At 40.5% G+C, this 288,358-nt stretch overlaps 1 protein-coding gene across 1 annotated transcript; it reads right to left on the bottom strand.

The window, feature by feature from the left end:
• Positions 1-109,082: 109,082 nt before the first annotated feature.
• Positions 109,083-287,427, bottom strand: slou (slouch). The gene is made up of 2 exons (XM_067152010.2): positions 286,611-287,427; positions 109,083-109,681 (listed from the first exon to the last, which is right to left on the bottom strand). Exons 1-2 carry the CDS (start codon positions 287,425-287,427, stop codon positions 109,083-109,085), a joined length of 1,416 nt encoding a protein of 471 aa, XP_067008111.1.
• Positions 287,428-288,358: the final 931 nt, after the last annotated feature.

Genomic DNA, 288,358 nt, shown 5'->3' with positions numbered 1-288,358 from the left:
AAGGAATACGCTTTACACGCACCCGCTCGTGAGTTAAGTCCGATGGGACTTGTACAGAAAAACGGTCCTTTAATGATATCTCCCTTATTGATCCTCGTATCGAAATGATGCACATGAGAAAAAAAGGTTTAGACATTAATTTCTACCAAGGTAGGTAAACTTCCATAAACTTTTGTTGTGTATATTTTTTGGAAGTGCAAAATCACTGTTTCGGTTTCGTATAAACCCCCAGTTAGTTCAGGGATTTAGAAACAATATTTGCCCTGCAACCTATCAAGGACAGGTGTATTCTAAATACGAATCTTGGTGGAAATGCATCCAGTAGTTTCTAGCATTCACGTACATACGGCGTAATTAAGGAAGAAAATAATACAGTTAAGAATGTTGAAACTAATAGAAAATGGATTATAACTGAGGACAGCCGGATAACGACAAATAAATAAATGCCGTGAGTTATGGATATAATAAAGCGCTAACAGAGGAGAAATTTAGGTTCAGTGATTCTTAGGTAAACAAATATGAAGATGACTAATGGTGTTATTACTTAATCTATTCGAGGGCGGTTATAACCTCCAACGATATTCCGCCAATATCCCGCAGATGAGCCGATTGATGCCTCTCTTGCCATCTACCCAAGGAACAACCACGAATTTAAAAGCATGATGAGGAAAATGGCAATACGTTACTTCCCTACTGGCATGCAGTCAGAGACGTTGCCATGGTAACCTGTAGGTTCGTTGTCGGTCTGTCGGTCACTAAATGCAGAGCATGATACCAGCAGAAAATTGTAAATTTCTCCGTCATGTGAAGAGTAAGGTAAATTATGAACATAACGAAAGTTGTTTATAATGAAGAGACGTTTCACGTACGGTAAACGAAGTTTACAGAAAATCAATAGTATAAGAGAAAATAGAGGAAAACCACTGTGGTTTTCCTATAAACACCCCGTCTATTCAAAGATTTTAAAATTATATGCATATCGGAACCTTTCCTGGGATGAGTATACTCTAAATATGAAGTTTGGCTGAGATCTATCCAGCCGTTTCGACGTGATGGTGGGAAAACCACTCTGGTTTTCCTATAAACCCCCGTCTATTCAAGGATTTTAAAATGATATGCATATCTAAACCTTCCCCGGGATTAGTATACTCTAAATACAATGTTTGGTTGAGATCCATCCAGCCGTTTCGACGTGATGGTGGAAAAACCATTCTGATTTTCCTATAAACCCCCATATATTCAAATATTTTAAAATGATATGCATATGGAAAACTTCCCCGCGATGAGTATCCTCTAAATATGAAGTTTGGTTGAGATCTATCCAGCCGTTTCGACGTGATGGTGGGAAAACCACTCTGGTTTTCCTATAAACCCCCCGTCTATTCAAGGATTTTAAAATGATATGCATATCTAAACCTTCCCCGGGATTAGTATACTCTAAATACAATGTTTGGTTGAGATCCATCCAGCCGTTTCGACGTGATGGTGGAAAAACCATTCTGATTTTCCTATAAACCCCCCATATATTCAAATATTTTAAAATGATATGCATATGGAAAACTTCCCCGCGATGAGTATCCTCTAAATATGAAGTTTGGTTGAGATCTATCCAGCCGTTTCGACGTGATGGTGGAAAAACCATTCTGGTTTTCCTATAAACCCCCTGTCTATTCAAGGATTTTAAAATGATATGCATATCAAAACCTTCTCCGGGATGAGTATACCCTAAATATGAAGTTTGGTTGAGATCTATCCAGCCGTTTCGACGTGATGGTGGAACAGACAAACAGACAGACAAACAGAAACAATTTTATTTATATAGATTTTTACACTCGTTCTTCACCCCTTTCCATCCCCGCCCAAAGGAGTCCTATGAGTGCCTTACACAACAGTATATTTTTTTCCCAGATATTAAGTCTTATTTGTACCTATTTTGGTTGACAGCTATGCCCAAACGTACATGCATAATCTCACTGCTCTAGAATCCTGGAGCTGACGTTGCCATGGTTACGGCAGTTCATTTCTTTATCCGATTCCTAGAGCAGGGGTAGTGTGGTGCCAATATCTCCGTAACGGTTGGTTTTCGGGCCCGTAGGGCTTACCGAGTTTTGTTCTTTGCGTCAAGAGGATTAAATTGAGCTTTGTCTCGTCCTTATACGACAAATTCGATATTTTGCCTATAATAGTATAAGAGAAAATGGAGGAAAACCGTTTTTCCTATAAAACCCCCGTCTTTTCAAAGATTTTAAAATGATATGCATATCGAAACCTTCCCCGGGGTCAGTATACTCTAAATATGAAGTTTGGTTGAGATCTATCCAGCCGTTTCGACGTGATGGTGGAACAGACAAACAGACAGACAAACAGACAAACAGAAACAATTTTATTTATATAGATGACGGATAAGCATGAACACGTTGAAAAGTGCAGACTTCCACTTCGAGATTCATATCTCCTAAACGGTTTATGATATTAAGAAACGGTTTGCGCCATCAGACGCCTCCTTTATCGCTCTACATATTTGTTTCTAAACCATTTCCTCGTATCTCCCATATTAAGGGGGTAAATTGAGATCAAATTTTGAATAGGGTGAAATTTGGGTGCATTTTTAACATTTTACATTACTTTTTGCCTACTTATGTATAAGCTAGAATCATGAAATTTGGTACACACATGTCCCTTAATCGTGCCAATGTGCGCACACAACGTGATGATCCTATCATTCTTATAAGTGTGTCAAACAATGAAATATACTTGTAAAAATCACCAAATTTACAAACAATCCAGAAATACGGCCAAATTTAACGCATAAGGGAGAGAGATACGACAAAATGTCACAGGACCAAAGTTGTAGATCACTCCGAATTGAAGCGACATTGTGCCATCCGTTTTGTGATACGACTTACCGTTTAGCCAAAAAATAGCTCAAAAGGAATGTCTGCACAGTCATTAAAATTGCCTATATATTTCGATATCTTAGGGGGGTAAAAAGTGAAAAATTTGAACATCTTGGAATTTTCCCGTCGGTTAGGGACCAAAAGCTATAATTTCACCACATTTCAATTGTCTACTTCGTCTGGCAGGTTGTGCCGCCATTTTGATTTGGGGGGATAGGGGATAAAAATGAGGAAATTCTCGAAAATTTTTAAGCCCACGAAACCTATAGGTTATCGTTTTGGATATACTATACGACTGTGTTCTTATGCTGAGCCCAAAATTTGAGCCCCCCCCAGCGTGCCCCCTTCAGGGAATTTTGAGAATTTCCGATTTTTCTAGGGATCCTGGGGTCATCAGTTTCCTCCGTACAAAGTTTCAAATTTCTGAGATTTCTGGAAGTGCCTCATTAATTCACGTCTTTTTTCATTTTTAAATATTTATATATACATCGCTCCAGCCCGACTTGCTTTTATATATATAGATGACGGATAAGCATGAACACGTTGAAAAGTGCAGACTTCCACTTCGAGATTCATATCTCCTAAACGGTTTATGATATTAAGAAACGGTTTGCGCCATCAGACGCCTCATTTATCGCTCTACATATTTGTTTCAAAACCATTTCCTCGTATCTCCCATATTAAGGGGGTAAATTGAGATCAAATTTTGAATAGGGTGAAATTTGGGTGCATTTTTAACATTTTACATTACTTTTTGCCTACTTATGTATAAGCTAGAATCATGAAATTTGGTACACACATGTCCCTTAATCGTGCCAATGTGCGCACACAACGTGATGATCCTATCATACTTATAAGTGTGTCAAACAATGAAATATACTTGTAAAAATCACCAAATTTACGAACAATCCAGAAATACGGCCAAATTTAACGTATAAGGGAGAGAGATACGACAAAATGTCACAGGACCAAAGTTGTAGATCACTCCGAATTGAAGCGACATTGTGCCATCCGTTTTGTGATACGACTTACCGTTTAGCCAAAAAATAGCTCAAAAGAAATGTCTGCACAGTCATTAAAATTGCCTATATATTTCGATATCTTAGGGGGGTAAAAAGTGAAAAATTTGAACATCTTGGAATTTTCCCGTCGGTTAGGGACCAAAAGCTATAATTTCACCACATTTCAATTGTCTACTTCGTCTGGCAGGTTGTGCCGCCATTTTGATTTGGGGGGATAGGGGATAAAAATGAGGAAATTCTCGAAAATTTTTAAGCCCACGAAACCTATAGGTTATCGTTTTGGATATACTATACGACTGTGTTCTTATGCTGAGCCCAAAATTTGAGCCCCCCCAGCGTGCCCCCTTCAGGGAATTTTGAGAATTTCCGATTTTTCTAGGGATCCTGGGGTCATCAGTTTCCTCCGTACAAAGTTTCAAATTTCTGAGATTTCTGGAAGTGCCTCATTAATTCACGTCTTTTTTCATTTTTAAATATTTATATATACATCGCTCCAGCCCGACTTGCTTTTATATATTATATTATATAGATGACGGATAAGCATGAACACGTTGAAAAGTGCAGACTTCCACTTCGAGATTCATATCTCCTAAACGGTTTATGATATTAAGAAACGGTTTGCGCCATCAGACGCCTCCTTTATCGCTCTACATATTTGTTTCTAAACCATTTCCTCGTATCTCCCATATTAAGGGGGTAAATTGAGATCAAATTTTGAATAGGGTGAAATTTGGGTGCATTTTTAACATTTTACATTACTTTTTGCCTACTTATGTATAAGCTAGAATCATGAAATTTGGTACACACATGTCCCTTAATCGTGCCAATGTGCGCACACAACGTGATGATCCTATCATTCTTATAAGTGTGTCAAACAATGAAATATACTTGTAAAAATCAAAAAATTTACGAACAATCCAGAAATACGGCCAAATTTAACGTATAAGGGAGAGAGATACGACAAAATGTCACAGGACCAAAGTTGTAGATCACTCCGAATTGAAGCGACATTGTGCCATCCGTTTTGTGATACGACTTACCGTTTAGCCAAAAAATAGCTCAAAAGGAATGTCTGCACAGTCATTAAAATTGCCTATATATTTCGATATCTTAGGGGGGTAAAAAGTGAAAAATTTGAACATCTTGGAATTTTCCCGTCTGTTAGGGACCAAAAGCTATAATTTCACCACATTTCAATTGTCTACTTCGTCTGGCAGGTTGTGCCGCCATTTTGATTTGGGGGGATAGGGGATAAAAATGAGAAAATTCTCGAAAATTTTTAAGCCCACGAAACCTATAGGTTATCGTTTTGGATATACTATACGACTGTGTTCTTATGCTGAGCCCAAAATTTGAGCCCCCCCAGCGTGCCCCCTTCAGGGAATTTTGAGAATTTCCGATTTTTCTAGGGATCCTGGGGTCATCAGTTTCCTCCGTACCAAGTTTCAAATTTCTGAGATTTATGGAAGTGCCTCATTAATTCACGTCTTTTTTCATTTTTAAATATTTATATATACATCGCTCCAGCCCGACTTGCTTTTATATATAGAGATGACAGATAAGCATGAGCACGTTGAAAAGTGCAGACTTCCACTTCGAGATTCATATCTCCTAAACGGTTTATGATATTAAGAAACGGTTTACGCCATCAGACGCCTCATTTATCGCTCTACATATTTGTTTCTAAACCATTTCCTCGTATCTCCCATATTAAGGGGGTAAATTGAGATCAAATTTTGAATAGGGTGAAATTTGGGTGCATTTTTAACATTTTACATTACTTTTTGCCTACTTATGTATAAGCTAGAATCATGAAATTTGGTACACGTATGTCCCTTAATCGTGCCAATGTGCGCACACAACGTGATGATCCTATCATTCTTATAAGTGTGTCAAACAATGAAATATACTTGTAAAAATCACCAAATTTACGAACAATCCAGAAATACGGCCAAATTTAACGTATAAGGGAGAGAGATACGACAAAATGTCACAGGACCAAAGTTGTAGATCACTCCGAATTGAAGCGACATTGTGCCATCCGTTTTGTGATACGACTTACCGTTTAGCCAAAAAAATAGCTCAAAAGGAATGTCTGCACAGTCATTAAAATTGCCTCCATATTTCGATATCTTTGGGGGGTAAAAAGTGAAAAATTTGAACATCTTGGAATTTTCCCGTCGGTGAGGGACCAAAAGCTATAATTTCACCACATTTCAATTGTCTACTTCGTCTGGCAGGTTGTGCCGCCATTTTGATTTGGGGGGATAGGGGATAAAAATGAGGAAATTCTCGAAAATTTTTAAGCCCACGAAACCTATAGGTTATCGTTTTGGATATACTATACGACTGTGTTCTTATGCTGAGCCCAAAATTTGAGCCCCCCCAGCGTGCCCCCTTCAGGGAATTTTGAGAATTTCCGATTTTTCTAGGGATCCTGGGGTCATCAGTTTCCTCCGTACAAAGTTTCAAATTTCTGAGATTTCTGGAAGTGCCTCATTAATTCACGTCTTTTTTCATTTTTAAATATTTATATATACATCGCTCCAGCCCGACTTGCTTTTATATATATAGATGAACGTCCTGACGAAACAGCAGATATTGTTACCGATTATCTGATTGACGTGTTTGCAAAAAACAGTCTTAACAACAAGATAATTGCATTCTGTGGTGACAATACTAATAGTAATTTTGGTGGGGCAGCACGTAAGGGTTCCAGAAATATTTTCCACAAACTTAGGATGTTATTACGTCGTGAAATCCTTGGCGTTGGATGTGCAGCGCGTATAGTGCACAACACAATTAAGACTGCTGCTGATTGTTTACCTATCGATGCAGAACTTGTTATTCACAAAATATATTACCATTTTCACTCATACACTATTAGAGTAGAATCACTAAAGGATTTCTGCAATTTTGCTGAGATTGAGTACAGGAAATTGTTAGGTTATAGTAACGCCAGGTGGTTAGCGTTGATGCCAGCACTTGGAAGAGTTCTTGCAATTTTTGAAGGACTGAGGTCATGTTTTCTGAGTCAGGAAAAATGTCCAATAATCATGAAAGATTTTTTTGAAAACCCATGGGCGAAAATTGTTCTTCTTTTTCTGCATAACCAAGCTACAACTTTCCACCAGGCAGTTCTCCAGGTAGAAGATGAGTTAACAACAGGAGTTGAAGTAGCCATGGCACTTTCTATGTTGAAAGTAAATATGACTCAGAAAAAGGAGAACAACTTTATCCCAGATGTTGTAAAATGTGCTTTGCATGAACTACAAGATGAGGGTAAGGTGAAAGTAGAGGATTTCCAAAAATTGCTAATAGTTTCTATGATTCATGTATTCAGTACTTAAAAGTCTGGACTGACAGATTTGAAGTATATAAGAAATTTGAATGGATCTTGCTTAACAATGTCCTGAAATGGAATGATGTTGAAATATGTATACCTACGATTAAAATTGTATCTGGAGAATCAAATGTTGATGATAATGCTATTTTCAGTGAATTTGTTTATGTTAAGCAATTTGCTACTGCAGACAAAATCACTCAATGGAATAATGAAGGAAAAGAAGCCCATCTGAGATGGATAGAAATGTTTCAGTATTTCTCATCTCAAAAACTATCATTCAGTACTTTTTCTAAGGTTGTAGAATTTGGGTTATCCTTGCCAGGTACTAATGCACCTGTAGAGATAGTTTTTGCTAATATGAACAAAATATGGACATCAGAAAAAAACAATTAAAAGTTGAAACGCTGAAAGCATTGTTGCTTACCAAAGTCAATCTAAAATACAGTTGCTTTGAGTTTTTCAATTACTTGAAGCAAAATGAAATACTTCTGAAGAAAATCCATTCTTCAGAAAAATATGTCCTCTAGGCTAACTGTATAACATGATGAAAAATGTATGCGATTTTTATAGTAATTGTAATGCTTTAAATGTTCTGTATTCATTAGGCCTATTGTGATAATTTTGACTTATGTTTGTAATAAATAGATAAACAGGCTTATAGTTTTCTATTTGATTTAACTTATAGACCAAATAATACTTTTTAAAAGTCAGTTGATAAGTGTCCCGTTTTCAGCTTGAGAAAATATGGTCACATTATGCTAGTCGAACATCCTCCTTTGTTATGTATAGGTTAATATACGCAACCGTATCTTCCTCCAGCAGGTTCTCGTAAACACGGCTCTTCCTGTACTTGTAAGTAGACGCAAAAACACTGCAGCAATACTCCAGTCTACCCATTGATGCAGCGGACGCGGAATGAATCCTTTCACTTGAAAAGACATCAGGAAATTCAGATATGTAGGCCTATTAACATTAATTTGGCAACAAACACAAAATTTCGTTTGCATTTTAGATTCATATCCTTTCACTAAAGTCTTTTATATTATCCAGGATTGTTCAACGCGTTATCAGGCGTTTTTAGACGCCATCGTCTTTAATATCGCTAAGTGGATTTTCTTGGCGATAATAAAACACCTGACTTGTTAACACCTTGTAGTAGAAGTAATAGCAGTAGGCCTATTTCCCAAAATACTTTTAAGGATTGAAAATTCGAAAGAGGAGGGTACAGTATATTTTGGAACATTTTATACAATAAGCATCATCATTTTCAAAACGCGATTTCTATGAACAAATAGCCTGTTTTATGAAAGAAACATTGGCTCTATATATCTGACAAATGGCTTTCCATAGATACGCTAGCACTGCGTGCGAACGTAGAGTTAATTTACAAATAATTCAATTAAACATAGCACCCTGCATTAATGATTTGAATACAGCGATGTCTAGTTCTAATATCACGAATCTGATAATAATTTTCCTATTTAGAGCGGGGATGTTTTATTCTTCCTATCTTTCCTACTACTACTAAACGTTTTCATTCCTCCCCTGAAGGGGGAGGCGGGCCTCTTGGACGGTAACGCCGTCTCTCAGGCCGGGAGATTTGTTACGGTGATGGAGATGCACGGAGAAGGTGAGGGGGTTGGCGGCCGTGGCCTATGCTAGGAACTGTCACGACATTCGCCTTAGTGCTGGAGAATAGAAAACCACGGAAAACCATTCTCAGGACAGCCGACGTTTGGAGCCAGCCATGAGGTCCACCCTTGTCCCGTCTCCCGAATGCACGGTAGAGCCATGGCCACCCATCCTCTGCTCGGTTGGTCGGTCAGAGTGCAGCCGTGGCCACTTGAGGGCCGACACCCACTCTGCATCTACCAACGTCCTATCTTTCGTATATCTGCTTTATTCATGTTTTCCTTCAATCTTTTCTTTAATGGATTGACTTCCAGAAGGGAAGGGTCCTGCGTCACAGCTCCGTTTTATCTTAACCTCTTCACTTATTAGGAAAACTAAATCAATTTGAATCAGTAATAAAATTAGTACTAAATATTGAGGGAAATGTCTATTTATTTCAGTCTGCGGAAAATAATTTTGAATAAATAAATAAATAAATATGTAAACTACCTGCAAGGAAACATTATTAGTTCCAAGTTTTGCCACCAGGTAAATTCCGTAGAATTGCGTTGTGTCAGTTCCTTGGCTGTTGCTTGTTGACGTATGTTGAATACTTTTGTGAAGTGAATCTTCGTTGTAACGTAAGAAAGTTGAACTTTACCGTGTGAAACGTAATGCCTATTGGGAAGAGAAACCGTGCACTGCTAGTGAAGTTCATTTATCAGAATGGCAGCAATAGTAACGCTGCATTGCGGGAATATCGCCGACAGAAACAGCAGAGAGGAGGTCCCATGACAAGTAATGGGCTGAAGAAAATGATCAAGAAATTCGAGGAAACAGGTGAATTAGGTGTCGCACCAGAGAGAGGATGGTGGCCCATCCCCATGAATGTTGTTGATGAAGTTGCTGTAGCTGTAGCTGTAGCAGACCGCACAGCACATTCTCCCAATTCTGTAACCAGTGCTCGAGCTGTGTCACGTGAATTGTCGCTATCCCGGTCAACAGTTCATGAGATTTTGCGGCGTATTTTACACCGGTATCCCTACAAACTTTATAGTATTCATAAACTGAAATTCCAAGATGTTGCACAACGCCCTGATTTTATTCTTCGGTATCTGGGGCGCGTGGAAGTGGACAACATATAGCCCGGGAATATTCTGACGAGGCGTATTTTACTCTGGAGGGTGCAGTGATTGCAGAGAGCTGTCGCATATGGACTTCGACTCATCCCATCGTTGTGCAGGAACAACCATTGCATTCAGCTTACGTGACTGTTTGGTGTGTTTTTTCAACCTCCTTCATTCTCGGTCCATTTTTCTTTGAGGAGATGACCCCTCGTGGGCCTGTAAGGTGTACAGTGGCATCTGCACTTTATATAGGAACCTCCTTGTGCAAAACGTGATTACAGCTTTGCAGGAACGCAACTGAGACCAAACCGTTGTTTTCATGCAAGATGGGTCAACACTACATGTCGCTCGCCAGGTGAAAGAATTGCTTCGAGAAACCTTCAGGAACGACCGCATATCCCTAGGTATGTTCCTAATGCGTGGCCTTCGAGGTCCTTCAACTTAAATCCATTTTTATTTCTGCTTGTGGAGATATTTGAAAGATCGTGTCTATCAGGGACTTGTCCGGTCTCTGCCTGATCTAAAGGCTAGCATACGACGATATACCGTTCTGAGTTCACCCGATATGCTGCAGGCAAATGTCGACCATGCCGTGTTACAGAAGGAGCATGTTGCTGAGTTCGGAGGTTATATTGCATAGTGTTTGTAACCATAAATATTAATAAACCTCCCAGAACAACCGTTGTCATGTGTTTGATCTTTCCTGCCTTTTTTCTGTGACCCCTACCGTTGCTTACAGCGCCATACTTTCGCCTGGTGGAAAATCTTGGAACTAACAATTCTCGTGGCTTAATTCAAGACCGCGTTACTTAGTTAGCATTTCTACGAATTGTCAGACTCCTACGATCATTACAGCCCGTACTGTACCGCGCTGAATACCATAACTTTAATTGTGGACACTCGGTATTTCCCTCAACTTGACAATAGTCGGAAAATTGCACTAAAAGAGATGAGAATGAAAAACAGTAGACAGAGAGGGGCGAGGTGGAGGGAGCATGAACACAACGTAAAACCGCGATTACTGGGAATGTAGAGAAAAATTGCAGTGAAGTTCCTAATACGAAATAGATCTTCACAGGACATTACTCCGTCCATCTCACTTCTCAGCTGCTAACATAGATTCTTCTTAAAAGGAATCAAAGACGTTGGATATTTATCAAACATCTCCCTTGGTAAATTATTCCAATCCCTAACTCCTCTCCCTACAAACGAATATTTGCCCCAATTTGTCCTTTTAAATTCCAACTTTATCTTCATATTAAGATATTTCCAAATTGTCACATATTAGAAACACCACTCAAGCTTATTCGTCATTCCACGCCATCTCTCCACTGACATCTAGGAACATTATCGTTTAATCGAGCAGATCAAAAGTCTTGCAAATCATAAATTTCGCAACATTTTCGTAACACACTCGTTTGTCGGAAACCGTACATAATAAATCGTGCTGCTTTCCTTTCGATCTTTTCCAGTTCTCGTATCAAATAGTCCAGTTGTAGTTCCCATACATTGTAACGATACTCTAGTTGGAGTCTTACCAGAGATTTATATGCCCTCTCCTTTACATCGTTACTACAACTCCTAAATGCACTCATGACCATGTGGAGAGACCTATGCCCCTGATTTACCATCCAGTTTATGTGCTTACACCAATGAAGATCTTTCCTTATATTAACGCCTAAGTTGTCAACCTCATGTGTTACTGTCACTCCATTAATACAGTAATTAAACCGAGAGGAAGTTCCCTATTAGTGAAACTCATAAGCTAAACTTTCACCCCGTTTACCATCATAAAATTGTGTGCTGTTAATCTCATAACTGTCATTTTCACACCAGGCAAATCTTACCTTAATTAAGGCCACGGCTGCTTCCTTCCCAGTCCTAGCCCTTTCCTGTCCCATCGTCGCCATAAGACATATATGTGTCGGTGCGACGTAAAGCCAATAGATAGAGGCATGATTTTATAGCATTAATTTATGCTCGACTTCGCGAAAAGGAAACAAATTTTCACATTATTTCGTGAAATACGGCTCACCTCATCGCTTTAATTTCGCTTTAATCCTTTCCTAAAATTATTCATAAAATATTTAATTCGTAAGATTTGTGAATTGTTTATGTAAAAGATAGATAAATAGAGAGAAGCAATATTGATACGCATTCATTATTCGTTGTGTAATCTAGATTACAACTATAATATAGCCCTAATCAAGATTACATAACAAATTACACTTTCACCCTGCATGGCCATAGCTTTCACTTCTGTCAAAATTAGAAATCCTTAGGCTATTGCGTCTTCTGTTTCCCTTCACACACTTGATATTGGAATACAATTTCAAGATCGTTATTTTCCATGAATTACGCTGCAATTTCGCACGTATCCCAAAATTAGTAAATTTCGCTTTAAACTGGCCTTGTCGCTTTAATTCGCTGTAATTCGCGAAAACAAAATCACTAATTTCTTAACCAGAATCATATGACTCGTTAAGATTTTTCAAAAGCCCTTCAAAATATTTTTTGTCACGTTTCTCGTTAATGCGAAAAAATCATGCCTCTACCAATAGAAAAAAAATCTCATAAGTGTGCCAAGGTCTTTTGGCAGTCGCTCACAATTCCGTAACATTTATTAATCCATAGAGATTTGTATATTTAATTATTTTTTGTTTAGAAGGAAGCCATACTCTCCAGTGTTGACTCCGTAAATGTAACTTCAAAGTTTTTCAGTGTGTCGAACACACAATTCCTTGCTTAGAAATGGGTTTTTTTGTTTTTGTTTTTTTTACAGATACAGTCGAACCTCGATATCTAGAACCTCCATTACTCGAATTTTCTGTATCTCGAAGTAACTTTAAATTTCCCGGCATTTTGTCTTATTCTTTACGTGTATTTACACTGACTGACAGAGCAAATGCAACACCAAGAAGGAGTGGTCAGAACTTTATGCCAATTGCAGGGTAGACTGACGTCACTGAGGTATGCTCATGATGTGAAATGCGCCGCTGTGCTGCGCACGTAGCGAACGATAAATGGGACACGACGTTGGCGAATGGCCCACTTCATACCGTGATTTCTCAGCCGACAGTCATTGTAGAACGTGTTGTCGTGTGCCACAGTACACGTGTATAGCTAAGAATGCCAGGCCGCCGTCAACGGAGGCATTTCCAGCAGACAGACGACTTTACGAGGGGTATGGTGATCGGGCTGAGAAGGGCAGGTTGGTCGCTTCGTCAAATCGCAGCCGATACCCATAGGGATGTGTCCACGGTGCAGCGCCTGTGGCGAAGGTGGTTGGCGCAGGGACATGTGGCACGTGCGAGGGGTCCAGGCGCAGCCCGAGTGACGTCAGCACGCGAGGATCGGCGCATCCGCCGCCAAGCGGTGGCAGCCCCGCACGCCACGTCAACCGCCATTCTTCAGCATGTGCAAGACACCCTGGCTGTTCCAATATCGACCAGAACAATTTCCCGTCGATTGGTTGAAGGAGGCCTGCACTCCCGGCGTCCGCTCAGAAGACTACCATTGACTCCACAGCATAGACGTGCACGCCTGGCATGGTGCCGGGCTAGAGCGACTTGGATGAGGGAATGGCGGAACGTCGTGTTCTCCGATGAGTCACGCTTCTGTTCTGTCAGTGATAGTCACCGCAGACGAGTGTGGCGTCGGCGTGGAGAAAGGTCAAATCCGGCAGTAACTGTAGAGCGCCCTACCGCTAGACAACGCGGCATCATGGTTTGTGGCGCTATTGCGTATGATTCCACCTCACCTCTAGTGCGTATTCAAGGCACGTTAAATGCCCACCGCTACGTGCAGCATGTGCTGCGGCCGGTGGCACTCCCGTACCTTCAGGGGCTGCCCAATGCTCTGTTTCAGCAGGATAATGCCCGCCCACACACTGCTCGCATCTCCCAACAGGCTCTACGAGGTGTACAGATGCTTCCGTGGCCAGCGTACTCTATGGATCTCTCACCAATCGAACACGTGTGGGATCTCATTGGACGCCGTTTGTAAACTCTGCCCCAGCCTCGTACGGACGACCAACTGTGGCAAATGGTTGACAGAGAATGGAGAACCATCCCTCAGGACACCATCCGCACTCTTATTGACTCTGTACCTCGACGTGTTTCTTCGTGCATCGCCGCTCGCGGTGGTCCTACATCCTACTGAGTCGATGCCGTGCGCATTGTGTAACCTGCATATCGGTTTGAAATAAACATCAATTATTCATCCGTGCCGTCTCTGTTTTTTCCCCAACTTTCATCCCTTTCGAACCACTCCTCCTTGGTGTTGCATTGTCACTGTCAGTCAGTGTATTTCTCTTCTTCTTCTTAATGTATTTACCCTCCACGGGCGGTTTTTACCTCGGACTCAGCGAGTAATACCACCTGTACCGCCTCAAGGGCAGTGTCGTGGAGCTTCAGACTATGGGTCGGTGGATAAAACTGCGGAGGAGGACCAGTACCCCGCCCAGCCGTCTTCACCTGCTATGCTGAACAGGTGCCTTGCGGGGGAATGGGAAGATTGGAAGGGATAAACAAGACAGAGGGAAGTAAGCGGTCGTGGCCTTAAGTTAGATACCATTTGCCTGGAGGAGAAGTGGGAAACCACGGAAAACCTCTTCCAGGATGGCTGAGGTGGGAATCGAACCCACCTCTACTCAGTTAACTTTCCGAGGCTGTGTGGACCCCGTTCCAAATCTCGTACCACTTTTCAAATTTCGTGGCAGAGCCGGGAATCGAACCCGGGCCTCCGGGGTTGGCAGGTAACCACATTTACCACTACACCACCGAGGCGGACGTATTTATTTCTCTATTACTCTAAATTCCGTTACACGAATTTCTCGATTTATCGAATCAAACATTTCCTTCCTTGAACCAAAACGTTCTCTGTAACTCGAATTCTGTGGAACATTAACTGTTCAATATGGCATTCGTGGTTTTTAAGGAACAGTTAACAAGTAAAGAAAAGTTTACAGTGACGCTGGGAGCTAATATGACGGGAACCGGGAAACTAAAATTTATAATGTTTGGAAAATCGGTGAAGCCTCGCTGTTTTTTGGGTGTGAATTCATTACCGGTCTCCGACTCGTTGGCTGAACGGTCAGCGTACTGGCCTTCTGTTCAGAGGGTCCCGGGTTCGATTCCCGGCCGGGTCGGGGATTTTAACCTTAATTGGTTAATTCCAATGGCACGGGGCTTGGGTCTATGTGTTGTCTTCATCATTATTTCATCCTCATCACCACGCGCAGGTCACCTACGGGAGTCAAATAGAAAGACCTGCACCTGGTGAGCCGAACCCGTCCTGGGATATCCCGGCACTAAAAGCTATACGACATTTCATTTTTTCATTACCGGTCACGTACGAAAGCAATCCCCCGAAGTCGCGGATGACAAACTCCATTTACGAATCTCAGCTGCGTGGTATTGACGAGAATTTTCAACGTGAAGTCAGAAAAGTTTAACAGTAACAAACAGAAGAGACTAACGGATTTTTTTCCAAAAGTGTTAACGGAGGTATGTTTCTTGTTTCACTACTAGGCCCCTATATGTTCAGTATACTGACTTCTCAAAAAGCTACTATAATAAGGGTTATAATTAAAGTGATGCTCTAAAATAGAGTTTTTTGTATATTTTTGTACCGGGCGGTACACCTCCACGCCGCTAATTTAAAATATGCGCCAATTGAAACTCCTCTGCTGGAGGAAGTCTGAACTTTATCTACGGTATTAATTTTCAAGTTTCTCAGAAGATGTCACTACCTGGAAATTTTGGAGTTTTTGAACTGTGTCATTTTCGACGTATTTTTGTTTTGCTTGTAGTAAGAAGTGTGAACTTTCTCTTCTAGAGGACACTACTGAAGATCAACAATAGTGCACCCTAGTGCGGAGTGAAAGAACTGTTTTTTTGGAGAAATTTTTATTTCAAAAGTTTGTTTCTTGTTAAATTTCTTTCTGTTATTGTTTAAATTGGCTGTATACCCCTCTCTTTCCCCTTGTTTTGTATTTAGCCAATCCCGAATTTCTTTAATTAATTTCTGACCAATCCGATGTATCTTCCCCCAACTGGGATATGTTGCTGTACCCTACCCAATAAAGTGATTGTGGGCGGGTGTTTTCTTCCCCTAAACGCCTCGAACTTTCCGCGAGAGTATATAAACTGCTGATTTTTGGGTCTCTGTGCCACTTCTGTTCCATCTTTCAGTGTGTAAAGTACATAGCAGGGGGCGGGAAGCGCCTCTTTCTCCGGCAGCGGTCAACAACCAGGTAATGGCCGATTAATTACTTCTTTTCTTGCTTGCTCAGCAGTTTAACTCTCGGGGCGGGTCCGAAGTTTTCCCATTATGTAACCTTCCTTAAAATGTAAAGAAACTTGTATCTATTCTATCTTTTAAACTACATATTGGGATAGAGAGTGATTAACCCTCTCGAGCTCCCACTCATATTGTTTTGAGGTGAACTTATGTTCTCAACCTATTCTTCTTTAACATTATGTAAATTTGTTTCTTTTCTAAAGTCACCTCCGTAGTATGGGATTAGCCCTTGCATCAGTGGCCTAGAGCCAAATTAGATTTTGAAACAAATACATTAGGAGTGCAGATCGCCTCCTCTCAAATTGTTATTTTAGAGGTCATGTAATTACCCTTTTTCCTTTATTAGACCTCAGTAGGTTGGGTATGTTACCCCTGTGTCTATGTCCAGAGAGGACAACTTGAAGGTGGAGTTTGGTGTGGCCTTTGAGAGGCTTAAAGTTGAGAGCGAGTGGCTCTTTTTCGAAAATTGAGTGTTGTATGCCTCGAGGAGGCTTTTCGGTGTAAATTGGAGCAAGTGCTCCTGAGCATGAATGGGGTTTTCTTCCCCTCTGTTAATTCTTATTTTGAAGTAAGGTTGGGCTGATTGCCCAAGCATTGTGAAGTCGGGGCGCGAAGCCCAAATCCTGTAAATATTGTAACTACCTTTTGACTTGCTACTCTGTACCTGCCATGCTTGTTATTTCTTTTGAAAAGAAAATATAACCTTGTTAAATTTTAAATTAATTTTACTTTCGTAGCTTGAGACCTGTTCACCAACCCGCACCTTCTTTCACGCATAACTACCGCAAAAACACGGTAACAATTTTAATAGTTTTAAAAGTAATGTATTCATATTCATGTATACATATGATTCAATTACGTGCTATACATGCTCAGAAACGGTATTCTCTATATCTTGAAAGTTCGATGACTCAAAATATGCTCCCGAGGTGATTCAAGCTATCGAGGTCCCGCTATGTGTTAAAGCGTAATATATATATATATGTATTGCACCCGCCCCCTCCCTAAATGGCACCGGCATGGAATCTACAGGGTCGCACATGGGTCAAGAAGAATGAAATAAATAGGCGCTGAACTAAAGTAAACTTAAAGGCGTACAGGGGAGGAGAAGCGGGGCATACATAACTAAAATGAGAACACATTCGAATTAAAATATTTAATTCACAAACCGGTTTATTCAACCTTAATGATGGTGGAAAATGACGCATTAATAACACTAATGAATTACATTAAAATTTATAAATGTTTGTTGTGACTTGTTACGTGAACATCTATTCGTTAGTCTTGATAGAAACGAGTACGTTATCGCGAAGCGATGTATCGTGACATGTAGCGAACGGAAACTTTATCATAACACTGAGGCTATATTATCACTAACACATAAAACTAACATGCACCCGACAACACGTCTGAGCAATCCCTATTCTAACGAAGACCTAGATTCCCTAATGAAATGACGTAAAAGAAAATACACACATATGATACAACACTTGGGTTCGAACCGACCCTCGCTATTATAGACATCGCCAAGCTGATGGACAGAACCGCCACTGACCTTATTTACAACCACACATGACATAAAAAGCACATAAATCATACATGATATGCAACAAATACGTAAAGGCACTTGATCTTTCTTCTGACGCTGTAGGCCTCCTATGCCTACGTTGAGCATCGAACTGACAACCTCTTGCGATGAAGGCAGGGTCCTGTAATCCCTATCTATATTATACTCGAACAATTAACAATGATTCGTTGGCAAACATTATCATTATCGGCCGGTTCGCTTGTTAATTACTACACTGCTCTGGCGTGTTAGGTAAATCACATATTTTGGCGTTCAAAGAAGCCAACTTCTCTTTAACAGCAATGTCCCTCCTTCCTCAGCTTACAGGACACCCACACAAAAAAGAAACACAACTGGGGCAAGGTCAGACGGGCGGGTCCGCCACCCCAAGGGTCAACAGCCCACATAACACGCGTGACGTACCCTTTTCAAAGGAAACAGTAACACTTCACTCGAAAGTACGTCTCCAATAAACTGCGGTCTCAAAGACTCGCGCAAATCACCTTGAATTCAACACATATTTACCCAACAGTATCACGTCATTTTCACAACGCGACTCCGGTATTACAATGGTAACCTTTGCCCGATCACTATTATTATTATTATTATTATTATTATTATTATTATTATTATTATTATTATTATTATTATTATTCCTGCCGTCCTACATGGCTTACCCGCTACATTAATTATGCATGGTCATCGTGCGGAATCTATTCAGCAATTACAACACAATTAATTGCTCGCGCGGCAATTAACATCTGATTACTGACTGCTAATTAATCGATGGTCAGCACATGGTTGCTTTATCGTCACACGGCAGTACATTAATTAATTAATTAATATTCACACGGATTGATATTTGACACACGCATTATGATCACTTCCTGGTAAATTTAATCACATAATCAATTTAAATCATATCACTTCCTATCTAAGTATTTCAAAGGGTGGGGTTTTTGGCTGTCAGTTCGGCCGCTGAGCCTCGTAGTTACGTGCCCTACGCACTGTAGTACTTACCATTTTACTCGCCATGCACTTATCGAATTAATGATTACTCTGATTAATAACTACTCTCACTGCACTCCCCTAAACTGATTACTCCTGGTCTTCTGACGCCAATAAACAAACAGAATCTCCCAAGAAAGAAATAATTGAAGAAATATCTACCCCATGCAAAGCTAAAGTATTATATTCCCTAAATTATTTACAATCAATTACTCAGACCTGTCGTCGGTTTCCTAAACTAAAAATTAATAACTACGCGCCCATTTCGGCGCTCTATTTCAATATGACTACATCTTTAATCTCTTATAGCGTCAGTTTACAATAAACATTCCCATCCCCTCTATGCATGCCAGATATTGAAACTTTGTACTCATCTCTATCACATGATGACACCTTCGTCAGCTCAGGAGGTCCATCCTGAGCTTACTCCTGGTCCATGGGCACCGCGGTGATTACTTCATTTTCCATTCCATCTTGAAGTTGAAGATCCATAGTTCGATGCTGGTGGAGCCGCTGGCAGTTAATCCTGTACACACACAACGTCACTGTTTAATTCACACTCCGGTTAACAGCGTTCACTGTGAACGTCCGGTCACGATCCCGTAAGCGACTACGTAGTCCGGGGTTCAGTACCGAATCTGGTCTATCTCTCGGCCACTATTCAGTCTGCTGCTACGTAAGACAATTATGCTATAGTAATGATAATAATATTACTTTACACATCACGGTTTTATAAAAGGTTATCACTGGCGTCACAGAGACCAAACTATACACTGTTTATGCGAATTCTATTATTCACTTAAAAATGGGAGTTAACTTCACTTGGTCAAAGAACTAACGAGGGCTTAACCGAGCATAGCTTCGCCGTCGATGAGCCACTAACCCCGAATGACGCTTGTCCCTTCCTGCAGTAGTTTTTACAAGGGAGCGATACCCCTTCCACTAATTTGCGTATCGCCTATTCACGGCATACTCGAGGTATAATAGTACGGCTAATCGGTGATTAATATATAGTTGATGCGATTGAGACATAACCATTCCATTATCCGTCGGTGGATCTCCTTCAATTAATTAAAATCTGTCCGACTTCCCCCTCCTTGCGTTGTGAACTTCCTTCTTCGAAGACGTGTCGTGAGACTAACCAGATGGCCCAGTACTTTTCCACGCAGAAACCACACAGTATTCTTTCTTCTTCTGAAAGTTATCAAGAAAAGGGACATTAAACACTCTAAATAAATGTCCCAGTGACATTTATCCCTTTTAAATCGGGAGACGACTGCATAATTTGAGTTTCATTAATTTTCTGGATCGTAGGTAATTAAGTTGGCTAGTCCGAATCCAAGATGGCTCCTATATTTCGTTTCGAAAAAAGTTGGTTTCCCCTCATTCTGTGAGACTTGAGGAGGGATGACTTCTCTCGAGTGATGTCATGGGGAATCCCCATTCATAACCCCTCCCGGGTCTAAGTTGGCTTGGCTTCCTATGCGGGCCCCCGCCACACAAAGGACAATACTGCGCAATAAGTTGCAGACAAAGAAATCTCGTAGAATAATTTTTAAATACACAATTTATCTATCTCAATGGTATGAATATTACTTAGTTTCGGTATTACCTCTATCAATGATATGAATATTAATCAGTTTCAGCATTATTTCCCTTAAATAGCATTGCGTGCGTAATTACGAAAATCAATATCAACGAAAGGTCCTTGGATCATGCCCCTGTCGGGTTCAATATATATATATCTTTGTGTGTTCGACTGAAAATTTCAAGTTATATCCATACGGTATAACATCCGAAAAATGCCGTATCTATAATCCAGTTCCAGTTGAAAATGTTGAAACCTGCAAGTCCTCAAAGCGTGTACTAAGAATGTAGATGCACCCTGTATAACTGACAACCATTTCCTCTTAACACAAATCAGAGGAAAAAGTGAAAGTCTTACGACAATTATTGCAAAGAGGAAGGTATCCGCAAAAGAAAAGGATGGTCATAAAGCGCGGGAAAAATGAAAATCACTCTAGGCCACGCAAATATAGTACTGTCAGTGCGAAAGGAAACAAGAGTTGATAAACGAAGGCTGGATGTGAATGTTGAAAGTGAAGAGGCTGACACGTGTGAATGCAAGTAACGTCAGACTCAGTTTTGATTATTAATAACGATAAGAGTAAATAATTGTAGAGCTTAAAAGATTCCTCTCAGGTAGAATTCATAAAAACTGAAAACCCGGTACCTTCCCATCTCCAACCGTAGGGTGCTGGGAGATGTCTTATCCCAAAGGGTTTTCCTCCAGACAGCAAGTCATACGTGTACCAAGTTTGATTGAGAGCGTTCAGTCTGCAAGCCTCTGCGAATTTACTAAACGTCGCCACAATGCTCTATTTGCAACTAGTGCTGTGGCCTCATTTAGTTCTATATTTCTTATATTTAAATCGTTAGAAACTGCGTCTAACCATCGTCGTCTTGGTCTCCCTCTACTTCTCTTACCCTCCATAACAGAGTACATCATTCTCCTAGGTAACCTATCCTCCTCCATTCACCTCACATAACCCCACCACCGAAGCCGGTTTATGCGTACAGCTTCATCCATCAGGTTTATTCCGAACTTTATCTCATCATTCCGAGAACACTCCTGCCATTGTTCCCACCTGTTTGTACCAGCAATCATTCTCGCTACTTTCATGTCTATTACTTCTAAACTATGAATAAGATAACCTGAGTCCCGTAAAGCAAAGTTGGTCTGAAAACAGACCGATGTAAAGATAGTTTCCTCCGGGAGCTGACTTCCTTCTTACAGAATACTGTTGATCGCAATTGCGAGTTCACTGCATTAGCTTTATTCCACCTTGATTCAATCTCACTTACTATATTACCATCCCGGGAGAGCACACATCCTAAATACACTGACTGACAGAGCAAATGCAACATCAAGGAGGAGTGGTTCGAAAGGGATGAAAGTTGGGGAAAAAACAGAGTCGGCACGGAAGAATAATTGATGTTTATTTCAAACCGATATGCAGGTTATACAATGCGCACGGCATCGACTCAGTAGGATGTAGGACCAACGCGAGCGGCGATGCACGCAGAAACACGTCGAGGTACAGAGTCAATAAGAGTGCGGATGGTGTCCTGAGGGATGGTTCTCCATTCTCTGTCAACCATTTGCCACAGTTGGTCGTCCGTACGAGGCTGGGGCAGAGTTTGCAAACGGCGTCCAATGAGATCCCACACGTGTTCGATTGGTGAGAGATCCGGAGAGTACGCTGGCCACGGAAGCATCTGTACACCTCGTAGAGCCTGTTGGGAGATGCGAGCAGTGTGTGGGCGGGGCGGGCATTATCCTGCTGAAACAGAGCATTGGGCAGCCCCTGAAGGTACGGGAGTGCCACCGGCCGCAGCACATGCTGCACGTAGCGGTGGGCATTTAACGTGCCTTGAATACGCACTAGAGGTGAGGTGGAATCATACGCAATAGCGCCCCAAACCATGATGCCGCGTTGTCTAGCGGTAGGGCGCTCCACAGTTACTGCCGGATTTGACTTTTCTCCACGCCGACGCCACACTCGTCTGCGGTGACTATCACTGACAGAACAGAAGCGTGACTCATCGGAGAACACGACGTTCCGCCATTCCCTCATCCAAGTCGCTCTAGCCCGGCACCATGCCAGGCGTGCACGTCTATGCTGTGGAGTCAATGGTAGTCTTCTGAGCGGACACCGGGAGTGCAGGCCTCCTTCAACCAATCGACGGGAAATTGTTCTGGTCGATATTGGAACAGCCAGGGTGTCTTGCACATGCTGAAGAATGGCGGTTGACGTGGCGTGCGGGGCTGCCACCGCTTGGCGGCGGATGCGCCGATCCTCGCGTGCTGACGTCACTCGGGCTGCACCTGGACCCCTCGCACGTGCCACATGTCCCTGCGCCAACCATCTTCGCCACAGGCGCTGCACCGTGGACACATCCCTATGGGTATCGGCTGCGATTTGACGAAGCGACCAACCTGCCCTTCTCAGCCCGATCACCATACCCCTCGTAAAGTCGTCTGTCTGCTGGAAATGCCTCCGTTGACGGCGGCCTGGCATTCTTAGCTATACACGTGTCCTGTGGCACACGACAACACGTTCTACAATGACTGTCGGCTGAGAAATCACGGTACGAAGTGGGCCATTCGCCAACGCCGTGTCCCATTTATCGTTCGCTACGTGCGCAGCACAGCGGCGCATTTCACATCATGAGCATACCTCAGTGACGTCAGTCTACCCTGCAATTGGCATAAAGTTCTGACCACTCCTTCTTGGTGTTGCATTTGCTCTGTCAGTCAGTGTACTTGATATTATCTACCTGTTCCCGCTTTGTATCACCAGTATAACATTCAATTTTGTTGAAGTTCTTACTTACTGACATCAATTTAGTCTTCGAAAGGCTAATATTCATACCATACTCGTTGCGCCTATTTTCAAGTTCCAAGATGTTAGACTGCAGGCTTTTGGCACAATCTTCACTTATATTTATTACTTATTTGAAGGGACCAACTATTTCCAAGAGAATTTGGACTTTAAAACAAGGACAAAGTTATACGCGAAATAAAATAATATAAAACTAAATCCTGTAATTAAAACACAACAATAACTCTAAAACCACAAAGTATTTCGTAAAATACCAATCAGTGACAAAATAAAAGAAATTACAAAAATTAACTTGACACATAATCAAAAAGGTAATACAAATCCTAGAAGTAAGCATTCAAACAAATACCCGGGCAATTTCATATCAAGGCACGTTATCTCACGGGTCATCTAATTAGACCATTAATTCATAATCAAGAAATTCCATCGTCAATGATTTTAATTTATGTTAGAAATAAAATTGTTGATATTCAGATTCTGTCGATATAAACTTCATTTTGAGTACTATAAATGGTCTATGTGCCACAAAGTAGAACCATAAAAAGGTCGACAAACCCGCTTTATTGCAATACACGTTTATTAATAAGAAAAATTAAGTATTTTTCCAAAGGCACTCTACATCCAAACATGTTTTACTAAATTGCTCTCATTTTATAGTGTATTGCACAGCTTGAGGTTTTACAGTTTAGTCTAATTCCCTGTTTTCTTCGAACTAGTAAGGAAGCATTTTCTTGAAATATTTTTTCTTTTCAAATGTGAGGCGTCTTTTGCACTCCGGCGGTTGTTGTTCCATAGCCATTATATCTTCTGGTCGTCTTCATTTCTTTAAAATTTTGCATGTTCCCATGTTGCCCACGGGACAACGTTAGAGAAATATATTTTCACACGGATAAGAAAAGAACTTTTGTTCGTGATATTAATCCAGAAACCAGCTACTGCCATCTTCTGAGTGCATTAAGAATTACAAGAAACAACTTTTAAAATATAACGTCTTTATAAACGTATCCCGCTTACATCATACACCATCTAACTCAAATTTGCTTATTGACTAATTAGAAAATAAAAATTATGAATGCAAGAAACCACTGAAGGACATTGTCCAGTGACCTAAATATGAAACAATTCTGAATGTACTGAGACGAATGAGACAAGTAGAAGTTACTATCATGAAACAGAATATAGTAGTGTTGAATGGATCAATTACAGATTCCAGTTATAATGATTCTTTCAAGCTCAGATGACAAAATCGACAAAATTTCACGGCACACTGCTTGGATATTTGATATCTCCAGTATTTTTAAAAAAAGTTCTTAAATGCTATTTGTTCGGGGCGTCGACCTATCTTTTTCCCCTCTCTCTCGAGTATAAAATATAAAAGCCATAAATTAAATTAAATAGTTTGACGCCCGGCTATGTCGGTAAAACACTAGACGTCCCTGTGAAGCAGTTTTGTATACTAAACTCGAGTTTTATGTTCGATCCTTTCTCTGTCTGTGAAATGCGACTCTTCTTTCTCCCTTGTTTACGATAGAATCATACCACCACACACCTAGCAACAACACTTTAGTAATATTCTATGGACCGGGCGAGTTGGCCGTGCGCGTAGAGGCGCACGGCTGTGAGCTTGCATCCGGGAGATAGTAGGTTCGAATCCCACTATCGGCAGCCCTGAAAATGGTTTTCCGTGGTTTCCCATTTTCACACCAGGCAAATGCTGGGGCTGTACCTTAATTAAGGCCACGGCCGCTTCCTTCCAACTCCCAGGCCTTTCCTATCCCATCGTCGCCATAAGACCTATCTGTGTCGGTGCGACGTAAAGCCCCTAGCAAAAAAAAAAAAAAAAAAAAAAAAAAAATATTCTATGGTATTTTTTCTGTATTATCCGCAATTATGATTTATGAACTTGCATACATACATAAATACATACAGCTTAATTATAGACTGTTAGTCTTTACAGCATTCAGTCTACAAGCCTCTGAGAATTTAATAATCGCCGCCACAATTCTCTATTTATAACTAGTTCTGTGACCAAGTTTAGTTCTATACACCTTGCCTTTAAATGATTTATGAATCAGAAAATAATGTTGTTTTATGGATTACCGTATACAGGACCAAATTTCAACATGCGCCAAGTAAATGAAAAATGTTACAAAATGAAATGACAGTCATGTTAACGTTTCGTAGACCTAGAGAGAACGGCTTATGAAAGTATACAGAGAGAAATGATGTTGGCAGTTATGTGGGATTATGGGATTAAGGATATATTAATACAAGGAATCAAAGGCATTTATGTCGACAACTGGGCAGCAGTGATAATTGGTGGTAGAATGTTATTAAAAAACCAAACCTCACGGCACTTAACTCCCTTAAAGGGGCCTTGGCCTGCCTAGCGACCGCTCCTCAGCTCGAAGGCCTGCAGATTACGAGCGGTCGTGTGGTCAGCACGATACATCCTCTCGGCCGTTATTCTGGGCTTTCGCGACCGGGGCCACCATCTCACCGTCAGATAGCTCCTCAGTTCAAATCACAAAGGCTGAGTGGACCTCGAAAGAGCCCTCAGGTCGAGAGAAAAATCCCTGACCTGGCCGGTAATCGAACCCGGGGGATCCGGGCGAGAGGCAGGCACGCTACCCCTACACCACGGGGCCGGCGTAGAATATTCTTGGTTCAAGGAATTTACAGGGGTTAGACGTGGCTATAACCATTCACCGTTATTGTTCATAGTTTACATGAGTCATCTACTGAAAAGCGTAAAGTGGCAAAGAGGGATTCAGCCAGTTGGAAATGTAGTAAGCAGTTTGGCCTATACCGGCGGCTGAATGGTAGACAGTGCTGAAAGCCTGCCATCTAGAACTTGAACTTGAAAATAGGTATAATTATTATAATATGAGGCCCTCAGAATGCAAGTGGTGTAAGTCCAAAAATTACTGCTTTTTAGAACAGAGGAGTATGGGGCTTTTTTAGCGGACTAGAGAATGAATTCCATAGTTGAACTGTTTGTCTTCAGATGGCAGCACCTTAAATGACCACTGAAGCAGATGTTTATTATTTCATAAAACAGGTGAAGCAAGTCCGCACTCCGTTTTGTTGTTATAACACCAGTTAATGAAATGAAATGAAATGAAATGTCGTATGGCTTTTAGTGCCGGGATATCCCTGGACGGGTTCAGCTCGCCAGGTGCAGGTCTTTCTTTTTTACTCCCGTAGGCGACCTGCGCGTCGTGATGAGGATGAAATGATGATGAAGACAACACATACACCCAGCCCCCGTGCCATTGGAATTAACCAATTAAGGTTAAAATCCCCGGGAATCGAACCCGGGACCCTATGAACCGAAGGCCAGTACGCTGACCGCTCAGCCAACGAGTAGCAGTTAATCATTGCTATGAACAGATATGAGTGCTCAGAAGAAAATTAAGGTAAATTTTAAAGCTGATGTTATTAATAATATTAAATCATTTCCTGCCTATCAGCGTCATTACACCAGAAAAAAAATCATGAAGAAAATATTTAAACCCATATTTGTCCATATGCTAACTGCACAATATGTACATGCAGGAATGTAAAGATGAACAGAAAACACCAGTGAAAGAGAAATTATATTACAATGTTTTCGTGACCAATTTAATCTCCATGAACATAAAGTTTTCAGTGGAACAGAATGAAACCAAACTGATGACCCTGAAGCAGGAAAGAGAAGTGCACTTAATGAAAGCTGCTTAGGCTAGAGAGAATTTAAAATTAGATCCAACTAATTTTTCAGATTAATGTTATGCTTGCTCAGAAACAGGTAGATGCTGAAGACCATGAATGATGGATTGTTCTGTCTGTAAATTTGTAAATAAATGAGATCAATACGAGAACTGCGAATGGAAACATCGGAATGATGTAGTTTTAAGATGCATTTTGTCAGCTACAAACTTCAAATGAAGAGTTATATTGTGTAATGTTTCGTAATAATTTTCAGTAGACAACTGAAGCCAGTCCATAATTTATATTTCAAAAATTATTATAATTTCAAATGTTTATCCAGTGTACTGAAATTCACATGTAACGAGTGAAGTACTATTTTTTCTTTGCAAATAAACCAAATTTAGATTTGTAAAATATATGTTGAGTTTTTAATCGTCATCGTCATCATCATCTGTTTACCCTCCAGGTTCGGCTTTTCCCTCGGACTCGGCGAGGGATCCCACCTCTACCGCCTCAAGGGCAGTGTCCTGGAGCTTCAGACCCTTGGTCGGGGATAACAACTGGGGAGAATAACCAGTACCTCGCCCACGCGGCTTCACCTGCTAAGCTGAACAGGGGCCCTGTGTAGGTATGGGAAGATTGGAAGGGATAGGCAAGGAGGAGGGAAGGAAGCGGCCGTGGCCTTAAGTTAGGTACCATCCCGGCATTCGCCTGGAGGAGAAGTGGGAAACCACGGAAAACCACTTCCAGAATGGCTGAGGTGGGAATCGAACCCACCTCTACTCAGTTGACCTCACGAGGCTGAGTGGACCCCGTTCCAGCCCTCGTACCACTTTTCAAATTTCGTGGCAGAGTCGGAAATCGAACCCGGACCTCTGGGGGTGGCAGCTAATCACGCTAACCACTACACCACAGAGGCGGACTTGAGTTTTTAATTCTCATATACTTTATATTTAAATCCTAATTTCACAAAAACAGTTTATCTGGACTTACAGCACTTGAGCTCTGAACGCCTCATATGAAAATGAACATTTCCAATACCAAAGCGATGTCAGAGGGAAGAAACATATTAGGAATAAATGCCAGGTACGGAATACAAAAATGGAATGGGTAGATCATTATCTAGTATTCAGGTTATCCATTCTCCCAGGATATTAGTAGTAGGCCTACGATATATTGAAGGTGCAGCAAATTTAATGCAGTGAGATCGCAGTTGCAATCAAGAGTATTCCGTAATAAAGAAGCCCGTTCCCGGATGAAACTGTCTTTACGCCGGGCCGATTTTAGACCAACTTCACTGTACGGCAGTGAAAGCTGGGTGATTCAGTATATCTTAATCATAAGTTAAAGGTGGCATAAATAACAGTAGCAAGAATTTTTGGTGGGAACAATGGCAAGAGGAAACTTGAAATGAAGAGATAAAGGCTGGTACGAATGAGTTCGAAGGATGAAGCTTCACCCGCTGGATTGTAAACGTTTAAATGCAAAAATGTAAATATGCATAATGTCCATTTAATAGCCTGCCTGGTGGCCACTACCGTTAAGGCGTCAAGTTTTATGGTTTGACACCGTGGTTAGCCGGTTCGAGTCCCTTTGGTGAGAAAATGTTCACCATCAAAATGTTGACTGAGTAATGATATTCAGATCACGACCAGTGCGTCTGATTGTTATGGAAGGTAGGTCGTGCTGCAATATCACTTTCAGGCTCAGTGAGGAAAGCAATGGCAAACTAACTCACTCTTTATATGCGTAACACGCCTCATTTTGGTGCCGCCATCGGCTTTAGCGGTTTCCCTATAACCACATAACATTTGGTGGTACTATTTGAGGATCCAACCGGCCTCCGGGCTGATGACCTAAACAAAAAATAACTGAATTACTGAAATGAGTACCTTAATTAAATAACTGAAGTCTTATGCGGGGATGTAATGAATTTGGTGTTAAAAGTATATTTTCATTTTGGAAATATGTTTTCTATAATCTGCATAGTGTAATTTACATTGTATACAAATTTTGTAGTTATAGAAGGTATAATTAGTGTTTTTTTACTTTAAAAATGTTGAAGTAATCACAGTAAAAATTAAGACTTTTTCATCACACAATACTAAATAAATAAAAAATTAAATAAGTAATCATTAAAGTTATAGTTCCGTAAGTACCGAGCTCGATAGCTGCAGTCGCATAAGTGCGGCCAGTATCCAGTAATCGGGAGATAGTGAGTTCGAACCCTACTGTCGGCAGCCCTGAAGATGGTTTTCCGTGGTTTCCCATTTTCATACCAGGCAAATACTCGGGCTGTACCTTAATTAAGGCCAGGGCCGCTTCCTTCCCATTCCTAGGCCTTTCCTATCGCATCGTCGCCACAAGGCCTCTGTGTGTCGGTGCGACGTAAAGCAAATAGCAAAAAAAAAAAAAAAAAAAAAAAAAAGAAAAGAAAAGTTCCGTAAGTTTCACAATGTGTAATGAACAACTACTGAAATAATCAAAATAATCATAGCTCTGTAATTTATATTTTTTGATTAAAGGCTAAGCATTTTTCGTATTTAAATATGGTAACCAAATTTTTAAGTGCATTTTTCTCTAACATACATTTTTTGGAGAATATGAAGCCTTTTCTCGAAAGCTATAAATCCCAAAGCTATGATTTCTTTTAGGAGTTGCTCATAGCACATTGTGTGACATATGGAATTATAATTGTAATGATTACTTACCTAAATTTCTATTTCTAGGATATTATGTAATGAAGAAGTGCCTTATTTTTTCAACGATAAGTTCAATAATTTGTATTTAAAAATCTAATATGCATGTGTAATGTATTATACTTCAGTATTCATATTGTAGTGACAGTTTCATACAGTAAAAAAAGTCCAATGAATTGCATCATTAAAATTCCTGTTATGGCATTCATGTAAAATGGGCTTAACTGTTAAATATTTTATAATATTTATCTACATGCCTTACATCTATGTCTCTCATTATACTGGTCGTATTACAATTATCTATCTATACATACACAAAATTCCATGCCTCTAATTCAGTAACTATGGTTGAAGTGATTTTTTAAAGAAAAGCTTGCATTTCCAATTACATCACCCCTTAAGCAGCACTTTGTGTTATTTTAATATTTTCTTCTGTAGTTCTTATAAAGACATATACTGTATTATCTTCATTATTCATGTAGAGTTCTATTATTTAGAAGTTAGCAGCATTTCACGTATTTGTTTGGTTCATTTACGTAAGCTTTATCTAAACCTATCCCTTAAGAAACTTTAGCCCGTCATTCCTGAGTTTTTCACCTTGCATAACATGTTTATTTTTCGCTTTATTTTCTTTCTCTCCCTCGTTTCCCTTCAGTCTAGACTGTCTTTCTTTCCTACTTATGTTTTGTTTATATTCAAATATATTCTTAGGGTTGTTGGATCTCCCTAAGGAAACTCAAACCCCTCTTCCCCGAGCTCCCTTTCCATTTAGACTTCATTTCTAGTCTTCCAGTTGGAGCATTTTAAAAGGCATTTGCCGGCTCGTATGAGGACTCCTTTGAGGCATGCACGCATGCGCACACGGTCTCATCATGCATACCGCGGAGCTGCTTCTTGTTGCTTAGCAACGCCAGTCTTGCTATTGGACCAATGGGAATCCTGCTGAACAGGAGGAGACAATAGAAAATTGCAGGAAATAAAAACACGCACGCAGCACATACAAAAGAAATGTGGAAAAAAAGGGGGGAAGAGGAGGAGGTAGAGGAGGTTTTAGCGACAAAACAAACATTTAAAAAGAGGATCTAGCGAGGAATGGCATTGTATTATAGCATATTCACGGAACATATCGTCTGCTGGAGGAGAAAACCGTAATATGTATTCCGATTTTTTTATTTGTTTAATTATGAAAACGCATTATTATTTTTATGATAAACGTGTACCACTGGATCGTGAAGATAGCAGGGATTTTTTCCCTTCTCCCATGGTAAAGTTATTCCGTACTTTTAATTAACGAATATTCTTCGTCGCTCACATAAATTATTTAGATAAAAATGTCAGTGGTTTGTTTTTCCTCCCTGTTTTGCATTTTACATGTGGAAGAAACCCGATTGCTATTGTTATGTGAACACATAACATAACAGACACTATTTACTTTACTTTTATTAATTATTTTACGCGTGAGATGTTTGCACCAGCAGAAGAAGGCTTGCAATGATAATAGTATACGTTACTATTTTGGGAGAATACATACATTACGGAAAATTAAAACTAAGCTTAGAAAGGTATTTATTTTCACTCTCTTGGATTTAAGTATCTTTTCTGAGTATTTTAAATTTATTTAGCTGGAGGCATGACATGATTTTAATAAGAATCCCATTTCTAATTGTGTCCCTTTTCTTTTTTTGAACTTTTCGGTGAGTGGTGGGATCTGCATATTCTGTACTTGAAAAACGCGAAACAGCGTTGTAATATTTATATTACAAGGAGTTCTGAAGTTTAAAGAGCATAAAACGCCGAATTAGAGATCACTCGAGGAAATAGTCGTAGTAAACAACAGGTAATAACATTAATGGGAAACGTGGACTGTAAATTGCAGTCTACCTAAAAGATGCTTATGAAATCGAAGTATAGCACAAAAGAACTGAATAGAATTCTATCAGTACTGGCCGAAATCCTTTACTATCAGAACCTCAATATTAACAGAAGAAAGTTCAAATACATTACCCAACAAAAGTGTAATACCACTAGCGAAAAACATTAATAAACTCCTGATCCTACATTTATGGCATGAATTACTTTGCAAATATATTTTGTCTTATTCGTCTTGATACACAAATTATATCGAATAAATTTTAAGAGTTGTAATTGGTTCAAACGTCCAAACAACCTATAAAAATAACCACTACCACTACTACTAAACGTTTTCATTCCTCCCCTGAGGGGGGGGGGGGCCTCGTAGACGGTTACGCCGTCTCTCAGGCCGGGAGATTTGTTACGGTGAAGGAGATGTGCGAAGAAGGTGAGGGGGTGGGCGGCCGTGGCCTATACTACGAACTGTTCCGGCATTCGCCTTAGTGCAGGAGAATGGAAAACCACGGGAAACCATTCTCAGGACAGCCGACGTTTGGGGTTAGCCGTGAGCTCCAGCCCTGTGCCGTCTCCCGAATGTAGAGGCGTGGAGCCACGGTAGAGCCGAAGCCACCTCTCCTCTGCTCGGTTGGCCGGTCAGAGTACAGAGCTGTTGGACCACGGAACAGACGTGGCCACGTAAGGGACGAAACCCAATGGTCGAAACCCACTCTACATCTACCGACGATAAAAATAACCCAATTTTGAGTGTAAAGGCAATCCTGTTCGCTAAACTACAGCTGATATTTGGCTACTTAATTATTTTTCTGAAAATCTATCCAATCAAGCGTATACTGCCGTAAAATCCGTAATACTGAACTATTATAGGATAGGATTTTTTTTTCATTTTGGACCGCACACATTTCGCAATTCGGACAGTGAAAAACCTCAATGATAAGACGTTTGTCAGCCACAATTCTGGATCTGTAACATGTTTATGACCCCGGCGATCTGTTGAGCGAAGCGTGTACTACGTGATGAATGCAACTTCGGGAGTTTAAGACCGGATGCCCTTCCTGACATTGCGTGATAATCTGGACCTGGAATCCACCCTCAGCTTTCTGGGTAGGAAGCCAGCAGCTAAACCACAGAGCTAATCACAATCCACAAAAAAAGCTGAAGTAATGAATGGTAATCAACTGATAACTGAACACAATCTTAAGGTTTATCATGATGTCTCATGCTTCTTATGGAGCCGCCATATTGGGTCTTTAAGCGAGCGCAACCAAAGGCAAGTGCATTTGAATTTAGAGGATTTCGGTGCCGTACATTGAAATAAAAACAGAACATCAACTATTTTTCGTAAAGAATTTAACTGGGCATGTACTGTTCATGTATATATAACTGTATAACACTTAAATGATATTAATACATTCACAGCTATTTGAATAGGAAGATAATTAGCAGAGCTTGAATTTTTTTTTTTTTTTGAGAAACAAGAATCAACAGGAAAGCTCATGTCCTACTCTATTAATTCCTCACAACTTTGTCTTACTGAGTTTCCTATTAATATCATCTGTCAAATACGTAATCTTATTGACAGAAACATAGAAATCTGTACAGTACCTGTGTCATATTATTATTAACGGTGTCCGACTCGTTGGCTGAACCGTCAGCGTACTGGCCTTCGGTTCAGAGGGCTACGGTTTCGATTCCCGGCCGGGTCGAGGATTTTAGCCTTAATTGGTTAATTCCAATGTAACGGGGGCTGGGTGTATGTGTTGTCTTCATCATCATTTCATCCTCATCACGACGCGCAGGTCGCCTACAGGTGTCAAATAAAAAGACCTGCACCTGGCGAGCCGAACCCGTCCTAGGATATCCCGGCACTAAAAGCCATACGACATTTCATTTCATTATTCACGGTTCATGAAATACTGAACTTGAAGTACTATACTTAAAGTACTAAGAGACAGTTGTAATAAATTACCTTCAGCGTTTTCTTTATTAAGAAAGTAATTACCGATACTGCGTTTCTAAGAGGCAGTGTGTTGACGAACACTGAATGCCTCTTGAGTTGAGTGCATTAAATGATGTATGGTAACTGTTGTTATCCATTCATGTGGTATTTCTTTGGGTTCTAAGGCAAAAATACTCTGCACATGTGCAACAAGGGTAATGTTCTTAGCTACTCTTAACTAGTTTATTGATAACCCATGCAGCTTGTATAGTACCAATGGTGGTGGTGGTGATTGTTGTTTTAAGAGGAAGTACAACTGGGCAACCATCGTTTATAAACACTAAACAGAAGAAAACAAATGGAAGGGGTCCAACACTTCGAAAAATGAAGGTATCGGCAAAAGAAAGGTGAAGGCCACAAAGTGCGTGGAAATGAAAAACTTCCTAGGCCTCGAATGCACTAATGCCGTCGCGGTCGGAAAAGAACAAGTGTTGACCAGGGGAAGTCGGATGGGATAGAATAGGTGAGAGCCAAACACAAGTGAAATTAATGTCAAGACTCAGCTAAGGGCCTCGTAGTCACAACCCAGATTGATTTCCCCTTGTGGGCTGGGGCAATAGAATAAAACACACGGTATCCCCTGCCCGTCATAAGAGATGACTGAAAGGGGCGTCAGGAGCTCCTAACTAGGGAGCGTGGGTTGGCGACCACGGGGCTCTTAACTGAGTCCTAACGTTCATGCATATAATAATAATAATAATAATAATAATAATTGTTACGGAGTATTCCGTGGTAGTTAGAGGTGAAAGAAGGTGCGGGTGTGAACGGGTCTCAAGCTACGAAATTAGAGTTCATGTAAAATTTAACAAGGTTATATTTTCTTTATAAAATCAAAAAAATAACAAGCATGGCAGGTACAGAGTAGCAAGGCCACTATTCGAGAATGTACAATTACAGAGTTACCGGATGGGCTCCGAGAGCCAAACCCAAATACTTGAACAATTAGCCCAATTTTACAATATACAGGAATTCAACAAAGGGGCAGAAGACCCCAATCATGCCCAGGAGCACTTGCTCCAAAATTACACAGTAAAGCCTGCTCGAGGCACACAGAAATCAAATTTCAAAAGAGCAATACGCTCTCAATGTTCTGGCCTATAAAAGACCACACCAAACTTGACTTTCAAGCTGTCCTCTAAGGACATAAACACAGGGGTAAGATACCCAACCTACTGAGGCCTATTAAATGAGAAAAGATTAATTACCTGGCCTCTAAAATACCAATTTGAAAGGAGGCGAACTGCACTCCTAATGCATTTGTTTTAAAACCTAATCTGGCTCTAGGCCACTAATGCAAGGGCTAATCCCATACTACAGAGGTGACTTTAGAAAAGAACAATTTACATTACATTAAGGAAGAATCGGTTGTGAGAAATAAGTTCACCTCAACACAATATGAGTGGGAGCTCGAGAGGGTTAAGCACTCTCTATCCCAATATGTAGCTTAAAGGATAGAATAAATACAAGGTATCTTTACATTTTAGGGAAAGTTACATGGTGGAAACGCTTCGGACCCGCCCCGAGAGCTAAACTGCTGAGCTAGCAAGAAAAGAAGTTATTATACGGCCATTACCTTATTGCTGAACTGCTGCCCGAAGAAAGAGGCGCTTCCCGCCCCCTGCTAAGTACTTTACACACAAAAAGATGGAACAGAAGTGGCCCAGAGACCCCAAAATCAGCAGTTTATATACTCTCGCGGAAAGTTCGAGGCGTTTCAGGGAAGAAAACACCCGCCCACAATCACTTTATTGGCTAGGGTACAGCAACATATCCCCTTTGGAGAAGATACACCTGATTGGTTAGAAATTAATTTTAAAAATTCGGGATTGGCTAAATACAAAACAAGGGGAAAGAAAGGGGTATACAGCCAACTTAAACAATAGCAGAAAGAAATTTAACAAGAAACAAACTTTTGAAATTAAAATTTCTCCAAAAAACAGTTCTTTCACTTCGCACTAGGGTGCACTATTGTTGATCTTCAGTAGTGTCCTCTAGAAGAGAAGGTTCACACTTATTACAATAGGGAAACAAAAATGCGTCGAAAACGACCCAGTTCAGAAACTACAACATTTCCCAGTAGTGACATCTTCTGAGAAACTTGAAAATTAATACCGTAGATAAAGTTCAGACTTCCTCCAGCAGAGGAGTTTCAATTGGCGCAAATTTTAAATAAGCGGCGTGGAGGTGTACCGCCCGGTACAATAATAATAATAATAATAATAATAATAATAATAATAATAATAATAATAATAATAATAATAATAGTGGTTAAGAAAATTACAGCCATTGGTAGGCACGATTCCTTAAGAAATAGAAATTCAGTCACTATTGAGTTAACCTAGGTTAGGCTATTTTAGGGATTACTAGGCTACGGTACGTTAAATTACGGTAGTTGGTTAGTGCGAGTGTTGTGATCTTTAAGTATTTGTCCAGCCAGATAACGTATTCTACAGAGCATTTAAGATGAATGAAATTTAGCTGTAAATAATAACTACAGTACAGTAAAAGACTGCTATTAACAATTATTGTTGTAATGATGACAAGCTGGACACAAATTGTTGGTTTGAAGAGATAGGCCAGTGAAATTAACCAATTAAGGTTAAAATTCCTGACCTTGCCGGGAATCGAACCCGGGATCGCTATGACCAAAAGGCAAGCACGCTAATCATTTAGCCATGGAACCGGATGCATGAAAAGGAAATTTTCATAAACAACAATACTACTATTACACATTTCCTGTTACTTTTCTTGCTTGTTTTGAAAGAAAGTTCCCTTTCTTTGGGAGGTTTCCTATCATATGTCAAAGACTTGGGTGGATTAGGGACGTTGAAAATTGTTGGGTCGGAATTCCATTTTAGTAGTTTCCGTCCACCTGCCCTCTTTAGTTCAAATAGCGATTTTTCAAAATTATGCTAGAAGAAAATACATAATAAGACCTATAAATATAAAACATCGTTCATACAAACATATTACGGTATTATTCAGGAATAATACGAGTGTATAAGTTAACAAAACCGCGCACAAGACGGAATTATCTGTAGATTACCATTTGTCATGCCTACAGTTTTGTACCCACTGAGCTCTCCTTTGCTTAAATTTCGGGAAGCGAAACACTCTAATTCCGTCAGTTGTCTTATTTTGACAATCTGGAGCGGCACAGTATCCCATTTTCTTTCAAAATACAAGTAATAACTCACATCATTACATCGGGCACTCCCACATAACAACGATATTTTAGACCCAATATGGCCGCCACCGCAAAGGATTGTGGTAGCGTGACCAGACCTCCCTAGACAGACCTTGATTCTTGGCAGCATCACCAGCGCTCTCTTGGACAACCGTAATCCGGGTATGACAGGTCGAAAAATGCACAGTAAATATCCTATCGTTTACTGGCTACCATCCAACAAGACTCTGTATTTCTCGTGTATCTTTCGTGTCATGCCATGACAAAAAAAATGTTCAATAAAACGTAAAAGAGAGTTTGTTTGAAACATTTCTAAATAAAATCTGATAGTTTTCGAAACCATTTAAAATTATCTTAAGCCCCTCACACCTTCTTCCTTTTGAATATCGTAATCGTAATTATTCCACCATATACGATAACACAATTGCAAAAATACATGCCGAATTTCATAAAAGTATGGCCTGCCGTTTTTACGCGATGGGATGCTCAAACAAACAAGCAAACAAACAAACAAACAAACAAACAGACAAACAAACAGACAGACATAGCTTTTTCTAGTTCTTTTACGTCCCACCAACACAGATAGGTCTTGTTAGGGCGATGAGATAGGAGATGGCTAGGATTGGGAAGGAAGCGTCCGTGGCTTTAATTAAGGTACAGCCTAGTGTGAAAATAGGAAATCACGGGAAACCATCTGCAGGGCTGCCCACACTGGGGCTCGAACCTACTGTTGCGATCCGCGTAGCCAACCGGCTCGATGACAGACATTGAACCTATGTGCTGGTCTCTAGTAAGGTCTTTATACGTCATGAAAGGTTCTTCAGTGAAATAAAATAATAATTTTCATAGTATACAGACAAAATATAATTGTTTATATAGCCCCACCATAATATGAAGGTCCATATACATGGCCGGTTCAATTTCACTAGCAGCGCGAATTATAACACTTCCGGTGAACAGATCTGGAAATATATTCACTGCTTCACAGCTTATGAAGAATGCTCGGTAAATAAATAAATAAGTAAATATATTTTTTTTTTAATTTCATGTGGCTATTTCTAGCTGAGTGCAGCCCTTGTAATGCAGACCCTCCGATGAGGGTGGGCGGCATCTGTTATGTGTAGGTAATTGCGTATTTCTTGTTCAAAATCTGCATTTCGTCGTTGGGCCTCGAAATGCCATTATGTGACATTATTGAGGGGATAAATACTGACCTGCAACACATGTATCACAGAACGAAAATTCGATTATGTAGTTCGTGCAACACTGAAACTTAGATGACAGAACCTTTCTGGTCAGAGTTCTAAGCCGAAATATTATCACACAGCAGATTTTCTAGGCGCAATGGCGATTTCTTATAACGCTTTCCTAACATTAAAACTTACGGCAACCTCAATAACTGAGCAACTTTGATAAGTTATCCTTCAAAAATTTCGTTAGAAACACAGATTTTTTAGCGATAAAAATTGAATGAAGTATGTCTTTACTGGCACCAAAGGAGTACAATCAAAAATATCAGTGCACCAGAGAGCCCACGTCAATGACTTCACCATAATGCTCTCAGAGAGGGAGGAAAATGAAAGGAAAATACATTGTAAATAAGATCATACAATAATGTAATTGCAAAGTATTATAATGGCTAATTTCTTGGTAAATGTATAGAACATTTGTAAATTTATTTTTTCAACAACTCTTCATAACACTACACATAACATATAAACCAAACCCCATGGCACTATAGCCCTTGAAGGGCCTTGGCCTGCCAAGCGACCGCTGCTCAGCCCGAAGGCCTGCAGATTACGAGGTGACGTGTGGTCAGCACGACGGATCCTCTCGGCCGTTATTCTTGGCTTTCTAGACCGGGGCCGCTATCTCACCGTCAGATAGCTCCTCAATTCTAATCAACACATAACATATATGGTTCTCAAATAATTATTAGAATGTAAATAAAATTAATACTTACCCGGTAAATAAGTTACAAGAAATGAACACTGCCTATGCCATCCAGGGAAATACACTGCAAATCGGCTCCTCAGGTAAGAGCTCTAGGTGTTATAATCGACTGTAAACTGACCTTCTCTTCTCATATTGAGTCAATAACATTCCGAGATGTGCGTAGCCTAGGCATTCTGTATAGTTTCTCTTAAATTACTTATAATAACGCCTTAAAATTATACATTATCTCATATGTTCTCCCCATTATTAACTTTTGTTCGCCTATTTGATCCTCATCTGCTATCACAAAAATATATAATCTAAATATAATTTTAAACTTTTTCACTTTCATTCACTCGCAATGCTGTTTGTAAGAACACAACTAAATCTAATATCTTGAACTACCTGGGTATACTTCACCTGATAAGCCGTTTACAGTTCTCTGATCAGTGTTAACTTCATGAAATAATCAATGGTCTACCAGATGGAATACTCTTCCAGCATACATCCCTCTACATGTCCCCCAACCCCACTGAACACGCAACCGGTATTCTCATCATGTGTACTGTCTGCGCCCAACCTTACGATAACGCTCTATCTTCCACCGTCTCCAGACTCTTGGTAATCACACTAACCGGTATTGACATATTCTCACCATTCGCATCCTTCGAACATAAATTGAAAGATTCCTTTGAAGTCTTCACCAGGTTTCCATTTCCTTTCCTCCCTCCAAACCATGATCATTCCTCTAGTTAACTCTGTAACCGACCCTTCCCAGTTACCGTCTGCATTCTTGTTACATTGTTATTGTTATTAACTTACTGTTAATACTTAATATTGTTGTTTATTTCGATTGTTCATTATACTAACTTATTTAAATTTGTTGTATTATTAGTGTGACAAGGTGCTCCATTCAGTGTATCTAATAAATAAATAATTAATTAGTTAAAAATAAATAAATAAATAAATAAATAAAAATTGTGTACTTCCAATTAATGACATTACTTAGTGTAATGTACGCAGTCCCAAACAACAAAACTGTAATATGTAATAATGTATGTACATTTATGTACAATATATTTTTAACGCGTAATATTAGAATAAAATAAAAATAAAACGGAACAGAAAAACTTAACCCTGAGGTTAAATAAAACCCATCCAAACATACTCACTCTACACTCCATGCATCTCCACCTCCATAGTCCTTCACATCTCCCAACCCGCTTGAATCTCTTGGCCAGAGAGAAGGTGTTACCTTCTAAGTGGCTCGACTCTTTCCTTCAGAGAGGGGAATGAAAACATTTAGATAATGATGATGAACTTTGTTGGACTTAATACTTCATCATTACTTGATGTAGGCCTGCTGCCGATGATTACATTACAGATTAGACCAGTGCAAAGCATCTCACCATTGCTAATACTGGTTTTCGAAACCAATGCCACAGTCTTCTCAGTTTCCTTCACTCAGTGAACTTTATTTCAAAGCAGTCTTTGAGGGAGGTGAGTGAATTCCATATCCGAACAGGGTACAGCAGGCCTCCTAGACGGTAGTGCCGTTTTTCTGGCCAGGGAGATATGTACTGGTTGTGTGATTTCCGGAGAAGGTAAGGTGGATGAGGCAGTGGACTACAATAGTAGCCTATCTGTCTCGACATTCGCCTTAGAGCAGGTGAATGGCAAACTACGGAAAACTATTCTCAAGACAGCCGACGGTGGGATCCAGCCTATCCGCCTCCCGAACTAGCTAGCTAGTAGGACTATCTAGCTAGTAAACCTAGCCATTTTTGAGCCAAATACTATCCTGCTCGTTGAGCCATTTTTAATTCAGAGTAGAGCAGGAAATTGATCCTGTCGTCTTCTGGATGGCAGTTGCTATACCGTTCACAAAACCGGAGGATTAATACACTTAAGAAAATTTAAATTGCAACACCATGAAGACATTGATCGTATGTGTTGATTTTCAAGATATGGAACGATGCCATGTAGGTATGTGAACGATCAAAGTTTCAGACCCATTGGATTGTTGCTACAGGTCTCCCGACGTGATTGGTCGCGGAGGAATCAACTCCAGTATACGGACTCTGGTGTAGCGTAGTTGACTTGCAGTCTGTGCAGTGAAGTGTTCCCCGTCAAACATGCCTCGACGGCAGAGAAGAGCACGCTATCAACAACTGTCGCCGTTTGAGAGGGCTCGGATAATTGGGCTGTGTGAGGCTGGATTATCGCTAAGGACTGTCGCTGCACGTGTTGGCCGACAGGCATCTACGGTATAACGTGTACGGCAGCAGTGGTCAAATGAAGGTACCCACACTCGTAGACCTGACACAGGCCCAGCGCGACAGACAACTGAATGGATGAAAACCATAAAGGTATAAGTAGCATTTTGTTCATTCAGAGAAAAAGGCATTTAAACATCTTAACACTCGTATAAAGCATGCTATTTGTAGTTATACCACCCGTCACTAGAGCGCAGAATATTACCGCTATAACGTGTATCTCTTTGCTGGTGAAAAGATACATCCTCCCGGAGTTACATGCTTCACTTAACTCCTTTTTTTTTTAATGTCCCTTATACCGTTATGGTTTTCATCCATTCAACTGTGAGAGAGGATCGCCGCATCATTCGGATGGCCCGGATGGAACCCCATGCAACAGCAGCGCAAATTCGAGCAGCTGTGGCACCCAACGTTACTCAACAAACAGTTGGTAGTCGCCTGCGTGCAGCTGGCTTACGAGTCCGTGTCCCTGCAGAAGGTGTTCCATTGACCCCACAACAGTGACGTGTAAGGCTGGCCTGGTGTCGAGAAAGATCGACGTGGGTCGACGAATGCCACAGGGTCGTCTTTAGTGATGAATAGCGCTTCTGTCTTGCCCGCAGTGATCGCCGGAATCGTGTGCGCCGACGTACCGGGCAGAGGGGCCGCCCAGATCTTATTGTCGAGAGGCACACAAGGCCAACACCAAGCATTATGGTCTGGGGAGCTATTGGCTTTAATGTGAAATCACAATTAGTGCATGTTAAGGGCACTATGACTGCTCGACAGTACGTTGATAGGGTACTCAATCCAGTGGTTGTCCCTGTGATGCTAATGGGATGTTTCAGCAGGACAATACCCGCGTTTACACTGCGCGCATCTCCAGAGAAGCTTCCCACGACATCACAACCTTAGAATGGCCCCCCAGATCCCCGGACCTCAGTCCTATTGAGCATGTATGGGACATGATGGGTCGACAACTGGCCAACCGTCCTCAGCCACCCACAGCTCTGGAAAAACTGACCCGTGCAGTGCAGCAGGCATGGACCACAATTCTTCAGAAAGCGATCCAGGGCCTTATTGATTCCATGCCTCGACGAATTCTTCAATGTATTGCAGCTCGTGGTGGGCACATCCTGTATTGATTGTTGTCCAAACTTGCGGTCAGAGGGACCTAAAAGTATAATAATCGAATCACAACCGAACACTCGTCCTGTATTTTCAATTGCAGCAATGTAGCACCACTCCTTCCGGGTGTTGCAATTTCCATTTTCTTCAGTGTATAACCACAAACCATTCCCTTCAGTGACTCAATAGAAAGAATGTCTCATTTATAGCGTATTACTATAAATATATTTCTGTTGTAATTCTGAGTGCATAGAGAGTTTATTTTTATATAGAATTATTCTAATAAAACTAATAAATGTCTATTGGAATGGACCAGGATATATTTCAAACGTGTCTCACCCATTTCAGACATTTTAGGAATGAAATATGAGGTTGGAAACCAATTAATTGGTACATAGAAAATAATGCACCAATAGTCTATAGTTATTTTTAAAATATTATACTGTATTCCATTTCTGGGGAGGCTAGTAGAGCGTTCTGATGTATTCTCTAGTGGGTTAATGGTAAAGCAGTCATTTCCCGCGGACGTTTTTGGGAGGAGGAAAAAAGGGAGAAAAAAGTCATCTCCGTACAGGCCATGAAAGCCCTGGGAGGGGTGGAAGTACCTTCCACAGGCTCCCACTATCCCACTATCCGTAACCGCGGCACTTGATGGGGTAGAGTGGTCAGCTCTAAGCCCGGCCGCCTTTGCTCCCAGAAATGAAACTGGTACTCATTTTTGGCGTAGGCTGTGTGAACCTCAGGACCATGTGCACCTCCGGAAGTAGAAATATAGTTTTTTACATTTTTCGACTTCCTGACGGGGAATCGAACCTACGTCCTTCCGGGTGAATCCTCAGGTCCAGACAATAATTTCTGTCCTGGCCGGGAATCGAACTCGAGGCCTCCTGGTAAGAGGCAACAGCCCTACCCTTACCTTACGGTGTTGGCGAGTACATTTTCTGAAGGACAGAAAAAAGTTCATTCAACACTCCATTGCGTTCGATGTCGGCATGTAAAAGAGTTCAAGTGACATACGGTAAGTGATATCATACGACTGTATTATTATTATTATTATTATTATTATTATTGAACCGTGTGTTTGGTCTCCTCCCGCCTTAAAGGACTTGGTACCTGTGCTGTGCTCCTAGCGAGCTCATTGAAAATTTACTACCATCATTGTGCGTATTTCTGAATGTCCTAGGCATTGATTGTGTAATAAATGTGTCTCTCCCTGTTCCTCACTTATGGCTCCATGGACAAGGAATTCTTTCCGTCCTGGGGCGTCCCTCCGTATTTGCATTTCTTTCGTATGTCGATCGTCTGCCATGCTCCCTCGCGTGTACTTACCCCCTCCCGGCTTCTCCGAGAGAGGGGCGTGATGACGTTGGTATCGGGACCTACCCCTCCCGGCGAGCCAGTGTGCCTCGCCGGGCGGTGGTCCGTCTCACTTACCTGCTGCTCTTGGTGGAGAGCACTACTCTTGGGTCGAACCGAGGACCGTGAGAGGGGCATGGGAGGTAAGATCTACTGGCTTGCTATGTGTTGGTAGGATGATGGGAGGAACTAGGAACTTGTACAGTTATGTAACGCCATGTATCTGGTTGTAATTGATAAGGAACGGCTTGGTGCCGAGATATTTTGTGAAAGTAACGTAAAGTAACTTAAAGTGTTGTACGTTTCTTGTAACATGAAAGAAAGTTTCCAGAATGTTCTGGACGTGTAGTTTAGGGAGTATGCGTGTCATTGTGAGTTCACTGATAGAAGAGTTTTCCTTACCTTGTAACTGGCGAGCTGTATATACGTTGTAGCGCTGTAGTGATTAGTAAGACATTTATTTGGTACCAAGGTGCGCAGCTTACGTTATGTTAAACCTTTTATTAGAGGAGTGGAATTCCTCTTATAGGTTACAAGGATGAGAAATGGAAACGGGTTAAAACCCTTCTTTAGTTATGTTATGTTGGTTTTCGTGCGCTTCCGAATTGGTTTGTTTTACATTGTCTATGAATAAAGTTGTTGTCAAGCTGTTTGAATTGGGACTTGACATTATCCTCTGGGTTGGACCTTACATTTATATCCAGATCCCTGGCCCGCTCTCCTTTGGGTCATCCTGCCGGGGGTACGGCACAGTGGTGGTAGCAGAGCGTGGTTCGATCTGGATTTCCTTTTTTTTTCATTTACTTGCGAAATTTGAGCTCCCAGAGCTCTCTCGTCTCGGTGCTTGTAATTTTGCCTTGTGTGTTGTATCATTTACACGATGTCGGCTCGCGACACTCGACGGCACTCTTAGATACTGGAAGTGTTGTTTCCTTTGTAAGCGAGAAGTGGTTTGGTCTGCATAAATCTGTGTGTAAATTTCCCGTCGTCCACCCGGTTTCCTTTTCCTGTGTGGCTGCTAATTCTTCTAGAGTTGAAGTCTTGGGAGTTGTGAAGTGTAAGATTCGTGTTGCTAATTTTTCGTGGAAATTTCCGTTGTATGTGGCCAAAGATTTACCGTGTCCTGTAATCTTTGGATCTGATTTTTTCGCTTACTCAGGCTTGGTTTTGGATATACAGGAAGGGTCCTGCTGGTTCAAATTTTGTCGTGATGTTCGGATTCCTGTATTGCGGTCTAACTCGAGTTCTTCTTTTGCCGTGGTGCCCTCTGAGGACGAAAAGGGCTCCGATCTTAGCCATTTGCCCGAGGATCAGGCCAAGAGCATTAGGGAGTTGTGTGATGCCTTTCCCGAGGTTCTGACGGAAAAATTGGGGATGACTAACTTGTTGGAGTACAAGATAGAGGTCTCAGATTCTATTCCTGTTAGGAGTCCGCCCTATCGTCTTTCTCCCCCAAAAATGCGAGCATTGAAGGAGATCATCGATAACATGTTGCAGGAGGGAATAATTCGGCCTTCCACGTCCGCTTACTCCTCACCCATATTTCTCGTGCCTAAGCCTCAGGGAGGTGACCGTCCAGTTTTGGATTATAGGTCATTGAATAAGAAGGTGATATTGCAATCTGTTCCGCTCCCAGACTTGCATTCCTGTTTTTCGTGGTTCAGAAAGGCTAGGTATTTTACCGTCCTGGATTTAAACCAGGCATATTATCAAATCCCTTTGGCAGAGGAGTCCCGTCATTTGACAGCCTTCGCAACCGACTGGAACCTCTACGAATTTTGTCGATTGCCCTTTGGCATTTCCACTGGCGCTGCGGTGCTTAGTAGGCTTCTAGATCAGTTGTTTTCGGATATTAAATTCAGTTATCTTTATCATTACCTCGACGATGTCGTCATCTATTCGGAAACCTTTGAGGAGCACCTTGACCACCTGCGCGAAGTGTTGTCTAGACTGCGTAACGCTGGCCTGACGGTTAAATTGTCGAAGGTTTCCTTTGCAAAGCCGCAGATGTCCTTTTTAGGCCATATAGTGTCATCTAATGGAGTTTCAGTCGACCAGTCTCGCACCCGGGCCATTGATGAGTTCAGACCCCCACAGGACGTCAAAGGCGTCGCCCGCTTCATCGGGATGGTAAACTTCTTCCGTAAGTTTATCCCTAACCTTGCTAAGCGTGCTGGGCCTCTTAACGCCCTCCGGCGTAAAGGGGTGAAGTTTGAATGGGGTACTTCACAACAAGCAGCCTTCGAGGATCTGAAGTTGGCTATAACTAATGCTCCCATACTTGCGATGCCCGATTTTTCCAAAACCTTCATTGTTCAGACCGATGCTTCAGCCTCGGCGGTTGCAGCTGTCTTAATGCAGGAATCCGACCTGGGCCGGCGACCTGTTGCTTACGCTTCCAGGACCTTGACTCCTCTTGAAAGTAAATATTCAGTCTATGAGTTAGAGGGTTTGGCTGTGTTGTTTGCCCTAGAGAGGTTTCGAATGTATTTAGAACATGTAAAATTCGAGCTTGAAACCGATAACCAAGCGTTGAGCTGGGTCCTGGGTAAACCTAGGAAAACGGGCCGTCTAGCTCGGTGGGCCATAAGAATATCGGCGTTTCAGTTCGATGTACGGCACATTCGGGGCTCGGACAATGTTGTGGCCGATTCGCTTAGCCGCATGTTCACTGGTCAGCCTATTCAGGATGATGACTCTTCTGACCCTGAGGTCCTAACTTCTTTACCCCGGGCTGGAGCGATCTTGACTGATGCCCCGTTGTTATACCATGATCTTGCAAAATTCCAAGTGGAAGATCCTAGCTTAGGGCCTATTGTCCAGCAGTTGAAAGAAGGCAAGATTGTTAACCCATATGTGTTAAGAAATGGTGTCCTTTGCTGTCCCTCCCGCTCTGATCACAAGATGAAAGTTGTTGTTCCATCGGTATTAGTACCTATGATATTTAAATATTTCCATGAAACTCCTTTGGCTGGTCATCTGGGAGTGTTTAAGACCAGGGAGAAAATTCGCGAAAACTTTATTTGGAAGGGGCTGGATGCTGAAGTCCGTGAGATGGTCAAAGCGTGTAAGATTTGTAGGATGAGTAAGCCTGCCCTTAATACTCGGGTCGGCCTGTTGTCTTCTACCCAGGCTACGCGACCCATGCAACGTCTATTTATAGATTATGTGGGACCCCTCCCCAAGTCAAGGACGGATGGCAATAGATTTATATTTGTTTGTGTCGACGGCTTCACTCGTTTTTCTTGGTTTTTTCCGACGAGGTTAGCCACGGCAGAGTCCACCATAAGGTGTTTAAAAACCATATTTTCTTCCTTTGGTCCGAGCCAGTACTTGGTGTCCGATAATGCGAGGGCGTTCACGTCGAATTTGTTCAGAAAGTTTTGCTTTAGCCTGTCCATTACGCATGTGACAACGTCCCCGTACCACCCCCAACCCTCTTATGCAGAGAGAGTCAACCGCAATTTGCGGGCCGCTCTCATCGCCTTCCATCATGACGATGTTTTGAGATGGGACACTTCGTTGCCATGGCTGGCTTTCGCATTTAATTCTGCTGTACATGAAGCGCATCAGTTTTCTCCTGTGTCTCTTATGTTCTCCTTCGTTCCCAACTCTCCACTCAGTAATCTTTGGAACATTGATGAACTGTTACCAGAGAGGATTGACCCCCTTAACATCAGGGCAATTTGGAAAAAGGCTAAGGAAAACCTCAAGGTGTCCTATGAGAAGAAGAGAGAACGTTACAATGAGGGGCGCCGACCGACCGATCTCGCTGTAGGAGATAATGTTTTTGTTAAGAATTTCGTGCCTTCCGGGAAGCTCGCTCCTAGATTCCGAGGACCGTATGAAATTATTGATTTCTTAACGCCGGTCACCTTGTTGGTAAAGGATCCGGAGACGGAGAGAGTCTTCCGAGTTCATCTTTCGCAAGTAAAGCCTGCTTAGCGTTTCAGCTACGGGTACCTTGGTTTCATGTGGTATGAAGCTTTAACTTGGTTATCCGGAGAGTTTTGACTCATTTCCATTCTTGTCGGAGATATGCTCTTCCCTTAGTTAGTTTAAGTTTGTTCTTCCCTTTTTAAGAAAAACAAATCTGGATGTATTATTTATTTATTATGAATGATTTAATGTGAGTCCTCCCGGAGTCCTATCGCACCCGTACTGCTCCCATGCCCCCCGGTCCGGTCCCCTACACTGCATTGGCCCCCTGTACCCTGTACCGGTGGATGGATATCTTTCGACATCTTTGCTGGCCTTCTGCTTTATTTTACAGTGGACTGGAGTATCCACCTACGCCCACTGCTCCATGAGAAGGGCCCCTCGTGGCTGCGATTCCTGGCGATCATTGACTCCAGCCGCCGTGTCTTACGGCTACCGAGTTCAGAAGGATTGGGATTTCCAGCGTCTGAGTTGCCTAAGGAGGCTCCGAGACGGTCCGCTACTGTGGCCGTTGTCCTGCATGCATGCCGCTCAAGGTTTGGTTGGGTTGTATCCCAGCTATGATGGTTGCCGGCCCTGATGGCCCACCTTTCCCCTGGCGATTGCTGGGGACATCTTCATTGAACTGAATGTTGCCATATCCCGGGATATACTTGTCAAAGACTCGCTACTTCATTGTGGTGTACAGTAAGAAACTAATTTTTTGATACAGCAAGAATGTAAGGTCAGGGATATACTTGTCAAAGACTCGCTACTTCATTATGGTGTATAGTAAGAAAGTAATTTCAGTGCTAATCTTGGCAGGAACTCGCTATTTCATTTAATGTACAGCAAGAATGTAAATTCAGAGATAATCTTGGACTCACTACGTCATTTTGGTGACCAGCAAGAGTATTAATTTTATATATTATCTGGGCAAAGACTTGTTTCTTCATTTTTATGTGCAGCAAGATGTTACTTTTGTATATAGTTATTTATTGTAAAGCAAGAACACTATTGTATATCCAGCAAGTATTCAAGATAATGAACTTTATGCGGCTGATCCTTATGGAAGGAAAACACTTTGGTCAACCCTGGGTTGGTGTTTTGGGGGGGAGGTCTGAACCGTGTGTTTGGTCTCCTCCCGCCTTAAAGGACTTGGTACCTGTGCTGTGCTCCTAGCGAGCTCATTGAAAATTTACTACCATCATTGTGCGTATTTCTGAATGTCCTAGGCATTGATTGTGTAATAAATGTGTCTCTCCCTGTTCCTCACTTATGGCTCCATGGACAAGGAATTCTTTCCGTCCTGGGGCGTCCCTCCGTATTTGCATTTCTTTCGTATGTCGATCGTCTGCCATGCTCCCTCGCGTGTACTTACCCCCTCCCGGCTTCTCCGAGAGAGGGGCGTGATGACGTTGGTATCGGGACCTACCCCTCCCGGCGAGCCAGTGTGCCTCGCCGGGCGGTGGTCCGTCTCACTTACCTGCTGCTCTTGGTGGAGAGCACTACTCTTGGGTCGAACCGAGGACCGTGAGAGGGGCATGGGAGGTAAGATCTACTGGCTTGCTATGTGTTGGTAGGATGATGGGAGGAACTAGGAACTTGTACAGTTATGTAACGCCATGTATCTGGTTGTAATTGATAAGGAACGGCTTGGTGCCGAGATATTTTGTGAAAGTAACGTAAAGTAACTTAAAGTGTTGTACGTTTCTTGTAACATGAAAGAAAGTTTCCAGAATGTTCTGGACGTGTAGTTTAGGGAGTATGCGTGTCATTGTGAGTTCACTGATAGAAGAGTTTTCCTTACCTTGTAACTGGCGAGCTGTATATACGTTGTAGCGCTGTAGTGATTAGTAAGACATTTATTTGGTACCAAGGTGCGCAGCTTACGTTATGTTAAACCTTTTATTAGAGGAGTGGAATTCCTCTTATAGGTTACAAGGATGAGAAATGGAAACGGGTTAAAACCCTTCTTTAGTTATGTTATGTTGGTTTTCGTGCGCTTCCGAATTGGTTTGTTTTACATTGTCTATGAATAAAGTTGTTGTCAAGCTGTTTGAATTGGGACTTGACATTATCCTCTGGGTTGGACCTTACATTTATATCCAGATCCCTGGCCCGCTCTCCTTTGGGTCATCCTGCCGGGGGTACGGCACAATTATTATTATTATTATTATTATTATTATTATTATTATTATTATTATTATTATTATTGTACCGGGCGGTACACCTCTACACCGTTTATTTAAAAGTTGCGCCAGTTGAAACTTCTCTTCTGGAGGAAGGTTGAACTTTATCTATTCTATTAATTCTCTACTTTCTCAGAAGATGTCACCACTTGGTAATTTTTGAGTTTGTGAACTGTGTCACTTTTGATGTGTTTTTGTTTCGCTTGAAGTAAGAAGTGTGAACTTTCTCTTCTAGAGGACACTACTGAAGAATTACAATAGTGCAACCTAGTGCGAAATCAAAGAACTATTTGTTGGAGAAATTTTTATTTCAAGAGTTTGTTCTTTGTTAAATTTCTTTCTGTCATGGTTTAAGTTGGCTGTATACCCCTCTTTTTCCCCTTATTTTGGATCTAGCCAATCCCGAATTTCTTTAATTAATTTTCCTCCAATAATGTGTTTCTTCTTCCTCTATGTAGGGGTTTCTTTTCCCTAGCCAATAAAAACTTTGAGGGAGGGTGTTTTATTTCCCCTAACGCCTAGAATCTTCCGCGAGAGGATATAAACTGCTGATTTTGGGGTCTCCGGGCCACTTCTGTTCCATCTTTCAGTGTATTAAGTACATAGCAGGAGGCGGGAAGCGCCTCTTTCTTCTTCAGCCGTTCAACACCAGGTAATGGCCTATTAATAACTTCTGTTCTTGCTAGGTCGGCAGTTTAACACTCGCGGCGGGTTCGAAGCATTTCCATCATGTAACCTTTTCCTAAAATGTAATTACTCTTTTCATCTTTTTCTTGTAAAGCTACATATTGGGATAGAGAGTGCTAACCCTCTCGAGCTCCCACTCACATTTGTTTGGAGGTGAACTTATTTTCTCAAACTATTCTTCGTTTATGTAATGTAAAGTGTTCTTCTCTAAGTCACCTCTGTAGTATGGGATTAGCCCTTGCGTTAGCGGCCCGGAGCCAGATTAGGTTTTAAAAAACAAAGTGTATTAGGAGTGCAAGATCGCCTCCTCTCAAATTGTTATTTTAGAGGTCATGTAATCAACCTTCTTTTCCTGTAATAGACCTCTGTAGGTTGGGTATTTTACCCCTGTGAATACGTCCTTTGAGGACAGCTTGAAGGTAGAGTTTGGTGTGGCCTTTGAGAGGCTTAATTTTTAAGAGCGGATCGCTCTTTTGCAAATGGAGTGTCATATGCCTCGTGGAGGCTTTTCTGTGTAATTCGGAGCCAGGGGCTCCTAGGGATGAATGGGGTTTTCTGCCCCTCTGTTAAAACTTGTGTTTGTGGTAAAACTGAGCTGATCGCTGAAGTCAGGGCGTGAAGCCCAAAACCTGTAAATATTGTATCTCCCCTTGTTTTGCTACATTGTACCTGCCATGTCTGTTATTGCTTTGTTTTTGAAAAGAAAATATAACCTAGTTAAATTTTAAATTACTTTTACATTAACTTTGATTCCGTAGTTTGAAACCCATTCACGCCCGCACCTTCTTACGCCTCTACCTACCGCTAAAACACGGTAACAAGTGGTAGCAGAGCGTGGTTGAATGGGTCTCAATTTAGCCCCTTTTGACGGCTAAACATTGCTTTGATTCGAACTCTAACAATTTTCTCAGTTGCTGGAATTTTTTGAGTTTTTCAAAATTGTTCTGTCATCATGCCCGGCCCTCGCGATGTTCTCCTCCTTAACTACTTGCGCAAAGAGGAGTTGATATATGAGTTAACTATCAGAAACGTTCAATCTGGAGGCACGGTTGCAATAGACACTAACAAGCTTAGAGAGTCCCTTGATTTGCCCATTTCCATCCCCAATTTGGGAGAGAAAGAAATTGATGACTCTCTTTCCACGATTGTCGAGAATATTACTGGGCTAGCATCGGTAGTCAGCTTTTTTGATGAAAACGATCCATCTCCTAACCAAATTAAGCGTGTGCAAGGCAGATTATATCACTTTTCAAATAGAGTTAATGATCTGTTGTCTCTGAAGGTGAATGACGTTCAGAGGAAGCAAGCTAATACGCTCCTTGAAACTATCTCTGAATTGTCTAGTAAAGTCACTCAATTGCTAACCGGCGAAGCTCCTCCCAAAACTGATCAACCCGCCACGGTGAATGTAGGTAACGAGGAAGAGCCTCCTCAGGGAGAAGTCAATAGGATAACCGTTGGTGCTCAAACTATCTCTGCCCCATCGAACAACGAATCTGAACGCCGTGCGTCATTGAGTAACATCCGCTCTGAATTAACTTCTTTGCCATTGAAACCGTTAACGACTATGTCACCTGGGTTCAGCAGCTTGCCTCATCCATTGGCAATGTTGCTTAGAGGTATCTCTAAGTTTTCCGTCAACACCACCAGTGACGTAATTTCATTTTTACGATTTCTAGTGGAATTTCAGGATCATGCCCTCGTGTTTTCTCTTTCCCCATGTCAAATTTTGCAAATTATCTATCCTTATGCTATTGGTGTTCTATCTGACAAAATAGTTAGAGCCATCGCTGAGCAATCTTCTATTGAGGATTTCCATGCCCATTTGCTAGCTAACTTCATCCCGGCTAGGGCCAGGTCCTCCCTTATTCAGAAATACTATTATCGGGTACAGCGCTTGGATGAAAACCTGGCAGACTTCATCCAAGATATTAAGTTTTATACTAGGGTGTTTGCTCTTCACTTCCCTGAGGATCAAATTGTACAAGCTATTGTGGAAGGTATTTCACCATCCTATAGGTCATATTTGTGTTTCGCGGCGTGCCCGCAAACGTTCTCGGAACTTGAAGCATTGGCAGTCTCAGCGGAAGGAGTTAGATACGCCGATTCTTTGCGTGTCGCGAAAGAACCCCCGCCTTCCTTTAGTAACACTCGGCCTCCACCTCGCCGACCAGTCAATCCCCGTAAATGTTATGCTTGCGGGTCGCCTGACCATCTGCGGAATAAGTGTCCTCTGATCAAGTCAAGTGGGACAAGGAATGGAGCAGGGTCATCACAAGGCTGTTTTAAGTGTGGGGCATTCTCACATATCGCCAAGAATTGCCCAAACTCAAATAGCACCCCCTCCTGCTCAACTTCTGGTGCAAATTCTAGCTATGCCAATAATAAAAAGTGACTAGTGGCGTCGGCTGAGCCGACTAATCCATCTTCCCGAGACTCAGCCCCTAGTAAACAGGTTGTAAATGCAGAGAACGACCAGCCTTCAAATTCATCTTTTGAATGCCCTAAAGAGTGTCTTAGGATTGCGGCGGACACCCCCGCACCTGTTCCTTTTCTTAAGATTGAGTTAAATAACGAGCCTATAACAGCTCTCTTAGATTCAGGCAGTGTTTGTTCCATTATTTCGGCTGATTGGTATTCTAAATTGAAATCTGTTTGTAAACTCCCTGACTATGTCTCTTCTCCTGTTCAATACGTTTCGGCTAATTCATCTCCATTAGAAATTCTAGGTTCCTTACTGGTCAAAATTCGTGTTTTTAAGTTTACATGGAAAGTTAAATTGTTTGTGGCCAAGCAATTGTCTTGCCCCATTATATTGGGAGCTGACTTTATTTCTCACACTGGTCTTGTGCTCGATCTCCAGAGTAGGTCGTGCACATTCAAATTTGCGTCCAATTGTAGAATTCCCTTTTTAAAGTGTAATTCTGTATCATGTTCATCTATTTCGCCTACCCAGGATGAGATGTTGTTAGACCTTAGACATCTACCTGAGGAGCAGGCTGATAGTATTCGCAAACTGTGTCAGTCGTTTCCCGAGGTGTTCTCTGATACTCTTGGTGTTACTGACCTTATTGAATACAAAATTGAGGTCACGGACTCGATTCCTGTCCGTTTTCCACCGTATAGGCTATCTCCACCTAAAATGAAGGCTCTGAAAGAAATCATCGATCAGATGTTGAAGGATGGTATTATTAGGCCCTCTAAGTCAGCGTATTCTTCGCCTATTTTTCTAGTCCCGAAACCCCAAGGAGGCTTCAGGCCTGTCATTGATTACAGGGCTCTCAATCGGAAGGTGGTGTTGCAATCTGTGCCCCTTCCCGACCTTCATTCTTGCTTTTCATGGTTTCGTAAGGCCAAGTTCTTCACCATCTTGGACTTGAATCAGGCCTATAATCAAATTCCCCTTGCCGAAGAGTCTAAACATCTTACAGCGTTTGCCACGGACTGGAATTTATATGAATACAACCGCGTGCCTTTCGGGCTCCCCACGGGGGCAGCTGTGCTCACTAGGCTACTAGATAGGGTCTTCTCCGACATCAAATTTGAGTACTTATATCACTACTTGGATGATGTCGTCGTATTTTCCGAGACTTTTGAAGAACATCTAGATCATCTGCGAGAAGTTCTCAATCGCCTTCGTAAGGCTGGGTTAACTGTTAAGTTGTCCAAGGTTGCCTTTGCTAAGCCCTCTATGTCATTCCTAGGGCATATTGTGTCACCTGATGGGGTAACTGTCGATCATTCTAGAACACAGGCCATCCGTGATTTTAAACCTCCCAAGGACATTAAAGGTATCGCCAGGTTCATTGGCATGGTGAATTTCTTCAGGAAGTTCATTCCTAATTTTGCTAATAGAGCGGCGCCCTTAAACCTTCTTCGTAGGAAAGGCATCAAATTCGAGTGGGGACCTTCTCAACAAGCCGCTTTCGAAGATCTTAAATTAGCTCTCTGTAATGCCCCTGTACTTGCTATGCCTGATTTCTCGAAGAAATTCATCGTCCAAACGGACGCGTCGTCGTCAGCTGTAGCTGCAGTCCTTCTTCAAGAGACTGAACTAGGGAGGCGTCCCATCGCCTATGCATCTAGGACTCTATCGGCTCAAGAAGCCAAGTATTCCATCTATGAGCTCGAAGGGTTGGCAGTCTTATTCGCCTTAGAAAAGTTCCGTCTCTATCTGGAACATGTCAAATTCGACCTGGAGACAGATAATCAAGCCTTAAGCTGGGTCTTAGGTAGGCCGCGTCGTACTGGTCGTATAGCCCGTTGGGCCATCCGTATTTCTGCCTTCCAATTTGATGTACGACATATCAGAGGTACCGAAAATGTTGTTGCTGATGGACTCAGCCGTATGTTTCATAACGACGTCGAAACCCACGAACCGGTCGACAGTTCATCACCTTCCGAGTCCATACTATCCGAGGTTAATGCCATCCTAACAGATGCTCCCATGCTTTTTAGGGATATTGAGAAATACCAACGTGAAGATCCGACGCTGGCTCCTATAATGGAAAACCTTTCTTCTGGGGAACATGTTGTCCCTTATGTTCTGAGGAATGGTGTTCTATGTTGCCCTTCGAGGCATGATAAGTTGATGAAAGTTGTTGTTCCAGCGGTTCTTGTACCTATGATCTTCAAGTATTATCATGAGACCCCATTAGGAGGGCATCTGGGTATCTTTAAAACTCGTGAAAAGATTCGTGAAATGTTCATCTGGAAAGGTATGGACGGTGAAATCCGTGAACTTGTAAAAGCTTGTAAATCTTGTTTGCTCAGTAAACCAACCATGTCCACCAAGGTAGGCCTCTTGTCTTCGCATCAAGCATCGCGCCCCATGGAACGCCTGTATATTGATTATGTGGGACCCTTCCCCCAGTCAAAGGGCAATGCCAACAAGTTCATCTTTGTGTGTGTAGATGGTTTTACAAGATTTTCCTGGTTATTTCCGACTAAGCTGGCTACCGCTCAGTCAACCATTACTTGCTTAAATTCTATTTTTGCTTCTTTTGGTCCGTGTCAATATATTGTATCTGATAATGCTAAAGCTTTTACATCAAATCTGTTTCGTAAATTCTGTTTTGACTTATCCATCTCTCATGTAACTACATCTGCTTATTACCCTCAACCATCTCTGGCTGAACGGGTTAACCGTAATCTCAGGTCCGCACTTAACGCCTATCATCATGAAGATCATTCTAGGTGGGACACGTCCCTGCATTGGTTAGCTTTTGCTTTGAATTCGGCGGTTCATGAATCTCACAAATTTACTCCAGCTTCTTTGATGTTTAAGTTCGTTCCCAACACGCCGCTCTCTAACCTCTGGTCTCTGAATGACATTCTGCCCGAGACAATAGATCCGGACAACATTAAAGATCTTTGGAAGAAGGCTAAAGCTAATCTTAAAGTATCTCATGAAAAGGTTAGGGAGAGGTATGATCGTGGACGGAGACCCACCACCTTGAAGGTAGGTGACCAGGTTATGGTCAAAAATTTTGTTCCCGCGGGCAAGCTTGCCCCCAGATTTCATGGGCCTTGTATCATTCTCGATTTTCTTACGCCGGTTACCTTATTGCTAAGTAATCCAGCCACCGAGAGGATATTTAGAGTTCACCTGTCCCAGGTGAAACCGGTGTAATTTCTGTGTTAACTTGCTTCATATTATTTTGAAAGGATATGAAGGTTATATTTTTTTTGAGTTTCACTTTAAGGCATTCTGCCCCTTCTGTAATATTTTGGTTTTAGATGTAAGCCTTGTGTAAAACCTGCCCCGACCCGTTAAACTGCCATCCTGTTCTTGCCACGGCCATTACCACGCTCCCGTCTCCTGCTCCACCTTACACTGTGGCTTCATAATAGTAAATGCCATGGATATCTACACGCCGCTGGCCCCTCAACCTCTCCACAAGCCTGTACCCTCAAAGAAAATGATTGTCCAACACAATTCTGCCGCCTAGCTTTAATGTTTCAGCGCCCCCGCAGCCGCGCAGCGCCGTGCAGCGACTGGGGAGGGGGATGGGCCCCCTCCTCTCCAGCGAGGACGACATGTGCACGGCGAGCCGGAGCTCTCCTCCCGGCCAAGGCTGATGTGCGGCGCACGTCCTGCTACATGCCCGCAGCCTGTATCTGTTCACCGCGGGCGCGGCGTACTTCAACACCTCTGCTCCCCTCATAGTGCGGGCGAGCGGTATCTCAGGGTACTTGAGGGGTCCGAGCGGCCTCCGTTGGACGCAAGCTGCAACGGCCGGTCCGGCCATTCGACTCAATCTACATCAACTACATGGACAGTCACCATAAGCAATAACTACCCTTGGGAATTCAACAACAATATTTGGTGGACATTGCAAAATTTTTCTTCACCTTTAAGTATTAAAAGTTTATCTTCAGAAATTCAAATTCTACAAACATAAAGACTTTCATTCACCTGCAACAACAATATTTTGAAACTGAATTAAGAAATCTTGTAAATGCTTCTGCTATCTATCTTCGCATCAACATCATTACTTGGACTTTGTTTCAAACTGATTTCATGTGTCACCCCTGGATGAACTTTTGGGGGGGGAGGTCTGTACCGGGCGGTACACCTCTACACCGTTTATTTAAAAGTTGCGCCAGTTGAAACTTCTCTTCTGGAGGAAGGTTGAACTTTATCTATTCTATTAATTCTCTACTTTCTCAGAAGATGTCACCACTTGGTAATTTTTGAGTTTGTGAACTGTGTCACTTTTGATGTGTTTTTGTTTCGCTTGAAGTAAGAAGTGTGAACTTTCTCTTCTAGAGGACACTACTGAAGAATTACAATAGTGCAACCTAGTGCGAAATCAAAGAACTATTTTGTTGGAGAAATTTTTATTTCAAGAGTTTGTTCTTTGTTAAATTTCTTTCTGTCATGGTTTAAGTTGGCTGTATACCCCTCTTTTTCCCCTTATTTTGGATCTAGCCAATCCCGAATTTCTTTAATTAATTTTCCTCCAATAATGTGTTTCTTCTTCCTCTATGTAGGGGTTTCTTTTCCCTAGCCAATAAAAACTTTGAGGGAGGGTGTTTTATTTCCCCTAACGCCTAGAATCTTCCGCGAGAGGATATAAACTGCTGATTTTGGGGTCTCCGGGCCACTTCTGTTCCATCTTTCAGTGTATTAAGTACATAGCAGGAGGCGGGAAGCGCCTCTTTCTTCTTCAGCCGTTCAACACCAGGTAATGGCCTATTAATAACTTCTGTTCTTGCTAGGTCGGCAGTTTAACACTCGCGGCGGGTTCGAAGCATTTCCATCATGTAACCTTTTCCTAAAATGTAATTACTCTTTTCATCTTTTTCTTGTAAAGCTACATATTGGGATAGAGAGTGCTAACCCTCTCGAGCTCCCACTCACATTTGTTTGGAGGTGAACTTATTTTCTCAAACTATTCTTCGTTTATGTAATGTAAAGTGTTCTTCTCTAAGTCACCTCTGTAGTATGGGATTAGCCCTTGCGTTAGCGGCCCGGAGCCAGATTAGGTTTTAAAAAACAAAGTGTATTAGGAGTGCAAGATCGCCTCCTCTCAAATTGTTATTTTAGAGGTCATGTAATCAACCTTCTTTTCCTGTAATAGACCTCTGTAGGTTGGGTATTTTACCCCTGTGAATACGTCCTTTGAGGACAGCTTGAAGGTAGAGTTTGGTGTGGCCTTTGAGAGGCTTAATTTTTAAGAGCGGATCGCTCTTTTGCAAATGGAGTGTCATATGCCTCGTGGAGGCTTTTCTGTGTAATTCGGAGCCAGGGGCTCCTAGGGATGAATGGGGTTTTCTGCCCCTCTGTTAAAACTTGTGTTTGTGGTAAAACTGAGCTGATCGCTGAAGTCAGGGCGTGAAGCCCAAAACCTGTAAATATTGTATCTCCCCTTGTTTTGCTACATTGTACCTGCCATGTCTGTTATTGCTTTGTTTTTGAAAAGAAAATATAACCTAGTTAAATTTTAAATTACTTTTACATTAACTTTGATTCCGTAGTTTGAAACCCATTCACGCCCGCACCTTCTTACGCCTCTACCTGCCGCTAAAACACGGTAACAATTATTATTATTATTATTATTATTATTATTATTATTATTATTATTTCTTAATCCGTTTACCGTCCACGGTTGGTTTTTCCTTCGGACTCAGCAAGAGATCCCACCTCTACCACCTCAAGGGCATTGTCTTGGAGCTAGAAATTTTGGGTCAGCTGGATAGGAGGACTAGTACCTCGCTCAGGCGGCCTCACCTGCTATGTTCATCAGAGGCCTTGTGGGCGATGGTAAGATTAGAAAAGACAGACTCTCCGCCACTAGGAATGTCTCGGATTTCCTAGTCCCAGTCCCATGCCCGGGTAAAGGAGGAAGGTCAATGGCTGGTTGTTGAGCCTTGGGGGTTGCACTGATGTCGAGTAAGTGCTGCAATTAAATCTCAAGAAATGTTTTAGTTGATAGCCCATCTGTCAATGTAACCTGCAAATCCTACCCTTCATGGGTATAGGTGAGCGCGAGTACCTGGCGCCTTAAAACAGGGTGCCTCGGCTAAGATATGGCAACCCCGACGGAAGAGTCCCCGGTCCTTCAGGTTGTAGGTTGTGTGAAGGGCTGGAAACTCTTCCACTTAAAAACTGACCTCACTCATATATCTCAGCTAGGAAAGAAATCAATTTTGCTGTAACTACTGAGACAAAAAAGAAATTACAAGGGGCAATAGAAATTGATAAATACACTATGATTTATAGCTCTGTTACACAGGATAATAAACAGGAAGTGTAAAAACAAAATAGAAAACTACACCATTATAAATGAAAGGATTTTAGTGCTGAGGTTGAAGGCAGAGAGAGGGAAAATAACATTGGTAGCGTGTATGCTCCTGAAGAAAACAAAAACGAAGAATCTGAACAGTTTTATGAAGTTATTCAATCATGTTAGATAACGTATGTAAAAGTGACTTTGTTATTCTGGCTGGTGATCTCAACGCTCGAATAGGGAACAAACCAATTGCAGAAATAGTGGGAAATAAAGGTGAACCAAGTTTAAATGAAAATGATAAATTATTGATAGAATTTGCATCCTATAATCAATTAAAAATTACTAACAATTTCTGTGAGAAGAAATAAATACATAAATTTACATGAACTGCAAGAAGGCAGCGATCAATTATTGACTACAAAATGATCAATAAAAAGTTAGGCCCAGATGTAACAGATATCAGAGTACATAGAGGCAGCGATTTATACACAAATCATTATCTGGTCATTGCAAAAATCAGAATTCTTGCAAAATGGAGGAAAAGAATAGAAATATACAGAGAAACAAAGAAATCTATAAGATATATATACTACAAGGTGATGGGATAAAATACTTATATCAAAATCGGCTGCAACAGTATTTAGTTTAGATTCCGACAAGTACTGACAAAACAAAGAATGAGAAGTCATGACCTCAGCAATTCAAAGAGCAGCAGACGAAGCCATTGGAAGGAAGAAGAAATTTATGAGAAAAACTGGGCTTAAAATTGCTGTAAAGGAATCTCAGAAGCTGTGAATCAAAAACCAATATTATACTTGAAAATGTTACAGCATTGCACCCCACAAAATGAGAAAGACTATAAAAACAGCAGGAATAAGGTCTTGGGGCCGATGACCTTCGATGTTAGGCCCCTTAAAACAACAAGCATCATCATCATCAGAAACAAGGTCATGTCACTAACGAGAAAACTCAAGCAAGAACCATGGGATAGGTTAATAAACTCAATAGAAGATAATATACATGGCAGGCAAGAGATGGCGTATAAGTTAATGAAACACATGAACAGTGATGAAAGAGAAACTGCCAATATAAATGTAATCGAAGAAGAATCACGGATACAACACTACAACGAATTGTGGAATAACGGAGAGTATGGATAGATTCAGGCAAATCAAGATATAGATAACGACGTTGAAGGAATTGACCTAATAGATATAGAAGAACTTAATACTGTTCTGAAATCCTTCAAAAATAGAAAATTACCAGGTTAGACAATATAAATATGAAGTTGTTCAAATATGGTGGGATCATTCTTAAATTTAGATTGTTACATTTATTTAATCGTAATTGGAAAAGAAGAAACATACCCGAAGAATGGAGGAAAGCTAAAATAATGCCACATTTAAAGAAAGGAAATAGCCTATTATTTCTTGCAGTAACTATTGAGGAATTTTATTAAATGTTGGCTATAAAATATATGCTGAAATAATAAACAATAGACTTAAGATTATTGCATACAACCTCTTTCTGGAAGAACAATTTAGACAAAGCAGATCCCGTACAGATAATATATTTAGCCTCAAATTAATACTGGAGAAAAGAAGAGAATTTAACTTGAATACTTATGTCGCTTTTGTCGACTATGAAAAGGCTTTTGATAGGGTAGATGGAGAACAGCTATGGAATATAATGGTAAAAAATGGATACCCTAAACATCTTATTCAAGTTATCCAAATTCTGTACAAAAGGACGAAGACTGTGTTAGAACTAGGATACGAACTAACGGAAGAAAATATTAATTAACCGAAGTATAGGCCTACGTTAGGGATGCAGCCTCTCTCAAACACTATTCAATATATATATATATATATATATAGAGAGAGAGAGAGAGAGACTATCCACTACGAAAACCAAACTTATGGCATGGCAGGGGAAGTATCCTATCAGAGCTAAGATGGTAACTGACAATTAACCAGTACCACAAGTCTCAAATTTTAAGTGCCTTGGTTGTGAAATATATTCTAATGATGATGACGAGGTGAAGAAGCTTCACCGATTTCAATATATGTGTGAAACAATTCGCCGAACGCTGAAAGGAAAAAGTAAGAGATGATACACAAATTCTATAACACTATGGCTGTTCCAACTTTGTTATATGGAAGTGAGACATGGGCGGATGAAAACAAGCTATAGGAACAAAATGCAATTATCTGAAATGAGATTCCTAAGATCAGCGAAAGGATACTCCCTAAAAGATAAAGTACGAAATGAAGAGATAAGACAACAATTAAACATACTCTCAGTGAATGAAAGAATATTCCAAAACAATTGGAGAAACCACATTCTGAGGAAGGATAGCAACAGAATCCCAAAACTTGCCCTGGAGTACCATCCTACGGGAAGAAGAGATATTGGTCGTCCTACGAAGAGATGGAATGAAATCTGAGGTCGAAACAGGCTATTAGCCTTATCAATGAAGAGGAAGTAAGTAAGGAAGGAAGAAAGGAAGGAGGAGGGAAGAAAGCGGCCTTCGCCGTAAGTTAGATAGGACCTACTATCCCGGCATTTCCTGAAGAAGTGGTCAACCACGGAAAAACACTTTGAGTATGGCTGAGGTGGGAAACGAACGCCTCCGCTTAGTTGACCTCCTGAGGTTGAGTGGACCCTGTTCCAGTCTTCGTACCAAATTTCAAATTTCGTGACAGATTCGGGATTCGCACCCGAGCCTCCGGGGAGTGGCAGCTAATCACATTAACCAATATACCACAGAGACGGACATTATTGCTATTAAAATTGAAATTATATATATATCAGTGTGACGTATTTATGTTGTATAAGGGTATAATTGAACAAGGGAGACTTGCTGACAATGAAACCGAAACACTAGCAGTATTTCTAGAATTCATCACTAACTTACTATGCTTGTTGCAAATGAGACATGCAACCTCAGTTTCTCATAAATGTTAACATGGGAATTGAACCTCTACTACTATCGCAAGTGCGGAGCTAAACGAGGTATCGTTAAAAGTTTATCATCAGATTAATATGGGTAACAATTTACACAGCATGACCTAATAGAGTAGATGATGGGATAATAACCGAACTCTGTATTCCTGTGTGGATTAAATCATGGGTATAAATGCGTGCCAGCTATTTTAGCCTATGCATCACATCAACTTTGATTTGATTTATATAGCAATTTACTGCTCTACAGCAGAATACAGACACCAACGATGAGCTGTCTCATTAATCACTACGCATAGGCACTGCTGGCATTGGATAATTCAGCAGTAATTCGCGTGACTGACTTTACAGCAGAGTAACGGGAAGAACGCTTCCCGTCGTAATGCTTTTATACATGTGAGTTCATGAATGCTTAGGTTGTATGTTTTTATTGATGAAGCAACACTGATAATCATGCTCTGATAGACTAGGAATTCGTTCAAAGCGTGTCCCGAACAAATGGTTGGGTTCAACTGGCCGTGATCTTAATGAGGTCTCTATTTGATATTAGCAAATAGCTAAGAATAGAAATTCTAGATGTTTATATCTCTACAATATGGGACACCACTCAGATTTACATTTCTTACGAAATATTTCTTTCAGATGATCCCAATTTTGATTCTAGGCTCTACTAAGGATATCTCATTGATAAGACGGCGGAGTTGGATAGGACTAAGGCTGGTTAGGACAGTTGAGAGAAGTTACATGTTGTCGTCAGTGAAGAAACAATACCTCGTACCTCCCAAATTATCTTCCTATCAATTATTTTCCGGAAGAATATTCACGCCTCTCAGATACATATAGAGATTTAATCCATAAGAACAATTTTCGTTGTGTTCTTTCCTGAAGCTGTAGAGCAAAATGATCCTTAAATACAGTATACTGTAGGAGTGCGTAAATACGTTATGCAAATATGCATTCCTGCAGTGCAGTATGGTAAGATTTATTTTTATTTACACGTATATATGCATATATATATTGTATTGAAAAGGTGGACCCTCTTGTTAATTTATTTCTCATAATTCAGTACGGAACAAAAATGAAATTTATAGCTTATAATACGAAGTTTTGTTTTTTCAACGACGATATGAAAGGATGCGAACATGGTCGCGGTGACTGACACTGACTACTAAGTATATTGATATGGTGCTTTCATCATCCTTCTCTCTCTAATCGGTTTGATCATGACTGAGCATCGAGACCTCATAGGCTACATGTTAGGTCTATGTCAATTTCTTCTGGGCTTAACCTGCTCCTTCCGTTGTTCTCGAATTTCTGCCCATCGTACGATCGTCCTTAAAGGCATTTGGGTGACCTCCTTCACCTAATGAATTCTGCTTTTCACTTTCCCTAAATAAGCTGTTGGCCAGTACACCTCATATTTACTGGATGAGCTTTGTTTTCTCAATTTTGTTTGACTTTGTTTTGTTGTTATCCGTTTTTTTTGTCTTATATGGCTGCTTTATATTTTTATTTTGCTTTGCTGTTTATAATTCCTTGTTTTGTTTTGTTTTGTTTTGTTTTGTTTTGTTTTGTTTTGTTTTGTTTTGTTTTGTTTTGTTTTGTTTTGTTTTGTTTTGTTTTGTTTTGTTTTGTTTTGTTTTGTTTTGTTTTGTTTTGTTTTGTTTTGTTTTGTTTTGTTTTGTTTTGTTTTGTTTTGTTTTGTTTTGTTTTGTTTTGTTTTGTTTTGTTTTGTTTTGTTTTGTTTTATTTTATTTTGTTTTGTTTTGTTTTGTTTTGTTTTGTTTTGTTTTGTTTTGTTTTGTTTTGTTTTGTTTTGTTTTGTTTTGTTTTGTTTTGTTTTGTTTTGTTTTGTTTTGTTTTGTTTTGTTTTGTTTTGTTTTGTTTTGTTTTGTTTTGTTTTGTTTTGTTTTGTTTTGTTTTGTTTTGTTTTGTTTTGTTTTGTTTTGTTTTGTTTTGTTTTGTTTTGTTTTGTTTTGTTTTGTTTTGTTTTGTTTTGTTTTGTTTTGTTTTGTTTCGTTTTGTTTTGTTTTGTTTTGTTTTGTTTTGTTTAATACCCCGCTTGTTTTTAGCACAATATGTTACAGGATAGCATATATCCTTATCCAATTAGAAGGATCGACTTCTTCCTTTAAAATGTCATTATTTTCTGTAACAGGTTCACAAGTTTTCATATGGTGACATTAGGCTACTTTACTTTAGCTTTCCCATTTACTTATTTTCAGCTTGAACTTCGTTCATAGGGCAATATACATACTTTTCTGAAGCTCCTCCACATCCTCTTCGGCATCTACAGACGATAATAACACCAGCAAATATTATGTTGGTTTTTTTAATTATCTTATTTATTTTCTAATTTATATTAACTTTCTCGTGGCATGGCCTACATAGGATTTATTTAAAAAGTGGGGAGATGGGTTGCAAAAGTTGCTTCATTCCCTTCTTGATACCTTTTCATCTTCCGTACGGTCGGCTTCAAGGCTTAATTTGATTTCCCCTTCCATTTCGGAGGCAGACATCCATTCGGATCACAATCGATTGGCTTTTAAGGATGCTTAAATGTGAAATAATAGCATGAATCTATTATTATTTTTATTATTATTATTATTATTATTATTATTATTATTATTATTATTATTATTATTATTATTATTATTATTATTATTATTATACCCTCCAATGGTTGTTTTTTTTTTATCCCGGACTCATAGAGAGATCCTACTTCTACCACCTCAAGGGCAGTGTCCTGGAGCGTGAGACATTTGGTCGGGGTGATACCGTTGGGGAGGAGGGCCAGTATCTCGCCCAGGGACGGGAGGATTGGAAGGGATTATTATTATTATTGTTATTATTATTATTATTATTATTATTATTATTATTATTATTATTATTATTATTATTATTATTATTATTATTATTATTATTATTATTATTATATCTTAAGATGGATTCTGTCAGTTACACAGAATGACGATCCGTGAGTAGCTACAGATTGTTTTAAAAGGAATGAAATAAAGATATTTTCAGCCCTTTTCAAAGAATGAAGATATCGGCTAACGGCAGCGAAGAGCCTTGAGAGGCATGAAAATGAAAAGTCCTTACGCCTTGCAAGCCTAATACCACCGGAGTCAGAAGAGAACAGACCAGACAGAATAGGTACGAAAAGTGAAACTAAGTATGGCCTAGACATGATCTCCGTGGCCTTGCGCCCAATTTTGCGTGGGGGTGGGGGGGGAGGGAGGGGGGTCGATACACGATGAGAATTTGGTCCACTTTTACTGGCTGATGCTCTTCCCGATGCCTAGGTGGAGGGATGTTTTTACTATTGCATATTTTTGTGGTGGTTTCTGTGTCGATGAAGAGAAGTGTATGACAGATGCAAACACCAAGCGAGAGGATTTAACCATACTCAGTTAAAATTACCGGTCCGGATAGAATCGAACCTAGGGCCTTCTGAACCGAAGGCCAGTATGTTCACCATTCAAACAACGAACCGCATATATAGAAGTAGAAATAATAATTACACTAATTGAGAGTAATATAGATTCAGTTGTGACTCCGAGATTAGCCCCCACAATCAGGAGAGAAGGTTCGAGAAGTGTCCGAAAAGGGATAACTTTTTAGACAGGTGGGAACACTAAAAATGTATTTATTTAATCATGTCAGAAGCTACATCGGTCTTGAAAGTACAATATTAACATAATAAGTACAGTATTATGAAAGGTAAATGTTTAGCTGGTAATATAAACTATCACATTGCTCCAATTTAAGACATTGTTTCTCTAAATACTGCACGCAAAAGAAGAACGTTGTTCTCGAAGCGAGCGAGCAGGAGCCCAGGCAGGTTAGAGAGGATACCCCTATGTTAAGCTAGTGAGGCCCACCCCCTGCTGTAATGACCGAAAATTTCCTGTGACTCCTGGGGAATTTCTGTGAGTGAGCACAAGCATATCTCAGTGATCGCAAATGCCCAGTGACCGCAAATATCCGGCAACCCGAAGCACACAACTTAGAAAATGAAGGGGATCACTGTGCTTTTTGCTATGCCGCGGAGTGGGGGAGTGATGAGTCAATTCAGGAAAGCATGCCCCACGCACCCGCCGACCCGCCGACCGATGAGAGAAACTCATAGTAATACACTGTGTGAAACCGAATCATGATGTAAAAATAAACTAATGCAATGAGCTCCCTATTTCCGATCGACGTTATTTTGTAAGAAAGAAGGGAGTTCTCGGTGAAACTATCTTTACATTGCTCTTTTTCAGACTGAATTTGCGGTACGAGAGTAGAAAATTGGTGGATTTATAAGCTGGATTTAACAAATATGAAAGTAGCAAGAATTATTGCCTTTTTAGACAGGTGGGAACACTAAAAATGTATTTATTTAATCATGTCAGAAGCTACATCGGTCTTGAAAGTACAATATTAACATAATAAGTACAGTATTATGAAAGGTAAATGTTTAGCTGGTAATATAAACTGTCACATTGTAACCGTCAACGATAGTGTTGTATGTCCAGCGCTCCCTTCTCGCTCCGCCAGCCAGCTACACGCGCGCCCGGTGTCATTCTTCTAGCCTCGACGCGCAGCCCTCAGTGCGCGTGCCTGGACCGTCGTGTGTGTACTATAAAGAGGAACTCCCAGCCTGTCCTGATGCCTACTTGCCCCGGTGTCCAGCTCCAGAATACACCCTACGTCGAGCACGGAGGCTACTCCTCTTGAAAATGTGCTTCGGCCAGGTGGACTGAATTTCTGGCAGTACGAGGTCTCACCTCTGGTCACCGCTCCTCTTCCGCTGCCCATATCCAGTCATACTATTACATACCGTCATATTTCCTTAATTAATGCAAGCTCCCTTAGTTTCGCCAAGTAAGAATTCTTCCAACATTGAACTTGCTTTTATGAACTCAGCAAGGAAGGACTTTCCAAAACATTTATGTCAGTACTTCTGATAGTTTTCGACTATCGACTTTTCATATCACAAGGACTATCTTTCGAGATAGTAGTGGATGTAAATACTGCAAACTTGTATATAGTGTACAAAAGATAGACTCTTTCTCAAGATTCCTAATTCATTTTGCTTCAAGTTAAATTTCAGTTTTATTTGTGTAAATAGTGTATTTTGCATTTGAAGCGAATAATAAAGTTGTGTTTTGTAAATCTCAACCTTGGTTACAACACAACTCTATGGCGACGAGGTAAACAAACAGAACGCAACAGACACTCCAATTCATCGGCCCCGGTCACCAACTCTGTGGCGACAGGATAATAACTTGCAATTCATCCACTCCTTCACAACGAGGTACAGCAAACTCAGTGCCCTCATACACTTAGACATTGGCGACGAAGTCAATCAGTGCTCAGTGTGTCGCCCACTCACCAGACATTCCACAGCTATCTGTCGTGCGCTCCACCTGTGTGGCACGCTCCAGCGTGTTGGCTTGCTCTCTCTCTCACTCCCAGCATATACCGGTCAAGGTCGCGCCTACAACCAGTTCTGACACACAGCTCTCCTTGCTCTTTATTGCACGCATCTCGCAATGGCTACAGCTGAGCAACTCGCTACGGTATTCCAAGCCTTACAGCAGCAACAACAACAGTTTATGCAACAACAACAGGCAGCATTAATTCAGGCTATTCAAGCTATTTCTGTCTCTACACAGCCATCAGCTATTCCTCCGTTCTCTGCTTTTGATCCGGCTAAGGAAGAATGGTCAGTTTATTTAGCACGCTTACAACAGCATTTCATCTGCCATTCTGTCACAGATGATCAACGCCGCCGAGCACTATTTCTTAGTTCAGTTGGCAATGCTACGTGTGAATTACTACGTAAATTAGGTCCAGAAGAAAACCTTTCTGAGGTACCATTCGTACAGCTCCTGGCCCGTCTCACTGAACATTATGCCAAAGCTCCTCACATAGTGGCTGCTCGCTATAAATTTTTTCAGAGCAGAAAGCAACCCCATCAGACACATACTGAATGGATAACTGAATTGCGTGGTCTCGCTACACCCTGCCAGTTCATATGCTCCAAGGACGGTTGTGGTTCACCCTACACTGATTCTCTCATTCGGGACATGGTAATTTTACATACTCCTGAGGACAAGATACGTTTTGACGCTGTCAAGCAGAGTAACCCTTCTTTAGAAGACGTCCAGCGTATTGCTACGGTTTATGAGCTTACTACCAAGACTGCCGCAGCCATAGCTTCTCCCCACGAAGTTGCTCAAGTCTCGACTCAGGCCCGCAAGTCCTCTGCTACAGTGAACCGTCCAGATAAGGCGCTCTCTCCCAAGCATTCTCGCCAGGTTCCCTCTCGTAATGCTACAAGGAGGCCCAATTCTAAAAGCACCTCGAAACTCCTGCCTTCCTGCCGAGGCTGTTTCAAGCATCATGAACGTCGTGACTGTCGTTTTTTCAAAGCCACTTGTGAACGATGTAATAAACTTGGACACATTAAGACTGTATGTCGGAGTTCGCTCCGCCCTGCTAAGGCTCCTGCAGCACGCCCGAAGCATATACAGCCCCGCCAAGACATGGAAGTGGATCAGATCAATCTTATTCTTCCCACAAGGAATTCTCACAAGATCATCGTTCCTCTCTCATTCTCTACTCGATCCGTCGATTTTCAATTAGACACTGGATCACCTGTCTCTATTATTAATCTGGCTACCTACCATGACTTAGGTTCCCCTTCATGCTCTCCAGCTGACATCCAGCTTGTGACGTTTAACAAAAAGAAAATTGACATTAAAGGTCAAATCCAGCTTCAGGCTAGTTATAAAGGAATTCAGAAGGCCATTCCTCTTCTCGTAGTTAACAACTACACTGCATCCAACATTATGGGCATGGATCTATTTAACTTATTTGGTTTCCAGATACATGACAACATTAACGTTGTATCTACATTGCATCCTACTTCTGACGTTACCGATCTCCTAAAGCAGTTTCCTGAAGTCTTCGACTCTCAGCTCGGAACAGCAAAAGACTATACAGCTCACATACAGCTGAAATCCGGAGCTAAGCCTCGCTTCCTCAAAGCACGTCCAGTACCCCTAGCACTTCAAGACCCGGTCACGAAAGAATTAGAAAGATGGATACAAACTGGCATTGTGGTACCAGTTACTTCTAGTCAATGGGCTACTCCACTAGTGGTAATCAAGAAACCTGATGGTAATGTTCGACTTTGTGGCGATTTTCGATCTACAGTCAACGCACAACTCGACACAGATATCTTTCCTATTCCACGTCCAGAAGACTTATTCCGTCGTCTCGCTGGTGGACAATTCTTCTCTCGAGTTGATCTTAAAGAAGCATATCTCCAGCTACTTTTAGACGAAGACTCTAAGAAATTTCTAACACTCAACACTCCTCTCGGACTGCTCCAGCTCCAGCGGCTCCCATTCGGTGTTTCATCCTCAGCGGCTATTTTTCAGCGCTATTTAGCTCAACTCACTGCCTCCATTCCCGGTTGTGCTAACTACCTGCATGATATTATTGTTACGGGAAAAGATCATCAGGAACATCTAAACAATCTACGCCTCCTTCTCCAGAAATTGAAAGACAATGGCCTACGAGCGAATCTCGCTAAATGTACATTCTTTCAGCCTCAAGTTCACTACCTAGGACATATACTTGATAAGACTGGAATTCGCCCTAGTGCACAGAATGTCTCAGCTATCGTCAACATGCCAGCACCTCAGAACCTCAAGCAGCTCCAGTCCTTCATAGGCAAAGCGAACTACTATAATAAGTTCATTCCCCGCTTCGCTACAATGGCAGCTCCATTAAACGCTCTACGTAGAAAAGGTGTTAAATTTCAATGGACTCCGCAATGCCAACAGGCATGGAAAACCATCAACAGCGCCTTAATTCAAGCTATACAACTCACTCATTTTCAGCCCGACAAGCTCATCACGCTAGCTACTGACGCTTCAGACTACGGTGTCGGTGCCGTTCTCTCCCAGAAGGATCGTCATGGACGGGAACGCCCCATCGCTTTCGCTTCGAAAACACTTAATGACCATCAACGTCGATACTCACAGATAGAGAAAGAAGCTTTAGCCATCATCTTTGGTATTCGCCGTTTCAATGAATATCTCTATGGCAACCATTTCCTGATCATTACTGATCATAAGCCTCTCGTACACTTATTCCATCCTGGTAATAAGATCCCTGAGAATTCCCTCAGAAAGCTTCAAAGATGGTCCATGTTCCTTTCTGATTATTCCTATCAGATTGTCTATCGAGCCACATCCCAGCATTGTAATGCTGATGCCCTCTCACGCTTACCAGTTGGTCCTGATACTGCCTTCGATTCTCAAGAATCTGAATGTCTTCAGTTGGACATAGAACTTGAAGATACTGTCTCCAGTTTTCCTATTGATGCTACCTGCATAGCTAAAGCTACGGATAAGGACAGTACACTTGCTACTGTGCGTACTTACATCCGCAACGGTTGGCCTCTTCAGAGCGATCTTCCCGCCCACCTTGCACCTTATCATCGTATGCAGCATCGTCTCACGACTCGTGCTGGAGTCGTACTCCTAGAAGCAGGCACCATCTTCCGAGTGGTTATCCCACTTAGCCTACAGAAACAAGTTCTCGAATTATTACACCAAAGCCATTGGGGTATATCCCGAACGAAGCAACTAGCACGTCAACACTGCTACTGGCCCGGTATTGATGCCGCCATCGAAAAGCTCATCCGTCATTGTGAACAATGTCAACTGAATCAGAACGCCCCGTCTTCTGATCTAGCTTCATGGCCTCCTGCTACTACTCCATGGGAACGAGTTCACATCGATTTCGCAGGTCCTTTCCTCAATTCCATGTGGTTAATAGTCATCGATTCACTATCGCACTTTCCATATGTAGTGGATATGCACTCGACTACTACGACCGAAGCTACCATTCGTGCTCTACAGAAAATATTTACTACAGAAGGCTTACCTCAAGTACTCATTTCGGACAACGGACCTCAATTTACAGCTACTGCTTTTAAGAAATTTTGTACATATAATGGCATTCGTCATATCCTAGCACCGCCTTTTCACCCTCAATCTAATGGTGAAGCTGAACGCTTTGTACAAACATTTAAAAGAAGTATGAAAAAAGCTGTCTCTTCAGGCTTAACTAAAGACCAAGCATTGCTCCACCTCTTAAGCAACTACAGAACTCTGCCCGGCGCTGATAATATCACTCCTGCACAGAAGCTCCATGGACGACCTCACAGAACTTTACTTTCTCTGTTGCAGCCTCTTCCGGCCCAGTCTCAGACCTCACCAACGAAGTTCTCAGTCAACGACAAGGTCTACACCCGGACATTCAGGTCAAACCCACTCTGGATACCTGGAGTCATCTGCAGATCTTTGGGTCATCGTCTCTACGAAATACAGACTACGGAGAAACGTATCTGCCGCCATCAAGACCAGATACGTCTGCGCTACCGCCCATGTCCAGCTATTGATTATATTGCTCAGCCAGATAAATCTATTGCTGAACGCGCTTTAGACCATTTAATAACCATGGGTTCCTTTCAGGACGAGACAGCGCCACTCCGCCCGGTCCCAGCTCCGGACAATCCAACAGAGACATCAGCAGCTCCAGCACAGCATCGCAGCCGCCGCCAGCGCCGCCGCCGTTTCACGCCGTACCGGCGTATTTAGGAGGGGAGGGTGTTGTATGTCCGGCGCTCCCTTCTCGCTCCGCCAGCCAGCTACACGCGCGCCAGGTGTCATTCTTCTAGCCTCGACGCGCAGCCCTCAGTGCGCGTGCCTGGACCGTCGTGTGTGTACTATAAAGAGGAACTCCCAGCCTGTCCTGATGCCTACTTGCCCCGGTGTCCAGCTCCAGAATACACCCTACGTCGAGCACGGAGGCTACTCCTCTTGAAAATGTGCTTCGGCCAGGTGGACTGAATTTCTGGCAGTACGAGGTCTCACCTCTGGTCACCGCTCCTCTTCCGCTGCCCATATCCAGTCATACTATTACATACCGTCATATTTCCTTAATTAATGCAAGCTCCCTTAGTTTCGCCAAGTAAGAATTCTTCCAACATTGAACTTGCTTTTATGAACTCAGCAAGGAAGGACTTTCCAAAACATTTATGTCAGTACTTCTGATAGTTTTCGACTATCGACTTTTCATATCACAAGGACTATCTTTCGAGATAGTAGTGGATGTAAATACTGCAAACTTGTATATAGTGTACAAAAGATAGACTCTTTCTCAAGATTCCTAATTCATTTTGCTTCAAGTTAAATTTCAGTTTTATTTGTGTAAATAGTGTATTTTGCATTTGAAGCGAATAATAAAGTTGTGTTTTGTAAATCTCAACCTTGGTTACAACAGATAGGTTATGAAAACTCTATACAGGTGACCTGCATTAGATATTACTTTGTGACCATCAGATGCTTCAGGTGTTGCCCTCATCAAGTCTTTCATCGTACACTTAGCTGGACATAGTCTGCAAGCTTCAAGGTGATCCGTGATTTGTTCTTTCCCACACTTACACATGGTGGTTTCGTAAGTGTATCCCCATTTATTCAAATTCACTTTGGATCTACCTACCCCACATTCTAAACGTGTTCAGCGTTTTCCACGAAACCCATCCTATGTCATGTCCTACAAGGAATAATCCAAACTTCAAGATGTTTAATTTTCCTTTCCCATGATGCTACTCTGATTTTGCCGGTGGTTCCGAAAGACTTTTCGTAGTATTTAATATTATCTATCAAGGTGACTTGGAGTTAGTAATACAATATGCATCCGGGAGATAGTAGGTTCGAATCCCACTATCGGCAGCCCTGAAAATTGTTTTCCGTGGTTTCCCATTTTCACACCAGGCAAATGCTGGGGCTGTACCTTAATTAAGGCCACGGCCGCTACCTTCCAACTCCTAGGCCTTTCCTATCCCATCGTCGCCATAAGATCTATCTGTGTCGGTGCGACGTAAAGCCCCTAGCAAAAATAGAAGTAATACGATATGTAGCTGGCTAAAGTCGTGCCAGCCACCGCGGTAATACGTAGGGCTAAGGTAAACAAGTAACAAGTTTGTAATGAAATATTAGTCGGTTTTTAAGATCTGGTTCTCCAAGAAATGAATTTAATTCATTATTCCATAGCAGCTTTTATACTTATATATTAAACCCTTGGGGGCTGTTACGCCATGAGGTTTGGTTTGGTCTTACCTTCAGATCATGGGCTCAAATATATTGTACCGTTTTCCCATGGTGTAAATCACAAAGACCCATAACTGGACTAGTGAGAATGCAGGCGCGAGGAATCGAGCACGGCAAATTTCTTCAAACATGGCGCCTTACTTGGAGGGGATCGTTGTCTGATACAGTTGTATGTGCCGGAATTAATATATGTATTACGAACAGGAAATCTTAACCGTCAGATATGGACTATTAGAACATTATAACCATTTAATTATGTATATAGTAATCATTTAGTATTAATCTGTGCATTCTGTACATTATAATTAACACTTTATTTTAGACGAAACCAAAGAAAATAAGTCATGAATGCCATGGAAGGGTAAAACATCTAAGTCACGACAGTATGCTGGTGGCGTCACGTATATCGAAATTATCGAAACTATAGGCCTACTCTTTGAAGATACTATAGAAGGCGTATTAAGAAGAGATTCTTTTTATTTGTTATTTAGCTATATTGAAAAATAGAGAATAAATTAATTACTGTTATTGTTAAATGCAAAACTTTCGATGTCAAAAATTCCAGCTTGAAAATGAATTGAAAGATTGGGGATAACTGATAGTGATAAATAGTATTATATGAAAGTATAACGTGCACAAAGGATGTTTCAGTCTCATTCCATGAGAAGACCGTATATGTTGATTCTTAACCTGGTCCAAATTGACGGGGTGGAATACTAAAATGCAAAGGTGAGCCCCAAACGTCGCATACCCTGTGAAGATGAAGAGGAAACTTCAGCCATGTGCAACCTGGACCATGGCAACCAAGTAAGTAACCTGTTAACATAACTATGTAAAATAACGTTCTTCTTGTCTTCTTTCTTTTTTGCTTTAGTAGGTATAAGATGTGAAATATATAAAACCTTACTTGTCCTGAAGTAGTCGAAGCGATGAAGAGGGCAAACACATAACGTATTATTGCGAGTGATAATAATAATTATCATATTGCGGTGTATATTTATCCGAGTATGGTTTCCTAAATTTGCCGTTTCAATGTGTGTGATTATCCTATGGTGATATTTCGATCTTGGTTGTTTGAATAATAGATAATTGTATAAGTTATTGGTGAGCCGTGTGGTGATTTTTGTACATGATGTGAATTAATTTACTGATTATTTATGTAGGCCTAATATGGGATGTAATAAATGAAATGGCCTATGGCTTTTAGTGCCGGGAGTGTCCGAGGAAATGTTCGGCTCGCCAGATGCAGGTTTTTTTATTTGACTCCCGTAGGCGACCTGCGCGTCGTGATGAGGATGAAATGATGATGAAGACGACACATACGCCCAGCTCCCGTGCAAGCGAAATTAACCAATTACGGTTAAAATTCCATACCCTGCCGGGAATTGAACCCGGGATCCCTCTGATCAAAGGCCAGCATGCTAACCATTTAGCCATGGAGCCGGACATGGGATGTAGTAGTAACGTAGAAGTTGGTCAGTACACTTGATGGTACGTGTTATTCCAGACGGATTTTGAGGGATTGGATCCTAGAACATATCAGTCTAGTATTATTGAGGTTATAATCAGGTATGTTATAAATGCGGCGTGTGTTTCGTGTCGAATTGTCTTCGAAACATATCATATTGGTAAGTCATATGTGAAGTGTTGGTTTTTATTGGTGTTTGGCACACATACAGTATATTTGTTGGTCTTCGTTTGAATGATATACTGAAGCTATAATGTGTTAATGAATGCTGGTATTGATAGAAACGACGATTATTCTCATGTTGGTAGCAACAGATTCTTCGATATATATCAAATGTATATATTATACATGAACTTGAACTACGTGCATTCAGTAATTAAGCATGGTACGTGGGAGATGTTCTTGAATTTATGACATGTTTTAGTTTAATCCTGAGTGGTTATGTTCCTCATTCGAATCCCTATGTAACGTTATACGTATTTTGACACGTACATACATAAAATAATACATAAAATGGGAGAAGCTACCCCGTATGTTGCATTCATGTCCCATGCTATAGAGGCCATGAGCATATGTAGCATGTTAACGGAACCGAGGTCATGAATTATCATTTATAAGCTACCATCAGTCCAACTGTAGGTTCATTTACTTGTTAATCCCATACCTTTAATGTAGATGACACATTATTTGATTACAACCACTATATCTGAGCCACAATATCTAATACTGAGATGAGGTTTGGGTGGCACCATCACTATTTAATTAAATGGCGCTTATAACTACGAGGAGATCTACCATTTATTTAATTATAGTTATTTCTGGGTTAAGTTGAGTGTGACTCAGAGATGTGTTGTGGTGTTATTTAGTTATTTCATTTGCCTAATGTGATTTTATTTTCTTGTTCTTGTTTCATGTTACTTTAATCATCATTTCATTTAATTACTTCATTAGGGAGATATATCCTCAGAGGTATGTGCGCGTACCATTATGTGTTTGATCTTTCATGGGTATAGACGTCCTCAAGGCAAATGTTTATTTATAGTAGGTTAGATTAAATTCAGTTTCATTTAATTTCCACTGCGGGAAGAACGTTATTAGATAGGATCTTGTCACGGAAACAAATTTGAATGATGGAAAGTTTATGTGATTTGGTAAATGAGATATATAACAGGATAATTTTAAATCTGAAACAGCTTATCTTCATGTGATAAAATAACTTTTTTCGCTAGTGGTTTTACGCCGCACCGACACATATAAGTCTTATGGCGACGATAGAGTAGGAAAGGCCTAGGAGTTGGAAGGAAGCGGCCGTGGCCTTAATTAACGTACAGCCCCAGCATTCGCCTGGTGTGAAAATGGGAGACCACGGAAAACCATCTTCAGGGCTGCCGACATCGGGATCCGAACCCACTGTCTCCCCGGACGTAAGCTCACAGCCGTGCGCCTCTAACCGCACGGCCAACTCGCCCGGTATAACTATATTTAAATTTACAAATTTCAACAGACATTATCCGACGTATGAATAGAAATTGAAAGGAAGCAAGCTAAAGATTGATGTAAACTAGTGTTCGTACAACAGAACAATGATACTCGCTAAACAATGCAATTGATTTTCCATTGCATTACGTTGTGATTGACATATATCAATAATCGTTACTCCTTAAGGGCCCCACTGTCCGTCTTGCCTGCGCAGTTCTAAGATGAGAGGTAAGACGGAACACGGAAGATGACACTTTTTTTTTTTTTTTTTTTGCTAGTTGCTTTACGTCGCACCGACACAGATAGGTCTTATGGCGACGATGGGATAGGAAAGGCCTAGGAGTTGGAAGGAAGCGGCCGTGGCCTTAATTAACGTACAGCCCCAGCATTTGCCTGGTGTGAAAATGGGAAACCACGGAAAACCATCTTCAGGGCTGCCGACAGTGGGGCTCGAACCCACGGTCTCCCGGATGCAAGCTCACAGCCGCGCGCCTCTACGCGCACGGCCAACTCGCCCGGTGGAAGATAACACAGGCGCTCCGTTTAGCTGTCAGACTTGCGATCAGTTTTCGCTAGTCTTGCACGGATAACATGTTAGAGGAACTTCTAATTTACACCGCTCTGAAATCAAATCTAAATCTAAATCAAAAGCTAAAAAGAAAAGGGCTTGATCAAAATGGGCAAAAGCTTGGTTACTTCAACGAGGTACACTGTCGCACATAAATCTAACGAAAGATTTAACTCTTGAACCAGGTGACTGGTACAATTATTTGAGGATGGACAGTGAAACGTATTTACACCTTCACTTGGTAGCGCCCCATATCAGAAAGAGTGACAATGCAATGAGACGGGCAATAACACCGCATGAACGACTCAACGTCACACTTCGTTTTGAGAACATATTCCTAAGTCGCTGACTAAATTTACAAACATATTAAACTGGATTAAATTGAAAAATCTGAATATCTGCGTTTAACATGAAAATTATGGAAATTAATATTCATTAAATAAAATACACACTTGTTGAACCTTGTACTCACACTTACTTGTTACCTGCTTACTTACACATACATTATTTGAAGGGCGCCAGCTGTCACTCAGTACAGCAATAATAGAATGAGACTCTTGACTATCTCTAGGGTGTGGGGTAATAAGCTTACTTTTGACAACATACCATATAAGTTGTGGGAAAAGGAGATTGGCGTTCGGTTTCCCCATTAATTTTGAGGTTAAGATATTTTACTGTCAATGAAATGAAACTAGGAATTCGTTTGATAGAACAATATATATTCTTTAAATAATATATCAAAAAAATAGTGAGTCTTGTTGCGATAAAACAGATGAGAATATGAAATTATGACATTGCAACTGAAAGAAACTAGGCATGAATTTGAATTCTTCTTGACCGGACATTTAACAATTTATACGAAATATTTCCCTCACTGATTCACTTGACTGTACCTTCAACACTTTTAGTGTAATTACGACGTATTCCTTTGATCTGGTGTTTACTGTAGATGTGTCACGCCTAACTTGGTGATACATCCTTGTGACTGCTTCTTCTCCATCTCATCTGACTTCTTTGTAAGTCAATATGGTATGACCTCTTGGCAGGTCCAGGGTTGCCCTCTCTGACTCCTTGGTAAGCCTTGCGTCCGCGTCTTCCACTAAGTGACGGACCAACCATTTGGTCTCACTCTCTCAATGACCAATAATGGCTCACTGAGTCTTCACCATCTCTCGTTCACTGGCCAACTAAGGCCTCTTGATCTAGTAGACTACTTCACTGTACTGCATCCGTATAAGTAATGACTGACGCTACAATGTGCACCCACCTTATATAGACTTTGGTTGACACAGCTACGTAATCTCCAGAAATAACAATGACATACTCCCACCTACGCGACAGATATTACGCACAGTGGTGAAATAGCCCCGCGGCGATAAGTCCGTGCGCGCATATCTAAATCAATACGATGACATAGCCATGGAGTGGCGATGACTTGGCAGAATCGCCACTAATATTGCACAATGCCCCAACGTCACATCCCATCTCTGATATATACTACAATTCTCACTGTACAGGTATTGAGTGTTATACTACACATACGTATATATGTGTATACATCTAAGTGCAATCTTGCAAGCAACAGGCAATTGCAAAATTGAATAAAACGGATAATTACAATAATAGTACAACATCACAGATAACATAATAATAATACTGACATAATAATAATAATAATAATAATAATAATAATAATAAAATACAGATAAAATCATACAATAATAAAAATACAGATATCATCTTGTAACGGGATTTGAACCGTTACAATTCGCCTCCCTCATAAATAAATCGAAGAACAAAGAATCGATTGATTTATGAACAAAATTATATATATATATAACACTGACACATATAAACACTTTAAATAAGTATACAACAATAATTTTCTTTTTCAGCATCCATACATTTTATAATACATCACATATGAGAATTTTTCTCGCACATTGCCATCGTAGATAACTGTTCAGTGTCCCATTCTCTTTTTCTCTCATACAAATCACAAGAGTACAGCACTCAATTTAACACATACAAATAATTTTAAATGATTACACTACATTCTTCTTTTTTTTAACATATCAAAACATTTTGTGAAAATTCACTTAAATGAGAACTTTTCTCGCATATTGTTATCGTAGATAACTGTCCAATGTCCTGTTCTCCGTTTTTTTGTCACACAGTACATGACAATGTAGCACTTATTCTTCCAATACACCAATACGGCACTTGGTTCACACGCCAATCGCAGATGTTAGTTTTATTTTGCCAGTTTCTTACAAAATTAATCATATTATTACCTCAACAAATCTCACGTGAAGTACTTCTTTACATATATAATACTACAAATACCGACAATATCCCCTTCCTGATCTTTATAAGAATATGCACACTTCCCGATACGGTTCACAATAGTGAAATACCCCTGATACAAAAATATAACTTCAACATATTTCCCGCCTCTGCAGATGACGAAATGGAACTCTGAGTAGCACTCTGTCACTCAAACTGAATCAATTTTGCCCTTATTAACTTACATCTCTCAATAGATCACATCCTTCTTGGCAACAATAATTAAAGGTTCAATACCATAGCTACAAGATGGTTCAATTATTCCGTAATCCAGCATAATGTTTATTTGTTCTTAGACGTCACTAGCATTTTTAAGTTGACTGGGGTACTTACCTCCCACAATGATAAATGGTCATGTCCTACAAATTTATGTTCATATACGTGTTCTTCCTCACTTACCACTAAATACATCTCGATGCTTACCTAACATCGAACCCAATTACTCCTCCTGTAATTCACTCAAATTACCTCACGTCACTGCCTCATACCGACTATCCCGCGGATACTGGTCGTATAGGCACGTAACACACCCAACAAAACATTTCCTCTCACTAGGAACACCTTCACTTACCTCTCATATATTTCAAAGAACACACGTCACCAACACACTTACCTCAGACCATCATAATTAACACGTACTTCTTTGCTAGATTACTCCCAGGACAAACACACACTACCTAAATTAAAGTCTACTCTACTTCCATGATTTGCAACCAAGTCAGCTCCTAAAATAACTGAATACACAAGATCTGGTACAACAAGGCATAGTTGAAACTTACAATTATCTTCACTTATGATCGGTACCGCTATCATTTTATTTACTCACTTTGACTCACCCAACGACTGTTATAAGATCTGATAGTACCTTCTTCACATCACAATTTCCATCATTGGAGTTACTACCTCACTACTTACATCACATTCTCGGTATCACAAGTACTTACATCACTTACCAGAACACTTCTTACGTCTAACTTACTGCTACCATTAATTACATCATTATCTACGACTACGTCATTACTTAAATATCTCGCTTAACACTACGTAGGTCACAATCACACTGTACTCTTAAATCTACTTTCACTACATAACTACTTATACTACATACCTGTTCAACTTCTACCTTCGGACTGTTCACTTAATTTACCCGATTCCCTGTGAATCTGAAATACTCTGGCTCGATAACGACACCTTGATAACCTTCATATTCGGCTTATCATAATCCCTCTGATAACTCAAATCCGTACGCCTCCCATCTTCCGATTCTCTCTGGTTACTCCTCTGACCTTCTCTCTCATAACTCAAATACATACGCCTCCCATCTTCCGATTCTCTCTGATTACTCTTCTGACCTTCTCTCTCATAACTCAAATACATACGCCTCCCATCTTCCGATTCTCTCCGATTACTCTTCTGACCTTCTCTCTCATAACGCAAATACATACGCCTCCCATCTTCCGATTCTCTCAGATTACTCTTCTGACCTTCTCTCTCATAACTCAAATACATACGCCTCCCATCTTCCGATTCTCTCTCGTTACTCTTCTGACCACTATCACCATCAACACAACTATTAATCCTCTGCGGATCATGATCACCCCCTCTCCTCTGATACACGGCTAACATTTTCCCCCTTCTCTCTACTATACTACTTTCCCCAGACATCATGCGTTCTCTCTCACGCGCCTGTGAACATTTCTCCCAGAGCCTGTCAATGAACTCTTTAATCTCTCCTAAATTCGACATATTATCCCAGTATACTCGAAACCATATTTTACTTTCACCGATAAAAACATTCGACAAGATTTCCAGTACGTATTCCCATTCAGTATTATTATTCCTCAACTTACTAGCAAATCTTTTCTCAACTACTTTTACAAATTCTATCGAATTAAACTGTTTTCCAGAAAACTTGGTTAAATCACAATCTCTACTGAACAAACCACTCGCTATTATCACTTCTCCTGTCATCTCACCTGTACCTTCTTGCCGTATCACTTCCTGGCAACTCAAAATTTCTTCTTCCGCTCCTCTCTCATCCTTCTCTTCCTCTATTCTCACGTATTCCTTCAATTCTTCCTCTCTTTCTCTTACCTGCTGTGATAGCGTTTCCTGTTCGTTCCGTAGTTCACTGACCTCCACAAGTTTGCTTTCAATTTGTTCAATTCTACTAATCTGTTCCCTCGTATCTTTTCCAACTGCATTGCAAATCCTGTCCAATCCTTCCTCGACTACCTCATGAATTTCTTCCCGATTACTCGAAATTTTATTACTTAACAGTACGATATTGCTACTTTCCTGTGTACATATTCCCTTGACTTGCTCAATTTGAGTATGAAAACCGCTCCGACTCAACTCCCTTTCTCCTCTAAGGTCAACACACACTTTATTAAACTTATTTTCTAACTTGGATATGTGACCAGGTACCTCTACTATCTTAGTATCTATTTTAGAATCTAGTGATTCACTTAACCTATCTAATTTATCATTAATCGCATTAAAACGTTCGTTACAACTACTACTAATTTCTTCCATCTGTTTCATATTATTTTCACCACTAGTATCAATCTTTTCCTCCATTTTTCTACAGCTACCAATCACTTCTTCCATCTGCTTATTATTATTTTCATTATTAGTACAAATTAATTCTTTCATCTCTTCCTTACTATTTTCGTTACTACTAATTACTTGTTCCATTTTATTACTTAGAGAGTTAATCTGTTTATTACAATTTTCATTATTGGTACTAAAAAATTCTTTCATCTCTTTCATCTCTTTCTTATTGTTTTCATTATTAGTAATAATTAATTCTTTCATCTCTTTATTATTATTTTCACTACTACTACCAATTATTTGTTCAGTTTTATCACTTATCTCTTTCTTACTATTTTCGTTCCTAATATCCAACTTTTCACACAGCTCGTTTATTTTGGCCATCAAAATAAGAAATTGTCGTTCCCCACCCCCTGGGACTTCATTTTGAGATTCAACGTGCTTCTCAATTTCTGCACTTTCCGGAATTATCTCAGAAGCTTCCATCGTATTCACCTGTTCCCTACTCTGAATTTCACCTTGGATGTCCGCAGAAGCAATGACCTCGTCGTCACATGACTTGTTATTGTCTTCCTTGTCCATCTTTGGTTCACTAGTGATAGTACGCGATCTCAAATTAATTTCCCTCTTCAAATCCCTTGACATATCCCCAAAATACAAATATATATCACAAAATTATAGTCCTGAAATTTACCGATAATAATTCCGTTGGCTTAAATGTGCATACTCTTCCCAAATGAACCTATGATATGCTGTCATTCAGAACAGATTCTGAATTTATTCGTGCACCACGTTGCGGAGACACATTGAGAACATTTATATTTAATACTAAACTAACAGGGTGTGGGATAATAAGCTTACTTTTGACAACATACCATATAAGTTGTGGGAAAAGGAGATTGGCGTTCGGTTTCCCCATTAATTTTGAGGTTAAGATATTTTACTGTCAATGAAATGAAACTAGGAATTCGTTTGATAGAACAATATATATTCTTTAAATAATATATCAAAAAAATAGTGAGTCTTGTTGCGATAAAACAGATGAGAATATGAAATTATGACATTGCAACTGAAAGAAACTAGGCATGAATTTGAATTCTTCTTGACCGGACATTTAACAATTTATACGAAATATTTCCCTCACTGATTCACTTGACTGTACCTTCAACACTTTTAGTGTAATTACGACGTATTCCTTTGATCTGGTGTTTACTGTAGATGTGTCACGCCTAACTTGGTGATACATCCTTGTGACTGCTTCTTCTCCATCTCATCTGACTTCTTTGTAAGTCAATATGGTATGACCTCTTGGCAGGTCCAGGGTTGCCCTCTCTGACTCCTTGGTAAGCCTTGCGTCCGCGTCTTCCACTAAGTGGCGGACCAACCATTTGGTCTCACTCTCTCAATGACCAATAATGGCTCACTGAGTCTTCACCATCTCTCGTTCACTGGCCAACTAAGGCCTCTTGATCTAGTAGACTACTTCACTGTACTGCATCCGTATAAGTAATGACTGACGCTACAATGTGCACCCACCTTATATAGACTTTGGTTGACACAGCTACGTAATCTCCAGAAATAACAATGACATACTCCCACCTACGCGACAGATATTACGCACAGTGGTGAAATAGCCCCGCGGCGATAAGTCCGTGCGCGCATATCTAAATCAATACGATGACATAGCCATGGAGTGGCGATGACTTGGCAGAATCGCCACTAATATTGCACAATGCCCCAACGTCACATCCCATCTCTGATATATACTACAATTCTCACTGTACAGGTATTGAGTGTTATACTACACATACGTATATATGTGTATACATCTAAGTGCAATCTTGCAAGCAACAGGCAATTGCAAAATTGAATAAAACGGATAATTACAATAATAGTACAACATCACAGATAACATAATAATAATACTGACATAATAATAATAATAATAATAATAATAATAATAATAATAATAAAATACAGATAAAATCATACAATAATAAAAATACAGATATCATCTTGTAACGGGATTTGAACCGTTACAGTTTCCTAGCAACCGGAAGAAGTTACGAAGATCCGAAATTTTCCGTTGCAATTTCAGCCCAGTCTGTGGGAGTAATTATTCCTGAGACTTGCGCTGCAATATATAAGGTGCTCAAGAAATAGTATCTCAGAGTAAGTAAAATCTATTTATAAGTTTCTTGTACAAGGTAAAAGGAAATGTATTTCAAGTTAATTTAATATAAAACAAGGTATAATGTATGCTTAGAGTACAATAAGAAAGAATTATATAACGGAGTGTGAAAATTATCAGTCTTCGCCCAACCAACCAAAAAGCAAAAATATATAATTAATTACATTGGGTTAAATTATATTTTAGTTGCATGATTTAATAATAATAACAATAATAATAATTTTTATTTTATTTTGTTTCAGTTTCCAACAAAAGAAGATGAATTGATATATATTGGACAGCAGTTTGAAAGAAAATGGAATTTTCCAAATTGTCTGGGTTCGGTTGATGGAAAACGTAAAATAACCCTATACCGTGTACTCTTTACTTTTGATTTTCCACAAGCACGGATTACAACGTTATATCTGTATGAATTCCATTAGAAACGTTCGAGGCATGATTCTTAAATCCGACATTATGTCCTACGAGCGAACTGCACTGTAGGAGCAATTGGTTAAAACTGACGCTAAGTCTGAAGACTTGCTCCAACTTGCTCGCCGACTTACCTGTACACGCGCAGAAAAATCAGGCGCTGGCAGATTCACTTCGAGCCAAGCCTAAGACGGTACAGGGATGAGAATTCTACCACACACGGTCCGTCTTACCTGTCGTCTTGGAACTGCGCAGGTAAGACGGACGCTAACCCTATTCAGACCCCAAATCAGGAAGTTGATGTAGTGGCAATGAGTGTGCCTGATAAAAAGGATTACTGTGATAGAGTAAATCATGTAATTAATTACCTTCATTATATTTAAACTGTTACAAGTGAACTATGTAGGATGAGTGGAATGTAATTTTTTTAAGACTTTATTGGCGAAGTACCATATAATGTTTTATTTATCATGACCTAACCTGTACTGTTATTTGGAGAGCATAAGATAATTTAATGACCTAACCTGTACTGTATAATGTTGTAACATAGGCATTTGTTAATAGTAGAATTCTCTGTCTATAGTTCCTGGAAAGATCTAGAAAGTTACATAACTTTTGTACTGGGTGTGTTACTTTGTTGGTATGTGTTCTAGAAAGTGTGTTCTGTTTATTCTGGAAAAATACGACTTTCGCGATCGTGCGTATTCTAGAATGTTAGGCAAAGTTCGCAATCGAAAGTAAGATTGTGATTGGTGAGTCTAGGTGGCGATAGGGAACACGTGCACGCTGATTGGTTGCCTCCAAGGCCAGTAATTCCTATATATAGTGAGCGAGGTAGTGTTCGAAAATATTCTGTATCCTGATTTCTGTCGGTCTCGGTTTATCTGTCTGCGAGCAGCCTGTCTGGATGACGTCCCTCCGGTTTTCGGGATGGCACACTCCTCGGGTAAGCACTCTTGAATTCCGTTCCTGCTAAAAATTCCGTAATGTTCCGATTTGGTTTTCATACAGCAGTCTGCCCTAACCTCACCTAGATTCACCAAATTAGTTACTTATGACGCCTTAGTTTTTCTGCTAGACTTACCTGTTCGTTTTCCGAGGCATTCCTGTTTTGTTTCACTAAAATATGTATATTGTAGTTTAATAGTATTTCCCTTGGGGTTTGCCTCTGATAGTTTTGTATCACTTTAGGTACGGTACGCTAGATTTTGGATAACCTGTAAATTGCATTGTACTACTGCACTGGTAACTAGATGTACAGCTGATTTGTAATTTGAATTTACACTGCTACGAACAACCTATGTATATCACTGAACTTATAGCTCATAACTTGGAATGTATATGTAGAATTATCTTGTAAATAATATTTTTAAAACTAAGGATCACGGTGATTCATTTCGGAATCCGCTATCTAACCCATGTCCATGCCTTTGGTAGGTTCCCAGCCCTTCCATCTTCCCTTTTTGTCGTTCACTAGTTGGCCCTACTGATAGTTACGTACTTGTTTTGTTGGAGATCTGCGTATGCTAGCTACTGTTTTTCCGAATGTGTAGTGTTTACTTATATTGTGTATTGTACTCTTACCCTCCCTTTTAACTGTGTTTGTGCCTTGTTTAGTGTTACCACTGTTGTAGAGGTAACATAAACTATTTCCTAAAGTATCAAAAACTTTCGTGCTTCTGAATATACTAGTATTTTATTTATAAGAATGTTGTTTTGTGTAATTTTTTTAGGTGGAGATGTTTTATCATTTTTTTTAAGTTCTATGGAGCCCTTTATTTTACGGGAGCAACTTAAATACCTATTTCAATTATGAATATTGTCAGAGCATTTAAGCCCTGCTTTTATCATTTTACTCTTTCAACTTTCAACTTAACAGTACTCTTTGGTTTCGTCGAAGTGATAGCATAGAAATCTTTTATTGAAAAAAACATTATTCGGGAGATAGTGGGTTCTAACCCCACTGTCGGCAGCCCTGAAGATGGTTTCCCGTGGTTTCCCATTTTCACACCAGGCAAATGCTGGGGATGTACCTTAATTAAGGCCACGGCCGCTTCCTTCCCACTCCTAGCCTTTTCCTATCCCATCGTCGCCATAAGACCTATCTGTGTCGGTGCGACGTAAAGCAACTTGTAAAAAAAAAAAAAAAAAGAATTGAATAAAATGTGACGGACCAGAATATCTCAGTTGTTTTATGCGTGGAATAGATATACTCAGCCATCCATGGTCATGTATAACATTATTCCACCCATTAATATATAATATTCCTTAAATATCATGAATACGCAAAATTGGGAACGACGATCATGATTAGGTACAACCATCTGGTATATCAAATAGCATCAGAATAAATTCAGAATAAGTCATCGCTTATAAATTCATTGGAATTATTCAATAGACTAAAGCTACGATGTTGAACATTGATCGCCCAATAGTATTCCTAATATAACCAGGTTTTTACTTATTTTTATGTTAATAAACTAGGCAATATATGCGACCTCGTTTAATCAGCACCATTGCACCTTTAGCTAGCTTTGCGTTCATCAGATTCAAACTGATCTCGTCGGTAAAGGGACTTGTGGAAGGCCCTGAGTGCGGACACCCATGCCGCCGACTGTACGGATGCAATATGATTGTAGAAGCAATGGCTAATTCATAGAGTCTTGCTGACTGAGAGTCTACAATGAATATGTATGATTTGTTAAGTGTACACGTGACTACCAGGCCTCTGGAAGCCCCCGCGTGCATTTCCTGGAAGGAGTGAATGAGTCTGGCCGGAGACCTTCCAGTTGGCCTGAGGACATGCGATGGTCTCTCCACTTGGTGACTCCGGGCACTTTCCGGAAGGCCAAACTAGAATTTTTCTACTCCGGATGCACCACGAAAATCACCGGATATATAAAAACAGGCTCGTCGCGAACAGTCAGTCAGTTCAGTGTTGTTGTTGTTATTGTGATTCTTGAGACAGTATCGTCGTGATGCAGTGTTTAAAGTAGTAGTGTGATGTTGGAGCTGTGTTGTTGGGACAGAGCAATAAGTGTTGCGAGAGTATCGTCATGGTGAAGTATTGGAGTTGTTCTTGTTGTCGTTGAGTGTTTCGTTGCATTGTTCAATTTCAATTTGAATGTATTGGTTATAATTTGCCACTGAGTCTAATGAGCCTCTTTGTGTAGCATCTACATTGAAAAACATAGAAAAAAAAGGAAGGAGTAATTGAAACTGAAATCTACTCTGCTGCATTATTGTCGAGAGATATGTGCTGAGGAGTTCAGTGTGAGAAGCAGTCACGTGTATTGATTGTATGACTTACCGGCCTTGTCTGGAGTCGAGCTTAGTGTATAGTCGTCGTGCTGCGAGGTAGTTAACAGACATATGTTCGAACCCGTGTGCATTTGGTTGATATAAAAGGTGACGCTGGTGCGTGTTAATTGAAAGAAGAGAGCTTTTAATGAATATTGGGGAAATTTTGCCCATTCCTGATAAATGCCAGCAATCTAGGGACCCGCGGTGAGGACTAGAGACTTTGTAAATAACCACGAATATTAATCTTAATTTTATTTTCGTAAATCTTCTGGAAGGAGTAACCAGAATGTTCTCACCTCAGCCGTACTGCGAAAAGGAGCTGGCCACATCTTGATCATCTGCTAAGAGAGGTAGTGTATGTGTGTAACTTGTCTGGATGTGTGGTAATGCATTGTCTGTACTGTTTAAGCAATTAACTCCCAAAGGCTCTCAATTTGTAGGCGAGAGTTGGCGACCGGGGACCTCTAGTTGAGTTTGGTATTGCTTCCATTTAGTTGTACAAGGCTACTCACTTTCATCTTCCTCTCTAACCTCCTGGGTCAACTCCTCTCTGCGGACCCGAACGGTGTTACAAATTGTGAAGCCTAGGCAGTCTTTCAATTTCACACCCTTCGTTGCTCTTCTTTTATACGTTCCGTCATTGTTCAAAATATCGGACCTTTTCCGTTTTATCTTCTGATTAGTAGTGAGAGTTGGTGGTTGTCTAGTTGTACGAGTGAAAGTCAAAATTTAGCTTCCCTATTGTTTTGTAGGTGAGCAGGTATACACAGGTCGAGATATTCGACATCACGCCTTAATTTTTTGACATATTGCCATATTTACTGTATTGTCCTGTGCAGACTTTTCTTTTAGAATCTTTAAGCTCAGTGTTGGGCAATATCTTCAAGGGTAAACTGCAACGGACAGGCGGGGAAGTTCAGAACGTTGTTTGTATGTTGAACTTCGCCACATTCACACAGGATGTCATCTGGGTCCTTAAAATTCCATGTTGCCAAGTTGGTCTTCACTGGCACTACTCCTCTTCCTAATTAGTTGAGTGTTCTGCTCGTCTCAAGTCCAGCTCTACACCTCCAGACTCGTCCTCTTGAAGTGGATACCAGATCGGAAGGTCTATACTTACTTCTGATAAGAATCTCATTCTTGATTTCAACCTTCTAGGTCTGCCGAAGAAATCTTCCGTAATAACGCAACGTGTCTTTCATCAAAGTTCTGCTCGAATTCTTCAATGCATTAAGGGTTGATCTTCGTAATCTTCATGGAGAGACACCACCTATTCTATAGAGCTTGTTCAAGGGTGCAGCTTTCATGCAGCTGATAATAATGCGGCACGTTTCATTTAGGGTGACATCAACTTTCTCTGCGTGACCGAATGTATTTCATACCGCTCCTAGAGATGTAGAAAAACCCCTTATAAGATCACTTCTAGAATGTCCATGAATGGAATTTTAACTAATTTCACTCTTAAAGTATGTTTTCCGGGGATATGTGCCCTCAAGAGAGAGAAATAATTTTATTTTTTCTGCTTAGAATTTCAGGTGACCGTAAGGATCCAGAAGATCATATTGTTACGTAACACCCCTGCTGTAGCCCAGCTCGGTATTTCCTGGAAGGGATGAGTAAGCTAGACCATAACCTCACAGCCGGCCCGAAGACATCTCCTTCTATTGTTCTCTTCGTCTGGTCTCTCCACGCGCCTTCTCGAAAAAACGAAAGGAAATTGTTCCGTCTTTAGCCAAGCCCCGAAGATTGTAGTACTCCATCATCAGCAATATGAAAGGAGGCCTGTCACGGGCAGTGGTCTTTAGTTGGAGTAGTTGAGTAATGGGAGTGGAACGGCAGTAGTTCTGGCTATCGTCAGTGTCCCACCGGCGTCAGAGTTTCGTCGTGTACTGGGTGGAGAACTATGTGTGTACTGCCGTGGAGTACTGAGTGGAACAGGTTGGTGTAAGTAGAGTTGATGCAGTGTTAACTGTAGTTGTTATGAGGACTATTGTAGTGCTGGTTGTTAAGTTGTTGCTGTTAAATTGTCGAAGTTAAGTAGTTAACTATGTGGAGCAGCCGCTTGAATAGACTGTGTTGACTCTGTGAATAGTGGACTTTGTCTGAAGTCGAGCCAAGGAACAGTTGTCGTGTGTTGTGGTGATCAACACCCCTGTGTTCGAGCTTGTCGGCGCGGCTGTTGTATCTGAAGTGACTGAATGTACGGAACGAAGTGAAAGCGAGGCCTGTCAGTTAATTTATTATAACCGGTACCAGATAAAGACTTCCCAACTAGAGTTCTGTTGTGAGAGACTTGTAGAAATTTGTGGATTGTGGTCATTCATAGTTGAATATAATTGTGTGTATGTACTATCTCGCTCACCCTGAATTAGATTGATAAAAGAGACTGTTTTACTTGTAACTGCATTATGTCTTACCTAAAGTTGATGCAATGTACAATGGTTGATGTTTCAAATAAGATAATCTTGAAGTTCCAAAGCTGAATGAGAAATAGAAGTAGAGGTGGTATTCATATTTATGGCTTGTCACTCCGGAGAAGCATGTTGCAGGTCTTTCCAGGCGTTGCCTATAATCAGTCTGTGAGGATGAAGCCTTACCAATAGTGAATTCTAATGTTGAAGAGGGCAAAATGTCCTTTATCACATGTAAGCTCATGTTGCCCAGGAAGGGTCTAACACGTAGGCAGTAGAGTGACACTGACTGATGCAATGATACCAGATCTCCTGTTTGACCCAGTTTCTGAAACGCAATGCATTTCCACACACGCTTTCCATTTCATCGATCGCAGGAAGGAGTGCAGTACGCACTATGTGATGTCTTGTGTCACTTTGCAGGTCACGTTTCATGCTGAACCCTGTTATGTGAGGAAGAGTTTCTATCTCGCAACAGCCTTCATAGCCGTAGCTTCTTCTTTGGTGTTTGTCCCACATGCTCCCGGAGTCCACTGTTTTAGCTCTCGGTTGGCACTGTACATGATGGTGTGCCTGATAGAGATACAAGCCTGTAGCCTTAAAATATTAGTGCAAGGTATCAAGCCAACGCTAGTTCGCTTTCCTTACAGTCTGTTTCCCATCTACTCGCAAAGTAAAACTACTCTTTGCCTCTGTTATTGCTTCTGCTCGAAGTACATATCCGTACCGGCGTAGACGTCTTTCTATTACTTTTTCAACGATTGGTGCCACTCGATACCACCTCCTAACTTCGTCATTAGTGATATGACCATCCATTTTCAAGCCAGATGTCCACTTGATATTTCCATGACAGCAGATTGTTGTTCCACTTCTTTTGATGAAGGCCAGCATTCAGCACCATACGCGGCAACTGGACGTAATACAGAGCTGTATAGTTTTGAATTGATTCGGTTTGGAATATTCTTGTCACATAGTACACCGGTCACAGTACGCCATTTAATCACGCAATGCTCAAGCGGTTAGAGATGTCTATTTGAGGGTTCCATTAGAAATAATTATCGAACGAAGTACTTACAAGTCCTTGTTGTTGACAGGTCAATTCCATGGATTTTGATGGTATTCTAATCATTTACGTCTGTAATGAGATATTATGTTTCCTTAACGTAGAACCATAGTCAGCTTTCTGCAAAGTGGTCGTTCCAGGCTTAGACTTGATGTTGAAGGTCAGTTTTGTCGTCAGAGGACAACAGAATGTCGTCGGCATAGACTAGAGTCCAAATTCATTTTCCTGTAGATCTATTGTTATGACATCCATTACTGTGATGACGAGAAGAGGTGAGAGAGAAGATCCCTGAGGTACTCCCACAGAAACAGAAGATCACCCGACAACCCAGCAGATGCTTTTATCGGACTCTTCGGATCATGGCAGAACAGTTTGATCCATTCCATTAGTTCTTCAGGTACACCGTGCTGATGGAGGGTAAATCAAGCTCATTTGTTACTTACCCAGCTATTGAGTTTAGAACAATCAGCGAATACCTCCATTCCTTAACCTGTTTACTTGTAGGATGTCTAGATCTTAAACTCTTTCTTTCTCAGGGTGTTCCTTAAATGATGACCAGTCAGTTCATTAGTGTCTTAAGTAGAAACATTCCAATACTGAGAGTGTTTTCTGTTTTACAGCTTCGAAATTTTGCACTCGATGGAGACGTGAATCTTAATATATTACAATTTTGAGTGTCTTAAATTCGTGGCAGAGCAAGGAATTGACCCCATGCCAGGCAGGTAGGTACTTACAGCTTGAAACCTCAACCATAAACGTGGAATGTAGCCCATGCCAGAAGATAAGGATTGCTAGAATTGGTCGAATTATGGCACAAAGTGTAAGGTTAATAAAATCATGATGAAAATAATAACACAACGTACATTTAATAAGTATATATTTTGATAAATTTACATCATTTTTATCTACAATACAATATAGTATTAATACCACGTAAATATTTATACCTGGTCAGGAATAACAAATAATTTAATTTTTTACAGCTTGCTAAGTATTCATAAATAAATAATTATCGTTGCCACATCATCGGTAAAATCTATATTATAGTTACATTATTCGTGTATTTCTATGTACATTAGGGGGTAAAACATTTACATCGCTAGTTTATTCTAAGTCTTCGTACAGCGGACGCGAATCGTCTCATATCGATTCAAAGCTCTCAGAAAGTAAAATACAATACATGCGTATTCCGTTCAAGGTCTTACTTTCTTTAATAAAACTGATAACAAATTTCATGGAAAACATAATTTATTTTATGTCAACTCAGATATTGGTAACTGGTTACCGGTGAAAACGCTTAAAGCAGCGATGGGTTCCCCACTTCCATTTGTGGTGCAGAGTGAGTACTCGAGGTGTTAGAAGATTTAACGATAACTAGGGCCAAGTTTCGAATTACTTCTGAAATAATACGGGGTAATACTCGAAGGGCGCTGCTTCTGGGTTTCTGTTGAAGTTTTGACGTAGAATTCGTAACGAGTGATACGTTTTGTCGAAATAAAGTATGTAATTAGTATGCCTGTGGGTTTTACATTTTTTCCACGAGATGGGCAGTATATGTGCTCCTGTTGCGGCCCTGACTTTAAGACACTCCCAATAAGCCTTGTGACACCCGGCATTGCTGATTTTCAACGATATGAAGTGGACTAGAGTCCAAGACAACCGAGCGAGTTGGCGGCACTGTTATAGGCGGACAGCTGTGAGCTTCCATTCGGCAGATAGTGGGATCGAACCCCACTATCGTGGCCGTGGAGATGGTTTACCGTGGATTCCCATTTTCACACCAGGCAAATGCTGGACTGTACCTTAGTTAAGGCCACTTCTATTCCATCCCACCCCATCCCATTCCATCCCATTCCATTCCATCCCATCCCATCCCATCCCATCCCATCCCATCCCATCCCATCCCATCCCATCCCATCCCATCCCATCCCATCCTATCGTTGCCTTAAGACCTACCTATGTCATTGCGACATAAAGGAACTTGTAAAAGGGAAATTTGTCAATCCGTTCTATCCTACCAAATGCTTTATCGACAATTTTAAAGCCTTTTTTTTTTTTTGCCAGTATGTCGCAACATTTTGCGAAAGAAAGGAGGAAAGAATGTTAAGTTTTCATACTCCTTTGCACCACAATTTCCTCAAATATCGTATTTTTTAATGTTTGCCGTTCACTCGTGGATTAATCAAACGACTCCTCACATGACGTGTTACCACGCCAGAGTCTAGAGCAGGGCCTCTCAAACGCCCGAAATCTCACGCGTGCAAATGGAGGCGCAAGAGCTCCGTGCACTGTGCATCGCTCCCGGTCGGCTAGACTCGGACCAACGCTTCGTCTCTGGGCTACTCGGCTAAGCTCGGCTCAACTCGTCTCAACTCGGCTCGGATTTGGAACGCTACGGAGCAAGTGAGGAAGAGGGAGACAGGGAGAGCGAGCGAGACAGGCGTGGGGAAAAAGAGAGACAGCGCTATTGCTCCAAATCGAGGAGTGGGGGGCTGCACTCTGGTCAACCAAGCGCAGTTGTCTTTTGCACCGTGCACAGTGCATGCACCAAGCGCATGCACCCTGAGAGGCCCTGGTCTAGAGCTACACTAAGGCTTAGCCATGGGTTATGGATGTTTTAGTACCTCAAGATGGTGGAGCAGTTACACCACCTGCTGTCGTCATTCCTCCCTCTGTAAATGTGGCGATGGAATAAAATCCATGACATCCTGCTTGTCGTGAAAAGCAACTCACAGGGGTCCTTAACTTGAGAGCGTGGACTGGCTACCACGGGGTCCTTGTCTGAATCCTGGCATTGGTTCCACTTACTTGTACCAGGTTCCTCACTTTCACCTGTCCTCCCGTGGTCAACTCTTACTCCTTTCGGACCCCAACGGTAGTAGGTTTGCGAATCCTAGGAAGTCTTTCATTTTCACGCCCCTCGTGGTCCTTGCCTTTCTTCTGCTGTTACCTTCATTCCTGGAAATGTCGGACCTCTTCCATTGTTTCCCTCTGATTAGTGTTAATAGAGGGTGGTTGCCCAGTTGTACTTCCTTTTAACACAATAATCACCACCACCACCACCATCTTGATATTAAAACTGTCATGATTTTTGTAACGGTTCACGTACGGTAATAAAACTTTAGACGTCTTCTAAGTCAAAATTGAGATCATTTTTGCACGTGTACTTGTGATTCGGCGAACATTACTTATTGAATTTGCCCTCCAAAGAAGCACAGTATAATGCCATATAAACTACAGGTAATAGTAGCTTTATACTTTGTACAGGTGAACCTCGTAGTGAAGGAAGTAGCGTGCCTGCCTTTTACCTGGAGGTCCAGAGGTTCATTCCTAGTCACCTAGGAATTTCGATTATGGATTGAGAACTGGGACGAGGCTCACTCTCAGACTCGTGAGGCAAACTGAAGAGCTGACAACATGAGACAACACAAACACCCAATCCCTGAACCACAAGAATTAGCTAATTATGCTTAAAATCCCCGACCCGGCCTGGAATTGAAGGCAGGTTGCCTTGGTCCAATGGCCAGCATACTAACAGGTTAGGGATGGATCCGAACAATCACCAACTAATTACCCATCTTATAAATCGTATTGTAAAATCAGAAAACGTTCCTGGATTTCTCGAACATTTCGTGGATACCCCTCGTGAGATAGAATATTGAACACTTATTATCTTTATGAAGAAGATGAATAATATATTTTAGTATTTATTTAAACAATCTGGGTTTCTTTAAATTATCCATGTGTTGTGGTATAGCAGTTCTGACCATGAGTAAAGGCAGGAGACATTAAATTAAATTTTAAGTCAGAGTACTGTACTTGAATTTGAAACCACATAGTGTCGAGATTATGAATAGTGGAACAGGAGCCTTCATAAGTTATACGGAGGTTGGTTTGGTTTCTTTACAATAAAATAATGGATACAAAATGACATCGTCCGCGAGCCAATTTGGCCTTCCTCTAATTATCATCGTGATGATCGTATTGCAGTTCTCACCAAGAGTACTCTCCCACACGTACAGCGAGATGACAATGACTGCTGTAAAGTATGTAATACACGATACAATAAATAGTAAAAATAATTTTGAGTAAGTTTGAGTTCAGCTCAGACTATGCTGGGCTGAGAATGAATAGCACCGATCTAGTAAGAAACCAAAATGTAAAATGATCATATATTTTAGAATGGATATGTGAAACTTGCATCGCTTTTAAGCCACTCATCAACTTGAAGTCAATTATTCTAGGTTAAAATTTTAGAGTATGATTATAATTTAAATAAGCTCCCGCGTGCATATTAAAAATACATAGATATATTAATTAAAAGACCGAATTGCAAAGAGTTTTTACAGTAAGGAAACAAAGCAAATATTGGTTTTGGTCGGTCCTTAATCGACTGAATTCATGAATAAGGTAAGGGTTATTCTGCCCAAAGGCAGGTCCGAACCTCCGCAGAGGAGTTCCTGAGCCGGAGTTTACGTGCGGTAGGGTAGCCAGTATCTCTCCACTCCTCCATTCCCTTACCCCCCACCAACAGCGCGTGGCAACCCAGCCAACTCCTGACCACGCCCAATGTTGCTTAACTTCGGAGATCTCACGGGATCCGGTGTTTCAACATGGCTACGGCCGTTGGCAATTCATGAATAGATTATTATAAATACCATTTTCTTTAAGTAGTGACAGTCATCGAGTGATTTTACTTTCTGAACATCTGAACATCTGTAGGCTATATGTTACAGCAGATTAAACTATTTAAGAAGACATTGAGTGTAGGACTATCTTTTAGCCTTTTGGAGAGCAGTGATTGCGTCATAAGGTCACTCATTAGAACCCGTTCATATCAGTTATAATGATCTCTCAAGTCAATTCCAGCCTAATGATGCACTATGCCAGATTTCTTCCACGTTATCCTCGGATTGTTTATCTTATATGACCATTACTTCAAAGGATTTACTGCTGTCCCCTTTAAACATATTATCAGAAAATATAATAATATTCACAAAAAAACGTATATGTTTAACTTCCTCTGTGTAAAATTCTCCATTTCTCAGTGTAAATGTAGGTAGCAAGAATATGAGCAGAACACGGTATTAATTTTTAAGTCAGAGTACTTTAATTTTAATGCGCAAGGTATTCATTTATGGTAAGCATTTGGATGTCACAGGGTGTACGTTTGAGAATTAGCGGGCGTTAAGATACGGAGTGAATGTGAACAAAAACTGACCATTGGTTCAGTGAACATAGGATGTGAAGTTCAGAAGACTTGAGTAAAACTTGAAGAGAATATAATTTGAATATTTAGAACCAGGTGAATGTAATTATGGAGCTTAATATTCGAATTTGTGGAAAATTACTCATGATCGTGGGGATCATACACATATTTCGAAGTATCGCAGATTATAAACTTAGGTACCATACAGGTTTAATTTAGACATAACAGTGCATAAAGTTCGAGGTACGAGCCCACAATTTAGATATCGCATAAATCTATTATAGATCTCATAAGTGAATAAATCACGATATCGTGTTATAAAATGTATTTTCATGCTCTAGATCTTTGAATATGCTAAATCTCCGCCTGGTTCGCGTGATTCTCTTCTGCATTATGAGTAACTTAAAGTATAGGATACAAGTTTGACGTATCTTGGTTTTATCCTACGGTAATACATATTTTGAGTTCACTGAATTTCTGAATAAAGGTATATTCTGCATTGAATACTGTAATATTGAAATGTAATCGAAAAAGCAACTCGTTATGAATTCAGTACATTTCACAAGAAGAAAGATGTTCCCCCTTCTTATTACAGCTTCATTGGTTTCACAAGGACTCATTAAAAGTAAAGTGTAGTGAAATAAAGCACAGAAAAGCGATAGAAATAACCATAATATATAAAATATTCTATACAAACCATATTATTTTATAAATTTATGTTGCCGTCAAGTGGAGATTTAGGTGCCCAGGAATACCGAAACACTCTTATTGCATCCTAAATATCGCACAGTTCAATATACACACTTGTACAATAAGAGAAAGAAGTCATTGGAATTATTTCATATTGTTTTTTATTTCTGCTGAAAAATACTAATGAGGTAACATGTGATTCTTTATACGATTAATGTTTATTTCAAGAATGAAATATCGTCGCCATAAGACCTATCTGTGTCGGTGCGACGTAAAGCCCCTAGCAAAAAAAAAAAGAAATGAAAAACAGTGAAACCCGTATTAAACCGTAATTGAAGATTTGATGAGATATATTACTTTTAGATGGAGACATGCTTTTATACATGTTGTGTATTAAATATAAATATAAATCATATATTGTGTATTTTATTTTAAAATATCGAAAAAATCATCACATTCCTTTTAGAAATCAGGAATTGAACTCTGCTTGTTTTATTACATTCTATTCCTTTTTAACACACCTTTATGATACGATTTCTAAAGAATACTTCATTGATGTCCTGTAAGACAATGTTATTGGTGGTGCCAATTTTTTTATTTTCCCAAAGTAATTATATTACTTCTTCTAGTGTTTTCCTGGGCTCTGCTTCGATATCATCGTGATAATGGGGAGATTTTACATCAGAGAAAAGAAATTAGAGTGACAAAAAACCTCCATTTTGGATAGTCGTCTTAATATGGATGAAAGCCCCGAGACTTTTATCCCCCCTTAATAATAAACCTTGGCGACTCCAAATAGAGGCTTTATGTAAAGCCACCATGTGATATTTAACTAAGAAATTGTTAACAAAATCAAAATACTGTACAAACTCCATGGCGCTACGTCCCTGCCGAGCTAATCGGTGTTCAGCCCGAAGGTCACCAGATTATGAAGTGGTCAGAGCAATAAATCGTCTCGATCGTTATTCTTAGATTTCTAAACTGGAGTCATTCTCGCCGTCATATAGCTCCTGAATTGTTTTCAACCAGCCCTCAGATCCAGGCAAAAATCTCTGACCCGGCCACGAATCAAATTCGGGCCCTCCGAGTAAGACGTAAATTCTTTATCACGGGACCGATTCAAAGGGCATTGTATTGTATAAATATAAATCAGTGCCTGATCTGTTAAAAGGAATCAAACTAGGCAATTAGTTGGTCTCTGGTCGTGGTTTATAAATAGGGATGCAAAATGCATTTGCATTGGTTTTTAAGAAAAATAGCTCTTTTTGACAGGTTTCACTATATTTTCAAAACAAAATTGTATTATATTAGTTATAACGGGTTTATCGAACATTTCAATAATGAACCATTATTCCTTTTTTGTGAATCATGTGTGAAGCTGTCGCTTTAGAGCAATTGTTTCTACTATGCTGATGCAGCTGAAAGGTTAAATCAGACCATACATGTTAAGCCAATTTTGTATGACAATAGAGACTTAGGCGTTTTTGTCAGGCACTAAGATAAAATAAATTTGAGAATTTTAAAAACTATTCAATGTTTTTTACATAAAGATTATAAAATTACATCGATTATATTTATTAAAAACATTTAATGGCAGATACTCCATACATTGATGTTTGTGGCATAGCATGAAGATGCCCAGTTAGGCATACGTACTGTTTAACTGAAAAAATACTTTCACGACCAGTGGTTATTGAAATTTGTATTTTTCCGTGGCTTCCCATTTTCACACCAAGCATATGCTGGGGCTGTACCTTAATTAAGGCCACGGCAGCTTCCTTCCCAGTCCTAGCCCTTTCCTGTCCCATCGTCGCCGTAAGACCTATCTTTGTCGGTGCGACGTAAAGCCAATAGCATAAAATAAAAATTATTGGTTTAGTTTGAATGAGATTTTAGTCCATATCTAACAAAAAAATATAGCTCCCTGTTGATAAGCCTCTCATAATGTTGAAGAAAAAGAATACTTCATTACAGCTTTAGTGGTACCAAGGATGTTTTGTAATACCATTCTTAGAGAATCTGTTTCTTGGCTAACAATAAATAATGTAATGCATGGCACTAACCTAACCTGGTATATTAATGACATAATGGATTCATTCCAGGAGACTTTTCAATTCCAAAGCATTCTATTTTCTTCTCCCAGAATTCTTTAGGATCCTTGCTGCTCGTGAAATGATTTCGATACTGGTATTTAAGGAACAAAAATCCTTCTGATTGTCATACAGTTTGAACCTACCACCACGTACTATCTGTTTAGAATGCTCGAGTTAAGACACCTGTAGCTAGTTCACTACATGCCCATAAACTCCTAAATTTCATGGGAAAAACGGTAGCCATGATCCTGGAAAGTTATCTGTGAAATATGATTAATATTATTAATTTTATAGAGACATCTGATTATTTCAATGTTCCTTTATAAAATGTAACCTTTTAACAGTACAAGAAACATGGTATATTTTTGTATTTGATTTGTTTGATAATATTATTTTCCATACGTTTTCGGATATATAAGTTAGCACAATATTTAAAGGAACCGGGTCAGGAATGGAATGAATGAAGCCCCATCCAGCGGCGAGGATAGAAATTGTACCGCTGGCGAAGTCCGTCGCATTCCTCTGGGGCAATGATTAATGACTGACAGATGAAATAATATTGGAGACTGTCTCTGGAATGAAAGATGGCAGGGGAAACCGGAGTAACCGGAGAAAAATCTGTCTCACTTCCACTTTGTCCAACACAAATCTCACATTGTGTGACCGGAATTTGAACCACGGAACCCAGTAGTAAGACGCCGCCTAGCTACGGCCTGAGCCACGGAGGCCTCTTTTAAAGTCGAATCCCTTGAAAAATATGTTTTTAATAGCTCAGGTATTCCAAATAACGTGTTGGAAATGGAAATGATACCAACTTAACCGTTAAAATAGACGTGAAAAGGAAACTAAATGCTTATGGTGTTATGATTGCTGGGCAACTTGTATTTTTTTTTTTTTTTTTTTTTTTTTTTTTTTTTTGTCACAATGAGATTTTCTTCTACGCTGAATTCTTTTCGTGCACTCTAGAACAACAGTCATGTTTACTTGGGTAGTGCTTCACTGCTCTTTTTTTTTACAGCTCCCAGTGGTATTTCAAATGCGCCTCGGATAAAATCCCCCCAGTATGATAGCTTGGCTCACTGCAGAATAATATCACTTTCATCGCCGCTTTCGCAGTGGTTGAAATTATCTTTCTTGGACGGTGGATGATGAAGTGAGGTTCATTCACCATTGAGGCACACGTGTTGAGTTTTTTATGGTGATTATTACCGTAACGTGTAACATAGCGATATTATTAGCTACCTAAAAACATCAACTTAACAAGACAATTAGCGAATTAAGATCCCTATGGAAATGAGACTATTGGAAAAAAAAGAAGGGAAGGATAATGGAATGCAGTACAATGGCTCCCTGCCCCAAAGAAACCTTCTACCGTCGGGGTAGGAAAAGAATGACTAGAGTTGACCATATGGGGTTGTACAGGGACTTCGCTCAGTAAATGGGAGAAGTTGAAGTACGAGGAACTGATCACCATTAAAATTACACAATTGATGAAACCCTAGAAAAATAGTAGCGTTCACTGCAATACGGAACAATATTATTCTAAATTAGCAGCTACGCTCACCTTCAACGTGAATTGCAGGAGGAGTTCTGAGGCTTCGAGCAATAGTCAACGGGCAAGCTCGAAATTTTACGTTACTGTTGATATTATGATCATAGCCATGGGACCTCAAGTTTTTCGTGGAATTTAAACCAAAGGGACGAAATTTTCATTCAAAAATCCCACATACTGTATATTGGCCGAGATGCAAACAGTGGTCGCATAGATCGCCAGAGACTGTGCCCCTTGCTATCACATCCCCAAGAAAGTAAGTATTTGAAGCGGAATAATAGAAAAAGTCATCGAACACCAAATAATGTTGAAGTATGAGTAATAATGGTAATATGCCGTGTGAGGAGATTTCATCCCTCCTCCATGGAGTCCCTGGGTTTGATTCCCTTCATTTTAATCCTGGACTGAGGGTTGAAACGGGATTCACTTAGTCTTATGAAACTAACTGAAGGGCTGTCTGAAACGGGAGGCCACAGATTCGGTCAAGGGAGCCAAGCGATACGATTGACTATATCGTCACACCGACACTCCAGTATCTGCAGACAATCTCACTGGGCAGTGGTCGCTCTTAAAGTTGTTTAGTAAAGGTGTTTAGTAATGATAACAGGGGATGGGGAGACTGGAAAGGATAGGCAAGGACCCACAAGGTCGCTGTTCAACAAAGCAGGAATGGAATGAATGAAGCCCAAATCTAGCGGCGAGGATAGGAACCATGCCGGCTGCCGAAGCCTGTCGCATTCCTCTGGGGAAATGATTAATGACAGACAAATGAAATGAAATGAAATTATATCGGAGAATGTTGGTGGAATGAAAAATGACAGGGAAAACCGGAGTACCCGAAGAAAAACCCGTCCCGCCTCCGCCTTGTCCAAGTGACCGGGTTTAGGACAACGGAACCTAGCGGTGAGAGGCTGGCGCGCTGCCGCCTGAGCCACGGAGCTTTCTTTTCATCATTCATTCCCAAATATAATTGTGTATGTGTGTGAGTGAACTAATTAGGTCATCCTACATTAAATGTGATCGATAAAACAGACTGCCGGGCTGAGTGGCTGAGGCGGTTGAGGCGCTGCTTTTATGACCCCAACCTGGCTCAGTCCGATTGTATTTGAAGGTGCTCAGATACGTCAACCTCGTGTCGGTAGATTTACTGGCACGTAAACGAACTCCCACGAAACAAAATTCCTGCACCTCAGCGTCTTTGGGAACCGTTAAAAATAGTTAGTGAGGCGTAAAAACTGTAACATAATTATTGATAAAAGGAGAAATCATTGTACCATTCGGATTGGACAGGAAAGCTAATTTATAAAGAGCCACCAAACTTCTGAAAGCATACCGAATAACATGGAATCATTACAATAAAAGAGTGGTGTCACGAAATGCAAAAATTCGGCATTGCAAGAAAGACTGTTGTTCTTCCGGAAGCTTTGTGGTGGTGGTGGTGGTGGTGGTGGTGGTGGTGGTGATTAATGTTTTTAGAGGAAGTACAACTAGGTAACCATCCATTATATAACACTAATCAGAGAGAAAAATGGAAGGGATCCGACACTTCAAAATATGAAGATATCGGCCAAAGAAAGACAAGGGCCACGAAGGGCGTGAAAATGAAAGACTCCCTAACCCTCGCAAACCTAATGGCGTCGGGGTCGGAAATGAACAAGAGTTGACCAAGGGAGGTCAGATATGATAGATGAAAGTGGGGAGCCTGGCACTAGTAAGTGGAAGCAATGCCAGGACTCAGCTAAGGTGGTGGTGGTGGTGATTATTGTTTTAAGAGGAAGTACAACTAGGCAACCATCCTTTATATAACACTAATCAGAAGGAAAAGTCGAAGGGATCCGACACTTCGAAAAATGAAGATATCGGCCAAAGGAAGACAAGGGCCACGAAGGGCGTGAAAATGAAAGACTCCCGAGCCCTCGCAAACCTAATAGCGTCGGGGTCGGAAATGAACAAGTGTTGACCAAGGGAGGTCGGATAGGATAGATGAAAGTGAGGAGCCTGGCACAAGTAAGTGGAAGCTTGGAAGCTTTGTATGCCTCAGAAACCACATCCCTAGGAGGCCACTCTAAAATTGATGAAATTGAAAAACAAGAACGAAAAATTCTTAGGAAAATAATGATATGGCCCTGTTCATGTAAATGGTATATGGATGAAAAGAAAAAATTGTAGATTTGTACAAAGCAATGGACAAGCTCACAGATACCGCACGCAGGAGACGATTGACATTTTATGGCCACATCTGTAGAATGGACGACACTAGACATTTTAAAAAAACTGCTTGGTATAATTAATTCAAAGAAGTTCAAAATCAGCTTGTTAGAGGAAATAAATCAGGACTTAAAAGAAAACATCACAAAAGATACCATCAGGGAAAGCAAGGCTTTCGGAACTCTGGTTGCAAAGCACACGTTCGCGGAATAGGCTAAAAGAACCACAGCGAAACAATGGACGGAAGAATGCAAGAAACAGCATAGCGAGTTCATGAAGAGATTTTGGGAGGAGGAGAAGAAGAAAGGAAAACCATCATCAAGCTAACAAGTTCCAACGAGGTCTGTGAACGGGCATAACGAAGAAAGAAGAAGACTTACTGATAAAACAGACTGTTTTATTCGTAACAATAATAATAAATAATATGTACAATATAACGTCCGTTCTAACTGCTAACGATCTTAACAGCCCTCTGGTTGTCGGGATTCAGTTCATGGGAGCTCTTCATCTCGTTACGATTTATTTTGACATAAATATGTCTTATGGTTGGGGGTCATCCGAAAATTTGTGGAACGTGACGAGACGAAATGTGTGATAGAAGTGTAATCATAACAATCGTACAGGCAGTGATATAGGCCCCAAGGTATTGATGGATGGGCAGACACTGTTACCTAGCAACCGTGCAGGCTATGTCTTATGGCTGGTTGCCATCTGAAATTAGGAGCCGATGATGGATGGCCATGACCGGGAGACATATTTATGATCATCATTCTGATTTCCGCAAAGGGAAATGTGGTTTCTTTCTTTCTTTCTTTCTTTCTTTCTTTCTTTCTACGTCGCACCGGCATAGATAGGTCATATGGCGACGACGGAAGAGGAACGAGACGACCGTGGCTTTAGTTAAGGTACGGCCTCAGCTTTGCCTTGTGTGAGAATGGGAAACCACGGAAACCATCTTAGGGCTGCCGACAGTGGAGTTCGAACCCAATATCTCCCGAATGCAAGCTGATATCTACGTAACCCCATCTGCATGACTACTTGCTATTAAATGACTCACTTCAACGACGATCAATTTCCTATACTCTTGGAAATACAAGGTCAATGAATGAGTGAGTACATCAGTAAAGTTGTGTGAGGTTCAGTCAATCAACCAATCAATCATCATTCATGTATGATCTGCATTTAGCGCTGTCGCCCTGGTGGCAGATTTCCTATCAATTGTTTGACTCATATTTACATTGATTACAATTGTTCACCAAGCTCCTTATTAAATATTTTCAACGAACATGGAGTTATATCGAGCATTTCCCTTGATAATTTATTCCAATGCGTTACTCCTCCTCCTATAAATGAATATCTGCCCGCAATCTGTCTTCTTGAATTCCAAATTTATTTCATATTATGATCTTTCCTACATTGAAAAGCTCCGTTCAAGCTTATTCTCCTACTTACGTCATTCCACGCCAACTCAACCACTGGCATCTCGAAACATACCACATAGTCGAATATCTCGTCTCCTTACTCTCAAATCTTCCCAGCCCAATGTTTGCAACATTTTAGTAGAGGAGAAGGGCCAAATATGGGCTAGGGTCCAAATATAGGCTAGTGTTGACAGTGGGGCTGCACGATGCTGTAGCCTGGCAGGCAGTGTTGGAGTTGATGAGGCCAAAGACCACAAAGCAGAAATGTAAGGGACGTCAGTCTGGTGGAGGAAGTGTTTCGTACATTTCGTGTTACAGTGCATAGAGTTACCCAGGCGCTGCTAAAAGTTGTACAGGAAAGAGTGAAACATTCCTGTACGTGTCATTCATCGTAATAAGAGATATCGAGGTATGTGATACGTGCTCTTAAATATCAGAGCTTTCAGTTGGAGTAATACGTGAGTATGTTTTTAGTAACTGTAGACCACCACGACTGTTCAAACATCACTGACATCATGGTCTAAATTTGGGCTACCGTGCGTGGTCCGAATATGGGCTAGTGAGGGAAGTGGTTAGAGGCTCAAGAGGTGGTGTAGTGAGTTATTTTGGTATTGCACCACTTCCTACATTATCGAAGAAAACTAGTCCGAGGACTTAAAGCGACTGGTTCTTCCCTAATATCCTGGACTCCTTACAAGGCTCGACTGTCCGAGTCAGTTGGGAAGCTGACAGGCAAACCTGAGAGAAACATGAGCAGCAGGGTGCAAGATTTTGATCTAAGAACAGAAGGTAAAGGAAGAAAATTGATGGTCAAAATGATGACAAGTAGGAAGGCAGGAAAAAGCATGCCTGCAAAAGGCGGAGACATATTCCAAGCAAACGTAAAACGGAAACTTACAGAACGGAGTTCAGATTCTGATTCGAAAGAGTCTGTAGACATGTCGATGAAATTGGATGATGATAGAGATAGTTTTATAGATTATCCTCTGGGAGATGCAAGGCCGTGAGATGCACGTTTCTCGAGGTAAATTTTTACGAAGACTCTTCCGGTGAATTGTGGATAATGTGTTTTATGTGGGTACACAGTGAACGTGCGGGTGCAGAAAAGGAAGACCACATTTGTGACTTATGTAAATGATGTACGCAGTATTACTCGTATGTTTTATGTGTATTTATTATTAGTCTTCAGTATCAATACTGTGATGGTTCATTTTCTTGTGCTTAATGCTTTGATTTCATGTTGTTCTTAAATCATTTTAAAAGTAGCCCATACTTACACCAATAAATGAAAAACTAACAAAGTGACACATTTGATTAAATCTTGATTTGTACTTAGATCATTCCTGTATTTCAAATGTTCGTGTTTGTATGCTTTGTCTAATAGATCCAGTTACAATTTGCAGTTATTTCTTCATTTGTATCTACAATGGTTTTCCAATCATTTAACAGAAAGAAAGTCGTAGCCCATATTTGGACCTTCTTCTCTAACACTTTGTCTGAAATCACCCAGAACAAACTGTGCTGCTTTCTTTAAATTTTTGTCCAGTTCTCGTTTTAAGTAGTCTTGGTGAGGGTTCCATACACTGGAACTGTACTCTAACTGCGATCTTACCAGAGATGTATACGCCCTCTCCTTTACATCCTTACTACAACCGCTTAATACTCTCATAACCATGCGAAGAGATTCGTAACCTTTCTTTCAAGAGAAACCAGAGCTTATCTAGGTTGTTCAGACGAGATTACAGATGAAGGTAGTTTAACAACCACCGGTCTTAAGAAGAATGGAATCAATTAAATCCGCATATGTAGGCCTACCTCAAGATATGAAGATATGAAACTTAGAGAATAGCTCGTTATTTAGGCTTGTCGCTTGTGAAACATATCGCAAGTCTTTCATAAATGAGATTACATTAGCATGTCCAAGAGATGCTGACATGGTAGAGAAGGTTTCAGTTAATTCCTCTGAGTGGTGGTGGTTGGTGGTTAGTTGGTGAAAGTGAGACTTATCACAGAACTTGCTCACTTTGCTTGAGCGAACGTCAGGCTATGCATATCGAATGCGGTGAAGAGTGACGTCAGGGTAGGGTATCGACCAGCCGTGTCCAAGACATAGGTCAGACGCTGAATACGACACGAGCTATCGACAGTCTTATCTCATTTCGAGCTAGAACAGGGGGAACGGCTGAAACCGAGAGGGGGTTAAACGTAACGTCATCATAGGAAATTCTCGGTACAATAGGCTAAAAATAATGTTTTACGTCTCTAAGAACTTGTATTGTTGAATATGTTTCTAGATATACTGATACCCAAATTCAGAAAAGGAAATAAGCCAAATGTTACCCTTAAAAAGTGGAAATTTAAACTTGTTGTAAAGAAAACTAAGGCAATTTATTTACTTATCGTATGGATTTTAAGCCTAGTTTATACGATGCCAGTTGGTGAGACAATTGTTGACGATAGTTGTCCTCTAATTATTGCGGGACAATCTCTGGCCAGTCCAGTTGAACGAGAACCCGTTCGCACGAGGAAGCTATTGCCAGTAGATGACGAGAAATGGCTGAGTGCGCAGCGTTTGTAGTATCCCGTTAGGAATTCAATTCATTTTGTAATTATATGTGCCGGGAATTCATTGCTGAGTCCTGCAAAGTTTTGACCTCAGTCACATCGAATTTTCGAATGTTGATTTTATCGGCAATGTCAGAAAGCGCCGCTCGACGAGTGTTTTTGTCGTTGCCCGAGGACATGCTCGGCTCACCTAGTGCAGGTCTTTCTACTTAACGCAATGGGCGACTTGCGCAATTTGATGTGGGATGATGGAAATGAGGTTGGGAGAGGGTGAAACCCGGTGTCGGCACATAGCTCACTTCTATCGAATAACACCAAGGGGTCTGTTCAAGGTTTAACGTCCTCATCACCATCAACAGCGTCATATGCCCTCACTCCGTATGAGCACTGCGGAGAGGTTTGGAATTGAATCCAGGCTTTTGGCAGGCAATCTAGTGATTAGAAATTGTATACCACTTCTCCTACCCTTCCAGCCAAGATTCTGGTGGTGAAACATTTTTCGGCGAATGGGACTCTAAACGGCTAACCAGGGTGTCAGAGCATATAGACTATCATGGCCACCAGGCGGGCACTGATGAAACAGAAAGGCGACAGTTGCTTTCTGCCCCCAGGAATTAACACGCCTGCACCAAAAACAACTTCTTCTTATTCTGTTTTTACCACCGATGTTCCCACATCTGTGGGGTCGCTGGTGCGAACTGTGTCCCACATATGGGTTTGGCCCTGTTTTACGGCCGGACACCCTTCATGACGCCAACCCTATATGGAGGGATTTAATTACTATTGCATGTTTCTGTGGTGGTTGGTAGTGTAGTGTTTTGTCTGAATATGAAGAGGAAAATATTGGGAGAAACACAAACACGCTGTTCCCTGGTCAGAAGAATTAATCACACGCGATTAAAATCCCTGACCCGACCAGTAATCGAACTCGGGAACCTCTGAAACGAAGGCCTCAACGCTGACCATTCAGCCAATGAGTTGGACGGTCAGCAAACACCTTCACCAATACTAAAAACGTGAGGTTGTTAACCAAAATGTCTCAATACGAAACAACAGCAAAACTCCCTATTACAGAGATATTTTATTACAGAGTGACAAGGAAAATTTCATTCTATACCATTCAACATCTTTCGAGGAATAATGAGAACTTACATAAGGGACGCCAGAAGCCCTGCTTGCTATGGTGTTGTCACTTTCAAAAAATTTTCCAATATTTATTTGCACATTTTAATGTTGAAAACATTCTTAGCAGACAAAGAATGGGTCCCCATACGACGAAAAACGTTAAGCAATTTCCTCAATTGTGCAGAAAGTTGAAGGGCTAAAGGGCCCGGGAAGATTTCAAATTGTGAGTCTTGGATATGTCTATCAAGCTAAAGAGAAATAATTGAAAATCATTTCCGGCCTAAATGCAGTTCCGGAAGAACAGCTTAAAATCGCTTGTTTCTTTATTCGTTTTCTTTTTTATTCATATCGTAGCCAAATTGACTTATTTACATAAGTATTTATGTAATGTGTTTCTTGGTGCAATACCCTCAGGCTTTTCTTTTCAAAAATGTCCACACTGGCGGTTGATATAAGGGCTTAAGTGAAACTCTGCATTGACTCACATTAGCGCTCGTAGTGGTGCTTAAGTGAAACAATGCATTGACTTGCTCGTAGTGGTGGAAAAAGGCAAACTGCTAATCTAATAGACCGGATAACGATGATTAAGAAAAGGATTGTAATGTTTAGGAATAAATAAAGAACATATTCTCATACTTTATTACATTGTATTTACCTAAAATTCGTAGCTCATATCTCTGGGATATTTTCAATATTGAGTTGCTTGCCTGAAGGGTTAGAATTTAGGTTGTAATGTATACCTAAGTTAGGATAATTCTTTTAGCCCAGCTGTGTATTTTGATATTCCTTTTGAAAGCTGTTATTCCTTGGATTCAGAGCATGGCTAATGAAATAACATAACCGACAAACTCTAGCTCTGGTCATGAAAGTACTCCATTACATTATTTTGAATTTCTTTAATAGACTTATATCCTTCCTCTACTTTGGCAACGAGCCTATAAAGACTTTAATTCCTTTCGTGTCGTTATGCCTTATTTTACGGTATTTTGTAAACAATAGGGCTTGGTACTGGGATTCTTGGTAAAACCATGGTTGACACCACATTGTACAGCATAGAAAACGTTTACTTTTCGCTGGCCAGAGAGAAGGCGTTACCTTCTAGTTGGCCCGCCCCTCCCCTTCGGGGAGCGGAATGAAATCTTTCCCTAGGTCTACTTTTCGCCACAGTATGATACAACATCTTCAAGATGTTATTCTTCGGGTATGTGCACTAGAGCAATGTGTTTTCATCCACAAACCTAGAATCTCAGTACACTTAATGATATCACTGATGATCACTGTCTCGTATCCTTGAACAGGTACATTCAATGGAGTTCTTGATTCACTTGTTTTCACTTCACGACGAGTGTCCAAGCGAGTGGTGGCTGCTGAGGTGATGAAAGTAGGGGTGTCCCGAGTAGCTCTGGGAGCCCGGGCCTGCCCCAGGGGGTAGCGAATACGGATAGGGTACGTGATGAGCTGCCGAGTACAATAGTCCTGCAGCATGCTGGTGGTGCGAATAGGAACTAGGGAAGGGAGGCCCAGGAGGGCCAGGTGGTGGGGGCACTGTGGGACTATTGACATCCATACCGGGGTTTTGCTTCTTCCATTTAGTCCTTCTGTTCTGGAACCAAATTTTTACCTGAGTTTCCGTTAAAGATAACGATAACGCTAGGTTCAGTCTCTCGCAGACCGAGAGGTACCGAGTTGTTTTAAACTTATTCTCTAGTGCGACAAGTTGTTCGTACGTGAAGGCTGTTCGTGCCCGCCGGGGCTTTCCCCCAGAACTCTTACTGTCTGAGCCACCGCCACTGCTGGCCCCATTAGACTTCTTCTTCTTGCTGCTGCTACTACTCTTCCCATCGCGGTCATCACTGACGTCGCTACCCAGCTCTTCCCGGTTACTGCTGTTGTCGTCGAGATCGTCCCCTGGAAGATGCTGCAACAACTCCTTGCCTGAAACAGAAACATGACCAAACAACAGCATTAATATCACCGCTACTACCAGCAAATACAAGGGAGGGCATGAAAGAACAAAACCATACCTTTGGTACTAAACCTCACAGGTTGAACAGCGCTCTGCACGTCCGTGTTTGCCACCAGCACACTTATCCAAAGACAAGCCTCTACTTGAGGAGATATCGCATGCTGGAAGGTCGGTGAATTTCCCGTGATATATTAGAGATGCAATGTAAAAATAATCTTTAAAAAACTATTATTCATAATCTCGCTATCAAATTATGAAAATATTTCCATAGAGCTTTTATGCAAAGAAAATGCAATTAAATGGGTTTCGACATCCAACGACCAATATTTTTTAATTCAGCCCAAATGTCATCAAAAATTAATTGAATTCATCTATTATTTTTCTCATCAAGTGAGATATTTCAACCAATACTTTTGTTAGATTCCAAAATAATGGAATCCATCCATTACTTTCCTCGTCAAGAGAGAGATTACATCCCATCCTATTTTTCCATTAGCATTTCGTGCAAATCTTCTTCAAATTCTACCATTTCCTCCAATGCAGTAACTACTAATCTCCAGACTATCTATAGTCAAATGAGACCTCTTTCATCCAGTATTCACAGTAAAATGGAAATGGCGTATGGCTTTTAGTGCCGGGAGTGTCCGAGGATATGTTCGGCTCACCAGGTGCAGGTCTTTTGATTTGACTCCCGTAGGCGACCTGCGCGTCGTGATGAAGATGAAATGATGATGAAGACGACACATACACCCAGCCCTTGTGCCAGCGAAATTAACCAATGATGGTTAAAATTCCCGACCCTACCGGGAATCGAACCCGGGGCCCCTGTGGCCAAAGGTCAGTACGCTAACCATTTATCCATGGAGCCGGACAGTATTCACAGTGACCTGCAATAATAATTAAAATGTGTGAGTAACTTGCAATTCTTAAAGTTCGTCAATACTGAGTAAGGTGAAGATTTCAGTCCCCAGTTCAAGGCTGAAAGAAGAAGTCATTAGGAATGATTAATTACTACTAACCACCCGGATATCTTATCCATTAACTCATTTCATAATATCTACTTTTCACACCAGTTACCGAATTTCAGTACTTTCTTCTTGCAGAGATATGTATTATACAAGCTGAGGAAAATAACTGATTATAATATATTCCGATTTCACTGTCGAACGGGGTTAGGTAAAATTATGCATTGAAGAATTGTGCTTCTGGAATGATAAGTATTTTTCCATATGACCCATTGAACTATTTTCCATAGGACAAATGTATATTTAGATCAAGTGAAATCACAACCTTAAGGATGCCTTTTTTAAACTAAATTATCTATTTTGCATTGACTGGGGATCAAATCACAGCCCAGAGACGAATGTCACTCTATTACTACACTCCCTGGTATACTCGGTAAAATATAATTATTTTACAGAGTTACCCAATATAATTTCATTACTCGTCATGTGGTCGGTTGAGAAACCTTTCAAGTTTTTTAAGGAAAAAAAATCCGAGACAGAATTCTGTGTGATCATTTCTGCCTTCTGATAGCACAGACTTCTCACGACCGAGCGAGTTAGCCATGCGGTTAGGGGCGCGCAGGTTTGAGCTGGCATTCTCGGAAGATAGTGGTTTCGAGCCCCACAGTCGGAAGCCCTAAAAATGGTTTTCCGTGGTTTCCCGTTTTCACACCAGGCAAATGCTGGGGCTATACCTTAAATTAAGGCCACGGCCGCTTCCTCCCCACTCCTAGCCCGTTCCTACCTCATCGTCACCATAAGACCTATCTGTGTCGGTGCGACGTAAAGCCAATTATAAAAATTAAAAAATACCTCTCTCTACGTAACTGTTTCCAAACGAAACTTTTCATAATACGGTAAAACTTTGTAGTGAAATCTAAATTAGCAAACGTAACAGGGGAAACATTCACAGCCACAGTTTCAAAGTAAAATTCATGGGCGAAATATCAAAACCTATCAAGATAAATACAGATGTAGGCCTACGGCCAGGTGATGGCTTACCGCCAATTCTCTTCAATGGTATCCTATAGAAAATTGTAAAAATTTGGAATGAAAAATTAAAAGAGCATAAAATTTCGCCAATAACTTTGAGGGGAAACACAAAGGTGCTGAAGTTAATTTCCCGGCATTTGCAGACGATTTTGCCTGACAGATTTAACAACACAAATCAGTCTCTCAGAAGAAATAGTCAACAAAACAAGTTCGGGAATCTCTGTAGGAAAAAACAAATTTATTACAAACATTAAAAAATGCTCTAATTTTTATGACGACAAATATTGGTTGAATAGATAAAGTAAAGGAATCCAAATACCTGGAAGAAATAATTAAAGAAAATAGTTTAGAAAAATCTACTGTAAAATAACGGTTACACAAGGTAGAAGGAGCATTTGGCATCACCAAGAAATTTTGCAAGAAATGCGTGTGTAAAAATCTTTAAATGAGGCACTATAACATAGTGGTAAAAGCAAATGCCTTTATGTAACTGAATGCCTACTTTTGAAGTATGGTTTAGAAAAAATGGAAGTAGGGTACCAGAAGGTAGAATCATGAGAAAAATCTTAGGTCTATTAGAAAAAAAACAGAACATTGAAAATTAAGAAGTAATACGAAAATATTCGAGAACATATCAAATATTATAGAAACAATAAGATAAAAAGAGATTGCTATGTTTTGGACATATCTATATAATGGATGGTAACAGACTGACAAGACAGATATTCCAGTATCTCTGAGAGAAGAAATCAACAACAAGCTGGATACAAGAGATCAAGGAAGATTTAGAAATCTCCCCCTTGCGAATTTCTTCGACTGGAGTTCTCAAGCCGGTTTTAAGCCACGTGCATACTTAGCAACATCGCCTTACAAAGGCCACGAAGCGATCTGATTGACTAATTTCAGCAACTGATAAAAAGACAACAGCACTAAATATAATTTTTTTTCGAATTATTTATTTGTATGTCCTAGTCTCTAACGCTGATATTTCCGGTTTACGTTGTTTTCGACAACCTTGTAAATCCACCAGGCGTTTCTCGACATTAATACTTATTTAAAGAGTTTTCCTGTGGTGTCATGGTTAGCGTGATTAGCTGACAACCCCCGCAGGCCCGCGTTCGATTCCCGGCTCTGGCACGAAATTTGAAAAGTGGTACGAGTTTTGGAACGGGTCCACTCAGCCTCGGGAGGTCAACTGAATAGATGGGATTCGATTCCCACCTCAGCGATCCTCGAAGTGGTTTTCTGTTATTTCCAACTTCTCCTCCAGGCAAATGCCGGGATGGTACCTAACTTCAGGCCACGGCCGCTTCCTTCCCTTTTCCTTGTCTATCCCTTGCAATCTTCCCATCCCTTCACAAGGCCCTTGTTCAACATATCAGGTGAGGCCGCATGGGCGAGGCACTGGTCCTCTTCCCCAGTTATATCCCCAAGACCGAAAGTCTGACGCTCCAGAACACAGCCCTTGAGGCGGTAGAGGTGTGATCCCTCGCTTAGTCCGAGGGAAAAACCAACGGATTAAGAAAGAAGGTAAAGAATTTTCTTTTCTTGTTGAACTTTGTTTTGGTTTGCTTGATGAAACTGGCCGGCCCCGTGGTGTAGGGGTAGCGTGCGTGCCTCTTACCCGGAGGCCCCGGGTTCGATTCTCGGCCAGGCCAGGGATTTTTACCTGAACCTGAGGGCTAGTTCGAGGTCCACTCAGCCTACGTGATTAGAACTGAGGAGCTATCTGACGGTGAGATAGCGGCCCCGGTCTCAGAAAACCAAGAATAACGGCCGAGAGGATTCGTCGTGCTGATCACACGACACCTCGTAATCTTCAGGTCTTCGGGCTGAGCAGCGGTCGCTTGGTAGGCCAAGGCCCTTCAAGGGCTATAGTGCCATGGGGTTTGGTTTGGTTTGGTTTGGTTTGGTTTGGTTTGGTTTGATGAAACTGGCAATTTCTCCTCTACTTCTTCCATCAGTTATTAATTTGCTACAGATATAAGTTTAAGTGAATACTTATACACCTTCCGAGAGTTGATTATTTAAAGTAAAGTGAGGCAGTGCGTACCGCCGACTACTGAGAAGGACATTCTTGTTTCTTAAAATTTTAATGCTGTACGTGCTAAAGGTGGATTCCATTTCTGCTAAGGCATCATTCTGATCTTCTTCGTTTTCTGCCACGTCTTCGACATCATCTGCAAAGTGATGCATGGTGATTCTTTCTCTTTGAAAATACAAGAGAACAGATAAGTAGATTCATGATTTATTTTCACATGAGCAGAAATAAATTGTAGTTAGCTTATGTTAAACCTTTGAATCATAGTGGACAAGAGAAGTAATCACCATCGAGAGTTTTTGCGCGACCTGCATAGTGGGTTTCACCTTCAAGCGAGCAATTTTGAGACCTACATTGATCCCAGGCTCAGACGGTTGAGGCGCTGGCCTTCTGACGCCAACTTGGCAGATTTGATCCTGGCTCAGTCCAGTGGTATCTGAAAGTGCTCAAATGCGTCAACTTCGTGTCTGGCACGTAAAATAACTTCTGCGGGACTAAATTCCGGCACCACGGCGTCTCCGTAAACCGTAAAAGTAGTTAGTTGCACGTAAAGCAAATAACATTATCATTAAAAGAACGATAAGTGCACATGGTTTAGAATCGAACCTTAATTCTCTCGATTTTCTAAATGCTATCGGTGTGAATGATGAGAAATTTTCTAAGTGGTAAACGAAATGGCGTATGACTTTTAGTGCCGGGAGTGTCCGAGGACAGGTGCAGATCTTTTGATTTGACGCTCGTAGGCGACCTGCGCGTCGTGATGAGGATGAAATGATGATGAAGACGACGCACACACCTAGCCGGCGGAATTAACCAATGATGGTTAACATTCCGACCCTGCCGGGAATCGAACTCGTGACCCCTGTAACCAAAGGCCAGCACACTACCCATTTAGCCTTGGGGCCGGACTTCTAACGGGTAAAGCTATAAATACTAAAAAGATCATTTTTGTTATCCAAAAAGTTTGAGTCAAGACCAGTATTTCTAACCGAGTCTTCGAGTTCTGTGTATTTCATTTAATGCTTGAGATGGTTTAGCTCCCCACATCTTCAACCCTTTAACATGCCCATTATGACGTGTCGAGAGCTGTGTTTTATTCCTCAAGATCCCGTTCATTAGCCTAATGGTACAAGTAATTAGTCGACTACCAAGATATTCAGCAGCTTAAAACCAATGTTTCCTCAAACTTTGTATTTTATATCATCTTCGCTCCATTCTTCCCTCTTTCTCTCTGTCTCCCTTTCTGAGCGGCGCTCAGCCTGTAAATGGTGAATTTAACTAAACACTTAGTTAGTCTTTAAAACAATCCTCCACCCCCTTCCCCCTCCCCACACTGAAACTGTAATTAGCGGCGACGTTTAATTACTCGCCCTCATTTAGGAAGATTATGAACAAGAGAAGCTTTGCACTTGGGTGCAAAAACGGATCATGGAAATTTTGTCACAAGAAAATGGAGGGAGCAACTTGACAAGAGACTGCTATGCTCGCCCAGTGTATGGTAAGTACTGTTTAACGCCGTCTGCCATCACAGCTTCCTGGAACTGCCTCCCTACTGCTCTGTGGGCAATTGGATATTATTATTATTATTATTATTATTATTATTATTATTATTATTATCTATATAAACAAAATCGTAACGACCGTATGTCTGTACATTGAATATTTTTTTGCGAAATTTTCGTACAGTTATCCGTTTCAAGTGTAATAATGACCATCTGCATACTTTTTTAGCTTTGGTGTCTGTTTGTCTGACTTTTTACAAATGGAAAACTACCTACTGAATACATTTCTACCAAACTTCATGTATAGAATCCACCTGCCCTTGGAGATGTTTTAGGGCCAATATTATTTCTAAATCCCTGAATGGATTGGGGATTTATAGAAAGTTTGAAACAGTGATTTTACCCTCCCACATAATATACATGACAAAACTTATGGAAATCTACCTGCCATAATGGAACTTAATTTCTAAACCTTTGACTCATGTGCACCTTTTCGATAGGAGTATAAATAAGGGAGATATCATTAACGGGCGGTTTTGTAGGCCAAGTCATGTCGCTTCAAGGTGGGTAACGGGAATAACTAACGAGCCATTTAGTCTTTTCGATAGAACAGATAATAAGAGAGTTTATCCTCAACTACTGGTTGCATGAGTTTCCAGCCACAGCACCACTCCGGGTTTCAAATAAACAATATGTAACCGAGAAGTAGGGAGAATTTCGCACAATTTCGTACCAGGAACTGTACCGTTCAATAAATTCTGTGATCGACCTCATTCTGTCTCAACTTTGTTTAGCTTTATCGTGCTTCACCTTACTGCCACGTACTTTCGTAGAAAAATATCAATTTAACGTGCCGTATTACAGGTTCGAATACAGGCATGTGGTTCCGCATAAATTAGTGAAAGTATCGTGTAATCCATTATCAATTCCCGCCCAAAGAAGGGTACATATGCTAATTATTATTATTATTATTATTATTATTATTATTATTATTATTATTATTATTATTATTATTATTATTATTCCTTATGCCCGACTAAGGAGTGAAATAAAGAAATATAATTAGGAAAAGTTTTGGAACTACAGCCGAAGAAGGATTACGTTACCCTAAACCCAAAGTATAAATCTATTTATTTTTTTTTGCTAGGGGCTTTACGTCGCACCAACACAGATAGGTCTTATGGCGACGATGGGATAGGAAAGGCTTAGGAGTTGGAAGGAAGCGGCCGTGGCCTTAATTAAGGTACAGCCCCAGCATTTGCCTGGTGTGAAAATGGGAAACCACGGAAAACCATTTTCAGGGCTGCCGATAGTGGGATTCGAACCTACTATCTCCCGGATGCAAGCTCACAGCCGCGCGCCTCTACGCGCACGGCCAACTCGCCCGGTATATAAATCTATTAAGAATCCCCAAAATCACAAATACAATGCGCATGTGAAGAATGTAGTTTCTGGGACACCTATAAACTATCAGATAAAATGTACGAGCAATGAAAGAAACAACACCTTCAAGAATTAAGATGGCCAGACCTATAGGACAGAGATGCAATAAAGAAAATCACACAAACACGGGTTACAAACAAGGTTACAAATCGCCTCATATGATTTTGGGTATGTTTCGGGCTTGTAGTAAGAACTTATAGCGGGCGTTCAAGCCTCTGGTAAGACCCCAGCTAGAATATTGTTCCAATATATGGGACCCTCACCGGGATTTCTTAATTGGAGAATTGGGGGAAGATAACAAAGGAAAGCAGCACCATTTGTTCTGGGCGATTTCTGACAAACTATTAATGTTACGAAAATGTTGAAAATGTCGGACTGGGAAGGCTCGGGAACAAGGAGACGAACAGCTCGACTGAGTGGCACATTCTGAGCTGTCAGCGGTATGGAAAGACAATAGTAGAAGAATAAGTCTGAGTTGAGTTTTTAAAGGTAGGAAAGATCACCATATAAAAAAGTTAAAGTTGGAATTTAAGAGAATTAATTAGGGCAAATATTCATTTATAAGAAGAAGAGTTAGGAACTGTAATTATTTACCAAGCGAGATGTTTGTTAAATTCCTACTTCTTTAAAATCATTTAAGACTAGGTAAAAAGCTCATAGGAAATCTGCCACCAGGGCGACAGCGTTGAATGCACCCACACGTTGTGTGTGAAAGAACGCTGGGCTATAACAATGATAAATCAAGTGATTTGGCTGTGCGGTTTGAGTCACATTCGGGAGATAGTGGGTTCGAACCCCAATGTCGGCAACCCAGAAGATGGTTTTCCGTCGTTTCTCATTTTCACACCACTCCTAGCCCTTTCCTATCACATCGCCGCCATGAGACCCATCTGTGTCAGTGCGACGAAAAGCAGTTTGTAAAATAATAATAATAATAATAATAATAATAATAATAATAATAATAATAATTCAGTACAATTTTAATAAATTATTGAGTACTAGCAAGATACCCGTGCTTCGCTACGGTATTATACTGAAATTTATAATTGAATGCTTATTGTTTTAGATATATAATCCGCCGAAATTCCCGATCTGACTCGTTTTCGGCGAGAATCCACCAAAATTCCCGATCTGACTCGTTTTCTATGAGATTACGGCATGTTTCCTCCCATTTTTCAATCTTCCTTTCCAGCAATCGATTTCGTACTTCCCGGGCTAGGCTCAGGTATTCCTCCCGGTCAGTTGGGTCCCTAAATCTTTGCCATATTTTCCTATAATCATTTTTAATATGGATAAAATCCTTCAGGAGAACCGGCGTGGTGTCATATTGGTGCCTTGGCGGCACTAAACTCGCGGCCGGACTGCATTCTTAGTCATTACCAGTCCAGGAGCCGTTTCCAGCGCAGTCCGCACAACTGACGACAGTCCGGAACATTATTATTATTATTAATATTTATATTATTATTGTTTCTATTATGTGTTGCTGTAATGGCTGATGACAGGGAAAACCGGAGTATCCGGAGAAAAACCTGTCCCGCCTCCGTTTTGTCCAGCACGAATGACACATGTAGTGACCGGGATTTGAACCACGGAACCCAGCTGTGAGAGGCCGGCGCGCTGCCGCCTGAGCAACGGAGGATCCTTATAAGTACATTAAGAACAGTAAAATCAATTGGTCTCACCTCCTTCTACACCCTACCGCCGTTAAGTATATTTACCGCCTCCCCCCCAAAAAAAAATTAAAAGAAGGCTTGTTTCTTTATGTTTAAGGGAGATTCCAAACACCAATTTCACACCAGGCAAATGCTGGGGCTGTACCTTAATTAAGGCCACGGCCGCTTCCTTCCCACTCCTAGCCCTTCCCTGTCCCATCGTCGCCATAAGACCTATCTGTGTCGGTGCGACGTAAAGCAAATAACAAAAAAAAAAAAAAAAAAAAACACCAATTTTCACGTCTATTACCTTCAGTTTTGAGATATAAGTATCCCCATAAAGGAAATTTACTTTTTTCACTTCATTTCACACTACCCCCCCCCCCCACTAAGTTAACCTTCCCCGCAAAAAATACTTGTTTCTTTAATAGTAAAGGATCTTCTAAATACCAATTATCACGACTCTAACTTCTTCAGTTTTTGATTTGTGTGTCCTCATGAAAGGAATTCAACTCCTTTACACTCCCGCCCTCCAAGATGGTTTCCCGCCCAAAACGCGTTTTTCTTTGTTTTTAAAGGAGATCCAAATACGAATTTTCACGTCTGTAACAACCTTAGTTTTTATTAGATGTATGTATTTTCATACAATTAAGCCAATTAATTTTTCAATTCTTTCACCCCCACCCCCCCCGCTTCATTGGATTTTAAGAGAATGCGTGTTTCTTTACTTTTAAAGCAGATTGAAAATATCAAATTTCACGTCTGTAACATCTTCATTTTTGATATATCAGTAGCCTAATTAAAAGAATTCAACACCATTTTCAGTCACTTTTACGCCCCCCCTCCACCCAAGTGATATTTCCGAAAACTAAAAATACACGTCTCTTTATGTTTAATAGAGATAAAAAATACCATTTTTCACTTCTGTAACATGTTAGGTTTTTTAGATATACTGTAAAAATTCTCATTTTAAAATTTCACCCCTTTGGAGTTCCCCTTAAGTGGAGTTTCCAAAAACAAATCGCCTATGTTTCTTTACATTTACAGGAGATTCCAAACACCCACTTTTTACGTCTGTAACATTTTACGTTTCCAAGATATTCTGTAGATATAGTCTTTCAAAAAATTCACCCCAATTTGTCACTCCTGTTTAACCGCCATTAATTGGATTTTCCAAAAACTAAAAAATACGCGTTTCTTTATTTTTAAAGGAGATCCCATATACAAATTTTCAGTTCTGTAATATCTTTCGTTTCTGACATATATGTATCCTCATTAAAGGCATTTAACCCATTTTTCACTCTTTTACACCCCTCCTATTGGGATTTACAGGAAACAAAAATACGTGTTCCTTTGTTTTTAGAGGAGATTCTAACTACCAATTTTTACATCTGTAAATTTTAAAGTTTTAAGATGTAGACACACTCATTTTAAAAAATTCACCCCCTTTTCACCCCCCCCCCCAATATTTGGATTTTCCAAAAACAAAAATATACGTGTTTCTTTACTTTTAAAGTAGATCCCAAATACCAATTTTCACGTCTGTAATATCTTCAGGTTCTGAAATATAAGTAGCCTCATTAAAGGCATTCAACCCATTATTCACCCTTTTACACACTTCCTATTGGGATTTTCCGAAAACAAAAGAATACGTGTTTCTTTATTTTTAAAAGAGATTCTAAATACCAATTTTTACATCTATAAACTTTAAAAGTTTTGAGTTATAGATACACAAATTTTAAAAAATCACCCCCTTTTCACCCCCCCCATTAATTGGATTTTCCAAAAACAAAAAAATACGTGTTTCTTTTTTAAAGGAGATCCCAAACACCAATTTTCAGGTCTGTAATATCTTCAGGCTCTGAAATATAAGTAGACTCATGAAAGGCATTCGAAACCTCCTTCAACCTTTTCCACCCTTCCTATTAGGATTTTCCGAATACAAAATATACGTGTTTCTTTATTTTTAAAGGAGATTCTAAATACCAATTTTCACATCTATAACCTTTAAAAGTTTTGAGATATAGATACACTCATTTTAAAATATTACCCCCTTTTCACCCCCTCCCTTAATTGGATTTTCCAGATACAAAAAGACACGTGTTTCTTTATTTTTAAAGGAGATCCCAAACACCGATTTTCAGGTCTGTAATATCTTCAGTTTCTGAGATATAAGTAGCCTCATTAAAGGCATTCAACCCTATTTCCGCCCCTTTTCACTCCTCTATTGCGATTTTCCGAAAACAAAAATATACGTGTTTCTTTATTTTTAATGAAGATTCTAAATACCAGTTTTTACATCTGCAAACTTTAAAAGTTTGGAGATATAGATTCACTCATTTAAAAAATTTACCCCCTTTTCACCCTCCCATTAATTGAGTTTTCCAAAAACAAAAAAATATGTGTTTCTTTATTTTTAAAAGAGATCAAATGTACCAATTTTCAGGTCTGTAATATCTTCAGTTTCCGAGATATAAGTACCGGTATCCTGATTGAAGGCATTCAACCCATTTTTCCCCATTTTCACCCTTTTTCACCCCTCCTATTGGGGTTTTCAGAAAACAAAAAATTACGTATATCCTTATTTTAAAGGAAGATTCTAAATACCAATTTTTACATCTGTAAACTTTTAAAGTTTTGAGATATGGATACACTCTTTTTAAAATTTCACCCCCCTTTTCACCCCCTTAGCGACGGAATATCCAAAAATCCTCTCTTAGCGAGCACCTACGTCTTAATATGAATATATCCCCAAAATTTCGTTTCTTTATGTCCAGTAGTTTTGGCTCGGCGATGATGAATCAGTCAGTCAGTCAGTCAGTCAGTCAGGACAAGTTATTTTATATATATAGATATATATCGCTCCAGCCCGACTTGCTTTTATATATATAGATGACAGATAAGCATGAGCACGTTGAAAAGTGCAGACTTCCACTTCGAGATTCATATCTCCTAAACGGTTTATGATATTAAGAATCGGTTTGCACCATCAGACGCCTCATTTATCGCCCTACATGTTTGTTTCTAAACCATTTCCTCGTATCTCCCATATTAAGGGGGTAAATTGAGATCAAATTTTGAATAGGGTGAAATTTGGGTGCATTTTTAACATTTTACATTACTTTTTGCCTACTTATGTATAAGCTGGAATCATGAAATTTGGTACACACATGTCCCTTAATCGTGCCAATGTGCGCACACAACGTGATGATCCTATCATTCTTATAAGTGTGTCGAACAATTAAATATACTTGTAAAAATCACCAAATTTACGAACAATCCAGAAATACGGCCAAATTTAACGTATAAGGGAGAGAGATACGACAAAATGTCACAGGACCAAAGTTGTAGATCACTCCGAATTGAAGGGACATTGTGCCATCCGTTTTGTGATACGACTTACCGTTATGCCAAAAAATAGCTCAAAAGGAATGTCTGCACAGTCATTAAAATTGCCTCCATATTTCGATATCTTTGGGGGGTAAAAAGTGAAAAATTAGAACATCTTGGAATTTTCCCGTCGGTTAGGGACCAAAAGCTATAATTTCACCAAATTTCAATTGTCTACTTCGTCTGGCAGGTTGTGCCGCCATTTTGATTTGGGGGGATAGGGGATAAAAATGAGGAAATTCTCGAAAATTTTTAAGCCCACGAAACCTATAGGTTATCGTTTTGGATACACTATACGACTGTGTTCTTATGCTGAGCCCAAAATTTGAGCCCCCCAGCGTGCCCCCTTCAGGGAATTTTGAGAATTTCCGATTTTTCTAGGGATCCTGGGGTCATCAGTTTCCTCCGTACCAAGTTTCAAATTTCTGAGATTTCTGGAAGTGCCTCATTAATTCACGTCTTTTTTCATTTTTAAATATTTATATATACATCGCTCCAGCCCGACTTGCTTTTATATATATAGATGACGGATAAGCATGAGCACGTTGAAAAGTGCAGACTTCCACTTCGAGATTCATATCTCCTAAACGGTTTATGATATTAAGAAACGGTTTGCGCCATCAGACGCCTCATTTATCGCTCTACATGTTTGTTTCTAAACCATTTCCTCGTATCTCCCATATTAAGGGGGTAAATTGAGATCAAATTTTGAATAGGGTGAAATTTGGGTGCATTTTTAACATTTTACATTACTTTTTGCCTACTTATGTATAAGCTAGAATCATGAAATTTGGTACACACATGTCCCTTAATCGTGCCAATGTGCGCACACAACGTGATGATCCTATCATTCTTATAAGTGTGTCGAACAATGAAATATACTTGTAAAAATCACCAAATTTACGAACAATCCAGAAATACGGCCAAATTTAACGTATAAGGGAGAGAGATACGACAAAATGTCACAGGACCAAAGTTGTAGATCACTCCGAATTGAAGGGACGTTGTGCCATCCGTTTTGTGATACGACTTACCGTTTAGCCAAAAAATAGCTCAAAAGGATTGTCTGCACAGTCATTAAAATTGCCTCCATATTTCGATATCTTTGGGGGGTAAAAAGTGAAAAATTAGAACATCTTGGAATTTTCCCGTCGGCTAGGGACCAAAAGCTATAATTTCACCAAATTTCAATTGTCTACTTCGTCTGGCAGGTTGTGCCGCCATTTTGATTTGGGGGGATAGGGGATAAAAATGAGGAAATTCTCGAAAATTTTTAAGCCCACGAAACCTATAAGTTATCGTGTTGGATACACTATACGACTGTGTTCTTATGCTGAGCCCAAAATTTGAGCCCCCCAGCGTGCCCCCTTCAGGGAATTTTGAGAATTTCCGATTTTTCTAGGGATCCTGGGGTCATCAGTTTCCTCCGTACCAAGTTTCAAATTTCTGAGATTTCTGGAAGTGCCTCATTAATTCACGTCTTTTTTCATTTTTAAATATTTATATATACATCGCTCCAGCCCGACTTGCTTTTATATATATAGATGACGGATAAGCATGAGCACGTTGAAAAGTGCAGACTTCCACTTCGAGATTCATATCTCCTAAACGGTTTATGATATTAAGAAACGGTTTGCGCCATCAGACGCCTCATGTATCGCTCTACATGTTTGTTTCTAAACCATTTCCTCGTATCTCCCATATTAAGGGGGTAAATTGAGATCAAATTTTGAATAGGGTGAAATTTGGGTGCATTTTTAACATTTTACATTACTTTTTGCCTACTTATGTATAAGCTGGAATCATGAAATTTGGTACACACATGTCCCTTAATCGTGCCAATGTGCGCACACAACGTGATGATCGTATCATTCTTATAAGTGTGTCGAACAATGAAATATACTTGTAAAAATCACCAAATTTACGAACAATCCAGAAATACGGCCAAATTTAACGTATAAGGGAGAGAGATACGACAAAATGTCACAGGACCAAAGTTGTAGATCACTCCAGATTGAAGGGACATTGTGCCATCCGTTTTGTGATACGACTTACCGTTATGCCAAAAAATAGCTCAAAAGGAATGTCTGCACAGTCATTAAAATTGCCTCCATATTTCGATATCTTTGGGGGGTAAAAAGTGAAAAATTAGAACATCTTGGAATTTTCCCGTCGGTTAGGGACCAAAAGATATAATTTCACCAAATTTCAATTGTCTACTTCGTCTGGCAGGTTGTGCCGCCATTTTGATTTGGGGGGATAGGGGATAAAAATGAGGAAATTCTCGAAAATTTTTAAGCCCACGAAACCTATAGGTTATCGTTTTGGATATACTATACGACTGTGTTCTTATGCTGAGCCCAAAATTTGAGCCCCCCAGCGTGCCCCCTTCAGGGAATTTTGAGAATTTCCGATTTTTCTAGGGATCCTGGGGTCATCAGTTTCCTCCGTACCAAGTTTCAAATTTCTGAGATTTCTGGAAGTGCCTCATTAATTCACGTCTTTTTTCATTTTTAAATATTTATATATACATCGCTCCAGCCCGACTTGCTTTTATATATATAGATGACGGATAAGCATGAGCACGTTGAAAAGTGCAGACTTCCACTTCGAGATTCATATCTCCTAAACGGTTTATGATATTAAGAAACGGTTTGCGCCATCAGACGCCTCATGTATCGCTCTACATGTTTGTTTCTAAACCATTTCCTCGTATCTCCCATATTAAGGGGGTAAATTGAGATCAAATTTTGAATAGGGTGAAATTTGGGTGCATTTTTAACATTTTACATTACTTTTTGCCTACTTATGTATAAGCTGGAATCATGAAATTTGGTACACACATGTCCCTTAATCGTGCCAATGTGCGCACACAACGTGATGATCCTATCATTCATATAAGTGTGTCGAACAATGAAATATACTTGTAAAAATCACCAAATTTACGAACAATCCAGAAATACGGCCAAATTTAACGTATAAGGGAGAGAGATACGACAAAATGTCACAGGACCAAAGTTGTAGATCACTCCAGATTGAAGGGACATTGTGCCATCCGTTTTGTGATACGACTTACCGTTATGCCAAAAAATAGCTCAAAAGGAATGTCTGCACAGTCATTAAAATTGCCTCCATATTTCGATATCTTTGGGGGGTAAAAAGTGAAAAATTAGAACATCTTGGAATTTTCCCGTCGGTTAGGGACCAAAAGATATAATTTCACCAAATTTCAATTGTCTACTTCGTCTGGAAGGTTGTGCCGCCATTTTGATTTGGGGGGATAGGGGATAAAAATGAGGAAATTCTCGAAAATATTTAAGCCCACGAAACCTATAGGTTATCGTTTTGGATATACTATACGACTGTGTTCTTATGCTGAGCCCAAAATTTGAGCCCCCCAGCGTGCCCCCTTCAGGGAATTTTGAGAATTTCCGATTTTTCTAGGGATCCTGGGGTCATCAGTTTCCTCCGTACCAAGTTTCAAATTTCTGAGATTTCTGGAAGTGCCTCATTAATTCACGTCTTTTTTCATTTTTAAATATTTATATATACATCGCTCCAGCCCGACTTGCTTTTATATATATAGATGACGGATAAGCATGAGCACGTTGAAAAGTGCAGACTTCCACTTCGAGATTCATATCTCCTAAACGGTTTATGATATTAAGAAACGGTTTGCGCCATCAGACGCCTCATGTATCGCTCTACATGTTTGTTTCTAAACCATTTCCTCGTATCTCCCATATTAAGGGGGTAAATTGAGATCAAATTTTGAATAGGGTGAAATTTGGGTGCATTTTTAACATTTTACATTACTTTTTGCCTACTTATGTATAAGCTGGAATCATGAAATTTGGTACACACATGTCCCTTAATCGTGCCAATGTGCGCACACAACGTGATGATCCTATCATTCTTATAAGTGTGTCGAACAATGAAATATACTTGTAAAAATCACCAAATTTACGAACAATCCAGAAATACGGCCAAATTTAACGTATAAGGGAGAGAGATACGACAAAATGTCACAGGACCAAAGTTGTAGATCACTCCAGATTGAAGGGACATTGTGCCATCCGTTTTGTGATACGACTTACCGTTATGCCAAAAAATAGCTCAAAAGGAATGTCTGCACAGTCATTAAAATTGCCTCCATATTGCGATATCTTTGGGGGGTAAAAAGTGAAAAATTAGAACATCTTGGAATTTTCCCGTCGGTTAGGGACCAAAAGCTATAATTTCACCAAATTTCAATTGTCTACTTCGTCTGGCAGGTTGTGCCGCCATTTTGATTTGGGGGGATAGGGGATAAAAATGAGGAAATTCTCGAAAATTTTTAAGCCCACGAAACCTATAGGTTATCGTTTTGGATACACTATACGACTGTATTCTTATGCTGAGCCCAAAATTTGAGCCCCCCAGCGTGCCCCCTTCAGGGAATTTTGAGAATTTCCGATTTTTCTAAGGATCCTGGGGTCATCAGTTTCCTCCGTACCAAGTTTCAAATTTCTGAGATTTCTGGAAGTGCCTCATTAATTCACGTCTTTTTTCATTTTTAAATATTTATATATACATCGCTCCAGCCCGACTTGCTTTTATATATATAGATGACGGATAAGCATGAGCACGTTGAAAAGTGCAGACTTCCACTTCGAGATTCATATCTCCTAAACGGTTTTTGATATTAATTAACGGTTTGCGCCATCAGACGCCTCATGTATCGCTCTACATGTTTGTTTCTAAACAATTTCCTCGTATCTCCCATATTAAGGGGGTAAATTGAGATCAAATTTTGAATAGGGTGAAATTTGGGTGCATTTTTAACATTTTACATTACTTTTTGCCTACTTATGTGTAAGCTAGAATCATGAAATTTGGTACACACATGTCCCTTAATCGTGCCAATGTGCGCACACAACGTGATGATCCTATCATTCTTATAAGTGTGTCAAACAATGAAATATACTTGTAAAAATCACCAAATTTACGAACAATCCAGAAATACGGCCAAATTTAACGTATAAGGGAGAGAGATACGACAAAATGTCACAGGACCAAAGTTCTAGATCACTCCGAATTGAAGGGACATTGTGCCATCCGTTTTGTGATACGACTTACCGTTTAGCCAAAAAATAGCTCAAAAGGATTGTCTGCACAGTCATTAAAATTGCCTCCATATTTCGATATCTTTGGGGGGTAAAAAGTGAAAAATTTGAACATCTTGGAATTTTCCCGTCGGTTAGGAACCAAAAGATATAATTTCACCAAATTTCAATTGTCTACTTCGTCTGGCAGGTTGTGCCGCCATTTTGATTTGGGGGGATAGGGGATAAAAATGAGGAAATTCTCGAAAATTTTTAAGCCCACGAAACCTATAGGTTATCGTTTTGGATATACTATACGACTGTGTTCTTATGCTGAGCCCAAAATTTGAGCCCCCCAGCGTGCCCCCTTCAGGGAATTTTGAGAATTTCCGATTTTTCTAGGGATCCTGGGGTCATCAGTTTCCTCCGTACCAAGTTTCAAATTTCTGAGATTTCTGGAAGTGCCTCATTAATTCACGTCTTTTTTCATTTTTAAATCTTTATACTGTACTTGCAAGATACCCGTGCTTCGCTACGGTATTATACTGAAATTTATAATTGAATGCTTATTGTTTTAGATATATAATCCGCCGAAATTCGCGATCTGACTCGTTTTCGGCGAGAATCCACCAAAATTATCGATCTGACTCGTTTTCTATGAGATTACGGCATGTTTCCTCCCATTTTTCAATCTTCCTTTCCAGCAATCGATTTCGTACTTCCCGGGCTAGGCTCAGGTATTCCTCCCAGTCAGTTGGGTCCCTAAATCTTTGCCATATTTTCCTATAATCATTTTTAATATGGATAAAATCCTTCAGGAGAACCGGCGTGGTGTCATATTGGTGCCTTGGCGGCACTAAACTCGCGGCCGGACTGCATTCTTAGTCATTACCAGTCCAGGAGCCGTTTCCAGCGCAGTCCGCACAACTGACGACAGTCCGGAACATTATTATTATTGTTAATATTTATATTATTATTGTTTCTATTATGTGTTGCTGTAATGGCTGATGACAGGGAAAACCGGAGTATCCGGAGAAAAACCTGTCCCGCCTCCGTTTTGTCCAGCACGAATGACACATGTAGTGACCGGGATTTGAACCACGGAACCCAGCTGTGAGAGGCCGGCGCGCTGCCGCCTGAGCAACGGAGGATCCTTATAAGTACATTAAGAACAGTAAAATCAATTGGTCTCACCTCCTTCTACACCCCACCGCCGTTAAGTATATTTACCGCCTCCCCCCCAAAAAAAATTAAAAGAAGGCTTGTTTCTTTATGTTTAAGGGAGATTCCAAACACCAATTTCACACCAGGCAAATGCTGGGGCTGTACCTTAATTAAGGCCACGGCCGCTTCCTTCCCACTCCTAGCCCTTCCCTGTCCCATCGTCGCCATAAGACCTATCTGTGTCGGTGCGACGTAAAGCAAATAACAAAAAAAAAAAAAAACACCAATTTTCACGTCTATTACCTTCAGTTTTGAGATATAAGTATCCCCATAAAGGAAATTTACTTTTTTCACTTCATTTCACACTACCCCCCCCCCCCCCACTAAGTTAACCTTCCCCGCAAAAAATACTTGTTTCTTTAATAGTAAAGGATCTTCTAAATACCAATTATCACGACTCTAACTTCTTCAGTTTTTGATTTGTGTGTCCTCATGAAAGGAATTCAACTCCTTTACACTCCCGCCCTCCAAGATGGTTTCCCGCCCAAAACGCGTTTTTCTTTGTTTTTAAAGGAGATCCAAATACGAATTTTCACGTCTGTAACAACCTTAGTTTTTATTAGATGTATGTATTTTCATACAATTAAGCCAATTAATTTTTCAATTCTATCACCCCCACCCGCCCGCTTCATTGGATTTTAAGAGAATGCGTGTTTCTTTACTTTTAAAGCAGATTGAAAATATCAAATTTCACGTCTGTAACGTCTTCATTTTTGACATATCAGTAGCCTAATTAAAAGAATTCAACACCATTTTCAGTCACTTTTACGCCCCCCCTCCACCCAAGTGATATTTCCGAAAACTAAAAATACACGTCTCTTTATGTTTAATAGAGATAAAAAATACCATTTTTCACTTCTGTAACATGTTAGGTTTTTTAGATATACTGTAAAAATTCTCATTTTAAAATTTCACCCCTTTGGAGTTCCCCTTAAGTGGAGTTTCCAAAAACAAATCGCCTATGTTTCTTTACATTTACAGGAGATTCCAAACACCCACTTTTTACGTCTGTAACATTTTACGTTTCCAAGATATTCTGTAGATATAGTCTTTCAAAAAATTCACCCCAATTTGTCACTCCTGTTTAACCGCCATTAATTGGATTTTCCAAAAACTAAAAAATACGCGTTTCTTTATTTTTAAAGGAGATCCCATATACAAATTTTCAGTTCTGTAATATCTTTCGTTTCTGACATATATGTATCCTCATTAAAGGCATTTAACCCATTTTTCACTCTTTTACACCCCTCCTATTGGGATTTACAGGAAACAAAAATACGTGTTCCTTTGTTTTTAGAGGAGATTCTAACTACCAATTTTTACATCTGTAAATTTTAAAGTTTTAAGATGTAGACACACTCATTTTAAAAAATTCACCCCCTTTTCACCCCCCCCCCAATATTTGGATTTTCCAAAAACAAAAATATACGTGTTTCTTTACTTTTAAAGTAGATCCCAAATACCAATTTTCACGTCTGTAATATCTTCAGGTTCTGAAATATAAGTAGCCTCATTAAAGGCATTCAACCCATTATTCACCCTTTTACAAACTTCCTATTGGGATTTTCCGAAAACAAAAGAATACGTGTTTCTTTATTTTTAAAAGAGATTCTAAATACCAATTTTTACATCTATAAACTTTAAAAGTTTTGAGTTATAGATACACAAATTTTAAAAATCACCCCCTTTTCACCCCCCCCATTAATTGGATTTTCCAAAAACAAAAAAATACGTGTTTCTTTTTTAAAGGAGATCCCAAACACCAATTTTCAGGTCTGTAATATCTTCAGGCTCTGAAATATAAGTAGACTCATGAAAGGCATTCGAAACCTCCTTCAACCTTTTCCACCCTTCCTATTACGATTTTCCGAATACAAAATATACGTGTTTCTTTATTTTTAAAGGAGATTCTAAATACCAATTTTCACATCTATAACCTTTAAAAGTTTTGAGATATAGATACACTCATTTTAAAATATTACCCCCTTTTCACCCCCTCCCTTAATTGGATTTTCCAGATACAAAAAGACACGTGTTTCTTTATTTTTAAAGGAGATCCCAAACACCGATTTTCAGGTCTGTAATATCTTCAGTTTCTGAGATATAAGTAGCCTCATTAAAGGCATTCAACCCTTTTTCCGCCCCTTTTCACTCCTCTATTGCGATTTTCCGAAAACAAAAATATACGTGTTTCTTTATTTTTAATGAAGATTCTAAATACCAGTTTTTACATCTGCAAACTTTAAAAGTTTGGAGATATAGATTCACTCATTTAAAAAATTTACCCCCTTTTCACCCTCCCATTAATTGAGTTTTCCAAAAACAAAAAAATATGTGTTTCTTTATTTTTAAAAGAGATCAAATGTACCAATTTTCAGGTCTGTAATATCTTCAGTTTCCGAGATATAAGTACCGGTATCCTGATTGAAGGCATTCAACCCATTTTTCCCCATTTTCACCCTTTTTCACCCCTCCTATTGGGGTTTTCAGAAAACAAAAAAATACGTATATCCTTATTTTAAAGGAAGATTCTAAATACCAATTTTTACATCTGTAAACTTTTAAAGTTTTGAGATATGGATACACTCTTTTTAAAATTTCACCCCCCTTTTCACCCCCTTAGCGACGGAATATCCAAAAATCCTCTCTTAGCGAGCACCTACGTCTTAATATGAATATGTCCCCAAAATTTCGTTTCTTTATGTCCAGTAGTTTTGGCTCGGCGATGATGAATCAGTCAGTCAGTCAGTCAGTCAGGACAAGTTATTTTATATATATAGATATATATCGCTCCAGCCCGACTTGCTTTTATATATATAGATGACAGATAAGCATGAGCACGTTGAAAAGTGCAGACTTCCACTTCGAGATTCATATCTCCTAAACGGTTTATGATATTAAGAATCGGTTTGCGCCATCAGACGCCTCATTTATCGCTCTACATGTTTGTTTCTAAACCATTTCCTCGTATCTCCCATATTAAGGGGGTAAATTGAGATCAAATTTTGAATAGGGTGAAATTTGGGTGCATTTTTAACATTTTACATTACTTTTTGCCTACTTATGTATAAGCTGGAATCATGAAATTTGGTACACACATGTCCCTTAATCGTGCCAATGTGCGCACACAACGTGATGATCCTATCATTCTTATAAGTGTGTCGAACAATTAAATATACTTGTAAAAATCACCAAATTTACGAACAATCCAGAAATACGGCCAAATTTAACGTATAAGGGAGAGAGATACGACAAAATGTCACAGGACCAAAGTTGTAGATCACTCCGAATTGAAGGGACATTGTGCCATCCGTTTTGTGATACGACTTACCGTTATGCCAAAAAATAGCTCAAAAGGAATGTCTGCACAGTCATTAAAATTGCCTCCATATTGCGATATCTTTGGGGGGTAAAAAGTGAAAAATTAGAACATCTTGGAATTTTCCCGTCGGTTAGGGACCAAAAGCTATAATTTCACCAAATTTCAATTGTCTACTTCGTCTGGCAGGTTGTGCCGCCATTTTGATTTGGGGGGATAGGGGATAAAAATGAGGAAATTCTCGAAAATTTTTAAGCCCACGAAACCTATAGGTTATCGTTTTGGATACACTATACGACTGTGTTCTTATGCTGAGCCCAAAATTTGAGCCCCCCAGCGTGCCCCCTTCAGGGAATTTTGAGAATTTCCGATTTTTCTAGGGATCCTGGGGTCATCAGTTTCCTCCGTACCAAGTTTCAAATTTCTGAGATTTCTGGAAGTGCCTCATTAATTCACGTCTTTTTTCATTTTTAAATATTTATATATACATCGCTCCAGCCCGACTTGCTTTTATATATATAGATGACGGATAAGCATGAGCACGTTGAAAAGTGCAGACTTCCTCTTCGAGATTCATATCTCCTAAACGGTTTACGATATTAAGAAACGGTTTGCGCCATCAGACGCCTCATTTATCGCTCTACATGTTTGTTTCTAAACCATTTCCTCGTATCTCCCATATTAAGGGGGTAAATTGAGATCAAATTTTGAATAGGGTGAAATTTGGGTGCATTTTTAACATTTTACATTACTTTTTGCCTACTTATGTATAAGCTAGAATCATGAAATTTGGTACACACATGTCCCTTAATCGTGCCAATGTGCGCACACAACGTGATGATCCTATCATTCTTATAAGTGTGTCAAACAATGAAATATACTTGTAAAAATCACCAAATTTACGAACAATCCAGAAATACGGCCAAATTTAACGTATAAGGGAGAGAGATACGACAAAATGTCACAGGACCAAAGTTGTAGATCACTCCGAATTGAAGGGACATTGTGCCATCCGTTTTGTGATACGACTTACCGTTTAGCCAAAAAATAGCTCAAAAGGATTGTCTGCACAGTCATTAAAATTGCCTCCATATTTCGATATCTTTGGGGGGTAAAAAGTGAAAAATTAGAACATCTTGGAATTTTCCCGTCGGCTAGGGACCAAAAGCTATAATTTCACCAAATTTCAATTGTCTACTTCGTCTGGCAGGTTGTGCCGCCATTTTGATTTGGGGGGATAGGGGATAAAAATGAGGAAATTCTCGAAAATTTTTAAGCCCACGAAACCTATAAGTTATCGTGTTGGATACACTATACGACTGTGTTCTTATGCTGAGCCCAAAATTTGAGCCCCCCAGCGTGCCCCCTTCAGGGAATTTTGAGAATTTCCGATTTTTCTAGGGATCCTGGGGTCATCAGTTTCCTCCGTACCAAGTTTCAAATTTCTGAGATTTCTGGAAGTGCCTCATTAATTCACGTCTTTTTTCATTTTTAAATATTTATATATACATCGCTCCAGCCCGACTTGCTTTTATATATATAGATGACGGATAAGCATGAGCACGTTGAAAAGTGCAGACTTCCACTTCGAGATTCATATCTCCTAAACGGTTTATGATATTAAGAAACGGTTTGCGCCATCAGACGCCTCATGTATCGCTCTACATGTTTGTTTCTAAACCATTTCCTCGTATCTCCCATATTAAGGGGGTAAATTGAGATCAAATTTTGAATAGGGTGAAATTTGGGTGCATTTTTAACATTTTACATTACTTTTTGCCTACTTATGTATAAGTTGGAATCATGAAATTTGGTACACACATGTCCCTTAATCGTGCCAATGTGCGCACACAACGTGATGATCCTATCATTCTTATAAGTGTGTCGAACAATGAAATATACTTGTAAAAATCACCAAATTTACGAACAATCCAGAAATACGGCCAAATTTAACGTATAAGGGAGAGAGATACGACAAAATGTCACAGGACCAAAGTTGTAGATCACTCCAGATTGAAGGGACATTGTGCCATCCGTTTTGTGATACGACTTACCGTTATGCCAAAAAATAGCTCAAAAGGAATGTCTGCACAGTCATTAAAATTGCCTCCATATTGCGATATCTTTGGGGGGTAAAAAGTGAAAAATTAGAACATCTTGGAATTTTCCCGTCGGTTAGGGACCAAAAGCTATAATTTCACCAAATTTCAATTGTCTACTTCGTCTGGCAGGTTGTGCCGCCATTTTGATTTGGGGGGATAGGGGATAAAAATGAGGAAATTCTCGAAAATTTTTAAGCCCACGAAACCTATAAGTTATCGTGTTGGATACACTATACGACTGTGTTCTTATGCTGAGCCCAAAATTTGAGCCCCCCAGCGTGCCCCCTTCAGGGAATTTTGAGAATTTCCGATTTTTCTAGGGATCCTGGGGTCATCAGTTTCCTCCGTACCAAGTTTCAAATTTCTGAGATTTCTGGAAGTGCCTCATTAATTCACGTCTTTTTTCATTTTTAAATATTTATATATACATCGCTCCAGCCCGACTTGCTTTTATATATATAGATGACGGATAAGCATGAGCACGTTGAAAAGTGCAGACTTCCACTTCGAGATTCATATCTCCTAAACGGTTTATGATATTAAGAAACGGTTTGCGCCATCAGACGCCTCATGTATCGCTCTACATGTTTGTTTCTAAACCATTTCCTCGTATCTCCCATATTAAGGGGGTAAATTGAGATCAAATTTTGAATAGGGTGAAATTTGGGTGCATTTTTAACATTTTACATTACTTTTTGCCTACTTATGTATAAGCTGGAATCATGAAATTTGGTACACACATGTCCCTTAATCGTGCCAATGTGCGCACACAACGTGATGATCCTATCATTCTTATAAGTGTGTCGAACAATGAAATATACTTGTAAAAATCACCAAATTTACGAACAATCCAGAAATACGGCCAAATTTAACGTATAAGGGAGAGAGATACGACAAAATGTCACAGGACCAAAGTTGTAGATCACTCCAGATTGAAGGGACATTGTGCCATCCGTTTTGTGATACGACTTACCGTTATGCCAAAAAATAGCTCAAAAGGAATGTCTGCACAGTCATTAAAATTGCCTCCATATTGCGATATCTTTGGGGGGTAAAAAGTGAAAAATTAGAACATCTTGGAATTTTCCCGTCGGTTAGGGACCAAAAGCTATAATTTCACCAAATTTCAATTGTCTACTTCGTCTGGCAGGTTGTGCCGCCATTTTGATTTGGGGGGATAGGGGATAAAAATGAGGAAATTCTCGAAAATTTTTAAGCCCACGAAACCTATAGGTTATCGTTTTGGATATACTATACGACTGTGTTCTTATGCTGAGCCCAAAATTTGAGCCCCCCAGCGTGCCCCCTTCAGGGAATTTTGAGAATTTCCGATTTTTCTAGGGATCCTGGGGTCATCAGTTTCCTCCGTACCAAGTTTCAAATTTCTGAGATTTCTGGAAGTGCCTCATTAATTCACGTCTTTTTTCATTTTTAAATATTTATATATACATCGCTCCAGCCCGACTTGCTTTTATATATATAGATGACGGATAAGCATGAGCACGTTGAAAAGTGCAGACTTCCACTTCGAGATTCATATCTCCTAAACGGTTTATGATATTAAGAAACGGTTTGCGCCATCAGACGCCTCATGTATCGCTCTACATGTTTGTTTCTAAACCATTTCCTCGTATCTCCCATATTAAGGGGGTAAATTGAGATCAAATTTTGAGTAGGGTGAAATTTGGGTGCATTTTTAACATTTTACATTACTTTTTGCCTACTTATGTATAAGCTGGAATCATGAAATTTGGTACACACATGTCCCTTAATCGTGCCAATGTGCGCACACAACGTGATGATCCTATCATTCTTATAAGTGTGTCGAACAATGAAATATACTTGTAAAAATCACCAAATTTACGAACAATCCAGAAATACGGCCAAATTTAACGTATAAGGGAGAGAGATACGACAAAATGTCACAGGACCAAAGTTGTAGATCACTCCAGATTGAAGGGACATTGTGCCATCCGTTTTGTGATACGACTTACCGTTATGCCAAAAAATAGCTCAAAAGGAATGTCTGCACAGTCATTAAAATTGCCTCCATATTGCGATATCTTTGGGGGGTAAAAAGTGAAAAATTAGGACATCTTGGAATTTTCCCGTCGGTTAGGGACCAAAAGCTATAATTTCACCAAATTTCAATTGTCTACTTCGTCTGGCAGGTTGTGCCGCCATTTTGATTTGGGGGGATAGGGGATAAAAATGAGGAAATTCTCGAAAATTTTTAAGCCCACGAAACCTATAGGTTATCGTTTTGGATACACTATACGACTGTATTCTTATGCTGAGCCCAAAATTTGAGCCCCCCAGCGTGCCCCCTTCAGGGAATTTTGAGAATTTCCGATTTTTCTAAGGATCCTGGGGTCATCAGTTTCCTCCGTACCAAGTTTCAAATTTCTGAGATTTCTGGAAGTGCCTCATTAATTCACGTCTTTTTTCATTTTTAAATATTTATATATACATCGCTCCAGCCCGACTTGCTTTTATATATATAGATGACGGATAAGCATGAGCACGTTGAAAAGTGCAGACTTCCACTTCGAGATTCATATCTCCTAAACGGTTTTTGATATTAATTAACGGTTTGCGCCATCAGACGCCTCATGTATCGCTCTACATGTTTGTTTCTAAACAATTTCCTCGTATCTCCCATATTAAGGGGGTAAATTGAGATCAAATTTTGAATAGGGTGAAATTTGGGTGCATTTTTAACATTTTACATTACTTTTTGCCTACTTATGTGTAAGCTAGAATCATGAAATTTGGTACACACATGTCCCTTAATCGTGCCAATGTGCGCACACAACGTGATGATCCTATCATTCTTATAAGTGTGTCAAACAATGAAATATACTTGTAAAAATCACCAAATTTACGAACAATCCAGAAATACGGCCAAATTTAACGTATAAGGGAGAGAGATACGACAAAATGTCACAGGACCAAAGTTCTAGATCACTCCGAATTGAAGGGACATTGTGCCATCCGTTTTGTGATACGACTTACCGTTTAGCCAAAAAATAGCTCAAAAGGATTGTCTGCACAGTCATTAAAATTGCCTCCATATTTCGATATCTTTGGGGGGTAAAAAGTGAAAAATTTGAACATCTTGGAATTTTCCCGTCGGTTAGGAACCAAAAGATATAATTTCACCAAATTTCAATTGTCTACTTCGTCTGGCAGGTTGTGCCGCCATTTTGATTTGGGGGGATAGGGGATAAAAATGAGGAAATTCTCGAAAATTTTTAAGCCCACGAAACCTATAGGTTATCGTTTTGGATATACTATACGACTGTGTTCTTATGCTGAGCCCAAAATTTGAGCCCCCCAGCGTGCCCCCTTCAGGGAATTTTGAGAATTTCCGATTTTTCTAGGGATCCTGGGGTCATCAGTTTCCTCCGTACCAAGTTTCAAATTTCTGAGATTTCTGGAAGTGCCTCATTAATTCACGTCTTTTTTCATTTTTAAATCTTTATACTGTACTAGCAAGATACCCGTGCTTCGCTACGGTATTATACTGAAATTTATAATTGAATGCTTATTGTTTTAGATATATAATCCGCCGAAATTCGCGATCTGACTCGTTTTCGGCGAGAATCCACCAAAATTATCGATCTGACTCGTTTTCTATGAGATTACGGCATGTTTCCTCCCATTTTTCAATCTTCCTTTCCAGCAATCGATTTCGTACTTCCCGGGCTAGGCTCAGGTATTCCTCCCAGTCAGTTGGGTCCCTAAATCTTTGCCATATTTTCCTATAATCATTTTTAATATGGATAAAATCCTTCAGGAGAACCGGCGTGGTGTCATATTGGTGCCTTGGCGGCACTAAACTCGCGGCCGGACTGCATTCTTAGTCATTACCAGTCCAGGAGCCGTTTCCAGCGCAGTCCGCACAACTGACGACAGTCCGGAACATTATTATTATTATTAATATTTATATTATTATTGTTTCTATTATGTGTTGCTGTAATGGCTGATGACAGGGAAAACCGGAGTATCCGGAGAAAAACCTGTCCCGCCTCCGTTTTGTCCAGCACGAATGACACATGTAGTGACCGGGATTTGAACCACGGAACCCAGCTGTGAGAGGCCGGCGCGCTGCCGCCTGAGCAACGGAGGATCCTTATAAGTACATTAAGAACAGTAAAATCAATTGGTCTCACCTCCTTCTACACCCCACCGCCGTTAAGTATATTTACCGCCTCCCCCCCCAAAAAAAATTAAAAGAAGGCTTGTTTCTTTATGTTTAAGGGAGATTCCAAACACCAATTTCACACCAGGCAAATGCTGGGGCTGTACCTTAATTAAGGCCACGGCCGCTTCCTTCCCACTCCTAGCCCTTCCCTGTCCCATCGTCGCCATAAGACCTATCTGTGTCGGTGCGACGTAAAGCAAATAACAAAAAAAAAAAAAAAACACCAATTTTCACGTCTATTACCTTCAGTTTTGAGATATAAGTATCCCCATAAAGGAAATTTACTTTTTTCACTTCATTTCACACTACCCCCCCCCCCACTAAGTTAACCTTCCCCGCAAAAAATACTTGTTTCTTTAATAGTAAAGGATCTTCTAAATACCAATTATCACGACTCTAACTTCTTCAGTTTTTGATTTGTGTGTCCTCATGAAAGGAATTCAACTCCTTTACACTCCCGCCCTCCAAGATGGTTTCCCGCCCAAAACGCGTTTTTCTTTGTTTTTAAAGGAGATCCAAATACGAATTTTCACGTCTGTAACAACCTTAGTTTTTATTAGATGTATGTATTTTCATACAATTAAGCCAATTAATTTTTCAATTCTTTCACCCCCACCCCCCCGCTTCATTGGATTTTAAGAGAATGCGTGTTTCTTTACTTTTAAAGCAGATTGAAAATATCAAATTTCACGTCTGTAACGTCTTCATTTTTGATATATCAGTAGCCTAATTAAAAGAATTCAACACCATTTTCAGTCACTTTTACGCCCCCCCTCCACCCAAGTGATATTTCCGAAAACTAAAAATACACGTCTCTTTATGTTTAATAGAGATAAAAAATACCATTTTTCACTTCTGTAACATGTTAGGTTTTTTAGATATACTGTAAAAATTCTCATTTTAAAATTTCACCCCTTTGGAGTTCCCCTTAAGTGGAGTTTCCAAAAACAAATCGCCTATGTTTCTTTACATTTACAGGAGATTCCAAACACCCACTTTTTACGTCTGTAACATTTTACGTTTCCAAGATATTCTGTAGATATAGTCTTTCAAAAAATTCACCCCAATTTGTCACTCCTGTTTAACCGCCATTAATTGGATTTTCCAAAAACTAAAAAATACGCGTTTCTTTATTTTTAAAGGAGATCCCATATACAAATTTTCAGTTCTGTAATATCTTTCGTTTCTGACATATATGTATCCTCATTAAAGGCATTTAACCCATTTTTCACTCTTTTACACCCCTCCTATTGGGATTTACAGGAAACAAAAATACGTGTTCCTTTGTTTTTAGAGGAGATTCTAACTACCAATTTTTACATCTGTAAATTTTAAAGTTTTAAGATGTAGACACACTCATTTTAAAAAATTCACCCCCTTTTCACCCCCCCCCCCCCCAATATTTGGATTTTCCAAAAACAAAAATATACGTGTTTCTTTACTTTTAAAGTAGATCCCAAATACCAATTTTCACGTCTGTAATATCTTCAGGTTCTGAAATATAAGTAGCCTCATTAAAGGCATTCAACCCATTATTCACCCTTTTACACACTTCCTATTGGGATTTTCCGAAAACAAAAGAATACGTGTTTCTTTATTTTTAAAAGAGATTCTAAATACCAATTTTTACATCTATAAACTTTAAAAGTTTTGAGTTATAGATACACAAATTTTAAAAATCACCCCCTTTTCACCCCCCCCCCATTAATTGGATTTTCCAAAAACAAAAAAATACGTGTTTCTTTTTTAAAGGAGATCCCAAACACCAATTTTCAGGTCTGTAATATCTTCAGGCTCTGAAATATAAGTAGACTCATGAAAGGCATTCGAAACTTCCTTCAACCTTTTCCACCCTTCCTATTAGGATTTTCCGAATACAAAATATACGTGTTTCTTTATTTTTAAAGGAGATTCTAAATACCAATTTTCACATCTATAACCTTTAAAAGTTTTGAGATATAGATACACTCATTTTAAAATATTACCCCCTTTTCACCCCCTCCCTTAATTGGATTTTCCAGATACAAAAAGACACGTGTTTCTTTATTTTTAAAGGAGATCCCAAACACCGATTTTCAGGTCTGTAATATCTTCAGTTTCTGAGATATAAGTAGCCTCATTAAAGGCATTCAACCCTTTTTCCGCCCCTTTTCACTCCTCTATTGCGATTTTCCGAAAACAAAAATATACGTGTTTCTTTATTTTTAATGAAGATTCTAAATACCAGTTTTTACATCTGCAAACTTTAAAAGTTTGGAGATATAGATTCACTCATTTAAAAAATTTACCCCCTTTTCACCCTCCCATTAATTGAGTTTTCAAAAAACAAAAAAATATGTGTTTCTTTATTTTTAAAAGAGATCAAATGTACCAATTTTCAGGTCTGTAATATCTTCAGTTTCCGAGATATAAGTACCGGTATCCTGATTGAAGGCATTCAACCCATTTTTCCCCATTTTCACCCTTTTTCACCCCTCCTATTGGGGTTTTCAGAAAACAAAAAAATACGTATATCCTTATTTAAAGGAAGATTCTAAATACCAATTTTTACATCTGTAAACTTTTAAAGTTTTGAGATATGGATACACTCTTTTTAAAATTTCACCCCCCTTTTCACCCCCTTAGCGACGGAATATCCAAAAATCCTCTCTTAGCGAGCACCTACGTCTTAATATGAATATGTCCCCAAAATTTCGTTTCTTTATGTCCAGTAGTTTTGGCTCGGCGATGATGAATCAGTCAGTCAGTCAGTCAGTCAGTCAGGACAAGTTATTTTATATATATATCGCTCCAGCCCGACTTGCTTTTATATATATAGATGACAGATAAGCATGAGCACGTTGAAAAGTGCAGACTTCCACTCCGAGATTCATATCTCCTAAACGGTTTATGATATTAAGAATCGGTTTGCGCCATCAGACGCCTCATTTATCGCTCTACATGTTTGTTTCTAAACCATTTCCTCGTATCTCCCATATTAAGGGGGTAAATTGAGATCAAATTTTGAATAGGGTGAAATTTGGGTGCATTTTTAACATTTTACATTACTTTTTGCCTACTTATGTATAAGCTGGAATCATGAAATTTGGTACAAACATGTCCCTTAATCGTGCCAATGTGCGCACACAACGTGATGATCCTATCATTCTTATAAGTGTGTCGAACAATTAAATATACTTGTAAAAATCACCAAATTTACGAACAATCCAGAAATACGGCCAAATTTAACGTATAAGGGAGAGAGATACGACAAAATGTCACAGGACCAAAGTTGTAGATCACTCCGAATTGAAGGGACATTGTGCCATCCGTTTTGTGATACGACTTACCGTTTAGCCAAAAAATAGCTCAAAAAGATTGTCTGCACAGTCATTAAAATTGCCTCCATATTTCGATATCTTTGGGGGGTAAAAAGTGAAAAATTAGAACATCTTGGAATTTTCCCGTCGGCTAGGGACCAAAAGCTATAATTTCACCAAATTTCAATTGTCTACTTCGTCTGGCAGGTTGTGCCGCCATTTTGATTTGGGGGGATAGGGGATAAAAATGAGGAAATTCTCGAAAATTTTTAAGCCCACGAAACCTATAAGTTATCGTGTTGGATACACTATACGACTGTGTTCTTATGCTGAGCCCAAAATTTGAGCCCCCCAGCGTGCCCCCTTCAGGGAATTTTGAGAATTTCCGATTTTTCTAGGGATCCTGGGGTCATCAGTTTCCTCCGTACCAAGTTTCAAATTTCTGAGATTTCTGGAAGTGCCTCATTAATTCACGTCTTTTTTCATTTTTAAATATTTATATATACATCGCTCCAGCCCGACTTGCTTTTATATATATAGATGACGGATAAGCATGAGCACGTTGAAAAGTGCAGACTTCCACTTCGAGATTCATATCTCCTAAACGGTTTATGATATTAAGAAACGGTTTGCGCCATCAGACGCCTCATGTATCGCTCTACATGTTTGTTTCTAAACCATTTCCTCGTATCTCCCATATTAAGGGGGTAAATTGAGATCAAATTTTGAATAGGGTGAAATTTGGGTGCATTTTTAACATTTTACATTACTTTTTGCCTACTTATGTATAAGCTGGAATCATGAAATTTGGTACACACATGTCCCTTAATCGTGCCAATGTGCGCACACAACGTGATGATCCTATCATTCTTATAAGTGTGTCGAACAATGAAATATACTTGTAAAAATCACCAAATTTACGAACAATCCAGAAATACGGCCAAATTTAACGTATAAGGGAGAGAGATACGACAAAATGTCACAGGACCAAAGTTGTAGATCACTCCAGATTGAAGGGACATTGTGCCATCCGTTTTGTGATACGACTTACCGTTATGCCAAAAAATAGCTCAAAAGGAATGTCTGCACAGTCATTAAAATTGCCTCCATATTGCGATATCTTTCGGGGGTAAAAAGTGAAAAATTAGAACATCTTGGAATTTTCCCGTCGGTTAGGGACCAAAAGCTATAATTTCACCAAATTTCAATTGTCTACTTCGTCTGGCAGGTTGTGCCGCCATTTTGATTTGGGGGGATAGGGGATAAAAATGAGGAAATTCTCGAAAATTTTTAAGCCCACGAAACCTATAGGTTATCGTTTTGGATACACTATACGACTGTATTCTTATGCTGAGCCCAAAATTTGAGCCCCCCAGCGTGCCCCCTTCAGGGAATTTTGAGAATTTCCGATTTTTCTAGGGATCCTGGGGTCATCAGTTTCCTCCGTACCAAGTTTCAAATTTCTGAGATTTCTGGAAGTGCCTCATTAATTCACGTCTTTTTTCATTTTTAAATATTTATATATACATCGCTCCAGCCCGACTTGCTTTTATATATATAGATGACGGATAAGCATGAGCACGTTGAAAAGTGCAGACTTCCACTTCGAGATTCATATCTCCTAAACGGTTTTTGATATTAATTAACGGTTTGCGCCATCAGACGCCTCATGTATCGCTCTACATGTTTGTTTCTAAACAATTTCCTCGTATCTCCCATATTAAGGGGGTAAATTGAGATCAAATTTTGAATAGGGTGAAATTTGGGTGCATTTTTAACATTTTACATTACTTTTTGCCTACTTATGTGTAAGCTAGAATCATGAAATTTGGTACACACATGTCCCTTAATCGTGCCAATGTGCGCACACAACGTGATGATCCTATCATTCTTATAAGTGTGTCAAACAATGAAATATACTTGTAAAAATCACCAAATTTACGAACAATCCAGAAATACGGCCAAATTTAACGTATAAGGGAGAGAGATACGACAAAATGTCACAGGACCAAAGTTCTAGATCACTCCGAATTGAAGGGACATTGTGCCATCCGTTTTGTGATACGACTTACCGTTTAGCCAAAAAATAGCTCAAAAGGATTGTCTGCACAGTCATTAAAATTGCCTCCATATTTCGATATCTTTGGGGGGTAAAAAGTGAAAAATTTGAACATCTTGGAATTTTCCCGTCGGTTAGGAACCAAAAGATATAATTTCACCAAATTTCAATTGTCTACTTCGTCTGGCAGGTTGTGCCGCCATTTTGATTTGGGGGGATAGGGGATAAAAATGAGGAAATTCTCGAAAATTTTTAAGCCCACGAAACCTATAGGTTATCGTTTTGGATATACTATACGACTGTGTTCTTATGCTGAGCCCAAAATTTGAGCCCCCCAGCGTGCCCCCTTCAGGGAATTTTGAGAATTTCCGATTTTTCTAGGGATCCTGGGGTCATCAGTTTCCTCCGTACCAAGTTTCAAATTTCTGAGATTTCTGGAAGTGCCTCATTAATTCACGTCTTTTTTCATTTTTAAATCTTTATACTGTACTAGCAAGATACCCGTGCTTCGCTACGGTATTATACTGAAATTTATAATTGAATGCTTATTGTTTTAGATATATAATCCGCCGAAATTCGCGATCTGACTCGTTTTCGGCGAGAATCCACCAAAATTATCGATCTGACTCGTTTTCTATGAGATTACGGCATGTTTCCTCCCATTTTTCAATCTTCCTTTCCAGCAATCGATTTCGTACTTCCCGGGCTAGGCTCAGGTATTCCTCCCAGTCAGTTGGGTCCCTAAATCTTTGCCATATTTTCCTATAATCATTTTTAATATGGATAAAATCCTTCAGGAGAACCGGCGTGGTGTCATATTGGTGCCTTGGCGGCACTAAACTCGCGGCCGGACTGCATTCTTAGTCATTACCAGTCCAGGAGCCGTTTCCAGCGCAGTCCGCACAACTGACGACAGTCCGGAACATTATTATTATTATTAATATTTATATTATTATTGTTTCTATTATGTGTTGCTGTAATGGCTGATGACAGGGAAAACCGGAGTATCCGGAGAAAAACCTGTCCCGCCTCCGTTTTGTCCAGCACGAATGACACATGTAGTGACCGGGATTTGAACCACGGAACCCAGCTGTGAGAGGCCGGCGCGCTGCCGCCTGAGCAACGGAGGATCCTTATAAGTACATTAAGAACAGTAAAATCAATTGGTCTCACCTCCTTCTACACCCCACCGCCGTTAAGTATATTTACCGCCTCCCCCCCCAAAAAAAATTAAAAGAAGGCTTGTTTCTTTATGTTTAAGGGAGATTCCAAACACCAATTTCACACCAGGCAAATGCTGGGGCTGTACCTTAATTAAGGCCACGGCCGCTTCCTTCCCACTCCTAGCCCTTCCCTGTCCCATCGTCGCCATAAGACCTATCTGTGTCGGTGCGACGTAAAGCAAATAACAAAAAAAAAAAAAAACACCAATTTTCACGTCTATTACCTTCAGTTTTGAGATATAAGTATCCCCATAAAGGAAATTTACTTTTTTCACTTCATTTCACACTACCCCCCCCCCCACTAAGTTAACCTTCCCCGCAAAAAATACTTGTTTCTTTAATAGTAAAGGATCTTCTAAATACCAATTATCACGACTCTAACTTCTTCAGTTTTTGATTTGTGTGTCCTCATGAAAGGAATTCAACTCCTTTACACTCCCGCCCTCCAAGATGGTTTCCCGCCCAAAACGCGTTTTTCTTTGTTTTTAAAGGAGATCCAAATACGAATTTTCACGTCTGTAACAACCTTAGTTTTTATTAGATGTATGTATTTTCATACAATTAAGCCAATTAATTTTTCAATTCTTTCACCCCCACCCCCCCGCTTCATTGGATTTTAAGAGAATGCGTGTTTCTTTACTTTTAAAGCAGATTGAAAATATCAAATTTCACGTCTGTAACGTCTTCATTTTTGATATATCAGTAGCCTAATTAAAAGAATTCAACACCATTTTCAGTCACTTTTACGCCCCCCCTCCACCCAAGTGATATTTCCGAAAACTAAAAATACACGTCTCTTTATGTTTAATAGAGATAAAAAATACCATTTTTCACTTCTGTAACATGTTAGGTTTTTTAGATATACTGTAAAAATTCTCATTTTAAAATTTCACCCCTTTGGAGTTCCCCTTAAGTGGAGTTTCCAAAAACAAATCGCCTATGTTTCTTTACATTTACAGGAGATTCCAAACACCCACTTTTTACGTCTGTAACATTTTACGTTTCCAAGATATTCTGTAGATATAGTCTTTCAAAAAATTCACCCCAATTTGTCACTCCTGTTTAACCGCCATTAATTGGATTTTCCAAAAACTAAAAAATACGCGTTTCTTTATTTTTAAAGGAGATCCCATATACAAATTTTCAGTTCTGTAATATCTTTCGTTTCTGACATATATGTATCCTCATTAAAGGCATTTAACCCATTTTTCACTCTTTTACACCCCTCCTATTGGGATTTACAGGAAACAAAAATACGTGTTCCTTTGTTTTTAGAGGAGATTCTAACTACCAATTTTTACATCTGTAAATTTTAAAGTTTTAAGATGTAGACACACTCATTTTAAAAAATTCACCCCCTTTTCACCCCCCCCCCAATATTTGGATTTTCCAAAAACAAAAATATACGTGTTTCTTTACTTTTAAAGTAGATCCCAAATACCAATTTTCACGTCTGTAATATCTTCAGGTTCTGAAATATAAGTAGCCTCATTAAAGGCATTCAACCCATTATTCACCCTTTTACACACTTCCTATTGGGATTTTCCGAAAACAAAAGAATACGTGTTTCTTTATTTTTAAAAGAGATTCTAAATACCAATTTTTACATCTATAAACTTTAAAAGTTTTGAGTTATAGATACACAAATTTTAAAAATCACCCCCTTTTCACCCCCCCCCATTAATTGGATTTTCCAAAAACAAAAAAATACGTGTTTCTTTTTTAAAGGAGATCCCAAACACCAATTTTCAGGTCTGTAATATCTTCAGGCTCTGAAATATAAGTAGACTCATGAAAGGCATTCGAAACTTCCTTCAACCTTTTCCACCCTTCCTATTAGGATTTTCCGAATACAAAATATACGTGTTTCTTTATTTTTAAAGGAGATTCTAAATACCAATTTTCACATCTATAACCTTTAAAAGTTTTGAGATATAGATACACTCATTTTAAAATATTACCCCCTTTTCACCCCCTCCCTTAATTGGATTTTCCAGATACAAAAAGACACGTGTTTCTTTATTTTTAAAGGAGATCCCAAACACCGATTTTCAGGTCTGTAATATCTTCAGTTTCTGAGATATAAGTAGCCTCATTAAAGGCATTCAACCCTTTTTCCGCCCCTTTTCACTCCTCTATTGCGATTTTCCGAAAACAAAAATATACGTGTTTCTTTATTTTTAATGAAGATTCTAAATACCAGTTTTTACATCTGCAAACTTTAAAAGTTTGGAGATATAGATTCACTCATTTAAAAAATTTACCCCCTTTTCACCCTCCCATTAATTGAGTTTTCAAAAAACAAAAAAATATGTGTTTCTTTATTTTTAAAAGAGATCAAATGTACCAATTTTCAGGTCTGTAATATCTTCAGTTTCCGAGATATAAGTACCGGTATCCTGATTGAAGGCATTCAACCCATTTTTCCCCATTTTCACCCTTTTTCACCCCTCCTATTGGGGTTTTCAGAAAACAAAAAAATACGTATATCCTTATTTTAAAGGAAGATTCTAAATACCAATTTTTACATCTGTAAACTTTTAAAGTTTTGAGATATGGATACACTCTTTTTAAAATTTCACCCCCCTTTTCACCCCCTTAGCGACGGAATATCCAAAAATCCTCTCTTAGCGAGCACCTACGTCTTAATATGAATATGTCCCCAAAATTTCGTTTCTTTATGTCCAGTAGTTTTGGCTCGGCGATGATGAATCAGTCAGTCAGTCAGTCAGTCAGTCAGGACAAGTTATTTTATATATATAGATATATATCGCTCCAGCCCGACTTGCTTTTATATATATAGATGACAGATAAGCATGAGCACGTTGAAAAGTGCAGACTTCCACTTCGAGATTCATATCTCCTAAACGGTTTATGATATTAAGAATCGGTTTGCGCCATCAGACGCCTCATTTATCGCTCTACATGTTTGTTTCTAAACCATTTCCTCGTATCTCCCATATTAAGGGGGTAAATTGAGATCAAATTTTGAATAGGGTGAAATTTGGGTGCATTTTTAACATTTTACATTACTTTTTGCCTACTTATGTATAAGCTGGAATCATGAAATTTGGTACAAACATGTCCCTTAATCGTGCCAATGTGCGCACACAACGTGATGATCCTATCATTCTTATAAGTGTGTCGAACAATTAAATATACTTGTAAAAATCACCAAATTTACGAACAATCCAGAAATACGGCCAAATTTAACGTATAAGGGAGAGAGATACGACAAAATGTCACAGGACCAAAGTTGTAGATCACTCCGAATTGAAGGGACATTGTGCCATCCGTTTTGTGATACGACTTACCGTTTAGCCAAAATATAGCTCAAAAGGATTGTCTGCACAGTCATTAAAATTGCCTCCATATTTCGATATCTTTGGGGGGTAAAAAGTGAAAAATTAGAACATCTTGGAATTTTCCCGTCGGCTAGGGACCAAAAGCTATAATTTCACCAAATTTCAATTGTCTACTTCGTCTGGCAGGTTGTGCCGCCATTTTGATTTGGGGGGATAGGGGATAAAAATGAGGAAATTCTCGAAAATTTTTAAGCCCACGAAACCTATAAGTTATCGTGTTGGATACACTATACGACTGTGTTCTTATGCTGAGCCCAAAATTTGAGCCCCCCAGCGTGCCCCCTTCAGGGAATTTTGAGAATTTCCGATTTTTCTAGGGATCCTGGGGTCATCAGTTTCCTCCGTACCAAGTTTCAAATTTCTGAGATTTCTGGAAGTGCCTCATTAATTCACGTCTTTTTTCATTTTTAAATATTTATATATACATCGCTCCAGCCCGACTTGCTTTTATATATATAGATGACGGATAAGCATGAGCACGTTGAAAAGTGCAGACTTCCACTTCGAGATTCATATCTCCTAAACGGTTTATGATATTAAGAAACGGTTTGCGCCATCAGACGCCTCATGTATCGCTCTACATGTTTGTTTCTAAACCATTTCCTCGTATCTCCCATATTAAGGGGGTAAATTGAGATCAAATTTTGAATAGGGTGAAATTTGGGTGCATTTTTAACATTTTACATTACTTTTTGCCTACTTATGTATAAGCTGGAATCATGAAATTTGGTACACACATGTCCCTTAATCGTGCCAATGTGCGCACACAACGTGATGATCCTATCATTCTTATAAGTGTGTCGAACAATGAAATATACTTGTAAAAATCACCAAATTTACGAACAATCCAGAAATACGGCCAAATTTAACGTATAAGGGAGAGAGATACGACAAAATGTCACAGGACCAAAGTTGTAGATCACTCCAGATTGAAGGGACATTGTGCCATCCGTTTTGTGATACGACTTACCGTTATGCCAAAAAATAGCTCAAAAGGAATGTCTGCACAGTCATTAAAATTGCCTCCATATTGCGATATCTTTCGGGGGTAAAAAGTGAAAAATTAGAACATCTTGGAATTTTCCCGTCGGTTAGGGACCAAAAGCTATAATTTCACCAAATTTCAATTGTCTACTTCGTCTGGCAGGTTGTGCCGCCATTTTGATTTGGGGGGATAGGGGATAAAAATGAGGAAATTCTCGAAAATTTTTAAGCCCACGAAACCTATAGGTTATCGTTTTGGATACACTATACGACTGTATTCTTATGCTGAGCCCAAAATTTGAGCCCCCCAGCGTGCCCCCTTCAGGGAATTTTGAGAATTTCCGATTTTTCTAGGGATCCTGGGGTCATCAGTTTCCTCCGTACCAAGTTTCAAATTTCTGAGATTTCTGGAAGTGCCTCATTAATTCACGTCTTTTTTCATTTTTAAATATTTATATATACATCGCTCCAGCCCGACTTGCTTTTATATATATAGATGACGGATAAGCATGAGCACGTTGAAAAGTGCAGACTTCCACTTCGAGATTCATATCTCCTAAACGGTTTTTGATATTAATTAACGGTTTGCGCCATCAGACGCCTCATGTATCGCTCTACATGTTTGTTTCTAAACCATTTCCTCGTATCTCCCATATTAAGGGGGTAAATTGAGATCAAATTTTGAATAGGGTGAAATTTGGGTGCATTTTTTACATTTTACATTACTTTTTGCCTACTTATGTATAAGCTAGAATCATGAAATTTGGTACACACATGTCCCTTAATCGTGCCAATGTGCGCACACAACGTGATGATCCTATCATTCTTATAAGTGTGTCAAACAATGAAATATACTTGTAAAAATCACCAAATTTACGAACAATCCAGAAATACGGCCAAATTTAACGTATAAGGGAGAGAGATACGACAAAATGTCACAGGACCAAAGTTCTAGATCACTCCGAATTGAAGGGACATTGTGCCATCCGTTTTGTGATACGACTTACCGTTTAGCCAAAAAATAGCTCAAAAGGATTGTCTGCACAGTCATTAAAATTGCCTCCATATTTCGATATCTTTGGGGGGTAAAAAGTGAAAAATTTGAACATCTTGGAATTTTCCCGTCGGTTAGGAACCAAAAGATATAATTTCACCAAATTTCAATTGTCTACTTCGTCTGGCAGGTTGTGCCGCCATTTTGATTTGGGGGGATAGGGGATAAAAATGAGGAAATTCTCGAAAATTTTTAAGCCCACGAAACCTATAGGTTATCGTTTTGGATATACTATACGACTGTGTTCTTATGCTGAGCCCAAAATTTGAGCCCCCCAGCGTGCCCCCTTCAGGGAATTTTGAGAATTTCCGATTTTTCTAGGGATCCTGGGGTCATCAGTTTCCTCCGTACCAAGTTTCAAATTTCTGAGATTTCTGGAAGTGCCTCATTAATTCACGTCTTTTTTCATTTTTAAATCTTTATACTGTACTAGCAAGATACCCGTGCTTCGCTACGGTATTATACTGAAATTTATAATTGAATGCTTATTGTTTTAGATATATAATCCGCCGAAATTCGCGATCTGACTCGTTTTCGGCGAGAATCCACCAAAATTATCGATCTGACTCGTTTTCTATGAGATTACGGCATGTTTCCTCCCATTTTTCAATCTTCCTTTCCAGCAATCGATTTCGTACTTCCCGGGCTAGGCTCAGGTATTCCTCCCAGTCAGTTGGGTCCCTAAATCTTTGCCATATTTTCCTATAATCATTTTTAATATGGATAAAATCCTTCAGGAGAACCGGCGTGGTGTCATATTGGTGCCTTGGCGGCACTAAACTCGCGGCCGGACTGCATTCTTAGTCATTACCAGTCCAGGAGCCGTTTCCAGCGCAGTCCGCACAACTGACGACAGTCCGGAACATTATTATTATTATTAATATTTATATTATTATTGTTTCTATTATGTGTTGCTGTAATGGCTGATGACAGGGAAAACCGGAGTATCCGGAGAAAAACCTGTCCCGCCTCCGTTTTGTCCAGCACGAATGACACATGTAGTGACCGGGATTTGAACCACGGAACCCAGCTGTGAGAGGCCGGCGCGCTGCCGCCTGAGCAACGGAGGATCCTTATAAGTACATTAAGAACAGTAAAATCAATTGGTCTCACCTCCTTCTACACCCCACCGCCGTTAAGTATATTTACCGCCTCCCCCCCCAAAAAAAATTAAAAGAAGGCTTGTTTCTTTATGTTTAAGGGAGATTCCAAACACCAATTTCACACCAGGCAAATGCTGGGGCTGTACCTTAATTAAGGCCACGGCCGCTTCCTTCCCACTCCTAGCCCTTCCCTGTCCCATCGTCGCCATAAGACCTATCTGTGTCGGTGCGACGTAAAGCAAATAACAAAAAAAAAAAAAACACCAATTTTCACGTCTATTACCTTCAGTTTTGAGATATAAGTATCCCCATAAAGGAAATTTACTTTTTTCACTTCATTTCACACTACCCCCCCCCCCACTAAGTTAACCTTCCCCGCAAAAAATACTTGTTTCTTTAATAGTAAAGGATCTTCTAAATACCAATTATCACGACTCTAACTTCTTCAGTTTTTGATTTGTGTGTCCTCATGAAAGGAATTCAACTCCTTTACACTCCCGCCCTCCAAGATGGTTTCCCGCCCAAAACGCGTTTTTCTTTGTTTTTAAAGGAGATCCAAATACGAATTTTCACGTCTGTAACAACCTTAGTTTTTATTAGATGTATGTATTTTCATACAATTAAGCCAATTAATTTTTCAATTCTTTCACCCCCACCCCCCCGCTTCATTGGATTTTAAGAGAATGCGTGTTTCTTTACTTTTAAAGCAGATTGAAAATATCAAATTTCACGTCTGTAACGTCTTCATTTTTGATATATCAGTAGCCTAATTAAAAGAATTCAACACCATTTTCAGTCACTTTTACGCCCCCCCTCCACCCAAGTGATATTTCCGAAAACTAAAAATACACGTCTCTTTATGTTTAATAGAGATAAAAAATACCATTTTTCACTTCTGTAACATGTTAGGTTTTTTAGATATACTGTAAAAATTCTCATTTTAAAATTTCACCCCTTTGGAGTTCCCCTTAAGTGGAGTTTCCAAAAACAAATCGCCTATGTTTCTTTACATTTACAGGAGATTCCAAACACCCACTTTTTACGTCTGTAACATTTTACGTTTCCAAGATATTCTGTAGATATAGTCTTTCAAAAAATTCACCCCAATTTGTCACTCCTGTTTAACCGCCATTAATTGGATTTTCCAAAAACTAAAAAATACGCGTTTCTTTATTTTTAAAGGAGATCCCATATACAAATTTTCAGTTCTGTAATATCTTTCGTTTCTGACATATATGTATCCTCATTAAAGGCATTTAACCCATTTTTCACTCTTTTACACCCCTCCTATTGGGATTTACAGGAAACAAAAATACGTGTTCCTTTGTTTTTAGAGGAGATTCTAACTACCAATTTTTACATCTGTAAATTTTAAAGTTTTAAGATGTAGACACACTCATTTTAAAAAATTCACCCCCTTTTCACCCCCCCCCAATATTTGGATTTTCCAAAAACAAAAATATACGTGTTTCTTTACTTTTAAAGTAGATCCCAAATACCAATTTTCACGTCTGTAATATCTTCAGGTTCTGAAATATAAGTAGCCTCATTAAAGGCATTCAACCCATTATTCACCCTTTTACACACTTCCTATTGGGATTTTCCGAAAACAAAAGAATACGTGTTTCTTTATTTTTAAAAGAGATTCTAAATACCAATTTTTACATCTATAAACTTTAAAAGTTTTGAGTTATAGATACACAAATTTTAAAAATCACCCCCTTTTCACCCCCCCCCCATTAATTGGATTTTCCAAAAACAAAAAAATACGTGTTTCTTTTTTAAAGGAGATCCCAAACACCAATTTTCAGGTCTGTAATATCTTCAGGCTCTGAAATATAAGTAGACTCATGAAAGGCATTCGAAACTTCCTTCAACCTTTTCCACCCTTCCTATTAGGATTTTCCGAATACAAAATATACGTGTTTCTTTATTTTTAAAGGAGATTCTAAATACCAATTTTCACATCTATAACCTTTAAAAGTTTTGAGATATAGATACACTCATTTTAAAATATTACCCCCTTTTCACCCCCTCCCTTAATTGGATTTTCCAGATACAAAAAGACACGTGTTTCTTTATTTTTAAAGGAGATCCCAAACACCGATTTTCAGGTCTGTAATATCTTCAGTTTCTGAGATATAAGTAGCCTCATTAAAGGCATTCAACCCTTTTTCCGCCCCTTTTCACTCCTCTATTGCGATTTTCCGAAAACAAAAATATACGTGTTTCTTTATTTTTAATGAAGATTCTAAATACCAGTTTTTACATCTGCAAACTTTAAAAGTTTGGAGATATAGATTCACTCATTTAAAAAATTTACCCCCTTTTCACCCTCCCATTAATTGAGTTTTCAAAAAACAAAAAAATATGTGTTTCTTTATTTTTAAAAGAGATCAAATGTACCAATTTTCAGGTCTGTAATATCTTCAGTTTCCGAGATATAAGTACCGGTATCCTGATTGAAGGCATTCAACCCATTTTTCCCCATTTTCACCCTTTTTCACCCCTCCTATTGGGGTTTTCAGAAAACAAAAAAATACGTATATCCTTATTTTAAAGGAAGATTCTAAATACCAATTTTTACATCTGTAAACTTTTAAAGTTTTGAGATATGGATACACTCTTTTTAAAATTTCACCCCCCTTTTCACCCCCTTAGCGACGGAATATCCAAAAATCCTCTCTTAGCGAGCACCTACGTCTTAATATGAATATGTCCCCAAAATTTCGTTTCTTTATGTCCAGTAGTTTTGGCTCGGCGATGATGAATCAGTCAGTCAGTCAGTCAGTCAGTCAGGACAAGTTATTTTATATATATAGATATATATCGCTCCAGCCCGACTTGCTTTTATATATATAGATGACAGATAAGCATGAGCACGTTGAAAAGTGCAGACTTCCACTTCGAGATTCATATCTCCTAAACGGTTTATGATATTAAGAATCGGTTTGCGCCATCAGACGCCTCATTTATCGCTCTACATGTTTGTTTCTAAACCATTTCCTCGTATCTCCCATATTAAGGGGGTAAATTGAGATCAAATTTTGAATAGGGTGAAATTTGGGTGCATTTTTAACATTTTACATTACTTTTTGCCTACTTATGTATAAGCTGGAATCATGAAATTTGGTACAAACATGTCCCTTAATCGTGCCAATGTGCGCACACAACGTGATGATCCTATCATTCTTATAAGTGTGTCGAACAATTAAATATACTTGTAAAAATCACCAAATTTACGAACAATCCAGAAATACGGCCAAATTTAACGTATAAGGGAGAGAGATACGACAAAATGTCACAGGACCAAAGTTGTAGATCACTCCGAATTGAAGGGACATTGTGCCATCCGTTTTGTGATACGACTTACCGTTTAGCCAAAAAATAGCTCAAAAGGATTGTCTGCACAGTCATTAAAATTGCCTCCATATTTCGATATCTTTGGGGGGTAAAAAGTGAAAAATTAGAACATCTTGGAATTTTCCCGTCGGCTAGGGACCAAAAGCTATAATTTCACCAAATTTCAATTGTCTACTTCGTCTGGCAGGTTGTGCCGCCATTTTGATTTGGGGGGATAGGGGATAAAAATGAGGAAATTCTCGAAAATTTTTAAGCCCACGAAACCTATAAGTTATCGTGTTGGATACACTATACGACTGTGTTCTTATGCTGAGCCCAAAATTTGAGCCCCCCAGCGTGCCCCCTTCAGGGAATTTTGAGAATTTCCGATTTTTCTAGGGATCCTGGGGTCATCAGTTTCCTCCGTACCAAGTTTCAAATTTCTGAGATTTCTGGAAGTGCCTCATTAATTCACGTCTTTTTTCATTTTTAAATATTTATATATACATCGCTCCAGCCCGACTTGCTTTTATATATATAGATGACGGATAAGCATGAGCACGTTGAAAAGTGCAGACTTCCACTTCGAGATTCATATCTCCTAAACGGTTTATGATATTAAGAAACGGTTTGCGCCATCAGACGCCTCATGTATCGCTCTACATGTTTGTTTCTAAACCATTTCCTCGTATCTCCCATATTAAGGGGGTAAATTGAGATCAAATTTTGAATAGGGTGAAATTTGGGTGCATTTTTAACATTTTACATTACTTTTTGCCTACTTATGTATAAGCTGGAATCATGAAATTTGGTACACACATGTCCCTTAATCGTGCCAATGTGCGCACACAACGTGATGATCCTATCATTCTTATAAGTGTGTCGAACAATGAAATATACTTGTAAAAATCACCAAATTTACGAACAATCCAGAAATACGGCCAAATTTAACGTATAAGGGAGAGAGATACGACAAAATGTCACAGGACCAAAGTTGTAGATCACTCCAGATTGAAGGGACATTGTGCCATCCGTTTTGTGATACGACTTACCGTTATGCCAAAAAATAGCTCAAAAGGAATGTCTGCACAGTCATTAAAATTGCCTCCATATTGCGATATCTTTCGGGGGTAAAAAGTGAAAAATTAGAACATCTTGGAATTTTCCCGTCGGTTAGGGACCAAAAGCTATAATTTCACCAAATTTCAATTGTCTACTTCGTCTGGCAGGTTGTGCCGCCATTTTGATTTGGGGGGATAGGGGATAAAAATGAGGAAATTCTCGAAAATTTTTAAGCCCACGAAACCTATAGGTTATCGTTTTGGATACACTATACGACTGTATTCTTATGCTGAGCCCAAAATTTGAGCCCCCCAGCGTGCCCCCTTCAGGGAATTTTGAGAATTTCCGATTTTTCTAGGGATCCTGGGGTCATCAGTTTCCTCCGTACCAAGTTTCAAATTTCTGAGATTTCTGGAAGTGCCTCATTAATTCACGTCTTTTTTCATTTTTAAATATTTATATATACATCGCTCCAGCCCGACTTGCTTTTATATATATAGATGACGGATAAGCATGAGCACGTTGAAAAGTGCAGACTTCCACTTCGAGATTCATATCTCCTAAACGGTTTTTGATATTAATTAACGGTTTGCGCCATCAGACGCCTCATGTATCGCTCTACATGTTTGTTTCTAAACCATTTCCTCGTATCTCCCATATTAAGGGGGTAAATTGAGATCAAATTTTGAATAGGGTGAAATTTGGGTGCATTTTTTACATTTTACATTACTTTTTGCCTACTTATGTATAAGCTAGAATCATGAAATTTGGTACACACATGTCCCTTAATCGTGCCAATGTGCGCACACAACGTGATGATCCTATCATTCTTATAAGTGTGTCAAACAATGAAATATACTTGTAAAAATCACCAAATTTACGAACAATCCAGAAATACGGCCAAATTTAACGTATAAGGGAGAGAGATACGACAAAATGTCACAGGACCAAAGTTGTAGATCACTCCGAATTGAAGGGACACTGTGTCATCCGTTTTGTGATACGACTTACCGTTTAGCCAAAAAATAGCTCAAAAGGATTGTCTGCACAGTCATTAAAATTGCCTCCATATTTCGATATCTTTGGGGGGTAAAAAGTGAAAAATTTTTAACATCTTGGAATTTTCCCGTCGGTTAGGAACCAAAAGATATAATTTCACCAAATTTCAATTGTCTACTTCGTCTGGCAGGTTGTGCCGCCATTTTGATTTGGGGGGATAGGGGATAAAAATGAGGAAATTCTCGAAAATTTTTAAGCCCACGAAACCTATAGGTTATCGTTTTGGATATACTATACGACTGTGTTCTTATGCTGAGCCCAAAATTTGAGCCCCCCAGCGTGCCCCCTTCAGGGAATTTTGAGAATTTCCGATTTTTCTAGGGATCCTGGGGTCATCAGTTTCCTCCGTACCAAGTTTCAAATTTCTGAGATTTCTGGAAGTGCCTCATTAATTCACGTCTTTTTTCATTTTTAAATATTTATATATACATCGCTCCAGCCCGACTTGCTTTTATATATATAGATGACGGATAAGCATGAGCACGTTGAAAAGTGCAGACTTCCACTTCGAGATTCATATCTCCTAAACGGTTTATGATATTAAGAAACGGTTTGCGCCATCAGACGCCTCATGTATCGCTCTACATGTTTGTTTCTAAACCATTTCCTCGTATCTCCCATATTAAGGGGGTAAATTGAGATCAAATTTTGAATAGGGTGAAATTTGGGTGCATTTTTAACATTTTACATTACTTTTTGCCTACTTATGTATAAGCTGGAATCATGAAATTTGGTACACACATGTCCCTTAATCGTGCCAATGTGCGCACACAACGTGATGATCCTATCATTCTTATAAGTGTGTCGAACAATTAAATATACTTGTAAAAATCACCAAATTTACGAACAATCCAGAAATACGGCCAAATTTAACGTATAAGGGAGAGAGATACGACAAAATGTCACAGGACCAAAGTTGTAGATCACTCCGAATTGAAGGGACATTGTGCCATCCGTTTTGTGATACGACTTACCGTTATGCCAAAAAATAGCTCAAAAGGAATGTCTGCACAGTCATTAAAATTGCCTCCATATTGCGATATCTTTGGGGGGTAAAAAGTGAAAAATTAGAACATCTTGGAATTTTCCCGTCGGTTAGGGACCAAAAGCTATAATTTCACCAAATTTCAATTGTCTACTTCGTCTGGCAGGTTGTGCCGCCATTTTGATTTGGGGGGATAGGGGATAAAAATGAGGAAATTCTCGAAAATTTTTAAGCCCACGAAACCTATAGGTTATCGTTTTGGATACACTATACGACTGTATTCTTATGCTGAGCCCAAAATTTGAGCCCCCCAGCGTGCCCCCTTCAGGGAATTTTGAGAATTTCCGATTTTTCTAGGGATCCTGGGGTCATCAGTTTCCTCCGTACCAAGTTTCAAATTTCTGAGATTTCTGGAAGTGCCTCATTAATTCACGTCTTTTTTCATTTTTAAATATTTATATATACATCGCTCCAGCCCGACTTGCTTTTATATATATAGATAAAAATTAAGGCTCATGACACTACTTCGTCTGAAACTGAGGTAAGCGTAAGTGATGGCAGGAAATGATTGGAATACCAAATTTGTTATTATGAAGAAAAAAACATTTTAAACAAAACAAAAATATTGTTCTATAATTCCATGGTGCTGCATGTTTTGGGGTATGGAGAAGAAACATAGGCTATTAAAACACAAAAAGCAAAGAAATTATTAGCCACATAGATATGGATTTGGAGCAGTTGACTTAGATGTTAGGCCCCTTAACACAACAGTCATCATCATCATCATCCCCACACCACCATCATGATCATCATCATTATAAAGAATGGACTTTTGGAGGAGAGCGACTAGAAGTCAAGTTTTGATAAAGTAAGGAACACTGACCCACACTCAACGAAAAATTAACTCCCTTTTCAAAGTCCTTTTAATCATAATATAATTATTACAGACCGACTGAGGAGCGCGATAAAGCGCACCGGTACCAGTACTTCTCACACCACCTATCTCTCCGGAGGAAGACGCATGTATCTAAGTTACATAGGCTTACATCTTCATTATAAACACTTATGCCGGGTTATTTCTATTTGCTTTACGTCGCATCGACACTTATGCCTTTCAACTTTCAGTCTACAAGTCTCTGTAAACTTATTAGACGCCTCCACAGCCCCCTGTTTGTAACTAGTTATGTAACCTCGTTGAGTTCTATACCTCTTATATTTAAATCATTGGAAACTGAATTTAATCATAGGCATCTTGGTCTTCCTCTACTTCTCTTACCCTCAAGGATCGAGTCTATATTCTCCTAGGTAACCTATCCTTCTCCATTCGCCTCACATGACCCCATCACCGAAGCCGGTTTATGCGTACCACTTCATCAATCGACTTCAGTCATAACTTCGCCTTAAATTATCTCCTCATGCGGAGTACCCTCCTGCCATTGCTTACTGTACTGCCATCCTGGGAGTACACACATCGTAAATACTTGCAATGACCTACATGTTCCAGTCTTATATTCTCAACCTGTCATTCAGTTATCTTAGGTGTCCTCCCTACTGACGTCACTTAAGCCTTGTTAAGGCTAATTTTCATACCGTACTCCACGCAACTATTTTGAAATTCCAAAATTGCAGGCATTCTGCACAATCTGCCATAAAGACCAATTGGTCAGCATAGGGCAAACCGATTAGTGATTATATTTTCACCTAAATGAATCCTTACCTACCACTTCGTGTCTTTCAGTAGATGATCCGTGTAAACTGTGAACAAAAAAGGTGAATGATTACAGAATTTCCTTTATGCGTACCTTGAACCAACAGCACATTCTACCATTAGTTATCACTGCAGCCTCATTGTCGACATAAATGCTTTTGATTGATTTTAATAATCTAACCCTAATCCAATAGTCCCACAGACGGCTAACATCATTTCCCTCGATACTCTGTTATATGCCTTCTCTAAATGTATGAAACTAAAACATAATTGTCTATTCATTTCGTGACATTTTAAAATTACCTGGAGAAGGTACAGTATGGTGGAGTAAAGTGTATAGATCTATGGTTTGTTGGAAAAGTACTGTTTAAAAAATCTTGAATAATAATGATAATACAGACTCAGCAGCTAAAGATGCCATTTATTGTTGAGAGATCGCAGCCTGGTTTCTGTTTTCTTTTTTTAATGCGAGGGCCCGATCCCAACAAAATTGACTCGTAAATACGTTTCCAATTGTTTATAGTTCAAACTCTATTAATAATTAAGCATGGCATAATCTTGAAGAGTATTAGATCACTGTGAAGACGATGTAACATATTGGCAAATAAATAAAGTACCCGTCATTAGATTAATGGAATATTTTAGGATGTTCTAGTTTTTCAAGCCTACATCGTCGGTTAATTAACGCTAAATTTCATGGATTCAAGTTCTGAAACCAACACTTAGGACAATATGAACTTGAAGAGAGACAGTATTCATTATGACTATTGAGTACCGAGAACCGGATACGGACAGGCGTAATCCTCTTCTACGTCTTCTTCACTCCTATTATTCCTTAGTTGGGATTGGGTACCGTGACCAGTTTCTTTCAATTTACCCGTCCAGCTCCATGGCTAAATGGTCAGCGTACTGGCGTTTGGTCACCACGGTCCAGGGTTCGATTCCCGGCAGGGTCGGGAATTTTAACCATCATTGGTTAATTTCGCTGACACGGGAGCTGGATGTATGTGTCGTCTTCATCATACTCATCGTTGTCATCACGACACGCAAGTCGCCTACGAGCGTCAAATCAAAAGAGCTGCATTCTGCGAGTCGCACATGTCCTCGGACACTCCCGACACTAAAAGCCATACACCATTTCATTTCCAATGTTTCCTGACAATTGTATTTTCATTGATCAGCCCTTTAACCAGCATTCCATTCTGTATATTGTCTCGCCATCTGATCCTTTGCCTTCATCTCGATCTGGTGACCTGGAATTCTTGATTGGTGTATTCACTTCAGACCGCGTAACTCTCAGTCTGTTCCATCTCAGAATCTGTTATTTTCTCCAGTCCTGCCAACATCGTTTCTTCTATTCTCCTTCAAAGAGATTATTTTTGCCTACCGTAACATTATTATTTCTGTTCTATCCAAAAAGTCCTCATCCTTCTTCCTCATATACTGTATCTCTGTCCCGTATATTATGACTGAATGTATTACTGTTTTGTAAATCTTTCAGACTGGCATCCTCCTATCACAGACTATTCCTACCATCTCTTTGCAGCTGTAACTTCTCGTTCACATCCTCCCGTCTGATTGATCTCTGCAGACAGGTATCTTACTTGAAGTGTTCCACTTGATTCAGTTTACTCTCCTTCCTATCTACAATCTTGATGCCAACTCCTCCTCAGTTACTCCTCACTATCACCTCCATTTACTTTATTGGTAAGCAACACTTTTCCAAGGCTGCTTGCCAAATGACTAACCTCTCCTGCATTTCTTTTTCTGTATCTGCCACAATCACTGTATCACCTGTAAACAGTGCTCCCAGAAACTTCTGCGTCTTGCTGATTGACGCAGTAAATTGAGGATTAGGACAAAGAGAAATGGGCTACGTCCCGATCCTTGATGTAACCTCACTTTCACCTCAAATTGTTCTGTCTCCCCAACAGAAGTGGACACCAGTGTTCTTGAACCTGTACATTTCTCTCACCACCGTCGTCATCTGTTTTGTTACTTCCCTTTTTACCTCAGGTACCAGTATATTAGCTCTCTTGACAGTAAGTCAAACACCTTCAGCAGATCCATGAAGCTCTGTAGGATGCGGTTTCTTGTTTCCTTCACTGTAAATGAAAATTACATTAAATTGTTTGAAGTTCTCAGCTAATTGGTCATTTACATCTGCTATACACTTTTGAGAACAGAGAATTTGCTGGCTTGCAAGCAAATATTATGACTATTGATAAACAGCGGTATTCCCTTTCCTGAATCTTGAAATAATTTTATGTCAGAAAATTCCAAATCATTCAAAAAGCAGTGGTTTGGTGACTAGTATTTCGTCGTTGCCGGGACAAAACCTCCTATGTGAAATATTTTAGCTTAGAACTTTGACCGGTAAGGTTCTGTCATCTAAGGTGCAATATTGTGTGAACGTGGTCAAGGCATTCTCGTTCTTCGTAATGTATGTGCTGCGGGTCAGTATATCTCCAAAAATATTATCACATACGAGATTTTGCCCCGGCAACGACGATTTGCTGCACAGATGGTATGTAGTAAATGATTAGAATGTACAGTTAGGACAGGAAACGGGTCTATGCTTTTCAGCATAATCTTACGAAAATAGTCTCCGAAAAATATAAGTTACCCACTAAAAAATATTTATTCGTGAAGACTGCTTATTAAAGTAAAATGACAAATTTCAGTAGCTTATCTCACAGACCGGTATAATTGATGCCAGGATCCGGTGGATGAGAAACGGTGATCTTGGTGACATGCCGTACAATTTGGCGTAAATATGTCCTAGAGTTTGGGGTCAACCGAAAATTTGTGTAACGAAATAATGTCATGTAAAATGTGTGATGAGACTTCACCTAGCAACAGTACCTTGAGAGCTGCACATGTCTTGGATCAGTATGTCAAGGCCATCCATCAATACTTCACATCAGAGCCTGCACGGTTGCTAGGTAACATCGCGTCACACATTTTATTGAAAGATATTTATGATCATTTGATTTTCCCAGAAGGAATTTAATTTTAAAAATTGTTTTATCTTTTAAAATTCAGTGGTCGAATAAATATTTTTATTTTATTTTCATTTTGTGTATCCTCTTACTCTAATTTGTACAGAGAGGGTGGTTAGGTCTGCCTAGTTTTACTTCCATTTTAAAAAATAATCACCACTTCGACAATCAGGAGGACAAGATGGGCAGCCACAAATCATTCAACTGTCGAAAGCAGCTGACGGAGCGAACGAGACTATGGTCAACAATGTCGAATACTCAGCTACCCACCGCACTGAAAGCAATATGTCAGGTATCACAAATCCCTAACCTGGTCGGGAATCAAAACCGGCGCCTCCGGATAGGAGGCAGGCACGCCTCCCCTACACCGCGGGGGCGGCTATGAAGATGGGAAACCATAGAAAACCATCTTCAGGGCTGCCGACAGTGGGGTTCGAATCCACTATCTCCCGAATGCAAGCTGACAGATATAACTTCTAACCAATCAACGCGGCCATTGGCTCGGTCTATTTAGAATATTCAGAAAGCACAAGATGCAAGTACACTTAGCTCATTTCACTTGTACTGTAGACAGAAATATAAACTTTCATAATGAAATATAACACACATAACATAGGCTACTGTATGAGTATCAAGATCAGGAATACAGCTTATTAATAACAACTGTCCAAATCGAAAACCATGAAAATATCCATGTTCGTAGCCACGTCGTCGTAGGTCATGATGGCGGTATAACCACTTCACATCAATTTGTTATTAAGATATCATTTACACACGTCTGGAATATACTTTTAGCTATATCAATCTCGTATTCCTTTCAAAGAAAGTTGAGAAATAGATGAGAAGGGATCGTTGGAATATTGTGTGCTGAGTGTGCGAATGTGAAGACGCTGGAGTGGAAAAGGAAAGCGGAGAGAGAAAAGTGTGTCAAGATATTTCGAGCCGTAAAGCCCATTTATTTCCGCCTCTGTGGTGTACTGGTTAGCGTGATTAGCTGCCACCCCGGAGGCTCGGGTTCGATTCCCGGCTCTGCCACGAAATTTGAAAAGTGGTACGAGGGCTGGAACGGGGTCCACTCAGCCTCAAGAGGTCAACTGAGTAGAGGTGGGTTCGATTCCCACCTCAGCCATCCTGGAAGTGGTTTTCCGTGGCTTCCCACTTCTCCTCCAGGCAAATGCCGGGATGGTACCTAACTTAAGGCCACGGCCGCTTCCTTCCCTCTTTCTTGCCTGTCTCTTCTAATCTTCCCATCCCTCCACAAGGACCCTGTTCAGAATAGCAGGCGAGGCCGCCTGGGCGATGTACTGGTCATTCTCCCCAGTTGTATCCCCAGACCTAAAGTTTGAAGCTCCACGACACTGCCCTTGAGGCTGTAGGCTATAGGTGGGATCCCTCGCTGAGTCCAAGGCAAAAACCGACCCTAGAGGGTAAACAGATTAAGATGAAGAAGAAGAAGAAGAAGAAGAAGAAGAAGAAGAAGAAGAAAGCCCACTTAAGATCCCGTGGAGGAAACTCAGGTCAGCTGCCTGTCATCTGTGCCCTTAATACCTGCTGCGTAGAATGATTTCTGAGCTTGGGTTTTTTTCCCGTTCAATTGCAGCAATACAGATATCGTCATTGCGCTTAGAAAAACTGCCATGTGATAGTATTTCAGACCGAGCTCGATAGCTGCAGTCGCTTAAGTGCGGCCAGTATCCAGTATTCGGGAGGTAGTAGGTTCGAACCCCACTGTCGGCATCCCTGAAAATGGTTTTCCGTGGTTTCCCATTTTCACACCAGGCAAATGCTGGGGCTGTACCTTAATTAAGGCCACGGCAGCTTCCTTCGCACTCCTAGCCCTTTCCTGTCCCATCGTCGCCAAAAGACCTATCTGTGTCGGTGTGACGTAAAACAACTAACAAAAAGAAACAGTATTTCAGCTTAGAACTCTGACCAGAAAGGTTCTGCCATCTAAGGTTCAGTTTTGCATGAAATACAGTCTCTATCAACAAATTAGGTATATTAATTCTGACAAGGAGAGGCTAAACCCTGCGTCCAACCGATTTCAACGAGCTTTATAATGTAGCCTACCTGTTGGAGGGACACTCAACAGTAACTCCTGTATAAGGGTTTAGGTCAATACGCGTCGTTTTCGAAAAAAATTGAGGACAAATATCAGGACGCAGGGTTCGCTTCGGAGTAAGTGGAGGTAACAGAATACTAAAAGGCGAACACAATTCACTTATAGCCTACACGTCAAGTCCACAACCTAATAATTTCCGAAAAATTAAGGACCCCCGATTTCAACGCAACGCATAGGCCTATATACTTGGAGAGTTACACCGCAGGCAACAGGAGCGGTGGTCGAATGGTCAGCGAATATGTCTGCGAATCTCGATGACATGAGAACGAGTCTCGTCGCAGCTATATTTTTTGTACAAAATAAACTATTATTTCAGTGAACGTGAGAATAAAGGTGCAAATTAAAATATTAGGTTTCCCACTTCTCTTCCAGGCAAATGCCAGGATGGTACCTAACTTAAGGCCACGGCCGCTTCTATCCCTCTTCCTTGCCTATCCCTTCCAATCTTCCTATTCCCCTCATGGTCCCTTTTCAGCATAGAAGGTGAGGCTACCTGTGCGAGTTACTGGTCCTCCTTCCCAGCTGTATCCCCGACCCAAAGTCTCACGCTCCAGAACACTGCTCTAGAGGCGGTAGAGGTGGGATCCCTCGCTAATTCCGAAGGAGAAACCAACCCTGGAGGGTAAACAGATTAAGAAAGAAATAAAGAAAGAAAGAAAGAAAGAAAGAAGTAAAATATTAGGCAAACTGCAGTGAACTTTATTTTCTACCTCAAATTAACATAGAGAGAGATCCAGCAGTAACTGTGTGAACGATTAGGTCTATATTGATTTCAGGTAGAAAGTAAAGTCTAATGCAATTTGGGTGACATTTTTTTCGCATTTTATCTTCACGTTCCCTCAAATATTAATTTATATTGCACAACAAATGTAGCTGCGACAAGAGTCGAACTCACGTCTTCGATGCTCGCAGACAAATACGGTGACTACTCAGCCCCCACTCCGGTTAATTGCGGTGTAACTCTCCAATAATATATGCCTTGCATTGGAATCGGAGATTCATCAATTTTTCGGAAATTATGAGGTTGTAGACCTGACATGTTTAAGCAAAATATGTTCGCCTTTTAGTGTTCTATCAACTCCACTAGGTCCGAAGCGGATTCTGAGTCATGAATTTTCCTTTTTTTTTTTTTTTTTTTTTTTTTTTAATTTTCGAAAACGAAAGCGTATTGACACACGAGTTACTGTTGAGTGTCCCCGCACAGGTATGTTGAAGCTCGTTTAAATCGGTTGGATGCAGGGTTTGGCCTCTCCGTGTAAGTGATACATGTGCTGCGGGGCAGTATTTCTCCCCTCAGCTTGTCACATAACGGCAAGTCGAAGTGCAACGACAATGGATATTCAGCCATAAAGACACGTTAGCTTTGGGTATACATTTGTGCTACAAGTGGTTGATGGACACTACTATCAACATTTCGCTCTCCACTCCAGCCGCAAAGCACACACACACAAATGTTCACTCGTCTCCCGATACCGAGCGGAATGTTTACTTCAAGCAGCCTAATTAGCTGCATAATTATATTTAATATGGTCCATATGATCTAAAATATTTCGGCCGTTCCTACATATATTATCGAAACTGTAAATGTAAAACATTTTCTCAGTTCAAACAGCTTTTATTTGTATGCAATCGGGCTAACTGGCTTAAACGGTTAGGGCGCTGGCCTTTTGACCCTAACTTGGCAGGTTCGATCTTGGCTCAGTCCGGTGGTAGTTGAAGGTGCTCAAATACGTTAGCTTCGTGTCGATAGATTTATTGGCACATAAAAGAACTCCTGCGCGACTAAATTCCGGCACCTCGCCGTCTCTAAAAACAGTAAAAATAGTAGTTAGTGGGACGTAAAACCAAATAGCATTAATTAACTGTAGGCCCTATGCACATTAGACGTATTAATAAAAAGTAAAACCAGGTGAGTTGGTCGTGTTGTCCGCCTCTGTGGTGTTGTGGTTAGCGTTATTAGCTGCCACCCCCAGAGGCCAGGGTTCGATACGCGGCTCTGCCAGAAATGTATAACTTGGCAGGAGTGCTGGTATGAGATTGAAATGGTACATGCAGCTCACCTCCATTGTGGGTGTACTTTAAAAGAGCTGCACCACAAAGGGATGACGACACGAACTTACTCTCTTATCGAAATAAATAACTTCGCAACATATAAAATCATATAGACCCTACTCAAAAGCTTTATAGTTCTCTCCTTGAAAATAGCCTAACAGACTTAGAGTTTCCACATTAGGCCTGTAGGTAGAGGCAGTCGATTTGATCATGCTACATGGCGTAGAAAAGAAGCCTTCAACCCTCCCCCTCCAATTAATGGTAAGCAAAAAGCGATTTCTGTATTTATTCATTTTTGTTTAATGTATTCATATTCGTTAACTTTATTTGGATACAATCCAAGTTAAGTTGCTGTAAAATTCCTTTCTCATATCTTGTGAACCGAGTCGTAATCTTTCTATTCTGTTTTGGTGCTTTACTTGCTAATTGGTTGTGTTTGTGAGAGAATACATCTGATTTGTCATTCGAAGTTGGCAATTCTAGTTCACCCCTTAGTGCACTTCTGTTTCTCTAACTCCTCGTACTTATTGCTATTTCAATCTTCCCCCTTTGTAACTTACTATTCACGGCTATCCTCTCGTCGCTCATAATTTTCAAATGGCGCTTCTACATGGTACACAGTCCCTATCTAGTCTCTATAAATAATATATATACAAAACCTTCGGCAACTCATACCCAAGAGAACCCACTAACTCCCGATTGCAAGCTGATAGCTATGAGACCCAAACCGCGCAGCTACTTGCTCGGTATAATTTAAACTCAAAGCAGATAAGAAGAGAGAAAAGCTCACCGAAGATAGAATGTGAAAATATTGGGCAAAGGTGAAGAAAGATCATGGGAAGAAAATAGTGAATACGATGTGGCCCATAGGCTAGTTTTCCGAATAGAAATTAATAATAATAATAATAATAACAATAATAATAATAACTTAATAATTCCTTAGGGAAATTTCTGAGCCTTGTGAAATATGTACGGGCTTTCGTCATGGTGACTGCAGCTCTCCTATTATGTGTAACATCAAAGGTGTGAGCATCGGAAACTTTGGAAGCCATGTGAAATGTTTAGCCTTTGCTGATGCTGTAGCAATCATTACTAAGACCAGAGATGAAACCAGATACGCCATACAGAGATTACACAATATAGCATGTCCGACTCCATGGCTAAATGGTTAGCGTGCTGGCCTTTGGTCACAGGGGTGCTGGGTTCGATTCCCGGCAGGGTCGGGATAGCCTTAATTGGTTAATTTCGCTGGCACGGGGGCTGGGTGTATGTGACGTCTTCATCATCATTTAATCTTCATCACGACGCGCAGGTCGCATACGGGCGTCAAATCAAAAGACCTGCATCTGGCGAGCCGAACTTGTCCTCGGACACTCCCGGCACTAAAAGCCATACGCCATTTCATTTCATTACAATATATCATCAAAGGGAGGCCTCTAGATATCGTACGAGAAAACCCAGTTCATGGAAAATCTACATCAACATAGCAAAAAAAAAAAAAAAAACTCCGCTAGAGATGGAAAACGGCACAATTTCACAGGTGTCCTCCTTCAAATACCCTGTAGAAATCATACTGCTATCAGGACTAGACAGTAGGGCAAACATAGAAAGAGCCACTAAACTCCAGAAGGCGTACAGACTAACGTGGAATTACTACAACAAAAGAGTCATATTGCGTAATACAAAATTACGACATTAGGCTACAAGACAGTTGTTTTGCCAGAAGCTTTATACACCTCAGAAACCGTATCCCTTGAGGGTCACTCTAAAATTATAGAAATTGAAAAACAGGAAAAGAAAATTCTCCGGAAAATTTACTTTCCCACGAGAGAAAATGCAATGTGGATTAAGAGGGGAATAGCGGACTTCTACTCATTAACTGACAGGTTCACTGATGCCGTGCGCAAGAGCCTAAAATTCTATGGCCATATCTATAGAATGGACAGCAACAGACTCACCAAAAGATTATTTAAAGTAGGCCTAATCAACTCATAGAAGGTGAAAATAAACTGGCTAGAAGAAACTAAGGCCCACCTCCAAGAAATCATCACGGGTGACATCATAGATGATCGTGTCCGACTGGTTGTCTGAATGGTCAGCGTACTGGCCTTCGGTTCAGAGGGTCCCGGGTTCGATTCCCAGCCGGGTAGGGGATTTTAACCTGCATTGGTGAATTCCAATGGCTTGGGTGTTTGTGCTGTCCCCAACATCCCTGCAACTCACACATAACACTATCCTCCACCACAATAACACGCAGTTTCCTACGCATGGCAGATGCCGCCCACCCTCATCGGAGGGTCTGCCTTACAAGGGCTGCACTCGGCTAGAAATAGCCACACGAAATAATTATTTATAGTTGATCGTGGAGCTTTCAGCACAATAGTAGCCAAACACAAATTCGTGGAGAAATCTAAAAAGAAAACTTGGTATTAAGTGGTCGACTGAACGCAAGATGCAACACAGTGCATTCATGAAGATATTTGGGGAGGATAAGAAGACGAAAACCATCAGGCCAACGAACAAGTTCAAACGCGCTCTTTGAATGGGCATAACGAAGAAATAATAATAATAATAATAATAATAATAATAATAATAATAATAATAATAATAATAATAATAATAATAAAGAAATATTATAAATTTGAAATGTTTTCGTCTGTCGCTAATATCGATGGTAGTTCAATGATGTGCTGAGCGAACGCGGGGTGTATAGCAGAACATGTGTTCGCGCAGCATTCCTTCTATTATAGGCCGTGAAACAGTTTGGATCTTTTCTACCTTGTTTTTAACCATTGATTAATTGAATGAGAGTGTTTAGGGCCAGGAGGCTCTGAAAATGTGGTGCGGTTTACCAGGCTTGTCTGTCTCCCCTCCCCTGTGTCAACACTTGATAGTGGTTGGCATGGCAACCAGAAGCCACTCCCCCCAGCGCGCGGCCTTCAGCTTATTGGGTTCATACACAGTCGTTAGGCCGCCCGCCAGCCGTAAGGATATCGCACTCACTATTGAAAGTGAGAACGAAAGAGCTGCCGAAACCACTTCTACTGCATTAATGTAGGACTACAAAAGCGTTTGGCAGGAATCCAAATCTTAACACAATATTTATTTTGGTCAGGGTCATGGACAGTGAGGTAAACTTATAATTCACCCGCTTGCCGTACGCATTCGTCAGTCTCACAGTCTCACTCAATGTGCCTGAGCAAGTTATATCTATCTATCTACCTCTAGTACTATTTGTTACTTCGTTACTGTATAGTCAAAGATTACTTGACTTTTTAATTGTATAATCACGCCTTACTCTTATTTAATTGTAATAGCCTACATGTGTAAATGTTCCTATGGTGAAAGTTTTATTGTATAGTAATGAATCAAAATCTTTAAAAAAAAACTATTAGGCCTATTACGCAGTTAACTTGGTAAACGTTCCGAAGACAGTGCAAAACAGCATTCATTGTCCCTCAAAATGGACCATGCCGTACCAATGTCCTATACCGTAACTTATGTTCGACGAACGGAAGAAATGCTTTTTCAAATTCCTTGAAGTACATATTATCTACGTCAGTCTAAAATGGGAAGTTGTTTTCGTGGCGTCGTTTTCAGGGAGTAGAAATATTTTGACCTGGCACTAGTGATATTCAACACACTGAAATTTTCCATGGAGTACAATGCATCACCTGAGTGGTGTAACGCGACAACATGCCGGCCAATGGGTGGGCAATTCTGAGTAGCCTCTCGAAGGTAAACCGCTTTCCATTAGATACAGACTATTGACATATAGGTAGAGACACTAAACTGTCAAAAATTTTCTCTGAATGTGGGAACAGTAATGCGATAGAAAATCTAGTGCAGGTGTTTAATCTGGGGGACTGAAAAATGAAAACCTACAACCTGTTTTCCAGTCAGTGACCGGGTCAGGTATGTAATGAATGAAACATATATAGGCTGTTATTACGATGGGGTCGCCACTCCCAAGGTGATTTTATTAATGAGTGATAAATGCTATGAAATGAGAATGGAGAGTGTTGCTGGAATGAAAGATGACAGGGAAAACCGGAGTACCCGGAGAAAAACCTGTCCCGCCTCCGCTTTGTCCAGCACAAATCTCACATGGAGTCACCGGGATTTGAACCACGGTATCCAGCGGTGAGAGGCCGACGCGCTGCCGTCTGAGCCACGGAGGCTCCCAAATCTGGGGGACTAAATCATGTAATTTGTATAATGTCCGTTCTAAAACTTCATGGCCCCTAGGATAACTAACGACACAATTTTATCCCGCAGAATATCTTTAATAAACCGGATGCCACCAACAGGAAGCCGTCATTCAATAGCATCCACAAATGCCGCCCACGTCAGTTGGCGTCGAACATACTAAGGTACCTTAGGAGCAGAGCGGTAATGATCAAACCGGCTGTGAGACTGTTGGCAAGCAAGGATTAACAAAAACTTTCAACAATCAATCAATCAATCAATCAATCAATCAATCAATCAATCAATCAATCAATCAATCAATAAATCAATCAATCAATCACCACTGATTTGAATTTAGGGCTGTCGCCCAGATGGCAGATTCCCTATCAGTTGTTCACCTGGTGTTTTCTTAAACAATTTCAAAGAATTTGGAAATTTATCAAAAGTCTCCATTGGAATATTATCCCAAACTCAAATTCCTATTCCTGTACACGAGTATTTGCCCCAACTGTCCCTCTTGAATTCCTACTTTATCTTCCTATTTTTTAAGAACTCGACTCAAACTCATTCGTCTTCTAATGTCATTCACGCTATCTGTCCACTGACAACTTGGAATATGTAGCAAAACAAACCTGTCTACGCACTCAAGTCATAGCTCTCATACAGACAACCCCTAGGTATTCAGGTGATAATACTGCCTTCGTGAATATGAGAAGCAAGACGTATCTTAATGTACGAGAAGCATGATTTGCTGGACGAAGACTACCGACTGCGGATAGCAGCATCATCTATGTGGTTCGTGGTTCAACAGAAATAAGGAAATCTCCGTGGCTCAGGTGGCACCGCAATGGACTCTCACCGCTGGGTTCCGTGGTTCAAATCCCAGTCACTCCATTTGAAATTTCTGCTGGACAAAGTGAAGGCGGAACAGGTTTTCTCCGGGTACTCCGGTTTTTCCTGTCATATTTCATTCCAGCAACACTCTCCAATATTTTTTCATCTGTCAATCATTAATCATTGGCCCAGAGGAGAACGAAAGTTTTCGACAGCCATCATAATTCCTATGCCCGCCGATAAATGGGGGTTTCATTCATTCATTCCTTTCCGGACCCGGTTAAATGACTGGAAACAGGCTGTGGATTTTTCATTTTTCTTCTCGGCGTCTGTATTGTGACGGTGTCCGCCATTTTCCTAACGCCTTAGAAGGAGTAATTTAGCCTGGCCCAGGCCGCCAGTGGCGTAACCGAGTTAAGGCCCCACCCACTCGCCACAAACCAGCCAGCCAGAAATGAGACAGGCACGCAAGGCCAGCCCTCTCTTCCAGCACTCGAGGCCTACCAACAGTGAGAGAAAGGACTAGAAGATGAACCCAGATCGTTCGGAATCGAGAGAACTCTGGAGAATTCTCTTTTTACGAGGTATCTGGAAGGAGTTAACCTACTTATAAAAAGCTATGCGGACGAGCTCAGTTTGTTCAGCGGCTCAGTTTGAATTGAAGAGTCATTCAGTACTGTTGTAGAGACGACCAGCGCAGTGCAACCACTACAGTTCTGTTCGTTAAGTGAGTTTTTGTTCTGTTCTATCAGTCGTCGATGATTTAAGTCTCTTATTTGCAACTGCTGTGAGTGAAAGTGTGTGTCTCTGGTGCAGCGTGATATAGGTCCGCAAGGGACAGTGAACGAAGTCTGCTGTGAGTGTACGGACAGTTACGATTTACAGGAATTGTGAACTAAGTGGCTGTGATAGCATATAGAGCAAGAATAACTCTGGAACTAACATAGAATAGAAGTGATTTAGTTTGTAAGTGGAACAGTGTTACTGAGTTGGTGACAGCTGGGAGAGCACCATCTGGTGTAGCTTAATGGTGTGCACTGTTTAGTGCAAGTTGTCGTGTGTTTATTCACCAACCCCGCCACGTTATAATATGTTTGTACTTCTTCTTTTTTCATTTAGATGCACTCAGTTAAAATACTATACTGCTACGTGTCAGCACTATGATAACCCCTTTTAGCACTGCTTGGACGGAACTAGTGAGTCAGCCGACCGGGAAGCTTCCAGTCGGCCTGGAGGGTATGTCTGGCATGTCCGTGTATTGTTCTCGTCGACTGGCCTACCCGTGAGTTTCTTGGAGATTCAACGGGAATGTTCCGGATCTAGCCACCTTGCGAATGTTCTGGTAGTATCGGAAGTGAATTGTCGAAGCACATCGAAGGTTTTGTTTCAAACGAATAATGGTCATGGTAAACTAACCCCAAGGCAATACAGCCCTTGAAGGGCCTTGGCCTACCAAGCGACCACTGCTCAGCCCGAAGGCCTGCAGATTATGACGTGTGGTGTGGTCAGCACAACGAATCCTCTCGGCCGTTATTCTTGGCTTCCTGGACCGGAGGGACATGGTATAAAACTAAATGAATTAAATGCAACTACATCGTGGCTCCACACGATAAATAACATGTGCAATTGTAAGATAAAGTATTTTACATTTTTGCTGCTATTTCCATGCTTATTGAAGGCACTGTATCCAAATAAATGTTGCGGAGCTGAATGGCTCACACGCTTAAAGCCCTTGATTTCCTGCCCCATTTTGCAGGCTCGAATCTGTTTCGGTCGGTGGCATTTGAAGGTGCTCAAATACGACAGCTTCCTATCAGTAGATTTACTGGCAGGGTAAAGAGCACCTACGGTGCAACATTCCGGCACATCGCAGTCTCCGAAAACTGTAAAAGAAATTAGTGGAACGTAAATAATGGTTATTATAACACTTTTATTATTAAAATAGAAGTTAACCATAATACTTAAACTGTGTAAGTCTTATTCTGACAGAATACACGAAAACGAAAATAACAAACTGTAAACAAGACCGAATTATTAATTTTATAGTGTTAGACATGTCTCTGAAATTACTAGGACGTGTATTCGGACATCCAAAGTTACTGTTCTATTCCTCCATAAGAAATGCTCGAAATGTCGTTCGTTACCTTCACGGCAAGCTTCCATGCGGTGACACCACGAAGTCCTCACCCACTTCCACACCTCCATGTCAGCTCTCACAGTTGCAGCGGCATCCCAAATACGTTGTCGTAGAGTTGCTTCACCAGCTAATTCCACTTGGTACACCAAGTCTTTGATGTGCCCCCAAGAAATAAAAGTCTAGTGGATTTAAATCGGAGGACCTCGATTGCCAGCTTACGGGACCATACCGACCAACCCATCGACTCGGCGATCTAGAAATCGTCCATACTGACGTGAGGTGGTGCTCCATCGGGTAAGAATGTCCGCTGACGTACCTGTTATGGACCATCGTCCAAAAACTCTGGTAGAGAAGACTGCAGAAAATGGGGATAACTAATGGTACAAGAAGCTGATCTCCCAAGATCCCGATCCAAAGTTTATAGAAAAACTGTGCCAGAAATGACTTTGATGAAAGGCATGAGGGTTTTCTTCTGCCCATGTATTGGCTTTATGAAATTAATGATACTCTCTCAGGAAAAAGTTGCCTCGTCCGTAGCCAACACTTCATGCGGAAAATATGCATTATGTTCACATTGTTACAAGAACCAGCTACAGAATTTAACTCTTGGCAGGTAATTGGCTTCTTGGAGATGCTCAACTCTCTGGTAGGAGTACGGTAAAAATATATGTTCACGCTATGTACGGCGAAAAGTTCAGTTAGATGTACCTACTTGCCTTGCCAAGCTTCTTGTGCTTATAGTCGGTCTCTGTTCGACAAGTCGTAAAATTTCTTCTTCCCGCCGAAGCTCCGCAGGATCATGATATAGACCACGACCCTCGACCCGAGGATAAAGCCAGCCTGTGTCCCGAAGCCTTTGATGCACAGCGACGAATGTTCTGCTCTTGGAAATACGGTGGTTTGGAAACCGTTGTCTATACAGCTCCCTCGCCGCATGTTCAGATTCTCCAGCTGTTCCGTAAACGAGGTAAATATCAGCCAATTCGACACAAGCAAACGTTTCCGTTATATAATCGATTGGCTACAGTGATGCTGTTAGATCTACAAATGTCTCACGACTGCGGGACAGGCAGCGACACTGTTTCAACGAACTTATGACAGTGGAGCAGTTATTGGAGACTACATTCAGTGCCGCATCATCACAGTCATCATTTTACCTACTGGGACTCACTATGGAATAAGAAGCCTTCTATTACAATTACCCAGCGGCATAGTTGCCCTTTACCCTTCAAGCAATTTTTAAAACCATGGATGCAACTTCGGTCTTCAAAACTTGTGCCATAAACAACAATTTCACTGAATCTACGGATAACCGTTTTCTTTCCATGTCCACCGTTCTTTCATTCACCTGAAAATGTTACGAAAATAACATAGAACATTCGCGCAGTCTATTGTCAAAAATTCAGCATAAACTGACACAATAACAACATTGAAGTGGTTCACCCACTGTTTAACTATTAACCTTCATTTTTGTCAACTTGGATCACTGAGTAATGTCGCCGATGTCTTATAAATCATCCACATCTGCACAACATTTGATCCACATGTATACCTATAGGGTGGTACGGATAATCGACGTCACTTACTGTATATAAATAAGTAAGTTACAAAATAGCATTCGACAGCGGATGAGAGAGTACAAGAGTGGATAGCTCCGAAATGGTTGCATGTACTTCTCACAGAGTACACTAGGCCGGTTCTCGAGTCAGGTAGGTCGTCTTGCACGTGCGTTCTGCCTCCTTTACTTCCCAAATGCCCAGGTGAATATCGCACAGCAGCATGAGTGGGTTTGCGATAGCAAACAGGTTCAATCTCTATAGCCGGCTACTGTAGTTTAACACGTAACTCCAAGACACGAGGACAGTATGACAACCGACGTTTCCTACTACGGCCATTCAAACGCATTAGGTCTTGAAACATTTGGCTCGTTTATAGGGAAACTAATAGAACAATGTAAAAAGTATATAACATACATGTTGAGAGATGTATTTTTCTTTACTGACTATCAAAATATCTGCACGTATACGCCTAAGCTCCTATATACAATATTATTCATGTTTGTCTGCAATGAATACTGGTATTTTAAGCTATCTATCAATCAGTCACCACAGATCTGTGTTTAGGGCTGTCTTCCAGGCAGCAGATTCCCTATTAATTGTCTACCTAAACAAATATTTACTCCAATTGTAATCTTGCTTTGTTTGTTTTGTTCACTCTTGATGGCTCGTACATTCAGGAACCTGAATCTCTCAATCAATCAACGTTCCTACACAAGAACTCATTATCGGGCTACAGGGAAGATGTTTTGACGTTAGGTTATAACTTATGGGTTGTTTAAGTACGAATAAATAGGGGCAGCTGATTCAACTGGTGTATGTTTTGACATAAACTGATGAAATCCGACAAGTAATACCCACGAATAATAAGTGGTCTGGTACCTAATAATGATCACAAGAAAACAAAATAATGAGGCCTTATAGAAGGATGAATTCATTCCTTTAAAGGAATTTTGCTTTGAAAATATGTTGTAGGGCTATGTTGGGTATTCATCCCGAAGGCTGGTTTGATCCTCCGGAGCTCCGCCAACAGCTGTCATAAATAGCCTAGGCGTCACTGAAGAAGCGTACTAGGGAAATTAGGAGTGAGGAAGTTTCCCGTTGCTTTCCTCACCGCGCCAGAAGTTGCTATTACATATCAGTCTGCCAAGCCCACTGAAATACACTGACTGACAGAGCAAATGCACAACCAAGAAAGAGTGGTCAGAACTTTATGCCAATTGCAGGGTAGACTGACGTCACTGAGGTATGCTCATGATGTGAAATGCGCCGCTGTGCTGCGCACGTAGCGAACGATAAATGGGACACGGCGTTGGCGAATGGCCCACTTCGTACCGTGATTTCTCAGCCGACAGTCATTGTAGAACGTGTTGTCGTGTGCCACAGGACACGTGTATAGCTAAGAATGCCAGGCCGCCGTCAACGGAGGCATTTCCAGCAGACAGACGACTTTACGAGGGGTATGGTGATCGGGCTGAGAAGGGCAGGTTGGTCGCTTCGTCAAATCGCAGCCGATACCCAGAGGGATGTGTCCACGGTGCAGCGCCTGTGGCGAAGATGGTTGGCGCAGGGACATGTGGCACGTGCGCGAGGGGTCCAGGCGCAGCCCGAGTAACGTCAGCACGCGAGGATCGGCGCATCCGCCGCCAAGCGGTGGCAGCCCCGCACGCCACGTCAACCGCCATTCTTCAGCATGTGCAAGACACCCTGGCTGTTACAATATCGACCAGAACAATTTCCCGTCGATTGGTTGAAGGAGGCCTGCACTCTCGGCGTCCGCTCACAAGACTACCATTGACTCCACAGCATAGACGTGCACGCCTGGCATGGTGCCGGGCTAGAGCGACTTGGATGAGGGAATGGCGGAACGTCGTGTTCTCCGATGAGTCACGCTTCTGTTCTGTCAGTGATAGTCACCGCAGACGAGTGTGGCGTCGGCGTGGAGAAAGGTCAAATCCGGCAGTAACTGTGGAGCGCCCTACCGCTAGACAACGCGGCATCATGGTTTGGGGCGCTATTGCGTATGATTCCACGTCACCTCTAGTGCGTATTCAAGGCACGTTAAATGCCCACCGCTACGTGCAGCATGTGCTGCGGCCGGTGGCACTCCCGTGCCTTCAGGGCCTGCCCAGTGCTCTGTTTCAGCAGGATAATGCCCGCCCACACACTGCTCGCATCTCCCAATAGGCTCTACGAGGTGTACAGATGCTTCCGTGGCCAGCGTACTCTCCGGATCTCTCACCAATCGAACACGTGTGGGATCTCACTGGACGCCGTTTGCAAACTCTGCCCCAGCCTCGTACGGACGACCAACTGTGGCAAATGGTTGACAGAGAATGGAGAACCATCCCTCAGGACACCATCCGCACTCTTATTGACTCTGTACCTCGACGTGTTTCTGCGTGCATCGCCGCTCGCGGTGGTCCTACATCCTACTGAGTCGTGCGCATTGTGTAACCTGCATATCGGTTTGAAATAAACATCAATTATTCATCCGTGCCGTCTCTGTTTTTTCCCCAACTTTCATCCCTTTCGAACCACTCCTCCTTGGTGTTGCATTGTCACTGTCAGTCAGTGTACATGCACCAACCGACCCTATGAGCGATATTTTCACACCATTCATAACAGGGACTGGCTGCATAAGGAATGGTATTACTAGCATCGCTCATACCTCAGTCACTTTCATATTGTCAAAGCCAAGGATGAGACTGAGACAGGTCAATGAAAGTAACAAATTTATTCTAGCCCATGCCAGAAGATGTAGTGCACTGTAAACACTACATCTCGCCATCAAAGGCATCTTTGAAAATAATTTAAGCTAATAGAAAAATGCGCCATTAGTGTAATTTTTTCTCACAGGAGTGACTGGAAATCTAGCGACACAAGATTGGCGTGTTTGAACACCTTAAAATACCATCGGACCCAGCCGTGATTGAACACGCGAACCTGGACTCTGCCCGGCCATGATGGTAATGCCCGAAATAATTTAATTTGTTCTATTATTATTTGATTTCCATTAAAACCTTTCTTTTAACCTCAGCTTACTATGTAGTTTACTTTGTACTCTTACAAGACTTTCAGTTTTTTTTTAAATTATTTTACAGATATGTCTTATGGCGACGGTGGGACAGGAAAGGGCTAGGAGTAGGGAGAAAGCAGCCGTGGCCTTAATTAAGGTTTAGCCCCAGCATTTGCTTGGTATGAAAATGGTAAATTACGGAAAACCATCTTCAGGGCTCCTGACAGTGGGGTTCGAGCCCACTATCTCCCGGATGCAAGCTCACAGCTGAGCGGTCCTAACCGCACGGCCAACTCGCATGATCTTTCTGTTCTCATGGGATAGGCCTATGTAACAACGGGTAGTCTATAAAGTGGCATACGAATATATTAGATCCACACAGATACATTTCTAATCAGCAGCTGATGGGAAATCTTTAAACACTTTCTTGATATCAATCGAATTTTGCAATGATAAATATGAGGTATTTCCGAGTTAATAAAAATAAAATTATTATTTCGAACTGTTTTATACTCAGACGTAGGCCTACTGTACGTGGATAATCCGGAAGGTTTAACACAGACATTTCAATGGCAATGTTTATTATTTATAATGTACTTCGATATTTCAATTAAATTATTCCTATAGAAACATAGTCATTATCTTTCTTTTTTCTTTCTTTGTTAGACTGTTCACCCTCCAGAGTTGGCTTTTCCCTCGGACTCAGTGAGGGATCCCACCTCAACCACCTCAAGGGCAGTCCTGGAGCGTGGTCTTGGGTATACAACTAGCAAGGGGAACCAGTACCTCGCCCAGGCGGCCTCATCTGCTATGCTGAACAGGGGCCTGTTGGGGATGGAATAGTGAAGCAAATTCCAGTGCCTCTGCTGACACTGGTGTGCACAGTGCCAGTGCCAAGCGCGTCACCGCGCCAAAACACCGGTGCCGCGGCACTGTCAGTGCCACGGTGACTACTTATTCACTGGGCTCGTGTAAAAACGTTTATGCTTCATGTATTGAAATAAAAGGAACTACACATAGATATACCGTAATTTATATTAATATTTACATGCAAAATACTACAAAATAACACTCAAATAAGATTTCCATTCACATTCAAGAAAAGTTTTTCTTTTTTTTTTCTCTCACTTCATTCGCTGACAGTCTGTTAGTGAAAATTTGACCAGCTTTCCAAAACACGCCTTCGGCAGGCGCGGATGTTGCTGCAACACACAACTTCCGGACAGCTAAATAGTAAATGTTGGGATACTGAAGCTTTCTTCCCAACCACCATTTTAACGAATCTGCCTGCCTAGCTATTAAGGGGTCTTCCAGGTACGACGAAGCATTTGCCGTTTTAAACATGTTATCGTCGATTTGAACGATATACAAGATTTACTAATATCTCACACTGCTATGTACTGGTTTTTATCATCTGGAGTGAAATAGCTTCACAAAGGGCTAGATTTTCGTATAGCTGCCATTGAGACGAAATTCAGGACAATCGATAATGTAACGAAAGAGAATAAAGCATAGCGTGGCACAGTTAGGCAGCACTAGGTAGGACGGGGTGACCAGTAGGTACTGTAGAAGCGATCTGTCCTGGCACTGCCCCTGACATCGGCACGGATCTGAGAAGCACTGGCCTCTACGTGCCGTGCCGTTGGCACGAGGCAGTCACGTGGCCACACACAATAGTGCTTCGTTCGGCAACAGTGCCAGCCGCCAGTGCCCGCCATACTGTTCGATGTACTCATGGAAAAGCAGACTTGACTGATGTTTCTTTTCCTTACTAACGGTATAAATAAGGTCAATATTCACGTCACAAAACTTTTTATTCTTGTAAACGTTTCACAGATTTATTTTTATGACAGTGCTACTGGCACCGGTCCATTTTAAATCATGACACCGTGCCTACCGTTCCGTCTCTGGCACCGGTGTCAAAGCACGGTGCCAGTGCCTTCCTTACATCACTAGATAGGAAGATTGGAAGCGATAGGAAGGGAACAGCCGTGTCCTTAATTTAGGCACCACCCCAGCGTTTGTCTAGAGAACAAGTGGGAAACCACTTCGACGATGGCTGACGTGAAATAGTCCTTCTACTTAGCTGACCTCGCGACCTTGAGTGGACCCCATTCCAGTCCTCGTACCACTTTTCAAATTTCGTGGCAGAGGCAGGAATCGAACCCGGGCCTTCGGGGGCGGCAGCTAATCACATTAACGACTACACAACAGAGGTGGACTACAGTCATTACTTTCAAGTTAATTTGGCGAATGAAACTGCTTCTGATAGACAAGTTTCGAATTCTGTGTGGCAAATATGACAAGCAGTAAGAATAGCCTGCAGCGAGAATAATAATCCCCCTTAATATTAATCGAAGATGAAGAGATCCAACACTTCGAAGAGAAAGAAGGGCTATGCTAGGGGAAGGGGCAAATCTCTACCCCTCACAATCCTAATACCATCACGGTCGTAAGATTCCAAAAGTTATCCACGGAAAGTTGTATTGAAAATATGACGCTGAGAGCTGGGAATAATAAAGACAATCAATGTCAGACACATTTTACGCCCCATGGTGCCTCACACCCTGTTTCACCAGTTGTTAGCTTCAGGAAATTATTATTATTATTATTATTATTATTATTATTATTATTATTATTATTATTATTATTGTTGTTGTTGTTTGTCCATCCCTTTTCTCTTTTCGCGGCGGGTTCTTATGAACGGATGCCCTTCCTGACGTCAACCTCATCAGAGGAGTTAATGAGATGAAATGAATGATAGTAGGGTGCCGGCACATAGCCTCTGTCGAATAGCACCAAGGGGTCTGCTCAAGGCTTAACGTCCCCATCCGACGGACGAATCACCATCAACAGCGTCATATGCCCTCACTCGATATGAGCACTGCGGAGAGGTTTGGAATTTATTCCAGGCTTTTGGCACGCAATCTAGTGATTATAAATTGTATACCACCACCTCTCCTACCCTGCCGGCCAACATTCTGATGGTGAATATTTTGTCGACCAACGGGACTCGAACCGGCTAACTTCGGTGTCAGACCGTTTAGACTTCAGCGCCTTTACGATCATGGCCACCCGGCGGGCTAAAATTATTATTATTATTATTATTATTATTATTATTATTATTATTATTATTATTATTACATTCGTTGTATGCCCAACTAAACAGCGTGTCTGAACTTGTTAGCTCCGTCTGACGGCTTCTTCTTCTTCTCCTACCAATATCACTTCTCAAGTTCTCTGTATTGTTTCTTGCGTCCTTCTCTCCATTGTTTGCCAGTGTTCTTTTCAGCTTCCTCTGCAGCCAGAGTTTCAAAGGCTTTTCGATGTCTAGTGGTATCTTCTGTAGTGATTAATTCTTCTTTAAATTGATTATATTAAATAGTTTCTTTTTACTAAATCTATTATTGTCCATTCTAAGGATGTGTCCATAGAATTTCAAATATCACCTATGGATGGCATCAGTGAACTCATCTGTTGATGTACACAGGTCTGTAGTTTTCCTTTTAATCCATATTTATCATCGTTATCATTATTATCTGTTATTAGTCGCACCAGCTCAGACAATTCTTATGGAGATGATGGGTTAGGAAAGGGTTAGTATTGAGAAGCAAGTGACCGTGATCTTAATTAAGGTACCGCCCCAGCATTTGGCTGATGTGAAAATGGAAAACCAGGGAATACCATCTTCAGGGTTGCCGAGTGATGTTTGAACTTACCATCTACCGAATGCAAGCTAACACGACCGAACCGCGTAGAACGTCTCCGTTATGAGTTAATTACTAACTTTGTGCAAAGAATCGATCCCCTGTCTTTGGGAGTAAGAGACGAACGTCTAAGCTACTGTGCTACTCAGCTGATGTGTACACCCTTAATCTCAGCAAAGAAAATAAAACATGTATTTTCCGAAATATATTCACCGATCTACTTCAATTCTTTCTTTCTTTTGTATTTTATTTCTTTGTTGTTTAAGCTCCTATGTTCTCCCAGCAGATTGCGATATAAAGAGAGTGCTCAGTGGATCTACAACTAAACCATTTATCTCAACTGACAGTGAATGTGTTCCAATAGAATAGCTCTGGATCGTCCCTGCTGAGTGTCGCCTCCCAGAATACTAATAGTCTCATCAGCAGCAAGGATTACTTGACTCCGTGACGTCATAAATACGATACGATACGGGGCCTCGTCAATTTCCAAATCGCTTTAAGAATCGGTTCAGTGGACAAACCTTTGTGTGTGAGGGAACCTCATCGTCTCGCCGGGAGAGTGCTCTGCACGACCGCCGACTCCATTCGTTATGCGTGTGACATCAATCAATATGGAAATGAGTACACTGAAGGAAGGGAAAAAAATATGTACAAGCAATATTAATTTAATTTAAATTCTATATTCTACTGCGCCAATTGTATACGTCGCCCCTCACGCAACACCTCGTGAGCTTGCATAAAGTCATTTAACAACACCTTCATGGATTCAGTTAGAAGAAGTTGATTAAAATGTATATTTTGATTACGTCTATTTTGAAAAAATAAGATCACTTTGGCTGGGCTGAGTGGCTCAGACGGTTCAGGTTCTGGCCCTTTGACACCAACTTGGCAGGTTCGATCCTAGCTCAGTTCAGTGGTATTTGAAGATGCTCAAAGACGCCAGCCTCGAGTCGGTAGATTTATTGCCACGTAAAAGAACTCCTTCGGGACAAAATTCCAGCATTTAGGCGTCTCCAAAAACCGTCCAAAGCATTTAGTGGGACTAAAATCATCATTATTATTATTATTATTATTATTATTATTAAAGATGAGGTATGAAAATAGTATTTGCAGAAAAGTTGACAGTCCTCCAATGTGACTGATAGGGAAAGTTAGCCTATGATCGTATTTTGGTCTTTACAACGAAGTAAACAAGACAAGCGAACATCAAGCATCGAGACATGACATGACTCATCAATAGACATCATATTTTCAGGTGTCAATTTTTTATTTTAGGTACCTAAAATAGGCTCGCAAATGTGAAAAAATAGGTTATAAAATGGTATTTTAGGCAGTTTCAATTTTACCTACTTTAATAGGCATTTTAAAATTAGAATACAAATTTTATTTTGCGAAAATTACTCTTTGGTGGGAAATATCAAACAAATATCACTCGCCTCTTAGCTACAATATAATTTTACCAACCTACGCGAAGTGCGGAAACTTCTGTAACTTTTTAATTACGGACGACTTGGAAGCTAACACTTTCTTGCTTTCACTCGTGACACAGACTACGAGCGTGTACTGCGGGAGGTTCTTAAGGGCTTCCGGGGAGTGTGGCTTACAGATTCCCGATTTTGAGACTTTGCTTGAAACTTATTTCAAGATACTGAAAACTAGTCTGTAAATATTTTAGTTTCTCGGAATAAAATAAGAGCCTTCTTAATCAATTTAGGGATTAAAAAATAGGAATTACAGGAATAATGGCAAACATATGTTCTAACGTCAGTTTAGGCATTTTTAATCCCAATAGGACCACCGTTTCTAACCTTATAAATACACGAAACGTATAAATATAACTCGGGAACAAAATGGGATTTTGCCTAAAATCCGACGTCTACTAATCATGTTACATGTTAATATAAGCATCACCGTCTGCTATGCTTTCCACAGTGGGCGTTCATAGTAATCACTACGTCTCTAACTGGAGTAGTTTCTTCCTAGCTGTGCGTTGGCAAGTGTCGTTATATTTTAAAATCTAGATTATTAAATATTGTGTGCCACTGTGACCAATAACATATCGTTTGGCGACTGTCAACACCAACCGAGAAATTTTCGAAGTTAGAACGAGTAGAGTAGGGTTCGGCTTAACAGCAGTTATAGTTATAGTATTAAGCGAAACGTCCTGACAGCTAGCACAGGGAGGGTCCGTTTACCGTCTACCTGGCCGGACAGAAGAGAGTCGGCGTATGGTTGCCATGGAAACGTGGGCGGACCCACTGAAGTCGCCACGAAGACGTGCCTGCTGTCCACTTGGAGTTACCAGACTTTTCACTTCCTAGTAACGGCACTACAGTAGCCCTCTCCCCTCCACTAGCTGTCAGAATGCTTCTTTTAATATTAGGACTATAACTTTGGCTATCCTTGCAGCTCTACAATGGGGAGGTGGGTGAGTAGGTCCCCACCATTGGCTGTTCTCTCTTGTTTGCCCTCTGTATTAATGATATCTCGTCTAAAATAAAGTATAATAGATGTAACCTTTTTGCCAATGACCTCTGAATTTACTTCCAAGTTAATATAATATAAATATATATTAACTCCTACCTTCAACAACTCATTTCGTGCGCCAGTGAAAACGCTCTCCTTCTCAACAGTAAAAAAACTCAAACACTTACAATCGGTTCTTAGAAATTATTAAACGTATTTTATAAAAATTATACTGTTATTAAATATAACCGTAATCCTGTTCAGTAAGGAAGTTGAAGAACTAGGTATGACCCTGACTGAAACTCATGACTAGTCTGCACACGTAAGAAATAGATGTAGAAAGATGTACGCGACACTACACCTTCTGAAACGACATAAGGACATTTTGCCACAAGACGTAAAAAATACTTCTCCAAACGTTGATACTATCAATACTTACTTTTCAGCCAATCGTTCTGCCCAGCCCATTAAAACGGATATTCTAAGCATGTAAAATATATCATTAACATGATGCTTCTATTAGATATGAAATGACATCACTGTTTCATATTTCTATAGAACAATCCAGACGTAATCTACTGTATTCATCACCCAGTGTAATGTTTGCATCCATTTCTAAGTTGAGGATTTAATTACGCTGGTAAACTAATATTTATGATTTTCTACAAATTAATCCTGTATCAGCTACAGTGAGTGCATAACATACTCAAACAAGATTGTAACTAACAAAACGTTACTGGCCTAACTGGGATATTTAACACGGGACTTGTGTATCCTACATTTTGTTCGTTGTAATTAAATGCATAGCCCATGTTTGTACGACACAAAGCAGCAGCACCACCACACTTAATTTGCGTAAAACGAAGCGTTTTCTATGTGTACTGTACACTAAGGTAGCCTAGTTTTCTGGATGGATAAATTGGCAGGCTTAATATCGCACCCAATTAAAACAAACATCTATAATTCAGCAACGTTTTCTTTCACAGAGCTTTGCTTGTCCTCGCTCCGTCGTTAATTAAGAGCAGCCATACATAGACCACACAGCCATGATGACAGAAGTCCGTGCAAACACACAGCAGTCGCTGTTACAGCTGCCTAGCCGTGACCAATGTCTTTCTCCATGCTCTGACTCGAGAAGACCACCCACTTCCCGATGAGCGTACGGCACGCACAAGTTCTCTTCATCATAGAATCATCATCAGATCGGATATCACGTAATTTCCGCTCAAGGACATTATTTATTATTCAGGTTGGGTAAAATGGTAGTTTAAGGAAAGTCTAGAAATGAATTTTCTAATCTCCTATCGAAACACCGTCGTTGCGCCTGCGGAAACCGTGCGTTACGCTGTACTTGGAGAAATACTGACCCGCAACACAGATCTCATTATGGAGAATTCTTTGTAGATCATCGCACAATATTAAAGCTTCAATCAATCAATCAATCAATCAATCAATCAATCAATCAATCAATCAATCAATCAATCAATCAATCAATCAATCAATCAATCAATCAATCTATCTATCTATCTATCTATCTATCTATCTATCTATCTATCTATCTATCTATCTATCTATCTATCAATCAATCAATCAATCAATCATTCAATCAATCAATCAATCAATCATCTGCATTTAGGGCGGTCGCCCTGGTGGCAGATTCCCTATCAGTTGTTGACATCATATTTACATTCAGGCCTATTTATAATTGTTTACCTAACATTTTCATAAATATTTTCAAAGAACGTTGAAATTTATCGAACATTTCCCTTGAATGTTTATTGCTATCTCTTAATCCTCGTCCTATAAATGAATATTGGCTCCAATCTCCCCTCCTAAATTCCAACTTTATCTTCATATTATGGTCTGTCCTACTTCTAACAGCTCCACTCAGGTTTATACTTCTACCTATTTCATTCCACGCCAACTCACCACTGACAGTTCGAAACACTCCACATAGTCGAGCATCTCGTCTCCTTACTCCTAAGTCTTCCCAGCCCAAAGTTTGCAACAACACCACTCCTTTGTCGGAAATCACCCAGAACAAATCGAGCTGCTTTCCTTTGGATTTTTTCCAGTTCATGAATCAAGTAATCCTGGTGAGGGTCCCATACACTGGAACCATACTCTAGTTGGGTCTTACCAGAGACTTGTATGTCTTCTCCTTTACATCCTTACTACAACTCCAAAACAACCTCATAACCATGCGCAGAGATCTATACCGTTCATTTACAGTCCCATTTAGGTGATTACCCCAATGAAGATCATTTCTTAAGTGACGGACCAATACCAGCCAATGTTCTAGCTGAAATATTTCACATCGCGGGTTTCGTGTTTGTTGTTATTTATTTATTTATTTATTTATTTATTTATTTATTTATTTATTTATTTATTTATTTATTTATTTATTTATTTATTTATTTATTTATTCAACCCCTTGGCTGAATTGTCAGCGTATTCGAATTCGGATCAGAAGGCCCCGGGTTCGATTCCCGGCTCAAGGACACACACCGAAATCTGTATTTAGCGATCGTGGACGATCCCACACAAGAAAAGTCATTTATAAGGACAGTCTCTTGAAACTGGTGCACATTTCAACATATTTTTATTCATACCGATACTGTAGCCTAAAATATAATACACCGGGCGAGTTGGCCTTGCGGTTAGGAGCTCGCAGCTGTGAGTTTGCATCCGGAAGATAGTGGGTCTGAATCCCACTGTCGGCAGCCCTGAAGATGGTTTTCCGTGGTTTCCCAATTTTACACCAGGAAAATGGTGGGGCTGTACCTTAATTAAGACCACGGCCACTTCCTTCAACTCCTCGGCCTTTCCTATCTCATCGTCGCCGTAAGACCTATCTGTGTCGGTGTGACGTAAAGCCACTAGCAAAAAAAACTATAATACGAGACAAGGTTACAAATAACAAAAAACTATGTCATAGGTTTCGTGTACTTAAAAAAAAGGCGTATGATTCAGTAGACAGAGTTTCGCCACTGAACATTTTAGAGGAATTTGGAGCTGACACAAAATCAATCAACATAATTGGCCATATTCTGGCTGAAACAAAGTCCAGGGAGAAATTTATGGGAGAGATCTGAGACAAATTTGAAATTAAAACCGATGTCAGGCAGGGAGATGGGCTTCCCCCGATTCTTTTCAGTAGTGTCTTGGAAAAGGTAGGGTCTAATAAGAGTAGGCCTATGGGAAGAAAGACTCTAAAAAAAGGTGACTCCATCATGAGATAAGATTAAGTTCAAAACACAAAGGTGTTGGTGTAAACTGTTTGGCCTGCGATGATAACATAGCAATCCTCTATAGAATCACAGGTACTGTCTTAGAACAAATCAAACTTCTGAAATAAATATTACTGTAGAACAGTCCAAACGTAAGCTGTCGTATTCAAATTTGCAAATTCTCCTCTATCTCTACTCTCTCGCCGGTTTTCATAGAGATGCATTCTGTTGCACACAGACTCCCTGGTTTGATTACTGGAAGTATTTGACCATTTAAAATAAATAATAAAAGTACAGTAAGTTATAACTATATGTATTTACGCGTGGCGCTGTAGATATGATGTACACGATCCCAAGTGTCAATGAGACAATCACAAATCAGCCTATAGATCCCGAAAAACTGTGGATTCAACATTAATCTCGGTCATTTTGGACATATTCTTTTTCAACCCTTCTCAACCTTCATACCGCTGGAGGCTGAACTTGGACGCCAATGATATCCAGAGTGTCACAATCAACCTCAACGACCCCTAAAACTATAGATTCGATACTAACATCGATTATTTTTTATTATTTTAACATGTCAACTCTTTCCCTAGGTGTGCCAGGGGTGTTTTACCCCATAGTATTTTTTAAGATAGTAAGTCATATGTTTAGCAAGTTTGGTTGAAAAATATACTGCCAGAAACACATATACATCAATAATCGCGGTCATTTTGGACATTCTTTTTCATCTCTTCTCAACCCCCATGTCAACGGGGATTGAACTTGAACTTACTTAAACTACTTCCGGAGTGTCATTGTCCATCTCAACAACCCAGAGATCTAACAACAATGTGACTTTCTTCATGGATACCAATTGGCTTAGACCAAACAATTGTGGACAATCTAGGGGCACTATGGTCATCGAACAACATTCTCAAGTTGTAGTTTTCCAGAGGATCACATTTTACGACAGAGGGGGAAAAATGTGGATGCATTCTGTGCCACCACCTAAAATGGATAAAATGCAATGGGCAAGATGTAAGAGAGAAGCTAAAAGAATCCTGAAGTCCGAGCACAGATATCCATACCTTTATTCGCAGATTATAAAGTAATATTGCCCTACATACCACGAAATGAAGAGTATCAGCCCAGAGCGGTCTGCCATGCAGGTAGTAATCGATGCTAGTATATTATTCAGGGCCTGGACCTCGTTCTGAAGCTCTTAATGTACACATTAATCTTCGAACCACTGGAAGAGTGAAATTTCTCTCTTCATCGGGAGCTAATACAGAGGTGCTTCATTCTGCCTTCACTCCGAAGGATGTGTCATCTTCACAGTCCACTTACATCAGTGGCATAGAGTTGGGAAGAGTTGTGCGCCTACTGTGTACCTGCTGCGTTGAGGGTCCAGAGACATTCCGGTTACTATTATGATAATAATGATGATTATTATTACATAATGTCATTTGATTTACGTTCCACTAACTACATTTACGATTTTCAGAGACACCGAGGTGCTGGAATTTTGTCCCGCAGGAGTTCTTTTACGTGCCAGTAAATCTACGGACACGAGGTTGACGTAATTAGTTGTAATTAAATAGTTACCACTATTAAAGTTCCAACCCTCGTATAGGCCTAATAATAATAATAATAATAATAATAATAATAATAATAATAATAATAATAATAATAATAATAATAATAATAATAAGGACATGACAGATTATGGACAGAAGTTATACACGGTTTTCAAATCACAGTATCCAAACACACAGGTCTCAAAATAACGAATAGCAGATCAAAGACGTGCAATTGTCATGAAGAACTAATACCGGAAACAGTCCTCAGTAAGATTCAACAGAAAGTTGAAACTGAGCTAATGCATCTCTTGAAACCTTCAAGTGAGCATGAAAGAATTGCATATGAAACGAACAAAAACAAGCCCTACACCAACACTATGCCCCACAAAGTCTCCAAGAAACTGAAGTTTACACATACCAACAGAATGCGGAAAATGAATGGCAAACTGAAATATAAGATGAATTCCAGACAGCACTTATTGAGTTTGAAGGTACAGATCCCACACTAAGACCTATACTACCCAGACAGAAGCAAACCAACAAATTCACACAAATATTTAAAAAGTTGAATACAAACATTCTACTGACATAGTTAGAAACACACCAGACATTCCTCCAGGTACATACTGCAATCAACTGTGCTGCAGTGGCAACAAACAGGACAAATGGAGGAAAAGTAAAATCTGCAAATAGATCAATGAACCGAATACCTAGAGAACCGCCATGGCAGCGCCGACTTAAATCACGAATTGAAGACCTTCGACAGAACATCAATCGACTTCAATACACCAGTGGCCATCGAAGTCCTCGGCTTAGCAATCACTTAAGGAAAATATTAAGGAGTACCAAAACACACTCTACTAAAGATGCAGAAAACTCTCTCATTACCGAACATCTAGACACAATGAAGCAAAAACTAACTGTCCTTGCTAAACGTCTCAAGCGCTACTCTACGGTAACAGAAAGAAAGGCACAAAACTCTCTTTTTAATGGGAATGAGAAAATATTTTACAACAAACTTAGGGCACCTGAGATACCTAACACACAGAATAGCAATGGGATACCAACTGCGAAGATCATAAGAGAATACTGGTCAACCATATGGGATGCACCATAGAACATAATGTAGAAGCACATTGGCTTAAAACTATCAAGAAAAAAGCTGAGAATATTAAAAGCATGACCCAAGCAGATTTCACATTAGAGGAGGTTGTAACAGCGATTAACAATTTACACACCTGGAATACCCCAGGAATAGATCGCATTCTCAATTACTACTATAAGAAATTCGCCAGTGTGTACAGATTACTTACCTACCACATACAAATGTCCATCAGTCCCAATTTCTCACTACAGGAATCACGTACCTAAAATATAAAAGTGACAACACAGCAAATCCAGCTAACTACCGACCCAGCACGTGCCTACCAATTCTATACAAAATTATGACATCACTTGTAACAAATAAACTATAATCCAGAAGCACTGCAGGGTCAATGGCATCATCGCTGAGGAACAAAAGTACTGCAAACGGTTTACAAAAGGCTGTAAAGAACAATTAATAATTGATAGTATATTCACGGAACAAGCATACCATAACAACCGGAATTTGCACACTTTTTTCATAGATTTCAGAAAGGCATTTGCCTCAGTGCCACATTCCTGGCTTGTTGAGGTCCAACTATATTGGTATTACCCTTGATAATGCTGAATGAAGTCTTTGGTGAAACGTCGGGACCATCACATGCTCCTGGACCACGGCCTACAAACCCGGAAAAAAGTTAATTCTAAAATAGTGACATTCCTAGCAACTACCATGGAGACGTGGAAAACTACTATTAACCTCCACAATGGAGAAAATGTGTGATAACTGACCTCATACCAATTAAAAGATGCATTTTCCAAGGAGATTCCTTCAGTCTGCTAAGGTTTCGTCTTGCTCTGAACCCACGTTCAGAGTTATTGAGTTCAACAACCTATGGATTAACTATCAAAAATAAGCCAAAAAAATCTACAAAATCTCATATCTACTGTATATGGATGATCTGAAACCGTACGCTACATCGCAAAGACAACTTGAAAACCTCGTTTCAATTACCCAAAGTTTCCACAGACATCTGCATGAAATTTGGACTCGATAAATATGCTACTCAGACAATTAGGAGGGGCACTTTCTCGGCACAAGGCATCCACTCTGAAGCAACAGATATCTCACCACTAACAGCAAATGAAACATATCGATATCTTTGATATAACCAATCAGCAAGGATTCAACATAAAGACACAAAACAGGCATTGAGACTGACTGACATATATTGAACGTGTAAGATGAATCGTGCGTTCTAAGCTCACATGAAAAAAGATCGTTCAGGCCATCAACACGTTGGCTATACCTGTTATCACATACTCATATGGAGTCATAAAATGGACTACAACTGAGTTGAAGGATCCTCAAACGAAAGTGAATGTGTTACAGAAAACACACCACATGCATCATCCAAAATCAGCCTCAGAAAGACTCACTCTGCCTCGTTCTGATCGTGGTCGTGGACTGATAGATCTTGAGAAATTACACAATGAACAAATTGCATCACTAAAGAGCTACTTCAAACATAAATTAGAAACCTCTGCCCTACATAGTGCAATGGTTGTGGCACATAATGGTTTTACACATCTCAATATAAGCACCCCCGCTTCACTTAGAATTTCAGTCTCCACAAATGAGGAAAAGATCGTGCTATGGAAAAAGAAACCTCTTCATGGACGGTATTCAAATGAGTTAAATCAGCCATATATCGACAAACACGCGTAGCATGAGTGGCTGACATACTTACCCAGAAACAGAGAGCTTCATGTCCGCCATACAAGATCAAGTCATTGCCACAAGGACTACAGAAAGCATATCGATGGCTTACTTCTAAAACCTCGTATTTTCCAATGCTCTTCTTCATTATTTCCCTTAAGACTGGTCACTCCTCCCAGCCACATACGAGTATGCATCCTATCGGAACAATTTTCTTTGGGCTCATTTTCCTCTGCTAATGTGTAAAGGCAAATTAAGCTTAAATGCATTATACTGAAGGAGTGCGTAAATTCGCCAGGCAAACATCATTCCTACAATACGGTATGGTAAGGTCCATTTTCCTTTACGTATTAGCATATGAAAATGAATACAACGAAACTTTTTCTCATGAACGGCACATAAATATGTGGCTGGGAGGCGTGACCAGTCTTAAGGAATATAATGGGTAGGAAGAGCATTGGGAGATACGAGGTTGTAGAAGTAAGCCATCGATATACTGCATGATGCGTCTGTCAATTCAGAACAGTGCCAACGATACATGTACTGCTCGTGTGGGACGAAGTGTGTCAGCAGTGCAACGGGTGTGTACAGAATGGTTCACAGAAGGCCGTAGAACACGACGAGATGGGTCTGGTCGCACCTCCCAGACCACCCCCCGAGAAGATCTACACCTCATTCGAATGGCATTGCAGGACAGATCTGAGTTCTCCTCGCCTTTGGCGCAATAGTGGAACAGTGTAACACATCGTACACTACTGTATCAGGAGTGACAGTCCGTCGTCGTTTATTACGGTCCGGGATACCGGCGCGTCGTCCACTTCTCCGCCTACCTATGACTAACGTGAATAAACATGCTAGACTGCAATGGTGTATGGAACGACGTCACTGGGGACAGAAATGGCAGTGTTTTCGGATGAATCCAGATTCTTTTTGTTTGAAAATGATGGCCGCATTTTGGTTCGCCGCAGACGGGGGGAGAGGCATCACATTGACAGCATTCAAGTAAGACATACAGCAGCAACTCAAGGTATGGTGTAGGGTGCTATTGGGTACAACCACAAATCAGAGTTGGTTCGTGTCCAGGGCACTGTGACCAGTTTGACCTACGTGAATGACATCCTACGATCCGTAGCCCGACCCTTTCTGCATGACACCCCAGACGCCATATTTCAGCAGGACAGTGCGCGACCATATATTGCTGCACGAACACGAGCCTTCTTGTTGTCACAGGATGTCAGACTGTTGCCCTTGCCCGCCGGATCACCGGACTTATCGCCAATCAAATATGTGTGGGATATGGTGAAATGACGGGTGCGGCGGTGCGACCTAATGCCAACCATCAATGATGAACTGTGGAAATAGGTGAATGCAGCATGGATGGCTATACCCCAGGACAACATTCGCGCCTTAAATGCGTCGATGCCATCACGCATGGAACAAGTTATCAGTGCCTATGGAGGAACCAGTGCCTACTAGGCAATAGGACACATGCTGAACCTAGGTGACTGAAATGCTAATCGTTTCTGCAGAACATACTAATGAACATGTCCTGTGAATACGTTCTTATCTCTAGTCTTCCAGGGTATTCTGTTTTTATGAACGTGGGTGTATAATGATATGCCCTATCAATCAAACGAGTTTTATTATTACTATACTTCTAGTGCTAACAATTTGAATCATTTGGCTTCCTGATTTATCTAATTAATAAACCGATAGACGAATAGATCTAAGCTTGACTTGAGCTTTGAAAAGTAGGTAGGATGACAAAATGAAGATGCAGAATTCAAGAGGACAAATTCGGACAAATTCTCTTTGATAGGAAGTGGAATTAGGGATTGGAATCATTTATCAAAGGATAAATATTTGATAAACTTCCAACTTCTTTGAACTCATTTAAGTTAAACAACTGATAGGGAATCTGCCACCTGCCTAAATCTGTCTAAATGAAGATCAATGGTGACTGAAATTGTAATTAAGAAATGATAAACAAGGGTTGCTTGGAAGCTCTACTTTCTACTGTTGCCTAGCTTCATTTCAGAATGTTTCGTAAACCATCAGACAGTCCCCACCTGTTGGTTGTTTTCCCACAGTACATACAGACGCCATCGTTTATCCTATTAAACGATGCAGGCGTACTCTACAATTCATCTTATACGAAACAAGATGGGATTCATGAGCTCAGACGTTTTTTGTTCATCAGTTCCTGTGTTATCATTCCCATCGATTGACAAGCGAAAACAGGTATACTGGAACTGACCCTTCTCCCGTAGGCATATACAGTACGCCGCAAAACATTATCTCCACAGCTTTCAAATCTCTCTGTAATTTTGCATGTAGTAGCCATCATGTCGCCTCGTACTTCACGATAAATATCGTCGCTGTTAGGGAAAAACGTCCTTTCTCAAAATGCTCTTCCTATCCATTATTTTCCTTAAGACTGGTCACACCTCCCAGCCACATAAGTACATTATACTGTATTGTAGGAGTGCGTAAATAAGCCATGCAAACATACATTCCTAAAGTGTGGTACGGTAAGGGTCATGGGATAAAATGAGCACAAATAATATTGTTCTGATGGCTAAATATCCTTATGTGGCTGGGAGGCGTGACCTGTCTTAAACCAAATAATCTCTCTACAGATGTTTTCATTCCCCACCCTGAGGGGTTAGGGCGGGCCACCTAGAGGGTTACGCTCTCTCTCTGGCCAAGAGATTCGGGCGGGTTGGGGAGATGTGCTGGAAGAGGTAGGTGGATATTGATAGGAACAGCATTTTGAGATATTACCTTTTTCCTGAACAGCGACGATATTTTATAGCACAGATAAGACTTTGTCACCAGTCGCGAACGCAGAGCTCATCAAGGAGAGGTTAGTTTTAAGACATTATTCGAATGCAATTTATCGGTATTTTAATTCATGAAAGCACGAAATTCGTGTAGGATGAAGAAGAAAATACGATTCTTTTTTAAAATTTGCTTTACGTTGCACCGATACAGATAGTACTTATGGCGACTATGGGACAGGAAAGGGCTAGGAGCGGGAAGGAAGTGGCCGTGGCCTTAATTAAGGTACAGCCCCAGCATGTGCCTGGTGTGAAAATGGGAAACCACGGAAAACCACCTTCAGGACTGTCGACAGTGGGGCTCGAACCTACCACCTCCCGAATGCATGTTTACAGTTACATGACCATAACCGCATGGCCAGCTTGATCGGGAAGACAATATGATGTTGAATTCACGCTCTTTGAAGATTTAATGCATATTGCTGAATTCCACTTAGTCCAGTCATTAATTGTCTTGGATATAACTGTTTACAACAAGTTCTGGGCCTTAAAAAAATAATATGTCCTGGTACACAAATTTTTCGCTAAGCATGGGCAATCAGAAAACAATGTCCAAATGATGGTTTTTCTTCATTAGATTTTCAACACATCTTTTGAATTTCGAGTGCAATCCCTGTATGTAGGTATGAGTGCTCCAGTCCGTTTAATCTTCCATTTCCGGTAGAATATTACAGAATATAGAATTAATTTTGGTGTTATACATAGCAAGAGCTAATGAAACTATAGCAATTCATTGCATATTATTATTATTATTATTATTATTATTATTATTATTATTATTATTATTATTATTATTATTATTATTATTATTATTATTGTTTCGTCCTACTAACTCGTTTTACAATTTTCAGAGAGAAAAGGTGCCGGATTTTTTCCCGCAGGAGTTATTTAACGTGCCGTTCAATTTAGCGACACGAGGCTGGCGTATTTGAACACTTTCAGGTACCATCGAACTGAACTGGGATCGAACCTGTCAACTTGGCTAGCACTTTCACCTTCCAAACACTTAGATCGGTTCTAAGGAAATGTAAATTGATATCGTTTCCCGTTGCTTTCCTCACTGAGCCAGAAGTTACTATTACATATTGAACCCTTGAACTTACCATTCCATCGTTGGTCGGCCACGGCTGCTATAGTAGAACAATTTAGAACTCTTGAATCTTGGGTCGTTGCGGGAATAAATTCGGTCACGATCTTAACCAAACGATGGGGTTCAGAAGAAAGCCTAACTACTTGAAATGAGGAGCAAAAATGTGCTTACTAACTTTTATTAAACTGAAAGAGCACGATAACATCGTTAATTTAATATGCATTCTTGCCACAAAAATATATTTAAAAAATTTAATTATTGATTTTTGAAAAGTTCCAAACACAGTCACATTACATAACGTCACTTCGTTTCTTCCAATGTCGAAGAATTGCTTCGGAGAAGCTTACATGTTAGTGGACAGCGAAACTGAAAAACTGAAAAAGGGAAGACCTGAAAACCGGGCGCCTATTTTCCAAACGAGAACTGAGAGTTAATCCACACGATCCGTGGAAAATCTGACTTTCAACAATTAGAACGCCTGATTTTCTCTTAATTAAGGTTATCCACCAGTCAAATACCCTTCACGGATACGGAACATCCGCCGAATGGACCCTTAATCGAACCAAACTGACTATCAGTTGCTTTGGATAGGTTGCGAAATATTATGGGAAAGCATGGTGTTCACTACAAGTTAATGGCATCATTCACAATTGAAATAAAATTCCACCATGTATTTGTCATTCATGACACCCTTAAGTGATAAGGTAGTCCCGATGCTAAACGTGCATCACCCCAAACGGCTGTTCGGAAGGAACCAACAACAACATGATCCGGGAGGATCTTACGTTAAGTCGTTCTAAAGGAACAAAACTGCGAAATGCAGGAAACACTTACTAATCATGCATTTAGAAGAAATGCCAAACACTGAAGTTAATCAAAAAGTGAAAAGTCACTTGAAAATATTATTATTGAACCGATTTTCAGGTTAGAAATGGGTTTATTATGCTTAATAAATTTACCAGTCCACGCTAAAATTTACTACAAATTTAAGGAATTCTTTCCCTTGACAACAATGCTACCAGTACAGATCTCTCTATTTACTGTCTGTCCCAACACACTACTGGTAAAGTGATTACTTACTTATTCTAACTATGAATACGAATGAAAATACGACAAGATTAAAATATAAAATTAAAATACTGGCTGACGAATCGAAACCGCATTCGCAACTCAAGTCTCATTCTAAAACACTGAGTGTCAATATGCACACTATCAAACGAAAAACAATGAAGTTCGTAAAAATAAATTAACATCTCAAAGTCATACAGCTTAACACGCACGAAGAAACACAGTAAAAATATTTAATCTAGATCGGGTCGATGTCCCGCACTTGGACAGCCCTCGTTTGTCAACAGCAGTCCCGTTATCTCAATGAGAGCTTCGCATAGACCCTCTACAATAAATCATATCGTACTGTAACTGCTACCTTCCCCCAGGCCACTTCCACAAAAGAACAAACAAAAGAGAACATCTAAACCGAGACTTGAGCGTGTACAGCTACCATCCCAGACCTATCGTCGGGCTCACTTGAAATCTGTACACCCTAAACCTAATCAGTATATACATGATGCCTTCCAAATCCTATCGTCGGGCGTGACCTAGGACGTCTCATCACCAATGACTCCAAGAATAAACACGTGACGTCCTAAATCTATCGTCGGGCGTCAAAGTGGGTCGTAATACGCCTCCCTTAACATATCAGGCGAACCGCAATTTCCAACAAACCTCCAACAGTAACACTGAATCTGGTCAGACAAAAAATACGCACGACGGAACTACGTCTCTTATCAAAAGAATGCAAGTCGAAACACGGTAAGTGCCTACCTCTCGAAGAGAAAAAAAAAAAATACAACAAGTGTCTACCTCATCATAATATGTGAACTCAAAAATAAATAGACGTGACGAACGATTCTCCACCTCGAACACAATCTCAGCCTGTGCACTGAAGTGTCAGGGCTGCCAATGAAAATTCCCAACACACGTTTCCCTTTTAGTGGATGCCTTCAAAATAATAATCATCACCATCACATTCGAAATTCTCAGATCGCCTATCATCAATTCCAACCCTCTTATCCATGACCTCTCCAATGAACAAATTAAATATAACCCAACCGTGTGTCAAAATTGCTCTTCAATCCGTGAGGCCGTACCTTATCTTAACAAAAATCACTGGATGTTTATTACCAAGACCTTTACATTTTACTGGAGTCGTTTTCACTTGGAATCGTTCTATAAATTTACAATGCTTCACATCATAGTCATCTCAAATTCGGATTGATTGCGGAAAACAATACAGCCTGCCTCACACAGCCTGTTCCTAAATACTTCCTCTACAAAAAATGTCTCAACACTCTTTCTCATCGCTTGATTCCAGCGGTAACGCTTCTCTCTCATCTCCACGTACATATAAATCCATCGCTCTCAATCCCTTTTCCTTCAAGACCCTTTTCCATACTTCGATCCCCTGGTGAAAACGACAACCATTATTAAGCACATCTCTAACTTTACTATTATTACGATTTTCGAACCTCAAAAATCCAAGAGCACACATCGACCTTTCGCAATTCAAGTATACACGATGTCTCAAAATTTTCTTCCCATTAATGACTGTGACTCTAACAAATTTCATTGACATTATCTAAATATGCTTACGATCCTTGTAAAAATAACTGGTTAACTGCACTCTAACATAGAAGAATTTCCTTATCCCGCGGTAGACATTATTATTATTATTATTATCATTATTATTATCATTATTATTATTATTATTATTATTATTATTATTATTATTATTATTATTATTGACCAACATTTCTGAATGCAACTGACACCTGAAATTACAATATTCGCCACGACAAAATTGACACTTATAACGTTCACAAATCCGCACTTTGAATGATATCTCATCTCAACACAAAAATTTTAAGCGTCACATTTTACCGTTCTTGACATGAACTTTACACACTGAAATTTTCACACGCTGACCAAAATTTACAACGCCTTTCGCCTGATAATTACGAATCTCACCCGACAATCATCTGGAAATTTGGTTAGGACAGACAGTAACTAACTACTAACTACAACATAATATAAAATAGACAGACCTGCACATTGGTGACATTCTCAGCATTCTGATTGCATCATCCCAGCAACCTCGTACTTAGCCCCTCATTTTCACAGATAACATTTTCATATTTAAAAACTCACTCATCCAAACACTACCCTTCACACACACACGAGATTAAAATTACCATAAATAATGCATTTTCTTTGTAACTTGCACCACGAACTTCCCTCGTTCTGCAGTCGGCTATAACTGTCTGATGCGTCTCCCAGAGTGGTTTCTCTCCCCGTTGTTTCAACAAGAACAGGTGTTCGGCCGATAAGGGAGTCGAACTACTTTGAATCGCTTCCCCCAGACCTTCTTCACTTACAAGAGTACAGGAAATGATAAAAAAATAAAATCTGCTGTGTATTTTTCAACCAGCCTACACCTTCCCAGTTCGTCTGCAAACGTTCACAGCTTCTCCAATTCACTTTTCTTCTTACTAAATATATGGACTTTAGCCACGAACATGTATTGAAATATTGTCGGTCAATCTGGCGCGAAATTCTAATGACGACGGGCACGAGCTCCCGCGGCCTCAAGTTCCAGATCGACACTGAAAAATCTACGGTGGGGGGTTTCTTTTATAATTTCCGGAAGGACGCTATCCCCTCTATGAGGCTTGGTGGTGTAATCTGCCAAATTTGCTTCTAATAGACCAATTTTGATAAGACTTGTCCCAGAACTCCGGACAGACTTGCACTTATGTTCGATGTTAAATTTATAATTTTTCTACACTCACCACAGGAGAAATAAATTGTTTCTGCCCGTGCATTTCGCGCGTTTTTCTTCTGCCCACGACCTTGGCACGTGTAACTAGCTCGCTGTTCTCACGCTAACACACACTTGGGCTTAACTGCATCTAAATTGTCCCTGGTGTCACTACCTCCACAGAGGGTGTATGAATAATTTTGCTTATTTATTTCTTCCTTTACTATCTTGTCAAAATCCCTCGTTGTGCAGAATTCATTAATTTAGAAAATTGTCGGGCACTCGAGTTCCACCGAGGTGTCCCGGCAATCCACGAGCTCGCCTTGCGGGAACCTTCCCACGCAACATCGGGCTCTTGGGAGCGCAAAATGGCTGCCCTTAAACATACAGTAGTTTCTAAATACCAAATAAATATTTGGGAAAAATAAAAATTTTTCTCACCGTAGAATTATGGGTTCATAATCCACCTACAACAACGAAATGTTTACCCAGAAAGGGGAAATATTTAAACAGATATATTCCTTCAAAATTCTAAAGTGTACATGGGAATTTTGATACAGATGAACCATGATTCTACGTAAAATTTCCCAGCCGATCTCACTCTTGACGTAGGGCTCTGTTACTTTCACGTATTTCCCTGTTTTCTTCTTCCAACAATAGGATTGCGTTACAGATGTCATCAACAAAGTCTTCTCTTAAGAATGAACATTGTAAACATTCAGCGTCTTCCTCTTCTTTACTCCCACTGCTTGCCTGTCCTTGGAGTTGTGCCTCGACCTGTCTTCCTCTCGACGTGACGATCATATTTACGGGTTGTACTTCTCCTTCTTCTTCTTCTTCTTCGGTGACCATTTCCCCAGCTGGTAAGACTGCGTCATCCTGTAGTGGAATTCTTTCTTCGGCTCTATGATCAATCTTTAAAATTCTTATTGGGTTGCGGTCATCATTTAATTGGGAGTTGCCAGGAGTCTGTTTCTTGATGTTATTGATGTTATGTGCGTCATTTGGTTGTCTCTCCTTCAGAATCTGGGATGAAAGACTCTGAACCTTTTCCTACTGGGAATTTGAAGTTGTTTTTCTTCTATCAAGAGTCGACATTGACTCTTGCTCGAAATTCGGCGCAAACGGGTTCAGACCGGAGTTTCGTTGGTCTTGCCTATGTGCCTTCTGGAATTCCAAACTTTCAGCCCCGAAACAATCGGTGTTGACGTCCTGGCGCTGAATAGCCCCCTGCCATTTTTTCCTTTCGTGGTCCTTCCTCAACCCGTCGGCGTACTGAACACGTTCACGGTACCGTTCATCCTCATCACGGCGGAAGTTCTGGGTTCGATTATTTCCCCAGTCCCTGCGGTTATTAAGTCCATTCCTGAAATTCCTCTGGTTTTCTCTGTCCCCATCGTATCGCCTCCAGTAAGGGTTCCTCCTTTGTGGATAATTCCAATTACCCCTACGCCTTTTCCAATCCTCATTTCGTGGATGCGAGGGTTCCCAGCTATTGCGAAACTCACGCCTCCGCTCAGTCGGCTGTGGTTTCCCCTGCTCAGGTGCCTCTGGACTTCCCTCTGGGACCTGGCTAACAGTGTTTACATGTTGCTCGTGCGATCGTCCCCCTCTGGGTGCTATTTGATTATGGGTATGATCCAATTGCCTAAGGATCATTTCTGCCTGCATGGGGGTCTCTACCTTTGATGCAATGAGCATCCTTTGTACTTCGGGAGGTAACTGCTTCTGGATGGCCTGTACCAACTCTTGCTCCGAGGGCGGCGCCTCAAGTTCTCTGAACTTTACCATTTGTGCAATAAAGTATTCACTGAACTTTGTAGGGCCTATTGCATTATACCGACGTGAGTATAGCTCTAATCTAAGACTCTGCTGAATTTCCGTACTCCAAAATTTATTAAGAAACGCCCTCTGGAACTCATCAAAGGTATCAAAGTGGTATCGGAAGCCTTTAAACCATAAAAGTGGTGCCCCCTCTAAATATCTTTCAGCTACCCTCAACTGACGTTCCTCAGGAATCTTGGCGTCCCGGATGTACTCCCTGAGATCCTTAAGAAACCCCTTCGGCGTGGTATGTGGACCTCCATTAAATTTCTTGGGCTGGTCCTCATGTAACTTGATCATGTTAATAACGTTGGTGACCCCTGAGCTTTGAGATCGACTGGTATCTACATTTGAGCTCTGACCGTTACTATTCACATGACTGATATTTGGCAATTGACCACTGAGGTCAGAGTTAACAGCTGTCGAGGTTTGACTTAATACTTTGTCCACCTTGGACTGCATATCTACCACGCTGCTAATCCAACTGCTCACTTCGCTCTTAATGAACCCAACTTTCTTGTCTGTCTCTTCCTGGGCTGACATGATTTCCCTTAAGTCCTGTTCTATACTAATTTGCCTGTCATTGAATTCCCTGGTATGTTCATTTTTCATTTCAACTAACTCCTCTTGAATTTCTTTAATTAAAGTTTCGGAGTCCTCATTAGCCACTTGGAGTTTACTAATTGCTTCCTCATTAACTTGCAACAGTTTCTTCTCCATGGTTTCGGTTTTTGACAATACCTGACTCTCCAATTCCACACTAATTTTATCTACCTTGTTGTTTAGTGACTGAATGTCCGCAGATAATATTTGACGTTGTTCCTCTATTATGGTTAGCGTTTTCCCCTTTTCCTTATCACTGGAGATCCGCATCTCTACGACCTGTTGTGTAACGTCGTCCTTAAATTCAACCTGGCTGTCGATCAGCTGCTTATGCGCCGCCTGGCTTTCCAGTAAATGCTTGTCAAGTTCCTTCCTCATCTCATCCTGACTATCACATAACCTACTGTACATGTCGTGGCTTTCGTCGAAACGCTTGTCCATATCAGTTTTTAAACTGTCATGGATTTTGGAAAACTGTTTGTCGAAATCGTTCTTTAAACTAACCTGCACTTCCGCAAATTGTTTGTCAATTTCATCCCTAATTTCCACTCGGCTATCATCAAAACGCTGGTTGAGTTTACCTATCTCACCCCTAACTTCCTCTTTAAGTTCGGTGCACATAGTGTATGTCTCACGAACTACGTTCTTCAATCCAGCCTTCAACTCATCACTAGACTCTTTACACCTAGCCTGGGTATCCTCAATACTACTCTTTAACTCGTCACTAGTGTCTTTCAAACTAGACTGTAACTCCTCCCGAGTGTCTTTCAAACTCGACTGCAACTCCTCAATCTTACCATCCAAACTTTCATTATGAGCCTTCATGTCCTCTCTCAAATTCTCGCTCTGGACTTTCGCGTCCTCCATCTTACTATCCAAACTATCTATCTTACTATCCAAACTATCTAACATTTGCCCTTTCGTATCCTCCATCTTACTACTCAAATTCTCATTCTGGACTTTCATGTCCTCTCTCAACTTACTATCCAAACTATCTATCTTACTATTCAAGTTCTCATCACGAACTTTCATGTCCTCTCTCAAACTCTCATTATGAACTTTCATGTCCTCCATCATCTGCCTTAGCAGATCCACGGTCACCTGACCTTCCATCTCACAATACCACAAAGAATACAATAATGAGTACGCTGGCTGTCGATGCAACCAGAATACTCCAAACTACTAAGGAAAGAATTCACTATTTACTGCGTTTTCACATACAAACGCTGTTATAATTTAATACCGAAACTGACAACATTCCAACAGTTGTCTTATAAAGTTTTTGTTTACATGGCTGGTATCACAAAATTGTTTAATGAAAAGGAAATTCTGAAGTTAATAAGTTACTCTGGATAAATATCCCAAATAGTTTCGCTTCCGTAAATTAAGTAAATAAAGAACATGTTAGCGCATAAACTTTGAATGTAATTCAGCATTACCACTTCCAAAACTTATATTGGCAACATGACATAAGCTTCAATACAGCTTTAAATACTGGTTTCCTAAAATGCATTGTGACTGTTATTATTATTATTATTATCTACCAAGTAGTTACGCTCCTCATTAAACGTATTAATATCTAGCACTCTCATTGGGCATAATTCGTTTAACTGTGGCTCAGCCATAATTTTCACCCGCTTGTATTATTTATAATGTGGCTTAAGCCTCAACATTATTTTATATTTTTCTAACATTTATTTTCAATGGATAATTTCATTATCGTTATCGTGGCATCATATCGTTATCGTGACTTTGGGCTCCTCATCGTTATCGTGACATTAAGGCCCCACGTTGGGCGCCACTTCTACTGAACCCTTGAACTTACCATTCCATCGTTGGTCGGCCACGGCTGCTATAGTAGAACAATTTAGAACTCTTGAATCTTGGGTCGTTGCGGGAATAAATTCGGTCACGATCTTAACCAAACGATGGGGTTCAGAAGAAAGCCTAACTACTTGAAATGAGGAGCAAAAATGTGCTTACTAACTTTTATTAAACTGAAAGAGCACGATAACATCGTTAATTTAATATGCATTCTTGCCACAAAAATATATTTAAAAAATTTAATTATTGATTTTTGAAAAGTTCCAAACACAGTCACATTACATAACGTCACTTCGTTTCTTCCAATGTCGAAGAATTGCTTCGGAGAAGCTTACATGTTAGTGGACAGCGAAACTGAAAAACTGAAAAAGGGAAGACCTGAAAACCGGGCGCCTATTTTCCAAACGAGAACTGAGAGTTAATCCACACGATCCGTGGAAAATCTGACTTTCAACAATTAGAACGCCTGATTTTCTCTTAATTAAGGTTATCCACCAGTCAAATACCCTTCACGGATACGGAACATCCGCCGAATGGACCCTTAATCGAACCAAACTGACTATCAGTTGCTTTGGATAGGTTGCGAAATATTATGGGAAAGCATGGTGTTCACTACAAGTTAATGGCATCATTCACAATTGAAATAAAATTCCACCATGTATTTGTCATTCATGACACCCTTAAGTGATAAGGTAGTCCCGATGCTAAACGTGCATCACCCCAAACGGCTGTTCGGAAGGAACCAACAACAACATGATCCGGGAGGATCTTACGTTAAGTCGTTCTAAAGGAACAAAACTGCGAAATGCAGGAAACACTTACTAATCATGCATTTAGAAGAAATGCCAAACACTGAAGTTAATCAAAAAGTGAAAAGTCACTTGAAAATATTATTATTGAACCGATTTTCAGGTTAGAAATGGGTTTATTATGCTTAATAAATTTACCAGTCCACGCTAAAATTTACTACAAATTTAAGGAATTCTTTCCCTTGACAACAATGCTACCAGTACAGATCTCTCTATTTACTGTCTGTCCCAACACACTACTGGTAAAGTGATTACTTACTTATTCTAACTATGAATACGAATGAAAATACGACAAGATTAAAATATAAAATTAAAATACTGGCTGACGAATCGAAACCGCATTCGCAACTCAAGTCTCATTCTAAAACACTGAGTGTCAATATGCACACTATCAAACGAAAAACAATGAAGTTCGTAAAAATAAATTAACATCTCAAAGTCATACAGCTTAACACGCACGAAGAAACACAGTAAAAATATTTAATCTAGATCGGGTCGATGTCCCGCACTTGGACAGCCCTCGTTTGTCAACAGCAGTCCCGTTATCTCAATGAGAGCTTCGCATAGACCCTCTACAATAAATCATATCGTACTGTAACTGCTACCTTCCCCCAGGCCACTTCCACAAAAGAACAAACAAAAGAGAACATCTAAACCGAGACTTGAGCGTGTACAGCTACCATCCCAGACCTATCGTCGGGCTCACTTGAAATCTGTACACCCTAAACCTAATCAGTATATACATGATGCCTTCCAAATCCTATCGTCGGGCGTGACCTAGGACGTCTCATCACCAATGACTCCAAGAATAAACACGTGACGTCCTAAATCTATCGTCGGGCGTCAAAGTGGGTCGTAATACGCCTCCCTTAACATATCAGGCGAACCGCAATTTCCAACAAACCTCCAACAGTAACACTGAATCTGGTCAGACAAAAAATACGCACGACGGAACTACGTCTCTTATCAAAAGAATGCAAGTCGAAACACGGTAAGTGCCTACCTCTCGAAGAGAAAAAAAAAAAATACAACAAGTGTCTACCTCATCATAATATGTGAACTCAAAAATAAATAGACGTGACGAACGATTCTCCACCTCGAACACAATCTCAGCCTGTGCACTGAAGTGTCAGGGCTGCCAATGAAAATTCCCAACACACGTTTCCCTTTTAGTGGATGCCTTCAAAATAATAATCATCACCATCACATTCGAAATTCTCAGATCGCCTATCATCAATTCCAACCCTCTTATCCATGACCTCTCCAATGAACAAATTAAATATAACCCAACCGTGTGTCAAAATTGCTCTTCAATCCGTGAGGCCGTACCTTATCTTAACAAAAATCACTGGATGTGTACTACCAAGACCTTTACATTTTACTGGAGTCGTTTTCACTTGGAATCGTTCTATAAATTTACAATGCTTCACATCATAGTCATCTCAAATTCGGATTGATTGCGGAAAACAATACAGCCTGCCTCACACAGCCTGTTCCTAAATACTTCCTCTACAAAAAATGTCTCAACACTCTTTCTCATCGCTTGATTCCAGCGGTAACGCTTCTCTCTCATCTCCACGTACATATAAATCCATCGCTCTCAATCCCTTTTCCTTCAAGACCCTTTTCCATACTTCGATCCCCTGGTGAAAACGACAACCATTATTAAGCACATCTCTAACTTTACTATTATTACGATTTTCGAACCTCAAAAATCCAAGAGCACACATCGACCTTTCGCAATTCAAGTATACACGATGTCTCAAAATTTTCTTCCCATTAATGACTGTGACTCTAACAAATTTCATTGACATTATCTAAATATGCTTACGATCCTTGTAAAAATAACTGGTTAACTGCACTCTAACATAGAAGAATTTCCTTATCCCGCGGTAGACATTATTATTATTATTATTATCATTATTATTATCATTATTATTATTATTATTATTATTATTATTATTATTATTATTATTATTATTATTGACCAACATTTCTGAATGCAACTGACACCTGAAATTACAATATTCGCCACGACAAAATTGACACTTATAACGTTCACAAATCCGCACTTTGAATGATATCTCATCTCAACACAAAAATTTTAAGCGTCACATTTTACCGTTCTTGACATGAACTTTACACACTGAAATTTTCACACGCTGACCAAAATTTACAACGCCTTTCGCCTGATAATTACGAATCTCACCCGACAATCATCTGGAAATTTGGTTAGGACAGACAGTAACTAACTACTAACTACAACATAATATAAAATAGACAGACCTGCACATTGGTGACATTCTCAGCATTCTGATTGCATCATCCCAGCAACCTCGTACTTAGCCCCTCATTTTCACAGATAACATTTTCATATTTAAAAACTCACTCATCCAAACACTACCCTTCACACACACACGAGATTAAAATTACCATAAATAATGCATTTTCTTTGTAACTTGCACCACGAACTTCCCTCGTTCTGCAGTCGGCTATAACTGTCTGATGCGTCTCCCAGAGTGGTTTCTCTCCCCGTTGTTTCAACAAGAACAGGTGTTCGGCCGATAAGGGAGTCGAACTACTTTGAATCGCTTCCCCCAGACCTTCTTCACTTACAAGAGTACAGGAAATGATAAAAAAATAAAATCTGCTGTGTATTTTTCAACCAGCCTACACCTTCCCAGTTCGTCTGCAAACGTTCACAGCTTCTCCAATTCACTTTTCTTCTTACTAAATATATGGACTTTAGCCACGAACATGTATTGAAATATTGTCGGTCAATCTGGCGCGAAATTCTAATGACGACGGGCACGAGCTCCCGCGGCCTCAAGTTCCAGATCGACACTGAAAAATCTACGGTGGGGGGTTTCTTTTATAATTTCCGGAAGGACGCTATCCCCTCTATGAGGCTTGGTGGTGTAATCTGCCAAATTTGCTTCTAATAGACCAATTTTGATAAGACTTGTCCCAGAACTCCGGACAGACTTGCACTTATGTTCGATGTTAAATTTATAATTTTTCTACACTCACCACAGGAGAAATAAATTGTTTCTGCCCGTGCATTTCGCGCGTTTTTCTTCTGCCCACGACCTTGGCACGTGTAACTAGCTCGCTGTTCTCACGCTAACACACACTTGGGCTTAACTGCATCTAAATTGTCCCTGGTGTCACTACCTCCACAGAGGGTGTATGAATAATTTTGCTTATTTATTTCTTCCTTTACTATCTTGTCAAAATCCCTCGTTGTGCAGAATTCATTAATTTAGAAAATTGTCGGGCACTCGAGTTCCACCGAGGTGTCCCGGCAATCCACGAGCTCGCCTTGCGGGAACCTTCCCACGCAACATCGGGCTCTTGGGAGCGCAAAATGGCTGCCCTTAAACATACAGTAGTTTCTAAATACCAAATAAATATTTGGGAAAAATAAAAATTTTTCTCACCGTAGAATTATGGGTTCAATATCAATTTGCTACGGTCACCGGAACGTACTTCTATACATCAATCGACCCTACAAATTTCAGTTTCACACTATTCCCTAGTGGTTAACGTCCCCCTAACACATTGAAGGTCTTCGGCGAAGCAAAGATGGGAAATGGCTAGGACTGCGAAGGAAGAGGCCGTAGAGCCCCAGCATTTGCTTGGTGTGGAAATGGGAAACCACGGAAAACCATCTTCAAGGCTGCCGACGGTGGGATTCAAACCTACCATCTGCCGAATAAAAGTTCACAGTTGCGCGACCGTAATCGCATGGCCAACTCGCTTGGTAAAATAACATGTATATTCTTCCTGCTGGTGACTGATATAATTTAAGTTACTACCTTCGGTTTTGGATTTTCTAAGCTTTTGTTTATTTCGAGTTAAATTTTGTTGTGATTGCAACTCCTCATGCCTTTTTTTGGCGACCTGATATTTATAAGTTTGGCTGCTGTCGTTAAGGTTGGGTACCGGTATAGATTTAAATGCATAACTGCATTCCATTTAAAATGTATGCACGTTCTTCTGATGTCAGTTGAAGGACTGTTTACTTATCTGCAGAAAATTTTTCCACTTTCAATGCTGGCCGGCCGAGCCTTATTGCCTTTCGTGCTATTGTATCATTATTGTATGGGTATTCACTCATGTTGATTAGCATTTTAGTTCAGAGGTATGGAATCAATCTTTTACTTTTGTTGTTCTACTTTTTGTAGAAATAGTGTGTATGGATTGCCTTGTAATTATAGTGTTATTTTTTATCTATGTAATTAGGTCAGAAGATGTAAAGCAGGTTCTATCCAGTATACATTTTTGGGATTAAGTATTTTGTTAAGTTGTAAACATGTCTGCTAAATTGTAATCCCGGGCCTTGGGGATATAATGGAAGCTAGCCATCCCTCCCTTGGTTTGTACACATCAGTCATATTTTTAGGAGGGAGAAACACAGTAATGTTCGGGTCGTTATTTGCTTGATTTATTTTCTCTCCTTCTGGTTTCCGCTTCCGTTTTAGTCAATGGAATTCCTGCCTGAAACAGGGGCTACTCTGCTGTAATGGAAAGTCATCGACACGCAGACTGAGTATGACCAGTTGATCGCTCACTAAGCACGAGATCAAGCAAACAAGCGAGAAGCTGTATTTTGCGGAGAATGCTGACCAGGCAAAGTCACAGAGATTTGTGCGCCTGTGGAATTACCTTGCTGTCAGCTGGCAGCTGTGTGAACTATTCTGGTGTTATTATACCGGGCATTCGTAAAGCTCCTAGGTACCCACGTCTAGTGCAGTTCGACTCCCGTCTCTCGAAACAGACTAGGTGTGTCACTGGACTCGGTGGACGAGATAGTGCTTGTTTTGATGGAGGAAGACTATGGCACTTATTTGGGGAGGACCACTGGTTGCGAGCTCATGACAAAAGAAAGCTTACCATAATAATTCTGTGAAGGATTAAAAAGAAGATAGATGCACTACTTACGGAAGATAAGTATAGATTCAGGTCAGGAAGGGAAACACGGGAAGCAAGTTTTAGGTCTAAGAATGATTCTCGAAAAGCGACTAAGGAAAAATCAGGATAGTTCATTGTTTTTATCGATCTGGACATGTGTTTTATAAAGTCAACTGGAAGGAGTTTTTTGCGATGTTGAAGGAGGTGGGTGTGAAATGCGAGGCCAGGAGAATAAAACATGAGCAGTACATGGATGAAGTAACTGTGGTGCGATGTAGTGAATATAAGGAAGAAGCCGTCATAAAACAAGGAGTGCGACAAGGTTGCTCACTCTCGCCTTAGTCGTGCTGAGGGGCTCAGACGGTTAAGGCGCTAGTCTTCTGACCCCAACTTGGCAGGTTCGATCCTGGCTCAGTCCGGTGATATTTGAAGGTGCTCAAATATGTCAGCCTCGTGTCGACGTATTTACTGGCACGTACAAGAACTCCTACGGGACTAAATTCCGGGCCCTCGGCGTCTTCGAAAACCGTAACAAAGTAGTTAGTGGGACGTAAAGAAAATAACATTATTACTCTCCCCTTAATTGCTCAATGGTTACATCCTAAAGGCCATGGACGATGTGAAGCACAAACTAAGGGAAAACGGGGGCTAGTTAAGATCCAGATACAGAAAGTAATCTGGCTGAAAGTGAGCAGGAACTGATACCGCACGTAAATCAGATGGAAGCCTACTTCCAATTCTTTAATCTTCAATATAAAAATAAACGAAACAAAGACCAAAATTGTAGTAACTTAGGAAGAAAACACGGCACACGCAAGAATTGTACGCAGGGCATGGAGCGACTGGAGCTGATGGTGATTTTCACAGATCTCCGCAGTTTTATTTCATGACATTATTTTGGAAAATATCGACGAAAATAACCTGTAGGATTAATCAGTTTAACAGTATTAACATATGTAACATTCTCCATACCTCTAAATTACTATAAATCGGCAATCAAAGTCAATAAAGTTTCCATTAGCAGAGTATGCATTTCTACCGCAAAAACTTAGGCCGCCAGCATCACGTGTCGAGCTATGAAACTAATCCGATTACAGTGCGTGGACCCGAATGTCAAAGCCGGCAAGGAGCTAGCTAGAGCGACACATCAAGTCGGCCTTGCCAGGATGTACGCAGTTTGACATCAAGCCGAAAGATATAGCTGTGCACCTACGTCATTATGGCGAATATGCGACAACGACGTCGGTGATAGATACATATTTTTCTTTAAAAAAGTTCAAAAGTCGTGGCCGTGAGAGGTTAATTGTATTTTTCTTGTAAAGAAAACATAGCGTTAGTGTGATTAGCTGCCACCCGTGGAGGCCCGGGATCGATTCCCGGCTCGGCCACAAAATTTGAAAAGTTGTACGAAGGCTGGAACGGGGTTCACTCATCCTTGGGAGGTCAACTGAATAGAGGGGGGGAGGGGGTTCGATTTCCAGCTCAACCATCCTCGAAGGATCCGTGGTTTTTCACTTCTCCTCCTGGCAAATGCCGGAATGGTACCTAACCTAAAGCCACGCCGACTTCCTTCCCTCTTCCTTGTCCATCCCTTCCGATCTTCCCATCCCTCCTCGAGTCCCCCGTTCAGCATAGCAGGCGAGGCCGACTGGATGAGATACTGGTCCTCCTCACGAGTTGTATCCCCCGACCCAAAGTCTCACGCTCCAGGACACTGTCAATGAGGCGGTAAACGGATTAAGAAAGAAAGTAAGAAAGAAATAAGATATGACAATCTATAACTGGTACCAATTTCAGCCGTTGAATCCTCCTCGTTTTTTCCAATATCGCTGTGAATGACAGACATAGTTAGGAATTTTATGTATGTAGACTATGTAAACAATTGATGGGCGACAGTATTAAAGGCAGATCAGCGGTGACTTATTTATTTATGTATTTATTTATTTATTTATTTATTTATTTATTTATTTATTTATTTATTTATTTATATTTGTTCTTCCCTTTAAAATAATAATACCGGGCGAGTTGGCCGTGCGCGTAGAGGCGCGCGGCTGTGAGCTTGCATCCGGGAGATAGTAGGTTCAAATCCCACTATCGGCAGCCCTGAAGATGGTTTTCCGTGGTTTCCCATTTTCACACCAGGCAAATGCTGGGGCTGTACCCTAATTAAGGCCACGGCCGCTTCCTTCCAACTCCTAGGCCTTTCCTATCCCATCGTCGCCATAAGACCTATCTGTGTCGGTGCGACGTAAAGCCCCTAGTAAAAAAAATTATAATCTATTTAAAGGTGCTCAAATACGACAGCCTCTTGTCGGTAGATTTACTGGCACGTAAAAGAACTCCTGCGGGACTAAATTCCGGCACCTCGGAGTCTCCGAAGACCGTAAAAGTAGTAGTGGGACGTAAAGCAAATAACATTATTAAAATAATAATCGCCACCAGCACCACTTAAATTGTTTTCATAGTCAGGAATCTAACTCACTCCAACCGGACAATAAGCTTATTCCTAGCGAACGGCTGTGTACATCCATACGTAAGCGGAGGCATTGTGTGATTCAGCTGAGCTTTCGTGATTGTTCCACACGCCTCACTTACGAGGAACATTTACGAATTGCCTGGCGAGCATTTGTCTAGTCTTTTGTAAATAGGCATAAATGACCGACTAGGTGGCAGTAACGCAAGTTTTAGCAGCCCACACAGAGTCGTTCGCTACAGATAAGCAGTTAGAGCTAATCCATGCATCCAACAGCATACTGCTGTGGCAGTGTATTAGAACGCTATCCTGTCTGACTCCAAATGTTAGTGAGTGTATATTGTGATCTGTGATTAGTGAATTCTTGAGATTGTGCATTTGTGTTTGTATCTTATACAGTACGAATTGACGCAATTAAGGTGTTAGAGGTTCTATACACCGAGCTGGATAGCTGCAATCGCTTAAGTGCGGCCAGTATCCAGTATTCGGGAGAGAGTGCGTTCGAACCCCCACTTGCTGCAGTCCTGAAGATGGTTTTCCGTGGTCTCCGATTTTCACACTGTTACCGTATTTTTGTAGTAGGTAGAGGTGAAAGAAGGTGCGGGTGTGAACGGGTCTCAAACTACGAAATCAAAGTTAATGTAAAATTTAACAAGGTTATATTCTCTTTTCAAAATTCAGAAATAACACGAAAGACAGGTACAGAGTAGCAAGGCAATAAAAGTACAATTACAATATTTACAGGCTTTGGGCTTCGAGCCCCGACCTCACAATTCTTGAGCAATTAGCCCAGTTTTACCCCCACACAAGTTTCAACAGAGGGGCGGAAAACCCCGTTCATACCCAGGAGCACTTGCTCCAAATTACACAGTAAAGCCTCCTTGAGGCGCGCAGAAAACAAAATTTTCAAGAAAGAGCAACCCGCTCTCAAATTTTAAGCCTGTCAAAGGCCACACCAAATTCCACCTTCAAGCTGTCCTCTAAGGACATAAACACAGGGGTAAAATACCCAACCTACTGAGGCCTATTAAGTGAGAAAAGGTTAATTACATGGCCTCTAAAATACCAACTTGAGAGGAGGCGATCTGCACTCCTAATGCATTTGTTTTAAAACCTAATCTGGCTCTAGGCCACTAATGCAAGGGCTAATCCCATACTACAGAGGTGACTTTAGAAAAGAACAATTTACATTACATTAAGGAAGAATCGGTTGTGAGAAATAAGTTCACCTCAAAACAATATGAGTGGGAGCTCGAGAGGGTTAAGCACTCTCTATCCCAATATGTAGCTTAAAAGATAGAATAAATACAAAGTGTCTTTACATTTTAGGGAAAGTTACATGGTGGAAACGCTTCGGACCCGCCCCGAGAGTTAAACTGCTGAGCTAGCAAGAAAAGAAGTTATTAAATGGCCATTACCTGGTAGTTGAACTGCTGCCCGAAGAAAGAGGCGCTTCCCGCCCCCTGCTATGTACTTTACACACTGAAAGATGGTACTGAAGTGGCATCGAGACCCGAAAATCAGCAGTTTATATACTCTCGCGGAAAGTTCGAGGCGTTTTTGGAATGAGAACACCCTCCCACAAGGATTTTATTGGTTCACCAAGAAAACCCCTACACAATACGAAGAAGAAACATATTATTGGTGGAAAATTAATTCGAGAAATTCAGGATTGGCTAAATTCAAAACAAGGGGAAAGAAAGGGGTATACAGCCAACTTAAACAATAACAGAAAGAAATTTAACAAGAAACAAACTTTTGAAATTAAATTTTCTCCAAAAAAACAGTTCTTTCACTTCGCACTAGGGTGCACCATTGTAGTTTTTCAGTAGTGTCCTCTAGAAGAGAAAGTTCACACTTTTTACTACAGGTAAAACAAAAATACATCAAAAATGACCCAGTTCAAAAACTCCAAAATTTCCAAGTAGTGACATCTTCTGAGAAACTTGAAAATTCATACCGTAGATAAAGTTCAGACTTCCTCCAGCAGAGGAGTTTCAATTGGCGCAAATTTTAAATAAGCGGCGTGGAGGTGTACCACCCGGTACACACACCAGGCAAATGCTGGGGCTGTACCTTAATTAAGGCCATGGCCGCTTCCTTCCCAGTCCTAGCCCTTCCGTGTCCCATTGTCGCCATAATATCTCTCTGTGCCGGTGCGACGTAAGCCAATAGCAAATAAAAAAGCAGAGGTTCTACACCAGACTGGATCACCTTCGTCATCACGTGAAGTAGATGAGGCGGAAAGAGAAACACTATTTTCATTTTGTTCGAGAAAACTGAAGACACCACTATCGCTGAAATCCTGGAGGATGAAGAACTGATGCAAATGTCTTCCGAGGAAACTACTGATGAAGAGCCTGTTTATGAACTTTTGAGTCCGGCTCCATGGTTAAATGGTTAGCGTGCTGGCCTTTGGTTACAGGGGTCCCGGGTTCGTATCCCGGCAGGGTCGGGAATTGTAACCATCATTGGTTAATTTCGCTGGCACGGGGGCTGGGTGTATGTGTCGTCTTCATCATCACTCCATCCTCATCATGACGCGCAGGTCGCCTACGGGAGTCAAATCAAACGAACTGCACCTGGCGAGCCGAACATGTCCTCGGACACTCCCGGCACTAAAAGCCATACGCCATTTCATTTCATGAACTTTTGAAAGATGTGTAGCTAAAGACTATGTTCCTTTCGATAATACCAAGAAGGTAATTAAGGCTAAAAGCAAAGGATTGACTTAGAAAACAATCATGCATTACTTCAGCAGGATCAGGGACAGCAGCCATATACCTAGTTATCAGAGATATTCTGTACAACAAGGAATAAAACGTGCGAAAAATCAAGGTAATTTCGAAGTAATTGTGATCTAAATTTCAAGAGGCAAGGACTAATCTAGTGGTTGTGCATGATATTGGTATAAGGCAGTGGTCCTTCACGAAAGCTATAGCGCTTAGATTGACTAGTTTCAAATCTAAATTGACTTGGGTTTGGAACTTCAATCCATTTTTTTTTTACAAGCTGTTTTATGTCGCACGGACACAGATGAGTCTTATTGCTACGATGAGATACGAAGGGCTAGCAGTGGGAAGGAAGCGGCTGTGGCTGTAATTAAGGTACAGTCCCAGCATTTGCCTGGTGTGAAAATAGGGAAACCACGGAAAACCATCTTCAGGGCTTCCGACATCCCGAATGCAAGCTCAATGCAATTCTAAAACCTGTTAGTCGCTAAGTTATGCACTTTGCAACCTACAAATATGTTCAATCGCAACAAGAGATTATATTTGGTAATTGAATTCATTGACAAGATAGTTCCTAATTATTTATCATCTGAAATTCTAAATAATGACCAATCTGGATTTAATTACGAAATTGAGAAAGACCGCATATAGCATCGGTCAAAGAGACAGTATTGTTGGAGTGAAATCAGTGTCCGGAGTGTCATATTCGTATACAATTCAACCATTGCGTCCATGGAGAGTGAACGTCTCTCTCCATTTCTTGTTGTCTTACGTGAATCAAGTGACACAGTTGGTCCCTTTCTGCAACAAAACATGATCCGACGTCATTATATATATATATTTTGAAGTTGTTGAAAATAAAGTTAAATAGATGAGAACATTCTTAACAATGGTGTGAAAACTGTCTCTCTCCCACTGTTGGAACAAAATGTAGTCTCGTTTATGTTTGTTTTTTTCACGTCGCACCGACACAGATAGGTTTCATGGCGACGATGGGATAGGAAAGGCTTAGGAGTGTGAACGAATCGTCCGAGGCCTTAATCAAGGTAGAACCCCAGTATTTTCCTGATGTGAAAATGGGAAGCAACGGAAAACCATCTTTAGGGCTGCCAACATTGGGGTCCGAACCTACTATCTCCTGGATGCAAGTTCACAACTGCGCCCTACTAACCGCACGGCCAACTCTCCCGCTTGATTCATTGTTACTCCATCAACAACATCTATATGTAATTTCAACACCTACTGATAACAGTCATTCTACAACTTCCCTTGTTCAACGTTCGGATGTATACTTTTTCGTTAATGAAAGAAGTTCGCCGAACGTGTTTATAAGCGAGTTTTACATAACAATATTGATATTGACCTCCAGAGCCGTATCGTTTATCATCAAACTTCAGGTGCTTATCCACATTCAATAACGTGATTAAACATGCCCGAATGAAAGCTACGTTTCCAGTTGACTGTAATGCCATTGATGTTCCTGGCAAAGTTACTTGGGACACTGAAGATTCGAGTTGCTCAATTCCCAACTGCACATATCATCATTCATATAAAATACTTATTGTCGTTTACAGTTGTAATTAACAAGTTTTTACATCAAGACCACCAAAAACACGTTTAAGTGTATTGCAAGACAGCTAAACTTAGTATAATAGCTGAGTTTCCTGTCGTATTCATTCTGCTTCCACCGCTTTTCCCACAGCTGTGGGGTCGCGGGTGTCAACTATGGCGCACATGTGGATTTAGCCCCGTTTTACAGCCGGCTACCCTTCCTAACACCAAACCTAGTGTTGGTAGTGTTGTTTTCTATAAATGAAGAGGAGAATGTTGGGATGAACACAGACAGTTCCCGAGCCAGAAAAATTAATCACAAGCTATTCAAATTCCCGACCAGGCAGGGAATCGAACCGGGGATCCTCTGAACCGAAGATCTAAACGCTGACCATTCAGTCAAAGGAGTGGGATTCTTGTCGTATTCATTATTATACCATTATATAGCCTATCTTGACTCATAAATATGTCGACGGTGTAAATACTACAGCTCGTATCTCCCAATACTCTTCCTGTCCATTATTTTCCTCAATATTGGTCAAGCCTCCCAGCCAATATCAATATGCAGTCCATCGGTTAGCCGTAAAGGAAATTAAACCTTATCGTACCGTACTGTAGGAATGTATGATTGCACGAAATATTTACGCATACCTGCAGTATAATAATGTATTGTAGCCTACTTATGGACTACATATCCAAACAGTATGTGGCTGGGAGGTGTGACCAGTCTTAAGAGAATAATGGATAGGAAGTGCATTGACACATACGAGCTATTGCACTGACACCGTCGATGTATAATTACCGCTATGGACAGCTAAACTTGGTACAATAAGCATCCCACCTTGCTGATTCCTATTGTTAAGCTCATAACTTTAGTTATCTTTCTAGTTTACCACCTACATCATCATCATTAATATCTTCGATAACATCACTACCATCATGTACAATTACAGTACTAATGCAACTTTAAAGCAGTTCGTAAATAATTTTAATTGTAATATTTTAAATACCTTGTTATATTATGTGCATATGTAACTGAATATTTGTAATATTACGTTACTGAAGAAAAGTGTATTTTTATTTCATTTACGGCTTTATTTCACAAAGACTTTCATAAGAGATATTATAATTTTAATTTAATATTTGTTTTTATCTAATGTAATAGTATATGTGTTTCACATCATTAGGTTTGTACCTGTCTGAGCACAATAAATAAATAAATAAATAAATAAATAAATAAATAAATAAATAAATAAATAAATAAATAAATAAATAAATAAAATAATTATTGCTGGATTTCCAATCGTATTGGATTTTATACCATTATCAGTCAGATAACGTTCCGTGTACAGTACATGTGAGCCCCTATGCGAGAACTCTGATCCAGATCAGTGTCACGATGATACTTCTACCCTAGACTAACTCACAGTATACTGAATTGTAATGAAGAAGTATTATTTTGTAAGTTTATAGTCCACGTCACTTTATTTTTCCTGTCGAGCATCCGGAGAAATATAAAACTCCTCGATATAGCGAGCGGCATTAGTTAAGAGCGAATATGTTTTAGAAATAGCATGTTACTAAAGAGCCGAGCCGTATTTCCTTTGGCACCTGGTGTGCACTTGGAGCAGGTTCAAGATTGTATCTCTCCCTCCTCCAATCACAACCACGATCTATTAATCACGCTAATAAGAACATAATTTAGTCTGCAGGGATGAGTGGTTAGTTTGTAGCATACCTGTCTCCTGCCTTAATTTGTTCGACCATAGTGTTATGGAGTGTTAGCAACGAGTGGGTCTTGTTATGTAATGTCTTAAAATTATATTCGGTAATTCCTTTCAGATCTCTGGCCTCCGTGATGCAGTCGGTTAGTCGTTAAGGGGAGTGATAGCTGGCTTCTCGCCAAGCCGGCCATGGTTCGAATTCCGTGGGATTATCCATGGCTAAATGATTAGCGTGCTAGCCTTTGGTCACAGGGTTCCCGGGTTCGTTTCACGGCACGGTCGGGAATTTTAACCATAACTGGTTAATTTCGCTGCACGGGGGCAGGGTGTATGTGTCTCCTTCATCATCATTTCATCATCATCATCATCATCATCATCATGACGCGCAGGTCGCCTTTGGGTGTCAAATAAAAGACCGACCTGCACCTGGCGAGCTGAACTTGTCCTCGGACACTCCCGGCACTAAAAGCCACACGCCTTCCCATTTTTACTGTAATGAAAAATCACACCCCTGTTATTCGGATTCTCCGAAAAACGGGAGGTTCCGTGACTAAGATACATGCTTGCATTTTAGTTGCTCTTTGGTCTTCTGTTCCAAAGATGGCTACCCGCTGCCGGTGGGAGAATAGAATACATTTACGATATCCCTGCATGTAGGAAGAAGCGGCTAAAAGGGGTAACCCCGCCCCTGGGACTCTGACTTGGGAAATGGAATTGACGACCACGAGTCCATTAACTGAATCTAACGTTACCTCGACTTTTCTGTACTACAATCTTCAACTTCTTCTTTCTCTTCCGACTTCTAAATAATAATAATAATAATAATAATAATAATAATAATCGTCGTCATAATCTGGCATTTTCGGCCCCTTGTGGCCTTGGGCCTACTAGGCGACCGTTGTTCATCCCGAAGGCCTGCAGATTATGAGATGACGTGTGGTCAGCGCGATGAATCTTCTAGGCCATTATTATTGGCTTTCTAGAAAGGGACCAGCATCTCTCCGTCAGATAGCTCCTCAATTGTCCAACAGCTAGTTTTCAATAAGGCTAAGTATTACATTTCCTTTTCACAAATATGAGTACAGTATTTAGAGATCAGAGGGCTAAAGTACTGTATAAACTGAAAGATTTTTTTCTGTCCGCCTCTGTGGTGTAGAGTTCAGTGTGATTCGTCGCCACCCCCGGAGGCCTGGCTCGATTCCCGACTCTGTCACGAAATTTCAAAAGTGGTACGAGAACTGAAACGGGATTCACTCATCCTTGGAAGGTCAACTGAGTAGAAGGGGTTCGATTCCGTCTTCTAACCTGGCGAGTTTGCAGTGCGGTTAGAGGCGCGCAGATGTGAGCTTGCATCCGGGAGATAGTGGGTTCGAACCCCATCGTCGGCAGCCCTAAAGATGGCATTCTGTGGTTTCCCATTTTCACACCAGGCAAATGCTGGGGCTGTAGGCCTATCTTAATTAAGGCCACGGCCGCTTCCTTCCCACTCCTAGCCCATTCCTATCCCATCATCGCCATAAGACCTATCAGTGTCGGGCCGACGTAAAGCAAGTTGTAAAAAAGAGATAAAGATTTCCTCCTTTCATCCTTGAAGTGTCTTTTCGTGGTTTCCCACTTCACTTCCAGGCAAATACCTAGATGGTACCTAACTTAAGGTCACGGGCGCTTCCTTCCCTCTTCCTTGCCTATCCCTTCCAATATTCCCTTACCCCATAATGCCCCTGTTCAGCATAGCAGATGAGGCCGCCTGGGCGAGGTACTGGTCGTCCTCCCCAGTCGTATCCCCGGCCCAAAGTCTCAAGCTCCAGGACACTGACCTTGAGGCGGTGGAGGTGGGATCCGTCGCTGAGTTCGAGGGAAGAAACAACCCAGGACGGTAAACAGGTTAAGAAAGAAGAAAGAAAGAATGAAATACACTAGACAAATTGTGACTAGAAAATCGCATTACTTTTACACAAGCCTTTGGCACTCAACGCAGACTGACCGTGTCTGGATTCGAGTACCAAGCCAAACGTGCTACATAGCAAGCTGTATTCATCTCATACTAAGGTCTATATAAAGACAGCCCTCAGTAACATTCTATTTTCAATTTTCGAGCTTGTATTTCCATAGGACTGCCAAGTGCTCCAGTGGATATATATTTACTTGTTTTGCGCGCTGGAGATAAAAATGAAAACATGAGAGCTATGTAAATCATTTATTTGATTTCATTAAAATGTTAATATTTTATCAGTGTCCAATTTGCTACGCGCGTATTTCATGGTATTCTTCTGCACATTTTTTGTAAAAAAAAGTTTAAAGGCATAACTAAACAATTTCATAAAGATAAACATTGAAATTGATTCTGGCATTACATGAAATGTGTATGATATTAAGTAAACATTTCAATTATGAAATAAAAATATATCACGTCTAAAAATCACGCATCACTCTACTCTAGTGGACATTGTTGAGAGGAGTCCTTTCAAGTACCAGGTGACAGTATTGTTATTGCGTTTGATAATATTACTGCACTCTGACAGTGTGCCACAGTCTGTGTTCTGCCAACGTTTACTTGTCGTAAATCCTTTAAACTTTCCCTATAGTTCAATCCATGTTAAGAAAACAGTATTGCTCTTATGGACCTACAAGGAGTGAACACACCCCCCCCCCCCTCTTAGAAACACGTAATTCCTCGTGATTAAACGATATTGTACTGTACTTTGTAATGTATTATGGAGGATAAACAAAAAGGATGAGGCATTTTTTCCCGTGAGTTATGAAAATAAGAACATAACATTTTCTTTTTCATAAATACATTTGTAAGGAGGAAGTACAATGGCAGGAACAGCCATCGCTTCGTTGCCTTCCTTCATTTACCTTCTGTGTTGCTCTGGTACAAGGCTCGTGTAGTCCCTCACTGTGTGAACCGCCGGCAGCTCACTTCCGTAGTGAAGTCATCTACAGTATTTATTTGTTGCGTGTGTGGTTTTAGGCTTTAAATCAGTGCGTGATTGTTTTGTGTTGAGTGAGAGTTATGCGATAAGCCTACCTGTGTGATTTCTTTCATTAACATTAATACTGTGATCTTTTGTAGAGTCATCTACTATTTATTTGTGGCGCCGGTTTTCTAGCCTTTATTGCCTGGATAAATTTATTATATGCAATTGAATGCATCCTTCACCCATCGAGGCCATAAAAATTATTTGTCTTTTCTCCACCAATTTGCCTTTACACTTCAATGCTGAGATTTTTTATGTTCCAAAAATAACCCCTGTAAACCCCCTTCCCCCTTAGTTCATAAACATAATGTGTAGCTTATTTTCTTCCGCTTTTTGTCTTGAACTTAAATACTGAATTTCACAAATTTACGTACCGGCGTTTCCCCGTGGTGTTGAGCAGAGCCGTTCGATATGGCAACGCTGTTGTCATAAGAGCAATACTGTTTTTTTAACATGGAATGAGCTATAGTCACATAACTTGGTTTAATGGAGGAATTATTCCGATGACAACAAACTAAACTCTACATCCTGAACAACAAACTACTAATAAACATAATAATGCACCTACCATTCCTCCCATGCAAATTTGATACTTCAAAACAAACAACTGGTTTTAAAGCTTCTGGTAGAATGATGGGGGGAAAATTCTCAGATATAAGGGGCATCAGAAAGTTTCCGTTCGACGGCCGTACAGTCCTGAATCGGGATGCCAATCAGGCAAAATCGCCGTGAACAGTGGGACACTCATCCTACCGACGCACCAGGTTGAAGATTTGAAGATCCCCGTGTGGTAGAACACCATGTCTTGCTGCGTGAAGAAGTCCATAACCGCCTGTTGCACATCCTCATCCGACAGTAAGCGTCGACCCTTTAAGGTCTTTTTGAAGAGACCGAAGGCGTGATAATCGCATAGGGAAATATCAGGACTCATTCATCATCCACTTGTTGTTGTCCGTAATGGATGAGGCTGGCCTCCCAAATCGACCGCCGTCTTGTGTCGAAACGCGACCCGCAACTTGGTGCACCATTCCACAACGGTGGTTTTCGACAGACCTGCTGCCCCGTACACAGTCTTCATTCTCCGACCGATGTCCACCAGTTTTTTGTCCTTAGGCAGCCAAGAACAGAATAACAGCACGTTGGTCCTGTTTGGACGCATTTGGTAATGGCACCGTAGTTCACGTGGCCGCATTTAACGCACGCATCTCGGCACGATACGACTGCCACATTAATTATTTTGCCTACATGTCCGTGCTTACATACGTACCTGCATCGGAGTCGCGCTACGTTGCATGTCCACTGCGGCAACACTCTCAAACGGAAACTTTTTGATCACGCCTTATACTTCTGAGATGTATATGCCCACCTTTGAATTATCGAAGAAGTTCAGAACTTGAATCTACTGGCGCTGAAGGGCTCCGTTTTGAGTTAGAGTATACTAAGCAGATTGCATTAAAATACTTCCTTCGCATCCTTAATCATGTAAGTTAAGCTTAATTAAGACATTTTTGTAAGGTAGCTATGCTTTTTCGCAATGGCAAACCACAACCCACAAACTGTGAACTTTCTAGCTCTAAAAGCTAAGCTTTGTCACTTCAGTCACAGAGTTCAGACTTGAGTACTACTACTACTAAAATGTCGGAGCTTTCGGTAACGTCTCTCAGGCCAGGGAGATGTGGTACGGGGAAGGAGATGTTCGGAGAAGGTGAGGGAGTTGGCAGCCATGGCCTAGATAGGAACGGTCTCGGCACTCTCCTTAGTGCAGAAGAATGGAAAACCACGGAAAATCATTCTCAGGACAGCCGACAGTGAGGTCCAGCCCCTCTCCGTCTACCGAATGCAGAGGTGTAGAGCTACAGCAGAGCCGCGGCCACCCCTCGTTGGTCGGTCGGAGTGCAGAGCTGTCGAACCACGGACCAGCCGTGGTCACTTGTAGGCCGAAGCCTACTCTGCAACCGCCGACGGCTTGAGCAAGGTAAGGGTGTATTCTGCCCGAAAGCAGGTCCGAACCTCCGCAGAGGTGTACCTGAGCCGGAGTTTACGTACAGTAGGGTGGCCAGTTCCTTTCCGCCCATTCCCTTACCCCCACGAACAGTGCGTGGCAACCCATCCAAATGTTGACCACGCCCAATGTTGCTTAAACCGGGCGAGTTGACCTTGCTGTTAGGGGCGCGCATCTGTGAGCTCGCATCCGGGAGATAGTAGGTTCGAGCCCCACTGTCGGCAGCTCTGAAGGTGGTTTTCCGTGGTTTCCCATTTTCAGACCTGGCAAATGCTGGAGTTGTACGTTAAATAGGGCCACGGCCGCTTCCTTCCCGCTCTTAGGCCTTTCTTGTCCCATCGTCGCCATAAGACCTATCTGTGTCGGTGCGACGTAAAGCAAATAGCAAAAAAAGAAGATGTTGCTTAACTTCGGAGATCTCATGGGATCCGGTGTTTCAACACGGCTACGGCCGTTGGCTACGGCTTGAGCAGTTCTGTTTATTTCTGTATAAGATCATTCCGGTAGACAAGCTTTTGATATAGAACCCTCTTGGTCATCCTCCCACCCCCTCTCTTTCCAACAAATTTTCCTTCAGTGTTGCGTTCACAAAATACTACTCTCCAACTCCGAATACACTCAGAGTTCACTCTATCCGTTCATAAAAGTAAAGAGTTAACTGTACAAGGTGTTCAGAAAATGCATTCGAGTTAACTCACAGTATACTCTTTTTACTCCGCGTGAATAGGTGGATAGATTTAACTCGACATGCGCAGTAAAGCATTCATTAGTGGAGGTGAAAAATATTAAAATTCGAATATATTGACATGGCAATGAATTCAAATTATTTTCTAGTTGTTGACAAAGAACAGGAAAAATAGGCACCAATTTTAATAATCGGCGGAAGTAACATGATTGAATTTTTGTAAGAATACTCATGTTATGAATGAACAGCTGATTTATTTAGCTCAACTTTCTAATATTTCCTTGGTAAATGTGTAGTACGTAACTATTTTATTTTAGATGACCTTCTGAATGATACCATTTAATTATATGGTCAGAAATACCACACAGTGCATTTATAACTCTCACGAAACGGACCGGTACGAATCAGGTGCTAAGAGCCAAATTACAACCAGAAGTTGCTTTGGTGGTTCTTACAATGGTCTTCCTCGTCCCCGATTTTGGATTTAGAAAGTTTAGGGCCAATGACTCTGAATAATGTTCGAATGCTGATCCCGGCAATCAGATGTTTTGTTTAAATTCAGTTTCTTCGTAGTTGTGAACAACATAATCTACACAGCTAGTTGTCCTAAATGGCTTATCCTGCACCAGTGCGGAGTCGATGTATTGGTATTCATCATCAATGTAATCAGATTGTTCCTACCAGATAAAGAATAACGGTGATACTCTTTTAAGGCACAACTTGGTGAGGAAACTAGTAACTCATAGAGCACTCTGCTATGAAGGAACTCACCTGGAAATTGGACACTAAATTCCTCGCAAATGAGGTTATGGTGAAACAAAAAAGCTTCCTCAATTGATTTTCATTGCTAGTTGCTTTACGTCGCACCGATACAGATAGCTCTTATGGCGACGATGAGATAGCAAAGGCCTAGGAGTAGGAAGGAAGCGGCCGTGGCCTTAATTAAGGTACAGCCCCAGCATTTGCCTTGTGTGAAAATGGGAAACCACAGAAAACCATCGTCAGGGCTGCCGACAGTGGGATTCGAACCCACTATCTCCCGGATGCAAGCTCACAGCCGCGTGCCCTTGACCGCACGGCCAACTCGCCCGGTCTCAATTGTTTACCCATATTCTGTTACCCTGCATTCACTCCAAGCGTTCACGAAATACCGTTACTCAGAGTTAACCTTACTAATTACTCCGCGATACTGTACTCTACTCCAACTCTACTCGGAGTCGTATTTTGTGAACGCAGCCCAAAGGTGTTGCAAAGGAAGTCACTCTCTTGAACATGACCGACTACAAAATATCAGACCGTTATGTTACTATTGTCCGCCTCTGTGGTGTAGTGGTTAGCGTGATTAGCTGCCACCCCCGGAGGCCCGGGTTCGATTCCTGGCTCTGCCACGAAATTTGAAAAGTTGTACGAGGGCTGGAACGGGGTCCACTCAGCCTCGGGAGGTCAACTGAGTAGAGGTTTGTTCGATTCCCACCTCAGCCATCCTGGAAGTGGTTTTCCGTGGTTTCCCACTTCTCCTCCAGGCGAATGCTGGGATGGTACCTAACTTAAGGCCACGGCCGCTTCCTTCCCTCCTCCTTGCCTATCCCTTCCAATCTTCCCATCCCTTCACAAGGCCCCTGTTCAGCATAGCAGGTGAGGCCGCCTGGGCGAGGTACTGGTCATACTCGCCAGTTGTATCCCCCGACCAAGTGTCTGAAGCTCCAGGACACTGCCCTTGAGGCGGTAGAGGTGGGATCCCTCGCTAAGTCCGAGGGACAAACCGAACCTGGAGGGTAAACAGATGATGATGATGATGATGAATGTTACTATTGATAAAGTGCCATTCATAGGGGATGTGTGGTTCACACACGGTAATGGTTGTATTGTGCATAGAGGATTGGTCATCTCCGTACAGGCCATGAAGTCCCTTGGAGGGGTGGAAGGTAAAGGCTTCCACTATTCGTAACCTCGGCAATTGATGGGGTAGGTGTATAGAGGATAACTAATGCTAATTCGACGTGTTATTGAAGTAGCCTAATTACGGGGTAAATTCACACTCTTTAATGGGTTATTGGTACGGTGTAATGTCAGAAGAGTATAATATATTAAAATATTCAGTGTATATAATACATGCATAGAGCCTCTGTGGCTCAGACGGCAGCGCGCCGGCCTCTCATCCTGGGTTCAGTGGTTCAAATCCCGGCCACTCCATGTGATATTTGTGCCGGACAAAGCGGAGGCGGGACAGGTTTTTCTCCGGGTACTCCGGTTTACCCTGTCCTTTTTCATTCCAGCAACACTCTACAATACCATTTCATTTCATCTCGTATTCATTAATCATTGCCCCAGAAGAATGCGACAGGCTTCGGCAGCCGGCACAATTCATATCCTCGCCGCTAGATGGGGGCTTCATTTATTCCATTCCTGACCCGGTCGAATGACTGGAAACAGACTATGAATTTTCATTTCATAATACATGCATATTAGTGTATATTGTTGCGCTGTAAATGGCTGTAACTTTTGCCAAAATGAGTCGTCCGAGCAGCGTGCTGGGTTGTAGATCAAAATGTACTAATACTGTTGCATACAGGGTGACCTGGTAAGTTGGTCGTGCGGTTAGGGGCGCGCGGCTAAGAGCTTGCATCCGGGAGATAGTGGGTTCGAATCCCACTGTTGACAGGCCTGAAGATGGTTTTCCGTGGTTTTCCCATTTTCACACCAAGCAAATGCTGGGGCTGTACCTTAATTAAGGCCACGGCCGCTTCTTTCCAACTCCTAGGCCTTTCCTATCCCATCGTCGCCATAACACCTATCTGTGTCGGTGCGACGTAAAGCCACTAGCAAAAAAAGCATACAGGGTTTAAAACAATGTACGGCACAAATTGCAGGACGCATTCGTCACACGTAGACGAAGAAATTATGTTATATGAATATGGGCCTGGAAACGTTTTGTTTCCATGTTACACCTCATTTTCTACAACTCATAAATCATGGGAAACATGCACTCATTGTCGCGTGTGGTAACGGTGTCAGTTTCGTAGTTGTACTGTGAGCGTTGTGTTTTGTTTTACATGTCCCTGTTGCCATGCGACTTGCGTCATTGCTTGTTTCCAGGTAACATCAACTGTTCCAGTGATCAGTACGACCTTGGCAAGCATGTATGAAAGCTCACAGAGGGCATATTGAACATTTCCTTTGAGAAAGAGTTGCATGTGCTATGCTGGTACATGTTTGCCATGATTAATGAGTTGGAGACAATGAGGTGAAACATGGAAACAAAGCGTTTCCAGACCCATGTTCATATAACATAATTGCTTCATCTATGTATAAGGAATGTGTCCTGCAATTTGTGCCATAAATTTTTGTTACAACCTGTATACTTCAAAATTTAACTGCTTTCCGTACTCAAAAGTATATGGAAAATTGCACTTTACTGTACAGTAATTACTTCCCACACTTTTATTAGGATTCGTTTCTGATTAGCTGAACTCCACTTCACAGTAACGTAAACACCTAGTCAGAGAGATCGTGAATCAAGAAACATCTAACTTAACCTTGCAGATAGTTCCTCCGCTTCAATGCAGCACCGTAGTTTCATACCAATCTACACAAAAAAATGTGGCCTCTCTGCTTTCCCAGCTCAAGTAATCTGCCACTGTCACAACACTGACTAATGCGTAGGTCGAGTCATAAGTCATGGCAACTATTTTTTTACCCTCGCGAACAGGAGACAACACGGAAAATCTAAGATGTGCATTTGGAAACGTCAGGTTTGTACTTGCGTATGATGCCACTAGATGGTGTATACCTATATAAACAACAGTGTGGGTCTAACCATGCCTCCAAGTTCAGTGTGTGAGTGAGAGCGTCACAAAATGGATCAACAAGCAGCAGCAGTCGATGAAATATGGGCACGTGCTTATGAACCTCAACTGAAGAGACAGTCAAGTGAATGGCGTCGTCAAGGGTCACCACGGAGACACAAGGTTTGACAAAATCAGTTGCCCAATAAGGTTATGGTAATCCTGGCATACGATGTTCAAGGTGGTGTTGTATGTCATCCAGTGCGTGAAGGGTACGCTGTCAATGCAGTTTATTACAATTCCTTTTTGTTGTACCAATTGCGCCGTGCAGTGCGAACCAAACGTCTAGATCTTTTGGACAACGTCTTAATCCTACACGATAACGCGACAACTCACACAGCAGCCATCGCTCAGCGTCGCTTACAACGGTGGGGATGGGAGGTTCTTCCACATCCACCTTACTCGCCTTACGTGAGCCCATGTGACTATGAACTAATCCCCAAAGTCAAGAAGCCATTACGTGAACAACGGTTTGCTAACAGAGAGGACATCATAACAGCATTTCGGAGAGAGGTGTCACACTTTAGCGATACACATGCAGCGAATCGTATTCAGCGCCTGCCCCACCGCTGGCAACGCACAATGGAAACCTTGGGTGATTATTTCGAAGGTCTGTAACCAGTGGAGACCTGTCCTTTGTACGTAGTCTTGTGTATTTGCTGTCTATACCATAATAAAACAATGTTACCAATGGCCTGTGTTCTGTCACTTTCCTACGAGAATCTCCCGAAGTCAGAATTTGTCTTCAGGCACTATGCATAAGTACATGCCCTATATTTCCAAATACATGTCTTAGATTTTTCGTGTTGTCTCCTGTTCGCGAGAAGAAAAATAGTTGCCATGACTTATGACTCGACCCTCGTATGTAGGTTTACGACGTTTACGACTCTGGTCGCTTAGTGGACTGTTCGCTGCTTCAAATAACATTAATTTGTGTTTTATGATAACATGTACACTCCGAGCACGATTGAACTTTTGCTAGGAAAGGGCTGCACAGCAGCTTGCGGATTGGTGACAAGTGGTGTTCAGTGACGAATCATGGTTCTGTCTGGATACGGACGACCGCCGATTTCGAGTGTAGAGACGTCCTGTCCTGCGGGACATTGAACTCCGGCGCACTGTCCCAACGAGAGGTGTCACAAAGTATGCGGTGCCATTTCCACCCATCCTACTGGTGGTGATACGTCTAGAAAAGCCTGCGATCACGTGTGCTTTCTTTTCTGGTGCAGCTCGACAACCACTTTACCAGCAGGATAATGTTCGCCATCAAACAGCACGGGCATTTCTGGCCTGCCCTCGTGATGTCGACATGCTTCCTTGGCTACCTACAGTAGGTCTTCAGACCTCTCACCTAAAGAGAACGTTTGGGAGCAGATTGGACGCCAACTTCGGCCAGCGGCAACTACGGCAGATTTAGAGGGTCAGTTGCGCCAGCTGTGTCAGGTTCTTCCGCAGGAGAACATGCATTCATGCTCGACCGTATCGCCACCTTCCTCCGTGCTACGGGTGGACTAAAACCGTACAAACAAATAATGGGCAAGACAGCTGAAACTGTTTCAAGGTCCTGTTGTTCCAATGGCCACTAGGTCGGTGGATGCAGAGTGGATCTCGGCCCACAAGTGGCCACGGCTGGTCCGAGCAGAGGAGGGGTGGCCACGGCTCTACCGTGGCCCTACATAACTGTATTCGGGAGACGGGGAGGTACTGACCCCGACCGTCGGCAGTCCTTAGAATGGTTTTTCGTGGTTTTCCATTTTCTTGCATAAAGGCGAATACCGGTGCAATTCCTAGGACAGGCCACAGCCGCCAGCTCTTTCACCTTCTCCGCACGTCTCCTTCTCCGATACAAATATTCTGGCCTGAGAGAAGGCGTCACCGTCCAGGAGGCCCGCCTCTCACTTCAGGAGAGGAATGAAAACATTTAGTAGTTCTAGTAGTAATGGCCACTAGGGTCCCAGCTACAAGGATGAAATGTTGATGGCACTCTTATCTGCTCTAAGTCAGGTTTTGAAAGCTTCTAAATTTCAGATGCTGCGGTGGCTCAGCGCTATGACGATTGTCTGAGTAACATAAGTTTGTGTGTTCGAAACCACCGGACGTCTTTAATGTTCTTTGTTTGCCGCATTTTTTATTTTACTTTTTTGAAGCTGTTTCAAGTATTTTTCATATTTCAGTTTTCTTTCTTGGTTCGTTTACCGTCCAAGGTTGGTTTCTCCCTCAGACTCAGCGAGGGATCCCACATCTACCGCCTCAAGGGCAGTGTCCTGGAGCTTGAGACATTTGTTCTGGGATACAACTCGAATGTAGGACCAGTATCTCGCCCAGGCGGCCTCATCTGCTACGCTGAATGTGAGGGATGAGAAAAAGGGAAGGGATAGGCATGGAAGAGGGAAGGAAGTGAGGTACCATCCCGATATTTGCCAGGATGAGAGGTGGGAAACCACGGAAAGCCTCTTCGAAGATGGCTGAGGTGGAAATCGAATCTCCCTCTACTTAGTTGACATCCCGAGGCTGAGTGGACCCCACTGTAGTCCTCGTATCACCTTTCAAATCTCGTGACAGAAGCCGGGCCTCCAAGGGTGGCAGCTAATCACACTAACCTCTACACCACAGAGTGGTAGGCTATATTATTTATTATTATTATTATTATTATTATTATTATTATTATTATTATTATTATTATTATTATTATTATTATTTCTATTGTTGTTTCCCGTCTCTTTGGCTGAAAAAAAAGAGTAGTGTTACAAAAATGTCGCAAGCTTTGGTCTAGGAAGACCTAGAAGTAAGTCAACGAGCTGCTCGAATAAGCGGTATGTCTCGTGTTGTCAAGGGAGAGAGAGCGTGGAATAACATTAGCAGAAGAATAAGCTTGAATGGAGATTTCAAAGGTAGGAAAGATCATAATATGAAGATGAGAGTGGAATTCAAGAGGACAAATACATTCTTTTATAGGAAAAGGAACTAGGGATTGAAATCATTTCCCATGGGAGACGTTCAATAAATTTGCAAGTTCCTTGATATCATTTAAGAAAAGACTAGGCAAAAACTGATAAAGAATCTGTCACTTGGATGAAAGCACTTAATGCACATCAATGGTGATTGATTGATTGATTGATTGATTGATTGATTGATTGATTGATTGATTGATTGATTGATTGATTGATTGATTGATTGATTGATTGATTGATTGATTGATTGATTGATTGATTGATTGATTGATTGATTGATTGATTGATTGATTGATTGATTTAATGGTCAGCGTCGCAGCCTTCGGTTCAGGGTATCCTGGGCTCGTATCCCGGCCGGGTCGGGGATTTTAGCCTCATCTGGTTAATTCGTCTGGCTCGGGTGTTGTATGTTTCTTTCTGATTCAATACTTACCTCTTCACATCACACACACACACACACACACACGCACACACACATAAACACCGCACCAGTAACCAAGGAGAAATACGCAATAGTGAATACATTCATCCGCATAAGATTGGAGTCAGAAAAGTCTTACGGCCCTAAAACTGGGCCAAGTGACCACACCACCAGTGTGGAAATATTGTTATTATCTTCCCATTATGGCCTGGTAGGGACATCGTGCCAATTTCAATTCATCAGACTTTGATGTCTCCTCTTCTTTAGAATAACTCCTTCCACCTTCGCCAACGGCCGTAGCCGTGTTGAAACACCGGATCTCGTGAGATTTCTGAAGTTAAGCAACATTGGGCGTGTTCAAGATTTGGATGGGTTGCAACACGCTGTTGGTGGGGTAAGGGAATGGAGGAGCGGAAAGGAACTGGCCACCCTACCGTACGTAAACTCCACCTCAGGCACACTTCTGCGGAGTTTCGGACCTGCTTTCGGGCAGAATACACCGTTACCTTACCTTCCTCCTTCCGCTTTGTTTTTTCTTTTTCTCCTCAGACCACTTTGTACCAGACCTTTTGCCTTGGAATCCGTCCATGTTAAACACTTTATTTCTTCTTCCCTTATATTTGTCATGTCTTTCCAAGATTTTTTTACAAGTTCTTTTACGTCGCACCAACACAGGTAGATCTTATGGCGATAAAATTATTATTATTATTATTATTATTATTATTATTATTATTATTATTATTATTATTATTATTATTATTAGGGTCATCAGTCCACAGACTGGTTTGATGCAGTTCTCCATGCAACTCTATCCTGTGCTAACCTTTTCATGTCTACGTAATTAGGATGTAATAAACTAGTCTAAACTGTACGTGATATTCATGTCTACGTCTACCACTATGGTTTTTACCGCCTACATATCCCTCGAAAACTAACTAAACAATTCCTGAGTGTCTTCATTGTATCCTATCATTCTATATCTCCTAGTTAAATTTCGCCAAATCGTTCTCCCCTCACCAGTTCGATTCAGTATCCCTTCATCTACCCATCTCGCCTTCAGTATTATTCTGTAACACCACATTTCGAAAGCTTCTATTTTATTTCTGAGGTAGTTATTGTACATGTTTCACTTCCATAGAATGCTGCGCTCTGGACGAAATAATTCAAAAAGATCTTTCTAATTCCTACATCAATGTTCGAAGTGAGCAATCTCTTTTTCTTAAGCTAGGGCCTCCTTGCTTGTGCTAATCTGCATTTTATGTCCGCTTTACTTCTGTCATCGTTAGTTATTCTACTGCCCAATGAACAATATTCAGCTACTTCCGAAGACTTAATTTCCTAATCTAATATTCCCTGCATCACCTTACTTTGTTCGACTGCACTCCATTACATTTGTTTTGTATTTATTTATTTTCATCTTGTAACCCTTCTCCAAGGTTGTGTCCATTCCATTCAGCAATTTCTCCCGATCTTCTGCAGACGCAGAAAAAATAACAATGGCATCGGCAAATCTCAGAGTTTTGATTTCCTCTCCTTAGACTCTCATCCCCTTTCCAAATTCCTCTTTGATTTCCTTTAACAAATGTTTTATACAAACATTGAAATGTAGAGGTAACAAACTGCAGCCTTGCCTCACTACTTTCTGGATTGCTGCTTCGTTTTCATAGCCCTCGATTCTTATCGCAGCGGACCGAATTTTTTACAGGTGGTAGATAATATTCCTGGGTATCTGATATCGATACCTGTCATATACGTCGGCTTGCTCTTCTTAATTAGATCTTCTGAGAACAGGCGTAATGCCAGGATTGCTTCACGTGTTTCTACATTTGTTCTGATGCCAAAATGATCTTCCCCCAATTCCGCTTCAACTTGTCTTTTCTCCCATACGTGGCAAGGTCAAGTGATTCGCATGGAAGGTGTAGGAGTACGTGCCTGCCTCTTACTCAGAAGGCCCGCGTTCGATTCCCGGCCAGGTCAGGCATTTTTACCTGGGTTGGAGGGCGGTTTGAGGTCCATTTATCCATTCATCCCCGTTCTAGAAATACAAGAACTACGGCAGAGAGAATTCGTCGTGTCGACCACCCAATTCCTCGTAATCTGCAGACTTTCAGGATGAGCAGCGGATTCTGGGTATACTGTTGTGCTATGGTGTTTTTTATATAATTATATTTCAAGTTAAAAGATTAACCTTCAAACCCTCGTGGGGTGGTAGGGTGAAATTATGAATTGCGGTTTAGTAATACACCTTACGTAGAGAATGTTTATTATAATCCAGCACTTGAAGTAAACAAGTGCTTGTAAATAACTATAATTTGATAATGGTCGGTAATTAAATTACCAAAGTTAGAGCGCCACCACCAAGACCGTCAATTCCACTATGTTGGCGGCTTTGTGTTTAGTTTTCATTACAGGCGCGTAAACAAGCCACTCATTATGGAGTATACGGTAGCAAAGCAAAGCTATTAATTAAAATGATAAACATGCAATTGTGACAACTCTTTCCAGTTCGGTCAGAATGAAGTGTTTGTCCTGTCTGCACCAAGTGGGAAAGGCTAATGCATTTCACAATATTATCACGGGATAAGTTTAAAGAGAAACACACATTCACTGATTCAATTTTCAACTGAAACACTGTTGTGTTGGACTAATTAAACAGCATTTCTGTTGATACAATAAAGAAAAGCTTGAATACGCGGACACTATTTTAATTCAATCTTATACACAATATCTAGGAAAAACACATCAGAGTTAAAAGTTGCAACACAAATCTCTGGTGATAATACGAGTAGCATGTCCATAATCTTGTTCATCATCATCATTTTCCCATTTCCAGCTGACACCGGGTGGGTGCAAATATGGTTTCTTTCCACTTCGTCCTGTCTCTCCACCATTCCTCACCCAACACCGTGCTCCAGTCCAGGTTCCGTTGCCCTATGCTGTTACTCACAGAGTCAATCCATCGTAATCTTGGCCTTCTTCGTCCTCTCTTCCCTGTCATTTGTCTTTCTAGTGTTTGTCTTGGCCGTCTTTCTTCTTTCATCAGCTTGACATGGCCAAACCACCTCAATCTGTTCTGTTGCAGCTCGTCATTTAGTTTTTGCACATTCAGCTCTTTTTTATGTCTTCGTTTCTCACTCCATTCCTCCTTGTCTTCTAAACCATACTCTTTAGAAATTTAATTTCACCTGCCTGTACTCTACTCTCATCTCTCCGAGTCATTGTTAATGTCTTTCCGCTGCATAGTCTTATGTCGTTATAGTTAAATAATATCCCTTGTAAATTACTTCTTTAGCCTTCACTGTTAAGTTACATCATTATTCCATACTATAGCTCATTCCGTCTTAAGAAAACAGTATTGCTCTTATGGGCCTGCAACGAGTGAACACACCCCCTCTGAGACACCCATAATTCCTCGTGATCGAGGTATATTATACTGTACTTTGTAATGCATTATGAAAGACAGATACAATGGATAAAGCATTTTGACCGTGAGTTATTAAAATAACTACGTAACATTTTCTTTTTCATAAATAGGGGCCTACATTCGCAGGGAGGAAGCACAAAGGCAGGAACAGCCATCGCTTCGTTGCCATCCTTCATTTTCCTTCTTCGGTGTTGCTCTGGTACAACCGTCGTGTAGTCCCACACTGACTGAACCGCCGGCAGCTCACTTTTATAGGGAAGTAATCTGCAGTATTTATTTGTTACGTGTGTGTTAGGCTTTAAATCAGTGCGTACTTGTCTTGTGGTGAGTGAGAGTTGGTTGTATAATATGTAGTATTTGTGTGTGCTCTATTATTTTTGACTGTGCAGAAGTTGTTATTGAAAATGTTGGTGTCGTGTGCAGCGATACATCATGGCATAACTTGTACTGATTAAAAAAGCCGTGTGTTTTATTTGTTCTTTGTTGTGTTACTTGTGTTGTGTTACAACCCTGTTATCATAATAGCTATTACAGTTTTCTTAACACTTAATGAACTATGGCTGTAGTACCCGGCGTTGCCTGGATAAACTCGGGCACTTTGGACATTTTCTTTTCTTCACCCGTTATCATCTCTCCCCCTGCCGATTGGGACTGAACTTTCACTTAAACGGCATCCAGAGTATCACAGTTCATCTCAGCGACCCCAAAAACTATGGATTCGGCACAAATATCCGTCGTTTTCTATTATTCTTACATTTCCTCTTCCTAGGAACCCACAGTACTTTTTCCAGACAGAAAGTAATATTTGTATCAAGTTTAGTTGACAGCTATTCTGGAACATATACACAAATATCCATGACCTCGGGCATTTTGGATATTTTCTTTTACTCACCCCTTCTCACTCACCTGGCGACTGGGACTCAACTTGGACTTAAACGACATCCGGAGTGTCACTATTCATTTCAGCGACACCGAAAGGATTCAACATTATTTTCAACTATTTTTATACCTCACCCTCTCCAATCCCTACTCCTAGGAGTGTTAAGGTTGTCATACCTCCATGCGGTTTATCTCCAGTAGTCCCGAGAACGATTGATTGACACTATTATTGGTCGTCTTTTAGTTATATTTATAATTCACCATTCACCACCTTCCTTAAGGGTTTCTTACCCCCCACCCCCAAAAAAAAGTATTTTTCCAGATCGTAAGTCATACGTGTACCAATTTTCGTCGATAGCTACACTGGAACATACATACGTCCATTAGCTCGGTCATTTTGTACATTTCTCCTTTTTACCCTTTCCCAATTCCTATGGTAAAGGTAACTGAACTTGGATTTTAAAATAATCCGCACTTTCACTATTGATCTCAGCGACCCCGGAAAACTATGGATTCGGCACAATTTTCGATTATTTTTATATCTCAGCCCCTCATCTACACCCTTATAGGTGCTGGGATGTCTTAACCCCACGCGGTTAGTCTCCTCATAGTAAGTCATAAGTGTACTACGTTCGGTTCAAATCACTCCAGTAGTCCTTAAAACTATCGATTCTACGCTATTACTGGTCGTTTTAGGTATACATTCATATAAAACAGAACACCTTGAAAGACCAGAGATAGGAAGTTCACATTCACAGGAAACGTTCATTAGTATGTTCTGCAGAAACGATTAGCATTTCAGTCACCTAGGTTCAGCATGTGCCCTGTTGCCTATTAGGCACTGGGTCCTCCTTGGGCACTGATAAATTGTTCCATGCGTGACGGCATCCACGCTTAGGCCTATAAGGCACGAATGACATCCTGGGTATAGCCATCCATGCTGCATTCACCTGGTTCCACAGTTCATCTTTGGTGGTTGGCATTGGGTCACAGCGCCGCACGCGTCGTTTCACCATATCCGGAATTCCGGTGATCGGGCGGGCCAGTGCAACACTCTGACATCCTGTGACAACAAGAAGTCACGTGTTCGTGTGGTCGCGCATTGTCCTGCTGAAATACGGCGTCTGGGGTGTCGTGCAGAAAGGGTATGGCTACGGGTCGCAGAATGTCATTTCCGTAGGTCAAACTGGTCACAGTGCCCTAGACACGCACCAACTGTGATAAGGCCTTGAGATGGCGCTGTATGTCTTGTGCGAATGCAGTCAATATGATGCCACTCCCCCTGTCTGCAGCGAACCAAAATGCAGCCATCATTTTCAAACAAACAGAAGCTTTATTCGTCCGAAAACACTATCTGCTGCCATTCCTATCATCAGTGATGTCATCCCATACACCATTGCAGTCTAACATGGTTATGCACATTAGTCAAAGGTAGGCGGAGAAGTGCACGACGCGCCGGTAACCCAGACCATAATAAACGGCGATGAAGTGTCATTCCTGATAGTGTACGATACGTTACACTGTTCCACTGCTGCGCCAGAACAGAGGAGGACGCAGATCTGTACTGCATTGCCATTTGGATGAGGTGTCGATCTTCTCAGAGGGTGGTCTGGATGGTGCGACCAGACCCATTTCGTCGTATTCTACGGTCGTCTGTGAACCAGTCTGTACACACCTGTTGCGCTGCCGACACACTTCGTCCCATACGAGCAGCAAATTCCGGGATGGATGCATCACGTTCTCTCATGGCAATAATGCACACTCTTTCAAACTCACTCGGTTGGCGGTACGGTTCTCGCATACGTCTGCGAGGCATCCTGCACGTCTGCTCAAGTCACAGTGATCCATTACCTTCGATTTATAGCGACAACCTAGAGCCACAAGCACATTTTACCAGTCAGTGGTGGTGCGCGGAGATGTCGATGTATACCTTGATCCTGCGGGCCAACATGGTTCAAATGCTAGTCATTTCTTCAGAGCATACTATTGCACATGTCCTGTGAATATTTACTTCCTATCTCTAGCCTTTCAGGGTGTTCTGGTTTTTATGAACTGTGTGTATTTGTATTTCAACCACTCCTGTAGAGAATCTAGGGGTGTCTTGCCCTCACAGCATTTTTCACACATACATAGTAGGTAAAATTTGTACTAAAATTCGTTGACAGATGTGATGGAAAATACACACATACATCCATAATAACGGTCATTTTTATCATTTTATTTTTTCACACTTTCTCAGCCCTTATGACAAAGGGAACTGAACTTAAAAAATCCGGGGTGTCACTATTCATCTCAGCGACCCCGAAAACTATGCTTTTTGCTAGTGGCTTTACGTCGCACCGACACAGATAGGCCCTAGGCCCTAGGCCCTATGGCGACGATGGGATAGGAAAGGCCTAGGAGTTGGAAGGAAGCGGCCGTGGCCTTAATTAAGGTACAGCCCGAGCATTTTGGTGGTGTGAAAATGGGAAACCATGGAAATCCATCTTCTGGGCTGCCGACAGCGGGATTCGAACCCACTATCTCCCGGATGCAAGCTCAGAGTTGTGCGCCCCTAACCGCAGGCCAACTCGCCCGGTCCGAAAACTATTGAATCAACACTATTTTCTATTATTTTTATATCTCATACACCCCTCGCCCCTCACCAAAACGAGGGCTGAACTTCGACTTTTAAAAAATACGGAGTGTTACTATTCATCTCAGCGACCCCGAAAACTATTCGTCACTATTATCGATCACTTTTTATATCTCAATCCTCCCTCTCTCCCCAACCGAAAGCGGACTGAATTGGACTTTAAAACAATCCGAAGTGTCACTACTTATCTCAGTGACCCGAAAACTGTGGATTCGAGACTATTTTTATATCTCACATCACCGTCGGCCCCCATCCCAAACTGGGCTGAACTTGGACTTTAAAAAATTTCGGAGTGTCATTATTCATATCAGCGACGCCGAAAACTATTCATTCGACACTGTCTTCGATTATTTGTATCTCTCACTCCCTCCTCGCCTCAGCCGCAAAGAGTGCTGAACTTGGATTTTAAAAAATACGGAGTGTCACTCTTCATATCAGTGACCCCGAAAACTATGGATTCGACATTATTTTCGATTATTTTATATCTCACTACCCCCTCGCTCCCAAATCCAAAGGGGGCTGAACTTGTAGGGCCTACTTTAAAAAATTCCATAGTGTCACTGTTCATCTCAGCGACCCCAAAAACTATGGATTCGACGCTATTTTCGATTATTTTTATATCTCGCCTCCCCCTCCCCCCGGCCACCCACCCCTAAGGGACGAAAAATTCGTAGTGTCACTATTCATCTCAGCGACTCCGAAAATTATGGTTTCGACACTATTTCCAATTAATTTTTATATCTCATCCCCCTTACACATCACTCCTAAGGGTGCCTGGGGTGTCTTAACCCCACACGGCTTGTCTCCTGATAGGCCTATAAGTCGTAAGTGTACCAAGTTTGATTGAAATCGTTCGAGTGGTTTAGGAGGAGATGTGATACAAACCCATATACATACATACATACATACATACATACATACATACATACATACATACATACATACATACATACATACATACATACATACATACATACATACATACAATGACATATATGTCATAAAATCTTTATATATAAAAATTCATCCTGCGTATGTTTGTGATTGCAAAACTGTACAATTAGTCGGTCGATTGACTTGAAATTTTGACACAACGTTGCATTCATATACGAGCGTGTTTAGGAAGTGGTTTGAACGAAGTCGGATTGATAGTTCTTTATAATGAGTAATTTTATGGAATTAATTTAATTACAAAGCCGCACCAAGGCTGGATCTACCTTGTCGCTAGGCGACAACGACTTAAGCTATATCATTATAGTCCGCTAAGAATTGCTGTATATAAGGGGTGGGAACACACCGCCATGTTTTATGAAGGACCTTTCTTGCTAGGAGGTTCATGTAATTAGGCAACAACTCATTGCCTGTTACTTTGAAATAGCAATCCAACATGCCGTGATCGAGATGTACTTACATGTAACTAATCAACTAATTGCCTGTTGTTATAAGTGTGAATAAATGTGTCCTGTGCTCACAAAACTCTAAAAGTAGCCCATTGTGGTCTATGTTTTCGTCGGCCATAGAACGAGTTTTACGAGTTGAATCGAGAATAAAAGTGGCACAATAGTCTCAACAACGCCAAGAACAATCAGATCAACAGCTAAGAAGAATACAGTTGCAATATCTGAATGATCTAGCTTCTTATCCGTAATTAATAATAAAAGATTCTTAGTCATAGTACGGCAGCTTTTAGTCTTAAAGTATAAGTACCACATTCATTAATCATCTCGTCTGTAATACCTCGCCCACGTTCGGACATAGGCCGCCGTTCTCGACACGTAATCACAGGACGCCAATGGATACAAAACCACACTGATCAAGACCGTTTAGACGACAATCAACGTGTTAGGAGTCAGAACTTCTCAAAGACGAGCAGAAGAATCGGCAGATCAGTGGGAAGCAAGTCTTGAAATCTCATGAGTTGAATCGCGAAGAAGTGCAGCACAATCATCTCAACAACGCCAGGAACAATTAGATCAACAGCGAAGACGTATGCAGTTGCAATATCTGAGTGATCGAGATTCATATCGCCGAATTATTTTCTCATTTGAACCGGGTATTCAGTACAATACCTCATGTAAATTCGTCCAAATCGAAAAAAAAATCGGCAACGTTTGTCCGCACTGCACAGCAAAGAAATTCAAAAGAGAAACCCCGGAAATACGCTGCGGAAGCGGAAAAGTAAAGCTACCCGAACTTGAGTAGGCAAGAGTACCACTGACAAGTTTATGAAAAGGAATTACTGATGATACAAAACATTTCCTCAAAAACATAAATTGCAAATCCTGTTTTTAGATGGTAAATTTGTCCCTGAACTTTAAATGTCGGCATACAATGCTCTGCTATAACCTTAGCGGAGTTTACCACAGATCATTAGCCTTCACTTTCTTTTCCTAGTAATAATCATAACTTTCTCCAAATCTATTTCATCGGAGATGAAAATGTCGAATTGAATGCATGCTGCCAAATCCCTACTGAAGGGGCATTGTTGTCGATTCGCTGAAAAAAAAATGTTACTTGACAACAATAATTTAATTCGGATGTTCAAAAGTGTGATTGATCTCATGCTCGCTAGAAAATACATTTATTTATTTACCCATTCATTTCATATACGACTGAGCCACAGCGAAGCGTGCACGGGCTTAGCTAGTTACTCATAAAAAACTACCCATCGGATTTCGATCAAATCACTTCCTAAACCATCTCAGTAGTAATAAGAATAAGTCATAAGGCAGCAGGAATAGATGAAATTAGACCTGAAATGGTGAAGTATAGTGGGAAGGCAGGGGTGAAATAGCTTCATAGAGTAGTAAAATTAGTGTGGAGTGTTGGTAAGGTACCTTCAGATTGGACAAAAGCAGTAATTGCACCTATCTACAAGCAAGGAAACAGGAAGGATTGCAACAACTATCGAGGTATCTCATTGATTAGTATACCAGGCAAAGTATTCACTGGCATCTTGGAAGGGAGGGTGCGATCAGTCGTTGAGAGGAAGTTGGATGAAAACCAGTGTGGTTTCAGACCACAGAGAGGCTGTCAGGATCAGATTTTCAGTATGCGCCAGGTAATTGAAAAATGCTACGAGAGGATTAGGCAGTTGTGTTTATGTTTCGTAGATCTAGAGAAAGCATATGACAGGGTACCGATGGAAAAGAGGTTCGCCATACTGGGGGACTATGGAATTAAATGTAGATTATTAAAATCAATCAAAGGCATTTATGTTGACAATTGGGAACATGCATCATTTTCAAAAATATTTTTTTTGAAAAGTACACCAATGAAATAGTACGTAAACGTATTACATTGTGGTATGTTGCCTTGTTTTCTACCATTAAAAAAATATTTAATAGTGCCTTTCCGCAAGGCGAGTGAAACGGCCTCTGACGTAAGCGGCGCGCTGTGACGTCACGATCCAGTACCGCATGGAGCTCTACCAGCCGTTGTGCATCAGCCGTTGCTAAAAGCCGATTGTTTATTATTCATGATCGCGAATAACTTCAAAATGACAGAAGAAAGGTTCAAAACAGCACAATCAGACAATCTATCATGTGTAAATGTCATCATTCTTGAAACATAGTGACTTTTGTGGCCGCAGAAATTCGCGGATAACAAGCAAGTTTGTAAGTGGCGTCTTTTATATACGTGCAATGTACTGTAACCCATAGTATTAGGATAACAACGAACCTGGATAGATATCACATCACTTTCAACATTTCCTTCTAGACTGATTCCCCTATTAAAGAATAACATTACATTTTCGGGCTTTCAGCATTAGTAAAGTAAGAAATCGGATTTCAGCACTAACATAAACATATAGGTAGCATTATAGTACTAGTCCGCTTCTGTGGTGTAGTGGTTAATGTGTGCCACTCCCGGAGGCCCGGTTTCGATTCCCGGCTCTGCCATGAAAGTTGAAAACAAATAGTACGAGGGCTGGAACGGGGTCTACTCAGCCTCGGGAGGTCAACTGAGTAGAAGGGTTTCGAATCCCACCTCAGCCATCCTCGAAGTGGTTTTTCGTATTTTCCTACTTCTCCTCCAGGCACCTAAGGCCAGGGCCGTTTCCTTCCCTCTTCCTTGTCTATCCCTTCCGATCCTCCCATCCTCCAACAAGGCCCCTGTTGAGCATAACAGGTGAGGCCGCCTGGGCGAGGTAATGGCCCTCCTCACCAGTTTCATCACCATACCCAAAGTCTCACGTTCCAGGACATTGCCCTTGAAGCGGTAGGGGTGAAATCCCTCGCTGAGTCCGAGAGAAAACCAACCCTGAAGGATAAACTGATTAAAAAGAAAGAAAGAAGGAAAGAAAGAAAGATCATAGTACTATAGGGCTATAATCTATCATTCCCAAAAAAATATCTATTTATGGTTGGGACAACTGGCCTACCCACTTCCGGGGCCCATGAAAGAGAATTAAATATCTTTGTGGAGGGAAAAAGTTAAACATGATAAAGATAAATATGACTTCATCTAGTTTTCACAAGTCGGGCTGAGTGGTTCAGACTGTTGAGGTGCTGGCCTTCTGACCCCAACTTGGCAGGTTCGATCCTGGTTCAGTCCGGTGGTAGTTGAAGGTGCTCAAATACGTCAGCCTCGTGTCGGTAGATTTACTGGTACGTAAAATAACTCCTGCAGGACTAAATTCCTGCACATCGGCGTCTCCGAAAATCGTAGAAGTAGTTAGCGGGGCGTGAAGCCAGTAACATTAATTACATTTGGCTTTTAACAAGCTGAGCATATCAGGAAATAAAAGTGTCCTGGTGACATTTTAGTCGCTCAATACAGGAATGACTTTGGGTGCTGTGACTTTTACTTTTTTTTTTTTTCTGTTTGCTTTACGTCACACCGTCACATATAGGTTTTATGGCAACGATGGGACAGGAAAGGCCTAGGAATGGGAACAAAGCGGCCGTGGCCTTAGGTACAGCCTCAGCATTTGCCTGGTGTGAAAATGGGAAACCACGGAAAACCATCTTCAGGGCTGCCGGCAGTGGGGTTCAAAACCCACTATCTCCCGGATGCGACCTCACAGCTGCGCGCTCCTAACCGCACGGCCAACTCGCGCGGTATTTTTACCCTTCGGTTTATTGACTTGGCTTGTATAACCTAAAACTTAGGCTAAGTTGGATAATATTTTAAACACCTACGTCACTATTTTCACCTGTGTGCAATTATGTTATTTATTTCATTAATATTATGATAATTATTATAACTGAGCATTGTTAACTTATAAGACCCCAACAGACAAGCATTGGTTTTGTGTAGAGTTATACATTTGTTAAATTCACGTTGTTTCCTTTCATGGTGTACACGCCTATTCTTTGTTACATTATAGAGTAGCCTATTTAGATATAGACTAAATTTCTTTACCAATTAAGCTCTTCAATAAAGACATACATAACTGTCCCATGCCAAGATATATTGTTTTTTTTTTTTTTTTTTTTTGCTACGGGCTTTACGTCGCACCGACACAGATAGGTCTTATGGCGACGATGGGATAGGAAAGGCCTAGGAGTTGGAAGGAAGCGGCCGTGGCCTTAATTAAGGTACAGCCCCAGCATTTGCCTGGCGTGAAAATGGAAAACCACGGAAAACCATCTTCAGGGCTGCCGATAGTGGGATTCGAACCTACTATCTCCCGGATGCAAGCTCACAGCCGCGCGCCTCTACACGCACGGCCAACTCGCTCGGTGTTTATTACTTTCATATTCCAAGATGTAATTGAAGCATTTAAATAAAGCATCATACATTAAAATTTAAAGTTTTACCACTAGAACAGCTGACATGGAAAAGTGATTTGAAAATTCAAACAAATTCATCTTACGTTAAAATCTTCAAAAAAATAAACTGTAGACTTTTCCGATATATCACCAGCATTTCTCCAGCTCGCCAAAATCCATTTCTCCCTAGTTTTAGCGTCTTTCGAATGTTTATAAACAATTTGTTTGGTATGGTATGCGATGTGCTATTGCACATCGGAACTCTACACCATTTATAAGTTTTCTGCCTCACTGTCTGCGCAGGATTCATTTTAAGTCTAAAATATACCACTCAGATTATTATCCAATGTATAGACCTCGAATTTAACCATACTAGACACTAACGTAAAGTAGAAATACGCGAAGTGTATCGTGCTTCTCACAGCACACTATGTGTTATTTCGTCTGCTAATTCAGTCAACCTGTACGATGACGTCAGGCCAATGAGATCGCGTACTTGCGTGACGTGACATTTTCGTAGATTTTTATCATGTTTGGAGTTATTATTTGTACATTCTGATCACATTTTTGAATTCTGCATGCAATTTTGAATCAGATTAGCATATTTTTAATTAAAACCCCAGATCATGCATGTTCCCTATTGGGCTTCAGTGAGAATTGATGGTAGAATGAGTTCTTGGTTCAGGGTACTTACAGGAGTTAGACAAGGCTGTAATCTTTCACCTTTGCTGTTCATAGTTACATGGATCATCTGCTGAAAGGTATAAAATGGCAAGGAGGGATTCAGTTAGGTGGAAATGTAGTAAGCAGTTTGGCCTATGCTGACGACTTGGTCTTAATGGCAGACTGTACCGAAAGCCTGCAGTCTAATATCTTGGAACTTGAAAATAGGTGCAATGAGTATGGTATGAAAATTAGCCTCTCGAAGACTAAATTGATGTCAGTAGGTAAGAAATTCAACAGAATTGGATGTCAGATTGGTGATACAAAGCTAGAACAGGTCGATAATTTCAAGTATTTAGGTTGTGTGTTATCCCAGGATGGTAATATAGTAAGTGAGATTGAATCAATGTGTAGTAAAGCTAATGCAGTGAGCTCGCAGTTGCGATCAGCAGTATTCTGTAAGAAGGAAGTCAGCTCCCAGACGAAACTATCTTTACATCGGTCTGTTTTCAGACCAACTTTGCTTTACGGGAGCGAAAGCTGGGTGGACTCGGGATATCTTATTCATAAGTTAGAAGTAACAGACATGAAAGTAGCAAGAATGATTGCTGGTACAAACAGGTGGGGACAATGGCAGGAGGGTACTCGAAATGAGGATATAAAGGCTAATTTAGGAATAAACTCAATGGATGAAGCTGTACGCATAAACCGGCTTCGGTGGTGGGGTCATGTGAGACGAATGGAGGAGGATAGGTTACCTAGGAGAATAATGGACTCTGTTATGGAGGGTAAGAGAAGTAGAGGGAGACCAAGACGACGATGGTTAGACTCGGTTTCTAACGATTTAAAGATAAGTGGTATAGTACTAAATGAGGCCACAACACTAGTTGCAAATCGAGGATTGTGGCGACGTTTAGTAAATTCTCAGAGGCTTGCAGACTGAACGCTGAAAGGCATAACAGTCTATAATGATAATGTATGTATGTATGTATGCAGAGTGGGTCTCGGCCCATAAATGGCCACGGCTGGTCCGTGGCCCAACGGCTCTGCACTCTGACCGGCCAACCGAGCTGCGGAGGGCTGGCCACGGCTCTAGCGTGGCTCTATGCCTCCGTATTCGTGAGACGGGACAAGATTGGACCTCAGGGTTGGCCCCAACTGTCGGCTGCCCTGAGAATGATTTTCCGTGGTTTTCCATTCACCTGCACTAAATTAAATGCCGCAACAGTTCCCAGTATAGGCCACGCCTATCAACCCCCTCACCTTCTCGGAGCATCTCATTCAGCGTAACAAATCTCCCGGCCTGAGAGACGGCGTCACCATCTAAGAGGCCCGCCTCCCCGTTCAGGGGAGGAATGAAAACATTTTAATAGTAGTAGTAATAAGAACAAATTGTGAAATTTTCAGAGAAATCGGTCTAGTAGTTTCGGAGTCCATGCGAGACAAACACATACACACACACCCACACATTTAGTTTCACTTTTATATATATAGACAGATTTACTCCCGTACCTGGTGCTAAAAGGCACTCCCTAGTTGTACCCCTCTACTAATTTCCATATCCAATCTTCCATTTTCTGTCAGTTCACTTCCGATCATAATCTTGTTATATCTATTTACCCCTCTCATTTAAAAATAAGAAGAAGAATGGTCAAAATAAACTGGCCAGAATAAACTAAGGCGGAGCCCCAAGAAATAAGTATCACGGACAACATCATAGAAGATCGTGGAGCCTTTAGTACAATCGTAGTCAAGCACAAATTCATGGGAAAAACTAAAAAGAAAACTGGTAGGAAGTCGTCCACAGAACTCAAGATGCAACACAGTGCATTCATGACGATAAGAAGGTAAAAACCATCAGACCAACGAAAAAGTTAAAACGCGCTCTTAGAATTGCATAACGAAGGAATTATAGTCTAATAATAATAATAATAATAATAATAATAATAATAATAATAATTTAATTGTACCAGAAAATCTAGACGATCTTCACCCGAAATCGAGCGACTGTAATTGGAATGCTTTTATCCATAACTCCTCCAACTTGAACTGGGAAAGATCCAAAGGAAAGCAGCGCGACTTGTTTTAGATGAACTCGGACAAGAGTACAGTAGTGATACGAGAATGTTGCAAGGCTCACTGACTGAGTGAGCTTTATCCCAGATGCCAAAAAAAGGGGGGGGAAAAGAAAGAAAAATGCTTAGAGCTGGAAATACTTTGGAGTAAGGAGACTAGCTCCTCGATTTAGCGGTGTGCTCTGTACTGTCATTGGAGAGATGGTGTGGAATGACATCAGTAAACGAATAAGCGTGAATGTAGTTATAAAGTAGGGTAGATCAAAATATGAAGATATTGTTGATATTCAAGAGGGCAAACTGGGGAAAATATTCGTTTGTCAGAAGACGAATTAGAGATTAAAATAACTTACTAAATGAGATGTTCGATTGATTTCTAACTTAGGCCTATTTAAAATCATTAACGGTTAAACTAGGTAAACAATATTATTAGGGAATCTGACACATGGGCGATGATTGAGTGATGGACCCGGACTTAAACCCCAGACCAAACCCTAAAATAAGACAGGCTACGCCAGTGACCCCTGAAATAACCGGGATTATCAGAAGATTTTGTTTTGAGTGAATCGGAAATTTTTAGATGTTTTTACTACCACCGGCGCTGGGCGCTTTAAGGGACTGTACTTCTTACTTTCTCTCGCAGAACTTCAAAATGGACAGGAATGAGAACTTGGCTGGACCGGTGCTGAATGTCTCACAACCATTTTCAATGAACCACTCGAGGTTGTTACAGTACTGTTACTCGCCAGTAAACATTAATTTCCTTCACAGTTTTAAGAGACTGAGGACTGTCTGTGTACTGCCTCTCTAGTGGGTATATTTAAATTTAATTTCCCAGTTTCCATGAAAAATAAACAAACTAAAATGAAGTTAATTCTTAAATTACGTTCAAGACGCGGATGGTAAAAATTTAAAACAGATGGATTGTAAGAGTAAATATCTAGTTATACTACCTTCTTCTAAGTTCCATTTCTTCACATATTCTTCTTTTGATACTTTAAAGCATTTTTTTTTACTTTTCTCCTTAATTTGGTAGTGTCACAGTGTATCTCCTTGAGGATATCTGTCAACTGGAATAGGTATATTGAGATATCGAGAGTTAAACAGCCCATTGAATTTGCTGTGAATACATCCGCGGACTTGGAATTCCACCCAAATTGCAGGTGGATGCAGTCTGTCTGTAGCAAGATTGGTGTCAAGGGGGTAGCCAAACATTTCACCTAACCTAAAGTCTATAGGTTTGTTTGACATTAGGTCCCCAACAAAACATTATTTAGTTTCCTATGGTAACAAGATAGAAAGTTCAAATAAGGATCTAAATAGCTGGCCTATTTCTGATTGCTTATTTGAGAATTTAGTAGCTTAGTAGTTAACACAAGGGTTTGAAATTTTCGTCACCGCATCTGTCCAAGATGAAATCTGCACCATTTCATTTTAAGTGAGGGAATGCCTCAACTAATTATTAATGAATCGCTTTTATGAAGTCCACAAAGAAAATTTCAAGATAAACATATTGTTTGATTTAATTTAATTCACGTTTATACGAGCAAGTCATTTTGCCTGAAAATAAGGACATTAGGAGAGGAACGTAGTAACTAGCTTTGACTCCATGCACTGTGGAAATCTGATGAAATTATTTAACGCATAGTTTGAATGTATACATTTGAACTCATTCTATTCCGGAATCTTCCCAAAATATAGGAAAAACTTGTAGTATCTGATATTATAAATGGTTAGTTTCTCGATATAACTGTAATTCAAGCCCCGAAACTTAAGGGAACAAATTCAAGTTATGGAATTCTGGCTTCGGTGCTAACTCGAGAACTCGGGGAAACATCCAGCACCCGTAGTGGAAGGTAAAAAAAAAACCAAGCTCTCGCCGTTAAACGCAGCAGGAAATTACAACCTTTCTTCACTTCCACCGTAGAGTTTCTTTAGTTTCTGTCTAACAGGGAAAAATATAATCTGTTCGTGTTTTTCAAATGCTATTTGCTTTATATCAAATATTATAGAGAAGCAGTGTTGAGAATATTTCAAGTTGTAATATGTTCAATCCTCTAAAGGACGAAAAGATCCATGCTATCCAAACCGAGAATTTCTACGGCGAGAGAAACTCTTTAACCGTCCATATAACCAAACAGCCAACAATAACATTACCTGATAAGGATTTTGCAAGTGAAGAAGAGAGAGAAGTAGCATCAACATTGTCGATGGTGGTAATGATTTTTGCTTTATGAAGAAGTGCGAGGTAATCATCGCCCGTTGAAACTAGTCAGAGAAGAAAGAATGTCTAATTCTGCAAGAAATGAAGATATCGGTAAACGAAAGGAAAGCGTGTAGAATTAAATAATTATTATCTAAGCCTCTCCCAATGCCGTTTGCGCCGGAAAAGAACAAACACTTACAAAAGGAAATATGGAAGTGGGAAACCCGAGACAATTAAAGGGAAGCATTTTCAGACTCACCTACGGTCCCGTAGGTCACTGCTCTACGCTCCCAAGTAAAGTCCCTTGGGAGGACTTTGTTCCTCTCCCCTCTTACTCGACCGCGCAGAACTACGCTATCTCTGTCTCACATTATTCTATCCACTGGCTCTGTGACAGCACATGGAAGGACCTACCTCAGTGTCCGACTGAGTATTATAGCAGATTTAAATTTATTTGTATTAGTGTCGTCTTGAGATAACGTCAGTTATATCACGAGTGATCGCTGGACTAACACAAAACCTTAAACTATATTTCGGATTTGCATATTCAAACAGCATGCGTTTCAAAGTTTCGTAATTGTGAAGGGTGCCTCTGGAAGGCTTGACATTGTAATTGAGGGAACAAGTGCTCTTGAATTAAGGGGATTTCTGCCCTTGGATAAATGATTCCTTAGTTTGAATTAAAGGTTTGGTAAACTGGATCCGGTATCTCTGACATTGTAAAATAGGGGCTTGAAGCCTAAAATTGTTAAAGTTCTGAATCTTGAATTTTCCTAGTCTTGTTTCAAGATTGCTTTTGTACCTGATATATTGTTATGTTCACTCAGTGAAAAATATTGTTAAGTTTGTTTTTGGAAAAGAAATGTAACCTTTTAAAGTTTTAACTCGACTTTGATATTGTAGATAGACCCATTCACCCCGGCACCTTCTTTAATCTCTTTCTGCTCCACGGGTATCTCCGTAACAAAGGCTATCGCAGAATGTTCAAGATCCCAACTGTAGACCAGGTCGTCAACCTGCTGGGAAATCACGTGAACTCTCAACCTTAGTAAAATGCTGAAAGGCAGCCTATTTTGGTAAATTCTTACAATGACAAATAATAGTTGGCGAGAAAGAAGATAGCCTAATTGTTGATACAGGAGTAGAATATTATCCCGGGCGTGGAACCCTCGACAGTTGATCGACACAAAATAGGACCAATTACTCCATGATTGTTGAAAACCTCCTGTGAGAAGTCGTCACTATAAGAAAAAGATGGCCAATTTATAGAAGCCCATTAGTGTAGGCAAAGTCTAATGAATGCATATGAGAGACAAATCTCCACAATGGAATTAGTTCCCGCCTAGCAGTTCCTAATGGAAAGTCTATGTTCTTCTGATAAATTCACCTGCATACACCCCCGCGTCAGTACGTGTGGCCTGACACATCCCACTATGATGAGTCTAGTACCAGGGCCAAGACAAAATGCTGGTTTATAGAGCAAACGCCTGTAAGCCCCTCATCTACAGTAATAATGAAAGAAAAAAAAAGATGAACAGAGAGATAGAATATTTAATTCTAGCATATTTCCAAAAGCATTTCCTAATTGAACACTCTATTACTATCACTAATTATTCTTAACTAATGTAGTAGAAGAATAAGAAGAAGAAGAAGACTAAGAAGAATCGAGTGATGTTAACAATCTGCATGAAAGTTGCTTAGAGTGCTAATAGTACAGTGAATCTAAAACTCATAGCCTACAACCTAAAAGTCTAACAGTAAATTTAAAATAATAATTAAAATAATAGCGAAGTATATAGGCCTAATTCTGTTACATACGTCTGATTCCTTGGCTTAGTGGTCAGATACTCATCCTCCGGTTCAGAGGGTCCTGGATTCGATTCACGGCCAGATTAGGGTTTCACCTGCGTGTGGTTAATTCTTCTCTTGTCTCAATATTCTCCTCTTCATATACATACAACACACCACACTACCAACCAGCACAGAAACAGCCGATAATGAATACATTCTTTCACAATGGGTTGAGCTAAGTTAGGGCAACTTGTCGTAAAACAGAGCCATGTTCACATGTTCGACAAAGTTTGCACCGATGATCGCACCAGGAAGTGGGAAAAAGTGTCATAGAAGAAGAATAAAAAGACGATACTTCTATCACACAGATATAGAAATATAGCCAGCAGTTTAAATCTACGGGGCAAATGAAGAAAGGAAAGAAGAAGTAGGGGAAGAAAATTATCAGAAAATGGGGCAGAAAATGAAGATAGACAAGACGAGGAAGAAGAATAGAAGAAAGAAGGAGAGGAAGAGACTTTTTTGTTTTTGTTTTAGGCTGAAACTAATTACTCGTGCGAAAAGTCTCCTTTTCGAACATTTCCCAAATTCGAATAGGTTTTTATGTCCTAAATGAAAGGATATCGAAATATTTACAAAATCAACTCTCTCGTTTACGGACATTTTCAGATACAGACACGAACAACTACCTGAGAGTCATAAGGCTTGCTTTATTTCTTGACTACAGACAGAAATGAGACTCACTGTACTGCGTGTTACAAAAATAGAAAAAATAATTTTTAAGACTGCTCAGAATTGTACTGACAAGAAGACAATAAAGGTTCCTTAGTGGTATTGACTTGCTGGCCCAGCCGCCTAATCCACCAGTACCGTTGGCTGGGAGCGGGTGTATATAGAAAGTCATAAAATGTCTGACCGATGTGTCTCAAGTCCAGTTACCCACACATACTTTAACTTTATTTTTCTCTTCACTCACTTGCAAGTCGTTTTATCCCGAGTGTCACGGCATCTAAACGCATAAAGATTTGACAGTCGGCGAAAAAGTTGAATTTATCGAGTTTGCGAAAAATAAACCTACATGGAGTGTTCATTTACTAGTAAATAAATTCTGTATAGAAAAGACACAAATAAGTACAATTTATGCAATAGAAAACTGCATATTTAGGCAGTGGCGTGAAAATGATGAGGGCAAGAAGAAAAGTAAATCTTAAAAAACTGAAAGCAATTAAGGTAATTAATTTCATTTAAAGAATTACTGTACAGTACGCATAATGCAGTTATTGGGCAACCTTCTGCCCCATGAAAGACACCTCCCTGTTGCGGACAAATCATTACATCCATTCGATGTCCGTAAATGTGAGGTTTCACTGTAGATGTTCCAAGTAATTCACGCTCGCGCACTAGAAGGAGGTGTAGCTAGACATGCCTTTGACGTCCACTAACAGAGGTTTCCATTGACGGCCTCAGCCAGCGATATAAGCTGTGTTTTATAATTGAGTAGTGTCTGTTCAAAAGGTGTTATTTCCACTTCCAAAAAATAAATCAGTATTTCGTCGACCGATTGCCATGAGCAAAAAGATGTAATTCCTTCAAATTTGTGCCAACCCGATCATGGGTACTTTCCATGTGCCTTTTGTTTTACGTTTCTTGCGCTTTTTCCACAACTTAATTTAGGTAAACATAGCACTTTTTGAACAGACACTCCTTAATTAATTTATCCAAGGCCGAGTTCATGAGATTGTCGTTTAGATTATTTTAAATTCGATAAATGTTGTTGCAACATCACAGGTTTTCCATATCAACAATATTATCAATGTCCAGTATTATTAGCCTGTTTAGACGCAGTTTGTCATTTGATGTCCATTTGTTTGCGGTCTTCAAATGTGACAAGTCTATTTCCTTGCTTCCAGCACGTTGACAATCTTCTACGGCAAAAAATTCCAACACGTTAGCGTATCTTAAAATCTCGAGGGATTAACGGGACGTTAAACAAATTACATTATTGTAATTGAATGATTTAATTGTAATTATGCCACATTTACCAGTCAAGGAATGCACCCGATCGTTTTCCCTCTCGTCTGTTAGTCAAAGTAACGTTCGTCATTATTTAACATACTCGAAGATGCAATGCTGCGGCCCAATGATTGTGTATTCCTTCACTCACACCATTGTAAATGGAATGAAATGCTGAACGATGGAAACGATACTCCCAATGGTTTGATTACAGTAGACGTTCAATATGCCCCCCTCCCATTTCTGTGCACAGTTCACAATGGTGTAGTAGTGATCTTTGGACTCTGTTCAGAATGTGTGGTGTGTCGTGAATGACCTGAGAAGGTGCCTGAATTCTTGTTACAAGTTCATCTTCTCTGTCTACGGGGTTCGCATAGTAGTCAATTTTATGCAGAAAAACTGTACACTGCCTACTGGGGCTAGTAAATGACCATGCGAAATGGACGAGAAACTTGTGCGTTCACATCGAGCACCCATTTCGCACTTCCCCTCCCTTCCCTTCCCTCCTCTGATGCACGGCAAAAGGCAGCGGTTGGCTGTCTGGCATAGCAAACACGGCAAGTTATATAAGACAGAATTGAATCGCGCACTCGGAAGTAACAAAGTAACCTCACTTTCTCGGAAAGAAAAGTTTTCTTCGCCAATCCTATTGCACCTTCGTTCCTAACGTAACACGAAGAACATCCCTGACTTCTTTATCGGTATAGTTCTGATAAACCATGTATAAATTCTGATACCTCGTGTAGGTTACCTCTGAATCCGAGAAAATGATGTAGAACGGATGTCCCGCGATCCTTATGGAGAGAGTTATGTGGGAGTCGAAAATATGAAAATGTCTTAATTTGCTTCATATCGACTTCTGAATAGTAAGGCCAAACTCTGTCCGATGATGTGTGTATCATTGAATAGGAAATTTTACGCCCGAAATAATGGTACCATTACAGAAGTTTCATTGTCTACAATATTTCGAAATTATCAAATATAGAAAATCATTGCTGTCTTAACTATCACTGAAAGGAGGAATTCGAAAAGAACTGAACGGAGCTACTCTACTCTTACATCAACTTCACTAATTATAACCACACGGAATCATACGACTTAGATAAGTGCATACGTTGACTAGTACGGAATGGTATAGTTCTTGCAATTTCCTCGTTAACGACCAGCACGCTTTTGAAGCCTAGGTGGCCGTCTGTGTTTACATTCCTTGTCCGCTGAGTGCCAGGATTTCCCCAACTCGAGACACAACGTTGTCACTCTCCCGTTTAACTATACAGTACAGCTACTGAGAGCGAGCAACGAGAATGAACAGAACTGCGTGCAGCTGTGCAACACTGGAGACCTGACCAGCGAGGAGGCTCCAGGACCGGGGCGCTTTTGAAGTAGCCTACTCCACGTGGACTGTCGCTGACAAAGCAAGCATGTTATTGGTCAAGAGTCATCTGCTTTTGGTTACAGCAAAAGTGGCACTAGACAGTCATAAATCTGGTTACTCTCGTGGAGTGGTACTACTTAAAGATTGAATCGCCGGGCTTTAACGAGGAAATGGAGAGAACTATAAGGGGCGATCAAAAAGTTTCCATTCGACGGCCGTACAGTCCTGATGCCAATTAGACAAAATAGCCGTGATCATTGAGGCACTCATTCTACCAACGCACCAGACTCAAGATCCCCGTGTGGTAACACACGTGTCCTGCTGCGTGAAGAAGTCCGTAGCCGCCTGCTGCACATGCTCGTCCGACAAGAAGCGTCGACCCTTAAAGGACTTTCTGAGGGGACCGAAGGCGTGATAATCGCGTAGAGAGAGATGAGTTTGTCTCATCAACCACCCACTTCTTGTTGTCCGTAATATATGAGGCTGGCCCTTCAAATCAACCGGTGTCTTGAGTCGAAACGCGACCCGCACGGACCCTCGTGCACCATTCCACAACGGTGGTTTTCGACAGACATGCTGCCACCAGTGTTTGTCCTTCGGCAGCCAAGAACAGAATAACAGCACGTTGGTCCTGTTTGGACGCATTTGGTAATAACGTCGCCATAGTTCAAGTGGTCACATTTAACTCACGCACCTTGGCACGACACGATTGCCACACTAATCCCTTTGCCTACATGTCCGTGCTTATACGAGTATACCCGCATCGGAGTCGCGCTACGTTGCATGTCCGCTGCAACAACGCCCTCAAACGGAAACATTTTGATCCCGACTTATATAAAGAATTGTACGTTTCACGCGTACTAAGACTGTATAATTAGCCATCCGCGTCGCTATATGAGTTATAACTTATTTCATATTAAATAACATCAATAGTAACCACAATAAGGAGAATCTCACAAGGGAAAATAAAAGCAAACACTACAAAACAATAATCAAACCAGAGAGTCTGTATGCCACAGAATGCATGTTCTCTATGCAATCCGGTGAAGTACCGGTAGATGAAAGGAAAATACTGAGGAAAATTTGGGAAACATATAAACGGAGGAAAGAGAGTTTAGACACAGAAAGAATAAAGATCTATACAAGGACGAAGGAAATGAAAGGATGTCAGAAAGAGAAGAAGTAAATATTTTGGTCACATAATGAGGATGGATAACAGTAGACTGAAAAAACGAGTGTTTAATCATGTTTATTACAAGAGCAAGAATGGCAACCCGTGGATCCAAGGAGTAATTTTTTGTTTGCTACTAGCTTTACGTCGCACCAACACAGAGAGGTCTTATGGCGACGATGGAACAGGAAAGGGCTAGGAGTGGGAAGGAAGCGGCCGTGGCCTTAATTAAGGTACAGCCCCAGCATGTGCCTGGTGGGAAAATGGGAAACCACGGAAAACCATCTTCCGGGCTGCCAACAGTGGGGTTCGAACCCACTACCTCCCGAATACTGGATATTGGCCGCACTTAAGCGACTGCAGCTATCAAGCTTGGTCCAAGGAGTAGAAATGATATGACAGAGATTGGAATAACAGACGATATAGTACAAGACAAAACAACGTTCAGAAGATCGATAAAAAAATATAAGGGTTTCCAAGAGATGGAGAAGAAGAAAAGTAATAACAAGAGGACACACGAGAGGAGGAAACAGCAAAGTGAAAGGAGGAAGAACTATTGGAAATCAATAAAAGAAGGGTCAAGATGAATGCACACGTTTAATTTCCGTGGTCCTTAAATGACCAAAAGCGAAAAGAAGAAGAACAGCGTAAGAGCCGTAAAGTTGACATCAATTATTTGTACTGAAGTGACTATACTGTCAGCCGGCCCGCAGTGTAGGAGTAGCGTGCCTGTGTCTTCGCCGGAGGCCCCGGGTTCGATTCCCGCCCAGGTCAGGGATTCTTACCGGGATCTGAGGGCTGGTTCGAGGTCCACTCAGCCTACGTTATTACAATAAGGAGAATAGCAATAGATATTACTAATGCAATAAATTATACCCCGCCAATATATTAGGGATTGATCGTAGGATTGCGTAAGCAAAGAGAGAATATAATTCCGGTTGAGGAGCTATCTGACGGTGAGAAAGCGGTCCCGGTCTAGAAAGCCAAGAATAACGGCCGATAGGATTCGTCGTGCTGACCACACGACACCTCATAATCTGCAGGCCTTCGGCCTGAGCAGCGGTCGCTTAGTAGGCCATGGTCTTCGGGGCTGTTGCGTCAAGGAGTTGGGGGGGGGGGTATACTTTCTTTAATTCATGCGAAATTGTCACGAAAAACCCAGTTGGACTGTCCCTCACCTGTTCTCACTCGTCTTTTCCTCCTAAAATCACTGTTTTATAAATGGCAAATGGCCTCCGGTGGGGCCTGGTGCAGGTCTTTCGAATTGACATCCTATAAGCAACCTGCGTGTCTGTGAGAATGGTACTCTACCTCAGATGAATTATAATGCCGAAGACGGCACAAACACCGATGTTGCAAACTATCGGATTACCTAAAGAAAGTTAAAATCCCCGATCCGGCTGGGAATCGAATCTTGGTCAACTTGGACCAGAGGCCAGCCTGCTAAACATTTAGCCATAGAGCTGGACTAAACTAGTGTCCTCGTCTTGAGGCACACCCCAAATGGAGGTGAGATGAATGTACCATTTCAACAACATACCAGCCCTCCTACCTTTCTTGAATTTTTGACAGTACCAAGAATCGAAACCGGGCGTCCTACGACGGCAGCTAAGAGCGCTAACCGTTACGTTGCAGAGGCGGACAATATCAGAGTTAAGAAGAGATGAAAATCCCGCTGTATTTCCCCCTAAGACAGTCATTACTTAGGACCACCATTCAATGAAATGATAGGTCAGGCCGTTATGTACCCTTTTAATAATCCACTTGTCCGACTCGTTGGCTGAAAAGTCAACGTACTGGCCTTCGGTTCAGACGGTCCCGGGTACGATTCCCGGCCGGGTCGGGGATTTTAACTTTAATTGGTTAATTCCAATGGTTCGGGGGCTGGGTGTGTGTGGCGTATGCAGCATTAGAAGTCATCCTAAGTGGGGCCCTCATCTTCACAGACATGCAGGTCATCTATAGGCCGTCTACGAGAAAATGACCTACATAAGGCCTCTCCGGAGGCCGTACGCTATTATTATTATTATTATTATTATTCATCCACTTGCTCCTGCAGATAGATATGTAGATGTATAGATGTTACAGGTGCAAAGATAGTCAAAATGTCAGTGTAATATACAGGGTGTACCAAAACTCGACGGGAAAAATTTAGGAATTGATTCCTTACAAAGAGAGAAGAAAAAAGTTTATGACAACATGGGTCTGGAAACGTATACTTACAGATTTATTCAAACTTTTGTACATGTACAATGTACGTCTGTAACGAAAGTTGAAACACTTTGAGCATATATCAGAGGAAATGTACAAAGTGACGACCTTCACTTTGAATACAAGCCTCCGCTCGTCTTCGCATGGAGTTACACACGCGTTCAAAAATGCCTGGTGCAGTACGTACTGCCTGATAGGTTGTCACAATGTGCTCACGTTAAGTTGCTTCATCAGGAACAGGAGTCGCATACACAAGAAAATTAACGTGTCCCTACAGGCAAAAGTCCAGGGGGTTTCAAGTCAGGAGAGCGTGGTGGCCAAGCAATCGGTCCTCCTCTACCTATCCAGCGCTCAAGAAAATGGGTATTTCAGTACCTGCGGGCAAGCAGACTGAAATGTGCGGGAACACCATCATGCATGAAAAACATTTCTCGACGGAATGCAAATGGCATGTCTTCCAAGTATTCAGGCAATGCAGTACGCAAGAAATTTGTGTAGTTCTGTCCAGTAAGCCTATTCGGAAGAATATAGGGTCCCAACAAGGAATTACAAAAATGCCTGCCCAGATGTTAATGGCGAACCGCTGTTGATGAGAAGATTGGATGAATTGCATGAGGATTTGTATCACTCCACACGCGTTGATTACGGAAATTCTGTATTCCGTCTCTTGTGAATGTCGCTTCATCTGTCAATAACACAAAAGCTGCGAAGTCAGACATCATGCCGCATTGATGTAGGAACCACCGGCAGAACGTTACTCTTACAGGATAATCCGTAGGAGACAAGGCTTGTTCATGCTGAAGATGATACGGATACAACAGGTTTTCGCGTAGCAGTCTCCAGATCGTCATGTGCGGCCTATTCCTCTTTAAGTCTAACCTCCTGGTGTTGATTCCAGGACTATCATCCACAGCGCTGAGTACAGCTTCCTCCTTCTCAAAGGTTGTACTGCTTGACCGTCTCCCGGTTTCTGGCGGATGTGCGAAACTCCCGTGTTCACAGACGCGGTGATGGATTCCTTCAAATGTCTTTCTGTCCGGCAGTCTGCGCCTTGGGTTTCGTTCCTGACACAAGCGACATGCCTCCAATGCATTACCATCCGTCAAACCATACATGTAATGCATGCTCGCAAGCTCTGCATTCGTGTACATGAGCACTTCAGAGCGGCCTGCAAACCACAATTACAATTACTGTTAACCACAAAAACAGATACCATGCATCATATCACATACGGCTACGACTACTTAACTTCACATACGTACGTGAGCAGACTGTAAACCACAATAACTAATCACAGATACCAGACGTGTTAAACAGACTGAAAAATCACAGACATGTTATCGGAAATAGCTAAGGTGAAAGATGATCGGATATTATGTGTGGTATCAGGTATTTTAAGACTCACATCAGATTCATTCCCAACATGATAACTTACGTAACAATTGTAACCGGTGTCCAGAATTATCTTCCAGCAAACGGGACATGCAAATTATTACTAACATTAATTTGTGTCACAAAGTTTGCATAAATCTGTAAGTATACGTTTCCGGACCCATGTTGTCATAACCTTTTTTCTTTCTCTCTTTGTGAGGAACCAATTCCTAAATGTTTGCCGTCGAGTTTTGGTAGATCCTACATACCAGGTGGCCCTCCAGCCCCGTACATTCTGCTTACAAGTACCCCGCATGCACTAATGATGGAGGGGAAGCCTAATCGCTGGTTTACAAAGGAGCAATACAACGTGCTGTATTTCGGATGTGAAATAACAGTTATTTTACTATACACGTCTATAACGGGGTGCATTTGTAAACACGCCAAAGATGCAGAAAATACAGTTTAATAAAACATTAATTTATACACATAAAGACATTCTACTCTACCAAAACAGTGATTTTTATGTGCCTTGAACGATCCATACGCACTTAATTGCAGCTCTATGCGGCGAAATCCGTGTGTAGAAGGTAGGTGGCTATTTGGAAACTCCTGCGCATACCGTCTACGAGCTTTGGCTGCATTCCCACCAAATTCTCCGTAGATTAAAATTATGTCTGTTTATTCGTCGTTGTTGACCACACCAGCCTTTGTCGATATGTTGGCAGCAACTGTACCAAATACCAGCCTACTACCGATTGTTCATAAACGAGGTTTACTAACGCAAGAGGGCGCATTTGATGGGTAGCGCTCAGGAACATGCAGCGAGTGGTCGTCAGATTGTTATCTCTTCATATTCTGACATAAATAACCGGTAATATCCCTGTGAAAATCAGCTGTCAGACATCCCATTCATCATTACTGCATGCGGGGCATTTATAAGTAGAAAGTAAGTCGCTGGTGGATATATATTCTTAAATATAGGTATTACATATCCATCTGGTTTGGGGTTTGGTAAAAGTTTTCATTCTGTACCCGGGCAGGGTATGGCGGGCCTCCTAGACGGTAACGCTGTCTCTCAGGCCAGGAAGAATCATGGTAATGGTGTAATTTTAGGAGAAGGTAGGCTGGGTGACACAGTAGGCGTCTGAAAGACCCCCACAGGAAAAGGAAAAAAAACGTTTCAATTCATGAGCTATTTTCTCGCAAGGCAGTGGGAGAGAGAAGAGAAAGCGACAGTCGCAGTAATTTCTGAACTCCAATTTATTCATGTTGCCTATGTTACTACATATGCAGGCTCTGGCGAACGTATGCACATAATGACTGTACATACCTGGTTATCGGGAGACACATTTCATCCCCTGTTATTACTTAACCCGGTTATATTGGGGTATGGCATGGATAAAGTTCGAATAATGTATATGGTGATATACTTGTTTAAAAAGTGGGAATCTAGGGGGAAATTGCCTCCCAGTTTTCACAAACAAAACATGAAATAACTGTAACTTGCAGATTAGGCGTTTATCAATCCCGGCAAATTGTTTTTAAATTTGAGGAATATTTACAATTCTCTAATTCCTAAGGCCGACAGTTAATTCAAGGGAACTGTCGAAAAAGGACATGAGTTAGGTTTTCCCTGAAAATGTGTTATAGCAGTAGCGGCTGGTGGTATCTGAAGCTGGGTGTTGCACCAAAATTTCCAGTGTCACATTTTTTTAGCTTACAGAAACAACAAGAAACTCTATTATCGTTAAGTAATGAACCACATGCCTGCAATATATCTGGCAATTGCAACCCAGGAAATAAAAGGCTAAATACACTGTAACTACAGTTACTCTTAATAATAATGCTATTGGCTTTGCGTCCCACTAACGACTTTTTACGGTTTACGGAGACGCCGAGGTGTCGGAATTCTTTTACATGCCAGTAAATCTACTGGCACGAGGCTGACGTATTTGAGCATCTTCAAATGCCACCGGACTGAGCTAGGATCGAACCTGCCACGTCGGGGTCAGAAGGCCAGCGCCTCAATCGACTGAGCCACTCAGCCTGGCACAGTTACTTTTGCCTCACTTGAATTGAAAATTTACCGTCCTGTTTTTCATGGAAGCAAGATGTTGGTAATATTGTGGGTGGTCTGGTATGGCGTGGAACAGAAATTACCCAGCAAGTTGGCCGTGCGGTTAGGGTCGCGTAGCTGTAAGCTTGCATTCGGGTTTTCCGCGGTTTCCCATTTTTACACCAGGCAAATGCTGTGGCTGTGCCCTAATTAAAGGCACGGTTGCTTCCTTGCAACTCCTACCCCTTTCTTATCCCTTCGTCGCCGTAAAACCTATCTGCGTCGGTGCAACGTAAATGAAATTTGTAAATTTTAAAAATAGTAACGAATTACCTTTTGCGAGAGGAGAGAAAGTAGGAATGAAGTATTCTCCGCAGAGTGGCGCAATCTAACGGGGACATTTGGAGCTATTTCTTGGTACGGGACTTGCTGGTCTCCAGCAACTCCCTGAGACCGATACTGGCGAGCATGCTACCTGATGCTATACAGGCTTAGGCTCGTCCCTGCTGAGGTACATCGCGTCGCGCTGTTTGCTAGGGAGTTGCCGTAGAAAAGTAAATCCCCTGAGTTTGATTAGAAGCCAGCAGCGTTTGTGGGTCCGTTGCGAAGCGTTATTACAGCGAACCACCGAATATGGTTATTGTAACATATTTTGGAATACATGTTAGGTTTATTAAACTAAAACATTAGAAAAAAGACGACGAATGAAGTGCAAAATGATTGGGAGTTGTGCAACCCTGCAACAATACCACGCACTGACCCCGTGTTATAGTAATTTTTATGCATTTACCGGGTATCGAATGTCACACCTCTGTATTCTCACAATCATCCCTTTGCTGACCCTAAGTTTTACAAAAGTTTACAAATTCCTTCCGGCCGTGTATTATTTGTCTGCGACTCTCTGATAAACAAGACTTCTAGGCAGGAGATATCTGGATCGCAAGAATCAGAATAACACACGGTGTAAGGCTGACGATGTTTGTTTGACGAATTTGTAAGAGTGTGGATTGAAAACCGTCTGTTAAACTTATGTACCATATAAACAGCAACCAGTACATAGATTAAGAGCAATAAATTGTGACACGGATGAATATAGAGAGATGTCCTTGCTATTAAGTTCGTGCCAGGCATAGGAGCATGAGTAAACATAACTATGAAGCGTTTTAACTCCAATTATTTTAATGCAGTACCAAAATGTTCTGTACACGCTCATATTACACCATTTTGGAATACCTAAGATCCATAGCATCATCACGACCAAAGTCTGGCTCCATGACAAAATGGTTAGCGTGCTGGCCTTTGGTCACAGATGTCCCGGGTTCGAATCCCGGCAGGTTCGGGAATTTTAGCCATCATTGGATAATTTCTCTGGCACGGAGGCTGGGTGTATGTATTGTCTTCATCATCATTTCATCCTCATCACGACTTGCAGGTCGCCTACGGGCGTCAAATAAAAAACCTGCACCTGGTGAGCCGAGCCCGTCCTGGAATCTCCCGGCACTAAAAGCCATACGCCATTTCATTTCATTTTATCACAACCAAAAGCGTTCAAAAATATTAAGCTTTCCTTTTTTTTCTGTAAATTTTAGTTCTCTTGACTCGTGCCCTTTTTCGACCGTACCGTTGAACTGCTACCGGGAGAACAATTGAAGGTCTGTCTGTTCCCAGGTGAGCTGAACTTCTTCCCTCCCAAGAGAAGTTAAGGGGGCCTATGAGAAATACTGTACTGCGAGTCAAGCTACCCTCCGCAGGTCCGCATGATCATTCATCAGCTGTACATTGCCTAAGAGAGACTGGTACTCCTACTGTCCCTTTGTTTCTTTTCTGATAAAGGAGGAATCAGCATCAGATATAAATTGTGACTCAGATTCGCAGTATACAGACCATTAAAATGTATCGAAACTCTATCTGAATTTTACTGAAAGTATACGGGTTCAAGTTACAGGGGATGTTGTTTTGTTCACATCGTAGAAAAATCCATGGTACTGTAGGGCCTAAGCCTATATCAAGCTTCTGTACTGCAGACTACTTTTATGAGTGGCTAATCGTGTATTTCTTCACCTGGAATATTATTCGAATGAGGGAGTGATAATTGTGGGGTCTAATGTAGACCAATGTTTCACAGGAATTCTTCTCAATAAAGTCCGGTTCCATGGCTAAATGTTTAGCGTGCTGGCCTTTGGTCACAGGGGTCCCGGGTTCGATTCCCGGCAGGGCCGGGAATTTTAACCTTAATTGGTTAATTTCTCTGGCACCGGGGCTGGGTGTATGTGTCGTCTTCATCATCATTTCATCCTCATCACTACGCGCAGGTCGCCTACAGGTGTCAAATCAAAATACCTGCATCTGGCGAGCCGAACTTGTCCTCGGACACTCCTGGCACTAAACGCCATACGCCATTTCACTTATTGCTCAGTAATTTCTTTTTATGTTCCAGCTAGTTTAACAAGAGATGGACGAAATGGGGTCACAGGAGGAACTAATACGATTTGCTATGTTGCAGTAACGTGTAACGCATTCTAGACGACGATGATGATGGTGATAAGGTTTGTAAAACTGAATCCTTATATCTCAGAAAACTTATGAATACATTTGTCATGAAACATGAGGGTCAATGATGAGAACAAGGCTGCGCAAGATTGTAGAGCAAGAATTTGTTTGACTGTGCGGTTACGATCGCGTAGCTGTGAGTTTGCATTCCTGAGATGGTAAGTTCGAAATCCACCATCGGCAGACCTGAAGATTTTCCGTGGTCTCTCATTTTCACGCCAGACAAATTTTAGGGCTGTACCTCAATTAAGGCCACGGCCCTTCAGCCCGGAATGTCAATGATCTTTAGTTCATTCCCTAGACAGGATTTAAATCCGTCATACACAACGCGCAGTTAACATACGAGAGTTGCAGCATGATTTAGATTATTATTATTATTATTATTATTATTATTATTATTATTATTATTATTATTATTATTATTATTATTATTATTATCGTTTCAGCCATCTATGGGCTGCGATTACCCAACTTCCATTGCTTTCTCAAGTTCTTTCTCCTTCCTCTTTCGCCAGTATTCCTTCATCCGTTGGCTTGCTCGTGCTGGTTCTTCTGCCGAGAATACTCTATTCTTCCTCGTTTTCTCATCGGCTAGAGAGTTGCAGCATGATTTAGATTATTATTATTATTATTATTATTATTATTATTATTATTATTATTATTATTATTATTATTATTATTAATATCGTTTCAGCCATCTATGGGCTGCGATTACGCAACTTCCATTGCTTTCTCAAGTTCTTTCTCCTTCCTCTTTCGCCAGTATTCCTTCATCCATTGGCTTGCTCGTGCTCGTTCTTCTGCCGAGAATACTCTATTCTTCCTCGTTTTCTCATCAGCTAGGTCCTTCACACCCGCAACTCTCTCCCTCTGCCTGAAGATTTTTCTGTTTGTTATATCTTCTACCGTGATCCCACATTTTTCTAAATCTCGGTGGACTTTCTTTACCCGTGCGACTTGTGTCTTCCTGTTCTCCTGGAAGGTGAGGATCCTGTTGGCGAGTCTCTCTGATCCCATCCTTTTAATATGTCCGTAGAACGTCAATCTCCTCTTTTTCAGTGTGGTGATGATGTTTTCAAATTTTTGGTATAGTCCTTGGTTTAGTCTCATGCGAAACGTCTGATGATTTTCTGTGTCCAAGAATCTTTCTAAGGAACCTCCTTTCTTTTTTTTTTCCAAATCTGAGAGTCCCTTCGTGGCTATTGTCTCAGTTGCGTATAAACATTCAGGTTTGACTATCGTGCTGTAGTTCTTGAATTTGGCCTGGCAGGAGAGTGACTTAGATTTGTAAAGGCAGTTTCCATCTTTCTTGCACGTTCTTGAATTGCTGCTTTCTAATTCATGTTTGGAGTCAAAATCTCCCCTAGGTACTTGAATTTTGTAGCTCTTTTGATGTCACCGTACTTCGTCCTCATTGTCCAGGTTGAGTCAGTGGTATTTATGTTCATGTACTCCGTCTTCTCAAAAGATATTTGCAGTTCTGTTTTGTCTACTGTTTCTTTGAGGACTTCAATCTGCTTAGTTGCAATTTGCAAATTCTCTGCGAAAAAAGACTATATCATCTGCAAATGCGAGGCATTCAAATTTAAGCCCAGTTCTAATCTAATTCCATTTGGAAAGTTGAACTTGCTCATTTCTTTTCGCCATTCCCTGATAACTTTCTCTAAAACACAGTTGAACAAAATTGGAGAGAGGCCATCTCCTTGTCTCAAACCTGTTTTGATTTCAAAGGGCTCTGACAGTTCTCCTATAAATTTATTATTAGTAGTAGTAGTATTATTGTGCCTTTGCTGAAGGGACCTAGTGTTTACAGTGGACTATGTCTTCTGGTATGGGCTAGAGCAATTTTGTTACTTTCATTGATCTGTCTCAGCTTTATCCTTGGCTTTGACAAAATGAAAGTGACTGAGGTATGAGTGATACTAGTAATACCATTCCTTCTGCAGCCAGTCCCTGCTATGAATGGTGTGAAAATATTGCTCATAGAGTCGGTTGGTGCATGCATTTCAGTGGGCTTGGCAGGCTGATATGTAATAACAACTTCTGGCCCGGTGAGGAAAGCAACGGGAAACTACCTCACTCCTCATTTCCCTAGTACGCCTCTTCAGTGATGCCTAGGCCATCTATAACAGCTGATGGTGGAGCTGTTGAAGATCCAACCAGCCTTCGGGCTGAGGACTAAACATACATACACATTAGTATTATTATTTGAAAGCTGATTCTACTTGGTCATAATCACTGTCATTCTCCTGGCAAAGAAATACGCTTCTGAAACTTCATTTCCTTCTGTCCCCTCTTCTGTCGAAAAGTTCGTAAATGTCATTTTTTAATAATGTAAGTAATGCACATACGGGATGATCGAAAACAACGTGAACCGGGTATATGTGTGTTAGAGGGTTGGTCATACTGACAAATAATTTGAAAAACGTAATACAATCAGATCGCTTCGCGGGCGAATTCAAACGGGCTTTGTGAGGCGGTGTTGCTAAATGTGAGCGTGACTTGAGACCATCAATCGAAGAAAACACTTCACCATGGGAGGGATTTGAATATGGACCTCCAAAATGACAGGATTGCGTCATAGCAAGTACGCTACAGTGACACGGGCTGAAGCCCACAGTATGCTTGTGCCTGATGCTCATGGATCTAAAGCCGGTCTTGAGCCACGTGCAGATTTAGCAACACTGCCTCAAAGCTCATTTAAATCTGCCCGCAAAGCGATCTGATTGGCTAAATTCAGCAGCTGATAAAATGACAACGGCGCGAGATAATTAATTATTTATTTCAAATTATTTATTAGTACGACCAGCCCTTTAACGCTTATATATCCAGCTCATGTTATTTCCGACCACCCTTTAAAGATCCCTCACGGGACTTCCCACATCAGTATGCTTTCTATACATTACAGCTCTATCCTCGTTCCACCTCAAAAGAAAAAAAAACAAGGATTTTAGGCTTATAAATTTAATACACTGCAGATCAAGATTTTGAGGGTTATTAAAGAAATAGAACACGAAGTAGAATTGGAATTGATACAGTTATTAAGTTATTTACAGTTTACACAACCAAGGACAATTAAGCCATAAATGTGCGTATAGTCTACTCATAAAAATATGCACCGCATCTACAAAAAAGTAAATTGGGCACCCATGCTGGTTAAAATTTAATACGTCACTTGAGTTGTATCGCCGAAATATGCTTCAGGACGTACGAGAAGCAGTTGAAAAAAGCGGCACAAGATAGTTATCGGACTTCTATAAGGGCACAATTGTGGGCTGCCACCTCAGTGGACTGTCCAGCAGGGCGATTAAAGTGAAATTAAACAGACGTAAATCAACAGTAGCATTCGTCCTGCGTAAGTGGTAGATGAATGGCCATTGTGCCAATGGTTGACATTTCAGGCAACTCTGAAATCCTGAAGTGTGAAATTGTCAGAAATAGGGCACAACCGGCCCATCAAATCGGATATTCCGGAAGAGCAGAGGCACATCACCCCCATATTAAGAAAGACAATAAAGCTTGTTAAATCAGGCGATGTTTGGACCGTCGCAAGTGGATACCGGAGCAGTGGAAATCTGTTCTGTGGAGCGATGCGTCGAGTTTCACATTATTTCGGTCGGATGAACGTGTACGGGTGTGGCGTCTACCCGGGAAACGGCTTCTGCCTAAGAGTACATTGGCAACTAGGAATTTCGGTGTTGGTGGAGTGATGGGGAGGGGCTGCTATTCGTACTTCGGCGTGGGACCGCTGCTGTTTGTATGAGGCAGAATGAACACAGAGGCATGTTGTAACATCCTGCATAATGAAATGCTCCTAACATTCTGGCAGTTTTATGGAATGGACCCTTATTACTTCCAGGATGATAATTCTAGATGCTACTATGCAGTGGTACACCGACAACAATATTCGCCGATTGGACTGGGGCAAACCGTGAGTCATCCACCAGTCATCAACGGTCTGCATTTAGTGCTGTCGCCCAGGTGGAAGATTCCCTAACAAGTCTACTAATGTCATTCCATGCCTTCTCTCCACTGACAGCTCGTGTCATTAATTCAAAGTCTCCCCACCCCGAAGTTTGCAACATTTTCGTAACACTAATCTTTTGTGGGAAATCTCCGAGAAAAAATTGTGCTGCTTTCCTTTGGATCTTTCCCAGTCTCCGTATCAAGTAAAGCTGGTGTGGTTCCGCTGCCCTGGAGCCATATTCTTATCAGATATTGATACGCCCTCTCCTTTACGTCCTTACTACAACCCCTAAATACCCTCACAACCATGTGAAAATATCTGTAAACGTTCTTTAAAAACTCATATATCATAAAGATCATACCTTATATTAACACCTAGGTACTTAAACAGTGATCCTGATGCGGTACTACAGTTACCGTATCAATACAGCAATTACATCTGATAGGACTTCTCCCCTTGGTGAAACTTACAACCTGACTTTTCATCCCGTTTATCATAATTTCAGTGTCAGCTGTCCATCTAACAACACTCCCTAGGTCTTTCTGCAGTTGGTCACATTCTTGTAAGTTATTTATTACTTCATGCAGTATAACATCAACCGCAAAAAACCTTATCTGTGACCCCAGTTATTTACTCACATCATTTATAAATTTATAAATCTAAAGGCACAAATACTCTCCTGTGGGACTCCTCACTTAATCATTACAGGATCAGATAACGCTTCAAATAATCTAATTCTCTGAGTTCTGTTTTCTAGAAATTTAGCCTTCATGTTTTCTAGTCCAACAGCTCTCATTTTTGCCAACAGTCTCCTATGATCTACCCTATCAAAAGCCTTGGGTAGGTCAATAGCGATACAATCCATTTGACCTCCTAAATTTAAAATATCTGCTATATTTTGCTGGGTTTTTACAAGTTTAGCTGCAGTGGAATAACTTTTCCTAAATCGAACTGCCTTCTAACAAACCAGTTAGTAATTTCGCAGAAATGTCTAATATCAGCAGAAAGAATGCTTTTCCAGAGCTTACAAACTACACGCGTCAAGCTGACTGGCCTGTGATTATCAGCTTAAGGTCTATGTTTATCGCAATTTACCTTGTACACTGGGACTACCATTGCAACTCTCTTATCATTTGGTTGGTGCATGCATTTTAGTGGGCTTGGCAGACTGACATGCAATAGCAACTTCTGGCTCGGTGAGGAAAGCAACGGGAAACTACCTCACTCCTCATTTTCCTAGTATGCCTCTTCAGTGAAGCCTAGGCCGTCTATGATAGCCTTTGGTGGAGCTGTGAAGGAACAGACCAGCCTTCGTGCTGAATACCCAACATAGACTACATATTCATACACCAGTAATTAAGAAAGTATTTCAGATACGGCACTATATCCCAACGCACTCACTTTAGTACCTTCCCAGAAATCTTATCATAGGCTTATCAATCCCATCTGCTCTTCTAGCTGTCAAGTAGAGTTTCTTTTTGTAAATGTCTTTATTATTATCCGTAAATTTCAGTAATTCTCCAGTATTACTCGCCTCCTCTACCATGACAAAATCCTTATATCCAACTTACTTTACATATCGCTGAAAGCATACTTCTGCCTTCTGTAATTCTTCGCATATACACTCCCCTTTTTCATAAATGATTCCTGGAATGTGCTTCTTGGAACATGTTTCTGTCTTAAAGTATCTATACGTATCCTTCCATTTTGCCCTCAAATTCATACGACTGCCAAATACGTTTGTCATTATGTAATCCTTAGCTGATTATTTTGCTAAATTCAATTTCCTAGTAAGCTCCTTTAATCTCTCCTTACTCCCTTAACCATTACTAACTTTAGTTCTTTCTAACTTCCACCTTCCTCTTAATCTCTTTACTTTTTGCTAAAACGTAGTGGATTCTTACCATTCCTTACCACCGTTAAAGTTACATACCTGTTTTTACACTCGTTAAGAATTGCTTTGAACTCTCCCATAGGCTGTTTACATTCTCTACTCACCATGTTTGCTTTATAAAAATTCTCCCATGGCTCTCTTATCGAACATATGATGTTACCTAACAGCCTTTTTTACAACCTTCCTTTTTGAATACGACAAAAAGTCAGCTTCATGATCACTTATACCATTTATCACTTCAGTTTCCCTATAGACCTCATCTGATTTTAACAGTACCACGTCTAGAATATTTTACCTCTAGTTGGTTCCATCACTTTCTCATTCAGCTGTCCTTCCCAGATTAACTTATTAAATTTGTTGATCACGACTTCTGTCATTCGCATTGCCTTACCAGTTAACATTTGCAAAATTGACCTTACCCCTCTACAATAACGTTCCTTTCTGTGTGTCGTTCCCACATAGCTAATTATCTTATGAAATAATTCCGCTTCAGAGTAATCCTGACCTCAATCCAATAGCACGTTTTTGGGACGAATTAGACCACCGGATAAAATCTTCGGAGGAGCGGCCAAAGACCATTGTCCAACTCTCGGAATGATTGGCTAGAGGAATGGTGACATATCCCAGGTAGTGCCCTGCGCACACTCGCCGAGATTGGCTGCTGTTATAGCCGCAAGAGGTAACACGGCGAGGTTATAAAGTAGTGACGATCACCGTACAAGCATTGTGGACAGGTGCCTAATTACTGTACTTTTTGTTTGAATGTGTAGTTTCAATTAACAACAAACTCATTAATACCAAAGTATTCCTGATCTGCGTAAAAAGAATGCATGTTTAATCATTTCTTAACACTGCATTAGGCGCGTCCTAAGAGTAGCATCGGTGCTCGCGTCGTATCTGAGATATACAGAAGTTAAGTACATATCTAATCGAAGTTAACTCCACCTGTAGGCGTAGTCATGCATTAAACTGTCAGGTGACCCCTCAAAACAAAGTGAATAGCGGTGCATCCGTGTGTCGTTGTGAGATAAACAGTCTACTACGGTCATTTGAGCACGTTGTACGTAAACCAGCATAACCCATGAGACATCTTGACGAGGTTCAAGTCGCAAGGGCCGTCACTTTGATCCAGGAAGGATGGACTTTTCGTCGTGTTGCTGTGGATCACAGTGTATCTCCGTCAGTTATTCAACGTTTGTGGGATCGTATAATGAGACAGGCCATTTCACAAGGAGGGTTGGACAAGGTCGTGGACTCATGACAACCCCACATGATGACCGATATCTGACCATTTGTGCGTTGCGACGTCGTTCAGCAACTGCCAGGGAACTACAACAAAACCTCAGGAGGATCACTGGAGTCACGGTGTTTGAGCAGACAGTAAGGAACAGGTTAAGAGAAGTGTCCTTACGATTCAGACGTCCTCTTAGAGAGCCCCGTTTAACGCAGCAACGTCGCGCAAGTCGCCTTCTGTTTGCCCGTACCTACATCAACTGGCAACTTCGCCAATGGAGACCTGTGTTGTTCACAGACGAGTCCAGATTTCCCCTGTCACACCGTGATGGACGTCAACGTGTATGGAGATGCCGTGGTGAGCAGTACATGCCAAATGTTGTTCAGGAAGGCGACCGATTCGGACAACGTTCTGTGATGTATGGGTTGGCATCAGTATTGATGGCCGTACAGATCTTGTCGTCGTCCGTGGTAATCTTACCGCTGCGCGGTACATCGAGCGGATACTGCTACAGCATGTGTTGGTTGCTGAATACGGTATTGGCCCTGAATTCTTACTCATGCATGACGATGACAGGGTTTATGTAGCGCGCATCACCAGAGTTGTCTTGCGAGAACTGAATATTCAAGAGATGGAATGGTCAGCAGTGAGTCCCGACCATAATCCCATCGCGCATGTGTGTGATAGGTTTGACAGAAATATTCGTGGGCGTCCTGTTCCACCACAAACTCTACAAGGCCTCGAATAGTCTCTCATTGAAGAATGGGACCTGATACCCCAACGTGACCTCCGTCGACTTATACGAAGCATGCCACGTAGGTGCAAAGCTGTGATAAATACTCGTGGAGGACATACACCATACTGAAGTTCTCCAACTGTGATAAAAATCCACCTTGGAGGCCTGTTATCACTTTGTTTCCGCCCCTATTTTTCGTCATTTCCGTTTGTGTTCTGAAAATGAACGCGAATCATCGATGTTATTTTGCATACTTCAGCAGTAAAGAATAAAGGTTTAGTTGGTAATATACCTGGGTGTGAGGTATTATTTTGTGGAGCATGGCATGCATTCGAAAATATGTTATCCTAATTTTTTTGAAGTGTGTAATTTGTGGAAGATAGAAACCAACATAAGATACACTCAACGGTTTGTTTACGACATATCCATTGAAATATACTGACATATTTGAAACAGTTAAACTAATTATCTTATTGTTCTTTTCACAGTCTTTAGGATATTGACATTGTGATGTTAGTGATTAGTGAAACAACTCACTGAACAGAATAAAGTTTTACAAATCATAATCATCATCATTTTCACTTTCAGTTTCAAAAGATCGCGAGCTGCAAGCACTAGCACAAACAAAAATGAGCTAATTTGCAGCAAATCAAACGCATTAGAGATAAATATGAATACTATACAACTTTATTCGCGTCGTATCTGTAAGATACAGCTGGCAGCAGCTCGTGACTTTTGTATTGCATGAAGTCACAACACTATTGGATGTCAGCACTTCCGAGACAGGAAGCTAGGAAGGGAGATAGGCTTCTAGCCTCAAGCAAGCTCAAGTTATAGCAAATAATCACCACCGTATATCTCTCAGATAATTCCCGTCTAATGCAGTGTTAAGCGCACATCTGTAAATGGCAGTTCCTTCATAGCAATGAGGGCAATTTATTTAACATTCCTAACTCCAGAGTGAAATGGCTTGAACATGTCCTTTACAGCCTTTTACGATGTTGAGTGATATGGTACAATATTTGTGAAGATCTCTTCTGAGTTCGATTTTATTGGTTTCCGCATACAGTACCATCACCCGATGTCCGTCATAAATTGTAGTAGTTTTCTTGAAATAATGTCAATGTTAACAGCCAGTTAATTTTTTATTCACGTTTTTGATAATTTCACCGGTTCATTATTGTGGTTTAACTGGGTTTAATAAAATTAAAAGGTGAGTTGAAAGGGTTTATCTTTCAAATTTGTACAAACGGTATCTCTGATATCTATGCACCTACAATACTTTAATTTTTGGAGCTGCTGTTAGCACCTCTCGCAAGTTTAATATCCCAGAATTAAGAGATTCCTGTGGTTTGAATGAGATTATCGATTTCCTTTTACTTGAAGCCATTTTTGAAGGGAACACACATTATCTTCTCCCTAATGCAGATTATGAGAAATGTTTTGCTATGATTTGGGCGCAATGGATCTACATAATTGTTTTAAGAAACTGACCAAAAATTTGAATGCTATCTGTTCAGTAATTTCTCAAGTACAGACGGGACATTTAATGTGAAATTGGGCAGCAAAATAAATGTATTTTAATAATAATATTGTAATATTAATAATATTTAATAATAATATTTTGGAGACGCCGGTGTGCTGGAATCCAGTCCCTCAGGAGATCATTGAGGTGCCAGTAAATCTACCGACACGAGGCTGTCCTATTTGACCATCTTCAAAGACAACCGGACTGAGCCAGGGTCGAACCTGTCAAGTTGGGGTAAGAAGGCTAGCGCCTCAACCGTCTGAGCCACTAAGCTCGTCAAGTGTACTTTAAATTTTGGAATTGGTATCTTATAAAAATAAAGTGGTTGAGGATATTCATGTTCGTGCATTGTCAGCTTCCTGTGTTCAGCAGTCTTCATAATGGAGTATTAAATATTGAATATATGCTAGTGGGGGCCTACTGAACATTTTTCCACCCGTCAACTTTTTACAGAAATGTTATAAACTACTAAAAAAGGACCTTAATTTATTTACACTTATAAATATGATGTGAGAAAAGCAATAGCAAACTAGCTCACACTTCATCTTGCCAAGTACGCCTCATTTTAGCGCCGCCGTTTTTGCTGTTTCCCTACAACCGCATTAACCTTCGGCGGAGCTCTTTTTTAAACCAGTCAGCATCTGTGCTAATGATATAACTATATTCGGAATTGGGTTATTTATCAACATATTGTTCTGTAGAATGCATTTATTAAACTTGGCGTCCTTTCCCAAATTCAAAAATAGCCTATGTACTGTAATGTTTAAAGACACTTCCTCCTCAAAACGGAAGATAGACAAGTTCACAAAATGTTGTGAGTCATTTGTTCAGTTTCAAAACTCGCGCCTGAACTTACGTAACGCTATACGAACTTTAATCGGCGCACTTCAGTTACTATTCGGAGCTCACGCGTTTACTAGTGCGGGGTGAAGCGGAGAGCCGGGGGAGTGCTCTTGCCTCCACGCACGTTAGCTGCCGTTACCATAGCAACCTCCTTACTACTAGATAGTGGTAAATATCGGCCCGCTCTTCAGACATTGTCTGAGTGGGTTTCTTGGTGCCAGTTCGTATCTGCGCTCATATTAAGTCGTTGTTATAATTTATTCTTGTGGGTTTTATTTTATCAGAGAGCTTTCTTTCAGAGTGCATAGGTTTTTATGACTCAGTGGATACATTTTGTGCCTTCATTATGTCTACCGTTCGCAAGAAGAGAAAAATAATCCGTAGTGAAACTAGGCAAAATAGGAAACATTATTAAGCAGGGTAATTAGGAAGCTAGAGAAGTAAAAAAAGCAGCATCGTTAGCTAAGTCATCCATTTGATTTTTAGACCATAATAATTAAATTAATACTCTATGGTCTCAGCTACTTGGTGTAGACCTTTGAACTTTACACCATTTAGGCGATCATCCTTGATAATTGTCCTTTAAGTTAAGTGAAAACAATAATGACTTAATTCCAGTTTTCAAATGAGCGTTCTATGCGCTCTGAATATTATGACAAAGTTTTTATGAAGACAGATACCCCTACGCTTCAGTAGGCTGAACGCCGCGTTTCCGGTAGTCACATTCCTCAGACTAGCAATTAAGTGAGCTCCGAACAGTTAATAAGCGCTGCCTTGCTACCCGCTTGTTGAATAGCTTCGTGCCTCTTGCAGGAGTTCAATCTCACCATAGAAATTCTCTATTCATTTTCTATTAGCAGACTATAACTTATCATTCACATACCCATAAATCTGACAACGCAGATTTATTGAACTGACGAAATTAAATGTATTGCTGTATCCAGATACATTTTCCGTTGTGAAATAAAATAAAGGTAACAGTCTTAATGATATCTCAATAATACCGCGAAGAGCACACATAATTTACAAATCATTAAAAAGGCTATTCATCTTTCGTTTTGACTGACTATGTTAATTCGACTTCAGCTGCTTCTGGGCCTTGATCCTCGCCCACTATTCCTTCATTCTTTCACTCTATACCCAGTAATCTTACCCTCTCTTCCGCCCACGGTGCTTGGGTGTCCTGATGCCACAGCGCCGTAAATTTCCTGGTCTGAGAAACTTTACTTCATGGGTCCATTTTGCTGATGTGCCCGAAGAACATAGCTCTCCTCTTCCATGGTGTCCGAGATAATTTTCCGTCCTGAAGTACAATTCTTGATTTTCTTTCTTTCTGTACGACCGGCCTCTGTTCTTTGGGGTCCCAGTATCTTCCTGAGAACATTCCACCTCACAAAAGCCTATATTACAGGCTATGTGTGAAAAAAACTCATTCAATTTTCTTTCTTTTCCTTTACAATTTGTTTTACCTCTCAACGACACAGACAATTAATTCTTATGGCGACGATGGAACAGAAAAGGGCTAGGAATGTGAAGGAGCGGCCGCGGCCTTAATTGAGGTACAGCCCCAGCATTTGCCTGGGGTGAAAATGGTTGTCTATCTTTAAGTAATTTATAAGTGAACTGTGGGATTCAGATATCACGACAAACAATTATTATATGCCATAAAATTAACAACTTATTATGCGAGCCATAGTGTAGTTAGGAAAATATTATTTACCTGATCCTGATTTCGAAGCTTTTTTGCATCTGAGTTAAAATGTTTCTAATTAAAAATATGCTTGCTGTTTTTGCTTGATTTGACGTGGAATGTCCCAGACATCCCTAGATTGAAAACGTGGAATGCTGAAATGCTAGACTCTGTGATCAAATTAACATTTTATTATGATTTCTCGTACAATGAAGCACTTAACGGCTAGCCAAATGCTACACGCTATCAGTCGTACTTCATAATATGACACCACCACCAACGTAAAGAACGAAGCTCTTTCTGCAAATTCGTAAAAACCGAAGCCTGTTTCATGAACTAGTTTGGGAAATGGAAAGGTTTCAGTAGAAATATATATTTAGTTTCAAAGAATGAATTCATAAAGCTGACCGAATTTACCAATGCTGCTTTGTGAGAAAAATGTCTAAACTGTTCATCCCGCTGGTCGAACACAGTACTGTAAGTCGAACTGGCTCAAGCATATGATAAAATCATCAGCTATAATACATTCTGCTATTAAGTGTTGCGATGAACCACACGAAAGTGAATTACGTAAATCCTTTCATTCTGTAAGAGAAATGAAACCTGTCTGTCTCTATTGTTAGACCTATCTGCATAGCCACAAATTATACTCCTTCTTCTTCTTCTTCTTCTTCTTCGTGTCGTCGTCGTCTTCTTCCTCTTCCTCCTGACATTTTCTACAAATACATTGGATTGGCACTTTATATAGGTTTACCCCAGTTTTACTGCCGGATGCCCTTCTTGACGTGAATACTGTGTGGAGGATTGCGTTTACTATTGCGTGTTTCTGTGATGATTTGCAGTGTGATGTGTTGTATGGAAACGTGAATATATGTATTAAGACGAACACAAATACTCATTCCCCAAGCTAGAAAAATTAACCAAAGTTAAAATGCCAGACCCGGGCGGAAATGAACCCAGGCCCTCTGAACTGAAGGGCACAATGCTGACCATTCTGACAAGGAGCCATGCTTTATATTATATAACATAAATTCAATTATAACTTTGTCAGAACACTTCATTTTTTCATTTGTACTTCATTTTTAAGTCCGATTAGGTAGGTAGGTACACAAAAGTCAAAAGTAGTTTCAGTTGAATGTGTACTTGTTTGTTTCTTTGTAACAATAACACGGGAAAGGGGCTTAACATCATAACTTCTGGAAACTTGATATAGGCCTACTGTATAAGTTCAGAGACAGCCAGGATGTTCACTAATCTACATATCATTTGATTAGCATACAGTGGCGTAGCAAAATTAAAAGGACCTCAACGGAAATGTCGAATTCCTCCGTTTATATTAGCGGTATCGTAAATCTGTAGCCTAGGGCCGATGCCCTAGATGTTAGGCCCCTTTAAACAACAAACATCATCAGCAGCAGCAAATCTGTGGCCTACATAATGAACGTTGTGTAAAATATAATTTCTGACCTTTCAAGTTTAATGCATTTTTACAGTATGAAAAATAATAATTGGTGTATTCTTGAACATTACACGTTCCACAAATTTCCAAATATCTCTGGAAATATTAGTTCTATCTAAAAAGTGTAAGCGTACATAAAAATAATATAGAAAATGTCATTTCTGATTTCTTACCATCATCTAATGTGTTACAATAATGGAGATATTCACTCATTTGGAGGTTGATCAACGGTGAGCATCGCTGACGTGCAAATATTGTTCAGTCATCATGGTGATTGTTATGGTTGTTTCTGAGGTGTAAAACTGCGTGGTAGTCATCCTATATAGATCAGGAAGGTAGCAAAGATATTTACCGAAAGTAGTAGAAAAACGTGAAAAAGCGATCACCCAAAGAATGAAGGAGAAAGGAATCATTAAAATGAAGTGCGGAGGGGTGGGTGGGGGTGGAACTCTCTTTAGGCCTCTGATACCTTAACATCGTCGATATAGAAGAAAACAAAAGACTTAATAATAATAATAATAATAATAATAATAATAATAATAATAATAATAATGGCGTGTGGCCTCCGGAGAGGCCTGGTGCAGGTCTTTTGATATGACTCCCGTAGGCGACCTGCGCGTCATGATGAGTATGAAATGATGATGAAGACACATAAACCCAGTCCCCGTGTCAGGAGAATTAACCAATTATGGTTAACATTCCCGACCCTACCGGGAATTGAACCCGGGGCCCCTGTGACCAAAGGTCAGCACGCTAACCATTTAGCCATGGAGCCGGACATAATAATAATAATAATAATAATAATAATAATAATAATAATAATAATAATAATAATAATAATAATTAGGGAAAGGATTTTAAGATGGAAACTATGGTGAGAAAAGGAGGGGTACGTGAAAGGGTTCTGAAAATAGCCTATATACACAAATGTGTTGATGATATCGCTTTATCAAGTTTTAAATCAGTTACATAAACTTTCTTTATCCTACACGCTGGGTTCTAATAATTAGACCAATAGACTTGTTATATTCGATTAAACGCACAATTTTAATATTTTTAACAGTAAGTCTCTGACACTTTGAGCTCAATAGATACTTATACAGTATAAGGTAGACAAACTCCACTCGACATCTACAGAAATAATTGGTGCATACCTTGTCAGCACTCGTAAAGGGAGTTCAGTCAAAATTGCAAAGGTGTGCAACATCGGGTTAGTTTAAAAAAAAAAATTTATTCGCATTTGTATTTAGCAAATCCATCAAGGTTGTCCCTAACCCTCATCAACTTCTTCTACTGTTCCTCTTTCTCCATACCTTCTTCTTCCAAACTCTGAAACACGTCAGGCAAATTCTTGTAGCCATGCACTGAGAAACGTTCCAAATCTAGGTGCTTGTTATTGTTCCGTAATTGTTGCGTCTGCTTGATGGTTGCTGCATTCATTGAGTCCAGGGCACATGTGAAATATTTGATTTTACAAAGTTTTCGCAGAAGAAAACTGCGCATCTTATCTAGGTACCTCACCTTCTAATGACAGGAAACTGTGGAAGTTGGAGCCTAGTCACTTCTTGGAACAAAACTTGACGATTGGGACCCTTTACGAGAATCTTCCTCAGAGCAGCAATGAAGTCATTTACGCTCCTAATTCTCACTGATACTTTCACAAACACGGTGTAGTCCATGTCTAACACATGTCACATGGCTGAGGTTAGGGTAAATGCCCTTTAATTTTTGGAAATGAAAGCATGTAGCGTTATTGATTAGTCACCATAAGCCTGACTTTTTCGTATTGTATGCCCCCTGGCCACAGGTTCATGCATGAGTCATTGAATGCTTGCATTATTGTGCAGGCATTTGTCATTTCGGGCTGATACATTTTGAAAAGCATAGGTTTCACTCATTCACCAGATAATGGAAATACCTACCAACACATTCAAAATATACGAGTATCTTTGCAGCTCATCGGTAGTTTCAGCTTAAATGAATCCCACTGCATGTTTTCGACCATCGCTTTTATATTCTCGAACAAGTTCTCATAACTTGGCTGTATGTAATGTTTTCTCCGAATGCTCTCATCTGGTATTGACCTTACCATGTACTTCTCAAGGAATGATTAGGATGCAGGATTGTTTAACTTGTGGGCTGGAATTCTCGCCTGATTAATGCCATGGCAAGATTCACACTGAACTCACGCAATGACAGCTGCTTTTCAGATCCTGCAGCGAAGGGGTGTACCAGAGTAGTTTGCCGATTTGCTAAGTTCAATGCTCTTCACATGCTGTTGTACTGGATGCGCTGGTTTATTCTGTATCTTTGATGCTAGACATCGATTGCAATATTTACTTCGCAGACGGGACATCGAAAAATGATGGCATCAGTTTTGATATATCTTGAATTCTTCTGAAAGTGCATACGACTTCCTGCTAACCTTCGGCAGTAGAGTACAGAGTCGATGGGTGGAACCGTTAAATTCATGCCAGTTCTAACTGAACATAGTTTTAACTGTTCCAGCTTCATTGTTTAAACTTTAATTTGATTTAATACCTGCAGCTTGGCCATTCTTGATGGGATATGAATTAATGGTGGTTTCCATAAATTGTATATTGATATTTATTTATTGACTATTTCGTTGACCTCTGATTAAACAAAATTTTTAACACCTATTCAAAAAAGAGATGAAAAAATATTTTAAAAACACAGATAAAAGTGGGGTAAAGGGTGAAATAAAAGGGGAAAGGTGAAAAATTGTAGTAATCTCACAAAAAGGTGCAAAATGTGCCAAAATATTGTGTATATTTTTTGCTTCTTTTTTTATGTCCCAAAATACATAAAAGCCTATTAACCTATGTGTATGAAAATAGCTATATTTTTGAAAGGTGCGGCACCTTATAATCCTTTCACTAATAATAATAATAAAATTAATAATAATAGTTTAATATGTAGGCCTAATGTGAAATAATTTTACCTTCGAAATACAAATTTAGGCTATCATTCCTGTTTTTTAATCATGTTATTGTTTTTACACCCCACTAACTACTTTTTGAAGGTTTTCGGAGACGCTGAGGTGCCAGAATTTTGTCCCGCAGGAGCTTTTTACGTGCCAGTAAATCTACCGACAGGAGACTGACGTATTTAAGTACCTTAATTTCTGTTTTAACAGAATAAAATAATCGTGGTGTATGTGTTCACTTGGTCTCGAAATGGCTTAGAATGGGGCTATCAGATTCTTCCACCAAGCTGTTCTACATGACAGTTGAAAAATAGGCCTATTTGGAGTTAGTGAAAAATATTTATAACCTTTAATTACTCTTTCCTTGTTATTGAACAGAGTGATCTACTCAAAATAGGCCTACCACAGCCGTGATTATTATTATTATTATTATTATTATTATGATTATTATTATTATTATTATTATTATTATTATTATTATTATTATTATTATTATTATTATTATGTCTCGAACAACAGCGGCAACCAAAGCCATATATGAAATTAAAACAATCACGAAGCTTTCACTGGGAACTGCTATGAGATTATTTGACGCCGCAAAAATAGCTCCCATCGCCACATACGTGCTGGGAATCATCTGGGAGGAGCTGACTGACCATGGCGGACTTGAGAACACTCGAAGCAGGTAAGTTGCGCTTCCTGAAATCTGCCCTGGGGACGTCGAAATACACAAAATCTCGACTAGCATATGGACTTGCCAAGGAGGCCTTCTCTCGAGGACGTCCAGATGAAGAGAGGGCTACCATTCACAGACGCAGGACAGAGTGAAGAAAAGAGATAAAATTTGGGTCGATTTTTATACAACAGAGGCCATTATGACAACATGGACGAACATTAACAAGACCTGCGAAACTTTGTGAACTCGATGGTGGTACATGGATACCACCATAAGCCTCCATGACCCTGATGATTAAAGGATGAAAAATCATGAGAAAAATCTTAGGGCCAATAATTAAAAATGGAATACATTGCCCCAAACCCAACTCGGAAATATATTTCAATATATCTAAACTTACTGATACAATGAGACTGAGACGAATTCAGCTTTTAAGCCATTTGGAAAGAATGAATAACAATAGAATTACTTATCGCATACAAACATTTTTGCAAATCAAACGTACGAGATCAGCGTGGTCCTAAGTGACCCATTCGTGCAGACATGAAAGTAGTTGGTACAAAGAGAGGGGACAATAGCAGGAGGGTGGGAATGAAGAGATAAGTTATGAATGAATTCGATGGATGAAGATGTAACCTACGCATAAACCATCTTCGGTGGAGGGGCCATATGAGACGAAATAGTTACCTACGAGATTAATGGATTTGACCATTGGAGGGGGGGGGGGGATAGAAGTAGAGGGAGACCACGGAGACGATGGTTAGAGTCAGATTTTAGTGACTTAAAACTAAAAGGTGTGGAACTAAACGAGGCTGCAGGGCTAGTTACAAACAAATAATTATAGAGGCTCAGAGAATGAACGCTGAAATGCGTAATAATCTATAATGAAAATGCATGTACAGTATGTATGCAATGTTATTTTTCTTTCTTTCTTTCTTTCTTTCTTTCTTTTTTTTCTATTTGCTTTACGTCGCGCCGACACAAATACAGTATGTCTTATGGCGACGATGGGAGAGGAAAGTGGGGTTCGAACCCACTATCTTCCAATTACTGGATAGGCTACTGGCCGCACTTATGTATGCAATGTAATTTGATAACGTATATCCTGGTAGCAATTGCTCACAGTAGAATAACAAGTGTCTTCAACAAACGATACTTTACAGCAAAAACAAATTATAAAGAAATATTCATCATATCTAAACACAGCGCCGAAATATTGTATCATGTTTACAGAAGCTCTTCAAATATATGTGAAGACCCTACTGCAAATATGAACAGTTATTTCTACCTATCACAAAACAATGTAGTAGTCTACATTAAGCCATAGACTACAGTAACTTAAGACTAGTTTAACATTATAATTAAAACTATATTAGACAGGAATTGCAGTTCCCCAAAATTCACACCATTTTGCAATCTTCTCTTAAAGCAGCCTATTGTTTATGAAAAGCCTTCATACGGTTTTGATGACACGTGGAAATATTTTGGGAATGGCGACAGAGGTATGGTTTCATAGGTTCTTAAAGAACGGACGTTCACATGATGTACTTTACTAAATAAGTCATAAGGTAATACGTTCAGACTTGTGATACTTCGCTATAATTATTGCAGAGAAATACGACATACTGAAAATTACGATAATACAATGCGATAATCTATGTCTGGTGACAAGGTCAGGTTAGGATTTTTAAAAATATTTACTAGAATTGTTTCCTAATATCTTCCTTTTCTTTTGTCCAGACAACAGTCAGTAGGTCTTTGACGATTTTTTTTCTCATAGCGCTTGCATAAAGGACACTGTCCTTGTACGAACAAAAATATACTTTAAATAAATTGAAAGAAAAAGAATTACTTTATAATAACATAATTATAGATATTTAATTCTGAAATATATAATTAAGCTATCAGTAGTCAAATCTTATTTCACATTTGACTGTAATGTCAATGACCAGCGCTATATTCCTGAGATATTCAATAGTTACCCTCATAGTGTGCGTGTGTGTGGGGGGGGGGGGTTATAAATCCCATAGCTTTACCGCTTAGAACAACATTCACCACCATATCACATCACCTCCTAGTTTGTGGTTTTACTGAAGGATTAGCAACGACCTACCACTAACCATGAGCAATGAATGAAGCTCTCACTATTGCAATGTGAGTAATGTAATAATGTCATTATCTTTACGTCTCACTAACTGCTTTTGACAGTTTTCGGTGACGCTAAAGTGCTGTAATTTTGTCCCGCAGGAGTTATTTTACTTGCCAGTAAATCTACCGACACGAGGCTGACATATTTGAGCACCTTCAAATATAACCGGACTGAGCTAGGATCGGACCTGCCTAGTTGAGAGCAATGTAAGCGAGATTTCTTTTGCAAACTTTATAATGACAAGTCTGTTTCATACAATTGAATAGGTTTTGCTTTCATTTCTTGAAGAAGTTTATGGGCATCGACCATTATTATTGTTGCGTAGCATGATCATTAGACTTGCTCAATAGTATAATTTCACCTATTAATGTAGGAATTACAGAACTGTTTTGATAAATACTAGCGTATGATTTATGTCTTTATAGCCTATGACGACTAAGATCATAGCTGTTAATAGATGTTTATAAACATAAGGAAAGCAATGCACGCTACTAGAAATAATGAGATGGTACTGATCTTTATAAACATAGTATAGAAATATTTTGCCACTTTCTATAGATACCATCTATGAAGAACTTGTTAACGCCTACGGAGTTAAAAAGAATTTTTATGAATTTCTGACTTAACTTGTACTCTACAACTTGCTTAATATGTATTAAATTATTGGTAGGATAATTAATTTTCCTTGATGGTAGGATGTATTAACAGTGTATGTAGATAATTTATTTTGTTTCTCTGTGATCTAAAATGGCATGAAGTAGGCCTAGATATCAGTAAAAAATTGCCTCAGGTATCTATAATTTGCAATGCCAGCTAAATTTTGATATAAAAGCAAAAAGGAAAGTCACCTCCGTACAGACCATGACGGCCTTGGAAGGGTGGAATGTAAAGGTTTCCATTATCCGTAACCTCGGCACTTCGTGGGGTAGAGTGGTTAACTTTACACTCGGCCGCCTTTGGCCCCAGGAACTAACCTGGTACTCATTTTTAGTGTAGGCTGAGTGAACCCCAGAGTCATATGCACCTCCGAAAGTGGAAATCTAATTTATTAAAATTGTGATAGGTTATACGAACACTAAATTCGTTTTCTAGCGGCTACGCAGAAATATTTCACAAATATGGGCAAACAAGCGTTCATGTAATGATTGTTTACGAGTAGGTACATTCGGTACTTTGTGAAATTTATATAATTGTATTGGCTATTAATTAATAATCTGTTTAGTGTCTCATTCTCCCGCACGATACTTGAATATGAATAAGTTATCTGAAAACGTGTTTATGGAATAGGACTAATTATATATCTATCAATCTAGGCCTACTTCATGCCATTTTAGATCACAGAGAAACAAAATCTACATACACTGTTAATTCATTTTCTGGATATTTACTGCCAACTCAAAGTTTTAAGGCAGAAGGAATTGTTTGCTTCCGCTTCTCCAAAATTAGCTGTACAGTAATAAACCTTTTGGCAGATTTTATAAACGATTTACTTCTGTTAGTCTAAGACTGTCTTTGATTTTGTCATCAGTGTTAATTTCTCATTTTCTTCAAGACTCAACTGTATTATTTCACAACCCCAAAACACGTTATTTTAGGATAAGCAGCATCATTAAATATTTTGGGACTACGTGCTTTTATTATAAATTTATAATGATATAAATGCTTATTTGAAACATTAAGGAAATATTTTAATGTGCCTTTGCTCACTGCAGGCCATGTCTTATCTCTGTTAATAACATTACCTGATACTTCACGTAATGGCATTTCTGTATGGAATGAACTCAGCTAAGAACTTCTTGTGACATATAGGGCCTACATAGTAATATGGGCTAAACAAACTCCTCATCAAACGACTGGTTTTATTTTCCGGCGTTGAGCATTACCATGAAGACTAATGTTATTTTAAGGGACATCAACAATTAGCTCAACTACGAACACTATGTCGACGGCAAGATGATTTGTAAGTAGTTAATTACGAAGTGTTAGAATTATATTATACCTTTCAAATACAGAATTTCTTAGTATTCAAAGGTTCACACATGAAGATGAAGGACTGAATAGTCTATGAAAAATATTTCAGTAGAGATAAAATACCTCTCATTCATATAATTCATAAAATTTTTCCTGCTTTTGATACAATGCTTTTTTCAGTCTTCTTAACGGATTTTAAGTTAACTTTTGTATTAGCTATAAAGTATTGATTCAAACCTGCATTATTGTTCACTTAGAAGACTTCAGTACAGCTTATTAATTACTAAACTGAAAATAGTCCTAAAGATCTAATGATGTATTACTCAATTACCGTGGATATAATCAATCATTTCATTGAAGTTTGTCTACACAGTTTTATATGTCACAAAGGATTCCTTGCTGTGTTCGTGGTACAAACATTGTCACCGGAATGTACTTTGTGGTAATTAAAACAAATTCTACTTATTTTAGATTAATTTTCCGTATCGTTCTATGCAATTAGATCACACAACAGCAGGTAATATGTACATTTTTATTACTTCCATGTTATGACTGTAAGTTGTTATTTATACGATTCGATTTCTGTCAAATGGCTTGATATGACGTTAGTTGTTATCTTTTGAAAATACCTACCACTTAAGTTAATGAATTCCACAAAATATTCAATGTTCTCGTAAACAATCAATCTGTGGACACTTGCTTACATTTTACCCACATTTGTGAGAGATTTCTTCGTAACCGCTAGAAAATGAATTTAGTGTTTGAATGTCTTTATCTAGCTCTGCAAATATAAGTTACCTGAGGAATATTTTGACATACATATTATATTAATAGTGTACCATCAAGAAAAAGTAATTAGTCTACCAATTTATTACACAGGCCTATTAAGCAAATTTTAGAGTGCAACGTTAAGATGCCCCGAAACTTAAGTCAGAAATTCATTAATATGATGTTATTTCTTGGAATTCTCAGTACTCATGGGTAAAGAGTTCTCAAACGAATTAGATGACTTTATTTTTCTATTAGCTGTTGAGTAATTACTTAGGTTTTATAACAATGCATAGCAAGGAAATAAAGCTACCAAAAAGACACGTGCAGGAAAAAATGATAATGGCTTCCATTATTCGTAACATGAACACCAAGCGGGATAGAGTAGTTACTTACATTCCTGGCTACCTTTATTCCTAAGAATTAACCCAGTACTCTTTACTAATGTGGACTGAGTGAGCTCTAGGCCCATGTGACTATACACAGAAGTGGATGTCATATTTTCAGCTTCCATACGAGGAATCGAACTCATGTCATTTCAGAATAATCAACCACTATTTTAATGCTCTGACCAGTCAGTCCCGTATTTATAGGCTAACATCAAATTGACTAAATAACCTCCTACATTATGTGCTACAATTTTGACTGTTTTTATTTGGAAATCATAGTAGCTATAAACGATAGATTATTTCAAGGAATTTTAAGGCATAGACCATCAAAATATATTGTGATACATCTTCTAAATCAAGAGATCACTTCTAATAATTTTAAACAAATAGGGGAGGACGGCTAAAGCCTCAGTACGGCACATTCCGCAGAAACTGAAGAGGAAGGTCTGACCGGCTTATTACGTTCTCTAAACATCTTATACTATGATGGTAAATATTGTACAGTAAATTGTGCAGTGAATCCCTTGGGTGGTAGCATCAAGAAACTTCAGTATTTTTCCTGTTTACTGTGGTTGGAATACAGGCTTCTTTACGGTGAGTACTCCGACAATATTTACTACTGCTTTCAAGTAGTAGACTATTATTTGCAGTATAGTGTTATTGTCAATAATTACAGGCTAGTGCAGAATTAATCATACCATGCTGCGGAATTATGTGGACTGGTCCGGATTTATTATTTATAAATTTCATTTTCCGTATTGACAAATTCAAAGTATAGATAAGAAAAGTGTTTTTCCACCAATCAATACACAATTTATTTTAAATAGATTAAACTAGTACCGGTTTCGGCTCTTTAACGGCCATCATCAGCTAGTACATGATTTGTTTCAACCATTAGACAATTCACAAGTTGTTACTGTATTAGACATCCGGATGTCTAATGGGGGATGGAAATTACATGCTATTGTATACATGTCTAATACAGTAACAACTTGTGAATTGTCTAATGGTTGAAACAAATCATGTACTAGCTGATGATGGCCGTTAAAGAGCCGAAACCGGTACTAGTTTAATCTATTTAAAATAAACTGGTCCGGATTTAGTCCAAGAATCACAATTTAGTAAATTAATTGAAGAAGTAAATAACTTAATAATATTAATTTTAAGTAGGCCCTACTAAATAAATATAGATAGCATGAGAAACAGCTGTTCGAATGTGTAAATATTTTGATAATCGATTTCGAAATGCGTCATAATTCCAATTTTGCCTTATTCAAAACAGGGGGAAATATTAAAATAGTTGTTCTTTATTTCTAAAGAAGGTAAGGTATATTTCGTAATTCGTAATTCGTAATTCCACTTTCTTGGAGCGAACATAAATTCATTTTGAGAGATACTCCACTCGCCAGTAGGTACTTACTCCACCTTCACAGTGCCGTCTCTATGGAAATTTAGGAGTCAGTAGGCTACATACAAGGAAATACACGGAAGAATTACAAAAGCACGTAAAGAGGAATAGCCTATAAATGTAGTTACCTGAGCTGTCATCGGGATCCGGCGATGTTGCGTCCAGGTGCGGCCTCCAACAGCAAGCGGCTGCGGGCGAAGTCGGTGGCCGATGGACAGGCGGGGTGGTTCCGAGGCGGCCGGTGAACTTGTTAGGATCAAGGATGTTCTCGACGGAGAAGGCAAGACGGCGGGAAGTGCCGGGTGCCGGTCGCGCACTCTCATGGTGTCCGCTGAGCAGAGAGCCGATACTCGACACGCTGTCGGACCGGTACCCGGCACGCGTGGGTTCGCTCACATGCTTTGGCGAGGACGACAGAGAGTTCGTATTGCACGTTATTGAAGAAGAGTCCAGCTCTGATGACACTAGTCTGTGATGGCTTACCATCGAAATACCATGATGTCTGTTCGTTAAATCTACCGGCGATGACAATAAGTCATCAGTCTCTTCGTCGTCAACATTTAACTCTTCATCTTCATCGCTAGCGTCATTCATCTCCTCTTCCTCCTCCTCCAGATCCATATCCCGCTCGGAATCTTCATAACCAACAGCAATTTTGTCATCAGAAGCACTGTCCGGTTTCCTGTGCGGTCCATCCTCACCATCGCTCGTGTCGGCGGGGTCAGAACAGACTCGTTCGTCTGACGCCCCCGACTGCAGTTCACTCAGGGGGTGATAATGATGATGACCGAACGTGAGCAGTCGCGGGGGTGTGCTGGGGGATGTGGTGGTCACCGTACTATTACTTGTAGTGGTAAGCTGTTGTTGTTGCTGCTGTTGTTGCTGCTGTTGCTGCTGTTGCTGTTGATGACACATTAAACGTTGCATCATCATCATCGTCATCATGCTGCGATAATATACGTTGATGTGCAAGACAAAAATATTAAATAGTAGTCTATTGAAATCATTGTGGCTATCAAAACAAAGAAATAACACTGCTTAGAAACGTCTTGAGAGCAAAAAATGTATAGGCTAATGTCACATCACCAGTTGAAGTCAATCTTGACAGTCTTTAATATTAAAATAGGTTCCACTCAAAACACTGATACGCAATGACTCATTGTCACATCCACAGCTGTTACAACACCAAACACTTTTTGATGTAAACAAAAAGGAAATGTTTCTCTTGCGAAATGTTCTCTTAAGTTCACTTTTAGAAGTCACTAAGTATTAAATTAGTTAACAATAAACAAGCGTAGCACCCTTATTAAAAGACAAAAATCGAACGAGGTAGTTTGCATCCGGCACATCGTGTATGTTATGTGTGCAGCAAGGTAAACAGACGAGTGGGAACTGGTTGAATGGTGTGACTAAGGTTCCACATGTGTTCTCCTCTCCCTCGCTTCCCTCCCCGCCCCCTCTCCTCTCTTAACACCGCAGCATCCCGAACATGGCGGAGAGCACAACAGATTCATCTCAATGCTAACCCGATGATGGAGCATCTAAGAGCCTGCACGCGGGGTAGAGGGCAGGCGAGATGGTCCATGCGGCACTTTACGGGGTGGGGAGACGGGGGCTGTGACTGGAGGAATGATCCGCCTGCTCTACGGCTATTGGTTTACGACACAGTGAGAGGGGAGGCATGATGGTCCCACGTGATTGGTGCAGGAGAGGGAGGGGAAACGAATGATAGAGATGTGGAATATATCCATGTCCGCGGTTTTTGTGGGATGGTAGAGCTGTGGGCTTAAGTAATCAAACCAATAAAAGGAATTGCCTATTAAGAAATCACGAAGAACAGTACGAGGGAGGTCTATATTCCCCCATAATGTGGGTT

Source organism: Anabrus simplex, chromosome 7, assembly GCF_040414725.1.
Source record: "Anabrus simplex isolate iqAnaSimp1 chromosome 7, ASM4041472v1, whole genome shotgun sequence".
NCBI classification, from domain to species: domain Eukaryota; kingdom Metazoa; phylum Arthropoda; class Insecta; order Orthoptera; family Tettigoniidae; genus Anabrus; species Anabrus simplex.
The sequence above is the reverse complement of the archived record's forward strand: the minus strand, read 5'-3'. Positions and strand labels throughout refer to the sequence as shown.

Coding starts and splice junctions, on each gene's coding strand:
- slou (XM_067152010.2), bottom strand. CDS start 287,427: ATGATGACGATGATGATGATGCAACGTTTAATGTGTCATCAACAGCAA. Junction 109,682..286,610: donor GGATCCCGATGACAGCTCAG/GTAACTACATTT, acceptor TTTCTGTTTCAG/GCAAGGAGTTGTTGCAGCAT.